Raw genomic sequence first — 241,928 nt, forward strand, 5'->3', positions numbered from 1 at the left:
GCGGCATGTAATGAGGGCTCTGGAGGACTATGTGAGTGGGCTATTTAGCTATTCAGACAAGATCGCCTCACACATCCCACGCTCTCCAACTCGACTCCCTACCAAACACCTTTCAGCTGAGCGCAGTGATTGTTTGTCCTGAACACAAGGTCACACGCCGGACGGAGCCGGAACGGCTCCAGAGCACCAACATCCATGACGGGGCCCTTTCAGTACCTATTTACTTTATGTAAATTAACATCAGTGATAAAAATGGACGCTTTGGATGTTTCAAAACCGTTAAAGATGCAGAAATATTCAATTTTATTGCTGCAGACAAAATAAAGGTCGCCTACCTCAAATACAATGTGGTAAAATAGCAACATTTTGCCGTTTTGTATTTTATGTTTAGAAATATGATAAATACATGAACCTTGTCTTCATAATCAATGTTTATACATTTCTTTTGTGGATGTTTGCATACGCAGCATAAAAGGACACATTATTTGTATTGTATTGCTGTCGGGGATGAAATCAGACTAAAGTTTTCCTGTGATATGTCGACAAAAAGTGCCAAAGCTGTCTCTCTGCTAAATACCAGAATAATAAAAGACAGATTTTCTTTGTTAAATGTTTTTTCTCAAAACGTCTAGAAACAAAAATCTTGCTGGAATTCTGACTCATTCCTCCTGATGGAACTGAGTCAAGTTTGAGGGTTTGCGCTTTGCCCTCACACATTTTCTGCTTCTTTTTCGGGGAGGAATTTGGGTTTATATAAGCAATATTGAGCTTTTTCCAAAATCTTTTGAAATTAACCTCTGTTCAATAATGTGTCATTTGGAAAAAATACAACTTTTAAGCAGATTTTAAACTTACTTTTTATTAAGCCCACATTTCTGCTTTAAAACCCCCCAACATTTTTAATTGGCAAATGTAATATTTTAATCATTAGTTGTTTGCGTGAAACCCTCATCATTTATAGTCTCTATATAGTGGACTTTTCAGGATAATGTATAACATATTACATTATATTATATTATATTATATTATATTTAACATATTGAAAATGACTGTATATCAAATTTGTTTCCCAAAGCAAACTATTAGCGATATTGCCAGCATTTGCTTACTCAAATGACTAACAAAAGTGACAACATTTTGTTAGCAAAAAGCAAACTATACTAGACAAATACTCTCACTTTTCATCACTTTACAGCAAGATATAACCCACTACACCACAGCGTGCACATTTCAAATACCTAAGCTTACAGTACATTGGCAGTATTTACCAGTGTTGTCACGTCAGACCTGCGTGAAAGCGGTTCCCTCCATAGGTTCTCTCTGCTTGAAGCCCCGCCCACATCTTCCGGTTGCCCTATGAACGGCTCCTTGTTGACGCACACGTGCTTTCGACGTCACTCCTGTCTCCGGTATTGCGTGTCAACATGGCGGCTTCCATGGCTTCCCAGGCTGCAGTTAGAGGACTGAGGACAACTGCGACAAAGCGCGTCCTGCTGGACAAGCTACAGGTAGCAGTGCGGCTTGTGCTTGTGACGGCGCGGGTCTGTGCTCCCGCAGGTTGTGCGTGGCGTGTAGGGAACGTGGTTTGCGGGGTTATGCCTCTTCAGCAGAGTGACAGACAGTAAAGGCTCTCTTTTCCCTGCAGACTCCTGTAATCACTGTAATTATACATGTCCTGTTACAAGTACTGTACCGCTTGACAGTATCATAGTTATTTGACTCGAGCTTGTCTGAAGAAAGTCTGAGTAACTCGTCCGTCCCCGAAAGTTGGAAAATTGTAGGCGTGTGTAAGACTAGATTAGCATCTTAAATGCTTTGAAAATTCCATCCAATTAACTTAGACCTTTTATTTTGAATAGAGGCAGTACACATTTAGATATGCATAAGACTAGAGCTTTCAAATTGAGCTGAAGATACAAAGTGTACCTGCACCCTGCTTCTACAACAAAGGTCAGAGTGGTGGACTATAACCTCATTTCAGATAAACCTGGAGTACAAAGGTTACCTTTGGTCTTCCGCCTGTGAACGGCAGGAAGCAGATAGGCCTAAATCACTCTAATGCTGTCAACGCTGCTGAACAGAGCAACAAACTAGCTGCAGTCTATTGACTTGCAAAGAAACACTAGAGAACAAAGTTGTATTTCTACTGTTTTCTATAAGTTTAGATTAGAGGGCTAAAAACATCAGAATTTTCAGCTACAAACCTCTCCAAGTTTAACTTTTCCTGCTGTAGTTTGTCATTTCATTTATAGTAGACATGGCATGTGGTATTATGAGTTTCACTTCATATATCACAGTGTAATGGTGTCATGTTGTCTAACATTTATTTATTTTTAATCAGCTGTATTTTTCCAAGTGCTTCGTACAACATAATACACAAAATTATACCAACAGCAGAGTTATAGAAATTTATCTTTTTGCTTTTTTTTCATGCCACGAAAAAAAGCATGTGGAGCATTTATCAGTTGCAGAGAAAATCCTGCAATGGGTAGTTGAGAGGCATTTTCCAGTGATTTATTGGTTGGGCGAGAGTGACAGATACCCTCTACAACCATGTTTGGATTCTTATATATAAAGAAAATGTCTGAAGTTAACATCAATATCAGCCAATTTTAGTATTTTTTTTTAACAAATCGGTTTATTAGTAAATCTGAGCCGATATCAAAAAACAGTGTTTATTTCTTGCTCGTGTTTCTGAAGGAGAGAGAGTTGGACATGTGGTATTTGTTTGTTCATGTGGTAGTGACGCAACGCAGGATTTTAAGGTGTTTATCTGGCGCAGTGTGGTTGTCTTTCTTTTTTTTTTTTCAGTGCTAAATGGTTACGTTAAGTGTAGCGGTTTTTGGCCACAGCCATCATTGTTAATATTGGCCCAAATTTTGAGATTGGTGCATCCTTATCTTAAGTAATGGACAAAGTAAATCAATGTCCAGAATCAGGCAAATTCCAAGTTGTGTGTGTGTCTGAGACCTTTAATGTGGATAACTGCACATTTACTTTGTAAGCGAATCATTACATAAATTCTGTCAGGTCACCTCTGTAATGTCTTGTTGTCTGTGAAGGAGGAAAACTCCTCCCAGTCCACACCTCCACGTTACATCTTCCTGGCTCATCTGCCGGCTGACTGCTAAGGAACTGTTGTTTGTGGCTGTAAATATTTCCAGATTAGAGTTTCCTTTAAGTGATGGAAAAATATTGTAACTGCTTTTTCCCCCACAGCCAACGGACTGACAGTGCAGTTAGGTTGGAAATTGGCAGCACTCTTACTTCATGCTCCATACAGCTGGAGAAAACTACTCCAGTCCTGTTTTTCTATCTTGATAAAAAATACTTTAAACTGCTGAAATGCTATGGCAGAATTAAAACTGAATGACCTGCCCATATCTTGTTTGTTTTACAGCTTTAGTGTGTCTGAGTCAGTGCAGAAGTCTTCAAGACAATACAGCGAAGCACTACTTTTTCCCCTCTAAGAAGAATCAAATGTTACGTTTATTTTTAATGAAATGGTAGGCAATTACTATTAATTTTGCCCACAAATATATATGCAGGCAAAGCATTTATTTTCAAATTGAAAAGAAAAGTCCCGTGTTGTTGTGGCTCCTGGAATATCTCCTCTCGTGCCCTTCTTGACTGCCTCTGCTCCTTCCTGCTTGCCAAACACAGCGCTCTGAGCGGTCCCAGGGTGTGTTCTTACAAACAGCATGCTGCTGTTGCTGAATCAGAAGAGCGAGAAGGAGGTGGTTGTGTGGTGCAGTGGCTCTCACTGTGCCAGGATATCCCTTACACGCAGGTGTTGATTCAGCTCTCACGCTGCCCCTGATGCTGGCTCATGAATGTAACTCAGAATGGGTCTGTTGCATTATTAAGAAAACAGCGCAGCACCTTTGAAGAGGCAACGGTTGCACCTCGTTCAGCCTGTGGGGCAGGAGATATTATTATGATTACTCCTAAATAAATAAATAAAATTTTAAGTTTTCATCTTCAAGTTTTAAATGAAAACTTAAAATTTATATGTTTGTGTAAAATGAATATTGTTCTTTTATTCTATGAACTACTGACAACATGTCTCCGAAATTCCAAGCAAAAAATTGTTTATTTACTTACAGGAAATGAGAAATGGTCAAAATAACACAAAAGATCCAGCGCTTTCAGATCTTAAATAATGCAAAGGAAACAAGTTCATATTGATTTAGAAACAACAATACTAATCTTTTAACTCGGGAAGAGTTCAGAAATCAATATTTGGTGGCATAACCAAGAGGATTTCTATAGGGTTCAGTGCAGTGGGCTCTTAATATTTTGCTATATATATATATCTATATATATATATATTGTTATATACTGTATATGACATGTACTTAATTTCCCTATGTTTACAATATCTAGTTGTGGTGTAGAGCTCTTGATGATGTTGATCTTCACGTATTTCCAGACTTTTCTGTGAATAATAACGCTGAATTATTCTCGATAAATTTGACTTTTTGTGGATTGTTTTGTAGAGCATATCTAAAATATTCAAAAGTAAATGCTGCTTGGGAAGCAGAAATATGTTGACGCAATGCTACTTGACAGGCTATTGGCTGGCATTTGTAAAGCAGCCAATCCAGAGGCACCAATCTTGGCACTGATTGGCTGTACTACCAGGAGTGGAGATAAGGAAAACTGTAGACGTTAGCTTCTGTGGTAGTGCTGCTAGCACAGTTTCCACTGCGTGTATGAATGTATATTTGGTGGTTAAATTATTAAAATGGAAAGTTGCAAACGGTTCTAGAGAGGATCTCAAGTATTTGTGGATTTTATCTATTGTGGCCAACTCTGGTCCCTAACCTCAGTCAACACAGGAGGTCAGCTGCATCTAGCTCCATCCATCTTCCTATAAACTCTAACCTTGTTTGTCCTCAAAAACAAGCGCGCTATCACTTCCATAGGATATATGGAATATATGTTTAATTTATGTCTATGTGGCAAAAATAATATACTAATACACGTGATAAATAATTATTACATAATTATTAAATAAACAATGCGTATATTATGTTGGCAGCAGGATGAGTAATTTTCACTCTGGTTTAGGGCTGTTGTAAACGAATATTTTAGTAATCGAGTAATCTATCGATTATTCTTACGATTAATCGAGTAATCGGATAAAAAAAATTTATAAAATAAACTATTGGCAAATCTGCAATAACACCAGTTAGTCCAGATCAGTCCAATATCTCCTTTTTGAGCATCCCTAACAGTTAAATGTTTGTAGTTTAGAAAGTTTACTTGTAACAGTAGTTTGCTTTAACCTGAAGAAAAGTTATACTAAGATATTAAATTATATTCAAATAATAAAGTGGCAGGCTCACAAATATGCTTATAAAAATGTCTATACTCCAGCTTTTAGTTTATGTATTTATCTTCAGTGAGTAATACACATACACGTAAAAGAACTAAGTAAACAACTCATTTAACTCTTAACATTTTATTGATAATAACGCAATAACATTAAACCTCCAGTAAAGTTTCAAAGTAGTACAGCAAATCTCTTGCTTTTTTGTTCTAAAGTTCAGACAGAAAAGATAGATAAAGAAAATACTTGATTTAAAAATAAAACAAGTTTAGACAAAATAGTAAATACTGCATTTTATACAATATATTTTAAGTCTAAGGTGCAACAAATTCCTTGCTTTTTTCAGTGCTAACACAAAAGAGTAAAAAAATATTCATTAGCTTTAAATAGAAAAGTTAAGGCAAACCAGAGAATACAGCGGTCGCATGTCTGTGATGATCATATTTAAAATGCTGTTTGTGAACTCAGCTGCTTGAACAACCGAACATCCTGGAACCCTTTGAACAAAGCTGTCCAACGTATGACTCTTCGGTTCACTGAATAGAAGCACAATGTAATGATTATTTGTTTATTCCTTGTTATGAATTAAATATATTTCAAGTGCACTAATTTGGATATTATAACATTTAATATTATTAAGTTGGAATCTGCACTGACAGCTCATCTGCCATGATAGCAGCTTTAGTTTCAGTTTTATTTTATTTATGGATTTAAGGCTTTCATTTATGTGTGAGTTTTGAGGATGCTTTAATTAAAAGCATTATTTTTAACCATCACAGAAAAATCTAAATGCAGTGAAATGTTTTTTTTATGTATTGGAAAACAGAATGTAATCTATATGTTAGGAAAAAAATAAACTTACTCAAAATGTAAAGGTTTGAGTTTGTACAGAGTTCTGCAGCCTTAACTAGTCATAATAAAATGCAAAAATGTTGCTATTTTTATTAAAACGATGCTATTATTTATTCTTGATTGCTTAGGTATAAACAAATATAGAATTACTACAAAAAATATTAATCAAAAATTTCTAATTCATACATAACAGTAGCGAGAAGAAAAGACTGTAACTTTTCAGGATGGAAAGACACCAATAAATAAATGCTTTTCAGCTTATGCCTGTAATCTGTTGCTGCGTATTTTTATTAACAAACTTACATTAAGTCCTGCATAATTTCTCTCAGTTCCACCCTCACATACAATTTACATTACACCCGGTTAAGTAACCGCTATGTTTAGATGTAACGTTAGCAAAATAATGTGCCTCAATTTACATCTATAACATGGCAGATTATCACACAACGTAGTTAGCAAAGAGAACATAAACGTTACCTGTTGGCAACAGTGTACGAGTTGGATGCATGTAGCGGGTGTTTTCTCTTCAGATGCTGCAACATTGATGTCGTGCTGTTGTGGTACGCCAATTCTGCTTTGCAGTGGATGCATTGCGCTGTGTTGTCCTTTCTGTTTAGCCTAAAATGTTCCCAAACTTTTGACATTTTTTGTCGCTTTCGGGGTTCTCCTTCTGAGCATTCTCCGGTTCCCTCCATAGCTACAAACTTAGCACATGTGCTCCAGGCGCTAACGGAAGTGGTAGCGTTGTGCAACACAAAAACCCTCCGGCTAGACCAGTGTGCTGCGTATTTAACAGCATTGCTTATTACAATACAATAAATTTAGCGAAGCTTCGAGGCAGATAAATTTCCTCGAGGATTTTTTGTAATCGAGTTACTCGAGTTACTCGATGAATCGTTTCAGCCCTACTCTGGTTTTTAAAAAGCTGTGTGTTTTCACAATTGATTTATATGTTAGATAATTTACATAATTCTATGAACCCTGCTGTTTTAACTTAAGGTTATTGTTCCATTAGAATCTTATACTGGCTCTTGCTTTTAAAAACTGCAACTTATTACTCTTCATGAATCTGTGGCGTATGATGCATTACCCTTATGTGTGCACTCGCAGCTTCATCCTTGGATTTGTTTTGTGGTCATGCTCCTTCTTGAAACTCAACCTCAACAAATTCCATCCAAATTTTAACACCTTTGTTAAAAAAAACTGATAAGGGAGCCTGACTTCAGCTATTATGTGGAAATTGAGCCACTCCAGTTGCTACTCGTGTATTGCTAAACTATTTTTGTCGGGTGGCAGAGTTATCCAGTGACTGCTGTTGTCTAGAAGAAGCTGCAGCTCAAGGCTTCTCTCTCAGAAGACATACTTCTGAATAAAAGCGAAATGGAGGGGATAACGATTTCTGTCTTGACTCGATAAAACATGCTGTTACATCAGTTCTGTCACTATCCAGTTTTTATTGTCAACAATCACACATACAATCATTTTGCAGTTTTGAACTCCAAGCTTTTGAACTAAAATTAACTGAACCAATTTTGTGTGTGGTGATCTATCGTCCGCCAATGTTCAACAAGGACTTCATTCATGAATTCTCTGAACTTTTGGCAGGGATTGTCGTAGAGCACGATCGTATTTTAATTATAGGTGATTTTAATATACACATATGCTGCCCAGATAAACCTCTGGTGAAGGACTTTTTGGACTTGATTGACTCATTTGATTTTATACAATCTGTGGTTGGACCAACACATTCAAAGGGCCATACTCTGGATTTGGTGTTATCACATGGGCTTTGTTTGGATACCATTGAAATCTTTCAGACTTGTATTTCAGATCATTTCCCTGTATTATTCTCTATCAAGATTTCACCTCCTGTGGTTACAAGCAATGTTAAACCTCTACTTTGTCGTACCATTAACTCTGATACTGCTCTTCAACTGAATGCAATCTTAGCTCCTACTACATTCCCTACTGATAACCTTGATATTGAAGCTCTTGTTACAAATTTTAACAACATCTGCTCTAATGCTCTAAATACTGTAGCTCCTTTGAAAATTAAATCAACTACAAGAAAGAAAGTTTTGGAGCCGTGGCTTAATGAAACCACACGCGCACTTAGACGAGAATGTAGGCGCGCTGAGAGGAGGTGGAAAAAAGATAAGCTTCAGGTTTCCTTTCAAATTTTGAGAGACAGTTTAATTAATTATCAGAATGCTGTCAAATTAGCAAAATCGAAATATTTTATTACTTTTGTAGCTTCAAATAGGCATAGGCCGCAGGTCCTTTTTAATGTCCTGGATAGGATGGTCAATCCCTCGATTATATCAAGTCCTTTAGACTCTGTTGAACGTTGTGAGGCTTTCTCTATGTTCTTTATAGGAAAGATTGAAGCTCTTAGAGGCTTGAATAAGCTGGTAGACTTAGATTCCCTTGGAATGCCACAATGCCCAGCAACTCTAGAGCACTTTCAGCCAGTTTCCATGGATGAACTGAAGTTGGTTATAAACCATCTGCGGCCTTCAAATTATCCACTGGACTGTCTTCCTACTCGTCTGATAAAAGACATTTTTCTGATTTTTGGCAGCTACATTCTTAAGGTGATAAATACCTCATTGCAGTCAGGTTGTGTACCATCTACTCTCAAACATGCTGTGGTCAAACCTCTTCTTAAAAAATCCAATCTAGACCCCAGTGACCTAGCAAACTTCAGGCCCATTTCTAAATTGCCTTTCTTATCTAAAATTCTTGAGAAATTAGTTTTTATTCAGCTTGAAATGTTTTTAAAAGACAATAATATAACTGAGAAGTTCCAGTCTGGGTTTAAAGTTGCTCATAGCACTGAATCTGCCTTGCTCCGAGTGTATAATGATCTCCTATTAACAGTTGATTCAGGCAACATTGCAGTTTTATTACTTCTAGATTTGAGCTCTGCATTTGATACTGTAGATCATCAAATTCTTTTACATAGATTAAAACACTGTGTTGGCCTGCGAGGCTCAGTATTCCAATGGTTCAAGTCTTATTTAGAAAACAGAACCTTTTCTGTTCATCTTGACCAATCCTGTTCTGGGGCCAGACCATTAAAGTATGGTGTTCCCCAAGGGTCAATTTTAGGGCCCATTTTGTTTATCTTGTATTTACTGCCTCTTGGTAAAATTTTCCAAAAATTTAATATTTCCTTTCATTGTTTTGCAGATGATATCCAGATTTATTTGCCCCTTAAATTGCAAAATGGTACAACTGATTCTCTTCAGCTGTTGCTAAACTGTTTAGCTGAAGTTAAATTATGGATGGAAAAAAACTTTCTTCACCTCAATGAAAGCAAAACTCAAGTTCTATTATTTGGTCAGAAACTTCAGACTACAAATCCAGATCAGATTCTTGGTTCTTTAGCTCGCTCTTATCAGACCTCTGCTAGGAATCTTGGTTTCACTTTTGACAGCTCTCTAAAGCTACATAAACAAGTTAGTTCTGTCGTTAAATCGAGTTTTTACCACCTTCGGCTTTTAGCAAAAGTTAAATCTTATTTCGGTTTTAAGGACTTTGAAAGACTTATCCATGCCTTCATAACAACTCGACTGGATTACTGCAACTCTTTATATAGAGGGATGGAAAAATCACAGATTCAGCGACTTCAAATGATCCATAACGCAGCAGCACGGCTTCTCACAGGAACCAGGAAGCATGACCACATAAGGCCAACTCTGGCATCTTTACACTGGCTGCCTGTCTTTTATCGAATAGATTTTAAGATTCTTTTGTTAACTTTTAAAGTTTTAAATGGGTTAGCCCCCCCTTATCTTCGGGACCTTTTAAATCTCCAGTCTGTGTCCAGAACGCTACGATCAAATAATCAGTTATTACTTACAGTTCCTCGAACTCGACTTAAGAGGAAAGGAGATCGAGCTTTTTCTGTTGCTGCTCCTGTTTTATGGAATAACTTACCTTTCCAGATTAGATCTGCCCACAGCCTGGACCATTTTAAATCGCTTCTTAAAACTCACTTTTACTCTCTGGCATTTAAATGATGTGTGTTCTGTTTTGTCATTTGTGTTGTTGTTTTTGTGTTGTTGTTTTGTACAGCACTTTGGTGCAGTCTTGTCTGCTGTAAGGTGCTATATAAATAAATTTGACATTGACATTGACACTAGCAATGGGCCAGTATTACAGCAAACTAGGGATGCACGACATTGGATTTTTTGGCTGATATCCCATATGCTGACATGCTAAAACTCATTTGACCAATAACTGATATCAATACCAATATTTTTTTTTATATACCTACTTACTGAAACTATGGCTTTCTCTATTGTGAAATTAAAGTACTGCATTATCTTTGTTAATTTAGCCTGCTAACAAATGCAAATGCTAAAGACAAAGACAATATATGTACCGTAAACTTTTAACTTTAAAGAAACTAATAAAACCTCATAAAAATGTGGCATTATTCTGGTTTTGAGCTAAAATATATATATTTTTCACCTAGCAAAAAGAAGAAACATATATCTAGTTCCAACTAAATATTAGGTTGTCCTCAGATTCTAAATTACCTTTAGCTGTGATTGTGTCCAGATGTCTCTGTGTTGTCCTGTGATGGACTGGCGAACCCTCCAAATTGTACCCTGCCTCTCACTCTGAAGATAAGGCCCCAACTCCACACAAAGAGAAAGCAGTTATGGAAAATGGATAGATGTATGTATGCCCATGCTTATCACCATGCTATGGACAAGTTTGAATATCTGACATTTAAAACCACATCCTTTTGCAGCAAGATGCGGCTCAAAAGTAACTCTCGCAAAACTTTTAATCTCACTTCTGCCACCTTTTTGTAGCTGCTTGTCTCCTGAAAAGAAAGGAAGTCCTTTTGTCTCCGTCTCTTTCCCCAGTTTCTCTTTTTTCCACATCTCTTACTCTCTCTCTCTCTTTTTATCTCTATCTCTCTCTCATGGGGAAGGTGATAACGGTAATGCTGAGGATTTCTCTTTGGTCCACAGCACAGTGTCGCAGCCGCAAATGATTGGCAGCCAGGTATCACCACAATAGAATCAAATCAGCTCTGACAGTATGTCAACTCAACTGAGAAATTCAATTTGTGATGATTTGTAAACAGCAATGCCTGGAACCCGTCAGTATCCAAACAGTTAGGCTGCAGAGTACTCTTAAAGGAGTGGTGAGATGTTGTTGTCTTTCTCCAAACTCATAAATCAAACCTCCCCAATTCTTCGGTGCTGGGTGAGACAAACCTCAAGCTGCTTTTCCCTGTTCCCCGCGCAGCTGGGACTATGTAAATATTTATAGTTTTTACTTTATGTAAGGTGTTCATGTCTACTAATAATCCAGCGGCGTCGAAGTCCAGCCCGGTCTGACGGGGGTGCACGGGGAAAAGAGGCAGCTCGGGGGACTTAGCCCTGAATATTTCATGGAGGGGGTGGAGAGCCCTCTGCTCGCAACAACTTCTTTAGCTGGAACTTCAAACGGCGGCCGGTTTCCCCATCTGTTTCAGCTCGAACACATTTACATTTCCGCCCCGCAAGGGACACTGGAGGCCGTAGTTAGCTCTTACTGGATTTGAATATCACTCTCCAAGGTTAATAGCCGTTTCTGTAGCTGATGTGGTGCTTTGGCTCTCTCAATTATTTAGACTGGCTGCAGTCATTAGGAACTGTAACCAGCCTCCGAAATGAGGAATGCAGTTAGTGAATATGGCTGTACTACCTGCAGAACATCTACTCTTATTCTGGTTTAGGAGCAAAGGGAAAAACCTGATTTAGATTGAGAAGTCATTCAACTCTACTTACGCTAGGTGTTTAACCACTTACTGTTTTAGTGGCCTGATGTTAGACCATCTGCTGTTTAATCTAATTCCAGCGTGTGTGGAAAAGTGTTGTATAGAAGTAGATGTTCATCCAAATTTCTGTTAGAAATTCTTGAATTTTAGTTGATTTCAAACCACACAGGGGCGGTATGAGAATCTATATAGCATGTTATCTTCATGCTATGTACGGTACTTTATACCCTGGCTATTGCCTTCCTACACAACTCTGATCGATTCTCATCTCCATTTAGTGCTCTGTCTGGGATTTCTCCCATTGATCTCGATATTTCCAAGTTTCCGTGCTGGTGTAGAATTGTAGTCTGCTATAGTTGTAGTTTTAGCAATGCTTCCAGATATTGAGTTAACATTAACAGCTGTTTTGTTCGACTGGGCACTTGTCTATTCACAGTTGAGAATGGCTGTTCACAGTGCAGGCAATTTCTGGTAAGCAGCATAGCGTCAAACTGGCGCATTGCATACTTCTCTGGCAAAAGTTAGCGATTGGGTAAAATGTCCACATCTCCAGCAAGCAATTGTTTCTCAATAGACGAAGGTTCAGACCCTCTGAATGAAGTAAAGCATAGAAGAAGAGCCTGGTTTTTACCAGGCTGAGTACTTCAGTCTCCTCCCTTATTCCCACATTACATGCTTTGTCAGTCAGTCTTTCTTAAAGACCTTCAGTGGTGTATGTGTATATTTTTCCTATGTTTCTCATGTGTTGTCCCTTGTGGACCATCATTTCAGACTGAATTTAAATCACTTTTCTACATTCTAGATATGGCATTTACTAATGAGAGCCACGTTTGTGGGTTAGGAGCTGCAGGACATCAGCAATTTTACATAATTGGGATTTTTATCACAACATATAATACAGTTTTGCTAATTGTGCATATGAAAATTCAGTGCTGTGAAAAAGTAGTTGCCCTCCAACCTTCATAATTTCTGGTCATCAAAAAACATTGGTGTCAAAGACAACAAGTAAATATTAAAATCAGTTTAAATATGTGTTAATTTTTAAGGGGAATAAAGCTACCTAAATCAACCTACAAATGTGTACCATAGAAACTGACACTGAAACCTAACGATTGGATGTGTCATCATTGGTGGCAATTACAGGCAATGAGTCTTTACTTTCCTCAGAAGCAATTTTTGCCCAAGCATTTTTGCTAAATAGTTTTAATTCAGCCACACTGGAGGGTTTTAAGCATGAACAGCCTTTTTACACAGCAGTGTTTGTACACTTACCTAAGTTGTACATAAACGGCTGAACTTTGACATAGTTACGATTCCTGCAAAACCTTGTCCTTACCACCTCTTATCTCCCTTATTCACTTGACACTCTTCAATACAACTGTTTATACCCTTTCTCTTATTAGCTATGCTAATTGCTAAAATCCATATCTATAGAGACTCAACAGTCAGGTTTTCCTTTCTTAAGCCTGTCTGCAAGAGATTATGCCTGCCTTACCCAAAGACCTGCCAACGATGCAAATCTGGTTGATCTAAATCCCGGAGCCATGCTCTGCTGCTCTCGCCTCTATCTCTGCTCTTGTTCTATCCCCAGCTCTTTACCCGGCAGATGTCAAATCTCTCTGTACACTACGATGCTCCGGGCATGACCTTTAACTTAGAAGGCAAAGACAGAGGAAACTTGGCAACCTTTTGTCAGCATGTCCTTGAGCAAACCACTAAACCGTCACTGCGACGTTTTTTTCTTACACATGCGTTCTGTGATTTAAGAATAAATGCCCTGGCTCTGAAGATGCAGCTTTAATAGCAGTGATCAGACTGGTCATTGCCATTAATTCAACAGATTCAATTCTGTTGTTATCCGCAGCGTTTTCTTTTTCTTTTTTCTGTAAGACTGATAAACTTAATTAGAGAAGGGGGATAATCATTTGTGTGTTTTTTTGTTTGCTTTGTTTTTTGCTACATGTCTGGCTTTAAATATTTCACAGGCATGTTTATGCAGAAAATCTGTGCCTCTTTGCCTTGTTTATTTGCTTTTATCATATGTCACGGTCACCTCTATGACAGCTCACTTACAACTGCGTGCTTGCCTAATTGCAAAATGGTCTGTATTTACGAGATGCTGCAAAGTGGCAGAGTGCCACCTCATTAACTGAGGAACATTCCACCGCAATCAGTACAGCAATGATTCTGATTGCCGCTGCGAGGACTGCCGCCTGCGATTCAGCCTGCGCTCGCAGAAGTGGACTCTAAGAGTTCCCATTTCAATCCTTCCTAGATGGTTAGCTAAATGGATAGGGAAAAGAGACGAGTTCATAACCCGAAAAAGGGGAACAAATCAATTACATTGAATTGTTGAACTGGCAATCTGTTAATTTCTTAGACATTTGATATTGCTCTCATAAGAAGCATTCTGGTTAATTAACTCTGCAGCCATTCGTCGTCACTAATTGGGTAGTGTCATTTCAAAGGGTTACAGTTTGGCCATGACGAGTAATTAGGATTTTAACCTCGGCAGACATCTCTGAATTCTGCTTCATGAAATGGGACTTTTTTTTTCTCCTCCCCCCTTTTTTTTAGGGCCTGACCAATGAGTTAGATTAGCAATTTAGAACAAACTGCAAAGGTTAATATAGGTGAAAGTAAGGGCTTTTGTTCAGACAGGCCCATTATTAACCAGCCCTGGCAGCAGATTTGTACTTGTTGTAAAACAGACAAAGAGATGCAAATTGTGTAATTGTTTCAGCTGCCAGCTCTGCTGTTCTTGTATTTTCCTTCAGACTAAAGGTGTGGTTGTAACCCTTGAAGGCGTTGTCAGTGCCAAGCACAACAATAATGATTTATTTAACATTTGAGTGAGCAACACAACGGAATGAGGAGCAAACATTTAGGAGATCATAACAGAAATAGCTGGGGCTCAGCCCAAGCATCATGCACCTCTACCTGTTCTCGTCACTAATTATGGAGTCCTTTAGTATTTAACATATTAACAGTGGATCCGTTTTCTATACAAGATGAAAATAGCCAGTTTGACCCCAAATATTTCTATAACGGGTGGCAAAAGAGGTTTTCCTCCCCAATGAAAAGCTCCGTCTATTTTTGAACTTCAAGATGGTTGCCTCTTTCATAGAACAGGTTTGTACCTTGTTTATAAATAGCCTGATGTGCATCTTCTTTATGCGTTTAAAAAGAAAGTTCCAAACTTGAGATTTTATGGGTAGAATCACTCAACGTTTGCTAGTCCTTTACCTGTTTGAGCCTCTACCCTACTAGACCCCAGGAAGTTCAGTTTCTAATGTCAAGGCCTGGAGACTAAAGAACTCAAGCCCATTACATTTGTTATGGTAAAGCTTTTTTATGAAAGTACTATTGGCAAGCTAAGAAGAGACTACTGAGGCACATGCTAATTAGCCAGCTAATGTTATGTTAGCTTTTCATCCTCTTAGATTTACTTTATAGAGATAAGAAGCGAAGAAGTGTCAATACTCTGTGCAATAAGTACATTCACTTAACTTGAGGTGCCTGATCATGCTGTTATGATTAGAAAGAACCAGGGTCAGCTGTAGTGCTGGTGTCAACATCTCCCAAAAGAGTGGATTTTAAACTCTCCCAGTTTTTGCTTTGATTATGTAAAACCAGATAAATGAAAATATTTCTCTAAGAGGACATGTTGGATGTAGGCCTGTTGTGATAAATAAGAAATCAATTAATCATGATAAATTAAAATGAGGTTGATTTTTACCCTCTTTCTCTCTGACTGGATAGCAAAAAACTTGACTCTGGTGCACTGAGTTACTCCTGCCCTTCTTGTTTCCTTAATGGTCTCGACAAGGAAGCAACAGACGACAGCGAAAAGCGTCAGATTTCCGCCACTCGGGGTGAACTCAACACACGGGATGGGATAGCAACGAATGTCCACAATCACTGAGGCGTTTAATCTACAAAATTTAAAAAGGCCAGCGCAATATGTTGCACACTAAGACAATTCGCTTAATCACTAAAGATATACTGCCCTTTCATGTCATTGCAAAGCTGCAATCTTGAAAAATGCTGCAAACATTTGACACCTGCTGTAAATATACACTTTTTTTTCTCTCAACAAAAGTTCTGTCTAGCATGATTGCCTGTTTTCCCTGTCCGAGTCAAATGATTCATATACTTTGAAGGACAAGTTTGTTTATGGAAACTTCATAAAACCGTTTTATCTCTTTTTCGGTTTATTGTTTGGATATTTAAATGTCTTTTAGTTCCACTGTTAAATGTTCTTTAGAAAATAGTTTATTAATTTTTGAGAGTGTGGACTTGCACTATGGTTCCAATTTTCATTATATTGGTTGAAAATGGGCTCAAAACAACAATATTATTGTTCAACATAATCATTTCTGGGACAATTTAACGCCCAGCAAAACCGGCAGGTTTGTACGTTTGTTACAGACAATACTGTGCCAAAGACGTCTGACATGGACCAGGTCGGGGTTGAACCAGAACTACTAGTTTTATTATAGCTCTTGCGGAAAAACCAGTCCCAGATGTGAAACATTACACAATCTGAATTTGTAAAATCAGTCTAAAAGATTCTGATCTGTGCTTCTTTACATAAAATCATTCAACAGAAATGGTCAAATCAATGCAGCCAATACTATATAATTAAAAATGCACACCATCAGAAACCTTTGGGATTGGTTTAGGACATCCCAATATGTCCTAATTTTTTTTTTTAGAAGATTGTTTTGAGATCTCAAAAAAAGTAAATACTGTGGTCCTTCGTTAGATATTTGATAAATAAAATTGAGCTTAGTACTTCTTCCTCTTTAGTTATTGTTGTGCAATCTTGCTTTACTTCACTTTTATGAAACTAATTACACTTTTCGACCACTGCTTACAAGTCCTTGAGTTTTTGAGTGATTGACTGACAAGCAGCGTAGCATCGACTGGCTGCTGTTTATGGACCGGATCAGGGGTGATTGCCTGCTTTTTGACCTTCTCATGTAAATTACGGCTCTAATAAATTTCCGAAGGAGGCAGACCTTCCGTGTCAGATGGCCACTTTTTTTCGACATTGTTCCCTTCTCTCCGAGTGATAAAGACAACCGCTTTAAATTAGCCCGAGGATATTGACTCCGTAAGTTTAAGAGAAGGGCAAACGACAAAGTAGCGGCGTGACTTTGCGAAGTGCCAACATCAGACATTGCCTTTGCCATGATGACACTTCTCACGGCATAGTGCAGTTTGACATTGTGCTTCCTTCTCTCTACCAAAACACGACAACGCGCAATTTCAAACCTCTTAGGAGGAGAAGAAGTCCTGATGTTGCACGATGCTGTGCTGAATACCATATGGTGCAGCCAGGGAAGTGTTTGGAGAGTAACACCACATACTTTGTCCTTCAGTGCCTCTAGTGCGTCAGTACATCTGCAAAGAGGACATGGTCATCAGATGCATCTGCTACTGCGTCTTTCTCAGGAGCTGTGAGACGAGTTTCAAGCTTATTATTATTCTTAACTCTTTTTGCAGACTTCATGTGCCGGTTTTAATAATTTAATTCAAAACAAGTTTAATTATTTTTGGTTGCTGATTGTGGCTGCCGTTTTTAAATTATAATTTGAGCCATCAATCAAACAGATTTCCAAGAAAATGAAAACAGTTTTCCACCCCCACCCCACCCCGCCCTCCCGCAACATCATTCAGCCCTATTTATCTTTCATTCCCTCGGCTGTTTGCCTCGAATAACCCCAGACGCCAACACTCTTAAACGTGATTGACTGCAATTAAAAATAATGTGGGTTAGCTGTTTTCAGAAAATTAGAAACTTTGTTAAAAAAACGGAAATGGAAGACTAGATCGTTGATTTCAAAGTGAGTAGGATGTTTGCTTCTGACATTATATGCAACTTCACAGAATTTAAGGAAGAAACAACAAAAAACTAATGTTGCTATATATACTGTATATATATATATCGTCTATGATGTACAAGTCCTTTCAATCAAGACTTATTCTGCAAGCTGTGAAAATTACATTTCTGTAATGTGAATTTATCTTCCCTGTCCTCTTACTAATTTGAAGCTTGCTATAGGCTTTAGCATCAAATTGCAAATTTAGCTCTAAACTTATTACTGTTTGGACAAGAAAACAAAGATTTGCTGGAGATAAGGATGTCTACAAACATACAGTGAAGCTTAGAGAGCTTTTTTAAAAAAAAGAAGTCTCAACAACACAATTGAACATTCCTGTATGAGGCAACATTTCTATAAAAACATCCAAACTACTCAGTCAGGACAACAGCCCACATAGCTTAAACCAAATTCAATTTGCCTTTTGAGAATACGACTCCAAAGGCTGCCTGCTTCTTCCTGGAAAACACAAAAGCAAAGTTGGGTGCAGATGTTGATTGTGCTGTTTTTATCCGTCTCAGGAATACTTTTGTAACTCTCACCCACCAGATTTCGCTCACATACCTGGCTTAGTTAAGCCTCTTTTAGATTCCAGGTAGCCTCTGGAGACTAACTGGAATCATTAGTCTCCAGTTAACCATTAACCTATTTCTAAATTGGTTATTAAACTGGATTGAATCATACTTTTCATCTAGGACACAGTACTAGAGCAGAGCTGAGAATCGCTCACTAGCTCTAAAAATATGTTAAGAGTAATTGCATCTTTACTGTCAGATACTTAAAAACACAAACAGTTGAATCGGGGAAAACGCAGATTCTGTTCTGGTCCACAGAATATTTCCCAGTCAAGCTTCACCTCTGCTTCAAGAATTCATTAAGAAGAACTCAGATAATGTAACCAGAGCAGGCACCAGATATGACCGTATTATATCATTTCTGACGGGTGCTTTTTATCGAGCTATTTTTATCCCCGAGCCCGAATATAATCCAAGAACCTTTCGTGAACTCCTGTTTTTCTCCTTCTTCAGGCGAACATCTTAAGACTTGGCTTCTGGAAAACTGTAACTGTCAACATGATGCCGCTTAAACTTGTACCTCTATAGATTTTATAGTCCTTTTTATAGCTTGAAAATATATATACATTTTTACAGTCAAGCCCATAAATATTCATACCCCTGGCAGCTTTAGATTTAGAATAATTTTCATTCAACCAAGACGTTTGACTCTGGAAGGAATTCATATTCTCAAAAGATAAAACAATGAATTTTTTCCCATTGCATCACTATAGAAACAATTATTTAGCTGAAGTTTATTTACAATTAAACATGTAAAAGTATTTAGACCTGTCTCAGTAAACGATGGAAAATATTTCTTAATATTACACCAATCAGATCTTGATTATATTCTGACTAATAATCTTTGCTAATGAGCTTTAAGTTTTTGAGGTTGGAAGGCCTCCTTGCCATCACCCTAATCTTTTGTTTCCTTCACAGGTTCCCTGTAGTTTGGATTCAAGTCAGAAGCCGAACTTTAAAACACATACATTACCTCCAGTAAGAAGAAACGTGCTGGCAAAAATGAAAGGTTGCTTTAAATCTAAATCTGCACAACCGTTTAATTGTTTTGACCTTGATTTTTGTTGTATTTTTGTATTTGACTCCAGACTACCAGTAAGCTGTGGATAGAAATGAAACATTTGGCCATAACCTCACAGTTTTTTGTTTTTTTCCCCCAAATGTTTGATATTTATCGCCCTATTTAAAACAAAAGTAAACATAAGCTTCCACACACACCTTGTGAAAACCACCAATGTCTTCAACTGCTAATCAAAGCAGCTAATACAAAATTTCCAAAAATGATAACCCAGATCACTATGGTTTCAAAAACCCAAACTTTTTCTGATTTGTTTTCACATGCGGTGAAACATTAATGCGGTTTTCCTCTTACCTCAATAACTTGATAGAGCCAGTTATTTGTCTTTGTCACCACTCCATGTCTCCCTCGCCAGTGTGTCCCACTTCTGCTCACTCGGATGCATTCATCAGAGCGATCTTTAAGTGCTTTTGTGTGTAAAAGAGTTTGCTGTGAATACTTTATCCTGTCTCAGGCCCTCAGCTCACAACATCGTGTTATTATGTACAGTGCATCATGCGTACCTTTTTCTTCTTCTTTATAAGTCTCTTTTTTTGTGCTTATGAGGGTAAGTAGAGCAGTGTGTAGGTAGTGGGGCTGTGTAGCGTCGTCTCTGGAGTGCCGATGATGATAATTACTGTAGAGACAATGTCTCAGGGGGGAGCCGGCCAGCTGCCTGCTTCGCTGCCACTCTGTCATCCACCACTTACTGTTTTCTGCCAGGGGAGACGTGTAGCACTCAGATAATTCCTCTCCATTTTAGGCCTCAGCAGTATCATGACTTTCCCATCTATCAGCATTAAACAGATTCGAGAAAAGCTCAAGCAAAAATTGTGGCCAGTCTGATAAAAGAGTGTTTTTCTTGTTTTCCCAGCTTTAGAACATTCCACTCTTAGGGTCGTCTTAATAATTAATAGATAATTACATTTGTTACAACTACAGAGATGGCTGGTTTTGAACGACAGTGTTTTTAAGCAGGATGCAGTGATTGTTAAAAAGTATTTATGGAAGGGTGTTTTAAATGTACTTCATTTAAAGAAAACATACAGCAGTGGAAGAGATTGTTTAAAGAGAAATAAATGGTGCTGTGACTGCAGTCAATTTTAGCGTCTTGGTGTTTCTATATTCTGACCAGTTAGGATTTTCAGAACAGCAACAGAACTATAAAAGACGACAGGTCGACCAGGTCGCCTTCTTTTGAGTCTCTAGTCTCCAGTTAGCGACTAATCTACTTCTAAATTAGTTATTTCAATAATCAATTCATCACGATTAATCTGATAAATCAGATAATTTCAGTCATAATGCGCATTTAAAGGTTTTGGGGTAGGTGACTGTGATGTCAAGTAAATTTGTTCAGAATTGCTTGATGGAGTCTTTCCATAAATGATGAAGGACGATTATTGTTCTCGGTCTATTTCTTTTAGATTTGTTGTTGTAAAGGACAGAGTTTACATCATGGTAGGTCCCATACTGTTTATTTACATTTGCACACATAAAAAAAAAAAAAAAGGACAGAACAGGACATTTATTTCTTTGCAAAACATCTCAAAACGTTCATTTCAAATAACTCAATTCATTGTAAATGACCAGTTGGCTGCTTACTGAGCTCAATCTTTTTTGTTTTTCACTGCATGCAGAAGGAAATGTCTTGACTAGATTTATGTCCGTTACTCTGTGCTAAAGAAGGTAACTTTTAGCAGGACGTTTACGATCTTCAGAATATCTGGTTTGTCTGTTTTAACTTGATTCTAGCTTCTCAAATTTCTTGGACTACCTGCATTATGCCTGAATGTCTGCTTAAACCTGACAGAACTACCAAAATAATGTGATGCAAGTTGTCCGTTTTAAACTTAAAAAAAAAAATAGAAAGTCAAGATAGCTTACAGTATTGTTTTGTTTTTCTTTTAAATTGTTTTCTTTTTTTAAATTTTAAATCGTGTTCCCCTTAGAACCCATAATGCGTTATTATGGGTTCGTATGGGAACACGATTTTTATGCCTGCTTCAGTTCAGGTTCATTTCTGGCTACATTTACAGGCATTCCTCCTGTATTGCAGTTTACAGGATCCCGTCTTTAAAAAGATCTGTCTTTGGATTTGGTACATCCAGTGCCCTAGGTTTATTTTCCATTCTCTTGTGTCTTGCCCCAGGTAACTCTCAGTGCCTGAGGGGTCACCTCTAGCCCACCTGACCTCTACAATAAGCAGTTATTTTAGGATGTCTGCCTCACATTTTGTTTTTTAACTTTGCTCACACGTTTTTGGGGTGTTGGAGGAGCTCGAGCATTAGGGTTCTAGTTTGATGTGGAGCTGGTAATAGTACAAGTTTTGCTTAATGTATTATAAACAACTTTACTCTAAAACCGTGCCTGAGAAATCAAGGTAAAATAGCTTAAAAATCATTCACTCACGGTAGAGTTTAAGACACATTTTAGTTTTTCTTGCTAGAAGACTTTGGATGTAAAAATAGTTTGTCCTCTCAATTCTCTGAAGGCCTTTTCTGAATCAGATGGAACCCCAGGTGACTGCATCAAGTACGGAGATCCCTCGTACTTGAACTGCCTGTTTCACAACTACGCCATGCCCCTCCCTCGGCAATAATCTAAGAATTTAATATTACAGTGTTCCATATAAGCAAATGTATGGACAAAATAAAATGACTTATTGTTTTGTTCCTGGTCCATTATCAATATAATAAACCATCTGTCCATAAATCTGTCGTTTATTATCTGTCAGTCCATCAGGTTCTTGAATATTCAGTCCATCCATCCTTAAATTGAAGCATTTGTTCATCGTTCTGCAGATAAACTTTGGCCATTCTGAAATTATTTGAAATTAATAACATTAAATTTATATGCAGGGGCTCAGAAATATGCTTGTCATGCTGGAAATTTCCATTTGGAGTAACTTTTGAGTGTATAACTGTGACCTGGAAAACGCTTCGAAACAATGCAGAGAATTCATCTGTATTCAACAGATACATTATTTCTTAAAATAATTCATTTAATTACTTTAGCACATACTACGAAAGTAATATTTCCCAGAATAAATTCACATGTTCAGAGATTATTTTTTCGTCTGACCTTTTCTCTCTTCGGCTGAGTTGGTTTTGCATTAAGGACAGAGCCTTAGCAATTTATGCAGCAGATGCATGTTGACTCACCCTGTTTTCCTAATTCGACTTAACAGCGTGATAGGTGAAAACCTCTGTGCTATTGCTTAGCAGATAGATAATTGTTTTTTTAGTCTTTACAATGAGTAGTGCAGTGTTTTGACCTTTTTATAATTTTACTATCTCAGCTTGAATGTCGGAGCTTGCTGTGACTCACGGCATTTAGTATGAGGCATTCACAATAGTCCACAACACTTGTGACTCTTTAAACCCCATTTACCCACGACTTTATTTATTTAAAAAAAGAAAAAACAAAATTAATTTCTTGCCATAAAGTTAAAAGTCCTGCACAACAAAAGCAGCATGCGCAGCGCCACATGACTGCGTTAACTGAACTGAAAGCTGCTGCATCAGATTCCTCCTTAATCTTTGTTGGTGAGGCTAGCTACTCTCAGGCAGAAAAACTGCCTTCAGCAAGAGCCTTAATGGTATTGAATCACTTTACTTGTCCAAAATTTTTTGCTCCCTCGCTCTCCAGCCAGAGAATAAAGATTCACAAATCAATTTCGCCTGCATACTTCCAGACACAGAGCCCCACTCTCTCTAAAAAAAAAAAATAGAACAGAGCATTGTTGCCGGTGACCCACAATCACTATAACAGCCCACTTTTGCAAATTAAAGCTGCCCAAGTAATTGAGCCTTTTATGTCGCTGCTAAAAAAAAAAAAAAAAAAGTCTCTTCCCACTGACTTTTAGTTCCAGCATTGCATGGTATCTTGGCTTCCGTAGGGGAAAAAAAAACTTGCATTTGGTCAAAATCACAATTGGCAGGTCCGACCTCAAAGAAAACGGGTTGGAGCTGTAATGCATCTGTTATTTTTATTCTACATGCTGGACTGAATCTATCTATATATTATTTTGCCTTGTACTTTTAAACACGACTGTGGAGCAATCACTTAAAAAGTATGTATCGCATGCTAACCAGAATAGAAGAAGACATTTTTCATTATTTCTTATTTAATGTCAAAGTTATACTTGCTGCATTTCTGTCTGTAAGCCTAAACCAAAAAACGTAATGGATGGTGAGTCACAAACGTTGGGAGGTAGGGAGTGGATGTTGTAGGAGCGAAGGCCCTGTGGGAACCTGACAGCAGAAAAATGACTGTAGTCTGCAAAACAGGAAAGTCTTGTTCTGCAACTCGGCTTGTTCTGACTGTGGGAACATGTTTCCCTTAAGTGAAGTAGTTGAAATAAATGACAGGCAGTAAAAATGTAAGCAGGACCATTTTGTCCAAATTCATTAACAGATTTTTTCTCTTTCTTTTTTTATTTATATTTGCATATTTCTGTGTTTCCCTACAGTTCTACAGTTAACCTCCTGGTGAGCCTTTAAACCCATTCATGATGCTTTGGAAAAGCCCTGTCATCATTATACTCTAAGAATGTTCATCGGGGGCTTTAGTAGCAAAGGTCTACATAAACTTCTAAAACAGAGAGTAATAAGTGAAGCTTGTGGATAGTATATTTTAAGAGATGAGCATGAAGACTTGACCTGCAGAACCCCCTCACGTATTCTTTTATGCAGAAGATGAGACCAGCGCATATCAGCATGCACTGTTCTTTTAAAGAATAAGCCGTTTTGGCTCTAATGATGTCTCTGGAAAGCCTCTCAGGAGTGTTGGAGTGCAGAAACCATGCTAATCCAGTTTTAGCACTGACATGACTGGTCTCTGGGTTGCACATTCAGAAATGATGACTCAGAATAAATACAAAATCTGACTTGATTATTTGTCCACTGAGGTTGTCCTGAATGGCTACTATGACGACCCTAGATTGGTTAAAGGGGGTTCAACGCTGGATTATAAGAGGAAAGTCATGGAAGGCACCAGACAAAAAAGGATTTTCATTTTTCAGAGATGCGTGTCTGTATGTGATGAATTTTGTGGTGTATGAGAATGGATTTTTTTTTTCTTCTCTTCTGTTTCTTCTCTTCTGCTGGGACTTGAGACCTCCTTCATATTACCGTCATGTCTCTAGCCAGCAAATGGATTTGGTTGATCTGTTGTTTGGGTCAATAAAGAATTAAAGTCTGACCTGGAGGACGTGGTGGGCCTTTTCTCGTGACATTTTCGAGCCTTGATCCATTTGTGTTTTGTACATCTGGGTGCGTATTATCACCAATACGGAGTACGTGGGTAGTTTTCTTGAAAAAAAATGTAAAGCTATTCCAGCAGTAACTAGTTAAAGCTTATCTTTGTGGGGCGTTCCTGCCCAGAGTGGTGTGTGACATGAAAGACGAGGACTGCAGTTTGGGAAATTTATCAGTAACCTGTACTTCAATGACGTTACATTTTCTTTTATAGGTGAGTTCTGATGCTAAGTTCAGAGATGGATGTAAGTCAGTGAATCACAAAGCTTTGTTTGCTTGTGTTACCAGCACCACTTGTATTGCATTTATGTTTTTGGCTATCCAGAAAAATTAAGGATTATAAGTGGACTTCCAGATGGTTTATGCGCTGTTCATATGTTACTGTCTCCTTTTTCACCTAGACCCTCACACACACCATACAGCTGTCCTCCAACGTAATCCAACAGTGGGGATGACATTTAAATAGGTCAAGAATGTTGCAATGTCATTTCTAACAATTAAACATCTTGAAAAGTGAATTCTGTTAAACAGTCTAGTGTAAGAATGTGCATCTCTATTTTAACTGTTTTTCATTGGAGAATTAATTAATAAGTTGTAATAATTTATTCAGTGAGTGAAAATTTACACCAACATACATTCTAAGTCTTGTTAGGATTTTGTTTTAATTTGTGGATTTACATTTTACATTTTTAAATGTTTGAAAGTGTTTGTGATCTGAACCAACATGATCTGTGCCTCCGAAGTTTTAGTTCAATTGGAAAAGCACTAAAAAAAATACACTCATAATGCAGCCATTCATGGCTTGGAGCTGCTCATGACATCACTTAAGAATGGCTGTGATGTCACTCATGACGTGAACAACGTTTTAGAGCACTTACAAATTATAATAAAAAATAATGTAGGTATAAAAAATATTTTTTCTGAGGTAACAGCCTGCGATGTCATCGATGACATCACGTCCGTCACTGACTGTCACTGATGACATCAGACCTGATGACATCTGTGCCTCTTCCTTTTAAGAAAAAGGAAGAGGCACAGATGTCATCAAAACGAACGTGATGTCATCGATGACATCGCAGGCTGTTCCTTCAGAAGTACTTGAATAAGACGACCACGTGGTAATGTGAAGGCCTGTGAAGGCCATCGCTCCACCACGTGGACGCGAAAGCCTGTGAAGGTCAGGGATCCTTCAAGGACCTGGCCTGTGAAGGCCCTCACACCGAACGTGGACGCGAGGGCCTGTGAAGGCCAGGGATCCTTCAAGGACCTGGCCTGTGAAGGCCCTCGCACCGAACGTGGACGCGAGGGCCTGTGAAGGCCAGGGATCCTTCAAGGCCCTGGCCTGTGAAGGCCCTCGCGCTCCACCACGTGGACACGAGGGCCTGTGAAGGCCAGGGATCCTTCAAGGACCTGGCCTGTGAAGGCCCTCGCACCGCCACGTGGACGCGAGGGCCTGTGAAGGCCAGGGATCCTTCAAGGACCTGGCCTGTGAAGGCCCTCGCACCGAACGTGGACGTGAAGGCCAGGGATCCTTCAAGGACCTGGCCTGTGAAGGCCCTCGCACCGCCACGTGGACGCGAGGGCCTGTGAAGGCCAGGGATCCTTGAATGACCTGGCCTGTGAAGGCCCTCGCACCGCCACCTGGATGCGATGGCCTGTGAAGGCCAGGGATCCTTGAAGGCCCTGGCCTGTGAAGGCCCTCGCACCGCCACCTGTATGCGAGGGCCTGTGAAGTCGTGTAAAAGTAGTAGAAAAAGTTGAGTACCTTTCTACCGTTTCTACTCTCTGCTCCTTCCATGCGTTGCTCTAGGGCAGGGGTGTCCAAAGTCGGTCCTGGAGGGCCGCCATCCTGTGTGTTTTAGTTCTCTCCCTGGTTTAACGCACCTGGATCCAATGATGGCTCATTAGAGGCCTTAGGAGAACATTGACAAGCTGAGAAGGTTGTTACTACAACCAGGGAGAGAACAAAAACATGCAGGATGCCGGCCCTTGAGGACCGACTTTGGACACGCCTGCTCTAGGGTGTCCCTACGCTCTTTCAGGTCTCATACTGATGTTTCCAGTTTTGTTAGAGCAGCCTTTGTCTCAGCAAACACACTCTAATTTTCTTTCCACAACTCCTTTAGTTCACGCAGGACTTCGGCTACCGTTTCATTAGCTTCGTTAGCTTTTCTTCTCTAGCTAGCTGTATTGTTAGCCTGCTGCGGGTCTTTCTTCTCTTTGGGCGCTTTTTGTTCAGTTTATTGTTTACCAACGGTGTTTCTTGTTGGCATCGTTTTCTTATTTGCTGTTTTTTATAAGGGGATGTCCAGAAAATTATGTAATTTGTCAGTTAATCATCAATTTGTCAGTTAATCATCAATCTCACTGGAGCCTCCACCCAATGCAGCCATCTCAGAGCATGGCACCACTGGAAGTCTTCAATACTTATTTTAACTAATGTATTTCATTGTTTTTGAAAAATTTTAATTTGATATTTATTTATTTTTTTGCCAATGACTCTTTCATAATTTTTCTTATTTTAAGAATTTTTAACTGATTTTAATTCTTTTCAATTTAATTATTTGTATAATAATTTTCATTTTAATTACTTTCTAATTACTGGTCAGTGGTTTTTATAGTATTTGCTAAATGGCTATGTGACAACAGACGAACCTCGGACATGTGAAAACAGGGGGCATTTTATAAACCTCATTATGATTTTTATCTGGATAAATCGTGTTCAGGATGCCGCAGCTTCTCCTATCTGTTTTTCCTCACAGCAATTGAACAGTTGGGTCTGCAGAAAAGTATTAAGAAGCCATTCAACCACAAGATTAACCAGTCTACAGCGGACCTCCACTACTCACGGGTGTTGGGGACCACAGGCGCCCACAAATGGCTAAAAGCCACAAATACTTTGTATCCTCTCTAAAAATGCTTATAGGTGCCTATTTTAATAGATTAAACATTAAATATACCTTTATATGCGTTAACTGGAAACTGTCCTAAGACTACCTCAGCGTGACCAATCAGTGTCAAAATAATTGGCCGTTCTGGATTGGCTGCTTTGTAAATGGCAACCTATTTAAAACTTCAACAGAGTCTACGCCTCCAGCTCCAGCATACAGTCGTTTCTCACTGTACTTGTAGAGCGCTCAAAGCACTTTACACTAGAGTCACATTCACCCAGTCGCACTCACAATATACACAATATACGATACGCAATTTGGGGTTAAGTGCCTTGCCCAGAGGCACATCGACATGTGGCAGGAGAAAGCTGGAATCGAACTTACAACCTTCCGATCGCAAGACGACTACTCTACCAAAGAGCCACAGTCGCCCTGTTCTACTCATCATTTATTGGCTGCTGGTAAACCACCTGCTCTTTGTAGCCCCTTGATCTGTATAAGTTTGACAGGCTCAGTTCTGCAGTCTTCAGAGTTTTCTCATTTTTATTCCTTGTTTTGTAAAAATTTTGACTCATTTTTAGCTTCCAAGTTTCATGGAACATGCTGACATGTTCCTCCCCTGTATGATGGGACGACAGCACTAATAGCTAACTATTTGATCATTTCAAAACAGTTTTCTAGCATTGTGTGTTGTATCGCATCGTAATCTCTGTTTGTGTGTAATGCTAATAACAAAAAGGATCTTTCAAAATGCAATAAATGTTGGCTAATATATTCCAAGTTTCATGAATATACATTTTGCTGCCAGTAAGACACAGCCTGTTGAACTGCTCTAGAATCCCGCACCCATACAGAGTAGCTCCACCATGCTAAATATTTGCTTAAATAATAGATATAAAATTTCATGGTGTGTTCTGTGTTTACATAGCATATCTTCTTCTCTCCATTAAGTCTATGCAGAGTGGACCAAAACTGTGTTACAATAGATGTAAAACTGTATTAAAATGTCTGTCAAGTCCTTCTGAAACATTCACCATTTTTGACACATATGTTATAGTGAAAAACTAAAAAGATCTATTATGTCCATCAAGTGAGTGTGCACTGGCTTAAGACCAGTGCACAATCTGCAAAAATAGAGAAATTTGTTCTTTTACCCAAGGCTGCTAGAGTAAAGTTCTTTCTAGTAGGAACATAAAGAACTCCTCAAAAATCTTTATACGTCTTTCTAACTTCAGCAGACCCGCTTCATTTTTCAGAAATAGAAAGTTTTTCATCAGACATCACACAAGAAAAAAGGTTCTGCCCAGAAGTGAGCCAAGAACAAGCATGATTTCCCAAACCAAGACTACATGAACGAAATGGCCATTCTGTCCCTGCAGCCTGAGGAGTAAGAACAAATTTAGTATGCATTGACCTTTTATGTTTTGAGTCTAATGTTTCCATCTAATTGTCATAGAAAATCTTAAGTGGACTCTTGAAATGTCGTAAAAAAAAAAAAAAGAAGCAAGATGCAAATTAGACGTAATAAACAAGATGTTCAGCTTGCAAACTAGCATAAACCACATATTTGTCTCAGAAAAATGTAGAGTTCTCTACTCTGGACTTTTCTTAGAATTTTGTGCTGCTAGCATGCCACAGACCCAGCAGTGAACGGGAGCGATCCACCTCTCCTCTCTCAACCTCAAGTTCCTCTCTCCAGCCACTCTAGGCTGCAAATCTCCCCTCTGTGCTGGACGTTTGGACTGTGACATTTTCAATTTTGTGCTTCCAAATGAGCACAGAATGCCTAAGCAATCTTCAAATTCGGCACTAGCGGTGATACTCCAAAATGCTAAAAGAAGTCTGTTGAAATCAATGCGTTTATTGTAATTTGGATGTATGGATGGGGTCATTTTAGTGCTAAGAAATTCCAGCTGTGAAGACGGTTTCTTTCTTTAATTACATTTGGAAACTTTTGTAATTCCTTTCACTTGAACAAGAAGCCCAAGTTAAGTCAACGTAAAGAAATCCCAAAGCATGATGCTACCACCAGTGTGCTTTACTGTTGGCATGATTGTCTTTCAGCAATATGCACCAATGCTTCATTTGGAGGCACCTTTTGAATGTCCTGGATATGTTATAGTGTTGGTAAAAAAAAAAAAAAGAACAACATAGAGCTGTCTTTTATAGATTTTTGTTTCACGCTTTCAAGGTTTGTCCTTCTGTTTTAGGAACTGTGGGGTCAGGAGCTGGTCACACGGTACATTATTGTTCCAATACACGTCACTGTGAAAGTGTGAGCCCTGGTGCTATTTAGGAGCATAAATTTGACACTTTTTCTCTTTCACACACTCTTTGGCCATCAATGCCTTTCTGGTCATGACTTCTAATGTTGCCATTTATTGCAGTCGAATGGGGCTTTAGAAACACACATCTGGGGCAAACTATAGTGTTTTCTGTCTGTATGTGTAGTGTTGTGGGTTTGGTTAATCCTATATGGCTGTGCAATGCATGATTCAGAATAAATGATTAAATTAATCATATGTTTATTGGCAATACTTGTATCCTTACTTTATGTCAATAGATGACAAATTCTGGCAAACTCCAGTTTTCCCTTCCTTGTGTTCTTATCCTGGATCCTTATGAATGCTGCTGTTACAAAGCAATTTTTATTTTCGTCATATTTTATTCTAAAAAATAATAAAACCAATAAAACTGTCTTACTAATATGGGCACAAACTCCTTAGCATTGACTTTGTTGGGTCTCTAATTTATGAGGAGTCTTTATTTAGCAGCTCCTTTGCCTTCGTTTCCGCTCAATTCGTCTTCTGGTTTTAGTTCACAGTGAAGACGTTTCCGGCAGCAATTTGTTTTCTTGCACGTACATTTCAAATTTACTCAGACAAACATTTTAACCTAGTCTAGCTTTGTGTGAATATTTTAACATGGATTAAGATATGCATGATAACACAGCTTTACTTTTTTTTTTTGAAAAAATGTATAATTCGTGGCAACGTTTTTTTTTTTTTGACAGAATATATTCAAGTCATTGTGTTACAGGCAGAAATAAGATTTTATTTTGGTTATGTTTGTGCTGAATTTTAAGAAGATTTTATATTAAATATTCTGCCTTATTTAACGTTGTTTTTAATGGTTCTCTATGTGTATAGCATAGCATTGAGTTGACTATATTTTGACAATGTAAAACAAATTATGGACAACCTTGCGCATCCTCTTCATGTTCAATGCCATTTAAAAACTGTAGAGTGTCTTCAATCAGAGGCTTCTTCAGAACCGCTGTGATTCAGACCACTACAGGAGATCCTCCTTGTCTTTAATTAAAGTTGTATAACATAACAACATAACAAATATTTTTGAATTGAATTGAAACAGTAATACTGTAACATACTTTTGGCTCTGAAATTCAATATTAATATTCTCTCTTCTGCTTTGAATTATGCTTTTGTGCTGCCAGTGAATCCAGTTGTTACTGGGTAAAAAAAAACAACCCTACGCCATGATATTGCCACCATTCATTTTCCATTTTCAGTTTTCTCTCTCTTGGGGGCTACAATTACTTAGTAGCTGGAACTGATCATAGTACTGATCAAAAGTAGCCCCATACCATGATGCTGCCACCACTGTGTTAGACATTGGTTGTGGGTTTTTGAGTTTATATTAAACCACTTATCATTGTCTTATTTGATAATGATAACAAATAAGATATGTGTTGGTATTCCTAGTTAGTACAGTATTACTTGTGTCATCGCCTCAACAGAAAAACAAAATCTGCCTTTACCTTCTGTTTCTCCTGATTTGGACCAAAGTTGACTGGTATTTAGAACATCTCATAAGTCCATTCAACCCCAAAGCATGATGCTGCCACCACTGTGGCTGTGATGTGTTAGAGCAGTTTTATTTTCTCTTATTTATTTAAATAAAGTTAAAAATAAGCAAATCTGACACAACACAGATCAGTCTGAGTCAATTATATTGGATATATTCCACATCTGATGTTAGTTTGATGTTTGATTGGTAAGAAAACACAAACACCTGAAGCATCATTTACACACGAAAGCCTAGTTTATATCGAAATCCTTGTTTTGCTTTTAATGTAACGAACTTCTCCCTTCCTAACGATTCCCTAAAGTTTTTTTTTTTTCCTCTCTGGTCGCATTTGCGTGCATGCACATGTGGCTGCTTGCCCACTTGCACTTCTGCCTGTGCGCTTAGGACTGTGAGCTGGTGCAGAGGGATTTTATCTCTAAAGCAGCCCATGTTTCTCCTTCCTATTATAAAGCCAATTTCTTTTTAATAGCAGCAACAGCTGGATCTGACGGGGCCAATGTCTGCTGGTGCAGCAAACGGCTCCTTAGCTGTAATTCAGGTGCAGAATGCGGTTTGGTGGTGCATAACGAGAAACAACCCAACAGTTGGGAATCTTATCGCTAGTCGTGCTTTAAGTCCTGGAAAAATATTTGTGTCCCATGTTAGCCGTTTTCCCACGAAGCGAACTTATTCTCCCGCTGTCTTGTTCGTCCTTCCAGTGCAGCTGGCTGACCCCCAGGAGATGGCTGAACCTACAGGAGTACCAGAGCAAGAAGCTGATGCAGGACAGCGGCGTGGCAGTCCAACGCTTCTACGTGGCTGACACAGCGTCTGAGGCGCAAGAGGCGGCAAAAAGACTCAGTGAGTAGATTATGCCAAAACAGTACACTGCGCGCACAATTATGAGGCAAAGTTTTATTTTTAAAGATTCTTATTGAACTGAACAGCTGGAGTCCTCTGAACCAATAAAAAATATCAAAAAACCTCAAAAGTGAATATTTAAGAAAGTACATGGGACTTTATTAAAGAATATCTGGGTGTGCACAGTTATGGTGAAGCAATTACAATGTGCAAATTTAAATGAAAAATATAAATTTCTTTTGTTGATTTTTATTTATTCAAGTGGTTATTATGACTCAAAATGTACAATTAATCATTTCTAACAAATTCAGTGACCAATAACGGCAATCCTTATTTACTAAGCCAGTGGTGCCCAAAGTCGGGGGCCTTCATCCTGCTTCTTTTAGGTCTCTCCCTGAACTACAACCTCTTCAGCAGGACAATGTTCTTCTTAGGCCTTCTAACGAGCCATCATTGGATCCAGGTGCGTTAAACCAGAGAGAGAACTAAAACATGCAGGATGCCGGCCCTCCAGGACCGACTTTGGGCACCACTGTACTAAGCAAAGTCCCTCCATTCATGGAGTCTGTTAGTTCCTGGATGTGTTGACAGCCTGTGTGACAACCACACACTGTTAAGAGAGCAGAACTGCTTTCCTTCTCTGTAAAAATCTCTCACAAGTTCTCAACAGGGTTTAGGTCAGATGAGAAAGCGTGGCCTGTCATTATTATTTCATGTTTAAGACCTTCAGCCACGAAATGGAGTACTTTGTTGCTTGTGGCGGAGGATTGTCTTAATTAAAAATTAAGCTCTTCTAGAAAGACGCAGACTTTTACCTTAATAGGTGTCATGTAAGTCACTCTTATCTCATCGGTTCATAAAACCTATAAAACAGTTTGTCTTCAGATATTTCCTGGCCCAGTTTTGACAATTCAACTTATTTGCCTTGTTCAGCGGCGGGTGTCGAGTTTTAGCCTTCCTTAACTTGGCCATGTCTCTGAACACTGTTGGAGAATAATATCGTCTCGCTAATTTGGTTCGTAATGTATAAGGTTCAGAAAGAGTCAGTGAGTTGAATTCATCAGTTCCATTTATTAAGACCGAAATGCAGCGCTGGTTCCTCACTATGTTTTCCTTAAGGGGCAAATGGCCCCTAACAACAATTTCTAATTCCTTTTGTTGGCCTCTATCCAAGCTATGCCCTAAAGAGTGTATATACATATATATATATATATGTATATATACGAGCATCCAAGTAGCTAAAAGAGAAAGAGGAAAACACAGAACTATTTAATCCCAACAACACATTCTACTTAGAGATTGCTAAATCTTTTTATTGTTACCACCTCGTTTTCCCAGATAAAAGCATGAAAACACTTCAAATTGCTCCCGGTCCGTCCTTAGAAAAAAACGAACATTCATGTGTTATCATGACTGAAGTACTTGTTATTGGTTGTTTTTAGCAGAAAGCTGTTGTGCTCCATTTGGAAACTTCTGCTTCCCTATCATTTGGTAATTTTTCTTCAAAACCAATAGAGTCATGGATTTCTTCAAAACCACAGGTTTAATTTAGATCAAAATTGTACTCTTTAGTCAATAAAATGTACAAAATATTGAAAATAGTTCATGGTGGTGAGATCAGGTCTTGACAAAAATCATCTGGAAAAAATCTACTTTTTTAAATTATTTTTTTAAATAGGTGGCTGTTTATTTCCTTGTGACCTGGTATATATATATACTATATATATATAGTATATATATATACTATATACGTATATATATGTTTTTTCTAATTGTAGCCTCCCGTATTTACTGAGAGATAAACCCGCTCTTTATTTATTTAATACCAATCCCGGCTTATTAATATCAAAGACGAAACTGCACTGCAGAACACAGTAGTGCTGTTTATCGTTCAGCGTTGTTCTTTTTGCTACCCGACGTGCAGATGGCTGTGCTTAATAAGGTCTGAAGTTTTATCAGGTCTAATCGCATCTTTTGTGCTGTTTATTTCTATGCATGAGCCAGGGTGTTTTGACCTTAGCGACTGTGCCCGCTCTGCTTTTCATCGCAGCGCTTCATCCGCCCTAATTTGTTGCACAACCTCTCGCATTGAGTTTCTCACGCTTTGCATGCGTATTTTATGATTACTATTTGTCTTCTTGCTGTTATTATTTGCCGTTTGTTCCCTTCATACACTTGGACAGAGCTGTGTGCGGAAGGAGCTGAAATTCTACTTGTTCTACAAGTCTGCAACAATGCGTTGCACTTGCACAAACAAAGAGGGTTTAGCATCCATTTGTATGCACCCACACACTGCGTTCTTCTCCGTTTCTTTACTTTCCCTTTTCTACTTTGCTTCTGACACAAACAGCGTATGTTCCTGCCCTTAGATTTTATTCAGCGTTAGTTTCTAAATACAGAAACCACTTTTTTGGAACCGTATCCAGATTGGTTTTCAGCCAGCGAGGTGCCACTATGATTTCCGCACAGGATTCCTGGGGTTCTGACTTCAGTGGTTCTGGTTGTGATGCAGAAAAAGATTAACTGAATACCATAAGGATTATATATATTTTCCTGACAGCTTATATTGCTGCAGGGATGAAACAGAGAGAGAGAGAAAACTCAAGACAGATGAGTTACTAGAGAGCAGAAAGCTTAATACAAGCCAAGCGAGACATGGGCAGATGGAGATCGTCTTTGAACAGCGATTTTCAGATGTTCCCACAGATTCTCTGTTGGATCTACATCTGGCCTTTGACTGGTCCATTTTGACACGGTAGTGTTTCAGGATGGAGATATTGTGTTCAAATTTATGTGCAGTGTTCCTATTCTACCACACAAAGAATTGTGGTTATAGACCCGAAAAAAATCTATTTTAGTCTCATCTGGCACTTTTTTTCCATTGATTTGTTGTGTTCCCAACATGGCTCATGCCAAACTGCAAGTGTGTATAAACCAGCCCAGTTTAGTCCGCTTTAATTGAACTTCAGTTCATTTGCCTTCAAAGTCCGGTTCATTTGGGGAGGTGTGAATGCATACTGAAACTCTGATCCAGACCAAAACAGAAAACTCTGGTTCGTCTACAAACCTAGGTCTTGGTTCAGCTGCAGTGAACTCTGGTGTGGTTCAAAGACATATATGCAAACAGACCGGCACCACTCCAAAAGTAGGAGGTAGACTACATTGCAATGCATTCTGGGTAAATATAACCAAAACAAATTCATGAGCGGGAGAAATTGCCCATGGTCTATTGCCAAAGATGAATGAGAAATCCTACAACCACTAAAGTTTTGCCCAGTGTCTTCTCCAGAGGCTTTTATGTCGTTTCCTTCAGTGGTTCTTGATACAGTGCCTCCACAGGCTAGGAAGGGAACAGATTTTTTTAAAGAGTTTGAGTCGTTTGACAAAGTGCAGTGTGAAAGTGAACCACACCAGCTGAAAATGTAACAAATGTGGCAACTTTGCTCCTCATTGTAATTGTATCTGTGAAAACACCTGCATTGTTTCCCCTTGGCTTTCGTCTTGCCACTGCTCCATACAGTTCAAATTTATGGGACACACAAACAATGGTTGTCTGATCGACGAGTGTCTGCAGCTCCTCCACAGGCATGCGAGGTCTATTGGGTGCTTTACTGAAGGATGCTATCCTTGGCCAGCCTTCTATATTTGCATGATTGCCCGACAATGATTGATTAGTTGAATGTCAGGATATTGTTCTGCAACCTAAATCTGCTTTAAGCTTCACCACGTCTTTATCCCCAATCTGTTCCTTTGGTTTCCATGATCCTGTTTCTCCACTAATGTTCTAAGAAACACTTCAGCCTTTCATAGATCAACTGAATATATATTCAATCAATCAATCAGCTCACTTTATTTTGGTAAATTGTCAACATTAAACACAGGAAACAAAAAATAACAATAAACAAACCCATAATTTACTAAAAACGAAATAGGCTGAAGCCAAAGCTTATACTTGCCTACCCTATTTATATACTTAGCAGCCTATCAATATATCTTCACAATACATACAGTATATATATATATATATATATATATATATATATATATATATATATATACATACATACAGTATATACTGTATATATCTACATAACAAAGTAAGATTTTATCATTTTACATTTTAAGGCTCTTTTAAAGCTCACCAAGAAAGGACAGAGTTTGAAATCATCATTCAATTCATTCCACAATTTCACACCAGTAATCGACACACATACTGAGATTAATTTACACTAAGGTGGACTCTATTTATTACTGTAATGATGCGACTTCTTAAGGCAGTGGGTTGTACTGAATGCAAAAATACGATGCGCTTTTTAGATTTTATTTGTAAAAAACAAAAGTTCAAAAACTCTGTAAGGAATTGTTGCTTGAATTGAGTCTGAATTGTCTGGGATGATTATTTCTTTGCATTGTTGAACTTTATTGTTACTGCATTCTGAGCTCAGCCGCTTTGAGCTCAAACCTTTGCTTGTAAGACATGTTGATCTCCAAAAAAAAAAAAAAAAAGCCTGAGACTTGTTGAACAGCTCAGCATCAGGTCTTAATTGGAGTCGGAACTGCTTAAAATAAGGAATTGTTGACAATTCCCTGCCAAGCTGTGGGGAAAAAACATGTGTTAGAGTAAATGTTTTCAGTGTCAGTTACCTTGTCCAATAATGCGCCTTGGTTCGCCTGGCGTGCCTCTGCAACTTCCTTGCACTTCTGCAACCCGTGACTACAGCTGGCTTGCTAATAAAGCGTGCAAATGAGCATCCACAGATGCTTCACTTCCTCACGCTCGCACTGCGTCTGTGAACGGTTCCTCTTGGGCCGTGTTGGGTCGCTCAAAGATGCATCAGAGAGGAGGAAGGGGGAAGAAAGCGAAAGATTGATAACCTTTTCAGTTAAGATCAGTTGGGCCAACAAACGAAGCGAGAATGGCAGACCCGGACTCCCGGGGGGGAAGACGGGGCATGAAGCCAGCCCTGGTTGAAGTTCCGTTTACCGACTTCACCCTGTGGACGACATGAGGCTTTTCTCCATGCATGAGATGTGTCTGTTTGGGGGTATCTGAGCCGACTCAGAGCAACTCAAAGCAGATTTATGGTCGGTGCCGGCGTCCTGCCGTCAGCTTCTGGCTTCTTGTGCACACACCACAGTGAGCTAGCCAAGCATGAAGACGCAGAGATGAATGGGATTCATCTCTTCCTTTAGGCTCACCAAACAATATTCTCCAGTTTTTTATTTCTTTTAAACTCTCTCTTAACCATAAAGCGGTTAAGGTGGTTAAATTGTATCGCACAGAAACATTTCTCTGGTCTTCAAGAAGTAAAAGATCGATGCTTTCTGTTACCGTTTCTAAAAAAAACCTGACAGAGCCCTGAGTTTTCTATCAAAACTTTAAACAAACAGAGTCCGACATGGATCATTGATTTCCCTTTTAACTTGAATGGCATGTCTAGGAGGGAGGTTTGCAGTGTGGCAGATGGGTGATGCGCGCCCAGCTAATGGCTCATGGAAAGAAGGGTTTTGATTTCGGCGGCGCCACACTGGGTGAATCCTTCGGGGAGTTATCAGAAAGTCTGAAGATTTTGTAATTCGCTCTCCGCCAGGACGCTGCAAGAGTGGCAAACTAACCAGCGCTGTCCGTCCAAAATCAATGACCCACATCCACCCGTCTCGCACTTCAAGCTTTTAATCTTTCCAGTGGGTGTGGGGGTGTGTGTGTGTGTGTAGCCGAAGTGGTCCGTCTACAAGATGATATGACCCAAACTTTTCCTCAGAGGAAAGATATTTAAAATATGTCTTTTTCTGTTACATTGCTGTGTTATCAGCACACTTACCTACCCTGATTCAGTACTGCTCAGGCTAGAAAACGTCTCACGAAGAGAACATTGTTTCAGTTCGCATCGTTTTGATATCAGCCTAATGTGATGGACAGACATTTGTCTGGGTTTTTTTTTTTTTTTTTTTTAGAGTAAACGTTATACTGAACGTAGGGATGAACCAAGCACCTCCTGCTTGGGCTTCAGGTCACAGATGTTAATGAAACAAGTGTGTCCAGCCTTTTAGGTCAGAGGTTGAAGTAGTGTCTGAGCTGAGAAGAACCTCGTTCTTCCACTTCCGTTTTTTTCTTCTTTTCACATCGATCGGTTCAACGGAAGTATCAACACTTTGCAAGAATAGAGCAGAGATCCGGATTCATCAGAAACAAACAGCGATATTTCTGATCACATTTTAAAGTGTCATGTAGCTTTAACCTGGATCATTTAAGACACAGGTGTCAAACTCCAGTCCTGAAGGGCCGCTGCCCTGCAACTTTTATATGTGCCTCTGCTGCACCACCTGAATAGAATAATTAGGTCATTAAGGTTCTGGAGAACTGATCTACACAAGAAGGAGGGAATTAAGACATTTCATTCCAGTGTTTTGTACCTGTGGCACATCTAAAAACTGCAGGACAGCGGCCCTTGAGGACTGGAGTTTGACACCCCTGATAAGACAATACAACACAAATATTAATTCAAACATCCATGACAGAATCAAAGCAACACTCCAGATATGTTTTTGATGAGGGAAAAACATTGTAACATGATAGCAAGCTCAAAAAGTTGATTTTACATAACACTCCCCTATCACTTTGTTAGGCGACAGACTTTTCTATCACTATCACTAACAAAATAATACTAGCTGGTTAAGTAGTGTGTGCTCCGCTAGTCAGCTGTTTAACACATAAGCAGCTTCAAAGCTTAAAAAAAAAATAGTTGGTGTCCCTGTTAGTTTCTACACCTGGATTTCTGTATTTTCTACACGCAGGAAATGTTTTCAAGATGGCGTCATTTGTCTTTCTTTCAGCCTTCTTTCCGCCAGCTCACCAGCAGTACACAGAAACAGGTGGGGGAGGTGAAGCTCATAGATCACAATGCTGCTCTGCACTGTAAAGAGCTTTTGAAATCACCAACTGTTGTTTGAATAAAAACGTTCCTGTGATCCTCTGCAGAAGCTCCAAATGCAACAGAAGGAGGACCAAACATGAGCCAGAGCAGGGGTGTCCAAAATGTGGCCGTTTGTGGCCTTTTGAGTGATTCTGTGTGCTTCCACCATCAGACAAGTTAAAAACTCAACAGACAAAATAAAATCTTAAAACAAGACAAAGAAGTTCTTGGTACAACACAGATTTCTTATTCATCTGCCTGGTTTTTGCATTGCTTTTAACTATGTAGTAAGTAGAACTACAAACATCCAGCAGCTTTTAGTCAAAGCTGGCTTGGATGCTTTAGTTTTGTAGCCCGCGAGTTCTCTCAATTTTACAATTTTTGGCCCTCAGAGCAAAAAGTTCGGACACCACAGAGCTAGAGTAAAGTCGAATGATGTGACAAAAGGACTTGGTTCTTTGGTTTAGTAAAACCACACCGGGTCATTTGGTGTTTGTTTGTATTTTTTTTAAACCAATTACACATCGGCCCTTCAACCAGCTTCATTTCCAATTTAGTGGGAAATTCAATCAGTCAGTTTGTAATTACAGAAGCAATTCACACTAGCTATCATTTCCAGGCACTTCACAAGACAAACGTCTAACTCATAGCTGTACAGAAATAATCCGATCATGTTCTGTTTTGTGAAAACATGTTTGCTCTTTTTCCATACCTGTAGACTTCCTCAAATCACTATTTGGCTTATATAACTCACAATATTTTAGTTACTACAACATTTAGCTGCCAGCAACAAACGAGAGAAGAATTAAAGTTCTGCTGCATTGCATCAGCGGCACCAGCATCCCATTTTCTTCTCATAACACTCCGTTTTCAGACCGAGGAGGGCGCAGACTGCAGTTCTGAAAGCCAAATATTTCCCTGTTCTTGGTGGATGCAGGGTTTTAGTCGCTGAACAGTTTGGAAGCGTATTTGTTGTATTTTTGGCTGGGCTGCATGCAGCACAGCCCATAATCCTCGGATGTCTCTTTGCCTGTCTGAAAGCAAAGTCTCAGACAGAAAGAGAGAGCGAGAGACTTCTTCTTGTTTTCGAGCGTCTCTTTCAGAGCCTGAATACAAATGAAGACTGTTCAGCCACTTTCACCCTAACGTGTGAGGTGCCTTTTGGTCAAAGGTAATATTATATTGAAGGAAGTTAACTTTCTTTGAGCTTTTTTCCACCCTCAGCTCTCAGCAAGCTGCAGTGGATCGCTATGGTTACAGAAATATTTTTTCTAGTATTTTTTTTAAAAATTTGATTCACACAAATGGCTGGTGCTGTTTGGCGGTAGCTAGATTCAGATTATGACCTTGTGACTCTTGCATCTACTGTACATCGGCCCTTGGGTTTAAGAGTTAGCACAATGCTTACTGTACTGCGCAATGTGCTTTTTAGTGGAAAACCTTCCATCACTGACCATGGTTTAGTAGCCTGCAACCTCCAAATGTTAGGTTAGACATTTTTATTATTGTAGCTTCAATTATGTAACAAGCAATATGCTTATTTTATTAATGATTTTCCCTGTCCTTTAAAATATATATGTATGCTTGAATTTAACGTTAGTTGCTTGTATTTCATATGATGCTTTAAATAACTGTGATTTTTACCATGCCGAGTTATGACCGGTATCCATTATGGTGTCTAGAGGGCTCTGATGTGGATGTAAACATATTTTTCTTTCTATTAAAGTTGTTTTGTTTTTTTAACAATGGCCATAAGAAGAACTGAGCAAACATTCTCTTAAATAAAAACAGGGGAAACCATTTTTAAAAGTAGGAGCTTTCTCTCAGCTCTAAGGTTTTACATGTAGTTGAAACCAGAAGTTTACATACACTGAATGCATATATATTTTTTGTCACTCTCCGAAGTGAAATCAGACCTAAATCTTTGTTTTAGGTCAGTTAGAATTAACATTATTGATTGTGTACCAGAATTGGCCGAGGGCGCTCCATAACCCAGCAGCATCAAGGTGCATCTAAAGACGTATTGTACGTCGTTGGATACACGACGTCTGTATGATGTACACTTTTAAAAAACACAAAGTCTTTATGTTGACGGTTTGATTTTGAAACACCTTATTCAAATATAGAGGTGTTTTAGACATCTAGAACTCTTTTACAGGATAAAAAAGAATCTTCTGCTTACATTCGATCCAGGTTCTTGCACATGCACGCAAATGAACTTGCATCTGCGCTCGCATACCTGCAGCCTGCTGCAGCCACTTAGTGCGTCGCCACCTGCTTGACAGATGCATCTGTTGAGCAAATCTTGATGGATTTCCAGCCTGAATTCTGAATCAAAACCTCATTTTCCCTCCGTCTTCTTGCTACAGACCTCTTTACGTCTCCCGTATCTGCTGCCTCCTCTGAAATCATTCATTGACAAAATGGTGATGGAGGGATTTGTGGCTTTTTTTGCTGGCTTATCTTAGCTGTATGCTGGCGCTGTATGATGAATGTGGGCAACATCTACCTGCGCAAATGTTCGCCTCCTATCTAATGAAATAGGGGTGAGGAGAATCGTGTTCTTTTGCTGTTGCTAATCTTCTTGTCCTTTTTTCGACGAACTGTGCCGAAGCTGTTTTATATTAATGTTGCTGCTGCGCTTTTTTGGCTCGTTTACATTAACATCGTTTTCAAATTCCTCATCTACCTCAGTTGGCTTCTGCTCCAGATCTTCTTCCCCCGAAGTTTCTCTGCCAGAGTGACGAATATCACAAGAAGGAAACATTTTCATTTATTTTGCTGTGCCATGAATATTCAGTGTAAACAGTTTTTATGCATGACTGTCTAATCTCATGTGTGCTTATTAGAAGGATAGTTAATTTGATATGTTGGCATGCTGAATAATTGCAAGCTACCTTGACACGAGCAGACTCTTTGAGGTAGTATTGCAAATTCAGGATGTTCTGTTACTGTGAGGGAATAAGACATTTACTCATGGATCTGCTCAGGCTCTCAAATGCTACAGATTGAGCCAAATGTTGGAAAGCGGAGAACATTTCGGTTGGGGTTTTCTCTACTCTGTGTATTGATTTGTTGGGTTTTGTTTTGTGACTCGACTGCAATTTGTAAAGTGAGTCTCAATATAAAAAGAAAAACAAGTTAATTTGCTTTTATGGAGGATTTTACGTTTTCTCTGGCTGTTTCTACTAGCTTTTGATCACTGCTGTACATTTAGAGCGTGATCCATCACTCTCATTAAGCTAATTAAAATAATTAAAAGTAGTTTGGAAGCTAAGAGTAGCATTTGTTTCAAGCAGCGGACCACAGGCTAGCTACCCGAGCAAATAACACTACAGATAACCAACTAATACGAGACTGTAAGAGTCCCTGTGTTACCATAGCTACAGCTTTAAGCTATTGTCTCTGTAGCTAAATTAACCTCGAAGCCAAATGAAAATGAAGCATACACAATTATATTAATTTGTTGCTCTATAGTAAATGCAAATTGATTAAAAATACCTCAAAAGGAAAAAGAAAAAAATTGTAGTCCTTCAGTGTACAATCATTCTCTCCTTTCATTGAATCATCCCTCCTTTGTAACCCTGTCATTCTTTCACTGCATCATACCTCCTTTCTTCCTGCTTTCCTTGTCTTATGTCCTCATGTCCTACCTTAATCTTAATTTCTCCTGTTTTTTTATCTTCACTCCTTCATTGTGCACTTTATTAATTTCTTGCCTCTTTATGCCCTTCTTTCTTTTCATGTAATAAATTTTGCATAATGTGTCTGAATGTGTTTATTTATATTCATAAATAAGATTAGATAATGTGTTGTTAAAAGTCTTTGTGTGTTTGTGGATGCAGTCGTAATAATTCCCGTGGAACTCCTAAAAAATCAGATTTAATGATTGAGAAGAGTCTGGCTCTTTAGCTTTATTCATGGCCCAGTTTTTTAGACACTTCTCAGTACTTGCCCAGTGATGGAGCTTTCATCAGCATAATTTTCAATAGCATGTTTTATTAAGGCCAACCCGTTTCAAAGAGATCTGTGAATAAGCAGCGCACAAGTGATTTTTCTCCTCGTTTTTTAACGCCATTGTCAGATCAGACTGTGGTTTTTGGAGATTTTTTGTTTTCATATACTCTGCTGTTTTTTATTATTTTTGTTTGCTTACCCAGGTCAACAGTCACACATGTTGGAGCTAATCTAGTGCGATTAAAGAGGAGAAGAAATTCAGTCATGGCAGGTTTGTGCATGCTATCCGCGCTTGTGGCCCACTTCTATTTCAGATAGCAACAAACAAGTGTTACTGTCAAACATGGTTAAAGCACAGAACGTAGCCAGAGCAACCATCACTGTATATCCCCTCCCATCTCATGCACACTGTGCCCACTGGAGCCTCCTTGTGCTCGCCAACATTTCAAGTGCCTTGTAAGGCCACTTTCATCTCCCCCCTTCAGAAAATGAGACAGTCTCTGGTGAAAAGTGCTGACAGTAGCAGTTAGCGTTGAATAGCGCTAGCTGAACTTTAGTTTCTGCCTTCGTCTGAAGTAGCTCCAATAGCCGCCTCTCTTATAAGTTACGTTTGTGTGTATTTGTAACCAGCTAGGACTTATGGAGGTCCTTCATCTCGCTGGTCTGCTGGACAAAGGACATTCAGGCAGCTGCTCATTTATCAAAGCAACTGATCCTACATCAAGCAAAACAAGTATATAAGCTTCAAAGGATTATTCATCTTTTGTGGAATATAAGAGATTGCATTTGAATTGCTGCTGCTCTTTTTTTTGTGTTCGGTGCCAGCCATTCAATTCTTCTAAGTGGTTATGATTGCGAGCTCTACTATTTCCAGAGAAAACACTTGGCCCTCCTTGGAAAACACCATTAGCGATGAGAGAGGTTGAATGATGTTCAGTTCAAACTGTACCAGCACTTCCTGGCAATCTGACTTTAACCCACATTGTTGTGCGCACTCTATAAGAAATTCAATTGACAAATTTACTGCCGTTAAAAATCTCGCCTCTGTTTACGTAGCCAAAGTTTGGAACATGTATATGGTAATAACTTTCTCTTTAATTGGTTTCAGTTCAAGAAATGAACTGAAATGTGTGTCTTATCCACACATCCCGCCTTTCCCTTTTCAATGACTTTGGTACCACTCTTTGTAAAAACATCATATCTTCTCCACTTACCCCCATTTCAGATCCATTGTTTCCTAAATACAGTCAGTTGTATCTTCTACTCTTCTGTGGAGTAAAGGAGATGACTTTGGGTTTCTGCGCAGTGTAGAAAAGTATGAAATGTAATTAAAATATTTCACATACATTGCAAAGTACCATATATCATCAATCATGCAACTGTCTGTCGTTTTATCCCTCTCTCTCTGTCCATCCGGCCGTCCAACTACGGCCAGTTGTTGGCCATCCAACAACTGGACAGACTGTTGGACAGATCCAACAGTCTGTCCATTTTTCTATCAATCTGTCTATCAATTTATCTATCAGACTGTCTGTCATCACTGTCTGTCTGTCACTAGAAGTATATTCTTTTAAATTCATAGTAGATCTGAAGTAACTTTAAATGTGTAGGAACCCTAATCACCCTATCCTTCTCTGTGTTGGTTAGCACCACATACCTATGGCTGTCTCTTTTATAAAATGAACATAGTACCCATTTGCCACTTGGATCACATTGCAGGAGATTAATGAACAAGTGCAGTGGGTTAGATTGAGTGTGCGGCACACGACTCTCACCTTCCTACTCGCTGCAAGGCCCCTGCTGATGGACGGAAATAGTCTCATCTCTCCGTAGGGCCGGCTTGTCACACTGAAAGACTGATGTTGGGCAGCAGTTTTTCTTCACGCACCGCCTGCCAAGATCGTACTCGTAGCACGCAGTGAGGGTAACAGAAGGGTGGAGACAGTGTGTTACAAAAGGCCGCCTCGCCGACCTACCAGGCAGAGCAGAAATCTCTTCCAGGGTTTGCAGCTGATAAAAACATGTGCTACATAGACTTCTTCACAAAAAGACCAGACAAAAAGATAGGCCCATCGACAGACATCTTAGGCTGAACTCTACCTGGCTTAGTTATCCCTTACATGAGCAAGTGTTTAGGTCTACCCTGGTAAGCGAAGTTCAACGGGTCTGAAATTGTCTTACCGGATGCAAATGGGCTTTGCTGGGTAAAGCAGGCTGTCTCTCAAAGAGCTGATTTGTGTAAGCTGCTTAGTGTTTCCACCTCCTCATTACACATCCTAACCTATTCATGTTGTGGCTAAGACGTTGAATTATTCCTCACTCATCCCCTTTGTCGTATTAAGCTGATTCTTATATGCTAGTGGTTTTAGACGTGTTCTCTTTTGTTGGTGTCACTTGTTATGGTCACTACATAATGGCAATACGTCAGTGTTTATCCCTACAGGTCAGACTTTGCATTAAAATTAATTAAACCTGCGCAATAGGCAGGTACGCACAACATTATTCATACACCTGACAGATTTGGATTTTTAGTGATTTTCCTTTTACCAAGAAGCTTGTTTCTAAATATAGGATCTATGCTTTACATGTGGGATAAGGAACAAATTAGAACAAATAAAATTACTAACCATTTATGGAAAATATATGTTTTTACATCAACCAAACCTTTATAATTGTTGTTTTTGATGACTGACCAAGTCTTTGAGCTTGAAAGGCCTCATTGCCAAAACCCTAATCTTTGCCTCCCTCCACTAATTCTCTATCAGATTCAAATCAGGACTGGCTGAGTCACTCCAAAATATAAAAGTAAACAGTTAAATTAAAGGATGACTTTATCAAAATTTAACTGTATAGTTTGTCCTTATGTAAAACAAAATGCACTTTACTTACTGTACTTTGCTTGAATTGGTAATAACTCCATGTTCAGAGTACAATTATTTGTGATTTCTTGATATTTTTTATTCCCGTTGGTCTTTACATGGTATTTATTAGCTATTCTATTGCAGCAAAACCCCGGAGTTGAATGTCGAGGACAGAGCACAGATTTCTGGATAATTTGCCAATAACAATGCCTGGAGGCTGGTCATAAGGAGGACCAGGGCAGACTGGAATGACCAGATTTATTTCTTTATAGATTTTCAATTACCAACTGTTTATTCTGCCTCGATGCACAAAATTGCTGCATCATCCTCCATTTTTCCCTCAAATGATCCCCGGGCAGATGGACTTGAATGTGACATGGTTGCTGGTTCCAGATGGGCTGGTTTGAGTATTTAAAGAACTGCTGACCTCCTGAGATTTTCCTGCTTCTCGCTGGTTTCCAATGATTGGTTGAAAAATGGAAAAGTACGGTGGCCGACAGGTGCAAATGCGCAGCAAAAGAGAAAACATGCAAACAAACAAAAAACACGCGCACAAATTAAATGCGGCAAGCAAAAAGCGAATAAAATGCAGCAAACAAAAAGAGAGACGCAAACAAAAAAGAAGACACCCCCGAATGAAATGCAGCAAACAAAAAGTGTTGAAAACGGAAGTGCTCCAGACCACTAGGGGGAGTCAAAGAGTCGAGACCGAGCCCAGAACGGTATGACTGACACAAAGTCTATCACGCTACCCATAAATTATTCTGTTATTCTATAATATTATAAAAGACGGCGTATCTGAAAAGAAATATAGTAATACGTACCTTTACTTTCTTTCAAATTTCTTTCTCTGAATCTTGCATCTGGTCCCATAGAAATGAATACTATTTTCTTTGACTCCCCCTAGTGGTCTGGAGCACTTCCGTTTTCAACACTTTTTGTTTGCTGCATTTCATTCGGGGGTGTCTTCTTTTTTGTTTGCGTCTCTCTTTTTGTTTGCTGCATTTCATTCGGGGGTGTCTTCTTTTTTGTTTGCGTCTCTCTTTTTGTTTGCTGCATTTCATTCGCTTTTTGCTTGCCGCATTTAATTTGTGCGCGTGTTTTTTGTTTGTTTGCATGTTTTCTCTTTTGCTGCGCATTTGCACCTGTCGGCCACCGTAGGAAAGCCTACATAGAGGCACTTGTGTGGACGAATAGGGAGGCTGATTCTACATGACCGAATGGCATTAGTAGCTCAAAAAATACTCGTTACAACCAAGGTGTGAGGAATATTGTCTCTGAAGTCATAACACATCAAGCACAGAAGAAGTAAAATGCCACACTGGGTGCAACTTCTGTCAGCTAAGAAGAAATAAACCAAGACAAAGACACCAAAACTAAAAGAATGTGTGGAGGACATGCATGGAGATGAATCAGATGGATAATGTATAAGAGAAGAATAACTATACCATGTGCTCCCACACATTCTCAGATATTTTCTTGGAGAGTATTGAAAATATTCTGAAACTGCAGATTGGGAAGCTGAAACACCAAGGCATAATGCTTGTGTTTGCAAAGTGACCAATCCAGGAGCGGCATTTTATTTTTTTAACACTGATTGGCTGTGCCCCCAATAGAAAAAATACAGAAAACTGTAGATATTATCTAATGTGGAAGTTTTGAGGTGGTTTCCACTGTGTGTACTAAGGTATATTTGGTGTTTGAACAATTAAAATGGGCAATAATGAGCATTTTTAGAGTAGGTCACAAGTATTTGTGGACTTTAGCTATTTGTGGGCAGCCATCCCACCATAACCCTTGTGAGTGCCAGAGGTCTACTGTAGACAGTTTTGAAACGGCCTCAATTTCTTAGGAGGATCGTTATCTTTGGCTCTGTTTGCTTCAGACCCAATATCAACGTTTGGATTCATCTTGGCTTGTGCCTCATCAGAGTCATATTTTGGCTCAATGGTGGAACCCCTTGTTGGTGGAACAATACTCATCTCTTATCTCAGATTCTTATGCATGTCAGTTATATTTTGCAGAGAAAACCTCTGTTATACTGGATGAAAATGTTACAAAACCAGCGTTGGAAATGTCAAAGGTTGCTCATCCAGCCCATTATGTATCATAGCGGCCATCTTTGTGACAATGTTTGTTTTTAACCGTTATCCTGGATGTCGAATTCAATCCTTACTGCTCTGAGAGCAAAGATCCAGATGCTGATTCCCATGTAAGAGTTTTCTGCTTCACAAAAAAATCTTTGGATAAGATTATGTACTGGAAAGTCTCAATGTATGAGTTTTTAAAAAAAAAAGATATAATCGTACAGTTGTTGTAGAAAATGCACCTCTGGCCGTTTCTCTCAGGTTGAAATCAGAAGTTGAGGAAAGCACAGAATTACAAATAGGAGCATAACATGTACAAGCACCTTTTGCTTTGTTCTAAGAAGCTCCAGCCATTAGGCACACTTCATTACTCATCCATGGAAGTTGCATTGCAAGTAGTCCTTCTGCCCTTTGATGCATCAGCAGAATGTTACAGCAGATGTTGGTGGTTTTTTTAAATATATATATATTTTTTCTTCCATTGTTCATGCTGAACTAATGGAAATTTGTTCGGTCAATATTGGAAAACGAGCAGCTCGTTTACTGCGGTGGGTTTGTCCATAGCTGCCGTTTCCCACAGTTAAGCGTCTCGCGATGCCGCCCGTGATAGACGCACGCGTCTCCCTCAAAGCAAATGAATGTCCCTGCGGATATCGCCGTGTGATCATTTAGCACCCATCATCCACAACGCTATCATCGTTACTGTCACCCCCTCCGGTTGCGTCGCGTTGACAGTCTCTCCGTCATGGGTTTTGAACTGCGGCTCGCTCTGTCTGAGACCTAGGCCACCTTGGGTTGTCATTAGTGGTGCCTTCTGTGTCTGAAATGCAGGTGGACTTCTCCCCTAATGAGGACTCAGCTGTCATGCAGGCAGGGAGTGCAGGAGGTGTCACATAAAGGTGTCACTGTCCGTCTGGGACACTGGTATTCCTTCGCTTTTGAGTAGCGCTCAGATGGCATTGTTACAGTTGATACAGAGACAGACAAATTGCTTGTAGATTTACCTAGACGAGACAGTGCTATGGAAATGGTAATGATATCTTTTAGTCATGGCAGGACAAATAGCTGTCTTTGGTGTTTTCGGTGTTGAAATAAAAAATTTTTAAGCCCGTTATATCCTCAGTCCTGATCTTACTTGCACAACAGCAGCAACTCTGGCTGACCTTTCACCTCAACCATACAAGCAACAAATGTACTTTCCGTCAAACCCAGAGCTCCTTATATGCAAACCTGTTTGATTTTATTTTACTTTCCGCTCACTGCATGGATAGAGAAATATGCGTGTCTGACCTTTTTACAGTCTGTAACGCTTGAAATGGTAAAGGTTTCTAAAAAGCCATGTTTGAGCGAGGTAGAAGCAACTTCACAACTGTGTTTAAATATAAACCGTCACACAGGCTGCTTTATAATTAATCTTGACCTATCCTGCGCTCTGGGTTTAACCGTACTTAAATGTAATTAAAATACAATGTGTTGGCGATGCTATTACACTGATTACATTTACACAAGTAATTGTTGACCTGCGTTGACCCTTTAATATATATAAAACAGAAAACCATGCAGACGTACCGTTGTTAGCTCACATAATTAAATGAGCCCCAGGTTGTCACCTTTTTTTAGGTTGTTAATATCCTCCATCGCCTTTGGTGCCTTTTACCGTTATGGGTTTCATTTTTCTTCTATTAGTGCATCACTAAAAAGCCCCATTGCAATTTGACAGTAAGCCTGAACCTAATCGTCCATTTTGACATCGTAATTGAAGTTATTTAAAGAGATGCCATTTGGCAGTAAATGAAAGCAATTTAAAATGGAATGAAAGAGGAACGCAAAGCTACTGCTCCCTTTAGCCTGCATGTGCCCTTCCACAGTAAACAAATAAAACAGAGTTCCCCTGAAAGAACTTGAAGCTGACAAAAGTTTAACGGCACCCTATTTGTTTGTTCACAATTTAGCGCAATTCAGACTTTGCTTTTTCATTCGCTGAGTTATTTCATGTAATGACAATAAAAATGGACAGAAAAGATACCAATCTGTATTTGAATCACTCTTCCTGAACAAACTGCTGAAGGTGTCTCTGGTTCGAGTGTTGTTGAGATTATATGGATTTATAAGGACCCGTTGAAGGAATAATTCAATGTATGTCTGCCCCTACTGTTTTGGCATATTTTATGTATAATAAACAAACTATTTTTGAAAAGAAATCATATTTATTTGTTAAAAGCAACCCCATAGCATAATACTGCGAGCATCATATTTCATTATGGGTATGGTATGTTCAGGTTGCACATGTGCGTTAGTCTGTTTTAATTTGAATCCTTTGAGACATTGGGAATTATTTCAATTAATTGTAATGATGCTAGCTAAGTTGTCTGTAGATTGTTTTCTAGATTCCAGACATGAGCCGCTCATGGTGGCAGCATGTCAGTCGTTCTGATTTGTTCTTTTACGCAAGCTTTTATTCATAAATATTTTGGCTGAGGTATTGCATGTGAAAGGATTTTTTTGTCTTACCTCTTTAATTTCGGACAGTTTACATGATGTGTTTTTAAAACTGGGAGCTGATTATTACCTGAATAGCGAACAAAATAAATGAACTATGGCCTCCAATCCCAGAGGAGTTTAAAAGGAGGCTTCATGGATGCAGAGAAAGAAAAAGGAAGTTCAAACCGTCTTTTCAATCGATCACAATCTGTAAGGATCATATCTTCAACTCTGATGTCTTCCTGCTGACATTCTGACTAAATGGCCAGATGGAGCTTTAAAGGAGAGCGGCAACAGCAAATGAGATGGATTAGCATCGCTCCAACAACTGAATGGACATATCATCCAAGACACATTACTACAGAATATTGCCTCAGGTGCCTGGATATTGAGATGTTAGCATGTCATACAACAACAGTCTTCAGATGCCCCTTCATATTCATTCAAAACTGCCAGAGATTCTTCTTGCCCACATTAACTTTTTGAGGATGATTTGAGTTGCAACTAAATGGATTTTTTCTTTGGGATAAATAAAGTATCTTTGATCTAAAGCAATTTTCACACTTTTCCGCCTTTCTCCCAAAAAGTCCTCTGATACTGCCCAGTTTTCTACTTCTTCTACAACACACATACTAGTGAAGAGCCCACCCTCATCTTTTCCTTCCTCCGTTGCAGATGGTGGACAGATCTTACCGTCTCTGGATTGGCCCTCTGCCTAAACTTTTCCCCTACCAGCCAGCATCTCCCTCGTGGCACAGCCTCCACGGCTTAATTAAATATCATTCCAAAGCTAGCCGCGGTGCTAGCCGCCGTTGGGCCCCCTCGGAAAGAGAAGAGGGTGGGCCAAGAGAATCGGTCTTTTCTAGCTGCGCACTAAATGAACAGGGTGAAAAGAGAGACTTCGTATCGAAGTAGCATCCTCTCTGCCAGCTGCTGTCACAGGCGAGCGGGCTGCGAGTTGATTTGCACTCATTACGGGGAAATGAGTAAGGCCCGAGGATGATGGTCGCATTACTCAGAACGCATGTGATGTGATTGGAGATGTTGTGCGATGTTTAATCTCCTCCCCTGTGTCCCTAAGAAACAGAAAATAAATGGAGATGAAAATCTTGTTCTACATCTTCACAGTGGGCCCTCGCATGATCCAAATGGAAGTGGAGAACTGATTATGCAAGATCCCTTCCCTTACACCCCCGAGAAGAAGAAGAAGAAGGAAAAAAAAGATTCTAACTCTGTTAATAACCGGAGCCCTTTCTGTAGGAGGTATTTGTAATTATAGCAGCTGCATCAAGTGAAATTGTTCATTTATCTGGCTTGTCTTCGCCTTGCGCTCGGTAATGGAGGCGCGCGTTCACGGAAGCAGCTCGGACTGAACGCGCATTTTATTGTCGTCTAATGGAACACACATCGGCGTCACCCTTCATTAGGCTGACCTCGATGTTTACAGATTTAATACTGCATGTTTCCGCTGCATGAACACCCTGAGCGCCGACTCTCCAACAGCTCTCGCTGGTGTCTTTGCTGATTAAATCCAACCATGTGACCTTCTCTGCTCTCGTACTTTGCGCCATCTGAGTCGAACATAAAAGCCGAACATCTTTGTGATTTCTTTTTTTTTTTTAACATAGTGCTGCTTCTTTTTTCCATCCACCCCACACTTTGCTCCACGCTCATTATGGACCAACCTCGGCCTCAACGTTAGAGGCCAGCTCTTGTCTGTCACAGCAGCATCAGCAGGAGCAGCTAATGGTCACCTTGCTCTTTACCATGCCCCATGTTCACTGTGATCTTTGAGGACATCATTATCTTCTCCATGCATTTCCACAAAGCGTGCCGTTTCTTAAGCAGAGAAATTCTTCCGGTTCTGCAACAGAACTTTTGCTTAAATTTTTTTGTGTTACAACCACAAATTTTGATGTACTTTTCAACATAAAGTAAGGCATTATTCTGAAGTGGTAGGATAGGAATACATAGTTTTAAAAGAAAATAGATGAAAATTTAAAAGTATGTTCTGTTTTTGGATCCAGTTTTTTTCTAATATCTCATTTAATGTAGGGCAGTCCCAATATTAAAAATATTTGATACCGTTGTCAATGCCGTGGCAATATTTTTTAAAAGGAACAGGTTTCTTTCTAAATTAGGAGAACAAAACCCAATCAATTACAGTACGACAATACTTTTTCTCTAATAGGAGAAAAAACAGGAAGTAGGAGACAATTCAGCCCTTCTTTTGAAACCCATGTAATTTAAAAGTGTCACTTCCTCCTTTGGCATGACAAGAGCAGACATCACTTAGTATAAGTGTTAATTATTGAAATGTACTGTATTTAGTCATGCAGTTGTTTCATCATTGCTTAATTAGCCACCATATACTTCTATTTGCCTTATCATTTTCTGTTGATAAATGTTACCACTGCCTCAGTATAACGGGCAGTGGTCGGAGGCTTTGCTCTTAGGAAGTTCTTCTCGCTTAGGGAGCTCAAACAGAAGACTGTCATTTTACTGTCTGTGAACCGAATATATAAACTGACATTCTTAGTTTATGTCATCCATGAGGTTTAATAGGCTACTTCACAGTTGCAAACGTTACCTCAAACCCCATGTTACAGTGTTAGCTTGTAGTGTTAGCTTGTAAGGTAATTTTGTTTATATAACATCTTTTCAGTGACAAGGAGGTTCAAAATGCTTTACATGAATTACAGGAATTAGAGGAAATGTGGTGTTGGCATAGCTAGCATGTGGCATCCCTTAGCGTTTTGATCTTTTGCTGTCTGTATTCTTCATGAAGATGGTACATCCAAACAAGGCTGAGGTAGCCTTCCACACACCCTTCATACGGCTACGGTACTAATGTGAAAAGGTTGAAGGGGTGTGAATGCTTGCGCAAGCCTCTGAGTTATCACACAGATTGCTTCTCCAGCACCCATTTATAATTGCTGATTTGCCACGTAATAAGCAGGTTTGCCGTCAAACACTTGTGCAGCAGGAGTGAACACCTGCCTCGTTCTCACCCCATTACCTCTCTTTACGCGTTACATAGTGGAATAATATATTCCGCATATCTCTGCTTTACAATCATCTGTGTCAGCGTGTCGGATCTTTTACCTTCCCTTCACATCCCCAACAACCCGGTCTCCCTGTTGGCCTAAATATCTTTGTTCTGCCGCTTGTATCCCTTTTTTTTTTCTCTTTTCTGTTATAGCAGAAGTCATTTCCTCTGTGCTGTCCCCGTTTTCTCCTCATGTCCGCAGGACACTCTTCCTCATCTTGCTTTGAACTCTTTAATTTTTTGCATAGTAGCAGTTTTTTTTACTAACATATTTATTCATTTATAACTCCTTTCAAAGGCCTTTGCATATGAATGCACCTTTATTCTCCCACCCGTCTCTCTTTCTCTCCCTTAGCTCTCCACACAGAGCAGGCCTTACTTATACAGTGTTGGTTTAATCCCCGTCGCCCTGTCAGAGACTATTTTCTCTGGTTTCTTTTCAAACTACAGCAGCTCTGAGCTCAGACAGCATTTTTCGGCTCTCTTGGCTTCTCAGCTCCTAGACAGTTTTCGCTGTGCCAATTTTTTCTTTTTTTTTTTCCCAGCGCAAAGTCATTGAAGCAGCTTGTGTTTGTGTGTGTGTGTGTGTTTTTTTTCCAACCAACAAGGTCAAGGCGTCTTTCTCACTGCAACAGATCGTCCCTCTTCTGCTCTTTTCACACTGATGGGATTCGTCTGACAGTGGTTGATTCCTTCCCCCTCTCATCCGAATAATCATTACTTAGTTAGATACCATCTTTTATCAGGAGTCCTTGGTCCAAATGCAAAAGAAGATGATTGTCTACGGAGGTCTAAAGTGGGCTGAGGGAGACTTCTCTTCATGTGTGTCACAGCAAAATGAAGCCATGCTGGTTATTTAATGAGGACAAGGACATGTGAAACCATCCAACATTTGATAAGTTGTTTTTTTCCCTCCTTTCTATCCAAAGACACTGTTCTTGCACCAAATTAACCCCTAATATGGTTGTTGTTATGCAGGTAGTCATGTTAATAGCAGAAGTCCTCTAAAAAGGGAAAACTCTACAACAAAGAGCTATTATTGCTTTAATTACTACAAATGTTTTCTACATATAGTTGGATTCTCATGATGATTAAAATGAACAGTAAAGTGTCAACCAATCAACCATCCAGATAAAAAGACAAGACGATATACGAGAATCAGTTAACCCCTTAACTGGCGGCGAAAAAGGCAAAGTATTCAAACAAACTAGCTTTGTCCCATGGATGGGATACCGCCTGTTAAGGGGTTAATAACAACAACAAAAAAAAATTGATCAACATTTTTGGGAAAACTAAAAAAACCCACTTTGGTTTTAGAACCATAGTGAAGGTTCACATATAATAAACAGTGTTTTAAAGAATCTGAAGTTGTAGAAAAATTTAGGCCATATTTAACTAGTCTGCTTTCACACAGTGAAACTTGACTGACATCCTCTTCTGAATCCTTAGAGTTTAATTTGATGTTGACTGTTTTAAGTCTTCTGGGACTTGAAGCCTGAAGTCCGGAGTCTGTCGGCCTCTGGGAAAGCTTCCCACAAGGTTCAGGATTTTGTTTCTGGTAATTATCTAGAAGGAGTTTTGTGAAGTCAGACACTGATGTGCTAATTCATCCCAAAAGTATTTTAACTTTGGGATACAACACCTTTGGTTGATTTATCAGAATACCTTTCTATCTTTGGGTCAGGGTTATGATTTAAGGGTTAGGACCCAATCAAGTTCTTCTGCACCTAGAGCTTTAGTGCTCTGCATTTTGCACTGGTTCACCATAATGATGACACAGGAACGGACAATCCCCAAACTGGTCCCATAAAGCTGTAGGCATTGAAACCGTCCAAAATGTGCTGGCATGCTGCAGCAATGAGAGTTCCTTCCACTGGAACTATACTGGACCATTCAATGACACTGTGCACAGCCAATCTGCAGCAATATATCTGAGCAAGTATATTTCATGACTTAACTTATTGCAAAGGTACCACTTCGCCTTGCTGGAAGATGATAATGAACTGTTCCTTCAAAATATTATCTAGAAACAGACTGCCTGATCTAGCTGCTGTGGCCATGGACAGTCCCGAAGGCTGATTCAGTTCTTTTGGTAAGATGACACAGAAGTACTGAAATTACTCATTTCACTTGGCAAATTTTTTCAAATGACATGTGTTCAGTTTACTGTATCTTTACATTTTTCAGCTAGAGAGGATTAAATACAGTCCAAATGTATTAAAAACTGTACAACAGACGTGTAGTTTCCCACTGCTTGGAAGTTCAGAAGCAGATGCTAACTGTAGCATCATTGGCGACCCTTCTTTAGCCTGCTACTGTCAATCATGTCAAGTCGGTCACTTTTTCGATGAGCCATCCAAAATGCTACCATGCAAATTATTTAAAAAATATTGGAGTCTTTTTCAACATTATTGTAGCTGATTGTTGTTGGCCAGTCTCGCCTTGATTTGCATCTTAATTGGTCGACTCTACCAAACACAGGGTAACTCAGGAATCTCTGTTCTTATGTCAAAACAATAGTTTCAAGAACAGATAGTTATGGGGATTGAGCATAAAGCCTCCACCTTCCTTTGTAGGTGTAATATCTTGTAATCTCTTTCACCAGACACAGTCACATCCTGACAGCAGTTTGCCAGACAGTCTTCACTGACAGGAAATATTTAAATAATTCTAGTTGTCATGCCCTTTAGATGTTGTTCTACACCACTACTCACCAGTGTTTGCAGTCGGCTCGTTTCCTCTTGATCAGTTCTGACGGGTGATGACCGGGTCAAGCACTGATTTTTTCCCCAGTTCAATAAATACATCAGACTCAAAATATATGTATATTTTTTTTGACTTTACGCAGTAAACACATGAATACATTTTCCTCTTTGATTTAGCGTTTGTTTGAAGTCCTTCTACCTTATAATTGTGGAGAACTTTTACTTATTTAGCAACTCAGAACAGGAGCATCTAGTTCATATACTTCACTCAACCCAGAGCAGGAATTTGAACAAACTTAGAATCCAGAGAAACTCCTGTTAGTTTTTCTAGAGAAACTATTCGTTACCTTAGATCAACATTTAGCATTAAACTCAAGACCTGCAGAAACTCCTGTTAGTTTACAAATCTAGAACAGACTTAGAAAGTACCATCTAGTCTTATCAGAACAAGAATCCAGATAAAACCCCTACTAGTTTATACTTCTTAAACATGGAGAACCAATATGTAGTTTAATACTTTTTTGTTTTCTTTTTATATTTTGCCCTTTCCTTTGCTTTGTTGTTTTGTTGTATTTCTTTCTAAGTTATGTAAAGTACTTTAAACTGCTTTGTTGCTGGAAATGTGCTATATAAATAAAATTACATTGCCTTATCTAAATTGGAGATAAAAGTGTGGTAGATAGGCTTAGAAGTTAATAATTGAAATCATTTCTTCATTTTCTGTTGTGTTGAAAACTACTACCTTTACCAAGAAACTATCTTTTTCTCATTTTGGCAACTTATGTTAAAAAAAAAATTACACTAAAGGGTTTCCCAGAAAAACCTTGCTAAGCCTGGTGGTTGGGTGCCAGGGCAGTCACTCATCCAGCAGCCAGTGGTGTTTTGAGTTAAAAATATTTAAAGTTGACAGGAAATTAGAAAATGTCACTTGATAATTATGTGTTATTGAAAGATTGAAGATACCTGAACACCAACTATAAAGTCTTAAAAAATGCAAACATTTTAAAAAGACTTAAATAAATTAGCAGTGCTTAGCCTGGTGGGAGCACAAGTAAAGCCCGGTGGCCCGCCAGGCTTATGTTGCACTGGGGGAAACACTACATTTATTGAAATGAATACAGCATTTGCTCAAATATGCTTTTCATTTTACTGTGTGTTGTCCATAACCTGTAAAGGAAAAGCCTGATCAGTAATGTTTGAGAGAAACCTCTACTACAGTCACAAAATTAAGATCAGAAAGAGCTGACTTGCATCCATACATGTTTCATACTGCAAAGATTTTTAGATTTTCTGCCTCCGAAATATGATAAAAATATGCCGTTCAAGGCATCAGTCTGCAACAGTTTTTTTAAAATGACGCTGCTTTTCATTTTACGCTTAATGTCCTACAACCACAATAATATTCTAATCTAAGTAAAATGATTTCCATACAGGGTGATTGCTTTTCTGTGTTTTTGCTGTTGCAGATTTAACAAAAAGCCAAACATCTACATTAGTGTTTCTGATCTGTCAACTGTAGTTTTGAAAATGTTTTGTTAATTTTAGCTTCATGTGCCTTAAACTCAACACCTCCGGCGATATTTGTAATCGCATTAACATGCCGTAGCTATGATGGAGAGTTCTGAACAGGAGTGCAAACTTTTTACTCTCTCATAATCTGTATTCTTCTCTTGTCTTCTTTACACCCCTCTGTTTTCCACCTCGCTTCCCTTTTCAATCCTACAGACAAATAAGTTACCGGCTCAAGGTGTTGTCTGAGGGGATAAACCCATATCTTAAGTGATCTGTCTAACTTCTCCTGAGTTTTTATTTTTTTTCCCCCTCCTTAATATGTTCTCTGTCTCCTGTTTCAGATGCCAAGGAAATAGTCCTGAAAGCTCAGATTCTGGCTGGTGGGAGAGGCAAGGGTGTGTTCGACAGTGGCCTCAAAGGGGGAGTGCACTTAACTAAGGAGTAAGTGTTCCGTTATGTGCTATTCAAAACTGAGAATAACTGTAGGAGATAGATTCATGTTATTTTCCCCAGTGGCAGCAGCTTTTAGGGTGGGCTTTCTGAAGATGGTACTTAAGCACAAAGACACTGTCAGGATTTCTTTTGCTGCAAATATTTCTCTTCCCTTACTCTGTATTTTTTGGGGGGAGGAACTCCTTTTAATTAAATGGTGAAAAAAGCAGCTTAAAGGTTAGCTGTTACACTTTGCACCACCAAGTGTGCTGAATGTGCTCCTCCAGTGACGGCCTGAGCAAAAATCTGCATTTTCTTTCTTTCAGAAATCTAAGCTGCAACTTGAAAAAGCGTCTCTTTTCCCCTATTTTCTCCCAGCACCTGAAGAAGTGTCTCCTTTTTACCAATTGTTGCTACCACTTACTGTGGCATTAAAGGCAAAAATAGAAAAAAAAAAAAAGGTGATTCATGACATTTGTCGCAGGCGTGCATCAGCAGCAATCTTACCTTGCAGTTTAAAATCTTCCTAAAAGTTGTTTTTTTTTTCTTAAGTGAGACACGCTGAAGATCATCGTCCCAAGACAGTGACATGAGAGCACGGTTCACACCGCCGCCATTTATCAAAGAATGAATGCATCCCCCCCGACCTCCAGCTTCATTTGTATTCTCTTACTAAACCAGAGCAGGCTTACAGAAGCAGCTCTGGTTTGCTGGGAACTTTTAGGCAGAGAGAATAAGGAGAAGCTCATTTACAACCATCTGTATCAGAGCCCTCAAGAAGTAGTCACTTTTCTTAATGGGCCGGTGTTAGTACGTGCTTTCCATGCACAGTGCCGTTTTGTAGCACAATTTAGCATCAACGTTACTGTAAGTTGTTATAAGAATGCTGTATATATCAAACATAACTTGCAATTTGACGCATTGATATTGGGCCTCTGTCTCTTTAAGAACGTCAGCACAGCAATGCTCCTCTGTTATGCAGTTTACACTGTTCTTAGGAGCGTTGGACTGAGTAGTTAGCATAAGCTGAACAGATGTCTTTCACATTCTTTTTTTAAGAGTTATCCTTTTTTCCACTTTACAATAAGGCACCGCTTTGTGTTGATTAAAAATAACGTTTTCACGGGGGGAAAAAAATTATATAGTTGTAGCTCATCCTGCACAAAATCAGAAAACACAACTATGGCGACATCACTAGCAATAAATCAACAATTCCTGCCCCCCCTCCACCGCTGTGTTGGTTGTGTGAGTTTCCAGCTTGGTGATCTTCAGCAGCTGTGTCAGGTTTGAGCGTCTACTCCAAGGAGACCCCCTGAGGGGGCGAGGTGCGAACTCATTACGCTTGGACTAGATTGTTGTTAGAAGGATTAAGTGCACCCGACGTCGCAGCGATGATGTAGTCGTGACATGTCGCGCGGCCCTAGTCGCAAACTTGACAAACTGTGAAAACTCAAGGAGCATAAACACCTCGGCGAGGCAGCGTATGATGTAGTAATCCCCAGAGTGAGGTAGAATATGGGCAATGCTATTAGGAAGTCGTAAAAAGCGGCCATTATGGTGATGGATGTTGTTTTAAGCGCCGTCTCTCCACTTTCAGCCCCGCAGTTGTTGGCGAGCTGGCTAAAAGGATGCTCGGCTTCAACCTGATTACCAAGCAGACGCCCAAAGATGGAGTGAAAGTGAAAACGGTGAGCTAAAGGAGAAAGAAAAATCCACTTTTCTCTTTCTTAATGTTTTTATTATGTTGTTTTTTTTGTGTGTGTGTTTGTTTTTTTTTTCTTGACCTCGTTTCTCCGAGTCCAGTAATGCCAGTAATGCTGCTCTGTAATATGAATGTCTGGCTCCGAGTTCCCTCTCCTGCATATAAGCAGTAGCTGTCCGCTGTTGTTTACTGCGGGTTTGTGCTGCCTGGTGTTCAGGCTTGTTGCATAAATTGAGCCAGGCCCAGTGTGAATTTAAAGTGTTTGGTAAACAACTGTTACTATGTGCCACTAACAAGCTGGAATATGACTTTTATTTTTTATTTTTCCTGCTCGTTCGCTGCATGCGGTACCTCCTCACAGCAGACATTTCCAGGTGATGAAGCCCTCTCAGTTTTTGCTTAGTGTGTGTGGCTCCTGCACTCCTCTTCTTTCTCCTTTCCCCTCATCATCCTTCTTCACTACTCCTCCTCCTCATTCCTGCTGCAGAGTTTACAGGTGGGATCCAGTTAGCCTCGGCTAAAGTCACTCAAACAACTTTGAGTTCAGTTGTCTCAAAGGAACGGCAAACGATCTGTTTTGTTTTTTTTAATTAGTTGAGCTAGAGTAGAGTTGTCTTTTTGTCTGGACATCCACCGTACTGCTTACAGTGCAGGAAATCAGGTTATTGTTGTTGTTATTCTTGTGTTGAACTCACACCCACCTGAAAAAAGGACCCCGTACCTCTGCATTCGATTTGCCGACATCATGACACTGATTGATGGATGACAAGGCAGGGAGGGAGGGGAATGTAGGTGTCGGGTGAGGAACACCACAGGATGACACAAAATCAGACTTATCAGGGAAACAGCGATCGGAGGAGGACCGGGGTGAAAACATGCGTTTGGTTTGTGAGCAGAGACTGAAATGAAAATGAACTCCAGAGACTTGTTTCAGTGACTGGGGACGGCAGCGTTTGGACAGGGAAATGGAGGGCCAAGTCTTTTAACATGAAGTTTAGAGAGAGCTGTCCATTCTCATTCACACAGGTGAGAAGTGGAAGGAAATATCCTTGTTCAAGCAGACATCGTACCAAGAAAACCCACTCCTCCTTAACCGATGCGGATGGTGTCCTGTTTGCTTTTTCCCTCCCAAATGCCCTCTTTCCTTCTCTTAGTTTTTATCTGTTTGCTCCTTGATTTGTGCAATGTTTCTTGAAAGGTCCGACTCATAACCCGTGTTAGCATGTGGAACCTACCTTCTTACAGTACTTGTGTTGGTTTGGTAAACAATGAGAAAATGTTTCTCAGTAAAAGATAGAAAAATCCAATTGTAAAGTCACTTAAAGTGGGCATTCCTCTTAATTAGCATCTGCATCTCAAATAAGAGTAAGAATAAATAGAACAAAAAATAAAGATTTTATGAATATAAATGCTTAGTTCTGGTAATTATGTTTTTCAGGTAATAAAACAACAAAAATTCAGCTTCTAATTATTTTATGATATTACAGAATGGACAAAAAAATTTATTACAGACATGTTGGCAGACAGTCACTGACATCTTCAACAAGGCATAAAAGATTTCTAATCTGACTGTGACAGAGCGCCTTTTCCCATACATATTAATAGAAAATTGAGTGGAAGGAAGAAGTGTGGTGTGGAAGCAATCAGCCTGTGGGACTCGGAAGCTTAAGTTGCAGACGTACCAGTCCATGCCCACTCTTTCTTGATTGGGATTTTCTTCATAACCATATTTTAACATAGTTTGATAGAACACTCTGTGAACAGTCACAGCTGATGTTGTACAATCTGTCACAGCAGTAGCCCATATCCTACAGGGCTACAGCTGTAGGACATGGCTGTGTGTGGTGAATCTTGAAGAACTCTTGAATGAGCTTTGTTTTATTTTTTCCTTCCACTGAACCTTCATGAGTATGCTCAGGTGAAGACTCTGTGAACAGCCAGCTTCTGTAGCACTGACCTTTTGTGGCTTATTCTCACAACTTACAAGGAAATAAGAAAAAAAAAAGAATTAAAGTTTTTTACCAAGCTGTTGAAATAAAATAACATCTCAATGACGTTCTGGTATATTGTGTAGAGGATAAAAACATGATGCCACACTGCTCTGTCTGCCACTTCACGTTTTCCTCTTCATGTCCAGGTGATGGTCGCTGAGGCTCTGGATATAAGCAGAGAGACGTATTTTGCCATCCTAATGGACCGGGCCTGTAATGGTCCAGTAATGGTGGGGAGCCCCCAGGGAGGGATGGACATTGAAGAGGTGGCCGACACCACCCCAGAGCTCATCTTTAAGGTACGTTACTTCTGGTTTGAAATATGGAGATATTGACAGGAAGTCTAAATTTATTTGCAGAATTAGAAGTAGTTGTTGCTTGAGTGTTTTACAAAAGCATCCACTGACGCTTAACAAGATTGTTCCTTTGGGAAAACTAGTGAGCATTTAGCGTTTTATTTTGATTTGAAGTTGGGCCAAGTTACCGAGCTAAAATTTAAAGAGGGTTTTCTTGCTCATCCGGTTGATTCTTGTGTCTCTACAGCGGCATGTTGGGCCTCAATTTAAACAAACGGAGACACATTAAAAGGCTGTTTATGCTTTCTATTGCTTCTCATTAATCTTCAATGGGAGCTATTTGGCAAGTCCCTGCCACTGTTAACAGATGGACAACTTTAAGCACCACATATGCCTTCATCTTGTCACATATACTCATGAAACTTCCAAGGTCAGAGGTCAGTGCATTGTAAAGCTTTGGCTCTACATCTCCGATGGAGTGTTTTCAGACAAAGATTATTTTTGGCATGAATGTTTTTTTTATTCTTATTATTTTTAAAGGGATTAAAAATGTTTCATGAGCTTGGCACGAGATTAAGTTGTTTTCACCATGTTTTTTTTTTTCTTGGCGGACATATTTAAACTAAATTAAGCTGGATGATGAGCATCGGGTTACAGCTTTGAGTAATTTATTTTTCTTTTTAGAGTTGCTTTTAGGTCCAAACATTAGCTAGCTGAAGCCAGGTGTTTCATGTGCTTTTTTTTTGGTAGTAAGCTTTGGACGAACATGCTGTTGAATTTTAAAGCTTCGCTCCATTCAAAGCTTTTCTGTCCTACTTTAACTCTACTTTAATGGCCTGATTAGAGAAGTGCCGGGATGATAGCAAACATTCAGCAACTCTTGGTTGTGCTCATAATTACTATTTAACAGTCAAGTAAAAGATCTTTGATCACCATTTTTCTCTGGCTGTATTTTCAGATGTGCCTCTTTATGGCTTCAGAACCCTCCGGTTTGTGCTCTTGGTTTTCCACATCAGATCTGTACCTTCACTGAACGTGCTGGATTGTTCTTAACCTGCAGCTTTCCTTTCAGTCTGTTTTTAAGTATCCAATGTTAAACTCTGTCTGCAATGAGGAGCCTGTCTTAATTATGTATAATAACTTTGGCGGATAACAAACTACGTCCAAGTTGTAGAAGCATTACAAAGGTCTCTGATTGCACGGAAACATGCCAAAGCCTTTATAGGGTCTGGACACAAATAAACTGAACTTTTCTTTTAATTTCACTCTTCTGTCTGAAACTAATCAACTGAGATCTCCAAAAATCTGATTTTTCATTTGTATTTCACATATTTGTGTGTACGTAAGACTGAAACAGGACTGAAATGCATTTATTTTAGGGCTAAAAAAATTTCCCTTTCCACTGTATTCCTTCGTACAAAGTAGATGACTTTGTATAGTGTAAATTAACAAATAAGCAAATGAGAAAAACACACTGGAAAATGAAGTCAAAGAATTTCTGATTTTTCTAAAGTATGGTCCTGTTGAGAGGTTGTAACCAGTCAGTACCACGAGAGGTTGACGACATCTAAAATTTGATGTCAATTTTTCCAAACGCCCCACCCATTAATTTAATCAACAAAAAATTATTATTAACAAAATTCATCATTTGTTAATGATAAATCGCCTGTATTTTATAAATACAAGCGAATAAAAATGCCAGGAGTGTGAGTTTTCAGCAGTGGTCCTCCACATCAAACCCCATGAAAACAGTTTCAGAATAAGTTGCAGCAAAATTCTCGTTTTGTTCCTTTTGGACTTTGCTTCATCTGGTATATCTGGTCACATAATAGCATTTATTCCAGTGTCAGTATAAAAATTAAGTTGTGAGCTAAAAGTGTAGAGGAGACAACACAGTAAGATAACTTTGGGTTTGCCTGGTGATACCTCCGTCTACACACCACCTTTCCACTTTTCTTTTAATATAAATTTTCTTAAAAGTCAACATAGTAATTCAGTTACGTCTCGTCAATCTACTTCTTGTTTTAAAAAGGTAATGATTGGTTGCACTCTCCCTTATTGATGGCCCAGGTTGGATGTTCTGCACCTTCCTTTCCTTTTCCTGTTCATGACGTCTTTCTTCCATTTATTACCGTCTTAATGATCCTTTGCTCAGTTGTTACTGTCTTGGTTCTCTCTACCCCTCATTACCCTTTCCAGGGCCATTTCCAGGAGCAGACATCCAATTCATTTGATTTAAACACCACATCTACATGTCACACAAGCGAGTGCTTCCCATAACGCAGACAGTAAACATTAGGTTGATCACACAACAGTGTACGGTGTCCGGATATAGTTTAGCAATATGGATGCTTGGGTTTCCAGGGAGATTACTACTACACAAGGGTTATCTGGAAAACGCTAATAATGGTGGAATCGGATAATATGCGAGTAGTATTGGACAAATATGGGTTTTCACTGACAAAATAAGAGTTACGCTAACCGTTACAACGATGATCTCAATGGAATGACGACCGCAAGCGAGACTTTATTGGTCGCTGCAGTTTCCAGTTTGTGTGATAGGAGAAATTAATACTTAAAATTGATGTTTGAAGCAAAATGACACATTTACAAAACGGGGGAATCACATCTTTATAAGTTTAGCCCACACAATGTTTAGCTTGTTTTCATCTGAAAAACAAGTTAAGCATCGAATCAATGCGGCAAAACAGGTAAAATGCCACCTACTAACCCATATGTCAACATTATGGTTTTATAAAAGTGGAGACTTACTGACCATCCTCTCAACTGAACCAGGAAACATCTTTGATATCTGCCATACAGAGAAACAGGACAGACATAAGTTCCCTTTCTAAATATATGACAGGATGGCTCTGTTTTTGTTTTGGTGCTTTTCTCCCCACTTCCTCTCTCCCTTTCTTCAGTTGTTTCATGTCTCTTCTCCTTGTGCTGTGCTGTTCCTCCAGGAAGTCATAGATATATATAAAGGCGTGCAAGACGACCAGGCGCTTCGCATGGCAGCTAATTTGGGTTTCAAAGGACCTCTGCAAAGACAGGTAATGAGCCCACCGAAGGCTTTAAAGCTACAATGCTAAGAGGCGGCAGACAGATTTTGCAATTCATGTGTGCATACAGACGGGACGGGTTTGCATTTGCAAACATGCCGTCCTTCTTCTGTTATTAGTTTCCCACGGGCAACACGTTGAAGGGTCATTACAACGGACTCACCTGCCAGGTGTTAGATGGTTGTAGCTGGTAGTAAGTCAGGACACAGAAATAGATTCGGGGAGCCGACATCACTAATGACAGAACCAGCCACACGGTGATTTTGGGATCAGTTTATTTTGGGACCTTGCGGTTAGCAGGACATCCTCCCTCTGTAACATCTGGTCTGTGAAACAAGAAGGTTTGTTTTCTTTTCAACCCCAACTTTTAAAATTCACCTTCATTCACCTTCATCTGCCCATTAAATGAGGGAAGACGAGCCCAGGCCTCGCAGTCCAAATGAGAACGTGCGCCTGGACGAGTTGATTTGAAACTCTCTTTGTCTTTTGGCATCAGGTCAGTAATTTGTTTGCTTTTCAACGGGACAAAAAAATCTGATTAAGCTGACAACTACAACACATGAAGCACATATAAGTTAGACAAACTAGAGTTGAATGCATGTTTGCTTTTGATTGTGCAATACCCCTGTATGCCCTCTTTTACCCTCCAGTCCACTCCTCCCATTATTTGTGATCTTTTCCATTTGCAGGGTGTTGAAAGGGCATTGATTTTGAACAGGCACGAGGGAAAATAGAAAAGGATTGGGTAAATGTCTGCATTGTTAGTTTGCTTTTGCCCTGGCTGCCTTCGAGTCGGCTGCCAGACTCTTTCATTCCGATAAAATAAAAAACTTCAAAAATAACTTTTCTGCTTCCAATAAGCTATTTGAGGACAGAAGAGATGTTCAGTGCATGCCAGGGCTGTTTTTTTTAAAGAGGAATAGATGAAGTCTTCTGCAGTTTGAATAAGGACAAAATTGTGGACTTTAGCTGTGGAATCAGTTTTGCTTTTGATTGCCGTACTCAAGCAGTTTAAAGAAAGGTTCAGTCATGTCACATACATCTTTTCACAGCCACAGACTTCTTTGTATTTTATATGGACTTGAAATGCGGTTGAATAGTGTGTAGTTTTAAAGTGGAAGTAAAGTGACACACAGTTCAAGATTTTATTCACAAATGAAAATGTTAGAAGTGTGGTGTGCATGTTTTCTTTTTGTTCCGGATGCCCCAAAATTACAATAAAGTGGGACCAGTCACTTTACTAAAAGTCAGCTGGTTAGTAAATTTAATGTCATTTATCTCACAGTGGGTCTGTGAAGTCTGCACAGTTTGTTAGAGAAAACAAACAACGTTAGAAGAACAGCAGAGATGAAGCTTTGGAGACGTTTAAAGCAGGACTGGCTTATAAGAAAAAAAGCACTCTGCACTTCTCAGACTTTTATTTGCAAAAAAAAAAAACCATAAACCTATGTTTCACCCTGCCCTACTACAGAATGATACACTTCTATGTATTAGACTGTCACATAAAGTCCTACCAAAAAATAAAAGTTTATGTTTGTAACAAAGTTGAATCAGGTTTTTGCAAGGTGCTGTTCGGACTTAAAAATCCAAGACATTAAATCAAAAGCTACAATATGTTGCAGCTGCAGAGATGTTGCCATAATCCTATACATGTAAAAAAAAAATTGAAGTGTGTTGATTTGTCCTCGATTTCTTGCCTAGCTGGTCTTTAAAGATAGAAAATTAATTATTGTCTACATCCCGTTCTCGATGTAGAACGGGCTCTAACGGGGGCGATGTTGGGAGCCGATTTGCCCTGTTTTCACACAGCTTGTGTGCAGAAGCCGAGTGGCCTCGGTGGGGGCTGAGTGCTCCGAGTCAAACCATCAGGTAATTATTGTCGTCTGTGGACTTTGCAGGCAGCGGATCAGATTAAGAGGCTCTATGATCTGTTCCTGAAAGTCGACGCCACTCAAGTTGAAGTCAATCCGCTCGGAGAGACTCCCGAAGGACAAGGTACCGTGTTTCACAGAGAAACGGCTCACTGTTCGTGCGTCTTTTGCATTTAATTTTTTTTCTCCATGTTAATGATTTCCAGAATTGTATTTATTTTAGTAAAATAAAATAAAATAAAGTGAAAGAACACAGCGAGTTGCAAAGATGCTATCATCTCAGGCCTGAACGCGTTACAGAATGTGAAGTGTGCTCTAATTGCAGCACACTGACATCAGCCACTTGTCAACATGACTTTATCTGCTTCAAAATACAGATGGCTTCAGGGAGCAGAGCTCTGTATTTTCACACCATGCTGCTGCTTCAGTTCTGATAGCGATTTTTAAGCTCATCCAGAAGTAACAAAAAAAAGCAGCCTCTCATGCTTCCCTGGTGAACCACAGTCTCAGTATGATTCAGAAAACAGTCAAACAAATAAAAATGAAATCTATCAATTAGATATGTTTCTGGGAAAAGGGAATCAGGGTAATTCCAGGTCCTGAAAACGCCAGGAGCTACATTTAGATTAGTAGCAGACATCAGAGGAGTTCTTTTAAGTTACTATTAGAAATAATTTACATTTTTCTCTGATATATTTTCCTATGTTTCTAAAACCCAAAGCCAATTTATTATTGGTACGTATGGATGTTCTGGGCCAGACTCCATAAACCCCATTAAGACCTCAGTAATTATCAAGAGTTTAGTCACTTGCGTGAGTAATAAAGGAGGAGGCTCCAGGAATCTTCCTTATTCCTTACACATGAAAGGGAGATTAGGACAAATTGAAATTAAAGGTTACAAAACCCCTAAAATAGGTTCTCTTTATAACAGCTCGCTTTAGCCTCTTACCGCTTTAATCCACAGAAGCAACTATTGAAATGATGCACAAAGCATCTGGCAGAAAAGGAAAACGACTTGATGATGTTCAGCGTGTTTTAACTATGAGCTGAGCCACACTGCACTACACTACATTCACACTAGCCCTGCTCGGTTTGCTTTAATCAAACTGCTAGCCGCTAATGACGCTGACGTTGGCGAAGTACTACATTAAATTGGTATTGTGCAATTTTAATAAAATATTACATAGGAAGAAAAACCCAGGCCATCTTTACGAGCAACATTAAGGGATAAGGAAGACCCCCAGCTTGACATTTAGCTTTGTCTTCTGCCCTTGAACCCTTTTGTGTTTGGGAACATTTAGATAGAAGGTTATTTTCTGATCAGAGCAGCTTTCAATGGGTTACTCATGTGCTTCATTCTTAGAACATGCACTGCCTTTTAGGGTTCCCGTGAGAAGTCCTGTCCAGGTTTAAGGCTTATTGTCGCTGTCTCCATTATAACAGCAACTGCATTAAAATATTTATGTGTTGTTTTGATGCTCCTTGATTTTATTTGAATCTTCTTTCTCCCCTTTTCCCATTAACTGGCTTGTATTTGGAGGTGTGTGCGCGTATCTTTGGGTTTGTGAGTTTAGGTCGAATTCAGACCATCTCTTTGTGACTGTCACAGTTAAGGTGTCTGTGAAATAGCTTTATGGTGTTTATGTTAGCTTAAGAGAGCTGTGACTCTCTCAGGGTGACGGTTTCTGCATCAGTTTAAAATAAATCCTAGACTGTCTGATTCTCCTGTTGTGTGCGAGCTGACCCCAAAAAAAGTTGATTAAAAACAGACTTCCTGGAGATGTGCCATATTAGGTCCTAAAATGGCTTCTATTAGAGTATTTTTATTCACTTCTCTGGTGTATTTAAAGATCCAGCGGTGGTACAGTAACATTTTATTGCAACTACCATCCTTAAATTTCACGCAAGCTCTTACTCTTTTATAGCTTGCAAATTGGCCAAATTTAATCTACATGTTGAAATAATTTTACATCATTTTGTAACTTGTTCCCACAGTAAAAATCTACACAATGTGACTCAAATTCAGGTTAACGGGTTTATATTTCAGGTCCTCATCATTCATCTGACAACGACATTTTACCGTCACAACAAATCATGTCCGACCTTGCAACACTGATTTTTGTTAAACTTGTGCCGAACTTGTTTTTTTTTTTAACATTCTTTCAAAGAAAGAAAGGAAAAAAGGTACATAAGATCAATTTTTATCGTCTCCAACACTGAACAGATATAATGTGATGTGTTCTGTCAAGACATTGCAGCAAGATTACTTGCATCTTTAATGTCGCAGGCTAAAATCAGATTTGTGTTAAAGTGTACTTTATTTTAAAAAATATGAATAATGACAGGATAAAAGGTTTATGCGTAGCTATTTAAATATTTCTGTTCTGTGTGCTGGAAGGTCAATATTTAAGCATATACAACTGAGTCTGTGCATGTAGCCATTTACCATGTCTTAAAGAAAAGTATATCCATTTTTAAAAATGTAAACATATTTAAAACCATAACTGTTCAATTGATTTTATTAATGTATATTTCAAAACTAAAGTGTATTGTTTGAAACAATCATACTTCAGTATTTTTCTTTCTTTTCTATAGCTTGTTTGTGTTGTATTTATCTGTAGCCTACAGTGTAGTTGCATAATAAAAAATTATATAGATTTATTAAAACCTTAAGATTTTGATTATAGGTCTAGATATTTTGTAACTTGTAAAAAATTAAAAGAGCTGTAAAGGAAATATTACTTTTTTATTTTATGCTAGCTATCCGCAAGCTAACATACTCTTGCTACTAGCATATTTGTCTGGTAAGGAACAAACTCAAAGTATTTCAATCAGTCTTCTAAAATTTTGAATAAATACCATTGATTGGATATGAGCATCTGCCCTGCTTTAATTATCCATATTATTATTGAGTTTAAAGAACCTCAGAGATCCTTTAAGGAACTGGAATTGAGCTCAATTTTAAGTAAATGTTTAAGTAAATAAATCAAACACAAATTATAAAATGTATTTGTTGCAACCATCATTAGATTGAATCCTGGGACTTCAGGCTGCACGATACGCTCAAAAATAGCGTGCAAGGGAAGAAGCTAACGGATCAGGAAGTATCATCCATATTCCCGAGGGGCCACTTTTCTGCACGTGTTTTAATGTTTTCCCATTTCAGTACACACTATTTAACTAAGCTGGTCATTAGCTCTGTTCTCTAGGTCTTCATGAGATGTGGGAAAATTCTCTGTAACATCTAAACATGCGGCAGCAGGAACTCACCAAAAACTTACGCACAAAAGTACGCACCCAAAAATTTTAAACTATGAAATGATGCTGATTAGCAACATAATAGTTGGGGAATGAAACCTACCTGACACAAAATAGACAGAACAATGTAATATTTATTTATTTTAGGTGGTTTTATGAAAGTGTGTATATTTTTTAAAATTAAAGCCATATGAAGTTAGATAACAGTTTCCGCTTTTTACGCCGGAATACTGACTTCAGCAGACGACCAGAGTGCGTTTTGTTTACATTTCCACACAGCTTGATGGCATCCCACGTAAACGCTCCAAATCGGTGGGGGTATGCCATCTAAATATAAAACTATGTGTACTGTGGTTACATGTAGGCCTTGTTGTTTAGTTTTAAATTAGTTTGAAAACATTTATTTTTTTCCATTTACACGTCTATCAGCATCAAAAGCACATAAATTAATGAGTGAAACTTTGAAATAACCACGACCGTGACTCTCTTTGCTCAATCATCTAATGTTTTTAAAAATCATAATTAGTTTCCATTTATCTTGTTCAGTTCCTCAACCTTCTTTGCCATTTCCCAGTTTGTGTTTTTCTTGCCGACTCCGCCTTCACCGTCCTGTCTTTTTTGCCCACCTGTCTTCCTAGTGGTCTGCTTCGATGCCAAGATCAACTTTGACGACAACGCCGAGTTCCGTCAGAAAGATGTGTTCGCCATGGATGACATGACGGAGAGCGACGCCACGGAGATGGAGGCAGCCAAGTGGGATCTTAAATACATCGGAATGGACGGAAACATTGCCTGCTTTGGTAGGAGGACAGAGCCCTGTCACAGACCGCGTTCACCCCGACACACAAACACCAACAAATAAATGAGTCACTGTCCGTAGGTGGACACCTCCTGGCTAATAGCTTTGACCGTCTTACAGCAAAAACTGTGGGGAGGGGAAAGTGAAGGAAACCGCTGTAGCTCTCGTTTACATTACAAGCAGCTTTCTGAAGACTCCAGAAACGAACGCTGCCATAACCAATGGATTTTAATTAGCCATAATCCGCCCAGAAAGTCTCCAGTGAGCCAGATTGTTAGCATTCTCATTAAAGGCCTCCTCTCTTGTCATAAATCAAAGCTTTTACAGTGTACAGCAGCACTAACAGGTGCTCTCGCTCCTTACCCCGTAGCCTCCTAAACACATTAATGTGTGTTAACACCCTCGTCACACCCGCTCACCTCCCCCCAATTCTGCATCCCCTGCTTCCACTCTCTTAAAGTAACAACAGCTTTTAAGACCCCGCAGCTTCCTTGAGAGCTCCGTAAGGCACCAAAGTGACAGCTGTTAAAGCAAATTTCCCCTTTACTGAGACCTCAGTCAGAGGGGGAGCTTGCCAGGACGCAATTTCAGCTTGTGTAAACCAAATGAGGTAAGACATACTTGTGCCACTGGCCCCTGCACAACCCAGCAGGGTGGTTGTGCAGACAGTTAGATAAATCCATTATAAAAAAAATACAGCTGAGTCTCATTCAATTGGAAATGTTAACTCTTTTTTTCTACTAAATGTATCACTAATAACTCATAAATTTCAAGCTTGATTTCTGAAACAATCCAAGTATGTCACACCTGTAAGGAAATCAACACAACTGAGTTTTTAACTTTTGTGTGAAAAAGATAGAGAAATAAATTACACAGATGCTATGAAATATATTTAATAAATATTATTTAAAAAAATGTATGACACGTTCCAGATGTCACTTGTCTGAGTGATCTAGTCACGTTCATTGCTTAGATGTAATTCTGACCAATTCTTCCACATCATGTGTCATCAAAGCTTAAAGGTTCTGATGACCGTTCCTTTTCTCAACTATCTTCAGTTCTTTGCCTCTGTGTTTGGGATCAATGTCAAGACAGCCCTACTTTTTTTTTTTTTTTTTGAAGAACTATGAACGACGCCATTTCATCATTAATCATGATGTGTGCTATGACATCAAAAACGTTCACTGGGCTACTAAATATGAGTTTTGTCCAGTAGTGAAGTCTTGTGCAGTGAGTGGAAGAGGCCATGACAAATGAATGTATTACTGTAGTGGTAAGTTTTACACATCTTTATAGAGAAATTATGTAGGAAGCACCTGGTTGAAGATGGTGTGTGATGAAATTATGTTCTTTCTATTTTCAGATCATACATATAAATGTCTTCAATATTAGATTCTGAGTCTCTGTAGCTGCTGTCACTAGTATATTTTTCAACCTTCTAAGGTTTAGAAGATCCTGAGTTATTTTACTTTGCTGTTGAGAAACCTTTGTAGGTCAACAAATAGGACTAAAGTAGTTGATATAATTATTATTTGCACTGACAGATTTCAATCGATTACCCATATCTCAATTTATGGACTAATTTATATTGATTTGAGTGCTTGAGTTGAATTCCAAGTCTAATATTTACAGAGAAAGTTATTGAGGTGTTCAGTACCTGTTTACTTCTGCTGATGTCTTGCTATGCTTTATATATATATATATAATTTTGTTTTTTTTTCTTTCAGTGAACGGAGCCGGTCTGGCCATGGCAACATGTGACATCATTGACCTCCATGGAGGAAAGCCAGCTAATTTCCTGGACCTCGGGGGCGGTGTCAAAGAGAGGCAGGTGTATGAGGCTTTTAAGCTGCTGACTGCTGACCCAAAGGTAAAAGCTAACTGTCAACAAAAGTGGTTTGCTTCTCTTTCTCTCTCACAGCTTCACCACATGAATCAAGCCCATCAGTGAATCCGCTTCCTTACATCGTCGCCTCAAACATTAAAGAAATTCAGCTTGACGACCTGTTACTATTATATAAGTCATGTTTCTTGTAAAAAAGGGAGGTTTTTTTTTGTTTTTGGCTGGCTATTGCCGTCATGCTCAGACGATAGCGCTCATTAGTGGGGCTTCTCGTTTGTCCATGCTTCACAGAGTTTGAACAGGCTTTTGTGTCGTCATATTTCATCATTTTGGTTGCTGAGAGCGGATGAACTCCATTCTCGGCTGCATGTTTGGATGTCAAAGGCTTGTTTCAATAGCCATCAACATGCGCCTATCAAAAAATAAAAATAAAAGAAGCACAGTCAATCAGAAGCGCGCTTCTGAGAGTCTAAGTGAGTGACAGCTTGGGCTGTTTTGCAACCGATTCGAGTCTATGTTCAGAAATCTAATAAGTCCAGTCTAAACAGTGTGAGCGTTGTAACTATACCGCACAGCTGATTGTGTGTTGACAGTTATCACATCACTAATTCCCTCACTGCTGTCACCCCCCGCATCCCAGCACTGATCTGCGGTTGCCTTTGGAGTCGGCGGCTCCAGCGGCCCTTTGACGTGTGGAATACAGACTTAAATGAGCTGGTAATCAGTCCAGCTTTTAAAAACCACCTTCCAGCAATAACAAACACTTCTTTGACTCGACAGCGTATGCGTTTCACTCTAATTACGAGCTGCGATAGCTTGTTTTCTGTTGTTTTCACCTCGTGCGCAAGTGTCGAAATGCGGTCTCAGAATCCCTTTACCATGTTTAGCTGCGATAAAGGTCTTTGAGTTTATACCCGAGCAAAAGAACAATTTGCAAACGGAGAACTTCACAGGTGTTTCAAATAATGAAAGCCCAGTTTGGTATGAATTGGGTGCCTTTGTATCTCTGAGTACTAAGCAGATGTCCAAAATAATTTAAAAAAAGCAAGTTCTGCCCCAGACGCGGTTATTGGAACCTCTTAGGAAGACTCAAAATAAACGTATCGTTTGTTGCATCTCTCATCCTGAAAGTTCAGGAAAAATCCTTCTTTTTAATTCAAATTCATTCCTTTATTAGGGAAGAATACCATGTTATGTTTTTGCTGTTTAATTTAGAATAGTTGACTTGTTTTTTCCTATATCTGCAAGACCTTATTTAAATGCTTATGGACCTGCTGTGGTTCTGTTCTTTAGCCTCCACTTGTCAACTGTCCATTTTTACGCACGCTCTACTGTGGTAAAAACTAAAATGGTAAATTTTTAGAAAAAGTAGAACTAAGATCTTCCCCTCCCTGTCTGTTTTTTAAAAATAACATCATAAGTTTGTACACCGTTTTAATCCCAGATTTCTAAGATAAGTTATAATTCCCAACAATTAGGTGAAATGGAGGCGTATCTTTTAAGGCAGCACTTTGAACATTGATTCTTAAAGGGGCAGTATTGATCTATTTCTGCAATTTCGAGCAACATTAAACACTATGGGAATGCCTGGGAACCAGCCACCGGTTCTCAGAGTAGAGACGTAAATTTCACGATGATCACATCAAGTTTACCACAGTCCGATTTTCTTCATTATTTTCATGTATATTTTGCTAACATTACTCTAAGGCACAGGTGTCAAACTCCAGTCCTCAAGGGCCGGTGTCCTGCAACTTTTAGTTGTGCCTTTGCTGCACCACACCTGAATGGAATAATTAGGTCATTAGCAAGGCTCTGGAGAACTGATCTACACAAGGAGGAGGTCATTAAGCCATTTCATTCCAGTGTTTTGTACCTGTGGCACTTATAAAAACTGCAGGACAGCGACCCTTGAGGACTGGAGTTTGACACCCCTGCTCTAAGGATATATTATGGATTCCTAAAAATGCAGAAACGGTGCACTTTCTCATAAAAACATATTCTGTACTTTCTTATAATTTCAACTAAAGCTAATAGATATTTAACTGTGAATTCTTTTTTTTTTAAAAATACTTCTCTAATCAGCCCTTATTGCCTGTCAAATCACATTTCTGCTCTTTCATCGATTTGCCCTTCTAATTTAAAACTCAATAATGGAGCAACAAGAATACGGTGGTTTGAAAACGACATGCAATCAACAGGAAAGACAGGGTCTCACTCGTCACTCCCTCCCCATATGGAGGGTCGTGATTATTGTAATGAGCTTTTAAAAATAGGTTGGATATTTGCGGAGAGAAAATGATATAAAAAGCGGGAAAAGGAAAGAAACTTCCCCATGGACGAGAGGACCTACCCTCCTGTTCCTTCGTCTCATCGTGTCCTGGGCCGTCTCCCCAAATGCAGATTGGGAAATAAGCCTCCTGTCTGTCCCTCCTGCTGCTGTGGACGGAAATAGCAACAAGAAGCTCCTCCCTTCCTGGAGGAGAAAAGTCGAACAGGATTGACATTAAAGAGAGTTGGAGGCCCCATTAGCATTTCAACCCGGGTAGCTGGGAAACCTGCTCTGATCTGCACAGGGAATGTTAATCATTTCACAATTTGAGCAAGCTGCTCATTTGCATTTATTTTTTGCTTCCTTTCTTTCTTTTTTACTTTTTGTTTTACTTAAAAATAGATGTTTAAATGGCACCGTGGATTTGGCGAACTCAACAAATAGAGGTTTGAAGAGTCAATGAAGTTGCTTTATCACCTAGTGATCAAATTACGAATGACATTTTATTTTAAAGTGCCCTCAACTCTTAAACTTGTATATCAGATTTATTAGACATTTCAATTCGCCGAGTTGTTCTCTAATACTGACTCTCCGCCTTTACACACACACACACGGCATCCCATTTTCAAAGATATTTTATTTAGGGATTGATGGACTTTAATATGACATATTTTTTCTAAAGCACAGTGGCGTAGTTGGTAGCACGGTTGCCTTGCAGCAAGAAGGTCCTGGGTTCGATTCCCAGCCCAGGGTCTTTCTGCATGGAGTTTGCATGTTCTCCCTGTGCATGGTGGGTTCTCTCCGGGTACTCCGGCTTCCCCCCACAGTCCAAAAACATGACTGTTGGGTTAATTGGTCTCTCTAAATTCTCCCTAGGTGTGAGTGTGTGCGTGTGAATGGTTGTTTATCCCGTCTGTCTCTGTGTTGCCCTGCGACAGACTGGCGACCTGTCCAAGGTGACCCTGCCTCTCGTCCAGAGTGTTAGCTGGAGATAAGCACCAGCACCTCCTGACCCCACTAGGGACAAGGGTGTTAGAAAATGGATGGATCAGGATGGATCAACTTTGATAAATGTATGAATGAGTTTGCTGTTTCTCTAACCCTAGATATGGTTTGCAGGTGTTAGAAGACCGACTTTGTAGTTGTATTTATGTGTAGAAGCAGGGTGCTGGTTTGAATATACAAGGTGACTGGATCAATTCCTTAATTTGAACGGGTGACTCAATACTTCTAGAAATGTATTGTATGCAACTAACTAATGCTGCATTACATTTCCTCAGTATTACATGCTGTCTACTCGTATTTCACTTTGTGCTATTTACTTCACTTACTTCTTGCACCACTTCAAAACACCCAGGGGGCATTTAAGCTCCTCATCAGACTACTTAACATTGTACAGCATTCATTAATAAAAGTCTTGTGACTAAATCATATGAGCAATAGAGTTCAATCAATTGATAATTTTCTTCCATTAGAAAATTTGCAGAGCTGACTTCGTCACAAGCATAGTGGATACCACAAAAAGTACAAAAATAGGATCTGGGGAAAAGTCCCGAAACTACTATAACAATTTTATTTGTTGTTTTTATCGGATAATGTTATGGTTTCGCTGGTAATGAAGGTATTTTTGTCCCTACTAGGGCGTCCTACATCCAGTAGCAAGGTTAACATTGTTAGGAAAGCCAAAACCCGAAAACCGCCTTTAATTTGTTTTTAAGGATATATCTAACTTGATAAATGTATCAACAGACTGAAAATATCAAACATTTTGTTCCTACTGACGATAAAGAGGAGTTTGCTTAAGATCTAGGACATTTGCAACAATGTTTACTCCATGTTTTTGTCTGATTGGTTGATAATTTACCTTGTCGTCTTTTTCAGTCCCTTTCCAGCTAATTGCAATCAAGACTTGTGTACAAAGTTTCCTTAATTAATAAACGTCATAACATTTAATGGATAGTGTCTCAGCTGCTCTTACCGCAGTTCTCTCCTGAATTTTTCATTTATATTAGTTTTATTCAGTATATCTCGGATAAATGTATTGTAGAAACTTAGTATTTGTCTATTATTAATATTTTGGTGAACGTCATTGTTGGCGCGTAGTATTAGTTTGTTACAGAAGAAGATAAAGAATTGGGTGCCTCCTATAAGGATAACCATTAATGTCTTGCTCATTCTTGTTATCGGCCTCTGTGGCGCTTCAGTCACAGCGAGATTCAATCGATTTATGCCCCATTTAAATCATAGAACCCATATGAACAAGGAATTGGCCTGCAATAAGGCCCAAGTGTGGTGACCATCACACAAAAAAGCAGATATTTTGGTATCTGTCGTCTTTGTCTGCCACTGTCTCTCCGTCACACTTTGTTTTTGTGTGTGTGTGTGTGTGTTTCTCTGTGTGTGTGTCTCTGCCTCTTTCTGTCTCTTTTCCCTGGCTGTCAGATGCTGCTTTGATGTCTCTGGGTCATTGTGCTGAGAGGAGTGGAAGTAATATTAGCGTCTGCAGCTGCATAACAAAGATGAGGCAGGAGATGACAACGCCTTCTTTTTCTCTCTCAGTTCACCTCCTTAATATCCTCCCTTTAAGCATCTATTACCGTAAAGATTCATTTTTTCAAAAAAGTAAATGGGAAAGGAAACTCGCGTACATAGTGGAGATACTTTTGTGACGCTACATGCACAGGAAATAAACTCCAAAATGTAATGAAACCGAGGAAAAGGAGAAAATAAAATGACTGGAAGCAAAGTTCTTGCTTTAAATTTGTGAAGTTTTATGCGGCTCGGTTGCCTCCACCAGACCATTCAGCTTTGTTTGACTTGAGGCCCCCCCCAGCCTTTTTATGCGAAGACGTATTTATTTTCCATGCTGAAATAAATAGCTGCACTTTCTTCATACCCGCGTCTCGAACAGTTTGTTGACAGAATAGCTGAATTTATTGGGGTTTTTCTCAGATCACCTGTAGGCACAGAGCAGGAACAGCAAAGCTATACCAACAGCCAAATGACCTTGTTATTGCCTCGTGCCTGTGCCATAGAGGAAGTGGCAGATGGATTTTTTTTTGTCCAGCTTGACATTTATGTTGTTCTCGAGGCTTAGGGCTGTTTTTTTTTGTGTTGTTGTTGTAATTTCTGTGGGCTACAGTATATGATGGAATTCCTTCAGTTCACCCCCCATATCAGCCATTCTGCTGTTTAGTCCACAGTGATAATGTAACTGATACATTATTTAAAGTAATGTAAGAATAAACTTCAATTCTCATCTTTTATCGCCACGGCATTGAAAAAAATCACGATTGTGAAGCAGAGGGGCCAAACCGCAGCGTTCGTTTCTTCCCCTTTAAACTCGTTTTCTGTTCACGATCATCAAAAACGTCATCTTTCTGAGGCAGAAGCATTCTGCAACAGGAGGAAACGCCTTATGAAGACGAAGCCGTTCAGAACGGTTTGTTCTGCTGACGTCGGCAGCAGAGTCTGGGGCACGTTTTCGTTGCGTGTTTTGTTGGGAAAGCTCAGCCTCCCACAGCTGCTCTTCAGTGCGTCCGCAAAAACAAATTTGAGAAAAAGGAGCGATGACGACACCAAGTAGATAGAGACAAATCAAAAGGCAGGTTAAATGTGTTGTTTTCCAAGCTGGTAGCGCATTTAAGAACATTAAAACCGGCAAATTGACCCGGCTTTATTCAGTACGGTACGTTGAGATCATTGTGAAAATATGTTATCGTGTGGAGTTGTTTCTGCTGAAGGTTTCATGTTGCTGCATAATGAAAGAATGAAACAATTTCAGCTGTAAAGTTACTTAAACAAATACAGTTTACTCACATCCAAACAAACGGTTTCACCTCAGCTGTCTCTGTCATGTCGAATTTTGTATAATCAATCTTCGGCAGCAAGAATAAGTTGGACGGATGTGACCGCCACTTTAGCTTTGTTCTACTGTGGCGATTCGCTTCTGTTTTTTTTATTTTTGAAAGGTTCTGATACACTCATCATTGGTATGAATCTCATGATGGTTTTAATGATGTTTTCCATCGTGCTTTATCCAGGTTGGAATGGTTATACATTCTAGTACCTTAATATAAACTTACTAAAAAAACCCAACTTGGAACATCCTAAAACTAGTTTTAAAAGCATGACTTGTGTTATTGTTCTCCACTTTAAACATCTGACCCAAACTGTCTCTCTCTCTTTCTCTCCAATGAAACAAAGGCTCGGTAGATTGTAGACTAGAGAGTGGACTGAGAGGATTGTGACTAAGGAAAAAGGGATTTCTCTAAAATCACACTAAAGCGCTGTAAGAATCTGCCTCCGTCCACACGGATAAGCCAGTTGTCTTCTAGAGTACGGTCTTACGATGAGAGAATACAATGATTGAGTTGTTAGGCCACAATGTCAAGAAAAATGTTTGGAGGAGTCAAGATGAAGGTTTTAAACTAAAACTAACTGTACAAACTATTCAGCATCAGGTGGTAGGGATTTATTTCCTAATGAAGGAGCATCACATTCTTTCTCTTCACCTAAAATTAATTGTTTTCATGCTTAACAAAATTGGGTTTTCTAAGAGGACAGTGATCCCTAAGTAGCTTTTTTTGTTCCTAATGGATCAAGCAGGCTAACATTACACTTTGAGAATATGTCAAACCTCGACCCAAGCTTGTAGTAAGACAAATCTTCAGACATGTTGGTACAACTGGTGGATAGTTTCTCTGCATTTTGCTGAACATTTAACCGAATATCAGTTGAAGTGTATGTACATTTTTCAGCCCGCATGTCACATTGTGATGAACTCCATTACAGTCATCATAAATTTAAACTTTTTTTTTGTTTGTTTTTATTATTGTTTTCCTTCACTATGTGTAACTTTAAAAGGTGCCTCCCACAGTTCTCTATCCCCTGTGGCCCTGAAACAAAATGGCACGCAATTCAACTTCTTTCCATCTCAGTAGCTTTGCTTTGCCTTACCTTGTGGTCCATCTTTAACCGCTTTCCTCCTCACGGTGACACTCCAGATCCCATCATCCTGTCCACAGGGCCAGATTCTTACTGTTTTCCTAAGATTACCTTTCTACAGAATTTTTTTTTTTTTATAGATGACATTTGCCACTAGTTATTTAGTGGGACGTGACTGCACATTTATACCGTGGAGTGTCAAAATGCCCCCATTAGTGCTCTCATCATTCTGTCTCCTGCTTTTTGTTGGGTTTGTTTTTACGTTGTCTATTTCGAACTCTCCTCCTCTCTGAACTTCTCTCCCTCCTTGTGCCTCACCTTTTCTATCCCTGTAGCCTTGCATCTTGCTCGGTCCTGTTACGCGCAAAAACGAGGAGCTACTCTTAGTTTCATGGCTGCTAGCTGAATCCTGCAGGAGTTTATCCCGCTGCCTCCGACGTCGGAGCCCGCATCTGACGTGCTACGACGTTCCAAGGTGTCGCGGGACGGAAGAAGCTCCACTCTGAGCAAGTCGGGCTGCGAAAGTTGTTCTGAACAACAACAACGCCGACTTGTCCTTGAAGAAACGAAGGAAGAAATAAAACAACTATGTGCTAAAAAGCTATTTCCCTGATGCTTTAAAGCACATTGTTCTACTGGAAATCACACGGCCCTCCTACTTTCACCACCAAGACATGTAAGTAGGTGCAAATATGTGGCTCGTGTCGCCGCCGCTCGTATGCACATGCGGCCCACCTGGGACCCGCATCAACTTTTAATCACAAGACTCGCATGTGATGTAAAAGTCCTAAGCCGTTTTATTTTGGAGCCGAGTGAAATCACCTCTCTGTCTGGAGCCGCGGGCCTGTGGGAGATGCTGCTCCCACGTGTAATAAATACAAGCAGTACAAGCGAGAAAGAGAAGAAAGCAAACTACCCCGATAATGGAGTTCATTCTCGGCGTGCGGAATATAACACAAGTACTAAATAGGGGAGCAGCCTTTCGGGGACGCATACTTAGTCCAGCCGACACACTGGGGCTGCCATATTGAGGCCAGGCTACAAGAGAAGTGAACATTGCTTTTGACAAGCAGACAGTTTGTGTGTTCTCGGGGAGCAGTAGCTCTGGTTGCTGTATTTCTCTCTCTTTTTTTTTTTTTTTCTTTTCAATTATGTGCCGTGTTGGTCATTGTATTGGTTTGCCATTACGGGAGGAGGAAGGCTGTACGTCTCATAATGGTTTTTCTGGCAGATTTGCTTACAGGGCATTAAAATCTAATAGTGACCGTTATAGGGTTGGCATTGTGCGTATTGTCGTCCACCACTGTACATTTTAAGATTAGTGTTGTGTTTTAAGCCAGTCCCGTAATAATGCTAACTCTCTGTTAGTCCACGAAACTTTCTCACTTCGAGCGTCATAAAATTCTACATCCCAGTTTACTCTGTGCACTTATTATTTTTTTTTTTTCCCCCATTTCAGATGCAGAAATTTGTTTCTTTCTGCAGGTTTCAAGCTTTTACATTCCAGCCTTCGAGACTGGAAGGGTAGAAGTTTATGTCCCAAGCTGTGCCGCTTTACCGAAGCGCACGTCTACTGATTGATCCATCATGAGTACGGGCATGATTAGAGGTTTGGTTTGTTTACACACATCAAAAAGTTAAGGGAAACACTCCTGCCCGTACTTTGCGATACTGCAATTTTCCTACAAAAATACAATGATTAATAAAAAAGGATTTAGTTTAGTGCAATGTATTTACTTCAAAGCATTCCCTTTTATCCTGATTTATAATTACTCGTCTCCATCCCGACAGAGCAACATGGCGGTGGCTTCAGAGCATCTGGAGCTTGTCAGGGTTCATGAGGAAAGAGGAAAAGATTAATATGCGCAAATTTAAAGAGGAAATATCTAAAGCAGTCAGCAGCATTAAATAATTCAGCTTATCTTGGACATATGATCAAAGCTAGTGTAAAATAACTAATATACAGATCTCTGTAGATGGATATAGTTGTATATGTAGATATATAGATATGATGTATAAACAGCTTAATTTGATTTTTCTGGGAGTAAATTTATTTTCCTCCAACCTCTGATATTTTATGCTTAATCTAGTGTGGAAGTAGGGGAGACCGGGTATGGTTGTAACACTTTTTGCTCCAGCACCTTTAACTCGCAGAATTTTTGAGCTAGAGTTTTCAAACTTTTATACAAAATACCCACATTTGTTTACTACAAATGGCACCAATTCAAACCTCTGCAAGAATATCACAGACCGCATGAGTTCATGTCAAATACATGGTGTTCCTTTGTTACAACCTACCCCGCTACCGAGGTAGGTTGTAACACCTGCTGGGGTAAGTTGTAACAATTAGACAAAAGAAGCAAAAACAGAGGCCACACCATGTGATATGCTTCAAAAAGAGGTTTACTGAATTAAAAGAACACTGTCTCTCTCTCTCTCTCTCTCTGTGACTGACCATAACTCAAATATACTCTGTTTGTGTGTGTGTGCATGTGTGTAAATTATTCTACTAGAACAAACTTCCTTAACATGTATAATGTATGCTTAATGAACACTGAACAAACATGTAGGTCTAACAAAAACCAATGTCAATGTGTGTGTGTGTTTGTGTCTATGTGTGTGTATCCTTAATCAGAGTCACAGTGGTGATAAATGAATGATGGTAGCCCAGGAGTGCAGGCTTGGTGGGCCCAGAGACTGCATAGGGCACATTTTACCCACACTTCCTGTGGCTTTGAGTTGCCAAATGGCTCCATACAGACAACACAAAAATATTCATCATCTTGAGGTCTCAGAATCCTCAGCATTGGCTTTTAACATTTTCTTGGAAGGCTTTCTCTCCTTCCTCTTTTGCTTGCCTTTATTCTTTGCAAAGAAACTCTTCCTTACATTTTTGCTTCCTCTTCTCTGTTCTTCTTCCATCAGTGCTTGTTTCACTGGTGTGTCAGTGAGTATTTCAGATTTCCTTTTCTTCATGATCCTGCCAGTTGTTTTCCTTCGCCCTGCTTTTGGAAATGGCCGCATAGCCAAAGGATTGAATGCCTGACCAGGAGACACCCCCGAGGTGCTTGGCTCATCTGGAGCACAGGACATGGTCACATCATTAACTGCAGAGGAGCCAGAAGTAGTAGTCTCCAGGTGAGTTGGAGGAGAGGAGGCCGTCCCCAGGTGAGTTGGTGGAGACTGTGGCTGGAAAGCTCCAGATGTCAGTGATGTACCTGGGTCAGGACGGTCAGTGACTTCTGAGGGTGCATAGTCACACTCCTCAAAAATGTCAGGATTGAAGGGCCAAATACCTGTAGATTGGAAACCGGCTTGAATGTTTTTCGGTGTTGCAGCTGCAGGCAGAGCAGTCTTCACAATACTTGGAATATCATATATCGTCATCGTCTTGGCAGGAAATAGTCAGCCAACACTTCCTCCTGCACCTCAGAGAAGACTTTGTTGCTGCTCCAATAACCTACACTAGGAAGATCACTGGACCCCTGTTCTCTCAGCTTCTGCAGTGAATTGCAGTATCTGCTCAGTGTTACATGGCAGATCCCATGCGCCTTCGCAACTGATCTGACTGACTTGCTCTTCTTTGTGACCTCATCAGATGCCTTTTTTAAAACATCTGCAGGCACACCTCTATCAGTCTTTTGTATCCACTGCCTAGACCTTCTGTAAAATTATTAAAATCAAAATGTTCTTAGTTGTATGTAAGGGGATGGTTGTAACACTTTTTAAAGATGTGTTACAACCCACCCCAACCCTGTCAGCCATGTTTAGCTAGCTGTAGTAGCATAGCGGTTTGAAATTAGCACAGGAATGTGCATCACATTTTGCCTGAGAAATTACACTTTCATCTAATGTAAGTCATATGGTTTTATCTGCAACAGTATAAGTACTAAACAAAATATAGTCATGGTCAAAAAATTTACTTTCTTACCTCAAAATCCATTTTTCTCCTTAGTATCTGCATGTGCCTGTTTCCAGCCTTGACAATCACAATATGGGATTGGGGAGGAAGCGGGTAAACACTGAAATGATCATGTGACTCCTATCTTATCCCTGATTGGTGGAACTGGTGGTGTTACAACTCTCCCTATGTTATAACCATACCCGGTCTCCCCTATCTGTATTTTTGCATAATTTATCAATTTTGAGAAATGGTGTTGAATACACTGGTGGTGAACTGCAGTACGGGGAAATGCAGCATTGTGAGGATGTGTCAGCTCTGACTTCAGCACTCTGATAAGTACAAAAACACAATGAGTCACTTTGTAGAATGCGTATAAATTATAAACTATTGCCTTGTTGGAATAAATATCTTAATGGAGTTATCTTTATAAATATTTTCTATCAGCGCCCTTCATTTTACATTCACGTCAGTAATTTCTGAGCGTGTTTCACCGACATAAAGAAAGAATGATGGTCGGTCCGGAGTATGATGATTACTACGTGAGAACTTCCAATGTTCTTCTCGAAAATGCATAATAATAAAACGTAAGATTGATGGAGAGCTGCTCTTGCCAATTGATTGTGATTAATGTTCGGGAATCAAAGCAATAATGTCCAATTTCCACCATTCTGGGAGGGTTCAACCGGAACGTGAAGGGCAAGCACTGTGAGTCTGCACTCTTTGCCGAAGGTTAATTTAAAGAAGAGATGGAAATGGGTAGAGATGTAGCCGACCTGTCGGGTTGATTTGCCCTTTTGGGAACTAATGCCTTGTCCATCTTCTTCTCCATTTGATCTGCATTAGAAGGGCGCAGAATGCTTTTAAACACTTCTGGCTTTTTTTGCTGCCTCGTCAGTCAACAGAGTTATTACTTAACCATTATGTTTGAATAAAGGGCATAGATTGCTGATGTATTCACCCCACCTCATCACCTTGTCTTGGCATCAACTTGTCCCCATTTGATTTTCACATAACCCTACACACACAAACACACACGCCTGCACACACACACACACACACATGTACAGTCAGAAATGGAGAGAGACAAGTCCCATGGTTATGTCTGATTGAGCTTTCCCCTGTCTGCCATTCTTCATTCTCTTGAAATCAATAGAGGATCTAGGATTGGAGCTCAGGCTAATTGAGCAGTGCGCTCCTTGTTCTCTTATTGCTGCCAGGAGCATTTTGTCATCACGGCACCTGGTTCACACTTTGGTGGTCGGGTAGAGGCCGGACGGGAGGAGGGCACCAATACAGCCTTTGAAAGCTGCAGACAGTGGGGATCTGCATGTGGCAGAGCAACTTTTTGTCGAGGACTAAATGGACATAAAACTTAGACGTCTGTCCATCCACACACCTTCCTCTGTCATCGATTCTCATTTATTATCTTTAGATTTCAAAATATTATCAGAAGTAGCGATTACTGGGCTGGTTTTGTAAAAAAAATAAAATAAAACCAAAAGTTTTACAGGGTATTTTGTTTCCCAAAGAATCCTCTTCCAGTATCAAATTGACACCAGTTCTTTGTGTTTCAATCACCAAAAGCTGGCTGTCATTTGGCACTGAAACAGCTGCAGTCTCAGCACCAGCTGTTTGCTGGACCAGTTGGTACCGGGTACCATTGGAAAAGGAGGTTACACAGAGATGAGCTGCTTCGCATTGCAAAGCGATGTAGGGTAGACTTGATGAGATTAGGCAACGAAATTGCAACATTTGTTACATTTTCAGCTGGTGCAGATTGCTTTCACACTACTTTGTGTCAAACAAACCAAACCATTTGAAAAGACTTCTGTATTGGCTACTGAGCTCAACTTCCTCCCTCATGAAAGGGAAGCAAAAAGGAGTGTTGTCAGATTTTAGCGGTGGTAGGATTTCTCGTTTGTCTTTGGCAAAAGATCACAGAACATTTTCCCATTAGCGCTCGATTCACAAGTTTGTTTTGTTTTTATTTATCCAGAATGCCCTGCATTATAATGCACTTCCTCCGGTTTGCTTGGCATTCAAAACCGCACCAAAGTTCACCTCAACCTAACCAATAACTAGGTTTGTTGGCGGACCATTGAGACCATTGCATTGGAGTTTGATTGCACACTCACACCTCCCCATATGAACCAAACTTTCTAGGCAAACAAACTAGAGTTCAATTAAAGTGGACCAAACCGGGCTGATGTGAATGCACTCTAAAATATGACTAGGGAAGGAAGCATAACATCCATTTGCTGATACTGACTAGAATAATTGGTGTGGTTAAACTTTTTCTCTTTCCTCTGCCCATTTGCAAAAGTTCTGACTAAAAGGCAGACAGGATCAAACGTTTACTGAGGCAGACATTTAGAGTTTTATAAAGATTCCTTTATAGAACCAGTTAGAAACTGGCCTAGTTCTTGAACTGAAACTGGTTTGGAGGAAAACCCCCCAGCTGTCACGAACTCTCTTGTTTCATGTGTCGTCTTGTCTTATGTGAGGCCAGTCAGCGATTCGAGTGATGAGGCCATTTGTGTTCCCTGAGCCATTCACTGACACAACAAAACGCAGCCCTTTTTCTTTGCTACTTGGCTGTTAATGGGTTTGATGGTCTTCTAAATTAGTTTTTTAATGATTGCATCACAGTTTAATTGCTTTCTAATGTAAATTAATTAGCTCCGTAAAAGTAAGGGCTGTTAGCGGCGTACCAAAGCCTTACCCTGGTATCTGTTTGGCGATACTTGCTCAAAGTGCATCTTGCATCATTAGCTGACGTGTTAGACACTGTAAGCACATTCCCAAGAAATGCTTGTACAGCAATGCCATAGTATCACCACATATTTGTGCTGGGGGTAATAAGATTAACTATCTGTTCACTGTTTAAGAAAAAAGTGCATTTTCTGTTGCTTTTACCAACGTAAATGGAGCTGTTTCACGCCCCGATGCAAAGTTGCAGAGACACATAAACGCTTGATTCATTCAAAATGAGTACAGGTACATTTTTCTCTTGAATGCCCAGACATTTCTAAATATTCCAGCAAGTTGTCAAAATCCCAAAGCTGTGCCGTTGAAATATGAAATCTTTCTGCCAGCTGTGAGGCCTAATTAGCTGTTCTCCGCACAGTATCTCTTTAATTGTCTTCTCTCATCTCAACAGCTTCCCTCCCAGTCTGTCTTGTTTCAGGTATTTGTTGCTTTGTATACCGAGACATGCCTGCAGCGGTACAGCGAGAGATTATTGTCACTATAATTGGCTTTTCCAGGCCCGATTTGATACGAGCCTCTTGTCTGATCCGTGCAGTTCTTTATTATCGGCTGTAATGGAAAGACAATGAGGCTCACATGAAACGCCCTCCTGTCAAATCTCCTGAGAGATCGGCTCTTGCGTTGTGTTTTTACGCTGCCGGTCAGAATAGATGGCGTTCGTGTGAAAACACACACGCATTATGCCTCCAGAAAACAGTCTGATGTTGGCATTACACATATACTTGCAGTGTGAAGCGTGTATGGCTGCGTCTTTTGCCTGGATTTGTTATTGGAATATGTACTGAATAGAGTCAGGAATTGTCTTTTTTTTTTTTAAGAGTCTAGAAATGGAAAATGTCTGAGTTTCCAGACATTTTCCTTTATTGCTACATTGTCTAAAACATAACATTTTATAAGCTTTCTGAAAAATAACATAATTTTTCCACTGATTTATTTGTAGTCGATGCCCTTTAAGTTCTGTTTGCAACATCTCAACTTTTGACTAGCGCATCGGTTCTGTTGGCTTTTGAGTTAGTTTTACAAAATAAGATGCCCATTTCACTACTTTTTAGTCTTTAGCTATGAATGAATCCATCTTTAAACAGGAGCTCCACACTTTAATTGACTCTGATTCACACACCAAACAAAGCTCTGACCCTCCATTTGTTTTAAATCTTTGTAAACAAACAAAATACATCACAAATCATAAACTGTTGAATTAAAGAAGCTGAATCTAGTGAAGAGTAACCCAGTCAATCTACACTTGTATTTCATTACAGCACATCATTCAAATTTAAAGTTATTTTAAGTCTGTACTTAAAGTGAACCAATGAGGTTTAATTTCATAGCTTGAGTAACAATATTTCTGTTTATTGCCTTTGATTTCAGTTCTTCCCCTCTTGAGCCAGAGGCGTCTGGAGCGTCCAATCTGGACTAATGTAAACTTTGCATTTTCTTTAGAAATACGGGTCATACAGTCCGACACACTTGGAGGGCAGGACTGTATGAGGTACTGTGTGAAGCTTCCAGAGTCGGTGATAATTTGAGGAGCCATGTCACCTGCTGCCGTTGGCCAACGTGGCTTCATCAAGCCCAAAGTCAGAGCAGGAGTTTTCCATGAGAGTTAGAGGATGCAGTTGCTTCCCTTTGCTGATTTTGATTTGAAGCAGGACTTTGCATCTGCCCACACTGCCTAATGTACCACTGCCTGCTTTAATGACTGTTGTGTTACTGTGCTTGATTGTCAGTAAAATGACCTAACTTGAACCGCACAAAGAATCTGTGGAGCGTTGTCAAGAGGAAGAAGAGACAGCGGAGCCAACAGACGCCCCAAAGGCTTCTTCTTAAGGCAATCTGTCTATTCTTCACACCTCAGCAGACCCACAGGCTGATCCTCCTCATGCCACGCTGCATTGATCACTGATGCAAAAGTATATACAGTCAAACATTGAGTACGTCTATTGCACAGTAACTGGACGCACAGGTCCACATTTCTGCATTCTAAGTTTTATGTATTTTATGAAGTACTCTAATTTTCTGAAAAACTTAAATCTGGGATTTTAGTTGTGTAAAAAAAGCCTCAAGCAGGAATGGAGTGCATGTTCATTGCAGTACATGGTAGAAATTTTTTAGCATTGCTGCAATACAATATTCAGATTTTTAGCTTGTATTAGCTGTAAGCCATAATAATAATAATAAGCTACAAATAGAGCAAAAAATAGCTGATATATTTTCATAATAATAAATAATAATAACAGTCCAAAAACTGAGACACCAGTAAACTCCTACAGCATTACATGTCCAGTGTTTGTTAAAGCAGCCGGTTCATACACCTGAATTGATGAGATGCTCTGCGGGGCTCCCGATGTGTGTTTTCTTTTTAGTGGCTTTTTCTAATTTATGCTTGGTTGAATTTGAAATTGAGGTCTTCTACGTTTGTCCAGGCATTGAAAAATTTGCAGCGAAATCGCGTTTTCCCATATTTGCAAATTGAGCCAAAATTCAGCCTATTGTTTGTTTGGGCTTTTTTCCATCTAGATTGGAGTTTTGTACTTAAATATCCATAATGTTTAAAAAAATCTAGAACATTTCAGAGGAAAATCCATAATAACCCTGTTCTTTACTCACTCATTAGCATCACTACATTCATCATAAGTGGCAGCTGGTAGAAAAACCCGTGTTGTCAGATTGCATGACGCAGCTAAATCCCTCGATTTCTATCTGGGCTTACATGATTGTTGCTACAGCAGCCTGCCTTGTTCACCAAGCAGCTGAGGCAATGTAAAACACGGCTCCGCTGCGCTATTATCTCAGTCACCATCAGCTGCTGCTGCTGCCAAAAGAAGATACAGATGGACAGGGGATTTGCGCTGTGGGGAAACTGAGATGTCCTCTAAAGGCACAGAAAGTAGTTTTTCTGTTGCTGATGGAGCGCACTAAAATTTCAAATGATCCACACAACAGCATCTGCCACCAAATCAAGTGTTCATTTTCGTCTTGGCTCTTGTTGTAGTTTCGTTTTCTTTTCGTTTCCTCTGGTGCGTTTGGATATGGACTCTTTCAGACCGATGTAAAAATAAAACAAATATCCTCACATTTTCTGAACCTGACATGCTCGCTCCATTCTTCCGAGTCTACGGGCGGTAGGCCATTCGATTTATAGACGTTTTTGTTGCCAAGGCGACGAACTCAAAGGCCTTTTGCTCTGATTTATTGTAATCATTAAAACGCACCATATCAGTGCTCTAAAATGTCACAAAATCCTTCATAAAGGGAAGCGGCTGCTGGATATTTGTGTGGATCAAAATGTGGACAAGTGTACCCAATGTTCTCTGCTCCTAATGGATTCTTAATGGATCCTGGTGGATGGCTTTGTTAAAGAAGCTCAAGTTTCTTTTCCAGTACACACTCCAGTCCCCTATTTTGTATGTTCTCTGTTCTCTTTGATAGAGTTTGATTTGATTAAAAGATAATGATGACATTCAGGTGGTACTCTGGAGGATCTGAAGGATGTACACAGGAAATATGATGCTTTTCATAGAAGCATCAGTGTAGCTTGACCTGAGGGCAATAGAGGAGCTACAATTTCATGGGATTAGCCTACAATATTGTAGCTCAGGATGAGTTGGCTATGATTTTATTAAAACATTCTTTGATGTTTGACTCAGACCTTTTGAAGGGATATTGTTTCCTTTCCTGACTGGTTTTAAAACATGCTGCAGACAGTGGGCTTCTTATTGAGATCACTTGCAACTTACATTTAGGCTCAATGTAAAAAAACTTACTCAAATTGCCTTTCTTGCACAATTATGCAGTCCAAAGTACAGCAACATTAAACACTGGATGCTATGTGATAGTTTTAATAATCATGCTTTACTTTGATTGCCTTCTGCTCATGGCTGCTGTGACACAAAGATGATTGCTGGATGATTATAAAATGCACTAAATATAGTTTTAATGGTAAATCAATTTTCAGCTAACTGTACTGTACTACTGCCTACCACCGTCATTAAAACTAATGAACCAGTCATCTAGGCTACATTAGGTTTCTTATGTCAAAAGTACAAGAGCAAAAAACTGTGATGCATGGAATATGCCTTTAAGACATGTATAAATAAAGAATAAATAATAATTAAGAGACTCTCAGTCTCTTTGTTTTAGCGGCTTGTCAACACTATCTAATCGTTGACAATCTAAGATCGTCATATCTCGTATCCCTAAACCAAACTTGTCACTTATTTGGCCCGGTGGAGATGTTCCAACGTATTTCTGTCCAGTTTTAGTGAGCCAGTGTGAAATGTAGTCCCGATTTCTTGCTCTGAGCTGGCAGCATTGGCTGCTGGTGTGTTTTTGGCTTTAGTTTTAGGTTCTGACTTGAAGTTTGACGCGTTGTGTGTTCAAAGATTGTATTCTTTACACCTTTATTGTAAAATCTGCTCTTTTGAGCTACGGTTGTATTTTCATCATCTTGAGCCGGTCTGCCTGTCTTCCTCTGACATAAACAAGGTGTTTCCAGTCGCACATTCTGATTATTTTTCTCTGTGTCAGGCCATTCGCTGTAAGCCTGATAAATAATTGTGCTTGAAAATCCCATTAAATCAGCACTTTCTGGAATAGTCAGACCGTCCTGCCAGGTATCAACAACTGAACCTTGTTCAAAGTCACTCAAAGTCCATTTATTAACCATTCTGACATTTTGCTTACATTTCAGCAAGTCATCTTTAAAACGTCTAGATATCTGAATATATTAAGCAGCTGCCATGTGTTTAGCTCTGCAGTATTTCCTTTCTGTAATAAACAATTGAATCAGTGTATCTAATGAGTGTCTGTTGAGCGTATGCTTTGCCGTAAGTTAGTCTGACGACAAATTATAATTTTTTCAAGACCTCCCTATCTCGACAGATTGTGTAAGTTGGTATGTTTGACGTGACATTAAGAAATTTGTGGCCTGCTAATCTTTGTTAACGTCTGAATTTTTAAATTTGATCTTCCTGTATGCTTACGCTATGGTAACACTTTATTTGAAGGGATGTGCATATGACTGACATAACACCTGTCATGAACATGAAGGAGTCTTTATGAATGTTTATGACTCGGTAAATAATGACACTTTTAATGTAAAGTCACTTTAAAAGTTGCATTAAAAGTCAATTAAAGGTGCAAATTTGCATTATTTGGTAAGTAATGACACTTTAATGCAAAGTTGACACTTTTAATTGACTTTTAATGCAACGTATAAAGCAACTTTGCATTAAAAGTGTCATTATTTACCTAAAGACACCTCATGACAACAGTCATAAGTGAGTAAATATCTGAAGTTTACATGAATTTAGTAATTTACAAAGATATTATTCGAGCAAAATAGCTCAAATCCCTTCAGATTTGGGCTACTCCTGCCAAAAGTGACATTTGCAAAAAAAGAAAGAAAGAAAAATCCCCACCTCTTTTTTGTTTTTTGACGAATGTTGATTTAGGCGAGAACATTTAAAAGTTTTAGAACAAATATTTTACATTTCCATGGTGTGCTGCGTCTTCAAAATGTAAAACTCGTTGGTTGGCAGCAGTAAATAAAAGCCTGCAGAGACATTTCCTCCGTGCTGGTCTGGACGGTGTCAAGTATCTGCACTGATAGATGCAACACTGAAACGGCAGCTCTGAACTAATCGAGTCAAACGAAGGGAGGGTTAGCATATGTGTGGGTTCTGCCAGCCACGGCGATAAAACTCCACTCAATTCATTTTTCTACCCTCGCTCCATAAATAGTTACGGCGCACCTTTAAAATCAGCAGCGCGTCCCCCACTCCTCCCGCCCTCGGTAAACCAGCGTGTGAGGTGCCGCGCGCCTCTGCTGTCCCCACCTCTGCACATAAAGTCTTTCAGCTGGTTAAGAATAAACTGGAGCACTCCCATCCTACCATTCTATCAAGCCGCCGTCCTGTACACCCAGTCAACCACAGATGGCTCCCACTTGCGTGTGCGCGTGTTGACCGGTGTGTTTGCGTGTGTGGCGGCGAGGGAATGGAAGTCGTCTTCTGCAAGATGAGCTCCAGTGATTACAGCCTGAGACAGTTTTCTAATTATTCTGTCAAACATCAATCCTGTGGGCTGATGCAGGCTGTCCTGCGACCTGATGGACAATGTAATCACTGCTAGGACAAACCCCCACTACACTCTTCCACCCATTTTACACATCCATCCAGAACTTCCCTCCCTCTCCACTCATCTTCTGCAGTATCTCATTTTGCTGTCTGTACAGTGCCTCAACAGAACCTTCACTCATGCTTCTCTGCCGTGGCTCTGCAGTTCATTTTTCGTCCCCGCAAACTGTATTTTATCCAGATTCTTGTCCCAAGTTTGAGCACCCATGCCTGCTACCAGGAAAAAGGCTTAAGATAAGTACTAGTGCAAACATGTGGGAAGGTGGAAACAAAAGAAAAAGGAAACTATATTAATTATGTAAGATTAGTCCTGAGGCTCAAGCAGAAATACGAGCCATGTTGTTCATAAAGCCTCTATAAAGCATAGTAAAAGTAATTTTGGATGTAGAATATCATTCAGACACTTGAACGGTTGTTTCAGTGGTTGGTAAGGAAAACAACAACAAAAAAAGATAACTAGTTTAATCTCATAAAATTAGTTAGATGGCTATGAACAAGAGTGGAGAATAAACAGTCTTCACCCACTTTGAAATAATAGCATGAACAAAAACATCTGACTACCTGACGGATTTTTAACAGCCAATAACCAAGACTCCAACACAAATGTCGAACTTTATTCAAAAAAACTGCCAAGCTCTCGAATTTAACTAGAAAAATGTATTTAGGGGAAACTAAGTGAGCAAAAATGTTTTGATTTGTCAAACAAAAAAAATTAGCTCTGCTATTAGCGCCCTAGCTAATTAGCAGAAGTGTGACCACTGCTGATGGACAAGAGTTTTAAACTCACTAACTGCATTCCCTGAAGATACGACAACTCTTTTACTGGAACACAGTTAACCTAAAATACATTGCGTGTCGTCCACTAGAGGGCGCTTGTGTTGGCAGCCTCCCAACTGATTTATGGGCAGCTTGTGTGTATTACCTGGCTGTGCCGCCATGCCACTGCTATGTGCACCGCATGCTTCAGAATATGAATACAGAAGAAATGCATCTGGTTTCAATAACCCGTCAACAAATGTTGATAAAGTAATTTCAAACCTCCACATGGTCCAATTAGCAGAATCATTCCATCATCACACAATTTAGGTTCCCTGTTCATCATGTACTTAAAGGTGTTGTAAGTTAATCTACTGGGTAATAATTACGTTTCTGTGAACTCAGGAATGTGGAGAGCACATCTCTGTGTTGGATGTTGGGCTGTTTGCAGTTATGTTTTTGCTGAAAGAGTATGTTTGGGGTTTTTGTTTGATCTTCATAATAATTTGATGAAATATAATTTGTTCCCACACAAAACATTAAACTGATGAAAAGTTCAGAACATTTTCTAATGCATACGTAGAGTAATAGTGATTATGGTTGATCAGTTTCACAGAATAATAATCTTATATAAATGTAATCAGCAAGGCTTCTAGCATTACTCCGTTTGATTGAGCCTGACCAGTTGCTTCGCAAATAGGCTTTTAAAAGGGGGTATGATGTAAAATTGTTGTTGTTGTTTTATTTTTACGTCATGTTATAATGTTATCCTTTCATCAAACACATGCCCAGAGTGTTGCTTTGAGTCACTCATGCATGTTAGAGAAATCCTTGAACCTCCCTTTGAGAATCTTTTTAGGGTTATCCCAACGCTTGCTCATACAATTTATGCTTCTTACCTGGATCTCTGTGTTGGAGCTTCAGGTAAAGTCAAATTTGTTTTAAGTTCTTGACACATAGAGCATTTTCAAAACAATTGAAGGCAACGTGTTTGCCCGATTGTGCTACAAAATGGCACCATGTGCCAGGAAAATACAAATACCCCCCCAGATCTCTAACAAATGGCTTTATTTCATGACTGGAATCAACTACAGCATTGTCTCTAATGTGTTAACCAAGTATCTAAATCTAATGCACTTTAATAAATCGTTTCTATGACAAATTTAGTGTTTGCTGAATTTGTTATAGAAAGGTGGCTACTTTTGCATTTGTAAATATATTGTCTCATTTACATTGTAACATGGAAGCTAAGAAAAGAGCTGATACATTTTCATTTGACTGAAAAATGCTGTTAAAATGTTGGTGGAAAAAAAGTTTCAATTTTCTTCTTTTGTGAGAATACGAACTGATTTGTTTACAGAAAGTTTGCCATTATGTTGCATCACTTTTTAACAGCACTGGGTAAGCACTTTGGAACAACAGGTTCTAGTTTCTGAGTTTTACAGGGGAATGTTAGGAGATGTGCGCCAGGTTGTGTGGATCCCCGCTTGAAGGATTGCATTTCTAAGTAAAGCAACCCATACATTGGTCTGACACCTCAAGTCAATTGAATCACCTTCTGTTAGAGTTCAAAAGTCACATTATTTGTTGAGCTTACTTGGCCGTCATGATATAGAGAAAGCCTGTATTTGTGACCTCTATCGATCTGAGAGCCGGTCGGCCTCTTCAGTTTCTCCTGAGACTTTTATTGCTTTCTTTGATCCCTCTAATGCCTGAGGAAACCCGTAAGGGCTAATTAATATGCTGTTCTCTGCTCTTCAGCTCTATCAAAAGTCAGCAGGGAGCGACCGGTTGATTCCCTTTTCCTGTAAGACGTCCGAGAGATCCTCTATAAAATAAATTCTTCTTTTCGGTTTAATGAAACTTGAGATTAGCTTTTTATTATTATTATTATTATTGCTGATTTTTTTTCCCTCTCAGTTCAGAAAGAAACCAGCAGGAAAAGTGGGAGTCAATAAGAAGTCCCATCAGTTTTCGGATCCATATGTAATCAAACTTTAATTGCTCCCATCTGTTGTGAACAGGTTCGTCTGTTTGTGTAAATTTAAAGCTCAGTTCTGCAGACCCGTTAGGAACCACATGGGGAGTAGTTGAAGGCTGACGAACCAAAGTGGAGAGTGAATACTTTCTGTGCAGTTGAGTTCTGAATTACGCATAAAGACAATAAATTGATCTCTGAGGAGGCTAAGAAACAAATCATCGATCTTGTAGGAACTTTCCTTGGCCTCTCTCTCTTCACTTGTAACACTGACAACAGCTGCCCACTCTTTTCATCTACTATTACCAGTCCAAACATTTTTATGTACTGTGCTGCTCTGTATGAGCTGTTTATTGTGTCGGGTTTTTTTTTTTGTTTTTTTTACCTATCTGGTCTTTTCATGTTGGCTACCATTGCCTTGTCTCACAGTTTAAAGGAGTCACTCAGTAACTTCAGCTTTTCATGTATTCTGAGGAAACTGTTGCACTATGTTGCTGCAAGCCTGAATGAAACGTATTCAGATAAAAATTGCTGTAACAGTGCCACTTACCGTATCGTGAAGAGAGTGAGGTCCAAACTGCACTTTGAAATTGGCAATCCTTCTCAACTCATGCTTTTAAAAAATCAGTATTTAGACTAAACGTAATGCCATTCCATTCGAATAATAAAGTATTATAAGTCACCATCACTCTCAGACAAGTTGTTTCTAAAACACAACGCATGACGTCACAGTTATTGCTACTAGATCAGTTTGTGCTCATGCAATATTTGGCAGGTTGATTATTCGGCGCCTGAATTGATGCTCTTTGGTCTCACGGGACTATAATTAGTCAAGTTGATGAACTCTCACTGCCCGAGATGCTTTATCTGAAATGCAGTCAATAACCTTACATCAGACTATGAGCGTTCTGATGGGGCTCGCTTCTCAGATTAAAAGCACCTTTTGAAAATTACAGCCTTCAAACCGGTATTAAAGATATGCTAAAATTTCTGTATAATTTCTTTTTTCTTGATCTGATTTAATATTACAATCTCAATTGTTGCGCTTTCATTAGCTCTAAGCAATTAATAAAATGTTGGAAAACATCAGTTTTTGTGTAATTAATTTATATAAAGCAAGGTTTCCCCCAGTAAACTTGCTAAGCCTGGTGGCTGTAGCGCTCGGCAGTCGTACATCCAGCACTCCGTCGTGTTTTTGAGTTACAAAATGTTTAAAGTTGACATGAAATTTTAAAATATCACTTGAGAATTATGTGTGGTTGGAAGATTAGTGTCTGAACGGCAACTATGAAGTCTTAAAAAATGCAAACATTAAAAAAAACAAACTTAAATAAATAGGCAATGCTAAGCCTGGTGGGGGCACAAGAAAAGCATGGCGGCCCGCCAGGCTTATAATACACTGGGAAAAACCCTGTAAAGTGTTTCACTTAATGAATTGAGTTGCTAAAATAAATTAACTTTTCAATAATATTCAAATTTTTGGAATATGGCTGCAAATGACTGTAGCATGGATCCTATCGCCTTCTTGTAAGTACGGAGATGCATTTTAAAATTATATGAAAAATGTGGGTTAATTGCTGTCTGTCATTACATTGGTGATTTAACATTGATCTTTTCCAACTGTGTGCCATCCCACTTTCATTCAGCCTCAGGAAACAGTTTTAGAAACTTGTTTTAGATTGTCAAAAATGAAACACTTCTACGTGGAGCTAGAGTGCTGCCTTCCAGAGAAACCAATTAATTATATGGTGTGGTTTAAAGCATTCAGTGGCAAAATTGAATTTAGGTGCTGCAAATTTAAACATATGGAACTTTATATCCTGAAGACATGTTTTTAATCTATTTTATAGATTCAGGCCTTCACGCTTTGTCACTAAAGATAGCTAGGTATCATTAGCATGACAATGAAAGCTCATCCCATGCTATATAATGGCTTCAACACATGGAAATGAAAGCATAAAGCTGATTGTCCCAAGCAGTGAACTTTGTGGAACGCCAAGGCAAACTCTGACTAACAAATCCGTCACCAGTCAATGAGTCTAGTTCCAACCATTAGTAAAGCAGTGGGTTGATTATGATGAATAAAAACATCTACAGAATTTCTGTCACATATTATACTGTCAGGACAAAGTAATAGTTTTAACAAATATGTAAAAAAAAAAAAGACGTTGGCTGGTTAAACTTAGAATGATGAGGATCTATGAATGAACCTCAACAGACTGAAACACTGTAAAGATAAATAATACACAATGAAACATAATGTTTAAATCAATAATGAAGTGTGTTGTGTGATGTTAATGTATGGTTGTATTTACCATACTCACTTCCTTTGTGAAACTCAGATTTTTCTTTTACTTCTCAGACTTTAAGATAAACAGCTGAGCTTCATATCTTGTATGGAAATGTTCATCTTGGTCTCTGGCCTCGCTTCTTCTGCGCAAGTTAAATGTTAAGTTATTTATTTATTATTGGAATGCCTTTCACTAAAGGTGAGCAAACGGTCCACGCATTTTGGACATGTAAATAGTACAGAGGTGACACACACACAAAATGAAAAGAGTTGGGGTGATGATTTGCCTTGCAAAGATCACCCATCTGCCCTTTCCATGGCTCATTGGCTCCCAAGATCAGGTGCAATCTGAACTGGACTCATTTGGATAATTGACCTTCTGTGTGCATACATTAAAATAAATTAATTTTGATTGGTCGTGCAGCATTAGGAACAAAGTGGGAAATGTTGCCACTTTTATATTCAGCTGCTGGTTTGTTGTACCGGGTCTCTGAGGTGATTAGGTATGCTATTCCCCGACTGTCGTGCATTCCTTCAGTCTAATGAAATAATTCTTGCTCTGAGCGAAGCAGCCTAAGAGACTACACAGAAACAATGTTGAAACTCTTTAACTCAGACGTCATGTGAAGTGGGCGAGAAGATCTTTCTATACGTAGCATTAGGTGTGTGGATGGTATGTTTCTTTTTCTTTTAAACATGCTAAACTGATATTAACCATTGTCTTCTATCCCTTCTTTCGTTTCTCCAAGGTTTTTTTCTTAACAATCTTAACAAATAACCTTGGTATACCATTGAATGCACCCATACTGTGTGTGTTCACACTGGGCACACACAGCCCTGAGTGTGTCACTGCTGTCTGATGGACAGCTATTAACCCTTGGTGAAGGGGTTCAGGAATATTTATGTCTTCCTGTCAGTAATGACACGACTCCCTCCAGGAATGAATAATATGCTTGCCCTACGTTGGCTCCAATTGTTGAGTTCAGTTCAGCTGAACCATTCACAAAATGGTTTGTGAGTGTGTGCCTGTCAGTTGGCGTGTGTGTTGGTGAGTGTAAGTACATAGAAGGGGTTCAGGGAGATTGTGATACCCCGAGGTGAGCAGCAGGAGGGGAGTTGTACATCCCTCACTGATATCTGACAAACCCCCTGCTCTGCGGTCCTCTCTCTGCATCGTGTGTGGCGTCTCTCTCTTTCCTGTGGACTTTGATGTGTCGTGCTTCTCTAAAAGTTTTATTAAATTTGAATAAGAAACGATGAAAACCTGGATACATTTGATTAAGATCACGCCGGGTGTCAAACTCATTTTTGTTTTGGGCCGAATCAAGATCATGACTGTTTGTAAAGGGCCAGTTGTGCCAGAATGCATTGATTAAAAACCTGTTCAAAAGCTGTTGAAATGTCAATGAATTCTTAAAATTAAATAATGTTACTCAACATCTTTTCAGTCCCTCCAGGATTTCGTGTTTGTGGGACTAATTTGGAAATATTTGCGATATTTGCGCTTATTTACGACGGTAAATGCGACTTTTTATTACTCGCTGTATAGATCATGGGCTATAATCTGACATCATCTCAGACTGAGGCACCTGCTTAGCACAAGTAAGAAATCTTAACAGTGTTTGAGAAAAATCTGCAATAAACTCCCAATTGTTGGTGGCAAGAAAAGTTGTTGATTTTGTGTGAATTTCCACGATAATTCTCAAGAAACTGGAGGGACTGATTGATATAATTTAGCAGCAAACAGGTAAAAACTGCATTTATTTGATTGATAACATAATATTTACGCACACTTAGTGTTTAGTCTAGTATCTAGGGGGCCACAGTTTTTTTTTTTTTATTTAGTTGGTTTCTTTCTCTATTTTGAAAGAAGTTTCCATATTAAGTAGTGCTAAAATCAGATCAGCCCTACTGTTATGAACACTTTGCTTTCTAGATTAAAAGACAGTTCTTCTCGGGACAATAACTTCAGATGTCTTTGGGTACTAAACACCCGCCTCAATGTGGGGTTTTGAAATTCTCCAGTAGCCGTTCTCGCCATCTCGGCTGTATGCTCAGCACCTGCTTCAGTGACTAGCCGAGCCTATCGGGGTATGCTAACAACTCCATGAAGCCTTTCAACATCAAATTGATCCTGTGCCTCCAAAAATAACAACATGCACAGCTGTTTTGTATCTCCATTACAAACGATGTGCAGCGTAGCAAAGCATGTCTTGCAGAGCTGACTTTCAGAGGCTTCAGATTCATATAACAACTCTAGTGCAAAAGCGACGCGGAAGCTGTAGAAACAGCTGTAGCCTTGTACATTTTGATGAGAATAGTCCTCTAGCTTTGAAGACTTTGAGCAAAACGGTTGGAAGAAAGAAGGTTTCATTAAATATATTTTTCACAAACACCCAGTTTTGCCCATCGAAACCAAAAGATGAACAGATTTTTGCGTTTGGATTAGAGCTGCACAATATGAGGAAAGTCTTTAACTGCGACACCGTTTCAAAACGCCTCTGCGTGAAGCAAATATTGACCTTTGACCTGGAAGGAACATTACACCTTTTCCCCTCAGAGTCCGAGGAACTGACTCTCATGCCGGCCGCCTCACACTTGGCTGCGAGTCGCTCAAGTGCATAATGGAGGTCATGGCCGTTGGATGGCAACAGAACTATGTAATCTGTGAAAAGTAAAAGTGAGACCCTGAAGTTTCCCATACCTTCTTCTCCATTACTGCCAGTGCCCAGAATAAGCAGGATTTCTGCAAGTCTACGTAAAGAAACAATGGTTCCTAGCACCTGTTGAGCGCGTCTCTGAATTTGGATTAGAGGAAGACAATGGATGAGTTGATGGATAGACTAAATAAAAGTACAAAGAACTGTGAACTGTAGAAATCTGAGTTTAGAAAAGTGTGAAATTCTTAAATGAAAAAGTCATTACACCTTGGATGAATATTTTTATGTTGTATAACTGGATACATTTAGATTGTTTCTTCGAAGGCCGTGCTGTGACCTGTGCTGTAACGTAGCGTTTGACCCAATCTGTGGCGCAGCACAGCTGTCCTGCATATCAGACGTCTGAAGATTGGTGAGAAAGACATTTAATCTCCGAAATGGAAATCTCTAACAGCGTAATGGTTATTGTTAATAAATGTAAGTATGTGGCTACTTGTGCACCAGGTGAGAGTGAGAGATTGAGACTGAAACGAGCTTTTGTTGAACAACACAAGACTTTGTTTTAGAGTGTCTGTAAAAGAAATTTTTTATAAACTACATTGTGGGTGTTTTTTTTTCTTTTTACTTGTTTTGTTTCTCCAGAGGAGAAATGTTACCATTTCGTGTGACAGCTTTGTTTTTATGGAACAAAACTACACATTTTCTCTGCTACCCAACAAGGAGAGGGTTCAAGAGTTTGATTAAATTATGCATGGAGTGAAAATGTGGAACAAGTTATCACAGGCTTTGTTAGTTACAGGAGACTGCAGCTTGACAAGGACTAGGTTTATTTGGATAGAAAGCAAAAGGAATAAAGAAGGTAATTTTTCCACTAGACGAGTCCTGCACCATTCACCTCCCACAAAGAGTAACGACCTATTTTCTGTTTCTTGTCTTGACAAAAGCGTCGCGTGTCAACTAAAAGTAAATACAGTGATGAACGCAGTCGTGAAGCAACCTGACGATTCTCGAGTGATTACATACCGTTGCAACAGAGCGCCGAAAAGAAAGCGAGATCAGTCAGACGACTCTTGCTTGTTTGTCCTTCATTTTTAAAGGAAAAGAAATTAAAGAATTACCTTTGGAGAGAAAAAGGGGAAAACAGAAACGATGTAAATAAATCCTTTCAGTCAGGACGCATTGGAGCATTATTATTTTTTTGTTTGCTTGCCACGTAACAGTTTTTATTTACCCTAATTAGCATTATTTGTGCCTCTCCCACCTGTCAAACATGTTTAGAATGATTTTAATAGGGAAGCCTGGCAGTTAGTGAATCAGAAGGGGAATGATTACAAACATTAAACACCACATGCTGCGAGATTTTTTTTATCTCTCGACTGTCAACACCAAATGGCGCGGACTGGAACAGATCTGATCCCATTTGGTCCAAACCTGCCATTATAACCCAAATTATAATTATTAGTGGCTATGAAATTACAACATGTACCCTGCTGCTAATTTTGCAGTTGATTTTATTTATTTATTTATTGTTGTTGTTGTTGTTGTTCTTTTGGAGCGTCAGTCCTAGCCCCTCCCACCTGTGCAAAATAGTTCAGCTTGATTATCTCTTGCTTCTAAAGGCTTGTTAAGCAAAGTGTAACACTGTGCTCAACTTTTGTCCCGCATACTAAGGCTTAGCTTGACTCCTGCTAAGCCCCGATGGGCAATACCCGACTCAATAGAAGTTAAGAAAGGCAGCCTTATTCTTCTTTTCTTTTCTTTTTTTCCAGATAAGAAGGTTAGTATGGCTGGTTAAACACAGCCGTGATGAAAATGTCACAGCCTTTAACCTCACTAGTTTTCTCCCCTCACATTTTAAAGTAAAGGCCATCTCCAGGATCTATTCCCTGATCTACCAGACGCCACCCTTTCTCAATCCATCCCCCCTTTTTTCACCCCATACCGTACGAGCTCTTATGGCAGGAAGAAAACCATTGTTGCACCTGATTGGGTTTCTATTGACTTAACTGGGGATAAAAAACAGGAAATCAAAGAGCAGGTGGGTTTAAATGTGAGTGAGAGCTCAGGCAAATATGTGAGTACTCAAAGATTTGGATGCAGGTGAGCATGTTCATTGGTTGTTATTGATTTATAAAGGTTTTTGCCAACGACTTAGTTGGGCAAAAGGTTTAGATGAGCATTAAAATAATTTTTATTCAACAAAGAAGTTTTTTTTCTGATAGTGAATGAGAAAGGTATATGCAAAAGATAAAACAACAAAGGAGTACTTGATTTGGAATAATCTTTTTATTTACATTTTATTTGAAAAGTGCCATATTCACAGTAAGCTTATTTTTGTTTCCAATCAAACCCTTCTGATAACTGCTGACGAGCCTTTTGCATGTTTCTACTGGTATTTTAATTATTTATCTTTGGTGATGAGGTTTTGAAGTCTTTAGTGTTTATTTAGACAGGGTTAGGCATTAAAATATATCTCTCCTATATGATTATGCTGGGAACAAGGCAAGGGGAAAATCAGTTTTCGGCAAGTCAAACACTAAACAAATTGTATTTTTCCTCTTCAATAAGCGCGTCAGCTAAAAACTAATTCTTTAACATTTGTTTTGTCAAAAACGGACTACTGAACATCAAACAGAGTTGGCATAAGTTAGTACAAATGGCACAAAACAGCACAATCACCCTGTAGCATTCCCTGAAACCCAAAAGCCAGTGTCAGCTTTGAGTTGTTTAACTCGGCAACAACAAGGAAATTCTTGTATTTAAGCAGTTCAGATGTCCAAAAACTGCTAAAATATTATGACATTTTGAAATGATAAACATCCTGTGTGTCCACCCTGCATCAGTTAGCTAACCAGGTACCGGTTTGCGGATTTTTAAAAATATCTTATAGTGAAACTTCAGACACGACTGTTTGTCAAAAGTGTCCGCTGCCAGTGACAAGGCCAATCTTTGACACAACGCACAGTCTGTCTCTCTGCAGTCTCAAGAAGGGACTGTCATGCTTCAACAGGCTGGATAATTATTTCCCTCTTATCCTCCTTTGGCAGGCCAATCCTAGCCTTCAATGGAAGGCAATGGCTGCACCACTTCCCATCACTTCATTGCTTTTCTTCACCATCTCTCTTCTTCCATCTGTTTCACTTCACCTCACTCTTTGACTTCAACACCCTCTGTTCCCTCGTCTTGTCTTTACATCACTCTCTTTTTCTTGATTTGTAGCCTCAATAAGAATAGATTTGATCTGGCAAAAAACCTTCTTGTTGTGACAGAACCGAGGCTCACCGAATTAGATTCCCATTTATAGATCTTTCTTTCATTGAGAGCATCGCTTTATTGGCACTCTTGCACAATAGACAAATTGGTTGCTCTACTGCCAAAATGAAGAGCCAGTTCAAAGTGGACATTGTTTTAATGAATTAAACAGGTTGTGGCTGAGCTGTATTTTGTTTCCAGTCACCATAGGTAGTTGTTTTTATTGCTTTTTTAAGTTTTGGTGTCTTTGTTCATCTACATATACACTTGCTGACCTCTTTATCAGGTACGCCTTCTGGAGTTGTCAAAACAAATAGCAAATCAGACAATCAGTTCACTGACTGTGCAATCGGCATCTACCTGTGGTCATGACAACCTGCAGAAGTCAAAGCCAGCGGTGGGATGGGTAAAAAAAAATTAGATTTAAGTGACTTAAACTTGGCATGGGTATTGGAATCACTGGCAGCGGACACTTGTCTGAGTATTGTCCAAACTGCTTTATTGTCTTAAGATCATAATACAATGAAGGAAGCTTAGAAAATGAAAGCAGTACTAATAGCAGTGGCCTTTTGTGGCGCATTAACTGCAACTTCTGTAGAGAAGTGTGGATGTGCCGTTGGAACCAGGAGTGACATCTTTCAAAATTTCAGAATGCCAAGAAACACTTTTGACTTAACTTGTCAGCGTCTCTCCTTAAAACTGTCTCGACAGAACACTCATCTCTGATTTTGTAGAAAATGCAACTTGACCGATCAGGCTGCAGACATTTTGAAAACTACCAGATACATATCCAATTTAGTACCACATATGGAAGTGGCACAAGTCGGATGGTTTTTAGTTGAAAGATTGGAATTGGGCCATTCAGACCGAAGACTGAAGAAATGGGGATTTAGTCACATTTACCTGCTGTGTGAATGTTGTCTATCTTCCAAGAATTAAGGCAATAAATAGTGTGTCCAATGCGGTACTAGCAAAGTGTAATGTTTTATAAAGTTGGCTGTGAGTGTAAGATTTGAAGTGCACTTGGTTTAAGCCTTTCTTACTTAGCGCAGTAACTTTAATTATAAACTAAATAGAGGCCATTTGTACTGTTGCAACAAACCAGTTTATGGAGCTAAACAAGAAGAAGAAAAATAAAAGTAAAGACGACAGATCATAGATAAGATATATCTCTTCTTTGACCAATTGGCAACACCTTCTAATCCTTCGCAGTCTAACATATCACTCACGTCCTAATTCAGAGGTCTCAAAAATATTAATACCTCTAGCACACGTGCCGTTTAAAACCTGTTCACAAACCCACACCTGTCTTTTCAAACCAAAACCTGTAATTAACGGATTGGAAAACTTGCATGTTAACCTCTGCCCCCTGGGCTGAGCATTGGACCCGCGGCAGATCATAGAGAAATAAACAAGGCCTGCCAAAGCAGGCGGCGACTGTACAGGCTGTCTCCAGCAGATAAGACAGAACAATAGCCCTTAATAGGCCACAGAGAGACACACACATGCACCCATCTTCAGTGCTGCCTTTTCCTCCTCCTATCAGCTTCCTGCTAACAAAGAGAGCAGGGCGCTTTTCCTTGTCTCTCCTGCAGAGAGATTAGCGACACTTAACAGGAATACGGGCATGAAAATGTGTATTTTCGTGATAATTCAGGAACACAGGAAGTCGTGAAGGAGCCTTGTAGAAAGAGACAATGTGTGTATTGTCCCTTGAGTAGAAATCTGGAGGAGAAAAGCAAAAACCTGTTTGCTGCTCGCAGCATCAATTTTATAAAGACCTTCCTTACCGTACAGTGTTACTTTCCAATGCACATTTGAGACAATGCAGGCGGCAGCTGATGTTCAGTTATGAGATGAGACTAACACAAGATGCATCGCAAGACACGTCTCACGAAAGCACCCAGGCAGGAGGGCAGATTCACATGAGCATGTCAAATTGTTTGGGCTACATTTCTTTCTTGACCTAAATGCACTTAGTGGGGCGTATAAAAGCAGGCAGAAAAGCTTGTTTCTCTGGTGAAGGCCCTTTTTTTTCTTACTCGACGCGAAAGAAACCTTGGCATGGCATTGGAACGCCAGCAGCGGTGATCTAATTTCGCAAAATTTGAATCATTTCACCGGAACCCAGGTAAAAAAAAAAAAAAGGCAGGAGCTCATTCTGCGAGTGAATGAAAGCACAAAGATCCGCTGAAAAAGAGCGAGCTGGCACATTATACTGTACCTGATGCCTTTATGCCGAGCTCTGATGAAAGGAACCTTCCCTGCTGCCAGCTTAGCTCACCTTAAATGAACGCCTTTAAGGAAAAGACTGTTCTTCTGTAACGGGGAGGTAAAATGCGCTAGAGTGGGATTTGGAAGGTTTTTCTGGTGGATTGAAGTGTGCAGTGCTGTTTCATACCTTGAAGCTGGATTTCAGAGGCATAGAGAACCTACATGGAAGAGAGAAAAGTGAGATTTTGATTGCGGGAGATGAGAAATTGGCTCTAAATTTGCCTCCTATTGTCTTGACCATCTTATTATTGAATCATTTTAACCCCCATATAACACTAGTGGACAAGTGGAGCTAAATGGATATACACAAAAGATTATAAATGCAAGCTTATGTTGTGTTGCATCTCTTCTTGGACTAGGCGCAAGTGGGAGACCATTTTTTCTAATCAAATATCCGCTTCTTTGTAGACGTCTCTCTCTCTCCGCAGGGAGAATAATGTTCCTTGGCTTGTACCTTCTTGTAAACCGAAGACCGGGTGGACAAATAAAACAAACTTACAGCAAAGTACAACTTGCTCTTCCCTACATCCATATTTCTATAGACTGCATTTACGTTTGTGCCAAGAAGCATAAATCATGTCCTATGTGTCATTAATATACATTGTTGTCAATGGGAGACGCATGAATGGAAGAAATATGGTGCTTCCCAATAGAGACAGAGTTGAAAAATGGGCTGTAGATATGGTGAGAATAGAACTACTCCTCATTTGGCTGCATATGGTGTCTAAATCTCTATTGCCCCCTAGTGGGGAAGCTTGTAATGGCCCAGGTCTATGTTATGTTGTGTGCTTTATGTATTTTTTTTTAAGTCATATCCCATATTGTGTCATATCTATAACATGAACATTTGTCCTTTTTTCTCTAAGATTCATTCATGAAAAGCCTGCAAATTGGATGGTCTGTTAAATTGTTTAATTCTGTGCATTTGTGGAAGAAACACCGCCCACATTTGTTATCACAGTTTCATGAACATATAGTTTGGGAAAATGCACTTTTACTTCAGGTGGTTAAGTTAGAAGTCAGTTATGTACACTCAACTATTTGTTGTAACCACAAGATTTTATGTGTCAATATGATTTTAGGTGATAAACATAAACACAGTAGAACATAAGTTTGCAAATTGGGAGAAAATAATCTGGTTTCTATATGTTTTGATGAACAGAAATCTAAAAAGTGTGTCAAATATTGTGTTGTTTTATCACTGATTTTTCAATTGTTTGTAGGTCTGAACTTTGACTGCGCCATTGCAAAGTACCAGTCATACTTTAGGATTTTGGTTACTACCGGCATTGCCCTGTATTTAACTCTCGCCAAACATCCTCAAAGTATGATTCTGCCACCACCATGTTTCAAGGTGTTCAAAACACTTTTTTGAATGAATATCTAAATGGTCATTTATAATCTCGTCTACGCACAGCACCTTCTTCCGCATGTTTGCTGTGTGCCCTGCATGGCTTGTAGGTAAACTGCAATAGTGTTTTGGCAATTCATAACCTTAAGCAGTTCTGGGTTTTGGGAAGTCTAGATTATAAGCAAACGAAGGGAGAATGCTAATTTCAGTCTTTAGGGATTTGACTTGGACTCTGAAAATATTACTTGCTTTGAAGTCAGAGAAGACTGATATCTTGAACTCATGGATTTATCTTCAGCATTTTGAACTCCAAAGAAATCAAATTGCAGGGAATATGAGACTTAGATGCTTCAGTAAATTAAAAGACAAGGTGAGAACTTGTGAGTGATTAGATTATTTTCCATAAACTCGTACGCCTTGCTTTTTGGTTCAGATGTTGTCAAAAATATGGTGCAAAAATGTGCAATTCTTTGCTTTTATTTAGTCTATTATTTCAAACTATTTTCTCAGAATTTCTTCATCATGCATCGAAACATCTGAGTCATGTTTGTGATTCAAGGCTGCCATTAACCTGCCTTTTCACCCCTGTTTTTATTCATGCCTGGTTGCATCCGCGCACTAGAAATTCAGTCATAAAAAAAATTAACAGCTTCCTCAGACAGTAGTGCGAGTCTTTTTGGTGCTTCCCCACCTCAGAGTTACTCTCTGAGCTTTCTCTGGGTCTTGTGCCATCCTCCGCTGTCTCATAAGAAGATGCTCATTTGGATAGCATGTCGAGGACAATGCCACGGCTGTCGCTCTGATAGCAATCCAAGTCCTTGATCTTCTCCCCCCGTAAACATCATTACCGCATGCTGGAAACATACACATTCACAACAGGCAGGCACACGGGCGCACACCCCCACAAGCTGCTCAGCCAAATCGGCGCTAACAGATTAGCAGTGATTATAAACAAACACGGAGGATTAATCCTGTGTGCTCTAAGTCTACTTTTCCACTGAGCTAGCCAGGGTAATTACAAAGTGCTAGATTGTTAGTGTAATCGCACACATACACACTCCGGCTGCTTGTGTTTGTCTGCTCGGTGATATCAGTCTCAGCTGCTCACTTCATGAGAAACTTTAAGATCCCTTCAGCATAAGAACACCAAAGAAGGCTAAAGTAAACACACGGCAGATGGCGAGATCGTTTAGCACGACTTGCTATTTGAAATTCAAAAGGTTTGTCCTACCGTATCCATGTTACCGTATCCATGTTACGGATACGGTAACATGGATATCGTATCCATGTTACTGTATTTGTTGCCAAAAATGATTTCATTTTTGGCAACAAAAATGAAATCAACTTCTAGAATTCTGAATTATGGGTTTATCTTATATTTGTGGTGACGTGGTTTTGACAGCTACATTTCACATCGTTATTGGGTGTATTCTTCCTACATTTTCTTTAATTTTGATGCAGGATCTTTAAAAGTCTTAAATTAAACACCTTCAGTGGTAGGCCATACAAAGTTTGATCAAAATATTAATTACACTAGGTTCTCAGTATCATGTGTAGCCTCCTCTGACATTGTTGAGGAGGTACTTCATTGTCCTACATTGTAAAATGTGCCATTCTTCTTGGCCAGAGAAACTGTCCTGCTAGGTTTGTAGATGTCCCACACCCTTTCTGTTTTCAGAAGATAGGTCAAACAATTTTGTATATATATTTTTTAACCCATTTCTGCTTTAAACTCCAAGGTATCCTTGGCCTTTGTGGTGCCTTCTTTGACTTCATCATCCTGTTTGCTCACCACTGTTCACCTAAAGAAAACCTCTAAATGATGTAGATTGAGACTAAAGTACACACAGGTGGACTAATGACTACCAAGGGGACTTCTGAATCTAACTGGTTGCACTTAATTTTTAATGTAAATTTGTGTATGATTTCTTTTTTTTTTTGCTTATATAAATCTTTGGAGCCATTGTTGTGTAACCAGTGCTTGTTTAATCCGACATGACAACCCATCATCGCGGTTAGAATAGCAGTGGATGTTTAACACTGCATTGTGTTGCAGTTTTCATTAGCGGCAGTCAGAGTAGCAGTTGACGCAGCACTGATTGGCTCACCTTTCACCTGCGTATGCTAATGCCACTCAGTCCACTGTGTGTGGGAAGCTGTGGCTCTCACTGACATGGGGCCAGTTACTGCTTACCTTAATTGTCAAGATCCTACTTAGTTGTGTGTCCAGAGCACAAAGTGAAGGGTGTGTATTTATTAGCATTTAATATACAGTTTCTAGCTCAAGGCTTTTGACCTGCTCCCGTGACCTGGCTGTGTGCGGAGGCGCCGTCGCATGTTTGACATCTCCCCAAAAGTAGATCAGTGACACTGAGGTGACCTCTCTAGAACCTTCACTATTTCTGCTGTAGCCAATGACGGCTCAACCTGTTGTTTTTGTTTTGGATCATTTTCATGCTAGAACATCCAATCACGTGCTCAGCTTTATATCTGAATAGTGCAAATTTTCAACCAAAATGTCTACATCTCCAAAACACCAGCCTCAGCATTGATCCACCGCCATTTCATACTAGGAAGATGCTTTCTATAATAGGCTTTGTTGACTGCTCTACCAATTCAGCGTTGATGATTGTGGCCATAAATTAACTTTTGATCTCATCAAAATTACTTCTGATTGTTTTTAGCTTATTTCTGTGCTCTTCTTCTTTTTAATGGTTTTCTTCAGGCAACTTGACCATCCATGCAGTCTGTTTTTTTCTTCAACAGTCCCTTTTTTTTCCTGTACATTGACTAAAAACTGTTTTATTAAATCCAAACGCTCTCGTCATCCTCAGTTAGTTCATATGTTGTGCATTAACTTGCAAAAACCCTGCGTCGCCGGCTTCCACGCTAAAATACCTTATCTTTTCACAGGTCGAAGCCATCTTGGTCAACATCTTTGGAGGTATTGTCAACTGTGCCATCATTGCCAACGGCATCACCAAAGCCTGTCGAGAGCTGGAGCTCAAGGTCCCGCTGGTGGTCAGGCTCGAAGGTAAAACAGTATCTCGTGCACTGACACGCCAACATTTTTCCTCGTGCTCCTACAGAATACGGTTTACACCGCATTGATTTCCCACCAGCCAATATTAAAAGCACTTCACCGTAATAGAAATTTTATATGAATTGGAAATGATGGCGTCTTAGAAAACAAAAAAGAAATCCAACAGCCTCCTGTTCTCTATGTCTCAGGTTTTGACCGTCTTTAAGATCTGCCATGCAAACAGATGAATTGTTCAGGAAGTTCTGATTAAACAGTCCAGACTGATTTGCAAAACATACTGATGCCCCTTGAACATATTTCCATTATGTCCCATTACAGCTACGCATTTCTGTCTGTTTGAGTGGGATTTTACGATAGACCAACACAGAATAGTGCATAACTGTGAAGTGACAGGAAATAAAACGCTGCTTACAAGCTGAAATGTTTGGTGTTCATTTCTATTCAGCCTCCTATTGAACCTTATCAGTTTTGCACATCTGGAGATTGATGTGCTTTGTTCGCAAAACGGCTCCAGCTCAGATTTGCCGTAGTGTCTCTGCTAACAAAAATTTTCGAGTTTTGCCACAGATTCGCAGTTGAATTTCGGTGTGGACTTTGACTTGGCCATTCTAGCAGGTGCATCTAGCTTCACATACTCTGTAATCAGCTTTGCTGTTTCTTTTCTGACGATGCCCCCACCATGTCTTGCTGTTGGAACGGTGTGTTCAGAACGATGTGCAGTAAACAACGTATTTTGCATGTAAACCACATGTTTGCTCCACATGTTTGCTGTGTCCCTACCTGGCTTAAGACCAACTACAAATGGGATTCTTATGGCACTTCATTGTGTAAATGAGTACAAAGCTTTGGAGCCATTGTTGTGTATATGACGCCCTCATTGCGGCCCATCGTCGCTGTTAGAATAGCAATGCATTTTTCACACACATCACATTCTGCTCCGCGTTTCATTAGCGGCAGTGACAGTAGCAGTTGACGCAGCACTGATTGGCTCACCTTTCACCTGCGTATGCTAATGCCACTCTGTCCACTGTGTGTGGAAAGCTGTGGCTCTCACTGACATGGGGCCAGTTACTGCTTACCTTAATTGTCAAGATCCTACTTAGTTGTGTGTCCAGAGCACAAAGTGAAGGGTGTGTATTTATTAGCATTTAATATACAGTTTCTAGCTCAAGGCTTTTGACCTGCTCCCGTGACCTGGCTGTGTGCGGAGGCGCCGTAGCTGGTAATGGCCAGCTAGCTGGAGCACGACAGTCAATGCACACATTTTCAAAGTGTCAACATTGCTTTCAGTCATGTTTGTCTGTAAAGTAACTTAGATGTAGCATAATGAAATAAAATCACAAGTGCGTTTTAACTTTAAATGGTAAACGGTCTGAACTTATATAGTACTTTTCCCAATCATTTTGACCACTCAAAGCGCTTCACACTAGAGTCACATTCACCCAATTCAAACGCTCACACATTTATACACCGATATGCAGATCGGTGCCTTGCCCAGGGGCACATCGGCATGTGGCAGGAGGAAGCTGGAATCGAACCTCCAGCCTTCCGATCACAAGACGACTACTCTACCCACAGAGCCACAGTCGCACTTTAAAGCCAAACGGAGGGGAAAGAAGCTCTGCTGGAACATTCCTCCGTGTATTTTAAAACCGGCTGCGCCGCTGATTAAGCACACGGTCGAAACATCCAGTTCATTTAAATTGTTACCAGAGAGGAAGGGCCCACTAGTGCCATGTTTGGCTGCAGTCGAAGTAACCAAATTAGCAATTTAAATTGCCTCTCAGTAAGTTGAAACATTTCTCATATCAGGGCTGCGTAATTCAGTCTGACTCGCAAACGTGGCAGAAGGTCAGCTCCGTCTGACGCTCCCGACCAGTGCTCTCCTGGCCTGGGCCTAATCCAGGCTTTAGTCGTGGGTCATTACATCGTGGGCTTCAGTGTTGCAGAGAGGATTGGTTCAGAATCAATCAGCTCAGCTCGCTTGGTCGGATGCCGGGCGGCGAGGACGGCCCGGCGCTCTTCAACGGGATCAGAATGGATTAACGGGCGCACTTTTAATTGGAAAGGCTCTTTTTAAAAGACGGCGCCTGATTGCACAGGCGGAGAGTTATGTATTCCCAGATGTAGAGGAGAGGTGCCATGTGGTCAGGGTGCTATTAGGGATGTATTAAAGTTTGTGGGGGGGTGACTGTGATCTCGCCATTTTATAGTCGTTTAACAGATTCAGCTCAAGGAAAAAAAAACCTGAAAATATTTACGCATGTGTGGTGAAAAATATTGGAGGCATAAATAGGAGGAGCTCCTCGAGAAAGTGCAGTACTGCCCTCTTTGGCTACAGCAAGAAAATGGACTCATTGCACTGTGAGCAGACTGTCTGCTGCGATTTGAAGAGACAATTTTCCCGTTAAGTAGTCCTCAGGGTCCAGGGGAAAGAGTGACTGTGTTCTCCAACCTATTGACTGACTGAGCCGTTCTGTAGGAGGCTGTCGGAGAGCAGAGGTTTGATTTTAGCTTAAAGGTGTCGCCTTGTTTATTTAAGAAGCGATTTTGGATCCTAATAAGGTTAAAACGGGACCTTCGGTAGAATCCGAGCCATTATTCTTTAAATGGCCGTTCTGCACAGAGTGTACCAACAGATTCGGCAAATGCGGCTTTCTGCATTTAGATTATTGGACTAAATCCTGTGCGTCTTAAATACTTTTTTTTTTTTTTCCTGCTGCTTCTCGCTGCTGCTGCTTCTGGCTGACACATTAGGCTTTTTAGAGTTCGCCCAAAACATGATCCCGGAGATTAAACTGCCAGTGTCAAATATGTGGTTTAAATCCGGTCGACTTAGCTGCGCTACTTCTTTCTTAAACAGCGGTCTAGACAGTTTAAAAGACATGAAAACTTAAATTAATGGCTGGCTAGCACTTCAAAGGAAGGAGCTGCTGCAGCACTGAGGATCCCCCTGCTCTGCCTTCAAATGAGAGGCATTTGATGTTGGACACATGAGGGCAGAGGGGGTTCTTCATCCTGGAACGTAAAGGGAATACGCTAACTGCTTGGTGCTGAAACATTATGAGATACAGCAATCATATTCAGAGTCGAAGAATGTAACTCTGATATGAAGGAACTTTCTTTTTTGCATAAAGATTAGAGGTCAGCAAGTATGGGAACAGCTACTCTCTCAGTGCTAGACTGTTGGGGCTCTGTTGGTTATTATTTAATTGTTAATATTTTTTAAGTGTTTGTTCTTTCTAACATGATGGGCATGTTTTATGAAGTTGAGTTACTTGACCAAGCCATTGTTGATGTAAAATGTTCGTCTGAAGCGCCACTCCAGTCAACCGAAAGTTTTCCAAGTAATGCTACAGACATTTAAAAAAAATTGTACAACCTGACTTGGACTTTTTCGGTTTACTTTTTTACATCATAGAGCAGAAAAAAAAGACATAATTTTCCAACTATTTTTTATTATCTGCTAACTTTTTTGCCTCTCGGAAGTGGATGGGTTTTGAGTTCAAAATTGGGGGGTGAAAAAGTTCCACACAGTTAAAATTCCAAAACAGAAATTTGGGATTTTTCTAACCAGCCCTGACCTTAAAATCCAACATGGCTGCCATGCATGTAAATGGTTACAGCTCCTGTGGAACAGATTTGCAAGGACTGGAAATTTCATGTTTCTCGTCAAATTTTTCACTGTGGCTACAGGACATGTAGCTGCATGTGAACTAGCTCCCAGAAGCCAGTTTAGCAGTTAGCCTGGTTGCAGAGAAAATTCACTGGAAGAATTGTATTTTCTCTGTAAATGACACATGAATTCTGTAAGCTGAAGCTAAAACAAGGAGACACGTTAAAGCAGTTTTGCTAGAAATGTGTTAAAGAAGTTTAACCATGAGCAAAAATAAAAATATAACCTTTTGACAGATTTAAATGGTGTTTTTTGCTAAAAGGAATGATCAGGTAGTTATTCTTCAAAGAGCACAATGATCTCAAAGCTTCCCCATGCATTTCTATGAAAACATAAGTTTTAGCAAAAGTTAGCTGTTTAAAAAAACATTTAGAAAATGTAAATACACTAGACAGTGGGTTAGAGATCATATCGGATGAAAGAGGTATAATTTAAAAATCCGAATGTCTGAAATGGCGCAAAGAATGCATGAGGAAATGGTGACCAAAAGGATCTCGGTTCAGTTGGGTTTAATGTTATCCGGAGACCGAAGCTCTGAATTCAAAGGTAAATTGAACACAACATAAGGAGCCACCAGCTCTTGATGGTTCACTGTTGTCCGCTTTTGCTATTTTTTCCCACCAGTGGTCCTTGCACCACCGTTTGAGAGTCACAGACTTGGATTAATTTGATTGAGAACGGATTAACCGGAAGATGATGTACTAAGTGTTCCTTGTTTCTACTGCCAACATCCTCACAAAATCCAAAGAAAAGAAATGATCTCAACTTGCTTTTCTGTCTACACCAATGCACCTCAGATACATTTATGAAACTGACCCAACTTTATATTTTTTCATACTTGTCAGAGGTGAGTTTTCCCAACAGATGTCGGCGTGCTAAGACGTAGTTAGTCACAGTTTTATGTTCGGTGGCATCAATTGAAGTTCTGCTGTGCAGGAACTGGCACAGTCCCTAGCCTTATTATGCTCTTTAAAAGTTGGCCCGTAATTAACTCATGGATTAAAGTGACATTCTCTCAATTGTCACAAGTGAACTTTCTAATTGGAGGAGAGCTCCAAAAGAAACGTGTTGTGAAGTGGCAGAATGTCACACAGCTAAATACTAACTGCAGATCTGGCTTGGTTTGTTGCCGCCTCATATCACTCTGACTCAATAATTAATAAATCAGAGTCTGAAGAGTTTAAAAAAAAAAAAGTTGTAGCTTTGAATTTAAGTGGTTTCATGTTCTAAATTAAGTTCCTTTAGCATTGGAGTTTGAGTATTCCCATTTATATTAGCAGGTAGAGGTGGATCTCAGTTAATTTGATCAATAACGATGAGTTATGGATTAAAAAAGTATAACTCGCATTTTATGCAGATGCATCCAGCGTTATGTATTTCAAGCTTTTATTTCTGCTAAGTTTGACTATTGCTTTGGGAAACCCAAAATTAGGTAATCAACACTAAGTCCAATCAGAAATGATGGGACCATTTTGTGTATCCTAACATATTGATGGAAAGTTCAGTCAAAGGAAAAAGTGTGGTTGAAAAAAGGTGCACAAGTGACAGGCGGCACTTAAAGCAAAGTCCATTCGTGAGTATGTCGAAGATTCACAAGGTGTCCACTGCAGCAGCAGTCGGTTGTTCAAGAGCAACCATACGCTGATATATCCAGGTTATAGGCTACAACTGTCGCATTCATTTTGCTAAAATACCCAGTAAAGGTCTGAGGAGCCGCATCATTCGGTTTCATCTAGTCCAAAGTCTCCACAGAGATCCACCAGGACATTTCAGAGCTGCAGACAAGCATTAGGGAGATCGTGATTTCATATTCTAGCAGGGTTTGTAACCTGCCCATACTCCCAAAGATACCAGAAGATGGCTCGATAACCACGACATTACTGCACTTGGAAGCCTGGCGATATCCTGCAGTAGGCATCGATCCCAGGTATCGTTAAGAGGAAGATGAGAGACAGATGCACAAACATTGCGGACGAGCTGAAGGCTCTCATTTTATTGTAAAAAGTACTTTAACTGTGTAGTACGTTGCCATGCTTTTCAGTAGGCTGATGTTTTTCACCCTGGTTCTGTCCAAACAACCGGACCGAGACCCACCTTTTAAGGCGGTCCCGGTACGCTTCCAAACAAACTCTGGTGTGAATACAAACCGGTCCCAACGCAAACCAGCTACAGGAAATCTACTTTTGTTTTTGGACTTTGCCGAACATTATAGTAAAAATAATCCCTTCTGTGTTGCTAATGCCACTGCTGCACGTACTGATTGTACTGGAGTCGCAGCCAATCCGCCCGTTTTCTGCTTAGCGGTGCTGCTGGCGGCACATTGTGGGTCAGGAGGCACAGAGCATCTCGTCTCGTTCAGCTTGCAGCAGCTTTTGCCGACGCCGTTCCAAAATTAGAAATATCCCACTGCGAAACCTGCGTTTAGTGAGCTGCTATTGACAGTCAGAAAACTACTGCAGTTGTAGCAACAGCTCAAATCCAGCAAGCAGGACTTCCATGTTTGTTTTTTTCCAGGTCTGTGATATTTCCCCCTCCTGTCACTTCTGTCAGATGGGAGCAATGATGATGCTCAAATTATAGTCCGCTTGCGAAAAAGTGAAACGTGAAAGCAAACCACACCAAACGAAAAGACTTTTAAAAATTAATAAATAAAATATCTTATATATTATTTTTATCTTTCTAAGAAAAAATTTTTTTTGTTTTTGTATGAGCTCTGGCCCAAAATCATCCAAATAAACGTCAACTTTTTGAAACAGTATTAAGTAAATAAACTTGTCAATGACTTTGTAATTTCTTGAAATCTACATCCATGAACACAGGCATAATGCTCAGCGTGCTGCATCCTCTCCAGCCTGTGAGTAGTCCTCTGGCAGCACCTAGTGGCTGCAGGTGAGAACTCACATGAATAAACATGGATCCCCCTCCACTGCCTCCTCTCATCCTCCTCCACTCGGTCACTCGTTCCCATCCAGCGGGGCTCCGTCTTCGCAGCCGCCGCTGTGAGCCATCAGTGCTCCCTACCGCTCGCAGCGGCACTGCAATCAGCCGTCACGCACACACGTGCAGCAAAACGCGGCACATAAATGCATGACTTTTCCCCCTCTGTCCCGCAGATGTGTCACTCCCTGCCTGCCTTCACACTTTACACGGGTAGCACAGGTAGCGCAGCTGCATCGTTGGAACAATGTGGCACGCGCCACTGCTGCTCATAAATATTTACGGTTTGGGAGGGGGGGGGGGGAAAATGTTTAAATTATTTCACTCTTTCCCTTTTCTTATTTGTCTTTTTTTTTTTTTAAGGAAAGCTCCTATATAATGTATTTGCAGTTACAGCTTCTCCGCTTGTGTTTTTTGTCCACTGTTGTTTTTAAGCTTGTTGAATTAATCATCTGGCAGATAAGTCTGACAGCAGAGCATCATAGACCCATCAATCCTAGAGCAGCTCATTGGTCAGTCTCCTGAATGTAAAGCGAGCAGCTCTGCAGTGTTCCTCTCTCTCTCTTTTTCCGTGTGTGTGTGTGTGTGTGTGTGTGTGTGTGTGTGTGTGTGTGTGTGTGGGCGTGAGCGACAGCGTCAGCAATTGAGACACGAGTACACCCGGCCGGCACACCGTCCGTCCGCCGCTTGACGAGAAAACGACTCGAGACACCCTATCCCCCGCTCGCGTGTCAGAACAAGGTCTCTTCCTGCTAGCGTTCTAATTAATCACATCGCCGAATTGATTGTTTTGGAGTGTGAGCTCGCGGAAAATGTGTATGGAGTGACTTGTATGCCTGGACAAAAGAGGTGAAATATTAGGCGCTAAGTGGCGCTGGTAATAGAATTCCTCATGAAAGGTCTATTGATCAGGGTGGCCGGGCCTCCAGAGAATTCACGTACCGCGCCGTTTTAATTACACGCCAGCCAGGGGGCGGGGGAGCCGAGGTCAAGCTGGGAGCGTCTGAGCTAGCACTAACCTCCTCCGTAGGTCTGACCAAAACCAGGGCGGCTTAAGCTGCAAGGAGATCAGTTAATCGGGTATTGATCTGGTAAATTAAGTGACAAATGAATGTGAAAATTACACAAAAAATACTTTTTTTTCTTGTGCTATTAAGCAGATAAATTAGTTTACCGTCATAGGGTCACTCTATTACCAATCCCACTGCTGGACCATTATAACACGTGATGATGCTTTGATTTAACGAACAGCCTTCCCACCTGCATGATACTGCCACCACCGTGTTTCACTGTGGAAATGATGTGTTCATATTGGTGTTTTTCAAAGTTGGGGCCAGGGCCACTAGGGGGTGCTGGTGGGGATTCAAAAGGATTGGAGGGAAAATATGTGGGGTGGTGGGAATGCAAAATGAAAAAAAAATTAATCTATTAAGTGTTTTTTTTTATCTTAAAATGTAATCTGTTTATCAATGATTATTGTGATAAATATGATAAAGTAATTAATTGATGTTCATTGCTCATCTTTCTGATTGGCTGATTGTCAAATTTATCAGGTGGGTAAAAACCCTAAGAGCTAAAACCAGGAAACATCAGGCAGCATTTATGCTAAACGAATGAAATTATTACTGTATAGTGAATGAAATCCAGGGGAAAAAACATTCTAAAGGTTACATTTTTTATTTTACATATTTGGTAGCATCGTCTGTGTGTTTACTAAATGCGGTCCCTGAACAGAAGCTAATGCCTTTTGGAGCGCCCTGGGAAAAAATGGAAACGCTTGGAAACCCCTCTTTTGGAACAGACATTATTTTGCGCGTCACCCAAAAAGTTAAGTTTAGGACTCCGAGTTCTTTCCTCTCCTAAAAGCTTGAGAGGTGTAAATCCCTGCTGAAGGCACCGTTTACGTGAACCGATTTACTGCCAACAAATTGTTTATGATAGTTTCCTGCTGATAAACATAGAAATCTCCAAATTACTTAAATGAGCAACGTCCTACTGCTCCACTGAACCTCACTTTGACAATTTGCACAAGGAAAAGCCAGGGTTCACCATCTTGCCTATGAACAGACAGAGATTCTGATTGGAGGATAATCTCAACCCTTCCTGGAAGAGAGTCGTCCTTGTTTGTTACAACAGGAGATCAGCTGATTGAGTAAAGAGCTGTTGATCAGATGAGACTCATTATGTAAATAGAAGTTTAGTTGTTTTTTTCCATTGTGTGTAGACTCAGTAAATGCCAAGCAAACAGCTGGATCTTCCCGCCTCCGACAGCAGTCACTGGGGCATCACTCCTTCGTTTGACCTTTTGCTCCGTTGCGCTCTTTTTACCATCCCCTCCCTCTCGCCTCTCCTCCCCGCTCTGTGTTGTGACTCTGCTGTCAGGTTTGCGTTTGGCTGAGCAGCGTGCGGCCCAGCCACCGTGCCGCAGCGGCTCGGGGATTACCCCACATCCCTCCAGGAGGTTTCTGGGCTTTTTCTTTCAGGTTCACCGAAGGCTGTGATCAGCTGCGTGTCACCCAGCACCTGCTCTCCCTGACCTCGGCGCAGCCAGGGGAGCATCCACACACACACACACATTACCATAACACTGCTCTGGGATCTGAATGTCCTATCATTGGCCCATGGAGTGATTCCTTCTGAGGAGCTCTTCCTCTGTTTATCTTTTAAACTCCAGATGTCAGATCGGGTCAAACCTTGTTAAGCAGCGTGTCTGCGCATCCTTGAAAAGAATGAAATTCCTGTATCTAAACTAAGGCCTTAAAATGTCTTAAATCCCTCTTAGAAAATGTAAGCCGGCCTTAAATTTGTTCATCAAAGTCTTAAGTTTTGTTGCTTCAAGACTATTTGATCTTGTGTATTTAGTTTTCTGTCAGGCAAAATATTAAGTTGCATACAGACATCTTCACTGCGTCATGACTCGAGGTGGTTGAGGCTACTGGTAGCTAGCTGCTATTATACCCCTGTTAGCTAGATAGCTTTTTGCATATATCATGGGTAAGAGCAAATTTATCCCCAGTTGACTGGACGGCTTTCATTTTTCATCAACCCATATGAGGCTAGATGCATTCTTTGCCCCAGAAAAAAAAAGAATAAATACTCTTAAGCTAGGCACTATGGGGGTTAAGGCTGTAGAGAGTCATATGCAGTGAGAAGCACAAGCAGACCCCAGAAAGTTCACAATTTATGCTATTGTACTAGAGCAGGATCTCCCAAACATCCTCCATATCTATATATTTTATTCAGTTTTAATTTTCATTCAGGGTGGCATTAATTAGGTCTTAAAAAGTCTTGAATTTGACTTTTTGAAACCTTCAGGTTCTCTGTTCAGAGCCATTTGTCTGAGTAATTTCCCATGATGCCTCTTTTATTTGGGTTTTGCTTTTTTCTCTCTCTGTCAGGCACCAACGTTCACGAAGCTAAGAGGATCCTGACCGAGAGCGGCCTGCCCATCACAGCAGCCGACAACCTGGATGACGCCGCCAAGAAAGCGGTGGCCGCCATCAGGAAATGAGAGCTTCTGCCAACATCTTCACACTTTCCTCCCCCGTGGCTTCCGTCATCACCAGCGGCCTTTTCTATCCACAAACCTCCATTTTCTCTCATCAACATCACTTTTTATTTTTAAAAAGAGTTCTCACTTCCATATTCGTATGGAATACGTTTTCAAATTATTTTACAGTCATGCTATTTGTTTTTTTTCTAAATGCAACAAATTGACTGCTTTTAAATTACTTTAACCATCGTTTTATCTTGATTGGAGAAAATTCCCACCGTTTCTTTAGGAGACATCTTAGGAGTTTCCAGAACCTCCGACAGAAAATGGATTGACGTTTATCACTTTCATTTCATTACATTCCATTTTCTAGTGGAAAGAGACGCATCTCTCTGGATATTATGGTGTTTATGTTAATTTTTGTAGGGAAAGGAAGACATTTTTGTACTTCTTAAGCACAAGAAAAACTGTGAACTCTTCCAATGTAACGTAAGCTAAAGGCGGCGAGACGTTTGGTGCAAACTGTTCCCTTCAAGGCTGAGGTTAGATACAGCGCCTTACATGTGTCTCAGTTGAGTTCCTACGTCATGTCTTTTGTTTAAAGTGTGTTAATTCCATATATTTGTGCCTGAGGATTGAAGGATGAAAGGTTTGGATGCTGACATTACAGCTCGATCATCTCTAAACTTTTTGTTTTGTTTTTTGTTTTGTGAAATGCCGAAACTACAATGGGGGAAATGTATCATTTTATAAAATCATGAATGTATATTAACAACTGAAACAAAGGTTGAAAGTTGTGTACATAATCTAAGAGATTAAAAACAGATATTTCAAAGTGACTTGTGTGTTTTTGGAGGTTGACCCCTCTGTGTAAAACAGCCAGCAGACAGAAACGTTGGGGAGGAAACATATTATTACTACTGACTCTACTATTTTTTTTGCCTATTTATAAAGAAAACAAAAACGTGTTTGCAGAATCTGGTCAAAGTGTCTGTTTGAGAAAAGAGCTCCAGCGTTTTGTCCTTGAGTTCAGACTCTGTTGACTCCAGGACAGACAGAGCATCCTTCATCATTTATCTGTAGTGCTTTAAGGTGCAGATGGTTATTGGCATCCCTGATAAAAAAAAAGGGGGGGAAAAAATGTGCAAAAAACCTTAATAAATACAAAATGTATTCTTTTTACTGCAGAATAATCTCACTGTGAAAGTTTTTGAACAATCCATCCTTGAATTTGAGGAGAGGGGATCCCAGGTTGTGAAATTGGTAAAACTAACGACCACTGTGAAATAAATACAATCTGAGATTTGTTCATGTTATTTTAACTCAATGTGATGCGACTCTTTAACAGGCTTGGCAAAAAGACAAACTATGGATATCAGCATATGCATTTTTATCTAGGAGGTCACTTTTAAAGCTACATCCAGGTTGTTTTTTTCTCTCTTTATTAATGACCCAGAGGTAAATGAGCATCGTGATGTGAAGCTAGCGTGTAGTTTTGGGAGTTTTATTCAAGCTGAGAATAAAGCGGCACATCGCAGCACAGTGAATACATTTGTCTGTCTGCGTGAAGAGAGAATCGATACCAGTTTATACACACTGATTTCATGGGGAGGAAAAAAAAATTGCAACCCGAGTGCAACACAATAGGTTGCTTGTTTGGTATTTCCACTTTATCGCATCAGACGGGCAGAAGGCTTCGCAGAAGAAATATTTATAAAATGACCAGAGTTCAGAATGAAGCACGCCAATAAAAGTGCATTTTTAAAGCTGCAGTGTGTGACTTTTGTAAACTATTTGTTTTTTAGGCGTTTGTTAAAACTGTCACCGTTTAACAACAGAATAGCATCGGACAATCTGTGAAAACGTTTGCCTGCTCTGCTTTCTTCCTGCAGTCCAACAGCCATATGCAGAAATACACGGCTCGGTGGAAAACAACCCATCAGAGCCAGGAAGTCTTTCATATGGCAGGTGATTTGAAATAAAAACCCAGAGTGCTCAGTAAGTAAACTTAGAATCAGTCTTACACCAGCTTATTGATGCCCAAATCAACCCCAAAATCAATATTCTTCCACGTCCACCTCATAAGTACTACTGTAAAATAAACTTTCTTTCAATAAGTTTGGCATCATTTGTTTTAAAAAGTTACGTGTTTCTGTCTCCTCTTGGCCTGTTTGTGAAATGCTTCAGGAACAGATTTCTGCAGCGCTTGCTCCAGATTTTCAGGCATTTTTCACACAGGCGTCCAATTACGTGTCCAGAAGGTCAGCGAGTGAGACGATGTGCCAGCAAGGCAACAAATGTTTGGAAAGATTTCTCAGCACGTACGAGAATGAATGAGTCCTCTGGCATCATCCTCTTGTCCGCTGGTCCGCGTGTCGCTTTCTAATGGGCGGAACGGGACTGGGCGATAACGAAATGCGACTCAGAGCGGTTTCTGGCTGATGTGTGGACCTGACGGTCATTAGGTTAGAGCTTTTACGCAGCTAACAGCAGATATTTGCTGTAAAATTTACTCTAAAATGACACTTTAACTTTATTTTTCCACCTTCTGACATTAAGTCAAAAACCTACTGATCAAGGTCAGCTAGGATTGCCAACATGTTATCCGTTTGCAAAATAATACAAGCGTCTTTCAATAGTTTGACAGATTTTGGTTCCATCCCAGGCTTGTTTGCGACGCGTCTTTGGATTCTCTGCCCACACATTTACTGTAAATGGCCTCTCCAAAACACTGACTTATTTGTTGTTGGGTTTTTTTTGGGGGGGGGGATCAACAAAGTTATCATTTGAAAGACCCATTGGTGTTTGAGGTAACATTTTCATTAAATCTGACGACACCGTGTCTCCAAGAATATCAGTTTATTGGTTAGTTTTCAAACTGTAATCTGGGTTTTTCTGCTGTTTTTGGAGTAATGGTTTCTTCCTCTCTGAGTGGCCTTTCAGGATGCAGAAGCTGCTTCCTGAATATTGACTCTTTTATTGTTTACTGGCTCTCAAATTTCAAGCCAAAACTCATTTAACCACATTAAACTCTGGGGAACAGAACCTGTAGGAATGCAACTCCAATTACAGTCTCTAGAGATAAAAACATATATATTTAGAAAGGACAACATTGCAATATGGTTCAATTATTTCTCAGCAGTTTGCAGTTTTTCTTAGTAGAACCCTTTAAAAGTCCGACCTCTTAAAGTGTTTCCCATATTTTCCAACCTCCATGTATGTGCTTATTGGGTTTTTAGATCATCAGAAATAGATCATTCCACTGTGAAGTGGAAGGAAAATGAAATCTGGTTTACTGTTTGTTTTCACAAAGAGAATTCTGATAAAGCATCGTTTCCATCTTGTCACCTCGAGTCAATACTTTTCTGATCTATTTCTAGCTGTAATTATTAATCTTCCAGCAGCTTTCTCTTCCACGATTGGCTTGTATTTAGTCTCAACTGACTTTTTCCATCAACTCTAACCAATTTTTCTATCAGTAGTAGAGAAAGGTATGCCCACAGCGCCATGTTTTCTGTTGGGATGATTTGATTTTAATTATGTCATTTATTTCAAACAGGCTTTTAAAAACAAACAATCAGAAGGACAGAGAAAACATGTGCTTACATAATCAAGAACTAAATTACTTCTTTACCACTGCGTTTCTGTTTGAAAAGGAGCAGGAAGATAAAATAAATTACCTACCGACTCAATAATTATATGTAAAAAGGTAATTACAACCATGTTATGATATTCATGCACCTGTTCAATATATTGTGCTAAAGAGCCAACAAATGAATTCTACTTTATAGACAAAATGTGTGGCATTTTGCACACAGCCTAAAGAGTTCAATGTGTGTCCAAATCGCTTAAAATATGGCTACCAACAAGACTCTCATGCTGTTATTTTAGCAATGGCTGCCATGTTTTATGTCAGATATATTGACGACTAATGCCTGTCCAGGTTTTTCCCACCTGAGCTGTGGAAATCTGCATCTCCTCCAAAGCTCATATGGTCTCTGTTGGTGCTTCTCTGATTGGGTTCAGATTTTTATTTATGTCATTTTCCTTCCACTTCAGAACCGAGAGCCACTCTGCGATGCTTCTTACACATAAGATCAGAAAAAAAATAAAAAATACATTAAAACTTGTTGTGGTTGCAACGTGATAAAAATGTTTCCAATTCTCTGTATTTACCTCCAAAGGTCTGTGTCTGGGTTTTCTTGTCCAGTTTTACTGAGGGAAACAAAGCACTGACAACCATACAATTTTGTTCTCTCCTTCAAATTTAGCCATAAAAAATGATGAAGGAAGCATAAAACCAAACAAAAGTGACACAAACGAACAAGAACACGGTTCTACGCAAAGTCCTCCCTTTTCACCAAGGATCAAAAATCAAAGCTGCTTCAGGCTTATTGTATCATTTTTAGTTCATTTTTGAATGAGAACAGGATTCTTTCCAGATGCGAGAGCACTTCCCATTTCCTTTATCCACAATTCAACAGATGGAACTTCTGTGTTTTTTTTATTGTTGTTTTGTTTTCCAAAATATCAGAACAAGTGTTTCCGTTACGATAAAGAAAAACTAGACAAGAAAACCATAAGACAACAGTCGTCGTTGGCATTTATTACACTGTCTCTATGTTTTCTCTCATTCCCACCCTGCTTCCAGTTTGGAGTTCACAAACACACTTTAATCTCCCCAGATCTCCGGCCTTCGTTCCCCAAAAATGAAGCCTGAGTGCGGCGGCATCCCCAGAGAGGACTGAAGGGAGGCGACTGTCCTTTATAGGGCGGTTGTGTGAGACAGAGAGTTGACTGAGACCTCTTCCTGTCAGACACACTGACTGTGTGATGGATTATCTGTCAGGCAATCTGAGAGGACGCCCAGGCTTGCAGGATCGACTGCCACCTCCACGAATGACACACACACACACCCTCACACACAGACCGAGCCCCCACTGCGTTCACCAGAGAGGAGCTCTGGGAGAGAAGTCCGTCTCTGTTTCAAACTGGAACTCTCAAACTGCGGCGGCTTGTGTTGTTTCACTCAGCAAAGTCAAGGAGACTCCAAAAAAGACGCCCTCTGGTGACTCTTTCGCGCACTTGCTCCACATCCGAGTTTTCCCCCCCACGGCCGGAGGCGATGTGCGTTAACGGGACAATGACTCTGAGCTTATTTTTATTCGCGAGGTATTGTGTTTTTTTTATTTTTTTTTTTTAGCATTTCTATCACAGGGAATCATCTGGAGAGCAAAGAAATCTGTGTATCTCCGCGCCGCCAGCCAGCCAATCCGTAGAAATGGGGCTGAAGGGTTCAATAATTGCCTTATTTCATGCTCTTCCCTGCGTGTGTCAGAAATATCCCCGCTGATGGATTGGACGGAGGAATTTAAGGCTTGTTAAAGAGCGGGCCTTCTCGGGGGGCCAACTGATATTGTTTAATTCAGTGTCGAGCTGGAGGTCAGAACGAAACGTGCACACTGATTTACTGAGCAAAATTAGTGCCGCTCCTTCATATAAATATAGATGAGGAGGGAGAAGCTGTGGAGGTCAGGCTAAAGACTTCCAGCGTGCAGCCCCCTGCTTTTAACTCGGGAGGTGAGGGGACAGGGCCGGTGTCTTAAATGACCCATTTGCATGGGCTGCTCCTTTAATTAAAGCTGAATTATTATTCTGCGGGAGTTTCATTTTTTCTTTTTTTTTTTTTGGTAGCTCACTTTATTTGTCCCTGTAATTGTGCTATCTCAATACACTAGTAGTTGTTGGGGTTTTTTTTATGTGCGTCGTATTGATGTTAGAGCGGTAATTGCCACTTTTGCGAAGCCGCTTTCGGCGTTTAAGCTCGTTGGGGGAACCGGAGCCAGCGAGAAACACACTTACGCATGGCGGGGTCAAGGCCGTCTGCGAGGAAGTATTGGATGTTTATTGAGTCATTTGGAAGCAACAACTATGAACATATTAGTTCATAAAAAAATAAAAATAAAGTAATAGTGGGATGGATTGCCTCGGGCTATTGTGCTACATCTTACAGGGACAAGGCTCAATATTTACAATTTTCCGCTGGTGTGTCTGTTGACCAGGCAGAGGACTGATAAGGAGCTGGACCCAGCGCTCAGGTGGTCGATTCTGTGCTACATTAAGAGTCAGAATGAAATGTGTTGGCTGGATTTAAAACTACAGATATATTTGCCTTGCAAAAGCATTCACGGCAAAAGGTTTTTTCTCATTTTGTCACGCTATGGCCTCAAACTTGGGCGTAGTTCGTTGGGATAACAACTTTGAAAATCATGTCATGTATCAGTGTTTCCTACGAAATACAGTCTAGTCGCTAATAAAGACAACCCGGTAGACTCAGTTCGATTGGGGACCAAAATTGCAACATCTGTTACATTTTCAGTCGGCGCTGTTCGCTTTCACAATGCACTGTCAAATTATCCAAACTCTTTGAAAAACCTGTTCTCCTCCTCGCCTGTGGTGGCGCTGTACCAAGAACCAGTGAAGGAAACGACAAAAGCACCTCAGAAGAAGACCAGAGCCACTCCCTTCTTCACAAAATGGGAACAAAAACGTAGTGGTGTCAGATTTTAGCGCTTTTAGGATTTCTCATTTGTTTTTGGCAAAACAACACAAGCCTTTATTAGACACCGCCGTTTGTTTTGGTTGGATTTAACCGGAATGACCTGCGCCATTGCTTACTTCCTGCGCCATAGCTTACTTCCTGCGCCATTGCTTACTTCCTGCGCCATAGCTTACTTCCTGCGTCATAGCTTACTTCCTGCGCCATAGCTTACTTCCTGCGTCATAGCTTACTTCCTGCGCCATAGCTTACTTCCTGCGTCATAGCTTACTTCCTGCGCCATAGCTTACTTCCTGCTTTTGGAGCGGTAGACATGCAACGCAACATTCTGGCTTTTATAGAGGCCTGGCTAATATACTGGGAAACACCGGAAGAAAACCTCTTACCTTCCAAGGTAAACCCTTACAGGTTAGCTTGACAACTGTGCACCACTCTGTGTTAGTCTAGCAAATAAAATTTTAATTATACACTCTAAAGTGTTTGTTTGTTTGTTTATCGCAGCAAAATGTGGAAGAAGTTCAGGCGCTACTAGTAAAACAATACAAATTTCCTTGAGTTTCGTTTCACTCTATCGCCGACATCTTGTCCTTTCCAGTTTAGCATTTGAGTAAAGGTTTGGTCTAATCTAAGCTGCTGTTATCGTCTCACCTTCAGAGCCTTTTATTGGTGTTTTATTGAGACAAAGCAGCAAATAGGAGATGGGGAGTAAAAACCCCGACAAGTTGACACCGTTCAGCCTGTATGGCTCACAGATGAGCAGGAAAAAAAATCCTTCTCTTCAAACTGCTGCCATCCTGTCTGTAATGGAAGAAACTGAGCGTACAGGCGATGGTTTAAAAAGTTACAATAAGTCAAACACATCATGAATCTTACTCTTTTTTTCCTTCTTCTTCTTTAGGTCTATGTACACACGCTGTATATTTTTACATTCTTGCAGTCCAAGAATTTAAAAGGGAGATTTGACTGATGTTTTTTGAGAAAACTGAGCTTTGGTCTTCGTACTTCGTACTAAACAGAAGCTGGGGCGAGAGAAAGCTGCCTCCAGTTGCTTGGTAATTAGGCTCCCGAGGTATTCTGGAGCACCCGGCAGGTTTTCAGCTGACACCCTCAGTTCAGATGTTTCAGCATGTCGTGACGTTGTGCTTTGAAGCCGTCCAGGTAAAAGAAATAAAGTGGCTGAGACGTACGCTGAAGGCCAAACACAGCCTGGTTTGGTGAGGAAAAAACAAAAGTTATGGAGATGATTTTGTTGCTGGTGTGGTGAAGATGTGTCCACCTGCGGTCCCTTCAATTAAAAAGAAAAGAAAAACTCATCTCACGGCACAAAACAAACAATTATCTGTTCCATATAACATTCAATTACATACATTCTCAATGTATTATGACATAATCTGCAGCCTCGGACACACTGGTTATTTTCTGTTAGGTAATATAAATCCTCTTTCTAGAATTAATTATCCCAGTAGATTGTTTAATACATTAAAAAAATCATACAAGCTATTGTTGCATTTCCAACAATGAACACATTTGAACACATTATTTTTTATTTCATTTATGTTTTATATATTTATACATTTATTTCACACAGATTAGTGTAAAATGACAGATGGCTAGATACTTATACATGGGAGTGTCTGTGTAAGCTGCGCTTTTTGGGAAACTTTAGTCGGCTATCTTACAGAAGAGCTTTGGATACAGCTACTTTTGAAAGACAAACTCAACTTTTGAGGCTGTGCGCCCTCTAGTGGAGCCGGCTGCGCATTGTCCGAGGAGGTTAATGCCTACCAATAAGCGCGTTGCTGCTGTTTACAAACTGGAGTGACTCGTGATGCGAAAAAAGTGTTTATAGCTAAATACACAAATTTTGATACGGCTGAAAAACTTCATCCACACGCAAAAACCTTTTAGCGAAAAACGTAATTCGTGCGATTTTATGGTCAATTTTGATTGTAACATAAAAACGAGCAAAGATAAAACGGCAATAACTGCAGACATTTCATAATTGGAGAGTAGTAGGAGGATGAGGCAGACTGAGGGAAAGTGGCTAGTGTGTTCTCCAGCCGCCTAAACCTGTACAAACATAATTACAAAGATAGCATGAGCTTATAAACTTTACAAAAGAATGAACGTTTGAAGCCAAGCCTAAAAGTATTCCCAGTTTGTTTTTGTTTTTTTAACTAGGAGGAACTTGCACTTGATGGCCTCTGGATGCACGCGCTTCATGCATCATGTTTTAGTCCCGGATGAACGGAGCAGGCTGCGCCTCGGGGTGAAGGTGACTTTGACAGTTAATAGCGATAAAGCTTTCCTTCCAACGCCTCTTTCTCCGCTGCTGTCGCCTCACACTCCGGATGAATAAATGAGACCTGCACATGTGTGTGCGTGCGTGCGCGCGCTCTTTGCGGGGCCTGCCGCGTGGCCCCGCAAATGACTGACGCATGCGCTGACGCGGAGGGTTTTGCGGTGAACGGCCGGGGGAAGGAAAAGTGGCCTGTCGCCTGTGATTTTTTGGCAGCGGTGTAAAAGCCGAGCAGTAATGGCGAGATGAAGGCTGAAATTCCCTCCAAAACGAACACAGTAAACAAGGTGATGAAGTTTAGCACGGCTGTTGGGATGCCCGCTGAAGGATGCAGGAGCTGTGGGTAATTGAAGTAGGTGTGCTGTGTGTGTTACTTTTTACCTGTAAGGATGTGTGTGTGTCTCTAGACGCATACAAACATCAAAGTGATGCCGTTCTGCGCGCGTGCTGTGTTTATCCTCTGTGGGAAGACGGGACGAGCTGTTTGTGCAGATAAATATGCTTGAAGTTCTGTTTGTACTGAGTGACGCGAGCGAATTGCTTTTACAAAGCAAGTAAACCAAAAAGCCAGCGTACAGTGCTCGGCCCTGAATATGTAAATCATAACTCAACATATGCAGAGGCTGAATACATCAAGGACTTGTAAACTTTGGCTAACCTCTCGGATCCCTGCTGCAGTTCTCCTGTTTACGCTGGCTCAGAATTTGAGTAGTTGGAGTAGATTTCAGTCAAAACCTTTTTTGAACCATCTGTACATTAATTTATGTACGATATAACGCAAATGTTTTATCGGAAGACTCATTCAACTGTGAACTGTTGCACTTGCCTCAACTAACCAGATGCTTTCTCCCGGATGCCACCATGGTCAACATGTAGCAGTGTTAAAGTAAAATATCCGTCGTTTTAAAGTGATATTTTTGAAACAGATATAGCAGCAGCACCTCTGACCCAGAGTCACTCAGTGCTGCGTTAAAAGAATGACTCTAATGAAGTTGAGGAGCAGAGTTTAATTTGCACTCAGAAAGGACATTAATGCCACGGCTGGTTCGCGGGATTCAGAGATCATTTTCATCTCAATTCATTAGGAGGCAGGTTGGTTTATGAACATTAATTTAATTTAACACAGCTTGGTCATCCCCCACTTTTCCTATTTTTCTGGCCAGTTGCCAGCATCAAGGTAAAACAAAATTTAAAAAAAAATACACTTGCAATGTGTAACAATGAAAGTTACATGTCTTTTTACATCACATCCACCATGTTACTGATCATACTTTGCTTTGTTTTTCATGCAAACATACTTGAATTCTTCATCGTTTGTTACCAGCAGACCAGTGTTGTCTCCTTGAACTCAGTGGCTGTGCCACTTGGTGTGCCTGGGTCGTCTGTGGTATTACCTATAGTGAACTAATAGCTGCTAGCGTATACCGAGATGACAAACCAGTGGGCCTGCTATGAAACCTGTATCTGGATGTTGTGTTGCAAACCATACGGTAAAGTCTGAAGTGTCATTATAAAGTTAAGAAATGTGACCGAACCCTCCCAAGGACTGTTTGATCTCCTACATCTAAAAGAAATACACTTTGTCATCCACAACAGAAACACAACATTGCTTCATTAGATATTTAGAGATCTAAGAAGTTCTAAAGAAATCACATTATTTTAGTTTAGTGGAAACACATTGTCCCCTCATTCCACCTAAAGTTTCTCACTCGGACCCTGGAAATCCAATTCTCTCCAACCTGTCTTACTGAAGCCACTTTCTTGCAGAGATTGAGACGCTCTCTTTACTCACCTGAGGCTTTTTCCTCAACATTAGCAGAGCATTGTTCAAGACTTCTAAAAGGTAGACGTGTCGGCATTTTTATATATAAAACAAAACCAACAGTATATGTTAGGTTATAGATGGATGAAAAATGGCCCACTCCTCCAGATGAACACATTACCTACATCCAAGGAATATTTCAAACACTTCCCCTTGTGCAATTCTCCATTACGTGGGTCAATAGAGGGCAATGGGAGAATAATAAAAACCCACCCTTCTCTGAAAGACTGCAGCCCTCTTCGCAGCTTGCACAAACACATCCACATGCACATGCACACACACCCCGGCTGACACTCGCTGTCAGCCCAGCTGATTGCCTGTTAGACGGTCTCACCCACCAAGACAAGTGCCCTTTATCGCCAAGAACCATTTTCTCCGCCATGTCAGATATGGGGATATTAATAAATGCACAATGACAGTACTTAGGGAGGCGAGCAGCTATCCTGCCTCCGCAAATTTACCCGCGGGTCACTTTGGTACGACAGGAAAAAGAAACTGTGGAAACAAACAGGTGCGGGTCAGAAACTCATCTCCTCTCGCAGATTAAAAACTCATCTTTCAAGGCAGTGCGGCGATATTGAGGCTGATTCTTAGTGCTCTCCATGCAAATAGCGGTGTGATTAGGCATGGGGTGGGGAGGCGGGTGGAGGGCGAGGGGGATGTGGCTGTGGGAGAAGAGAACGATGTGTCCCTCTGCTCAATTACCTCTGTGAGGATAACTGAGAGATAGGAGGCCAAAGGCTGCCTCAGCCTCCACAGCACTCATTAAAAGTCAAGGTACTGTGTGTCTTGGCACAAATTATGTCCCCACACATCAGGTTTGTGCTGTTTGTCAAACTACATGTAAAGCACAGAATACCTGCATGCCTTATAGGAGCTTTTGAATCTCCAGGTCATGTAATAAGTGTTACACAAACAGTTCTGCTGGCTGCTCCTTTATGTGACTTTAATCATTTGCTTTTGCGACATAGACAATTACACCCCGTCCTTTTTTTCCCCCCACCTCAACTTTTCTCACTCAGCTATTGTTGTACAATAATTACTTTCACTTCCAAGTCTGAAATCGACAAGCAACATAGAAAGTGCGAAAGTTAAAAGTGAACCAGGAACACAGCAGAAGCGATCCGACAGAAGACTGAAATCAGGCCTCGGTGCCTGGCAAGATGTTCAGCCAAGGAAAAAATCCTGGCAATTTGAGTTCATGAAGCTTTAACAAACCAGCACCAAACAGTGGGACTTAGCAGAACTCTGTAACGAGGCTGTTTGGGTAGAAACAACCACTTACGACAGAAACTGTAACTTAAAACAGTTATTCTGGTAACATTCAGTTTGGACATTGTGGTTTCTGTTTTGGTTTCGACCAGCATTGTTATTCTGATGCCCACATGTCAAGGCTCCCATTTTACCAAACAACTGAAAGAGCATACTTTGTATCACTGCAGCGATTGTGCAAATTTTTTTAGACATAATCAGTTCATTGTGTGGGTTTAAATGCAATACACTGTCATAGTTGACAAAAACTATTTCGAGGCCGTCATTGCCATGTCATCTGGCCTTACCTAATCTAATCAAGTTATTGATTCACATATAATCGATAGAGAGGAAGTTAAAGTACTGAGTATTTGATGAAAAGTGTTCACTCTTTCATTCTGTTCAGACACTTTTATACCTTTACAACTCATAGTATGTTTAAAAGACTATAAAATTTCTCTGTGTTTAAATGTCACATGTTAAATACCGTGGTACTTATTTCCTGTCTTAACAATATCAGTCATATCCAGTATTTTTAAAAAAAAATGAAGAAGTTGTCCAGGTAAATAACAAAACAAAAAGGAGAGATAATCAAAATATTTTAAATTCAGTAAATAAAAAGTTGAATTTTCCTGTTGTTAAAACACTTTGATGATTAATATTAACAAAAAGCACTCTGATAGAGCAAATCCAACTGTGATAAAACGAGTGAGATTAATCAGCGGTTGTTTCCTCATTAACCTTAAATTATACAAACCAGTATGTTCCCCGTTTGAGGCTGTGGACAGCTCTGCCTCCCCCCCCTCCTCTCTCCTGATAGCGTGGTGCTTTCATGTCGGCTCCAGAAATCTGAGGGTCATGTCTGATTTTCCCTGCCACCCGTTCCACTGCCACCCACCCCCCTCAGTAATGAGCTCCGGTGAGCAGAGCAAGGTCAGAAGGCAGAAAAACATGGCAGCGTATTTTCCTTTTGAATGTTTGCAGTGGATCATCAATGTGTGGAAGCACATAAAGCCGTGGAGTCATCAAGGTCGACGTAAACACAAACTCACCCGTGCTCACGCTGTAGTTTCCCAGTATAACTCAAGCCTCGGCTTGCCGTGCTTGTAGAGCGGGATGCTGGAGCACAGCCTCAGGGAGGCTTAATAATAAAGTCTCCGTGTTTGTAGACATACTGCCGCCATCAATTATCCTGTGAAAAACAGCGCTGGATTTCACTTTGCATCAAATCAAACCCAGAGTCAGCACTGGGTAGATGCGTTAAAAAAACGACTGATACCAGAGATCCTTTCTGCCTACAGATTCATCATCCAGCTATTACTAATATCTTCAAAGAGCTTGGCCCTAAAAAAAAAAAAAGCTGTCTGTTTAGATGTACAGGATCAGGATCAGCTTTTCTGATGACAAAACCCAGCTAGCAAGCAAATATTTAGGCTACGTCCACCGAACGTAGTTAGAAAGTTGAATGGCGAATGATCGGATCTGGTGTTCGCCAAACGTCGGTTAGGATCAGATTACGATCTGACGTTGTTTGAACGTTCACTCCAAACATTCACTCATGATGGGGAAAAAAAAAAACTTTTTCAGTGTAATTTTATTTTATCAGTTTAAATATCTTTACAACTTTTATGGTGGATAACATTTTTGCCTTATTTTTGTGATTTGTCACGTTTTTAAATGCAGAAATGTTTAGTTATTTGAGTAGATTTGTACAGAAGATGCCTTCTTTAGCAGCAGGTGTCAAGTTTAACACATTGTTAGCCTTGTTGGTCAATCTAGCAAGTACATTTTGTGAGCTGCTTTTGACAATTTTAACCAGTTACAAATTACTAGTTAGAATTGCATATGGGGATGAACTGAGCTGGTTTGGAAAATATTTACCCTGCAAATATGATGGATTTCCTTGTTTTGGTAGAAAGTGTCTGCCCATAAACCAAATACAAAATACCAAATCTATGTGAATGAAATGAGAGTGTATTTATTAGAATTACATTTTCCATATAATAATAATTTAAAACAAGACTTGGGTAAAAGCAACTTCAACAGTGGCAAAAATGTCTTTATAAAAGCAACTGAAACTCAAAACAAGATGGAAACAGCTCCCACTAAGTTCCTGGCAGAGTTTATTCCTGCGTACACGCCAGTGGATTAACATGACTGCATCACCTACTGTTCTTCATGAGTCACTTCACAGAGCGTCAGCAGAGAGAGCGGAAACAGGAATTTTCCAAACAACTCTTTCAAGCAGAGAAACAGCTGCCAACTTGCCGTCTTGGTGGAGCAACAAAGTGGCGGCGGCGAGCTGGGAGATCCCTCCTGGCTCGCTCCACCTGGATCCATCGCCCTTCACTCACACTTTGAGGACACATGACAGACTCTGTGGCAGAGTTCGATAATGCCTGAAGTGCCCCCCGCCAACACACACACTACACAGAGAGCAGCTGCTTGGGCGGTCTCATAGGGAGTAGATTCTGTGTCTCTGTGTGTTTGGGGCACACAGGTCTTTCTGAAAGAGAAAGAGTGCGGACAGGCCATTCTGAACTTTTCAGGACATGACACGGAAAAGGGATGCAGTTTGTTAGGAATATTAGGAAGAAAGAAATTGGACGGTTGTTTTCTGTGCTTTCATACCAGGGAACTTGGTTCGAGTGGCCAGCATCCAGAATCCCCGCGACCCTGCAAGCTTAGGCGGTTTTAGACGATGGATACATGGTTTATCTGGGTTATTGTTCAACATTCATATTAACACTACATAATGTGACATTTATTTTTTTTTAAGTTTTTTACCTTTCTCTTAAAACTGTTGTGGCAGTTTAGTATAAGAAATATTATCTGTGAATAAATTGTGGTCATCTGCTTATATCAGAAGCAACCAATCAGATCGAGGAGGAGGGTCTTTACACTGTCAATCACCCCTATGTACGTGTTTCTCACAGCTTCCGTCTTCCTGTGCTATGCTACAAGTACAAGTTTTAACTTTTATGCCTGACTTTACTGATTAAAATATGTAAGTTGTATTCAATTCGTTCTATTTATCGGACCAATTCCCAAACAAATATCACCTCGGGGGACTTTAAGAGGCAAACAACTTCAGTTACAAAATACAATCACGTTGAGTCGTATAAAAATATTATTACTATAGTGAGGTCAAATTCACCTGAACATTTTTTTTGTATCTAAGGATGCCCAAACAAGCGCTTAAAGTCAATGTTTTTGCCACAATAACTCATCCTGAGCAGCCATATGGCAAGAGAAAAGGAATGACTGGCTCCTAACAAGAAGAACCCTCCAGCAGAACCAGGCCCAGTGTGAAAAACTATCTGTTGAGACCAGCTGGAGGTAAAGAGGACAGAAAGGAGACACTGCCAAACCTCAAGGCAAGGGACCAGGGGTACTTTCCATGTGAATGAAAAACACTTTACAATGTCTACATCTCAGGGTAGTTAGCACGTCATAACTCATCTTTAATTCATATTCACTTCTCTTTTATGTCCTTTCATTTTTCTCTTTTTTTTTTACTTTTCTTTCTGCTCTCGTGGCCTTTATTTGAAAGTGAAAGTGAAGCGACAGGAAAGTGGATTATAAGAGAGGAGGAAGACATGCGGCAAAGGTCAACGAGTCAGGAATCGGTGACGGCCATGTTAAGGACTGAGGCCTCGATATGTGGGTTGTGTGCTTTAACCCTTTTTGTCTCCTCGGTGGTGTGTCAGTGGGGAATGAAATGGATCTTTACAGTGAACGGGTCAGAGCAGGTCCTGAAGCCGAAGCTGTTTCTTTCCTGTTGTGATGCTAGAGGGAACAGCTGCTGCAGAGACGACACTCTGAAAAGGAGAGGTAATGACTGACTGCAGGAAACACAATGAAATTATGTTGATAATACACAGGAAGAGTGTTCATTACACAAGACTCATGTAATCATGTATTCAGCAAACAACCTGCATAGACATTAGAGGTTTTTCTATTTTAAAATTACTTTTGTTAGCACTCTGCTTAATGATATGTAAGATGACAGAAATACTTTATATTCAAACATTTGATACCATGTATGTTTGCACATTAGCAATTTCTTATACACACAACTTTAGATTGCTTTTGATGATAAATTGGAAGCTAAGAAAGTCCACTCTTATTAATGGGACTAACCATAAGAACCGTTCCTCTCCCACAAGAGAGGAAATCATCACTAGCCCACAGAAACCAAGCTGTGAAACACCGGACGAGCCCCCACAGGATGTAAAGTTAGGCAGAAAGATTTTTTCCTTATAACACAAAGTTGCATCAAGACTCAACTGATGAATAGAGACATTTTACACAAGCTGCATTGCGAAACCTATTACAATAAAAAAACGACAACACATACACAGCCAGTGTGTTTGTGCAAAACTGAAACTTGAGCTCAACACATTCCCCTCCTGCGCTTCCTCACCAGAACAGATGACGTTTCATCAAATATTTATGAAAAAACAGAGGCGAGGTTTAATGTTGGCCTAATCCTGGGGCTTCCTGTTTCACTGCCATCCTCGCTGAGTGTTTCTGCGAGCCAGAGCTGGAGCGTCTGGAGCCGATAAACGCCCCGCTATGTGGCGTCCCGTGGAGCACCGTGTCAGTGCCCCGCCTATGAATCAACATTTAATTTCTCCTCATCCCCTCTTCTAAAGTCATTCCTATTCATCTCACTCCAAGACACGCTTAAAGCTGCAGCGCCGTAATGTGCTGACGAGACACCTGCGCACTCGGCAGCAGACTTCTCCCCCCCTCGGTGCTTCGCAGATGAAGGGCCGCTGCCGAGCACATTATTATATTTTCAGGTTATTAATTACTTTCCAATTACTTAAACAAATATGCTACATTGAGTGCCTAATTTCCCCTGCTAAACTGCAGCAGATGGATGTGGCCTGGGTCCTGGGCCGGCCAGCGCGTCGTGCCTCGGCATAAAACACGGAGAGGAGCATCACGCGCCGGTTGCTACGACGAGCCGCGGCACATTAGTTAATACGTGAACCTTGCAGACGGGGTGCGGCATGTGTGTGTTTTCTGTGCAGCTTTTCAGGTTAGCAGTTGGTATTATTTGTGCAATCCAAAGAGAAAAGTTGGGCTGGTTTTTTGTAAGCAATTTGGGATGAATACTGCGTAACTACTGTAGAAACTGTAGTGTCGCAGTTTTCTTTCTCTGCGCTTTGCTGGCCAGTGAGTATTCAGTTTTGCATTAAAGAGGCGCTTGATTTTTATTTCTTTGCGCACAGGTACGCTCAGTCCTAGTGTTTGCATTCGCGCACAATCTGTTTACATCCACGGCCGACTCTCTCTCTCACAAAAAATGGGAGCCAAACTGTTCAGTCACATCCAAAACCCTAATGGGAAATCTCTCCCCTAATTAAGATGCATGAATAATTCAAGTGGTGGCACGCTAATTAGTATTCCACCAGTCCTCTGTGGCGATGACGGCCTGTCGGGACTCATCGCAGCTAGTTACGGCCCGTACGGGCAGGAGTGCGGCTGAGGAGAAGGGTTTAGACACCATGAGAGCTGCTTGACAGAGTATCCTATCATTCCTGTAGAGAGCATGACAAGCTTCCTGTTTTCCTCCATCTCTGTAATCAAAAACAACACGGATCCGTCGTCGGTGGCGAATTTGGGGGGAAAGGATGTAATTTGGAAGGAAGATGAGCTTTTTCTTCTCATGCATCCGGCTTTAACAAGAGAGGACAATGTTCCATTGATTTACCCGAGCATGTGGAGTTTTCTAGTCCAGCCGGAGTGCGAAGTGTTCGCGGGCACTTTGTACCGCTTTAAATGCATGATTTAGCAGCGTTACGGCCCAGCAGTTATTACCTCTCTCGGAGGGGCTGTTTATTGCTAGTAAAAGCAATAAAGGGGCGTTAATATGGAAATTAAGCCTAGAAAAATCACTGAGGTTAGCTTTGCTTTAGCATGCAATTACACTGTTCATTTAATGAAATAATTCCTTTGCGGTTCACAGCAGAACTATCAGCCACATACGGAGACGTGGCAGTTGGACTGCATCCATCACTCTCTGCTGCTGGTTTTTCTGTAAGATTTTCTCGAAGCGCAGGTGCATCTCCACAAACTAATCAAAATGTAAAAAAATAAAATAAAAAATGTAACTAGTTTAGTATGCAAAGAGTTATTAAAACATACACAACAGACTGTCATGGACTCTATCCACAAGTAGGGTAAGTCTGAAAAAGGCATTGCCAAAGAAGCTGTTTGTTTACAGTGTGGCAAGCATATTAAAGGAACATTGAGTGGAAGAAAAAAAGGAGCGTCATCAACATGGATAACTTCAGTCTTGTGAAGATGGGAAGCAAAGCACATTTAATGGCTTAATAACTTCAGAAGGTGCGGAGCTTTTCCTGTGTTAGCTCAGATATGAACAAGAGAGACCTGGACAAAAGAGCAAAACAACTGGACTGTGGATTAGAGGTCCACAGAGACCTGTTTCCAGAGTAGAGTAAATATGATATTTCATTTCAACAGAAGTTGCTTGATATCCAGTGTGAAGCTTCCATTCAGTGATGATTCAGGATTGTTGATCCTCTGTGTTTTAGTCAGTGCAAGTGTCTACCAGAAAACCTTAAAGCCCTACATGCTTCCTTCTGTAGATTTCATTTACTAACGCTTGGCCACAATGACAAAAAGCACCAATATCTGCTTAATCCCTCCAGACCGAAAAAAGCCCCAGCGATCCACTCATATTTGCAGTACCGTAATTCCGCCACACTTTGCGCTATCTGAAAAATTCCAATGGTTTCTGAAAGGAGATATTGGCTTTCCAGCCAATATCGGGTTATTACGGTAATTTCAAAACAGGGAGTGAAATTAATCTGAGGGGCACTCTTTTAATAAACAAAATTTTAATTATTTTAATGCTAGATATTGAAAGTTCCAGTTGTTATGCATAAATGGGCAAATTTGTTTACTCACAGGACATTTAAAGAACTGTGTACATTTAAAATAAGCAAAAATATACCAGCTATCCCATGTTTTGACAGTGCTTTTTCTGTTGCTCTTTTGTCATATTTTAACAAACCAAGGAACTTGGGTTTTATTCATTGTAATCTTTGGTCATCAAAATAAGCAGAAGACCACACAAAATGTATCACCTTGTGTGTGATGCATCTATATGATATGTTTTCTGCTTCTTGAATTAAACTTCTAAAATCAAGTCTTTGATGATGTTATCAGGATTCACCTGTCCAGCATCATCTTTAATGTAATTACAGGTAAATTGAGCTTAGCTTCTGTCAAGACTTGTGGCTTTGCAGACTTTCACTATCCACCATTTTGTCACCACAAGCCACACACACACACACACCCCTACGCACACACACACCACGTTTGTGCGGCTATCTTTGTGGGGACTTTCCATTGACTTCCATTCATTTCTACAACCTAAACCTTACCCTTACCCTTATCCTAACCCTATCCATTACATATCCAACCCTTATCCTAACCCTAACCAAAACTCAATTACACCTTAGTCCTAAATCTGACCCCTGACCCACAAACAGCATTTGCTCTTGTGGTGACCAGGCTTCAGTCCCCACAAGGAGCAGTGGGTCCCCACAACCTAGTATGTGTCAGGAAAATGGTCCCCACAAGGTATTACAAACAAACGCACACACACATACACACACACACATAGAGACATGGAAAAAGAGAACGAGAGAACCAAATGGGGTAAGAGAAACAGTGAAAGGAGGAGTCTGTACGAGTGTGACAGCGGATCAATAGTCGTGTTTGTGGCGGCACTCCCACAGGAGTGCTGCAAGTATATGAAAAGCCGCTGCTGATGGCTGAAGGTCCTCTCAGAACATTCCCTGTGTGTTTAGCCCTGAGCCAAGGTTAACCCCGCCACAAAGACACCACAAAACCTCAGCCTGCTTCCCCAGGGCTACATACGCTCACACAAGCCAGAGCCCCCCACAGGAGTCTTTCTTTTTAACACGTGCTTGCGTGTGTGTGTGTGTGTAGTCACCCTCACTAGAAAATACTTTCCAAAGTGGTCACAGATCCCATGATATAGTATCGGAGATATCGATTCATTAAAGGTGTAGCATGTATCCTGGGGACTTCGGCTTTTGCATTGTATTTCCATCTGTTATTGTTTTATTTATTTTTTAAATTCTTTTTATATCTTTGATACCCCAATGTGATTGTGCTAAAAATATAAACTATTACACTGCTAGGAGGGCGCTTTAGATTCCTGAAAAACAGCGAATGTAGACATCACAACAGATGACAAGGCTTTAATCTTTTTTCCCTCAAGCAAAGTCAGACTTCCTTTTCTCTCTTTGACTGGCATCCAACAAATGATTTATAATGCAAAATGATTCATGTTGTAGTACTAAATTGACACCTAGCAACTTTTTTCCACGCAAAGGTAGCACACAGTCAAAACATTTATGCATCTTTGGCATGCAGTCAAAAAATCAAACCAAAATTTGAGCAAAAAAAAATATAGCTATGGAGAAGAAAAAGCTTGAAAATTAATGGAATGTAAACATAGTTTATTTAGTAAACTGTGTCTTTTAAGTGCACATTTTTACTTGTTCAGGTAATCTGCTGAACATTTACTCCAAAATGCTCCAGTGGGATTTCATTAACTGTGATGACTGACCTAAAATTACTTTCTAATTTCACTGCTGCGCTCAGAAAAGATCTCTAGGGACCGACTTTATTCAGAGTTGACTTCTTCTCTGCTCTGCTGCTTTGTGCTTATCTATGACTCCTGTCAGGCTTACTGTTGCCTGGATAAACCTACAAATCCCCCAGTATCAGTGCCTTGTTAAAAAAAGTATTCATACCCTCTGAACTTTGCTTGAATGCTGTCATGTTACGACAACCGAATTCAGCAGATTTTGGTTATGAACCAACAAAAATCTGCAGGCAGACGTGGTGGTATTTCCTGGTATTTCAGAAGATGGATGGAGCTACCGGAAGAAAAATATTGCTGTTAAAATGGCCTAGTTAAAGTCTTCAAATTCGATTCAATAGAATCATGCTATTGTTTTCCCCTCCAAGTCACAATTACAAAACACTTCTAGTTGTGCGAAGACACTAAATCTCTGTATAACTTTCGACTTAGTCACATTAAAATGACTCCATCACAGAAAGAAAACAGAGAATTTTAAGTGGATTGGGGATAGTTAAAAGTAAGCATAAGGGAACTTCTCGCAGACTAAGTAGAGAATAAAACAGAGAATGAAGACATGAGTTGAATAGATTTGTGAGGTCTGAAAGACAGCCATGAATCATCTCCACATTCTGTGTACGCTGAATAAATAGCAGGCCATTTCCACATCATAAATATCCTCCCCGCCTAATGTGCTTAGCTCCAAGGTGGGCCCAGACTGCGTTACCCTGGGGTGTTTTTTTTTTTTGAGTAGGGGAGGAGGTGCTGGCTGCAGGGACTGATCTCTTACCTAAAACCTCAGGAGGGGGGAGAGAAAGGGTTTGGAGGTGCACAGATCCCTGAAGCAGGTAGCGTATCTGCTGCGGTCCCAGCGGAGCAGATGTGCTCCAGGTGTCACGGTGGACAAAAAGGCGCATAAATCATTTTCGGATTGATGACTCTCCCCTTCACTTGCTCAACTTGGATGAGCACTTTACGTGAGAGGAGAGAGGCAGTCAAAGACAGGTGCACACACTCCTGAATGTGTGCAGAATGACTGCAGAAAACTTCCTGCAGGAACCGCCGTGGCACCTTTCGGGACCGACTGTCAGAATTTTAAACCAAAATAGAATCGGATGCTGCTCGGGGTGTACATTTTCTATCCCTTTAATCCCTTTTGAATGGAGGCCTCTTGTGCTAAGCATGTCTGTGACATTGCTCACCAATTTGTCCTGGCATGTGGAGGGTTGTGCTCATTTTTCTGGATGTCAGGCATTGTCCCCTCTGATGAATCCTCTGGCCTGCAGCCTGGGCAGACTGGCTCATACGGTGGATTAGGGCAGGTGATTGATGACTGGAGGTGTAGTCTGCAGCTCTGATTCCCCCCCAAACAGCGGAACTGACAGCGCAGATCACCAGACTTATTATGAAATTGGCCCCAAAGTTGTCCAGTGCAGAACCTCTGGTTTGGTCTTCCTGCCTAGACTACCCAAGCTCAAGGTGCTAACAATGGGAGGGAAGGTGAGGGGTGGCCCCCTGACTAAGACGTAGACCCTCTCAAAACAGATGAAAATATAAATTTTCATCTGATTTGGAAGATATAAAACATTTACATACTTGTACCTGCAATTATGTACATATTGCGTCTAACCAACCAAAAATGTAGCAGGTAATTCATCTGGACTTACATCTACACACTGTAAGTTTTTGCTTGCTTCTTTCTGTTGGTTACTGTTCATTTCTGACATTCATTGCTTTTGCGTAGAAAAAGGTCAGTTGTAAAAACCCACTGGAAACGCTGGAGGTTTCACTTCAAAATTTCTGAAAAGATGGCTCAAGATCAAAGTTTTCACCACTTTATGATTTCTTTTCCTCACAGTCTTGCCAGATTTTTTGATGTAGAGGTTAGGGACCACAGCCACCCACGAGAATAGTTAAAATCGGTAAATACTTGAGACCCCTCTAAAAACACTTAAAACTGCTTATTTTAATAGTTCACACCAGAAATAAGTTCATGTGCATTAATATGCACAGTGAAAGTCATCTTAGCACTACCGCAGAAGATAACATCTACAGTCTTTCTTATTTCTGCTTTTGTGGGTTCAGCCAATAGTCGCCAAGGAAAATAAATGCGGCCCCTGGATTGGCTACTTTTCAGACGCCATGTCACGTAGCGTTGTGCTCAAGTATTTTACCTCCCCAAGCTGTATCTTCTTTCGATTAGTTTAGATACTTTACAAAAAATCTAGGAGAAAACAAAAAATAGCTGGACGTTCTGTAAATAACACTATAACATTGAATGACATATTAAATAACTTTGGATATTTTTCCAAGATTCTTTATTGTTAGGACAAGAAGTGTTTGGTAGAACATCCCAGCAATTGTAGTACACCATGCAGGTCATGTACTACAATAGGAGGGACAAGCCTTTTATATTTGGGGAAATTGTAGTCAGTGATTTTACAGAAGAGCTATGAATTCAACATGTTGGAATGACATACAACATTTTATGAACTGTTTGATGCTGTGAGAGCTCTGGTAGAGCCAGCTGCACATTGTCAGAAAAAAAACAAAAACAAAACTACATCCTCCTACTACTTCCTGTTGTCTAATAACATCCGACTGTTCGCTACGTGACAGTCGGATTTGATTCCATTTGATTGGGATCAAGTGGAAGTCTTTTGTTCCAGAATGCCTCATATGCGACATCTGTGAACAGCGAATAATGTTGCAGTTTTTACTTTATGAACTGCTGGACTGAATGTTATTCATCATGAGCTATACTAATGACAGTCATTAAGTCGAAACAAGAAATCTTTTGGGAAATCTTAAGATGTCAGTTGAATGATGTGCACTCCTGTATTGAATAGGTCTCCTTCCTGTTGGATCTGTTTTTGAAACAAATGATATTTTAAGAGCATGCGGTGAAAACAGGCTATAGTGTAGTCCAGCCGCACAGACATCAAATACTAGTTTCTTCATTCAAAGACCATTAAGGCAGATTAAAGGTATACCTGGAGTCCCATTTAAGAATGGCTCCCTTTTGTGCAAGTGGGGAGAATGGCGATGCTTAGCTTGAAGCCCCGCCCCCAGCTCGCTTGGATGATTGCTCACCTTGGAAAACCTAAGCAGATGGTGCGTCTTCTCCTCAATTAGCACCTTGTCCAAAATGCCCAATTTGCCATTCTTTCCCTCAGTATGGGTGTGAAATTTTAAACCCTCCAAACTGCATCATTGTTCTTCACTCCGGGGCACCGCACTGCTGAGGCAGCATAACGCCGGATCACCACGGTAACTCAGGACTGCAGATTTGAGAGAATATTTAAAAGGAGAGGATGCCAAACTCAGCGAGCGACGGCGAGCTGACAACAGAGTCAGGAGCGTCCTACCGCGACTCTCACATGAGTCATCACGTTTTTCTCGGTCACACTATCTCTGAGCCAGTCCGTCTGTTCCACTGAAACATCCCTCGTTTCCCCTCAAGTCTTCCCTCATCTCAAGTTTCAGTCTATCACTCTGTCCCCTGGCGTCTTACCATGTGCGCAAAGTTGCACTTGGCAATTACCGGTTACCCACCGAGGAGCTGGACTACACCTTTGGGTTAGTTTGAAGAGGAGTGATTGGCTGCGTCTACTCTTGCTGAGAGATGGGAGTTTTTTGGGCATCTGTTTCTGCGGAGGTAGCAGATGATGGGAAAGTGGGGGAAATTCGGCTCCTTCACCTGAACAATTGTCTTTATTCTCAAGAGATCACAAAAGTCATGGCACAGCTGCTCCAAGTAATTAGGATCCTGTAGCTAGTAATTAGCATTAACAATGAAGTAGAGGGGTGTACAATAGCTTAACTTTACCCAAAAACTGCATTTTTATCTAGACTGAAAGTTTTCCCTTCACTGTGGCTCCAATCGTCTAAACTTCCTTTTCTTGAGAGAGTGAGTTTCTTTTTTGATACGCAGCTCAGTGTGGAGGCCTAAGGTTAAAAAAAACGTTTATTGCTTAGTTATTCATAGTGTCATGGGAGTATTTACTTGATTAAACACTTTAATATATCCATGTCAGCTGGGGTTATTTCATATCAGCCTATTCTCTATGGCTGATGTGTCAAAGAAAACAACCACCCGCTGCATAAACAGTCCTGTGTTTTGATGACGCCTAAGCCTATACCAATGTGTCCATGTGGGTGTCTGTTTACAAAACCTAAGCTGCTTGAAATTAATGTTTCCATGTTTATAAATGTTTCTGCAAGTTAACCTCGAGTCGTCACACTAACATGGGGGTTAACTAACTTAATAAATTTCACCCAAAGCAGTTTATGAGTTAAGCTAACAGTGAAAATGGGGCTTGTAGCACACAGCTAAATGTTAAATTATTCATAACTTGGAAGGAATTAGTTTGGAAGTAATCTTTTCATGGTACATCTCTTCAAAACTAGAAGGGATGTTGACATTTTGGAGAGGTTCAGCTGGAGTCCCGATTTGAATCCAAAAGACAATCTGATGGGGAGCTAAACGTTAGTCTGAAGGGAAGGAGGACTTCCAACCTCAAAAACTTGTGTTCCTCACCAAAGACAAGTACCAGTGGAAACCATAAAAAATCTGGTTGACAATTACAAGAAAGGTTTGACTGCTTTAAGCTTTGTCCCATAGACCAGTAGTTCCCAGAAAATTTGTAAGTACCTAAAATGGCAATGAGAAAGCATATACATTATATTATATTAAAAAAACTTCTTTAAAATAAATAAAAGCATTGGCCATTGATTGTTCTTAGTGTTGTCATTTTATAATTTTTAGCTGATCTATCTTTTATTTTCTGGGTCATAAGTTGGGAAGTTTTAGGAACCCCTGCCATAGACCATTTGTGAGACCAGCACAGATGTGAACAATTCTTATGCAAAAACAAAAAAAAGTGTTTTTTTTTCCCTGTAGCCCACATGAACTGAAGAGGAACTGCAGTTTAATGACTTAAAACAGTTAGATTCTGACACTTTAAATGATCAGATTGACTTTGTTTTCACAGTTCATGAGAAATTTTGTGGATTTGTGGAACCACATTTGATTGAGTCATAATCTACAGATGGATGAAAATTTAAAAACAAGAGCAAGAAACAGCAAACAAATGTCCCTTTAAAGCCGGTATGGACACATTACCATGGCAGACTTCCCGGTGTCCCACAATCAGAGCCCAATTAAATATTCTATTACACTATTCTCCAATTTCTGCCCCCCATCAGCCTTGGGGACCCTGGAGCCTTGCTAGCAAAGTCAGTTGAGGAAATGTTTCCTCTGCATCTGTCTGTGGTAATGGTGAGGACATATTGGAAATCAAAGCAGGAACAGGAGGAGAGTGCAGAGAGCAGGTCCCCTTGGCTCTGGAAAGGCTCCTCTTTGGCCAGGAATTACCAATCCATGTAAGCAAGGAGTGAGGAGAGGTCAATTGCTACTGTGCAGGGACATGGCTTCCTTACACGTATGTTTCGAATACAGAGGTGAACTTAATGCATACAGGAATACAAATATGAACCAGGGCGTGTTTCTGTGTTTCTACAAGTATGAGATCTATTTCCAATTCCTGAGTTTGGAAAAGGAGGTAGAGGAAGTCATGCAGGATAGAATCTGCATTCGTATCAACCAACGCAAACCTTCAGATGGGTCAGGATCGGCAGATCCCGGCATCTTCCATCCGGATGGATCTTCCCGGCATCCATGCTGACTGACACCATGACCCTCCCCCAAAAAAATCTTTTGTAAAAGCAGAGGATATGAACAAAAACAGAACCAAACTGAAAAGTTAGGAAATACTAAATATTCCTCAAAGTAGTAAACCTTGGCTGTGATGCTAAATTCTAAAAAAAAATATATATCTAAAGTTTGTGGTACATCCTTTGACCTGCTAATAAACATGGCAGCTAGCAGCCTCTCTGTTCCTGAGTGGAATCTTCTAACTTTTCAGTGAAAAGCTCATCTGTGACTGATGGTCTCAAAAGGCCTTCTGCTTAAGGTTGATTTTACTGTCATTCCTGACTGTGATTTGCAAACAGAGCTGCCCATCATACAGCTGATAGACTTCCTCTGCCCTCCTAACAACTGAGCAGAATAAAATCTGATTGCTTTGAAAAAAACCAGCAAGTGGTTTGTTTGATTTGGTTTAGATCTTTGTAAAATAACTAAATAAATACATTTAATCCATATTTGAGTGCTAGAGTTTATTTTTTGCATTCACAAAATATTAAAGCTTGCAGACTCTCAACGAGTGTCTGTACCCCCCCCCCAATTGACTGCCTTTAATTTCTGATCACAAAAATAGGTATAACACTATTATATGTTCTCTACCTAATATTAATGGTAAGAATAAACATGATAAAGTGTTTAGCAACACTAAAAATTAACTGTTGTTCTCATAATAAAACTAAGGAGGCCATGTTGTTCATTTTTGTTCTCAAAGTTGGAGAAGATAATCTCATGTGGTGAAGTTGTTTTTTTTGGTCATCCTTGTTGCCCAATGGCATCTGATGACTCCATGACCTACAGCCACCACTTTATGAATAATGCTTCCATGGTCTCACCTGGAAAGACACAATTTGTTCACCTGGAAAACAGCAACTATCTACAGAAAAACAAAAACAAAAAAGAGGTAACTTGAAGAATATGCATTACAAAAACTATTAAAGAGTAATAATCTGTGTGAAGCTTGTAGGTTTTTACTCCCATGCAACATGAACTAAAACCAAGGCCTTAACTCCAGTCAGCACCTCCTGGCTGCCCAGCAGGAGACTCGGGTTGATCTCGGTGTGGTGTGACAGGACAGCAGGAGTCCCTAGGTGGGGGGTCACAGGCACAACAAAGGTTCACAAAAGAATGGGACACTGTGAGAGCAGGGGTGTGTGTGTGTGTGTTTGTGACATGCTATAAGGCTAGCGTGTGGTTATTAGTGCGGGATCTCATATGTAGCTGCTGCGTCGCTGTAACAGCGACCTGAAGATCGAGTCAAGGGCACAAGAGTCAACCACTCTGCAAGCAAGCCTCTTCTCTATTGGCTAAAGGTGCACCTTTGTGTGTAGGGGTGTGTATGCGTGTGTGTGGTAGTTACACCACATCGCTCTGCCTCTGTATCTGTGTGTACGTGCGACTCACCTATGACCAGCTCTTCTTGCTCGGAGGCAGCTCTTTGTCTTTGCGCTGACAGGATGAAGATGATCGAACGCTCTGCTCCTCCAGCTTCACGCCGCTGAGACTCCGAACTTTTACACAGAGAGCCAAAGCTTCTCTCTGTTCCCACATATCATCACTTATGATTATTTTTAAAAGGCTTTGCGTGAAATGGAACATAAAAAGAAGCTAAGCTAGCGCGCCCACATCCTCCAGTCTTCAACTGAACACACAGAGTTCCTCATAAACGGATTTAAAATGGGATACCCCAACTCTAAACTTTACACACACATCTTTATTCCAGACAGGTCTGGAATAAAGATTTGGAGAAGATTAAATTCAGAATTAGGTTATAAAAACTGTCTCTGCTGACTCTTCACCTGACTATCTTGTAATATCTAACTTGCATCATTTTTATTGTTTCGTTTAACTCCTGCAGTGAATTTTCAGAGCACACATTTGCTAATTTGTGACCAAAACAGTGAAAACTTATATTTTAGTTTGTTAAATTTCAAACCTAATTCTAATCTAAAATTATGTGCCCAGACTTTGTTCAGAGGAGATCCGGCTGAGCCTGAGCTAAGAAAAGACGTTTCAATGTTTGGTAGATTCACCCCAAAAATCTGTGATTCCAACTAAAAGTGGTTATGCAAAGGATTGACTAGATGTGTAATGATTCTGTACATTTCATTTTCCTTCCAAGTTACAATTTTATGCCGCTTTGTATTAATGTATCACATAAAATTGTTGTTCTTTGATCCTGTGGGACAGGAGCTGTATAAGTCAAATATTTATAGCTTCCGTTGTTCAAAACTGTTTTACGTCACTGTCTTTGACTTCAATTGCTGGGTTTCATATGACGTAGCGCCGACGGCACCCAATGCAGATGGAGGGCCAGAAGTAAATGCAGCCCATTTGTTTCTGTTGATCCAGCATCAAAATGCCTAAAGTCTGTGTCCTGTACGGTTGTTCCGACCGTTCTAATAAAAACAAAGATAAACGTTATTTTCGTGTTTCGAAGGCAGTTGGTCATGAGGGAGTTAATTTGTACCAAAAAAAGAGGAGAAAAGTGGATCAACAATCTCCAGCTTAAAACAGGCGGTGCGGAAACTAACAACGCCAAAGAGTTTGCTGCGCCACTTTCTAACAGGCAACGATCGCATCGTTTAAATTGTATTTTCAGATGTTTCATTGGACAGTTACTTAAAAAGACAAGCATTCATATGTAAGGTAAGATATATTTTTATGCCCTAGCTTGACTGTCCTCAGAGTGCTAACGTTGTTAGCAGCTAGCTCAGTGCCGAGTCCCGGACAGAAGATATGTTTATTCAGTGAGATTTTCGTGCTAAAAAAAAAAAAGTTAACTGAATTAAATATAACCTACTCAGGTTATATTTAATAAAGGTATATATATATACAGTACAGACAAAAAGTTTGGACACACCTTTTAATTCAATGAGTTTCCTTTATTTTCATGACTATTGACATTGTAGATTCACACTGAAGGCATCAAAACTATGAATAACACATGTGGAAATGTGCACTAAACAACAACGTGTAAAACAACTTAAAATACCCCTTATATTCTAGTTTCTTCAAAGTAGCAACCTTTTGCTGTGATTACTGCTTTGCACACACTCTGCATTTTCTTGATGAGCTTCAAGAGGTCGTCACCTGAAATGGTTTTCACTTCATAGGTGCCCTGTCAGGTTAATGAGTGGGATTTCTTGCCTTATAAATAGTCATGAAAATAAAGAAAACCCACTGAATTAGAAAGTGTGTCCAAACTTTTGGTCTGTACTGTATATATATATATATATATATATATATATATATATATATATATATAATAAATCTATATATAAATAAATTATTTACCATGAGATCCAAGCTCATAGAAATAACATGGGTTAGTTTGTTGTTAGTGATAGCATTGTTATCATAGACTATTTACTTAAAATAGCACAATTCACTGCTCACCAGAAACAAGTCGACAGCCATTTAATGCTTCTTTTGATCCTAAATGCTTGACCCAACTTGAAACTAAATGATTGTATTCTCCAGGCTTTTGAAAACTTTCTTCTGGCTCGTGGTATAGTATGAGGCCTGCAGCTCCAGTTAGTTACGTGGATCACCTCGATGCCCCGTAAATTCTCAAGATTATAAGAGAAGTCTTTTTTACCGAGTTAATGCGGATCATATCCTAAATATACGCATATTTTTTCGAGATGCCTCGTCTGTTCCAGCCTATTTAGGGCATTATGTACTCAATTTTGCTTTGTTTTGAACGGGAGAAATCCCCTTCCGGCCCTCCATCTGAATTTCGCGCGTCATCCGGGTCACGTGACTAAAACCCAGCAATAAAGTCTCAATTTTTCACTTTTTTTTTCTTTGTTTGTTTTGCTTTCCTGTCCGCTAAATAGACTATTAATCTAACACTTAAGAAGACAAACGGTAAAGCGAAAGTCGCAGCACTTTAACACTGATTACTAGCATGCTAACATTGTGTCACCACGGGCACGAGCCTGCCTGAGGCGCTTGTCATGTTTCTAATCAGCTGACGCCGTCACGCTGACAAGATGGCGCCGAATTACGGCGTTCCGCTCGCGTCCCTGGGTAGCATTTGCTGTTGGACTGATTAGTAAAGCATGTTACCACCAGCCTGCTTGTTGTTGGTGCAGACTGACAGGAAACATATGTATGCGTGCTGGTCCTTGTAATCAACACATGGGCTGCGTCGACGCACGCCGCTGCTAGGAGACTGAACGCGCGTCTGTTGCTCTGCTTTGTGGCGGAGAAACAAAGTTTAACCCGACATAACATGTGCCAAGAAGCAATTCAGCTCAACTTAGTGTCTGCTACTTTTCTGTAAGTAATGAAAAAAGTATGACAGGATGCGAGTTTTTGCAGCCAAAAACATCCGGGTATTAAAAAAAAAAAAGATGTCCAGTTACAGCTGTCAGAGGAAAATCAGCATCATGAAGGCGGCAGGGGTTAATTAATTGTGTTGGCGGCTCCACTTTCTCTCCGCGGCCGTGGCTCTGGCCTGCACAGATCCGATCAGTATTCGTGTGTGGTTGTGAGTAAACTGCGAGGGAGCCGCGACGGTGACCCTCTGGGTGCGAGAGGATCCCAGCGACCGTCACTCCGGTCCCGCCAGAGGCTGCCTGTAATTAACAGCCGCACACTTGGGAGCGTGAGTGTGCATTCATCTATTGGACTGACCGAAGAGAGGCAAGAGATGCTTAAATATGCAGGAGAGATAACATTTTATTCGATAATAAAAAAAAAAAGACTGTTGAGTTTTGGGAATGTATGGAAACTATTGATATATAGAAGGGGACAACACTCTAAAATTAAGTGTATTCTTTTAAAAATCAAACTTTTTGTCAGTATAAATTGATAGTTATTATTCTTTTTGGGAGTTATAATTCTTATACCAAAATGAAGAACACTGTAAGTCATAGAAATCTAAATAAAACATATCCAACCAAATGATGTTGGGAGAAGTTCATGCAGAAAGTCTGATTAAAAAAAGTTGTTTTTTTTTTAATCAGGCAGTAGCATAGCCAGACAATTTTCCTTGGGGTTTGCCAAGCTCTGGCCAACGCCACTGCAAAAAATACATCTAAACTTATTATATACAGTAGGCCTATATATATACAGTGAAACAATATATGTATATATATCATGCCCACTGTAAAGTATGGTGGAGGATGTGTGATACTGTGGGCTTGCCACTGTTCCAAACCTTTTAAGAGCCTGATAAAGGCTAATAACCTTGAAGGGTTATCACAGCCAAACTAAATAAAAACTATTGTTTTAAGGCGTTTCACACTCTTTACCGAAATACCTTTTTAATATATATGGAAGGACCTGTAAGTCCACCACTGCTTATATAAAGGATGTTCAGCTAAGAGTAAGTAGCTGCTAACTTTTTCATATCCTCATCTCTAAATTGTCCTTTCCTTCATACGAAAGTAAAAAAAAAAGACGACCTACAGATTACTTGCTGTGTTTCTCTTAATCAAGGAAAACAAAAGAAAGCTCTGCGACTGCTGGAGCCATATTTTGACCCTGAGCAGAGAGACGGTTCTCATGCTCTCTCCATCTCTGACAGGGAAGCAGGTGTTAGATGAAACAGAGAAAATGAGCTCAGTGGAAAGGCCCATTAGCCGCCAGCGGTGGGGGCTCGATTGAACAAATAGAAACACTGCTGTTTTCTCTGTTTCTTGTTGGGTTTTTTTTCGTTCTTTCTTTCTTTATGGCTGACTGAAAGCATTCCTATTAACGGATAATTGGGATCATGCGAACATGCGCGCACGCACACAGGTGTGTTGAGAAATTACCCTGGCTCACTTGCGCCACTCGTGCGATTAGAGTAGTGCGGTCTGAAGTGGTATTTTTCCATTTAGGCTAGGGGGGTGTTGGGGACATGACACTATTTCCCCTGTTTTGCAGCACATCAGCGTACCTTTGTCTGCTGCCAACCCCATCATGGTGCGTCTCTCCTGTTGGCTTCAATTTACTCGTTTCACCTGCAAAAATCATAACAAACTCCACCTGCAGGTTACTGCGAGTGACTTTTATGCTGACCCTCTTTTACTCTGTATTTGTAGCTGCAGTTACTGGACCGTGCTGTGAGCCATCCCTCCCCTCTTCCTCTTCCTCCTTCATCTGCTGACTTACTGTCACTGTCCCGCTCACCTTCTGGCGCTTACATCCTCAGTGCAAATCCCCTCCTCACCTAACTCCCACAAATTTATTAATATGATTTACATAAAGTTAAGGTTCCCCTCCCCTCGCCCCAGCAGCCAAGGAGGCTGCTCTAAAATAAGCTGTGTTGGTGACAGAGCCAATGTGTTATGCGTGTCACAGGCCTGGAGGGCTCTGAAGGGGTAAGGGGAGCGGGGGGGTGGCGAGATGTGAACGTCGAGAAGGATCCCCCGGAGCTTTCTGGCCTGGAAATGACATGGTGTGAGGGAAGAGCCACCACATCCTCAAATCAGTCATTTCCGCTGCAGGGAGGAGAGGTAGGATGGAAGGACAAAGCGTGCGTTGGCCCACCTCCTGGCGCACAACGATACCCGCCATGGGAAATCTAGGCGAGCATTCACACACTCAAACACACACCACGCTCGCTGGTGGTGAATAATATTTTATTTGAGTTTTAAATATTGCTTTGGAGGAGGATTAATGCAGGGGAATGATGCACGCAAATTGTGGCTCTAGGACATCAGGGGCACGCAGAGGTGCCCGGCACAGAAGTGGATTTTTTTTTTTATTTTTTTTTTTTTAACAGTGCATATATATAACCAAAGGGTCAGCGCTTAACTTGATTAATAAAAAAAAATCCTATAAAGTATTATTAAAGTATAAGAGGACCTTGTAACAGTCAAATGTCACAATGTTAAAGAGATATCTTAGATTTATTTTGTACCAAACGAGAGTAAATCCTGAGATTGGTAGCAAACTAACAGGTAGCTTAGCTGATTTTAGAAATTGAAAGCATCTCAAACTGGAAATGTTTTCCTCCATGGTACTTCTGGATTTTATATCAGGTTGTTTTTTTTAATGTAGCTGCACTTAAAATGGTACGTTCCTGATTGCTGCCATGTCTAGCAGGTGCTTCAAAAATGTTCCAGAAATCTGTCTGACGTCTGTTGGCGTTTATTCACTTTTCTACAAACATCTGTCTTTATTCCTCCACTATTACTGATAGCCTCACCAATCCTTACTTACCTTTTCAGCTGACTGCGTCTGGTTACAAAAGTATAAAAGTAGCTTCAACTACACTGAAAATCTTTGTTGTGACAGCAGTTTAGGTTGACAGGCCTACAAAAAAAGAATGATTTGAGAACACCGGGACTAGGTAATCGTTGGCCCCTAAATGACATGACAATTAGCATGTCATTTGAAGCTTATTGTTCGTAAATTACAGATGCCACAGTTGGTCTGGAGTACACTTGATCATATCGAATACTGGAACCTTTTTGGAGGGTGTGCGTTCAGGAAAAAGTACAACACCAGCAGTCAAACATGGTGGTGGCCGTGTCATGTCAAATTTATACAGTAAGACGGTGATCGTCAAGCACATCAGCAATTCTACCTCTATGAAGTGGCCTAGTCGATGTTTGATGTGAGACAACCTTACATGGGCTGGTGCTGTTCAAACGCCCTCCAACGTAGCTGTGTTAAAGCAGCTGTGCCCAAAGAAGTGTGGGCCAAAATCGTCGTCAGTGAGTTGTATTAAGTGACGCTTCATTGCAGTTGTTGTGGACGGATCAGGGAGGGTTGAGCAGCATTTACTCCCTTATCAATGGAATCAGGGGTTAAAACTTGCCTTTTTAATTTACTCTATCTTTGCCAGAGATTGAAAGTTGTTCAATGATCTGAAAGCTGCTAGTGTGACCAAAAAAAGTAAAAAAAGAAAAACACAGATCAGAAATCTGTAAGGGGGTAATGATAATTCAGAACATTCTTTATAGACTGCTCTAACTTGGATTGAATTATTCCACACTGATTACAGTTTTTTTTTTACAGAGCAGTCAGTGATGGGTGATTTTATTTATTTTTGTATGCTTCTTAGTTTTCTCCAAATCAATCCCATCTCAACTCAGTGTCATACTTTGATGAGCTGGATGTAATATGAGACACCTAGTTATTGGCGTCTTTCTAACTGGATTAGATAAGAGTGTAAAGGTGAGACAAATCAAAGGGATTTCTCTCCGCATGACATCTCAAATGAATTTCTGTCTTCCAGTCTTGCACGACTCGAACTTTACTCCGGCTGAACCCATCACACAGCCACGCCACGACTGGAGCGAAATCGCGACCCGACGATCACACATCTGTGCCAGATGGGCTGAAAATAGCAGGGTGTGGTGGCGCTTTCTCATCGCAAGGTCAATATCTGCCTGATGACGACCGAGTGATCTCAAAGCGGCTTTCTGATGAGATGATTGTTGAGAAATACCCTGAGATTTAGGGCCTATTTTGCACATGGGAGATACAACCCAGACCAGAGGTGTAGAAGAAAAAGGAAAATAGCTCTCCCGTAGAGGGGGTGGCGCAGCATGCCTAAGGTTCTGAACACAACTAAAAACTAGGACGTGTGAAGCCAAAGCCAAAGGCCTCGTTTCCCCTCTAAAGGAAGATTAAAGTACAACTGCGAGAGGTAACTCAGCGTGGCCTGTGTTGGGAGCTGCAAAATTACCCCCCACCTTGTGTTTTCTCGGTGCAAAAAAAAAAAAAGGCAAAATGTCAACACCATATTTTCTGGGCAGAATCTTCAAGAGGACTGTGACTCGGAGGGAGACGAAGAGGTGCACAGAGAGGACAATTCACCAAAACATTTTTTTTTCTTCATCTTTTTTTCCCTCGCACCCCCGATGCTCCGTCTTAATTACCGCAGTGCAAGGCGTGCAAATCCGATTGGGCCGTTTATGCCCGGAAACTCATCACCACAGTGCGATATTAATTACTCCGGTAGGATTCATGCTATATTTGATATGCACAATGCGTTGCGGCCATTACCAGCCTTGTGTTGCAGCCTGAGCCCTGCGTGTCAGCGGTAATCAAGTCTAAACGTTGACACCAACACACCGGACCGGTCGATGAAAGAATGCGGCCGCTTTCCTTTTGATAGAGGAATTTGAATCCCTGCCCCCACATTTGAGTTTGTGTGCGCGCGCCCGTCTTAATCTGAGTCGATATCCTCTTAATATCTCTCACGCGCGACTCCATTATGAGGCTGCTCATTGGGTTTCCCTGATTTTTAACAGGCCTTTTATGTCCCATTGTCCCCCCCCCCCAAAAAACTATTAGATTAAGTGTAGTCAAATGCAATTACAGCTCACAGCTGTTCCCCCGTGAGCCTGTACGCCGCGTTCGAGGCCGGGAGATGTGTACGCCACACTGCGATTATCATATAATGCTCCCGGTACTCCAACAGCACGATGCGCGGAGTAAGATGAATGGGGAGGAAAGTGGGAGTGAGAGAACCGAATGAGAAACTAAAAGGAGAAAATGAAGCTGGGATGACTGACAAGAGGAGAGAGAGAAGCCAGCTTGGCTCTGACTCCATCAGTGGAGCAACACTGACCTCTGCTGGCAGAGATTTCCCTCCTGATTTTGCAATTTTAGGTCGCCAGCAACAGTTTTAAAATTGCTTTCTTTAAGTCATCAACCTTATGAGCAACCAGGACCATAGATCAAACACACTGAGGAGTAGAGGGTGTGGAGTTGTGCCAATTACTGGTTCAGGTTCTACATTGCTCTTATAAAAATGTAATCCATCACCCGCTCCAATGTGGGCCACACACAATGCAGAAAACAGTTTAGCACAAAGACACAGGGAAAAAGGTCACGGCCCTGTTAATAATGCAGCCACACTTTTAGTGAGCTTGGAAATTAGATGCACAGATAAGGAAATCGCACCCATTTAAACCGGTCTATTCATTTTCTGTCTCTCAACACACACCCTCCGATGTCTGGTAAGTGTGTTAGATGGTGGCCATCACTGAGACTCCGGCTCCGTTTTCCAGGAGTGTTCAGGAGAAAAAAAAATATTGGTACGGAGTTTATAGTATTTAAAAAGTGAGAGTACATTGCAAAAGTATGCATGTCTCTTTTCAGCATGTCAGCATTTTATGGAACAGGGATCTGAAACATGGAGCCTCAGAGCCGCATGTCGCTTTTTGGCCCCTTCACTGTGACTCAAAATGTTGTTTGATTATAAAGTGGTTTCAGGAGTTCTGTATGTATTATACAACATCTGCATAAAATATTGACAATGGTGCAAGGCTTTTAAAAGTTTTTTTTATTTTTATTTTTTTATAGCTGGAAATGATCAACTATCCCATCTATATTTCTAGGTGGACTAACTATCTTTAGTTAATGCATTTATGGAGAAGACTCACTCAGCTGGCCCCAGTACAGTGAACCCTAGTTTTTCGCAGGGGTTGCGTTCCGAAGAGAACCCGTGATAGGCGAAATCCGTGAAGTAGTTACCTTTATTTTTTACAATTATTATACAGCATAATTAAATACTCTACATTTAAACCAAAGAACAAAACTTGTTTTCAGGCCCAAGCATTTTTTAAACAAATAGAACGCTTTGTTACAAATAACTACAGTAAAATAATCATCAATACAAAGTACAGTAGGAGAAATTATGACTCGCGTATTTCACTGTTCCTCTGACTGTGACGCTGCGGCCCGACTTCGCTCTCTAATGGCTTTCTCTCCTGAAGCCTGTGGTGCAGGTGTGTTTTTTTGAGAGAAGAACATAGTTATTATCGGTAGTTGTTGTCGTTCTTTTTTCTTCTGGGCAAAAATATTTGCCAAAATTTGCTAAGCTGTATATTTAAATACCGTAACGTTATTGGCACACAGGTACAGAAGAAGTGCAGAGACTGTTGAGCCAATCAGGACGCAGAACAACAATGCCCTGTGAAAAAAAACTGCACAAAAAACTCTGCGAAGCAGCGAGGAGGTGAAAGGTGAACCGCGTTATAGCGAGGGTTCACTGTATACAAAATAAAGTTGTTTTTTTTTACCTTTGTAAAAGTTAGCTAATCAGTTTTATTGTGCAATTTAAAAATAGAACTATATCTTAATTTGACTTTCAAAATAAAACATTGAATTTGGTTCATATTTTCTTTTGTAGCAACAGAGGTCAAAGTGGTGCTTTGGTCGCTGACCTCTGCAATAGCACCACGGTTTGCAACCACTACAGATGCCAATCCTTTGTGATCTTTAAGATACTTCTCTCTCAACCTTATACATGTTGCCCATTATTTTCACAAAATATCTCAAGACCGACTGGAGTTCATCGTTCTTTTAGTCTTGCAGCAGATTCTTAGCTAGATTTAGTTCTGGACTTTGACACATACTTTAATCTGTTACTCTGGCTGTGTGTGTACTTGTTCTGCTAGAAGGTGAACTTTCCTCCTCAGTTCTATGAGCTTTATAGATTCTCAAATGTCTTCTTTCTGGATTGTCCTGCATTTGGCTCCACCCGTCTTACCTCTAACTCCAATCAGCGTCTCTGTTCCTGCTGAAGATAAGCCTCCCCACACCATGATGTTGCCGTCACAGTGTGTTACCGTTTAGTGTAGAGTGGGATGTAGTCTTCTGTAATAAAGTAGAGAACAGAGGACATCCTTTTAGGTGTTTGATGTGTATTTATGCTCTTTGGTAAACTGCAAACTGAACATCTCATGGTTTTGCTTCAACAAGAGATTTTTCTACCTGAGCTGTAGATCTGTGGAGCTCCTCAAGAGCTAGAAAGCTCTTCCTTGTCCATTCAGAAGGATGTCCACATCTCGACTCGCAGTTTTTCCGTGCTATTTCCATGATGGATTGAACAGCTATCAATCACGTGGGTCGGTCATCCACATAAAATCCCATTAGAACGCATTACTAAACTCATGTTTGTGGTGGTAATGTCACGATGTGAAGGATATGATCATATTTGCAAGGACATGTGTACCTGCTGGGTAACACCTGTGGCTAGCTGTGGTGCCATGCCCATCAAAACAATTGCAGCAAGAGCCAAATAGAGCAGGGGCGTTTGATGTGACGACCCAAAGCTAACCTTGAGCTTACCTCCCAGACAAACGAGGGATCGTGACGAATCCACCCAAATTTGCACGCCATCAAATCTCTCACTTAGTTTAATGGGTTTGATCAGCTGCACAGAAATTACACAAAAGATCCAACGTGGAGCTTTTAGATACCATTTGAACGTCACACAGCCCTCCTCCCCCTCTGTTAATGGCGCGCTGGCATGTACGTGTAGCAGTGTGACCATTGACGGGGTTGGCTGGAGTAACCGGCCTTGGCGCCCCACGCCTCCAGTTAAGTGATACATCCAACTGGCATGGTGGTGCACACACAGTCAGGCCTGAACAGATGCCACTCATTTCAGCTAGCCAAAGTAACCCAGAAACGAGCTGGCGAAGCACCTAAAACAGCAATTTGGTAATGAGAGAAATGGTCTGCTGGATGACGGACGGACGGACGGTGCGGCGTGGAGCCTCGCCCCGGTGGCCATCTTTTTGGCTCTGGTACTTTCACTTTGTCCTTTCGACGTACCTCTCGCTCGGTTCCTTCATCCCTTTTTCTTTGCCGCCTCCTTCCTGCTGATTTCTTCTGTTCCCGTTGTGACCATATTGACTTTCTGTTTCTCATTCTCAATTTTGCAGACACAAAAACTCCTCATAAATTCTGTATTTTCCCCAATTGTGACGCGCTCCCACTGAGCAGATCTGATGTGTTTTCATGTCTGTACATGCCTGCATAAATATGCGCGTGTGTGTGTGCATGTGCGTAGCTGATGCACCGTGACATATTGCGGCAATGAAAAGTTCCACCGCAGAGACGGCTGTGGCCCACTAATTAAACACCTCCCATGCGACCTTATTGCAGGCGCCAGTTTTCATAGAGTCTAACTGCATTTTCTGGGCTCCAAACTGCCTCCGCTTATTTTAAATAAAATGAAACACTGGGGCAGTGGGAGGCAAGTGTTGGAAGGTGATGACCTAAAAACTTTACAAAATAATCTTGAGCAGAAACTAGACATTGACTGAAATAACAGATACATGCATTCTGATAATTTTACTATTTTTATTGATTGATATGGAAGCAGCTTAGCAGAGTCATTTAAGCTAACATTAGCATTTTAGCTCATTTGTATGTTAATGTAAGTTTGATGTGCAGAAAAAAGTAAATCAATGTGTATCAACGTAGTAGTGATAGCCCACACACTATAGACTTTATTTTAGCCCACCTTTGTGTTGTTTTTGCTTTTTTGGCTAATTCTACCTTTCACTGTTTCCATGCTGGAAGCAGTACGTTACTGACGGTCAACATTCTAGTGATAGCCCTCATGCTAATGATAGCATCTAAGCTACAATTAGCAATTTAACTAAATCAGAGCTAAACTGTTTAGCTGTATTTCTCTTCTATATGAAGCCACTCAAGGACCTGGATCGGTGTATTTTGATGGATTTTGTGCTTATGCTCTGTCCTCTTGAATTGAATAGATGAACAGTTTAGCAACCTGTTTAGGTCTGTGGTAGGACTATAGGAATGTATCCCAACGTTAAACAAGTTTTGATGCTATGTTAAACACTTTGGATTATTGAATCCAGGAGCATCCATCTTCTTTTTGTACACCCTTGTCCCTAGTGGGAGGGGTGCTGGTGCCTATCTCCAGCTAATATTTCAGGCAAGAGGCGGAGTACACCCTGGATACAGATGCAGACAGGACAGACAGCCATGCACACACACACCTAGGGACCTAACAGACTGTGGGGAGGAAGCCGGAGTACCCAGAGAGAACAGGGAGAACATGCAAACCTCGTGCAGAAAGACCCCGGCCGGGAATCGAACCCAGGACCGTCTTGCTGCAAGACAACAGCTCTACCAACTGCAATACCAACGTATTTTTTATTTGTTATTTTATTTTTTGTCACATTACAACAAGACACATTTCAACATTTTCATTTTCGGATTTTACACGATAGGCCAACAAAGCAGTAGTGCATGATTGTAAAGTGGAAGGAAAATACATTTTGCGGATAAAAATTTGAAAATGTAGGATGTGTTTTATTACAGCTACATTTAATTTTGTAGTTTTTATGTCATCTTCAGTGTGCATCTTGGAGTACGTTTCCAGCAACTTAACACATCTGGAGACTGCGGGTTATCAGAGTAAATGAGGGTATACCAAAGACACAATAACACTGTTACTGATTTAGTACCCATATGTTCAACACATCTTGACACATCAATTACCGTGCACAGAGGGCGTTAAGGTTTTCATTGGCACCTTCATGTGTTTGAAATATTGATTTGTTGTTTGATTTACAAGTGACAAGACTCTCCAACTGGCCTCCCTTTTGCCAACCTTCACTCTGAGTTTTGTCACACATTCAGCAAGATTCAGTTCATAACTCTGAAGCTCATTATGCAGGTTTTATCGGCTGCTTTGTAACACCAGCTAAAAATCATAAAACGAGTTGGAGTCCCGGCAGAACCGTGCGTCTCGCTGCAACCGCCCGGAACGCCGCAAAAGAACAACTAAAAACGAAAACACCACTTGTGCAACAACAAGCCCTATTTTCAGCATGTTCGGAGAGTCGCAGTCCCAGCTGTGAGCGCGCTGTCAAACCGTCACCGAGGCGGCTTTGTGTTGACGTGGGAGTCTGTTCAGGTCGGAGCCCCCAGAATGAAGGTGTCCTCCGATTTGGTCCGTTGTGAGGCAGGGGTCAGTGCAGCAGATGACTCAGCACCTGTCACCGGCTGAGTCCCGCTCATCACTTATGGACTCCATATGCTGCCCATTAAAAGTCACACGTGAATCCACACACTTGGTGACCCCGCTTGCACATCTGCTGTGGAAGAATTAAACACAAGCGGCGATGAAGAAGGGATGCTACTGATCACGCTGCCTCATACTGAAAATGAGTTTCTGTTTGCTGAAAGTGAGCTGGTCGACATGTCCAGCATGGCATTGAAGTCGCAAGTTGCACAGTGAAAAGTGTTGGGTTCACTTTCAATTTTATTCTATATAGTCTTAAGCAATGAAAAAGTATTAATAGGTGTTCACAGACATTGTTTCTGTGATTATTCCTTAAATGATAATCCCTGCTCTAATTCAGCTACTCATTTCAGCTAAAAACAAACCACTATTCTTATGCAAGTGACATATTGCTGAAGCTAATTAACTCAGTAATTTCTATTGTGTTTACATAAGAACATGACTACATTGTTGTACAAACACAGTCTGCAGCAGTGCTGTGTCATGTTACAATCACAGTTTTAAGAATAGAACAAGTTGTGCATAAGTGCAAGAGCAATCGTACGTGGATTTCCAATTTTTTATGCAGATCTGGGGGATGAATTTACCTAAATTGTGGACTTTTGCTCTTTAATCAACAACTTTCTGGAGTCCCCTGAGTGGTAAACTGAATCCACCTGCATTTAATTTAATGTTACAAAAAAAAACTACAAAGATGTGGAGCCTTCAGAGGTTTGTTGGAGAACATTAGTGAACAGACAGCATCACGAAGCAGGTATGTCGCAGCCTGGTAAAAACCTGTCCCTTCTTCTTTGCTTTGATTCGTACAGAGTTTCTGGACCCTCGACTATTGTGAAACAACTACTTGCTGGAGGCGTTGGACTCTGTTGAAGATTTAAATTTTACCCAATCGCTGACGTATATGTAATGTGCCAGCTCGACACTATGAAACTTAGCAGAAATTGCCTTTGCTGTAAATAACCACCCTCCTACACTAAGATAGAAGTGCCGATGGCTGTTAATGTTAATTAAAAGTTTGGAAGCGTGACCAACACGGACTGAACGGCTTCGTTCGCTTCCTCCACTGCTATTGTCAAACTACAGCAAGACTACAATTGCAAAAAATCGACGTCACCGTTCACAACTTCTTGTTGTTTTTGCTGGAAGGCAGCGGCCAGGCTAGGTCAGGAGTAAAAATATGGAGAAGTTTACAGTAGGGCTAACTTATAAAAGTAGTTCCCAAGCTTGAACATTTCACAGTACTCTATTAAACTGCCGTGAATACAAATGGTCCGACACAAACGCAAACCTATCAAGACATTGCCGTCCACCTAAACTTCAAGAAGTGAAGAGGCTCATGTTGTTTGAAAGGAGCTGCAAACATCCAAAGCTCAGGTGAGAGAAACTGTCTACAAGACAAGTAGTAGGAGGGAACTGCGTTCGGCTTTTATGGATGAATGGCAAGAAGAAAGTCATTGTTGAAAGAAAGTCATAAGAATTAAGCCAGATAATTGCTTTAGTAAGAGCAAAAACAAGATGATGAAACCTGCACAGAGGCAGTTTAACCTGAATTAGACTCTCGCTGAATGGCGACCAGCTTACAGCCTTAGAGGGAGAACAGAGAAACCAAATGAAGGAGCTTAAAAGTGAAAGAGAACTACACTTTGCACCACTATAAGTCAACGTTCTAAGGGTGTGAATGCAAATATGTCTGGATTTGTTCCTGTGTGAGCCTAATGTGACTGTGGGGGTGGGCGTGTGTGTGTGTGTGTGTGTGTGCGCGCACGTGGTTATAAGTTCAGGAAAAGCCTGAGAGCACACTTGACTGGCTGTGTAAAATGAAATGCAGAGGGCATTCTCTTCAAACGGATGGTATTCAAAGAGCAGGGAGTTTCAGAAGGAGACAGCACTGAGGGCACTCCGGTTTGAACTGTGTTTGCGCAAAGGCTCCTGCTCTTTTTCAAAAACGAAAAGAAATTCCTGAAGTGCACTCTCAGGGTTTTCTTGGAGGGGGGAGGGGAATATTAGGAGACATAAAGAGAAAGGTGGTGGAGTCAGACAGACAGCCAGAGATGAGGTTTACCAAACCGACCGGGGGAATATGTGCGAGCGGGGAGGGAGCCGTGGACCGCAAGGTAAGAGAAAGGAGAGGAAGAAAGAGAGAAAGCGGGGGACACATGGAAGCAGAACACTGGCCCGGGGCACAGGTACGTGCTGTGCCTCTTCAGGAGACTCAGAGAGGAGGAGGAAAGAAAAAAAAAAGTGAGAAAGAACAGAAACCCACTTTCCATGCGGCCCCTAGAGGAGCGCATGCATTGGTGCCCTACATGGCTGCACCAACCTGACCTCGGCGCTGCAGGACTGATGCTTACTGAATTACCCCGTCGACGGCCCGGTGCCCCGTCATGCCGGCTCCCTCACACACTCATAATAAACACACTCCATCACCTGTTCGTCCGAAGCACGCCGCCCAAAGAGAGCATATTAATTATAGATGTACGTTAAATTACTTTCATTACCTCCCCTACTCAGTGGTCAGGACAAAGACACGGATGATGGATGGAAGGGGTTGTTATGTCTCCCTGTGCAGTGAAAGTCCCTTTTTTTTTTACTTTGTCTAACCCTTTTTCTCTCCATTCTGGTATTTCATTTGCATCAGTTCCTTCGCTCACATGGCGTTCGTCTTTCTTGTCAGACTGGAACCAGACAGACAGTCATGTCTAATCTTTGAATGAAAAATCTGTCCTCGGCAAACATGGAATTAAGGGCAGCGCACGGCGTAATACAAGTACAATGCATAAACTACACACAGAGTGAAGCAGATAAGAGCAGTAAGACCCATGTTTAGCTAAAAACCTGCTCTAAAAAACATCTTTTGCTACTTGGTAATCCATGAACAGTGTGTAGACAACAAATGGAAATAGTTAAAGTGTTGTATAGCACTGCTTCTAAAGATTAATCATCTGCTGTCTTGAAATGAGGCTTTGCTGGACACTGGACATGAAGTGGGAGCTCCACCAAGCAAGTCTTCAAAGGTTAGGGGTCATCTTGTACTTCAAAATGTACTGATGACCAATGAAGGGAGGGTAAAAGATGTGAAACCATGTGTGGTCTGAACATAAATGCGGTCATGCTGTTTTCTTATTTCTGTTTCAGTTTTTTCTTTACTTTATCTTTGAGGGAGTCGTGGCTTTGAGGGGGAGGGGAATTAATTGGATCCATTTTTGGAATAACTCTGTCTTGTGTTTAGAATTTGGAATAAACACTTTCCGGATCAACAGTATAACAAAATATGCAAAGACGACAGCATTGCCGTTAGGGAGGCTATTGTAAATTAGTTGCATTTTGGTAACCAAACAAGTCATAAGATGTACGGTCATAAAAAAGTTAAAAATATATATATATCTTTGCCGTCCCAAGTCATCCCACGACATACACCCAGGACTTTCCATTTTTTGTTTCTTAGAAAGCTCTTCATGGGTTTGCTGGTATATTTGGGGTCATTGTCACGTTGTAGAGTTTAGTTCTGTTAACACTTTAAGTCTTTCCAGATGGTCTCATATTTCCCTCCTCCATCCTCTGACACATGGATGAAGTCAAGGTGGATTCATTGATGATAAACTAGCCAGGTCCTGCTGCAGCAAAGCCACACTCTGTACTTCACAGTGGGCGTAAAGTTTGATTCCTTAACAATTAGTTTATGGCAAACATGTCCTCTGTTCTGATGTCCACACAATGTAATTTGAGACTCATCTGTCCAAACATTATCACAGGCTTGTACTTTCGGCCTGCTGCAGGTTCCATCAGGGTTGTGGAGACTTCTTTTAGCGTCCTGTGGTTCTGCTTTTAGGGTAAACTTGCTTTCATGGCCTGGCCTGGGATTCTTGGCAGATGTTTTGAAAGCTCTTTACCTTAATTATTTTCCATAGAGATTTCAAATTCTTGTGAAGACCTCCTTTAATTCCTTTACCAGACTTAGAATGGTGCTCACGTTAACTGTCAGCAGCACGCTAACCAATGATGTTCTCATTACGCTCATCTGATGTTACAAGCATGTCTGTTATTTCAGCCATTTTGAGTAAGAATAAAGATTGGGGTTTCCTCAACAGAGATTGAAAATTCGTTAACATTTTTTACAGAAGATTTTTAAAAAGGTATTTTTTGTGGTTTGTTTACAATGTTTGATTTTCACTGTAGTGGTATTTGACGTTGAACGTTCAAATGTCCAAATACGTTGGAAAGACACGCACGAGGAGTTACACTGTTTTCACACGACTGTAATTGTATGTGACACAATAAATGGCGCTTTGCAAAGATCTTCTTTGCAAGCCAATTATGACACCAGATCAAACAAGGTGCTGATCGGCAACATTATCTCAGGATGAACACCCACTGAACAAATGACCGAGTCCCACCACGTCTCCCTTTCTAAACTGTTGGCTGCTCAATGACTACAGAAATGCTTTCTGGGTGCATGCAAACGTCTCCCTGCTTTTACTGTCCTCTGTTTGTCTGATGTCACTCCTGCAAGGAAAGCGTTGCGTTTGGCAACCCTCACTTTGCCAAACGCAAAGTAAGGGTTGCAACTCTGCAACTCTATCTAATCTCTGCCGCTCTGAAACGTCCCCTTCAATTTCTTCTGCTGATAGATGCCGGTGCTCTATGAGCCCTCTGGGACCGCATTCTTTCCTCTTTTACTTGTCTCCAGCTCTTCGCTTGTGTAAGACCACTTCAGATTCATCAGGTCAGACCCCCCACCCAGCCTCCGCCACCACTACCTCCTTTTGTAAACAGCAGAGCTCAGATTCACACAGACCTAAAGGTCAGGGGAAGGGTCTGATAATCAACATCCAGACGCCGATCTCTGCTCTCTCTGCTACTTTAGGCGGTGTGTTGTGAGAGCTTGGCAGGCGGGATGCTTTTATGAAGAGTGATAACCAATTGCGGACACCTTCTCCCAGTGTAGGAACTTCTTCAAACGGGAGACGACAGTAAACTGAGACCTGTCGGTCATGGTTAGTAAATGTTGTTACATTTTAATTCCAGTCCTCGTCAAGAGGCGAGGTAGAGACTCCCTCTCTCCTCGAGAGATACACACTTTGATTCAGCCACTGATCTCACTCGGCCGTGCTTTTGTCATTTTTGGAGGTAAATCAAATCTTGCAACGGCGTCCGCTAAAGGGCTTGTTCATAGTTTGTCACTTTACAACCACAAACTTCAACGTAGTTTACTAGGATTGAATGCGACAGACCTCAGTCTCACGTCTTTGCCTCCAACAGGTTTCTTCCAGGATTTATCAATATTTTGCTCATTAGCTATTGGAGAAAAAAAAAGACCTACCACACAGAATCGTGCTGCCATCATCATAATAATTCAAGGTGTGTTCAGGGTCATGTGTGATGTTACATTTCTACCAAACAGTGGTTTGCAGGTAGTCTACATATTTGAATTTTGATCTCATGTGACCAGTTTTTTTTTTTTATTATATATTGTAGACTGATTGATTGATTGAACAGACTTATGGTTCACATATACATAAAAAAAGAACAAATACATATTAATAGAGCTGGGTGTTTTAGCAAAAATTATATATTTGTTTTCATTGAACAACTTAGATAATTATCTCAGTAAGGTTTTAAACTGCTGATCTAGTGTCTACTTTTTGAAAATCTGTACGAACGGAAAGAAATTAAAACATTAACACCTAATGAAATGTATCTCAAAAAACATTATAACAACTAAACATAATTCCCTCAAGCATTCATTTTGGAACATTACGGACTTCAAAATATGAAACATTTTATTTTGTCATCTAACAATATGTTCAGCGCTGTAAAATGCAAAACTTGCAAATCTAGTTTACGCAACTCTTTAAAATCTCTTGTTCTTACAAAAACGTGTAGAAATTGGTGGCGGCAGGGAAGGAGGGAAGTCGGCATCGTTCGGCTACTGTAGCGTCCTCTGATTGGCTACTGTCTATTTCCATTAAGAGACTTCTAGTGCCTGTTATTCTAGAGAGACATAACATGTCATCACAGAATTATGGGGGCTGAATTCATATGCAAGCCACACATTTCAAATGTCTATTTATACAACTTTGTGTTGGTCTTTCACATTGCAACATAGAGCCCACTGCACTAAACCCCATTGAAAACCTCCTGGTTATTCCACCAAATATTGATCTTTGAACTCTTCCTGAGTTAAAACATTATTGTTGATGCTTCTAAATGAATATGAACTTGTTTTTCTTTGCATTACTTGAGGTCTGAAAGCGCTGCATCTTTTTCATTATGTTGTCCATTTCTCATTTTGTGCAAATAAATACAAAATTTCTCCAGGGAATTTCAGAGACATTTTGTCAGTAGTACAAATAATAAAAGAACAATGTCCATTTTACTCAAACATAAGTGTGAAATCGGATAAACTGATCATTTTAAGTGGTCTCTTAATTTTTTACAGAGATGTACTTTACCTCAGCATTCTACGGCTTGCTTACAAATGGAAGGTTTTGTCCTTTCCTCCTGAGAAGTAATCTAGGATGGGAATTTCCTGCGACTTGTGGCCGTCAGAGCCGACCTTCACACCTCTGCAGCAGCACTGACATTTCTACACAGCCGAGCGCCGCAATAAGCAACCTTACGGTTTGTTATTCACAACGGCTGATGTTTCTGTTGCTCTACATTCTTTGACCCGATCTTCTTCCCGGCCCTCTAGAGAGACACAAGTTGGGTTTTTTTTTTTTTTTTTTTTAATCTCTAAGCAGGGAGGACAACAGTCACGGAGCAAACCCTGCGCCGGCAGAGGAGGAGGGTCAGCGCGCCAGAGGGGGGAAACAGGAGGTGAGATGGAATATAATAATGACAAACAGACCCCTGGCCACGGCGTCCGCAGCTTTGTCTCAGGGGGACCTTTCCACCTTGTCATGTCCAAAGACCTTGTGCGGTACTCGACAAAAGGACAGGAAATAGACGAAAAAAAACAAACAAAAAAAAAAACGTTGTATATGTTTGCCACTGCTGCCGGTCTAATTTATTGGCCCAATGATTTGCTGATGTGTATGAGGCCGCATGCAGCTCCGAGCGCTCGCCTGGAACGTGGGGGGGCCTCGCTTCATTAGGCGCTCACACCCTTAAGCTGCTGACATTTCCAAACTTGTTCCCCAGCCTTCTAATTGTCATGAAAAATTGGACGGAGTCGCCCAACGCCAAGAAGCTCGGGCGCTGGGTCTCGATCCGACGGCATTTCTCACGCGTCCCGGTGTCATTTGGTGAGCCGGGCGAACGCGCGGAGCGACAGCACGCTTTCGTTCGTCCCTGATGGCGCAAGACGCTCGTGAACGATGGGGTTTATGAAACAGAAAGGGCATCAAGAGTAGAGTTTTAAACAACTGATTTATTAGGGTTAACAGTGGACACCGTTCATACAAAAACTGGACATGTATGAAAATGTCTTTAGGAATTATTAAAACAATAGAAAAGCTGCCATCTTGACTGAAACACTGGAGCTAGAGTGCTGCAAAAAGTATTTGCACCCTTACAGATTTTCTTCCCTTTTTTTTTGCCCAACTTCGTTTCAGATCATTAAATCTATTTCAACAGCAGACAAAGATAACCAGAGAAAATGCTGTTTTTATTTTTCTAAAATAAAAAAGTTCACCAAACCATCATAGCCACATGATAGGAAGTATTTACGATGGAAAGTAGCCTAACTACTTTTCAATTACGAATTAACTGCAATTAACCACGTCCGTGTGAAAGCTGAGTCTAGTGTCAATGGGTCAGACCTAGAGAATCAAGAAGTCACATAAATAGAAGCTGTCTGGCAACATGAAGTAGGGAGAATGATCTCACATTAAGCCGAGATGTTCTGATCTTAAAAGATTTTAAAAACCCTCTATTGTTGCTAAATTAAAACATGTCTGCATAGAATAGTTTCTCTGCAGCAATGTAAAAGACTTTTATCACCTGGTACAAAAGCTCAGTAGCAGTTGTTAGGTTTAGAGGGCAATTACTTTTTCCAATGAGGCCAGCGGCGCGGCTCTTCTTCCCCTTTCTTTCACTTTTCAAAGCAGTGAAATTATTGCTTTTATTTTATTTTTTCTTTTAATTACTTACACTGGGTTTTTTTCTCTCTCTCTGATAATCAAACTTATTTGATGATCTAAAATATTTAGGTGAAACAAAAAAAGCAAAAACATTAAAAATCTTTTTTTTTTCCTTTACTTTTTACAGCATTGTAGATTTAGGAATGTTTTAAATACACATTTTCCTGTCGAATAGCATAAAACACCTTCATATGTGCAAAATGTCACTGGCTAACTCGTGTTTACCATTTCCAAAGGATGCATACACTGAAACTATTAATTTTTATTGCTCTAATAAATCTTTTTAATTATATGAGGAATTGTAAAAATAATAATAAAAACACACACAACTAATTTTGCAATACACTTAAAGATGAATGCTAAAATTTGCTAATATTTCACATAAACCTTAAAATCACACATAAAGTTTAGCTCAGGCTGCTTTGGTCCACACCTGAGATGCACCGACAGACAATGTAAAAGTAGGGGGGAAAAAATCTGACACACTGATAAACATGGAATAATGAAACACTGCGCCAGGCTGCGGATACGTGACCCGCCATGTTGGGCAGGGACTCTGTCTGGACTGGGATGTTACTCAGGTAATGCAAGACGTTGAGCTTTTAGCACAGCATGTTGACGCTGCCACCACTACTTAGTTTTTTTTCTCCATAATTTACATTATTAGTTGAAATGGCACAGTACTCAAGTTAAATAAAATGATTTTATTTGGGGAATAAATTCTAATGAGTGCACGATTTAGTTAAGACTTCTTCTCTTTTTTTGAGGTTCTGCAAACAAAAACCAGCTGAAGGCGTTTATCTGTTTTAAGTTGGTGTTGCCACTTAGATTGGAACACATGTAACACATTGAGTTCACATTTACTTTTTTTATATGAAATAAACAACGTTTATTCTACAGTATATGACCTAGACAAGAAAATATTAACGTGATCAAATGAATTTGAAAAGGAAGAAATTCAATTCATTTTTTACAGTTCTATGAATTATGTAAATGTTTCTCCAATATTCAGGGAATTGTCTTAAAAGCCTAACAGTGTTTTTTTGAAACATATTCATTCTCACCTCCTCACATGTAACAGGACAACAAAATGTGGCTTTATATTCCAGACAGAGAAGGAAAAAAAACCTTAAACTTAAGATAGGAAAATAAAACCATAAAATATTGTAAAATCTGTTGACATCACACCTCCTCTATTTACTTCAAAAATCCATCATGTCCCTCCAAATACGGCTGTCGTCTTGAGGTATCTTAGCAACAGGCTCAGTCGGTGGGTGTGAACAAATTCTACAGAAACAGTGACACTGACTGGATCCTGTCGCAAAGACGGGTAAAGATCAGATAAACATGGAGATGTGGAAGAAAATGCAGCCTTTCAATTAATCAGTGGGTAAAATCTCAAAAAGCAGTTTTTTAATAAAATCTGCTGTTTAGAGTGCATATTTAGTTTTTCTTTTTAACAAAGGTGATATAAATTTGACTTCAGCAAATCCTCCGTAGCTCGCTGTTAGAGAACTGGCATGTTGGTGCAATGGAGATACAGAGTCTCCATGAAAGCAGGGTAAACACTATTTACTAACATTAAAGGCTTGACTTCTCCAAAGTTTGAGATAATGCTGCTGACAATAAAGCATGAATTAAACTATACAGTATTACCAAAGGTGGGCAGAGTACCCAAAAGAGCAGCACTACAGCAAAATATACTTACTCAAGTAAAAGTAAAAAGTATCCGTCCAGTTAATTAAGAGTAAAAAAGTATTTGGTAAAAACTCTACTCAAGTTGTGTGTAACAGATTACATGATCAATCATTTAATGTTTGAAAATCATATTTTCAGACGGATCAAAATACAAAGATATGTGGATTTTTTGGGGGGTATTTTAAGGATGAAAATGACCATCATTCATATAGATGATTAAAAAAAAAAGAAAATTTTACCAAGTCAGATTCATTGGATAAAAATACTTATGAAACTTTAACAAAAAACTGCAGGTGTGTGTCTGTCTGGTGAACTTTTGGTGAAAACATGTTTGTTGTTTTTATTCAGTGGGTAGAGGATCCAGAAATTTTACTCAAGAGTAACGATACTTCACAATAAAATTACTCAAGTAAAAGTAAAAAGTGAAGCGTAGTAAAAGTACTCCTAAAATTGTCTCTTGTTTTTTTCTTCAAAAAAAGTTACTCAAGTAAATGTAATTGAATAAATGTAGCTAGTTACTACCCAACTGTGAGTATTCTGGTTGGGCCGTGTTCGTCTCTTTCACCTCAGAGTCCATCAGTTCCATCTGAGCCTCTGAGCTGCTCGCCCGCTCCTGGTTCTCCACGGTGTTCTGGTTCTGCTCCGTTTCTTTTCCTCTATTCGCTTTCTCTAACCTGTTGTAGTTATAGAAGTTCATGACGAAGAGGAAGAGCCCACCAGTCGTGATCACTCCTCCGCACATGAAGAAAAGGTACTTGTAGTCATCAAAGATGTCCACCAGCAACCCTGGAGCAGAAACATGCGAATTCAAAGTCAAAACAGGAAAAGAAAGCCAGTTTGGCTAATTTGAGAGGAGCTGCTTTGCAGCTGACAGAGAGCCGCTGAACGCTTTCTGGCTCTCCTGCTTTTCTAGGAAGACAATTTGGACGACAGAAGTGAAGGCTATTCTCAGAAACATAAATACGCAGAAAGGGTCTGCAGGAAGGTGACAAATGTGCTTCAGATTAGACTTAAAGCTCCAGATTTCCGGAAACCAAAGAGGCTGGGTTACCTTCGTCAAAAGGTGGAAAAGGTAGTGACGGAAAAAGATGGGAAAATCCAACACTGTCCAACACGGACAAACATGGATATTCATCCGTTTTTGTATTTCTACTTTGGAAATTCAATTGAAAGAGACCGGAAAGCAGAAACCGAGGGAAAATAATTAAATATGGAGACGTTTGCAAGAATCCTGCTTTGACATATCACACTATAGATGAGCTACTTCAAAAAGAGAATCAAGTCTTTTATATGAACTTTTTAGATAAACTAACTACCTACCTACCACATTACAGAACCCATCACATTGAAAGAGAGCGTTTTAGTTTAGGGTGAAGGGACCATTAAAAAGGTTTCTCTCATCACATTCCAGCTTTGCAGCAGATGATGATGGGCATAATATTTGTGTATGCGTATGCACCGTGAGGGGTCATTTTTCATTCTGCCTCTCAATGCATTATCTGATTGATAGCACTCATCTGGTGCTGGTGCTCAGATGACCACCACCCTCATTAAGACAGTCCTTGATTGGCTGAGCAGTAATTATGTCCATCTGGCATAGTCACCCCTTTCTTTTTTTTAGTGCCTTCGCAGCCTAATTATGGCCCAGGTACAGCACTTTAATGATGAGAGTTTGAACTGAGCATCATTAAACACCCAACGCAAAAGGCTAATTACCCTCACTTACCTCACTTCCTCCTAATTGGCTTGACCTGAAGGTTCGGAGGAGCAGTAACAAGCAGATACAGGATACATAACGATTGTGCCCTCTGGAGGAGAATGTTACACAAGCAAGGAGGCACTTATTTGGCCCCATTAAAAGGGGCCCCTCAGAAAGGGGTCGCTCCCAGTCAAAACTTTTCACTTTAGCGAAAAGCGGAGAGAAAGTTTATCTGTCGAAAACCCTCATCTTTCCATTTTCATCAAACTGAGCATCTTCTGAATGGCCGCTTAGTTTCCTGAGGACTGATACTTTACAAATAATAATTACGACCGAGAACGTATTTGCGTCTCTTCAACAGATTTAGCTGCTAACGCTACACCGGTGGAGTTCTAGGAGAGAACCAGTGGATTTCTAACTACACTAAAACAAAACAGAAAACAATCTAAGCAGAGGATAATAGAACCGCTGCAAAAATAAAAATTGCGCACAATGAACATTCTGCAACAAAGTCAAGAACTATCCTTGGTTACATCAAAAACATCTGAACATTTGCCTTATTCTGTTACCTTACAAATGTTTTTGAATATTTTGTTAATCTCATAAAAAAAAGTAAATATCTAAGCAGGATGCTAAACTTGCTGGTATAGTTCACACCGTTAATAGTTTCATTTATATGTAGGACTGAGTGAGAGGAGGAAGAAGAATAACTTGAGTATTGGAACGCGGGGGGGTCATCTGATATTTTTCTAGTTTGGATAATTTACCTCTAAGCACACAAAAACTGGATTTGCATACTGATAGGAAATTTCATCTTTCTTTTGAGTTCTTTTCTTTCTTTCCTCCTTTTCAGATTAAATGGTTGACAAATCAGCCCATTATCGCCCTCTACTGGGCTGTAAGGAAAGCTGTGTGCAATTCAACTGAACGTGAGGTCCAAGCAGCCGACCTTTGCGGACACGGAGAACGATGAGACCCTTACCAAACTGGGCCTTCCATGCAAACCTAAACAATCCCAGCTCAGTAGTAATAATTCATCTCTCTCTTAGAGTAAAAACAGCATTTTAAACAATACCTAAGGTTTAAACACTTAGGTATTGCATTTTTGGAAATAGCTTGCTTCCAAACGATCACACGCCCACATAGATTTATCTGACTTTACATTATTGACTCGCTCTTTGGTCTACGATGTTGCAATATTTGGCTGCAGCGATCTGAGAGCAGACCTAGTTGTGCAATTCCGAGACAAAGAGTGAGATTTGTACACATAGTGAGATGAGCTTCAGCACAAATGCAAAGGAGTACAGACAAATCGCATTGAGGGTACGTTACCTGCAGCCGGCGGTCCCAAGAGCATGGGGAAGCACTCTATGATGGTCACCAGTCCAACAGCACTGGGGAAGCGCTGGTTTCCCATCAGGTCCATGAGGCATTCAAATATTAGTGCGAAAACCATCCCAAAGCCCACTCCGAAGAACACAGCGTAGGCCACCAGCAGCGGGTAGGTCCTCATCAGGGGGCAGAGGAGGTGGAACGTGCCATTGAAGACCATGGCGAAGCTGAAGAGGAACTGGATCCTCGGCCTGACCCACTTGCTGTTGGCTACCAGCCCCGTGAGAGGCCGAACAAACATGTCGACGAAGCCCATGATGGAGAGCAGATAGGCGGCAGAGTACTCCTCTACGCCTCGGCTGACTGCGTACGCCGACAAAAACACGATGGGCGCGTAGGCGCCAAAGATGAACATCACGTTTCCAACGAGGTAAATAATAAAGCCCGGATCCTTGAAGAACGACAGATCCACAAAGGTCTTGACTTTTTTCAGACGGCTCCCTTTCGACTTGGCGTTGTTTGGCTGGTCCACTTCCTTCGGTGGCGCAGAGTGCTGAGCGACAGGTCTCATTACGGCCCCCGCAACGCAGCAGTTTAACATCATACCCCCGAGGATAAGCAGGCTTCCTCTCCAGCCAAAGTGTCCTAAGAGATACTGGTTGAGCGGGGCCAGGAAGCAGAGGAACACCGGACTGCCGGCCATGGCAAGGCCGTTGGCCAACGGTCGCTTGGCAAGGAAATATTTACTGATGATGGTGAGAGACGCGTTCAGGTTAAAGCAGAGTCCCCAGCCTGTATGCAAGAAAGAGTGTGGGGGGAAAAAAATTACTTAAATATATAAAAGAGAGTCACATTTAAAATGCTTAAGAAGGAAAAGTTGTGCTGAAGCTAAACTCTAGAGGGTCCTTTCCTAAATTAAATCAGAACTGATTGTGCTCCGTGTTCATTTAGGTTTCATCTCATTTTAGTTTTGCCGGCTAAAATCTCATTACAGAATGCTGGAATTATTTCAGAAATAATTTCTCCATTTAAGTAGAAATAAATTAGGTAGCCTGGGTAATACATTCACTCTCCTACCTTCTGCTCTGAACACATTAATTTAATAGCGCCTTAATTTAAGGAAGATGAAGAGCTACAGCTACATGGCTGCAGCGCTAGATTTTCTCCTTCCAACGTCAATTTGCTGCTCTGGTCTGAGTTCACAGGTACGTTCCTCAAACTCATTATTCTTCGTAAACCAACTTTGATGTAGTAGGGAAACAGTGACTGGTTTTAGTTCGTAAAATTCAGTAATAATAATATTTAGTTTGTAGTATGTTTCTTAAAAATGTATTTACAGGAGCAATGTCCGTTTCCGCTATACAAAGATCTGAGAAAGAGGCAATGAAAAGGAAGCAAAAATGACTTTAGAATCAAACAGGCAAGCTTTTTTTCATTTTAAATATGTTTTTGTTTTCACATACAGAAAGAAAACAAACATGCTAATGCTAAATAAGCTAGCTTTTAGCTTGTTGCAAGTAGTTTTCAGAACAGTATAAGTTACTGTACTGAGACAACGTCATCTAAGCCTTCACAATGATAACCTAAGCATACATACACTTAATGCTTAGATTCAATAATAATAACTGTAAGCCAAATGTAATTATTTACAGAATCCCTCTTTGTATTATTTCTTAAGGCTGTGGACTTTAAACAATGCAACGCAGAAGATATTAACTATAACAGGGAAAACAAGAATGGTGATGTTGATATAATTGACATTAGAGTTAAATTAATATGATGATGAATTTTTGTGAAAAAATAAAATTCATATGGTTAAATATGTAGCAAGTAGGCATTGGTTGGTACCTGGTAACAAGGTATAGGAAGGTTTTGAAGAGTTACAGTTTCAAAACATCTAAAATTTTCCTTCTCCCTCCCCCTTTAAAGTCCTTTTAACGAGATGCAGCAAAAAGTACTGAACTATTTCCTGCTGTGTAAATCACTGAGTATTGCAGCAGCGCACGGCGTCTGTCTCAGCCTGGCTTAAATAAAGCTCCACTTAAAAAAAAAAAAAACTGTTATTGACTGTAATAATCACATTATTTTTGTATATTATTATTTTAGCTGCAGCAGGAAAACTAGTTGCTTTTTTATTGAAAAATGATTACATGATGATGTACATTTTTGTAGGTGAGAGGCATTATTACTCAAGGTCAACACATTTTGTGAATTTCATACTAGCCTATACCTAGTGGACAAAAGGTCTTTGAGGTACAGATGATTAGTAAGTAAAGAACAACATTTGTTGCCATTTATCTGATTTTGGACTTCATCCAACACTGACGGTTTCCCACCAAAGGTACTCGAAATCAACTTCCAACACCATTATGTTTGCAGGCACCGACCATTGTCTCTACTGAATCTCAACGGGAAGAAAGAACGCTAGAGTAAGAGGGGGGGAATGAAAGAGTCTTAAGTTTTTTGCAGTAAATGCTTGTCTATTTAGCTACCTTGTCTAGATAAAGCTGAATGATGTCATATTGTCACTATGCAAGGGATCAAGGGAACAAAGCTGTGCCCCTGGGCACAGGACACAGCTTAGCCACTTGCTGGGACTATTAATGCTTCATAGGAGCCTTCGGCGGAGTAATGAGCCTCGTAGGGTGGCGGAGGGCCCCCATGCGACGCCCGTGATTGGAGACTGCAGGAAGGCGACGGAGGCCGATTAAAGCCTATGCTCTCTGGGATCAGAGATAGTTCTGTCTTAATTACTGTCATGGCGCTGGTTCTCTTGCCGCTCTAACTGCACCTCAGGAGCTGAGGCAGATGCCCAAAGCCCAGGAACAAATGGCACAGAGGCCAAATCGGTGGAGGCAGCTCTGCATCAAGAAATTCTTAGCAAATACAAAAAAAAAAAAAAAGCTCTGCAAATTCCTCTGACTCCAAGCGAATAGTCCATTGAGAACAGGAACAGTTAGCAAAAACGGCAAGAGAAAGCGTTTTGGATCTCAAAATAAGTTAAATAAATCTTGCCCAACAACATTCAGGCAGTTAAGGTGTTACAAAAAGCAGCCAAAAATAATCACATTTATAATACCAAAAAGAAAAACAAAAGAACTGAACTATACCTCCAATGATGCCAATGCAAAGGTAGAGGTAAACGATGGAGCTCCCAAATGAGGCCGTTACCATAGAAACCCCACACATCAGTCCGCCCATCATGACCACTGGTCGACTTCCAAAGCGACGGACCAACACGCTGCTCACTGGACCTGGAAAAGAGGAGGGGAAAACAATAATTGGGTTTGTCTTTTATTACACTCCTTTGCAATGTCTCCACGTTTTGTCAAGTCAAAACCCAAAATTCCAAAATACACTTTATGTGACAGGCCAACATGAAATGAAGTGGAATTGTGAATGAAGTGAAATAGATATATGGTCTTCACATTGTCGTTTTCCTAACATGTTTTACTCCCCATTGGTCCCATAGATTGCATTTGGAACTACACCATCTGCAGAAAGCTGGTGATAATTCTGAAAGCAAACAAAATATTTTTTGCAATGCTATTTTTCCCCATAAGTTGCATCTCTAAAAGCTTGTAGAAAGCGTCTATGTCAGAACATTAACCTGCCACGTTCACTTCAAAAGGATCAGGCTGCCTCATCTATTTCTAGACAAGTTGGTAATATGTTCATGTACCTAAACTATGGGTGAAAGAACTTCAGACTAAGATGGTGGAAAACCTCCTTTACTATGCACTAAAAAAAAAAAAAAAAGTCCGGTGACTCATTACCACTTCCCTCTGATATTGCACAGCGCTTTGTTTAGAGATCAATCAGCAAGTGAACAGTCTTTCATATCCTGTCAACCTTTCCGTCATTCTAACCTTGTCTGAAAGAGTGATATTGCACCGCCAGTCAATCTACAACCTTCTACGATAAGGGCAAGCTGCACATTAATCTTACAGGGATTCAGCCAAAAATATGCAGCAAAATATTCCACTGAATCAAATCACTCTGACAAAATGCATGTTTTAGATTTATAGTTGCTTCATTCAGTTGACCTACTCCAGATCAGTCCCTAAATGTTTTGTTTTTCATGGATTTAAATGTTGGTGTTTCACAAACCTTCACTGAAGTTAGGTTCAGTTTGATCAGAGCCATTGTTTGCGTAGCACCTATTGTTTTTTTTTTTTGGTTCAACATCCAAAAGCAGTGACCTCTAGCACCTGGTGTTGTAGAATGTCAAATAGATTCTTTACCGTGTTTCTGTAGATCCCAGATTCAGAGGACCAACAAGAACCAAACATATTGTGAGAAGTATATTTATGATTAGGCAAGTTGGTGCAGTGATTGGTCTGCTTAACTGACAAATTGATGATTAACTGACAAATTACATAATTTTCTGGACATCCCCTTAAAAAAAACAGCAAATAAGAAAACGATGCCAACAAGAAACACCGTTGGTAAACAATAAACTGAACAAAAAGCGCCCAAAGAGAAGAAAGACCCGCAGCAGGCTAACAATACAGCTAGCTAGAGAAGAAAAGCTAACGAAGCTAATGAAACGGTAGCCGAAGTCCTGCATGAACTAAAGGAGTTGTGGAAAGAAATTTAGAGTGTGTTTGCTGAGACAAAGGCTGCTCTAACAAAACTGGAAACATCAGTATGAGACCTGAAAGAGCGTAGGGACACCCTAGAGCAACGCATGGAAGGAGCAGAGAGTAGAAACGGTAGAAAGGTACTCAACTTTTTCTACTACTTTTACATGACTTCACAGGCCCTCGCATACAGGTGCTGGTGCGAGCGCTTTCACAGGCCAGGGCCTTCACATGCCTTCGCATCCAGGTGGCGGTGCGAGGGCCTTCACAGGCCCGGTCATTCAAGGATCCCTGGCCTTCACAGGCCCTCGCGTCCACGTTCGGTGCGAGGGCCTTCACAGGCCAGGTCATTCAAGGATCCCTGGCCTTCACAGGCCCTCGCGTCCACGTGGCGGTGCGAGGGCCTTCACAGGCCAGGTCCTTGAAGGATCCCTGGCCTTCACAGGCCCTCGCGTCCACGTCCGGTGCGAGGGCCTTCACAGGCCAGGTCCTTGAAGGATCCCTGGCCTTCACAGGCCCTCGCGTCCACGTTCGGTGCGAGGGCCTTCACAGGCCAGGTCCTTGAAGGATCCCTGGCCTTCACAGGCCCTCGCGTCCACGTCCGGTGTGAGGGCCTTCACAGGCCAGGTCATTCAAGGATCCCTGGTCTTCACAGGCCCTCGCGTCCACGTCCGGTGCGAGGGCCTTCACAGGCCAGGTCCTTGAAGGATCCCTGGCCTTCACAGGCCCTCGCGTCCACGTCCGGTGCGAGGGCGTTCACAGGCCAGGTCCTTGAAGGATCCCTGGCCTTCACAGGCCCTCGCGTCCACGTTCGGTGCGAGGGCGTTCACAGGCCAGGTCCTTGAAGGATCCCAGGCCTTCACAGGCCTTACCACATTACCACGTGGTCGTCTTATTCAAGCACTTCTGAAGGAACAGCCTGCGATGTCATCGATGACATCACGTTCGTTTTGTCGGTCTGATGTCATCAGTGACAGTCAGGGACGGACGTGATGTCATCGATGACATCGCAGGCTGTTACCTCAGAAAAAATATTTTTTATACCTACATTATCTTTTATTATAATTTGTAAGTGCTCTAAAACGTTGTTCACGTCATGAGTGACATCACAGCCATTCTTAAGTGATGTCATGAGCAGCTCCAAGCCATGAATGGCTGCATTATGAGTGTATTTTTTTTAGTGCTTTTCCAATTGAACTAAAACGTCGGAGGCACAGATCATGTTGGTTCAGATCACAAACACTTTCAAACATTTAAAAAAGTAAAATGTAAATCCACAAATTAAAACAAAATCCTAACAAGACTAAGAATGTATGTTGGCGTAAGTTTTCACTCACTGAATAAATTATTACAACTTATTAATTAATTCTCCAATGAAAAACAGTTAAAATAGAGATGCACATTCTTACACTAGACTGTTTAACAGCATTCACTTTTCAAGATGTTTTTTGTTAGAAATGACATTGCAACATTCTTGACCTATTTAAGCTTGTGGTTGAATGGCTTCTTAATACTTTTCTGCAGACCCAACTGTTCAATTGCTGTGAGGAAAAACAGATAGGAGAAGCTGCGGCATCCTGAACACGATTTATCCAGATAAAAATCATAATGAGGTTTATAAAATGCCCCCTGTTTTCACATGTCCGAGGTTCGTCTGTTGTCACATAGCCATTTAGCAAATACTATAAAAACCACTGACCAGTAATTAGAAAGTAATTAAAATGAAAATTATTATACAAATAATTAAATTGAAAAGAATTAAAATCAGTTAAAAATTCTTAAAATAAGAAAAATTATGAAAGAGTCATTGGCAAAAAAATAAATAAATATCAAATTAAAATTTTTTCCAAAACAATAAAATACATTAGTTAAAATAAGTATTGAAGACTTCCAGTGGTGCCATGCTCTGAGATGGCTGCATTGGGTGGAGGCTCCAGTGAGATTGATGATTAACTGACAAATTGATGATTAAAGGCAAAATAATGGAAACACCAAGCTTTGAAATGGATAAGTCTTCTGATGATTTCTGAAATAACTTGAGCTGATCGTCTCATGTTCCAGTTGTTTTAATAATTTCAATCATGTTGCTGAAGTGAGATTTGGTTGTGACGTTATGAGCGGTTAATGTCTCAACAGCAGTATTAAATTCTTGATATGTTCATGTTGTATACAGCCAGAAAGTGTGATCCAAACAGGGGCATTTCGTTGTTTTTTTTGTTGTTGTTTTTTTGTAATCCTTTAATGCTTTTTTCATTTTTCAATTTCCTCCAACGAGGAGGACGTGACGTGTTGGGGATGTGGTTGAGCTCTTGTGGGTCAGGTGCAGTGGTGGAGAGGGGCCTGTGCCCTGGAAAGCGTTGCGGTTCCAGCTGCGTATATTTAAAGGTAGCAGGCACTGCTTGAAAAAAAGCATTTGCAATACATATTTGTTTATGTTGCCGTACGGATTAAATTAAAAGTTTTAAAAAATCATCGCGTGTAACATCTTTCTGTTGAAATATCTCACATTGCAATGTGGGACACCTGCGGCTTTAAATCCGGTGTGGCTTGTACGGTTCAAAATTGATTTTCTTTCTAAAAGTAGAGAATGCGGCTTTTAATCAGGCGCGCTCTGTAGTCCGGTAAATGTGGTTGGTTATTCTGTGCAGTTTTGTGATAGAAATCTTACTTTTTTGTCTAACTGGTGCCTGATGATGCCTGTTTAAAACGCCTGTTGTCTTACAAGAGCAGAAATTTGCTTTCTGGCAGAAAGAGTTGGCTAAAGAAAATTGCAATGAAGGTGCAAATATATATTTCTTATCATCACTTTTATTGCCATCACAATGGCGCCACAAAACATTGTGATAAAATACGACGACCATATTTTGTCACAAACACAAAAAAGGTCTCGGCAAAAAAAGTCGGCTTCAGATGAAAAGATCTCAGAAAGAAAAACGCATCAAAATAAAAGTTTTCTGATTTCTCTCTTCTGAAGTGGTTGTTTTTTTTTTTTATTCTGATGCCATTTTTTTAAGACCTAGCTATACGTCTGAAGCCATTTTTGCTCAGACTTTATTATTCTTATGCCATTTAGTCAAAGGTCTGATTGATCTTTGTCAATGTTCGGACACCTGACGACGTTTTTTTTCTAATATGTGAGGATGTCCTAAAATGTACAACGTTAGCAAAACATTATTAGTTTTGAAAAATATAAAACATGTTTGTATTTAACGCATTATAAACTTGTGTTAATTGATAAAACAGGGAGTCAAATTGTTACGTAGAATTGAACAACAAACAGAAAAACTGCAGCTGTAGCTTTTTCCCGTGCTCTAATTTTAATAATTCATGACTACGAGAAGTAGTCTGGTGAGAAATTTTGCAATGTGTCAAAAATACGATTAATCGCTCCAATTAATAATACAGAAATTATTTTACTGATGAGTTTATTGATAACTGACACCAGAGGTAGTTCTAAATACAAGTAAAGCGAAAGGCAATGTTTAAGCTAAGAATAAAACATCACAAAATCTCTGCAGTCTGCAGCTGCTTTAAGGTCTAAGGTCACACTGAATAAATTGATTGATAATCATTGAATTCTTTTTTTAAACTACGTAAAGCACATTGTGTTAGATTTAAATGTATGAAAAGGAAAGTGCTGCACAAGCAAAGCTTCATTCATTGATCGATTGATAATGTTTAAATTACAGCTCAAATAAATTCCAGATGCCTCCCTAAAACGACCCCGTTTATTTCCGTATGCGAGTAAAGACTGAAAAGAAACTTCTCTCTATGTGATATTCAAAACGAATCTTTCCAAACTCTATTTACTGTACATAAAAAATATCTATACTGTGGTATTTTTATTTTTTTTTACCATTAAGGAGGTGCCCAGTGGGGGTCAAACATAGCTCATCATTCTCAGTGCAGCCGCCGCGTCCCAGCAGACCATCTCTCTTTCTGCAACCATTTCCATTTCCATTATAGGTTTATCATTCCGACTCCTTGAGTCAGAGGTTTTCTGAAGAGGCTGTCATGTCTCTCCCATGGGGACCCGGTGTTAGGCCCCAGTGTGCTGAACCTTCCTCTGATATATCCCACTGTCCCTCTCCTCCACTGGGTGACATTGCTGAAGCCTCGCCAAGGACAATATGATAAAGTCCTGTGCCTGAGCCACGGCGGAGCGGTATATTTCACCGCTTGGGCCTCCCTGAGCTGAGCGCAGGTAGATTACATGCCCCGCTTTCCTGTCACCTTGAAAGCAGCCACCGATGAGCTCATGTGAAGCCTCCACAAGACTTTGATTTAGTCATATTTTGTGTCATCTACCCATGACCCAAATCCCCACAGATTGAAACGAGATGCACATTTATTTTTTCTGCCCTGCCCTGGCAGTTTGGTGTGTCTGGTTGCTCTGTAGTGTCAGGTGGATTTGTTCGATAGCCAGGGGAAAAGAGAAAATAAATAAATAAAGTATTTATTTCCTTTGTTGCACATTTGAAGTTATTAAATTAACAAACACGACAGCCTATATTTGGCTCAGGCAGTAGACTGGACAACCCGTAACAATTATAAGAACACAAATGGAAAAGGATAAAATGGGATAAAAGAGAAGGGACACGACACACATAATGCCAAAGAAGTAAAACCAAATAATGAGCGCGATTACTACACAATACCTATGTGATCAAAGATAATAATTGATTAAAACAACATATAAAAACAGAAAATCGCAAAGAACAAAAATATATCTGCTACCTGATTAGCAAACATTGTAGCTAACTGCTTTTGCCTTCATGAATATAGTTTTGTATTTATATACAAGTGTGTACAGCAGTGGCGGGAAAAGGGCATCTGTAGTAAATTTACGGGAGCAGCCACAGAGTGGTCCAACAATGTGAAGGAGGATTGGCTACAATGGTCTCATGGCACCAACACTTGAAGCCAGACATTTACAAGCACTTCATAAAAAGGCACTAAACCCCTTTTTTTAAATGTCTGACATTAAATCAGACTAAACTTTCCCCGTTTCACGTCAGTAAAGGGTTCGCAAAATCACCTCTTTGCCAAGTGCCAGTATAATGAGACGGAGGGAAAAGAACTTCTGGGATCAGAGAAGTCATTTAAATCTAAAAAAAATATTAATGTCTCCCTGAATGTAGAATAAGATAAATGAGAAAAGGGGCATATTCCTAATGAGTTTTGAATTTGGGTCAGGTGACTAAATCACACTGGCAACACTCCTCCCATCAGCCCCCCTAAAGCTACGTCAATGAGCGAAGCCACTCATGTGAAGCCAATTTATCCATTATCTGTCTGTAGGAATGAGTTGACTGTACAACCACACACTGGTGGCTCTCATTGTGAAGAAAAATGTTTTGTTTTTTTTCCAAGGAAGAATTTAAGCTTTAATGTGACATGTTGGGGTTTATTTTCTACAGTTTAGGTCAGAAAATGCACACCACACACTGTTGAATATTTTCAGCTGTTTCTTAGGTATTCATGCATTTCTGTTTGTACATTTTAGCTGCAACTCCCTTAACAAGGAATTGCACTGATAAAAAGAACAATTCTGTCATTTCATTTTTATCTAAAGCATAACAGTGTCACATCTTTCTAAGTTAACTTTTTCACATAAAGAGATGTTGCCCTTTCGCCGACTTAAGCTAGCTAGCCGGATTCTATGGTTTAGCCAAATTGAAGCCTTAGTTTACTTATTGGCATAAGAGAGCCACATCAATAAGCTGTTTTCTAAAAACCAATATATATAAACTTCTGAATCCTAACTATTGTTGTAACACTTTGCTTATAAAAAATGAAAAAGACACCATTACAGTGACCATGATACATTTGGACTCTCAGATGTAGTTTTGACTGACTGATCAGTTCCTCATGACTGCATACAAACTGTATACTGTATACAGCTGGTCAGTATACACACTGGTTGCTTAAACCACTCCACACTATTTGATTGAGTAAAAGATGCTGATTTAAAGCTGCAGACTACAGACTACTACTGTGATGGATCACAGCTTTTAGGGCACATATGTCCATTTTGGGCTCACTGAAGCTCTGTAAGTAAACGTCAGCTGATAACAAAGCATACTATTGTACAATGAAAATGGTAAACGTTTGCACAAGTTTAATTTTTGAATGAAACCGTTGAGACATAGAACAGTGTTATGTGTATCAACTTGAGAAACCATTTTGCAGAAATGTGTGTGTGTGCTTACGCAGACATCAGTTTTATATCATGTTACATAAAATTGCCATTCTGTTGTATTTAAAACCCCTAACCCAGCCTCACCTCAGTATAAATATGTTTAAGAAGATTAGGAGTTCATTATAGCTCTTGTTCCATGATTAAGTCATTTAAACTTGTTTGTTGACCATTGAGCATTCTGATAGCTGTAATTATTTCTCAGTTTGAACAGGGCAACATACTAAAAACTCACCGCCTGCATACATTACAGCCAGCATGATGGAGGAAATCCATGCTATTTCACTATAGCTGGCCCCCAAGTCTTCTTTGATCGGCTTGAAGAAAATGGACAGGACTTTTGGAGTGGAATATGCGAACCCAATGGAAATATGGGCGCCGAGCACCACCATCCAGCCCCAGCCCCCGTCCACGGGCTTGGGACCCGACACATCTGCCGGAGCAGGCGGCATCTTTCTGTTCAGAGTGGACGACATTAATAAGTTGTCAAAGAACAAACACATGTGATTTACAGTACAGACCAAACGTTTGGACACACCTTCTAATTCAATGAGTTTCCTTTATTTTCATGACTATTGACATTGTAGATTCACACTGAAGGCATCAAAACTATGAATAACACATGTGGAAATGTGCACTAAACAAAAAAGTGTAAAACAACTTAAAATACCCCTTATATTCTAGTTTCTTCAAAGTAGCAACCTTTTGCTGTGATTACTGCTTTGCACACACTCTGCATTTTCTTGATGAGCTTCTAGAGGTAGTCACCTGAAATGGTTTTCACTTCATAGGTCAACCTGCCCTGTCAGGTTAATAAGTGGGATTTCTTGCCTTATAAATAGTCATGAAAATAAAGAAAACCCATTGAATTTAGAAAGGTGTGTCCAAACTTTTGGTCTGTACTGTATATAGAGCTAAAACAAGGCTTTTCTTTAAAAGAAAATAATTTAAAAATAATGAAACTAAGAATCTGTCACTAGGATAGAATAGGATACAATTAAAAATGTGCTTAAGCTAACAACCATGTATCATTGCTTGCAGTTCTGCTGTGCTTTCTCCATTTTAGGATGCTGGCTTGAACCCTTGCTTTGAACTTCTTCAAAGGTTTATTCCTGACCCGTCTACTTTGTTCCTTGGTCTTTGTGAGGCCGTCTGTTCAACCCCGTCAATCAGATGGCAGCTCAAATGAGCCGCTTTCTACTGGAGGATTATTCATGTTTAACGGGAGTTCTCCTTTCCACTGTCACCACATGCATGCTCAGTATGACAGACTGTTGCAAAGCTAACGGCATACTGCAGTCAACTGTCCCCACATTTAGAACGAGAGTGAAAAAGGATGTTAATCTGATCTGTTGCGTCTTCTTTTATTGATGCGCAACAATATAAACAAATACATTTTCTAACTGTGAGGCCCTCACAGAACAGCTGCATGTACACAGACATTAAATTAAGCAAAGTTAGACTCCAGCTAGGCAACTTCTGAATGCAACTGCAACGGGTTGAATACATGTGCCAACATGTGCACACCACACTTTTCAGACGCTCTTGGAAAAAAAATCAACAAAGTTGACTGGATTGTTGTAACGTCACAGAACGTCGACATTTCACGCACTGAAACCTCTAATGGTGGATTCTGTTTAAAAGCTGTAGGATCATTTCGCCTTAAAATGTTACAGCTTCGCCGCAACAGTTTGTTTTGTTTGCAGCCTAACAGAAAACGTCAGCTTTTTACGTCATCTTCACGCCAAGGGTTAAAAACAACTTCGCTACAGATACGCGACAATACGGTTAATACAAGAGGTGCGAATTTTCAGCTCGGGAAAAAAATAACAGAAAAGCACTAAGAGTACGTTTCAAAAGCTCAAAAAAAAAAAAAACTCGGAACACGCGGAGTTGGGTTATTGTTCGCACGTGGGCCGGTTTTGTCGAAACCCTCAAAACAAAGCGTGGCGTGAATCCTGGCACTTTGTCCCCGCGAAATTGTTGCCTTACCTTCCACAGAGCGCGGCTGCAGACCGTCTGAGGGCCCCGGAGAAAGACAGACACGAGTTTGAGCCGCAGCCTTCTTCATTGGCCGCCTGGTCACATGTTGCACCGTTTGACCCCCCGGGGCTTTCCTCTTCTTAACGCTGTTGGTGGAGGACCCGAGGGAAGCTGGCCCACATCTGACTCTCTTTCTCTCTTGTCTAGACCCCATCAGTCATGACTCACACGTCAAATGTAAAACAAATAAACTTCAATCTTAATCATTGTTTTTATTATTATTTTTCATTTATGTGCAATGTGAAGTTCACAGTTGAGCTCAACAACCATTATAACCTGAAACCCAAAGAAAAAAAACAAAACAGATATTTTAAAGTAAAAGTAAGGACAAGAAATTAAAACAATGGAATAGCACCAATGAACAATACGTATAGCTGATCTGAACAAAGCGTCTTATGACACAGAGAGCGGTTTGTTTTAGCTTGTTGTTATGGCAAGACTGGTGTTAAAAATAATCAAAAGATGTAGCAAGATGTTACAAAAGCTAATGTACTACAGGGCAGGACAAAAATAAATCTAATTTAGCACTCGTGCAGGTAATCTTTTTTTTTTTTTTTCTCATAAGAGGATTACACTACAATAACAAATTAGATCATCACATAAGGAAAGAAAATAAAACAGCCACTTGAGACGAGAAAAAGGAAATCACATCTATTTTTTTTTTCAAGTTATAAAAGAAACTGAACGTAAGTTTAGAAAACTGTGCAAGTACAGCAAACCTATAGTACAGTATATTACACATCACAAAACAAAATTAAATACAGTACTGTGTATCAGTAGAAATCCTGAGAGTTCTCCGTTCCTGGTTCTCGAGTGGCCATGTTGGAGCCGTGTTAGAGAGGCTCGGACCACACAGATCACTTGTGAAGGAGTGTCTTTTGGAGGTTATTGTTCAAGCAGTGTGATTAAAATCAGCTCAGTGTCTTTCGAACAGCGGACCTTCTCTCAGAGAAGTAAATATATCCTCAAAGTTCTTGCTGAATGTGACTCGTTAAAAGATTCATTTCCATGTAAACCTTCTTGTTGATTGCTATATCTCTATATATTTACTGAAACCTTTTAGAAAATAGAGGGGCACTCTTTCCTGGTAATGTCAAAAAAAACAACAACAACAAACAACGCGTGCAGTGCTTCGATGACATGAGAACCTGCATGAGGAAACTGAGCACTGGAGGGGGGAAAAAAAATCAAATCACTTTAACAGGGAGGACAAGTTGATTGTGGGTTGTTTTTTTTTCTTTTTACACAAGATTGTCTAAAAAAGCAGCACCAACAGTTTGTGCCCGAGTGACGGCGTGGTAAAAAAAAAAAAAAGATTCATGGCTGTTAGAACAAACTCCAGACCCTTGCGCAGTAGGTCTTGTTTGAGGGTATATCGTAAAGTTTGCAGTTAAGGACAACCGAAGTGAATAGTAATTCAGTGCAATGTTGAGCTGACATTTCAAATGTTCTTCGTGAGGAGATGTGGATTTGGATGCCCCCCTCTTTTTTTTTTTTTTTTTTTAGCCACAGGCACATTGGCATCACACATAATATGCACCAAAATACACATCAGTCCAAGTCTGCACCCATGGAACAGCCAAACAATTACCGGTACTAGTACTACCATTTCCCCCACCCCACAAGCAAAGACAAGCAAACAAAAACATTAATGCACTAAGGTAATACAAGATAAAGCCTAATCACAGTTCCTTGATTTATTGCTACCACAAAATTAGTTTCAATGTCCACAACGACTACAAGACCTCAAATGCTTTTTTTTTTTTTTAATGGCATTTTGTCAACCTTCTAGAAAATTACAACGCGAGGCCGAAAGCCAATCGAACATCCGAATGCCAAGCAGAGCTTTTTACACGGCTGTTCTGTCAAGACAAAACGTCCTGAAGACGTCCCTTTTCTCCACGTCCGATGAATCTGAGGTAAACCTGTTAGTTGGTCGGAACTTGCCACTTAGTGTTAGCACAAAGATTTGACTCCGTCCTTATATCTCCAATGTGGAGAGTGAATACTCTAAGACTTCACTTAAGTTAAAATATATTTGCATATGACACACAACGGATGCCAACTCAAAAAATAAAAGTGTGAGCCGCATTCGATTGGTATCCAAAAAAAAGAAACGAAAGATCTAGTTCCATACAATGTGGTTTTATATGCTGATGCTTATGAAGGAAGATGGGGTCATAAAATAATCTAGGCATGGGTCGGTTATTGGAACACCAAGGCTTTGAACTACTAAGGATTCAAGGACCTGAAACGTTTCATGGGATATTTCTCATACAGGTGGACGTCCTTTTCAACACGAGGTCTGACAAATTCCAGTTTCATACAGATGTATGTAGCATAGACTCTTCTCCCACCTGTTGCTCTGCACCATCAACCCTGGTTGGAACAAGGATTTTGATTTTCCCTACTGCTTAACCAAAAGACAAGTTGATCCATTTGAGATTTCCCATTACAAAAAGCGAGAACACTCGTGTGAAATAGGAGCACCACCCAGCACTCTAAAGGGGAACACCTTGGTGCACTTCAACACAAAATGCACGTCAACTGGCGCCTTTAACACACATTGGTGTGTTGCACCAAAATGCACCAAGGTAAGAATTATTGAACTCCAGTCTTGGATCGTTTTAGCTGAAACATTGACTAGAAAAGATTCAAAGCATATCGTGGGGGACTGTTGACTTTGTTTGATAGAAAACTGACATTAAAAATGTGGGTTTTTAAACTTGCCACCAGAGCAGATAGCCTGACTAACCTGTGTTATTTGATGAATAGTTGAATGACAAAAATGTTAAATATTTGCACTAAGTTGTGAACCACTGCTAAATACAATGGGCACTTGTGTAATGCATCTAAACCTGACTGTCAACATATGATATAAACAGTTATAACTAATAGCAAATTTAATTTTTGAAGTAGTAGGAAAAGTTTGATCCATTTGAAATAGTCAAGTTATCTTAGTCATTTGTCTTTTAAATTTAGAATTATCGTACCAGCCCATGCCTAAAACTATCAAACATGCCTCTGCATTTTAAAACACTACGATAATGTAAATCACAAGCACACTTCACAAAACCAATTTAAAAATAAGCTGAAGAGAGGCATGGACAAATGCAAAAACAAAACCACACGCACACACAAACAAGCCTCCGAGTTAGCAACCAAGTAATGAGCTATGGTACTCTCCTTACCCGTATGAATTTAGAATTTATATAGTTATTTATATAGAGAGATTTTCACTTTATGGTGACGCATAGCATCCTTATCTCCAGACAGCATTTTGTCATCCAAACACCCTCATTAGCATGCCAAACATTAAAAAAAAAATTATAATAATCAACTTTTAATTTCAAACAAAACAGACAAACATGGCTCAACAACAAGTGAAAATAGGATAATTGCACTTATGATTTGTTGTAGGGTTTTGTTAAACATGCTTCAGTGTGTGTAGTTGCTGCTGTCTAGGAAAAAAAAAAAAATAAATACTGCAATCTTTAAACCCACCCCCATTTTGATCATGTTAAATCAAAGTTTGAACAACTTAAGACTCAACAGGAAAAAAAACAACAAAAAAAAATCTGCATGGTGTAAAACTCAAGGTAACACCAGGCACAAGGCAGGACCGACACCACTTCCTCTGCACCGCCCAATAAGATCCAGTTCATAGTTTAGCTCAAAGCACTTTCTGTAGACACTGTGGGTAAAGTTTGGCCACCGCACATTCAAAATGGCGACCTAAATCCCAAAGACGGTCGGGGGTTTCATAGACTTTGGTCCACGTGTCTGCCTCGTCGTCGTACTGGTAAAGGGAGTTCTTGCGGCTGGTGCGAAACACATGCTCCTCCACCATGACCTGCGTGGCACGTACGAACAGGTGCAGCTTTCCCTGCAGCAGCATGGCCTTGATATACGGGCTCGTGGCTTGGTCAAAGGGCAGATCTCTCTTTCGGCTCCATGTGTTGCTCTCTATGTCATAGACCTCCACTGTAAAGGTGCGCTGGTGGTTCCTGCAAATTCCAGCAATGTAGTAGATGCAGTTCTTATACAAGGCAGCCAGACCTTGACTCCGAGGGACGCTCATTGGGGCTAGATGGCTCCAATAGTCCTTACGGGGGTCGTAGCAGAAGAAACATTCACCTGAAAAAGATTTTTAAAAGATTTTGATTATAAAGCGATTGACACAAGACTTTTCTTTAAGAGTATAAACTCACTTTGGAGGACATAGATCCGGTCTTTATATTCCACCGCACTGTGAAACTCCATGGCAACTGGCATTGGACCGACTGCCATCCAACAGTTGTCTCTGGCATCGTAACACTCCACTGACTTTAACGCGTTTCGTCCGTCCCCTTCGTAAACTCGGCCTCCAAGAGCGTAAAGTTTCCCGCAACAGTGCACGAGTCTGCATCCTATCCTCGCCCTCAGCAGAGGAGCACGAGGAAGCCATCGGTTTCCTGCGTGCTCATACTGCCAGAAGTCACTCTCCGCTCGATGGTCGATGCAAACCTCGCTGTTGCTCGGTCGGTAGCCGCCGGCGATGTAGATGTCGTTCTCTGGCGACACCAAGATGCCGACCTCTCTGAGATCGTTGGGTGGCTTGCAGAGCTTGAACACCCGTCCTGTGGCTGTGTCCAGGCAAGGCACCGTCTGCTTCTTACCTGAGTGTTTATGGGCCGCGTCGAAGCAGATCACCATCTCGGAGGCTGTCATGCCCAGACGCTGTGGACAGCCGTTTGTGCCGGTGAGACGAGCTTTTGCCTCGGCGGGGTCTTTAGAGAGAGACAGAGCGCAGGCGAAAGGGGCGGGGATCCGACTGAGAAAGGCCTCATCCAGCAAGGGCAGACGGATGCACTGGGAAAACACCTCGGCGAGGTTGGCTTCACGGCCAGGTCGGTCATGCTCAAGCCAGCGGACGATGCTCTCGTAGACGTGCTCTTCCTTCTCCACATTTAAGTCATCGCTGTTTAGAATACTGACCAGCTGCTCCTTGGTCATCTGGAGAAATTCTTGCTCCCTTGAAACACACAGGAACTACCACAAAAGATGAAAAGTTTAGGCCTGCACAAAAACACACTGACTGCAAACGAGGACTTTTACAGGACAAAGGTGACCTATTATGCTTCCTTGAACAGGTCAAGAAAACATACACGTTTTGTATGATAAAACATACAAAACATGTTAATTGCATTTCTTGCACAAAATCCGTCTTAATCAGATTTTAGACTGGCCAGCTCTGCCTGTTTTGATCTACTTTCAGAATGAGCTGCTTCAAGGCCTCTTGTCACTTTAAATCCAAATGAGCTGCTGCTTTCCATGTCAAGTTAATGTTTACATTCACATGTAAAACTGGCTGCAAACAGATGCACAATTATACAACTGCACATCTTTGAAAAGCAGTAGTAGAGCCTCCGAAGCAACCAACAAGAATGCAGCAAACGATTCTGGATAGCAGAACAGCAACAAAATACTTGTCTTTTGAAGCAGTAAAACCAGCTGATCAAACATGCTGGAGCTCCGCTTGGGTTGCTAGGTGAAGGCACAGTGACTGTCAATTGACTCAACAATTAAGAGTTTTTTGAAGCGGCTCATTTTCCAGACACCAAAATAACAAAAAACAGCTGGGTGGGATTTTTTTTTTTTTCTCCAACACTTGGGTTATTTTTAACATCAGTTGAGACCCAGATGAAAGTATAAAAACATGCAAAAAGTTAACTTTGCATAACAGGTCCCCTTTAATTATCCTAAATTGTTCAACTGACCTTCTTGCGGATGTAGTCCTGTGAGCGTTCCCTCAACTCCTGATGTCCATATGCATCTGCGAACATGAAGACGCCTATACAGTTTTGAGGGTCAAGTCGGCTGATCATAAACTGGGCACACTGGTCCTGCAGAGCAGGGATCTGGAAAATGCTGGCTGCCGTGAACAGAGCCTGGACGTTGGACTCTGAGAGCACGACTCTGGAGGTGTAGGCATAGTCAAGGACAAGATGCATGGATTCAGATTCCACGCCCACAATTCTGACTTCACGCTGGCTGCTCTCTGTAAGGCCGCTGGTGAACATGGACCTAAAGATGAGACAAAAACCCCCCCAAAAAACATGAAATCAAGCGTACTAATTCATGTCTAGCATTGTTTAAACTGAAAAGTATTTTTTTATGTCAAATCATTTCCAACCTAAAGTATGGGCTGATGGCTGCAAGAACATTCCGGTGGCACGAGAAAGTCTTGCCGTGGTCCACTTCTACGACAATATCTGTGAGTTGTGCTTCATCGTACAAAGCTTTGAGCTGCTGAAGGATGTTGCAAGCGTGGACAGCATCTACCCCGTTGTAGTTGGTGGCTGGAGGTGTCCCATTTTGTACTTGTAACAGCTTGCCTACCTCTAAAGAATGATACAAAGAGAAAATTATTTCACCTTTTGGAATGACAACTAAAAAACAAAATACCTGGGGAATTAACTTGGAACTGTGACAAGTTAGGCTAGAAACCAATCCTGCTCAGATTAGGTTTCCAGATTAGAAATTAAGGCCAACTCTCAACAAATCAGTGCCATGAAAAAAAATGGGAAATTTATAACACCGTTTCAACAGCATCTCCTTTCTTCCCCTCACTCCACTATGTCTTAGAAAATCTTTGAGATAACTCAGCCGAATTTATACTTTTACACCTAAAACAGAAAACTGAATAATTTAACTGAGATGAGAAATGTTTTTTTGTTTTTTTTATTAAAATGCCCAAGTCTGAGAATAGAAAATCTCCATTTAAGAATATGTGAATGCATAAAAAAAAAACCAAAAAAAACCAACAACTTAAAAGTGCTGCAAAAGTCTGTACACTCGTGTTTCAGCAAGGGTCGGGTGTAGGCGTCAAGATATACCACGGGTTTGAATTAAAGAGATACCACAAAAAATCTATGTAGTTTTGAAACCAAAACACTGTTCCAATAGTCTTTTTATTAAAATGTCACTGAAAGTTAAAAAGAGCAACACATCATACCACCTCCACATCTTACTAAACCAGTGCTTCTCAATTCTAGTCCTCAGCCCCCCCTGCTCTGCATGTTTTAGATGTGTCTGCATTTCAGAACAGCTGATCCAAATGATTGCATGACCTCTTCTGCAGAAGCCTGTTAATCACCCACAGATTCAATCCAGGTGTGTGGCAGAAGGGGAACACCTGAAACAAGCAGGAGGGCGTGAAGACTGGAATTGAGAAACACTGTACTAAACCCCGTTAGTCATATATATATTATATATAGGGAAAATATATATTATAAGCGAGACAAAATCAGCTATTTTGAGACGGTTCTGTTCACAAAAAAATTTAGTCAGATAAGGTATTGGAAGCACCATTCATCATCCCTGATTAAAATCTCACTGCAATAAAAATACAAACTATATAGGTAATTGCTTAATGACTGGGCGAAAATGATTAAAAACACCACATTGCAACTCTCAGCACAATTTCTTTCCAATAATTTTTTGGGGGGGAGCCTTCCTACTAGTTGACCTTAAGAACTTCTCAAATTTATACACCTAAATGTTTTCCAATTTCTGGCTAAGACACAAAGGAATACATAGTTAATCTTTTTTCATATCATCTGAAAAGCATGAGGGCTCAGAGTTTCTTTCAACGTTACAGTCAGACGCTAATAAATAGAGACAATGAAGTTCGATGGCTGTAGTGTCAGTGGACTGGAAGTTATTCTGAGTCGTTTTAAAGGCTAATGTGGGTGGTAAAACTCACTTTAGGTTTTGTTTCCAACTCCCGAGTCGAGGTTCAAATCGGGACATGTGCTTAATATACAAGTTTATAACCAAGTTAATTCTGTGGTGTTTCCCTAAAATAGGAACCTTAAATTACAACATGAACTATTATTACATGTGTCAGAGCTGCATGACTGGCCTCACGACGTCTAACCCGCAGCTTTGCCGTCTTGGAGAGACTTGAAGTACTTTTCAACACATACCTCGTGTTAAGCAACACCAACTCCTTCTTGACAGGACAAAGGCTGGCAATGGATGAATAGAAACTACTGTCTCGCCAGGTGGTAGCTAATTTGCTAACATGTCGAATGCCCGACGTCTGTTTTAGTAGCGGAAAAAAAAAGAGTTACAACAAACCCTAAGAGTACCGAAGTACTTAAAATTGGGACGGAGTAGCGCAATATGTTCATTATAAATAATTAGCTATACTGCCATTTAGGTTGGAAGACGTGCAAGCTTAACTTTTAGCAGCACATAGGCAGAGAGCTAATGCTAGCAAGCATTCTTTGACACAAAATTGCGAGCTACAAGGGGCAAAAAGTGTTTTTAGTAGCTGCATACACATCGTTTAAAACCATCAAGCTACATAACACGACGTCACCCAAATGACTGCGTTGATATCATTAATGAATGGCATTTGTCTGCCGTCAGTTTCTTGCCACAAACAAGTGTTTACACAATCAGCTGTGGGTAGCGAGCTAACCGGCCGAAAGTTAGCCACACAGCTAACGCTAGCAACTTAGCCGAGCAAACGACAAACAACTGTTTGGAGTAGTGATAAAGAGGCATGACTTCCTCCGACGAGCACGCAGCGTGTCACGACTTTTAACTCGTCCAACAGGCCGTGCTCGGTCAGTTGCTAAAACACGCACGCCGTGACTTTAAAAAGCGTTATTTCAATGTGGTCAGAGGAGAAAACAATGAAGACTTTGCTAACCTCCACTGGCAGCCATTCTCCCCAGTCTGTCTCAGAGCAAACCGAGGAACGTCAGGGAGTTTACATAGCACCAACGGAAACAAGAAGCGGCCAATCACAAGACGGGCTCTCGTGCGACAGCCAATCAGATTCTGTTTGTCTGCTACAAAGGGGGAGAAAAGTTAATGGTGGGTGGCTACGTTTTTCAATGGGATGGAATTACACACGAGGCTACAAATCAGAGCTGATGCTCATTAACAGGTGCGAGCAAAGTAAGAGAGCAAACTTTGTACCTTAAATTGCTGCTAGTTGATCGATAATCTGGTGTGGAATAGTTTTAAAATTAAATAGCCACAAATCAATAGATTGTTCACATGTGTTCCTTTAAAACCAGAAAGGAGCAAATGTAAAGAAATAGAGCCAGGGAAAGAGGAAATGTGTTTGCTCCATTTTGAGAGTTCTGCACTTAATAAGCTATCATGACTGATATAAAAAAAATAATTAAGTCTTTTAGAAAGAAAAAATGTTCAATTGCAACGTCACAGGATGGTTTTTTTGGGGGGAAATTCACAGGGTGATTTGATGCAAACATGCAAACAATATATCGGTTTATTTACTTTTACGTTTGTGTGTCGTACCTGTCAGATAAAACGTTATGAGCACCAAATGGAATAATGCAATACATCTTCCTCTTGAAATCTGTGAGTAGGAGTGGGAATTATCAACTAAACCTTTTGTCCCTGACATCGTCCGGAGCAGGAAGATTAGACAGGCCAAAGATTTGACAGGGTGTTTTACAAAAGCCAAGCTATGATGGCTTGATCTTCAAAACCGTAGAACTTTGGGGGTGTATCTCTTCTGCAGTGGTCAGTGTATCAAAAATGAAGTGGTCACAGGGTGCCTAAGGCTAGTTGATGCATGGTAAGGGGAGCAAAGGCTCAGATTTTAGCATCGGCAGTCTGAAGATTTCTTGTTGTTCTTGTTCACTTGCTCAGAAAAATCCCCTTGGACTTTCACTCGGTTTGAATTTCAGACTTAAAAAGTTGGATTTTACATAACAAACTCAACCAATATGGCTGTGGCGTGAACAAATTGCAGTGATCATTTGGTGAGATCCGAGGATGTCCGTTATGTCTCATACCGACAGTGGACACTAAAAAGAAATACTGTCGTAAAGAAAAAAAAGAGGATTTTTATGTCCTAACCTGCTCACAAACAACAGCTATGTTTGCCTTGGTGGTCTGACTGTTTACTCAATGCTTGACCATACCAGGAAGTTGAGTCATCTTTAATCACCCCTTACCTTTAATCTAAGTTTCCAGTTGTTTCACAATTCAACTGGAAAAAGTGTTTCTTTAAAAAGTGTTTAGTGGAGAGACTTTGTTGGTTTTTTTCCCCCTAAGATTTTCAGTTTTTCTTGCTCTAAAATATAATAATATATTCACTTAAATGCTCATCTAATGTGACGTTTCATGACAATGTCCTCCTAAATTTGTCTGCCTAGCAAATTCCCACAACTGTTTGTCGGTAAATATAAAACCTTTTGTTTAACATGTTTTTGGTGGAACCCAAACCTGTTTAAATCCTGATTACAGACACATTCATTCATTCATTCATTCATTCATTCATTCATCCACATTGTCTACCTTTTCTACACAGGGGTCAAAAACGGACTGTCGTCTATCCACAGCCGGACAAGAGTTGGTGTGCACCCTGCGCAGGTCACCAGTCCAGCAATTCAGCATTTGTTCTAAAAAACAAAACATAAGATAAGTTCTGTCAATTCTGACAGAACTTAAGAAATAAGTTTCTTATTCAGGATAATAATTATGGTTCCTGAACTTTAGTCAGAGTTTCTCCATCTTCAAACAAAGTTAGACTGGATTGTTGCATTAAAAATGAATGCTATTATCTAGGTTGCACACTTCGGGCTCTCCTTCCCACGCAGCCGGCAGGAACAATCTTACGCTCCTTGTGGCAGAGGGAGATGATAATTCATCACTATTTGAATTGTCTGTCTGAGTTGGGACTTTGCTGCAGTGGGTCATTTCACATTCATGCAGCAACACCTGCAAACCACAGGCTGTCAAGAGAAATGGACTAATTGCTGTTTATTGAACACTTTGATTGCGCTGTAATCCCCGGGTGCTGAGGCACTGTTATTTAATCACTTTTTGCTTGTAATTAGAATTCATTCATTAATAGGTTTGTAGGAGAATTACAGAGGCCTGTCTGACAATGGCATTGTTCAAACACATCGCCAACTGCGTCCACTGAATAGTAAGTTTTTAAAGCTCTATGTAACAAGTAACACTCAAACTCTAGTGATAGTTTCACCGCGCTGGCCTTTTACGTTTTAGCGAAAGTCCTGAGATGCCGGGTCAAATATTTGAAATGAAACCCCAAGCGGCGACTGAAGTGGTCGGTTACCATAGAGACTTGATGCAGGTTGATGTGAAGACATTGCTGATGAAAAAAGTTCTGCAGACTGCTTGGGAAAGTCCCCATGCTGGTGGGTGGTGAAGACAGGACCGCTGTTGATGCCCTCCCAAATGGAGACAAAAGAAATATGGTTTCTTTTCATTATTTAAAATAAATACAAAATGACAATTAAACGTGTGTGACATGTCCAAAAAGTACAAATCAAGGAATGAATAAATAATGTGAATTTTAAATGATGAAACGTTTCAAACTAATTTCATCATCACCTCGAGTAACTATCAAATAAACACCTATATTTTACAGTACTGTTTTTGTTTGCACATAATTCTTATACACCTGCCAGAATATGCAGGTATAGGATTTATGTCTAATTAGTAAATGCATACAATACTAGTGAGAAATGTACATATACTCATCATTGGTACAAGTAATACATTGCCAACTTCGTAAAATAATGAAAGTTGTCAATATATTTCCATTAAATTAAAGGTATATTGTCAACTTCGAATGTAATGGAAAATAAAATATATATATATTTGTACTTTTTAAATTGGCAAAAAAGTTACATAGGTTTTTATTTTAGGAAGGTGGCAATATTGATTTTGGACTTTTTAGGATGATTTGAGCCATTCGTTTGTAATAGCAGTTTACTGAAAATGGAACCAATAGGCCTAGTTTCTTTCCTCTACAGGTAAATGGCTTGTCTATATTAGAAGCTACAGTTTTAAGTCAATGTGGAAGATGCTGGTTTTGGAGTAGTTCATTATTAGTTCATTCTGGCCTTCCTGAAGTTTCTTATTCAGGATAATAATGATGGCTTCCTGAATTGTTCCTTAGCAATTTGGGATCTTCCTTTTATCTGCAGATGCCCAATTGGAAAATTGTGTGACATATAACTATTGAACCCCAGAAAAAGAACAGAACTAATATTTGATTTAAAGGTTTGCTGTTTATGCTGATCAGTAAACTTTTCTCTGGCAGTGTAACAATGTTTTTAAAGTTTTTGTTTTGCTAAAAGTCTGAACAAAATGCATATCCAAATGCATATAAAAGCATAAAGTCAAAACCCATCCACAGTCGACTTTCGGTTTAGATTCAGATTATCTATCTACCATTTCAACATGCAGCAAAAAGCTTGCTTCGAACCTGAAAGTACTACCTTTTTTTTTTTTCTGGAGTTCCATCACCAGTACTGTGTGGGCTTGAAATGTGCTCTAACACTGCGTAGCGCTGTAAAATGACAGAAGAAGAGACAAATAAAAGTACAGCTGCAATCTTAGCGATCGATTTCACATTTTTTTGCCAATTTCTCCCCATTCAGCCACACTGTGGCCTGTGAAATTGGGCATACACTGCAACCGAATCAAAGAAGGGAGAAGAAAAAAAAAGCCTTCCTGGGGCTGCTGTTATTTGATGATAGCTCTGGTTTCTGATTATCCATTCCCCCCCGATGTCCCTTTTTGAAACAATGAAACCCATCACCTGATATCTCCACTTTCTACTTTTCCCTTCTCATCTTAGCACAGAATTTTGTTGCCATGGAACGTTGAGCGAGAGATTTATTTCTATTATCATTGGCCGCATTTACAATATTTCATCCCGTAGAACTGAAAGCCCACGAACAAATAAATTAAAGAAGGATTTTTTTCTCATTTAGCCTTGTGCATCATCCGGAGAACATATAGGAACAGATGACATACTCCATGGCTGCTTACCCTAGAGACACTAGAGCTGCTCTTTGCTTTTATCCTGTATATTTCTCCTGATGTTATATCTTTGGAAAAGACGACGAGTGTTCACAGTTCAGTGTTAAAACGGTCAATTTTCCATGAAATAATTACATTTCTTTGTCTGTAGCTGATTACATGTAAATACTTGGTGTTGTCAGCGATTTTGCATCTGTTAAATTGCAACACGATAAAAGACGTGGAAGCAAGTCGGAAAGAGGAATATGAGAGGGTGGGTGGGTGTAATTGTTGTTCAAATGTGTGTTTCTGTCAGAGATGGAGGTAATGGGTTATTATATGGCTCTGGGGGGTTGTGGAAGGATGCCTGCAGATGTTTGCAAGCATTGGACTCCTCCACCCCACCGCTCTAAAGGAGACTAACAAGCTCACTATAGGAGGCTGCGGTAAATACAGAGCCAGTGACTCTTTTTCCTTTTTAGAAAAAAAAAAAAAAGTAAGTAAGTTTCCTGGTCTTTTCTCGCAGCTTTCTTTGTCTCACACACCCGCTGAAGAGCCGATGAATGGATGGTCAGTGGTTCCCCCCCCAAAAAGCACCTTAATTTCAAAACAAACCAGCTGCAACATCTCAAATTATGGCACAAGCTGATGGATGCTGGTTTATGTGACTCCAGCTGCAGAGTGTCTTCTGGTTTCGTTCAGTGAACAGATAATAGTATTGGCAACAAGTTTTTACTTACAGCTTTATGGCGCAGCATTCAGGGCAAAAATAAGTTATTTGCATCTGAACTCCAATTTTGGATTGGTCATGAGCATTTGGCTCTCTCTGTTGTTGGGCTGTAAATGCTGCTAATGGTGCTAAAGATTCAGATTAAGTACTAAACTACAGGGCAACACAAAGACACAAGACAGAGAACCATGCACTTATACCTAAAGACAATTTACTAGCTAACAATCAGGGTTTTTTTGGAGGGGTGTGGGGGGTTGTTTTCTTTTTTTTGGGTTGTGGGAGGAAGCTGGAGTACCTGGAGAGAACCCACACAAGCACGGGGAGAAAGTGAAAACTCAGAGCAGAAAGCCAGCATTCTGAAATAAAAAACACTTTTACACATCAAACAGTAGTAATTCAGTTGAACCGCAACAATACGGCAAGTCGAGCCTGTCTCCTGAAGCGCAAACTGGCAACTGTTAGCATGTCACTGTCTGGTGAAATACAGACAGTGAGCTAAAGCTAAAGCTAACGTTTATTTTCTCCTTGTTGTATTTCTTATTCCTGAAACCCAGAAGTTAAGCTACAGATGCTTGTTTTTTTTAAGGTATGAAAGGAAGTTGTTGGTGATTTTGAAATGGGTGAACCAGTTTGAGAACCAGATTGAGTTGTTGCCCCTGATTCTGTGAGCTCCGCTGGATTTGTTCCTCTCAGCTATGGGTCACAGTACCTGATACTGTGTCCATTGTGTTTTGAGCCGTTGTCCTCCATTACTCAACGCCGAATGACGATGGGGAATAAAAAGTGTCTATATGTCAGTAAAACATTCTAGCTTTTGTCCTGCATAGACAGGGTGTAGATTTGTTTCTGGGCTGATCCGTTGCACAACAAGCCAAGCACCATTTACTTTTGATGCAGAATAAATAATGGGGGCAGTTTGAGTCGGCTGCCACTGGGTGACTGTACCCCCATCTGCCCTTCATATGGTAAAAAAACAAACAAACAACGCCGTACTGCCTCCTACTGCGAGCCTGACTTGTTCGTTCCACTTGTCTGCCTGATAGATTTAGTTTTATAAAATTTGGCTTTTTATAGCCTCCTGCTAATTAGTTAGGGGAGAAAATTACGCACTCTCCTGCTTTTAGTCCACTTTGACCAACCTACTTATTCTTTTTTGTTGTTGTTTTATCTCTCTAAATCGTCCTCTTGTGGTCACAGTCCTGTAGTTCTGTGTGTGCACCCAGCAGGAAGCTCTGGGGCTCCAACGGCAGAATCGGATTAAGGCACTCCCCCGCTCCCCTTCCGGTTGGGTGCTGGCGTGCGAAAAAAAAAAAAGAAAAAAAAAGCTGCCTGTCATCAGCATCGAAGCGGTGACATGGGGAGATCTATCAGCAAATCCCATCGCATGGAGAAAATTCTTTTGGACCTGGCGGGATTAAAAGGGGGTATGGGATGGGCTTCTTTTTTTTTTTGTCCCCCTTTTTCCTCCCCACCTCTCACCCACTTTCCTCGTACATTATTTCAAGCCCCAGGAGAGTATTCTCCATCATGTCAATGTGATGTAGCACACAGAGGCAATCATGCAGCCTTTTCTGGCCTCGGGGCTGCCTGCTCAGTGGAGAAAATGCAACTTTAGCACTTAATCATCCCACCGATACCTGCTGCACCAGTCTATGGGAAGGGTATTCAGCACAATATGAGACCGGATCCCTCCCCCCCACGCTCCCCAACCCCATTCCCCCTGATGGTGGCCAGGTTTCTGTGTATCCCCCCACGGTTAGGCGTTTTTTTGCCCAGTTCTCCCTCTTCCCACTTAAAGATCTGTGAGCGAAACTCTGCTTGTGTGTCAATCCAACCCTTTCAGCTAGAAAAAAAGAAAAGAAACAGACCCCGGCTGGTTGCAGTGTTACCCCACCTGACGCTCGCTGAAACATTTGGATTCATGAATCTCATCTCCTCCCTGAGAGCTGCTCTGCAATCAGAGTCATTCTAGTGTGATCAATGCCGCACCGCTGAGGAGAGGAAGACCACACGAGCCAAGGCAGAAAGTGATGAAGAGGCTTTCTTTTTTCTTTTTTCTTTTTTTATTGGTACTCGCTTACATACTTATACCACACTTTACTGGTGCATGTTTTTAAGGCTGCAGAGTTCACGTTTGATGGGACACAAATACAATAGAGGATGAATGGGCCGGCCCGAGGACACGCAGATACAGGGAAGAAAAAGAGGAATTTGTGTGTGTGCGTGTGTGCGTACATGCATTTAAAATGAACCGGGATGTGTGTGTGTGCGTGTGTGTATTATCAAGTGATTGATCGTCTGAACACATGGCTTCAAGGGAAGACACAGAGAGAGGTCAAACAAGACTGTTCCAAATAGACCTGTCGGAATCAGCCTGAGGGAGGCCTAACCGGTTAGACAAGGGCAATACTTTTTAGTTTTATTTTATTTATTTATTTTTATTTTTAACACAAGTGCCCTTGCTTTACTGTGAATAGACTGGGCGAGCCCATGTATTATTCACTGGTTTTACTGGCTGATGAATAGAGGAGCTCCGTCGCCGCTCTTGGAATATTTATCAGAGTTTATCTCATTTAATCCCGTAACCTCTGGGCCGAGTTAGCGAATTAAGCGAACAAGATGCAAACCGCAGGGTGCAAGTTTGCTTAACTGAGACAATTATCCCAAAGCTGTTTGTTTTAAATATGTATATTTATATATATTGGTGATATTAAGAGACTTTCTCTTGACATATGCCTACGTTTTAATGTAGAACATAAAACTGTCATGTTTGGATACTGTTCATCGTTAATTTTTCCAAGCTGGATTCCTGTCACATTTTTAAATCATTCATCAGTCAATTTTTTAGGATTTTCCAAGTGAGGTTCTGTTTAAAATGTTTGTTGTCACTTCAGGGCTGACCTGAGGTATACGTGGATTTTGCAGCTGCTCGCTCAACAGAGCTGGGATTCACCCAGGTCGACAAACTCACCGCTAACCCACGTACTGAGGAAAAGACCCACGGTTATGTTAACAAAGATAAAGTTTGTTTCTTCATTTCTGGTGCTTGCATCTGAGCTGGAATGACATTTCGAGCACACTTTATCTTTAATAAATAAATCAGCGAGTATTATTTGTGGCCCAAATGACAAAACCTACATCTGCTTTGTGTTCTAACTAACATCTGTCAGTTAAAAAGAGAGAAATTAACAAAAGTGTTCATCTGCCGAGCTGAAATTTGCACCATTCCTTAAACCTGGAACCACACTACATTACTCCAGTGGCTGCAAAGGCCTCCAGGACATACTTTGATACTTTGAACACGCCTGCTTTAAACCACCATGGACCCCTGCTTATAATTTACAGTGGAAATGACAGTAGGAGGCAGTGCGCCACCAATGACTGACGACAGTACATATAAAGAGATTCTGGTCAGAATAAGGCAGTCTAAAAGTCATGAAGTAGCATTCACATAACAAAAATATTACACTGCTTTTAGGAAAGAATGTATGTAAAACTGAAGCTTAATCTAAATGGAATACAGCCCTTTTTAATCACCCCAAACAAAAACTTTCTACTGTTGGGTGAAGCCTGGACAGGTCATCTGTCCATCACAGAGACACAGAGGACAGACAACCACACACACACACACACACACATGTTTGTGTGGCTATCTTTCCATTGACTTCTATTCATTTCTACAGCCTAAACCTTACCCTTATTCTAACCCTAACCATTACATATCCAAGCCTAACCCTATCTAAAACTCAATTCACACCTTAGTCCTAAATCTGACCCCTGACCCAAAAACAGTGTTTCCCCTTGTGGGAACCAGGCTTTGGTCCCCACAAAGAGCAGTGGGTCCCCACAACGTAGTAAATGTCAGGAAAATGGTCCCCACAAGGTATTAGAAACAAACAAACAAACAAACACACACGCCTAAAAGCAGTTCCAGCTGACCAATCAACATACCATGCATCGTTTTGGACTCAGGGAAGAAGCTGGAACATCCAGAAAAAACTGATTTATTTTGTAATTTGGCACTTACCGGTATGTTTAGGCCTACAGTTAGGGAAACATGGTGGTGGCAGCATCATGCTCATACACACTTTTATTCAGCTGGTCAGAGTTGATTCAAAGATAAAAATGGAGCTGCAGGGTAGTCCTGAAACAACCTGTTGCAAAAAACTTGAGAATTAACAGTTTAGTTCATGTTTTAGAATTGCCTAGTCAAAGTTTAGACATAATTCAATCGAGAACATTTGGGAAGACATGAACATTGATGCTCAGAGATGCTCCCCATCCATTCTGAACCGAGCTCGAGCTGTTTCCAAAAGAAGAACATTCAGTCTCTACCTGTGCAAAGTCAGTACAGACAAAACTCCAAACTGCTTCCAGCTGTAAGTGCAGCAAACGTTGGTTCAACAAAATGAACCAAGTCTTGCTTCGTTTCCCTGTTTCACTTCAAAATTATGCACAATATTACCTCGGTCTCTCAGAGCAAATCCCAGTTAAGTGCGTTGAAGTTTTAGGTTGTAACACGCAGTACAAACACTTTTACAAAGCCGTTTGTTTTCTTTTCTTTACTTCCAGGAGTCGACAGTTCTCACCTTTTCCGCCCTGAGCTCTGCAGCAGCCGTGTCAGAGTACTTTGGAGTAAGTGGGATCTAACTCTACGAGTAAACCACCGGCCTCCGTTTCCCCACACAGAAGCTGGATGTCTGCCTTCTAGAATACTAATGAGGCTGCTCAGTGGGTCAAAGTTACTGACCCGAGGTGCAAAGATTCTGCTCAGGCCGAGGAGTCACTGGGTCGAGTGCAGTTTGAAACAGTAAGACTGAACATGTCTGTTTATGAGCACTGGCCTTGACCAACGATTTATGGGTGTGGCTGATAGGAGTTTGTTAATATTTGTGTGTTTATTTTTTTTGGGGGGGGGGGGTGAGATGAGGAAGAGAAGGGTCAGGGGTTAGTTTTTACGCTAAGGTCGATACAAAAGAGCCGCAACTTTTTATGTCGCATCTCTTTAAATACGATTTCTTTTTTGTTTAAATCCACAACAGACATGTAGTCTCTAAAGTCAGTTGTTGTTCAGTCCTCGCACATGATACAAAGTATAATCAGTGGGGGGGGATTTAAACATCCTGTGGGGGAAACCTCTCCGTTCGCTCTGTCCTCTGGTAGTGGGACTCATTTCGTTCTTTGGTTGTCCTCCTCGCTCATCCCGTTTGGAGTCATTTTGGAACTAAGTCCAGATTTCCATGTTCTTTCTGCATTTCCCCCCCAAGCCATTTATTTATTTTTTTTTTGCAGCTTCATTCTCATTCTGTTCCACCTCGTTCACTCCACTCTTGTGCTCTTTCACAACCTCGCTACAGGTGGAAGACTTCAGGAAGGAGTGGGGGGCCAAAGGAAAGGAGCCAAAGGAATACAGCCAGCGCTCGCTTTTTTTTTTCTTCTCCTCACAGCTTTAAACAAAAAAGTTTAGGGTTGGCTTTGCGGGCAATTAACGTACTTTCTCTTGGCGACTAAAATCCTCTCTATTATAAGCAAAGACCATTCATGAGGCGGCGGATAATGGCCGTGCTTTCATTTCTGTCATGCGGAGAGCAGTTGCCCCCACCCCAATGATGCCAATCTCTCTCTGCAGCCAATGGTTCAACTTCTTCATGACAATCACTTCAAGAAGATTTTTCCTATTATTTCCTGTTCCCCTTGAACAGAATCGACCCAACGGTTTTGATGACGCCTTAAGTAGAACTTCATTTGGCTTCTCGCTGATGACCAAGCCAGGGGACAGTGACCTTTAGGACCTACTGCGCCGTTTTGCCCTACTAAATAAAAAATTGTCTAGAGTTGCAAAACCCAAATCACCCTGTAAAACTATATATGTGCTTTGAAATTCTATGGTCACCAATTATGCATACTTTGCACATTTGACAGACCCCTTCACTGTCCATTTTGAAAAACCGTCTGAAAACTTTAACCCAACTGAGACTTGGTATTGATTTTCTTTGTTTATCTGTAGAACTGTGTTGCTTTATTATGTTTTGATGTGATTTAAAAAAAAATAAATAAATAACTATAACGTTGTCGCTTCATTTTTATGCTTTCTTTTATCTTATTTGCCTCTGATGTGCAGCACTGTTTCAGCGGTGGCTGGTGTTAAAGACGATCGTGATGATGATGACATACTGTAAATGTTTTATGGTGAAATTAAAACATTTCACAACCAGACAATGAAAAAATGGTCCAAATCGCAGTGGTAGGTTCAAAATTTGTGGAAAACAAAGACGACGAAGAGGAAGAATGAGAAGGAGAAGAGTTCGTTCTCAGATTAATCCCAAAAAGAAAAGTTAAAAAATATATATTTTTAAAAAAAAGTACCATTTATGCCATTTTACAGAAGGAGCCGTAGGCAAATTTAACACAAAAACAGGAAAAAGTCGAGAACACTTGCGATTTTACAAACCTTTTATTTAAAAACACCTGCCCTTCTTTATGGCTTTTTGCCAAAGTTATGAAGACCCTCTGAATCAACACCGCTCAGGTTATCAGTCAGTTTAGGCAGGTGTGGAAAGGAGGATCCAAGATGAATTGGTTGTTTTCACAGGCAATAAATCGGCTATTATTTGTTTACATCTGTTTTAAAACAGCAGCCGACATGACTAAACCTATAGCTCCGAATTTTGATTGTGATTTTGTGATCCACAATAATCAGACATGCGACCACAAACAACAGCTTCATTTGCTGTGGCAGCTCCGTTGCGGCTCTCTCGTTTTCAACTCCCTGATCACAAACCGTCGCTTCCCACCAACGCTAATCTCCAGCCTTCATAACTTCCGGAATTTCCCTCATTTGTGCTCTCACATACCAGTAAATAAGCTAAAAATGCCTTTCTGATTGGCTTAAATTGAACAATTACTGGGAGAAAACGCTTGCAACAAGCAGACATTTGGAAATGCCTGAATCCATCCAAAGTGCTAATTGGACGTTTCTTTTCATGAAAGTGCAACATTGCCATCTGTCGGCGAGGAATGGACCTGCAGCACACACCAAAAAAGTGTTGTCTTGATGCTTGCAAAAGAAAAAAGAAGAAAAAAAAAGAGCAGATATTGTTTTTTTAAGAAAAACCTGGGCAATTTGACAGCGTGTCAGTCTGTACAACACACTGTTTGTCATTTCTGACTGGAAAGAAAGACAAAACACAATTTTATCAGTCCAGATTTTGTGAGTGACTGTAAGAATTAATGTGAGGAAGAAGCAAGTCGACCCCGGACTGTGTGTTTAGGGTCACCTGCTGGAAGGTGATCCAGCTTCTGGTCACTTTCAGACCCTCTTTAGGTTTTCTCCTAGGATTCCTCTATATTTAGCTCAACTCACTAGCGTTCCAGTCCCTACTGCAGAAAACTACCCACAGGATGACGGTGCCAACACCATGCTTCACCGTGAGAAATTTGGAGTCGTTCACTTTGTGCCACTTTTCCATGGCACTGTGTTGTTGGTCCACTGATATTCTCTGATTCTCTGATCTACAGGTTTACGATCCTCTACACCTTCCAGCCGCTAATATAATCATCAGGTTTGCCTTTGGGTTTCTTTTGTCTTTTAATGGGGATGGTTAGCTGATGATGCAACTGTGCTGCTGCGGCGTGAATGATGATCCAGGTTGCTGTTAGTGAGTCGTGCTCATCTAACGCAGCTCTTCTGGGTTCATTTAGACAAGAGCACAGATCAGTCTAGTGGCTCGCCCGTCTGTGAGAGAGATAATAGACGATAAGTTGGCTGTGATTTGGACAACCTAGCTGGTGGCTCCTCCTTTTTCTGGGTTGAAAGCGACAACATCAGTGCGCAAACCTAAGAATGTTCGCAAAAAAATATAGCGGGCACCAAAGCACTGCATGAATTTGCATGAAGAAGATAAACTAACCTGGAATGTACGTATTTGGCAATATCAAAATGAGGAATTTCTTCATGCTGCCTCCACTCAGATTACATCTAGAGAATAGAAATCGGAAGGGCTAAATCGATTTGGAAGAGATGCAAATATCTGCATGTAAAAATCACACAAGCTCTTTCAAAACTTATCCCCCCCCCCACACACACACACACATTTCTTTGTATGTGTGTGTGTGTCCCCTCCCCCAGCTTTGACTACCTCTTCTCTCCTCTCTCCCTCCATCCTTTGCTCTTCAGCCCTAACAGCCCTTGACAGCTGAAGATGAAATAGAAAATTTGATATCAAACACCTACAGAAAGGAGGGCTGACCTTTGATCAGCTCGCCGTTTGATGTTGTGACATGAAATTTGCATCACGGGAGCCCAGGCGACGGATGTCACGGCGAAAAAAGATGGAAAGAAAAAAGAAAGGGTAGAACGGTGCAGCAGCACCCCCCACCCCCACACACACACACACCCCTGTCAGGCAGGCGCGAAGGTCAAAGGCCCATTAGGAACGAACAAGCCCTTTAATCCCACACAAGGACCTCAGCACAGCATTTGATGTTCAATACTCGGAGATGGAATAGAAAATTGAGCCCCGAGAAGTCTTGCGACTGTGCAAGTATTCATTAGGTGTTAGCCGACGAGCGAACAGGAGAGGCAAGAGAGCGTTATGGAATTATTATCAGATGTGATTCTGTGTTTGGATCAAAAAAGAAAAAAAACTCATAACTTCGGCAGGTCAAACAAGATTACACCCTGCTGCTAGTCCTGCAAAGGAAAGAAAGATGAAAGAAAGGACAGTCGTCCATTTGACACGTCCATTTTCTCAAGCGATCTGTGGCAGCATTTCCTAACATCTGAGCGGCTTCCTGCGAAGAGATGATGATGTAGACAGTCACATATGGCTGGATCCGAACGCCGCCTATTGATCTGCAGGCAGGTGGATCGCTGACGCTGTGAAGCTGTTTAACTATTCAGGCTGGCACGTCATTTTTCATGTTCCGTTCTTTTCCACAAATAAACCCGTCAGCCCCGCCGCCCATGCTACAGCTGCCTCGTCGCCCCACAGCCCTCGTTAGCTTTAAAAGGGCCAGTGTTATGTGTTTTCCGGACATGCGGTGCCATTTTATGGCATAATCAATGAAAATGCTGTGTATGTCAAATATGACTTAAAAATACATTTTACTTCCTACTTTATCGCCTTGAAATTGGGGCGCTGTCTCTTCAAAAACTGCTTCTTTTCCTGACACTCTGCCTTCAGGAAGTCATCACAACATCTCTCTTCTATTAACCCGTCAGCAATGAGAAGCAGTTGGTATGATGAGCTCAGCAGATGCACAGTTCCATCAGTCTGGTCTGAATGACTAGCCAGCCAGGGTGAGGCTGGAGGAGGAGCTGCACCTCTTAGGCGGGGCTAGGCCCACCCAGGCGTTTTTCCACAGCTGAATGGTTGCCATGGGAGATAAAGAATTTCTAAAACGTGCACAAAAGAATCAAAGCAACACCACAGGTATGTTTCTGATGAGGTAATGAGATTATAACATGATGGGAGGCTAAAATCGAAACGTAACTTTTACACAATACTGCCCCTTTGAAAGGAAAGGAAAGGAAAGAAAAGTAAACGAAAAGAAATGAATTAAAACCCTCTGGTTTTATCCCAGAAGAATAATCTTAGTAATGTTTAGAATTTGGGTTCAAAGTCCAAATGAGAAAACCACAGAGACATTTAAAGCATGTGCGATGGAGAGAGAAGACATTAGTTTGGTTTCGAACCACAGTAAGGTAACCTGTTATTGGTTTTACGTTGACAGTTCAAAGGTGGCCAGAAATAGACAAAACGTGTCGCAGTTCAAGTTTATTTCTCCTTTTATTCCCCAGACATGTCCTTTATTACTATCTCAAGTACTTCGAACTATGAAAAGAAGTGGCTGAAATCTTATGTTTGAGTTTTAGAGATGCTAGTGACAGATTTGGTGACGTTAAGTCTTTGGTTCTTCAATGCTATTCTGAACATTCATTCTCAGTTCCCTCCAGTAGATCCCCTTTGATTTCATGGTGCGTGTTGTTTATTTACCAACTTAATCATCAAAACGTACTAAAGTTATTACTCCTAATGGATTAATCATTAATTCTGACAACATAGCCATTCATTTTTGTGTCAAAACTGTGATTTTTAAAAACCATAATTTTTTTTTTGTAATATAGGAATCTCTTTCCTTTCTGTAAAATATGGAATCAGATGACTTCGCATTAAACACTGACTGATATGAGACTAATAAGATAAATGGTGGTATATTTCATGAGACCGATAAGCGACTATGATTTAATTACACACGGATAGAATACATTATAGTTTCTTTAGAGGTATCAGCGTAAACAGGGGCTGAATACAACATACATTTTTCCAAATATCTAATTGTAGAGATTTTTTAAAATCCTTTTCCTTCCACGTCCCAACCACGTTCTCCATGGTTTGGCTGTCAATGCATGGCAAAAAAAAAAAAAAACAAACACATTCTAAATAATGAAGCTTGTGGAGGCAACACATGACAAACAACGAAATGCTGTAAATCCATAAGCGTCAAAATGAATATTTGCTGAGGATCTTTTCAACGTGCATTTCTGTAAACTGGTAAAGATTCCCCACACGCAGTCCGCTGCAGAAACTCACCGATATGAGGTAAGGGGGACTGCTCAGGTCAGACAGTTTTTACGACGCAGGAGTTTGCCGGGCTTGATCAATACTTTTGCACTGTGTAATTATCTCATCATTGCGCTCATTAATTACACTTTCAAGGCTCATTTCCAGGACTTGGCCGCAGATGCCCCGCCGGTGGGACCGTCCAGAGGGAGGGGACGCTGACTGAGTGGCGGCGAAGGAGGAGGAGGAGGAGGAGGAGGAGGAGGAGGAGGAGGAGGAGGAGGAGGAGGAGGAGGAGAGGGAGACGCCTGATTAATACTCTGTCTCTCCGTCTTAAGTTGGCCGCCACTCGGCGGGGAGTAAAATGCGGGCGCTCCGTCACCCGGGACTCCACAAAGTGGAAGTCAAACGAGGCCTTTGTTGGCAAAAATCCACATTGCTCTTCCCGTGAGCCAAATCTAGAGAGAAGGCCCCGCTTCAGGCTTTCCCCGAGAATTTCCCGAGCAGCACGTCTGACTGCAGGGTGGATGAGGAATGAACGAAGAGAAGTAGAGAACAGTGAGTTAGTGCAGGTAATCGTGTTTCTTAAGAGATGCTACAACATGAGTTTGGCTGAAACTTAATCCGGAGTTGTGCGTGACGTTGCTAAATGTGATCACTTCTTCTCCAACCTCCCCATCTGCTCTGAAAGTGGGGTTGCCAGACTGGCTGAATAATTTCCTCAGACTCAGACAACTGTTGGCTCCTGCTGCATCACCCCCCCCCCCCCTCCCCGACTACAGCTGGATTTGCTGGGAGGAGAAATTTTGAAAAATAAAAAAAAAAGTTAGATTACAGTGTTTATGCAGAGATCCCTTTGATTACATTTACTGTGCGTGACTCTGACTCTCAGAACTCTGACGGGGGGAAAAGAGCAGCTTCAGTCCCAGAATATGTTTTATTTAAGTAAATTCAGCTTTTATGGAAATGATCTTATTCCCTTAAACAGGTTTTTAGGTCCGAACCACCAGCTAAGCACAACACAACTCTAGCAGAGACAGTTGGTGTGAGCAGCTGATCTGAGCTCACTGATGCCACCTGGTGTCCGTTTCCCCAGAACTGATTTTGAGAGAACTTGAGCAACAAAAGCTCTGTGCACATCCAATAGACACAGCGTCTTGCAATAGTATCCACACACAAAAAGCTCTTACGCATTTTGTCACATTTGAACATCAGACTTCAATGTTTTACATTGCGGGTTCGTGTAATAGACCAACATCAACTGGTGCACAACTGTGAAATGGAAGTGAAGGGATGCATGGTTTTATTATTTTTGTATTTTCTAATTAAAATTTGAAAATCAAAACAAAATTAGCATTTTTTTGTGTGCTATGACTTTGTATTTTGGGGTTTTTACGATGTAACGCACCTTCCACCCTCTAGGGTGGAAGGTGCTACACAAATCGACTTGATTGATTGTTAAAAATCTGAAAGGCTTTGTGTACATTTATTGTTTTTACCACCCTTCAACTAACACCTCTAAATAAATCAATAAATAAATAATCACATCTAACTTAATTACTCATTTCACCTCAGTATAAGTCCTGTTTTAGGAGATTACGGTAATTAGAAAACATTAGTACTCCGAAAAGAAGAGTGGTAAGATAAGAGTCATTCTTGTAGGAAAAAAAGCCACAAGCAGTCTTGTTTGAGCCGTTAACAGAATCATAAATGTCATATCATGCCAACTTTATGGTGGTGGCAGCATCATGTTGCTGGAATCTGTCCAGTTTTCAGGAAAAACTGCAATGTTGTTCAGCTGTTCTTTCACGTCTCAGTCAGTTTTGTATGCGGTACACTTTACTCTTGTCTTCCTAAATGAAATCCAACGTAAAAAGTTCAAGTTACCTAATCAGTAAACAAACGTTGACATGAAGATATCTGTTGTAAAAAAAGAAATACCTGTTTACTCAGTAGTCATGTAGGATGTTATTGTCTCAGTGAAATATGGTGGTGGCATGTTGTTCATGACCAATAACTGGGAAACTGATCAGAGTTGATGGAAAAGATAAATTGAGCTAAGCAGAATTTGAACCTGGAAAAAAAAAAAACCTTGTTTAAAGTCTGCAGACTACCAGAGTGGAGTTTCCCATTCCAGGAGGACAACGACTCTAAACACGCAGTCTGAGCTACAACTGAATGGCTCACATTAAACCACATTCATGTTGTAAAAGTGCTAAATCCAAGTGAAAATCTGTGATAACTGCTGTACACAGATGATCTCCAACCCAATCTCACTGAGCTTGAGCTGTTTCGCCAGTAAGAATGGAAAAAAAAAAAAAAATTACGTTTCTTGAATGTGTGAAGATGTTAGAAGTCACTTTAAGAGCAGCAACATGTGGTTCGACAAGGCTTGTACTCAAGGGGCAAATTGCAAACGCATGCCTTAATTCTCCGTTTTATTTGGAAAACAAAAAGTGAGAACCGTGTAATCTTTTCCTTCCACTTCCCAGTTAAGCACTAATTGTTTTGTTATCTAAAAAAAAAAAAACAACAATCCTACCATTTGTCTTTGAGGACAATCTTACATGTTCACACATGTGGAAAACCTACTGAGAGAATGAAATGACTTGTCAGACTTTAGTGGCAAGAACTTCAGAGACTTGAGTAGCTTGGCATGCAGTGAAAAAGGGAGGAGCCACAGAGAGAAGAGGGAGAAAAAGCAAGCGAGCTGAAGGAGGAGGCGAAGGGCGAGGAGGTAGGGGGTTAAAAGAGGAGAACCAGCTGGGTTTGTTCATGCTCTGGACACAGCTGCAAGCACAGTTGCGTAAAGGAAGGCTTATGGAAGGCCGGGCCCAAACATGGAGGAGTTTCACGCCTCAGCTGCGGGGAAGTCAACTGGGCAACTGCGGGCTAATAAAGAGACTGGAGGCAGATGATTCTTGAGCTTTTGAAAAGCTGTCCCCGTACGCGGGTCTTTTTAGAAATTAATCGACTGAATTTTATTCCTGCAGCTGGAGGTACGACTGATAAACGTAAAAGCATGTGATTACAGAAAACATTCAGGTTGTCGAATCGGAAAGAAACATAAAAAAAATACACCTCTTTTTTTCTTCAGTTGTTCTTTATTATGGACATTGATTGCCAGCCTTTTTAAAAAAAAAAAAAAAAAATTATTTTAAATGGATGGTTCAAATTATATTAAAGTGTGATTTGGTTGTGTCCACCAGAGGGCAAACTGTCTCTGCGGTATTTGCACCAAAACCTGCTGAGGGGAAGACTCCAGAGTGCTGGGAGCGGCAGATTCTCATGCTCGTCTTCCAAGAGTGACGAACATGAATCAGTTGTTTTGACCACAGCACTGCTCAATCACGGCTTTAAAGGTGTGCAAACTCCTTTGTTATTATTTGTTTGGTTTTTTTTCCTTAAAGGCATGCATGCCATTGCTTTCACCTCGGAAATTCTTTTCCCACTCGGACACACAACCTTGGCCGTTTCATCCTCCCCCTGTTTTTTCCCCCCTTTTCTTGCTCCAGGCAGGAAATGAACACAGGAGGTTTTGTGCTTCTCTGTGGCGGGGGTCGGGACCCCCCACCCTTCCCAACGACTCGACTTGATGTTGGGAGATGAGACGGGAAACAGGTGTCACCCATGACCTTCACTGTTCAAACACTACAGGCCCCACAGTGAGGTGTTCTCTGTGGGGGTGGTGACAGGAAGGGGTGTAGCTGCCTTTTTAGCATTTCATTTTACCCCCTCCCCTCCTCCTCATCATCATTTTCCTTCTCCCTACCAAATGTGAGGTGACTCACACACTCCGGTGTTTGTCAGCAAAGATTATTCTCATCAGGACCAATGAGGGCTGTGTGTAAAACACGGCGTTCCTCGTCACGCTCACCCCTGCCTCACCTCGGCTCGGAAAGACGAACCCCTAGTCAAAGAAGCAGAGAACACAAAGTAATAACCTCCAAATCCCTGCGGATGGCTTATGTGAAGCCCGAGACGATTGGGAAGTCGGGAGCCGGCGGTGACTCTGTCCTCGGTGTGTCTGTCAGCACCGCTACTATCGCCCGCTCTGTTTTCCTCATAAGAAAAAGATTAATTCTGCAGATTATCGAGCTTCAATAAAGTACTTACTGTTAACTAGCAACTGGGATAAGTTGATGCCTTGTCCAGAAGTGATTAATGGGCGGTCAAAGGTTAAGGACGCACCAGAATGTACTGTGTGCGGGGGTAAATCGGAAGATTGTAAACATGGAGGCAGGTCTGAAGAGAGAAAGTCACAGGATGACGGAAAAGTGATTCAAAAAGGAAGGTACACTGGTTTGCAAAAGCATACGCATCCCTTGATGTTTTCACACAGATTTATTCCAGTTTTGGGGGATTTTATGTGAAAGACCAACACAAAGTAGCACACAACTGTGAAGTGCAAGAAAGGGAATCCGTAGTTTTCAAGATGTTTTGCAAATGAATACCTCAGAAATGTAGCAGACATTCATATTCATCTTACATGAGTCAATAACTTGGCTTGTAGAACTGCCTCTTGTTGCAAGTCTTATACATTTTTGCCCATTGTTTTTCAAGCCAAATCAGTTCGCATGGAGAGCATCATCAATTTTCAAGTCCTGTCGATGATTCTCAATTGTAAAACGGTTTGATGTAAACGATTCCATCATGGCTGCAGCGGTCTGAGTAAGGTTGGTGTCCCGCTGGAAAATATCTCTCAGTCCCAACATCAAGTCTTTTGCAGTCTCTAATAGATTGTCTTCCAGGATTGCTCTGTATTTACCTCCAACCATCTTCCTATCAAATCTGAACAACTTCCCACCTCCCTGCTGAAGAAGAGCAAAGCCTTAGCCTGCTTTACCTTGGGTATTACGTACGTGTTCAGGGTAATGTGTGGCCAGACAGAATTTTCTAAAATCAGATAGTTGAGTTTGATTGAGGCCATCTCTTAGCTGTGGATTGGATTGGGACTAATTTTGTGGTGCATTTTAAATAATGGTTCTTCTACTTTTCCGTAAAAGTGGAAGAACTCAGTTTGTTGAGTTGAGATCAGAGAGAGTTGAGCCAAGACACTACAACCAATTGCCATTGGCTCCTTGGCTACTTTCCCCAAGCAACGTGCTCCTTGTCCAGACTGTCAGTTTAGGTGCATAGTGACTGAACCTGTTTACTAAGTAGTGGACTTCTGAAGACAATTAGTTGCATTGGATTGTATTTACAAGCATCAGCTTTAGGGGGTTAAACAACAAATGCATAGCACAATTTTCAAAACCCTGTGTAGTTTCCCTTCACCTTCAAAACTATGCACTTGTTTGTGTTGATCTACCACTAAAAATCCCAAACAAATTCATTTAGGTTTATAGTGGTAATGTCACAAAATGTGGAAAAGGCCACTAACTATCCATCTGTCCATCCATTGTCTACACCGCTTTGTCCACATTGGGTCACTGGGGAGTAAGCTAACTCTATTTACATCACACCTTTCATATGTCTACACCCCACAAATGATTTACAATAAAAATAAGCACAAAACACAGAAAATAAAAACATAAAAAAGATAAAAACAGAACACATACACAGCATAGAACTGAAGCCGGTGCCTGTCTCCAGAAGTCAGTGGGCGAGAGGTGAGGTACATCCTGAACAAGTCATAGCAGTCATGTTTTTGGACTGTGGTACCTGGTAAGTCGGGGTACCTGGAGAGAGCCCATGCACGCATGGGGAGAATATGCAAACTCCATCAAGAGAGGACCTTCTTGCTGCCATTGTTAACTATCTCCAGTATTGTTTCTAGTATTGGATAACAAGTGCATGAAACACATTGAAGGAAAAAGATTCACCATGACTCACCCCCTTGTGGAAAGAGAGAGGCCGAGCAGGTTACCCCGAGTGATCCCCCCGGAGTCACCCGGTTATTCTCTGACACGTTAACAAACCCGACCCGAAAGAAGACCAAGATCCCCTGGCTGCAGCTCCATTCAGCTTACGTATCACACGCACATACGTCAAAGTCTTACAGCCATTATCTCACCACAGACACGACCATAGATATTCCCAACCATTTGTCTATAGAAGGGCGCCTGCTTACGGACTAATGGTTATCCTGGTTGTGCGTCTGTGGTATGAGCATGACAGCCAACTGTTTGACACTGAGGCCGCAGAGACAGATGGCAACCAAATGCCTTTTATTGCCCGTCTCTACCACTTGTGTGTCCCGATCACATCAGTCATGAAAACTACAGGGACCGCGTGACACGAACGGGTGGGGAATGGGGGGCGGGGGGTCTCTTTCCTCATCTCCAAAGCCCCGCAGGCCCTCACTTCAAAACCAAATGCTCTCACACAATTAGTGAATTATGTGTTTTGCATTTCATATCTGCCGCGCATATTTTTTCCCCTCGTTTGTGCGCGCGTGCACTCAACCGGTGTGCGTGCTTCGTGTGAGTGTCGCTGCTCGTGCGCTCCAGAGTGTCGTGTTGCGCCGCTATGTGCTGATACAGAGCCCGGAGTCACAGGTTGCACCTGGTGTGTGAGAGCAGTTCGCCAGCTGCTGACGCTCGAGTGTCAGATGCACACAGACGCACACATACATAAGCATTCACACACACAGATATATTCACACAGTAGGCAAGAGGCTGTATGTATGTTTGTTCATTCCATTCTTTACACGCATGCACATGTATGCTCGCTCCGTCACACTGCTTCCTCATAACACGCTTGACCTGCAAAGAATGAATGTGTTGGTTTATATTGAGTAGAAAAAAAAAAAAAAAGAACAACAATAATTTTTTAGGACAAACTAAGCTTGCACAAACAAAAAGATAAAGTGCTTTTGATTCTTTTTCTTTTTTGGAAAACAGTTAAATGGATGTTCACATATTTGTAAAAATTTAAACCAAACACATACAAATATTGAATGTTTCACTGGTTTTTACATATATTACAGCAATATTTAAACAGGTGAACTGAATTGAATTCAGTGTGAAGGCTTGAACTTATAATAAAATCTCTGCAAACTTCTCGTTCCAGTTTGAACAATGGTAAAGATCTTTTTGGCAGGTACGAGCAAAACGTTCAGGGATTTATTTATATTTTTATGCAGGTTATGGATGGAGCTAACTTTAGATAAATTCATCTTCAGAGACTGCAGGTCTATTTATTGGCACCGCAGCGATATATATCACTGCTGAAGGTTTATATGTGTAACATTTCTGTCTTCTTGTGCCACGCAGTTTCAACCAAGCCTCAGCTGTCCGGCAGATGGCCTCACAGTGGACTCTGAAGTGCTTTGGCACACAGAAGAATTTCTGATTGGCGTATAAACTGCATGGTGTCCACAGCCTGTTCCAGGAGGATTTTTTTCCTGCAATGTAATCTTGGATTTACCGAAACACGGTGGTCTCTATTTTGGAGACGGAGATAAAGATCGTCTACTGATGGAAAGATATTTCAGCATGTTCTAATTCATAGACATCAGAACTGAGGGATGCTGTTCTTCATTTCTCTCAGAGGCGGACAGCTTCACAAAATCCGATGCATACATTTAGCAGGAAATCTACGCTTTCACATGCACAACCAACACACACCACTGTGCACAAAGACCGAGGGCCAGCTGTGCTTCAAAGCTGTAGAACCCAGCACCCGGACTCAACAACGCCCCGACTTTCAGTGAGATATCACGCCACAACTCTGGCACAAAAACACAAGCTAACAACAGCGATTAACTCGGCATGAAAACACAATGTACAAATATGCGAAACAAGCTTGGATGAAAAAAACATGTGCAGAGCCCTGCAAAAGCAGTCGTACCCCGAGAGCCTTGCTTTGTTGGAGTCTCTGACCGGTAGAAGTGTTCAGCTCCGTCCACCCCGTGCATGGAGGCCGTCCAGGTTTCGATTCCCAACTCGGGGAACTTTGCTTCTATTTCTATTACATTCGCTGTCTAATCTGCTACAAATCTTTATTTGTAGCAGTTTTTGTAGCCAGTTGAAAGGTTTTTCTGGCACTAGGTTTTCTAGTGCCAGAAAAACCTTTGAAAAAAAGAAAAGAAAACATGCCAAAGCATGACACTGCCACCAAAATGTTTTAATGGAAATTATGTGGTCTGGGTAATGAGAATTGTTAGATTTCTACAACGCAGAGCATTTTGCAAGTCGGCCAAGATATTTAACGTTAATGATTAGTTGAATAGTCCTCTAACCCAAACCTGTCTTTAACTTTAACTAAGTCTTTGTGATTCAATTTGCTCATAAACAGAGGTGGGTAGTAGCTAGTTACGTTTAATCAGTTACATTTACTAGACTACTTTACTTTTTAGGAAAAGTAGTTTTAGGAGTAGTTTTACTAAACTGTACTTTTTACTTTTGCTTGAGTTGTCATGATCTGTGTTTTTCTGTGTATTTATTTTGAGTTTCTGTGTCTCTGAGTCTCCGTGTTGTCCTGTTCTCCCCTTGATTAGTTCCCAGGTGTGTCTCATTCCCTGATTACCTCCTGTGTATTTAGTGTCACCGGTGTGTCTTTGTTGGGTCCTCGTCTCATTTTGGCTTCTGTTCTGCCGCGTGTCGGGTTAGTCCATTCATGCTCTCTGTTGCTACCTGTGTTGAGCCTCAGCTTCTGCTCAGCAGTGCTGCCAGGGATTTGGACTGTTTTTGTAGCATTACTCATCATTAAATCTTCATTTCTCAGACCTGGGTCTACCGCATCTGCCTCACCACCTCACACCGCAATTCCTGACATGAGTGGTATTTTTTTTAATCTCATTTCTATTAATGATGTAACTTTTTTTAAGTATCGCTACTCTTACTTAGGTAAAACTTCTGGATTTTTTTTGGTGATCTTTATTTATTAGTACAGAGAACGGGAAGATTTGCATTATAAGGCCCGGAGGCAGGAACTGAAACCAGGACAGCTGGTTAAGGACTGTAGCTTCCCCACATGATGGACAGTGTGAAGCAGTCTACTGACTCCCTGGAGGTAAAGCTTGAAGAATCTTTGATTCCTCTGGGCTCGTTGCCCTAACCAAGGCTTGCATTGGCAGAGGTGTCTGGCTGCTGCATTCCCTACATGCACCTGGGTGTGTTTGTGAAGGGACAGGACAGGCTGGAAAGAAGAAGCAGCTATGTCAATAGCACCAAAATGGGAAAAACAAACATTTCGGGGTGAAGTGTCGGTTCAGTTATTTCTCCCCTTGAATAGTTTTCCTTTTGTTAATTTCCCCCTCACTACGCAATCTGTGCAGCCCGACAAAACTTTTTATTCTCCTCTCTCTCTCTCACTGCAAGTGTTTGCTCCTGTTCAACATTTCCTTCTAAAACTGGAAATGAGACACATAATTGGTCGTGTCTAATAAAAAGTGGTTGCTTTCAGAGGAATTGTCCAGCAGGAGAACAGTCCCTCTAATTGACATTTCTTCATTCGTGTGAGTTTTAAACTCTACATCGTGGATCGAGTGTTGCATTCTGATCAGTTGAATTAAAAAAAAAAAGAAAAGCTGGATTCCCCAACCAGATAAATGTGGCTGTGTTGCACCTGTTGGACCATTTACTGTCGCCAGATGTTTCCGCTGACGTTCGTTTCGTCTAGCATGATTTGGAGGAAATTCCAACCAGAATCCATCATGTTTTTTGCTTTGAGTTATTAAAGCCTCCTGCTCCTGTTTGTGCCGCTCTTAAAACTTCTGAAGCCGTTCGAGATTTCTTACAATAGACACAAAAAAAAAATAGCTTGAGGACTCGGCGGAATCCTGCCGTGATAAAACAAAGTAAAGTAATTTGATTAGAGATCAGATTTTAACCAGTGCTTCCGAGGAGAAATTATGCTAACACCTTATTTTAAATACATTAGCGAAGTCTGAACTCATTTTTAAGATGTGCTTCAATTTTAGCTAATTCTAAAGCTCATTTATATGTTCAGAAAGAACTGAAATTGGATTAAAACTTTAACATTTCTTCTTTTCCCTGCCGTTCGTTATTAGCGGCTTCCTCAAGGGTGAAGAAGCTCAGCTTGATGCCGTAGTTTGACTTTAACGTTAGCTCTCGTCACTAAGCTAGCTAATGCTGGATTTAAGTTTAACGTGTAGCTCTGATACCAAAACAAAATTGTGTTGTGACAATTTTTAACTTTTTATACGGGGTCGGATCACAATCTAGGAGATTTTATGAAAGTGGAGAATTTGATTTATTTCAGATCTGGACATACAGTATATGGAAAAGAAAATAAAGGGAAACATTTTCGTTTGCACACTTTATTCAAGGCCCCCATTGTTGAATGTTCATTGGTTCCCTCCTTCCTTCTTCGGTTGCTTCTTTCCTTCCTTAATGGAGCGGTAGGTCATCAGTTCATCGCAGGGCAACACATAGACACAATACAAGAATTACAGAGACCAATTTCTCTAACACTCATAAGTTTGGACTTTGAGGAGAACCCAGGGTACCCAGAGAGAACCACGAACACATGACCGGGAATTGATATGTAGGAATAAGGTTATAAGAATTCAAACCTTGTCAAAGACTGCATTTACAAACAGATACGTTTTGTACATCATTTCTCATTATTTAACAGTACAGAATGTCTACGTTTTGTTGTGCGAGGTTAAAATCCTCCATCAGAAAACAATGAATGAGGCTTGCTGGGAATTGAGGCGTTAAGTCGGAGGTTCCCATCAACACTCCCACTCTGGCCACAAACAGCCTCTCCTTGACGTCGCTGGCAATGGTCAAAACAAGATTCTTTCAAGAGGAGAACCTTTGCAGCTGCAAGCTCTAAAGCACTAACAGACAATCGGCGGGCTTTGGTTGCCTTGGCGACATATTGCTTTCCACCAACCCACCGCGATGCTCTAAAATGTGAACAAAGCTAAGGAGAGGCAGGACAATAAAACCTTTCCCTAATACCTCTCCCTCTCCGCCCCCTTTTCCCACAAATGATGCATTCGTTGGACCAAAAAAAAAAAAAACACACACAACCCAATTTAAGACACATTGAAGATTTTTGCTCACAGATTGAGATGCACAAAGCATCCTTGCGAGGTCCTGCAGCTCCTCATGCCTCATTTGTTATCGGTCTGCATTACTCTTTCTATTAAAGGAGCGTGAGGAGGGCCTGGCATGAGTGTGTGACATGTCTCGTGGACCGGTGCGGTGTGTGTGGATGTTTTTTGTGTGGGGAGCATGTGTGTGTGCGTCCTCTGTATACAGAGCCCATCTGTTTGGTGGCCGGACACAGTCTGGGAAAGTGTGTGCAGGCAAAGAATTCACGCACAGCACAAAGGTCCAATTATGAGCACCCACTTGGAGAAGGAAGAGGGGGGAGGAGGGAGAAGAGGGGAGTTGAACAAGAGGGGGGATAATAGGGGTTTGTCCATCTCTGGAGGGGGTATGGTGGTTTCCTTGCCTCTCACCTCGCCCTCCTTTGCTTCACCACAAACAGATATGCGTCAACATGAACAGAGAAGGAAAAGAAATTCCTGGGGAGGAATACAAGACCACTCTTTCAGCGATCCGGGCTGCAACTCGGAAGCCTTTAGCGAGGCTTAGAGTTAGCCTAAAAGCAGCCGCCGTGCGTAAGAACGCGGAGAGGAAATGTGTAAAGTGAAGTTAATTTACCACAAGGACGCCTTTCCTGTGAATTTATTTGCTAGCCAGTCTTTTCTGCAAGTCACTCAAACTTATTTTCGATGTGGTCTGTCACCTGTGGAACGACTGGCATTGATCAGTTTAAAATATTTTTTTGCTGTACTGTTGTACATCGATTTAAAATGTACCCAAATAGTAGCAAGATAGGCTGTTTCGTTTTGGTACATCACATGGGGTATCTGATTGGACTTCTCTTTTAGATGTCCACGTAACGTTTTAAAGTCATCCTTGTTTTTTTCCACTTGATTTGCATTTTTTCTGTCAAATTCCTCCATTAAGTGCAGAGCCAGCCCATAGCATAGACAGTATATGCAAACGCTAAGGGCGCCAGCGGTCTTGGGGCGCCACAAAAAGGGGCAAGGAAAAAGATTAATAAAAAAAAAAAGATTCTTTTTAAAACTAATAGCTAATAATAGATGGCCATATCATTCAAATGATCAGGTCAGAATGTTTTAAATATTTTCTTCTTACGGATGATTTGTGTTTGGGTGAAACAAATTGGAGGGAATGCCACGCAAAATCTTGCCTAGGGCATCAAAGTGGCTCGAGCCGGCCCTGCTCACAAGTGTTTACTTGTATCATAAAGGGCTGCAGTAAAGATTTGAGTCAATTGGGGGGAAACTGCATGGATTTTGGGTAAATTTAGCAACAATAGAAGCATTTTGTGAAGTGGACAAACGTAGGTTGGCGTGTCCAGATTTTATTATCAAAGGTCTTCATTGGTTATGTTGCACTGAGTGGAGATAAACACCATATGGTCTAGTCAATGTATTCCATTATTATGTACATATACAGTTTAATTTTTCTAAAGAACTGCACATCATGCAACTCTGGAAAACACTAAGAGCCCACTGCACTGAACCCCTCTGAAAACCTCCTGGTTATTCCACCAAATATTGATTCCTGAACTCTTCCTGAGTTAAAACATCAGTATTGTTGTTTCTAAATGAATATGAACTCGTTTTCTCTGCATTATTTGAGGTCTGAAAGCGCTGCATCTTTTTGGTCATTTTGACCATTTCTCATTTTCTGCTAATAAAAACTAAATTTTTGCTTGGAATTTCAGAGACATGTTGTCAGTAGTTCATAGAGTAAAAGAACAATGTCCATTTCACACAAATATACACCTATAAATAGTAAAATCAGAGCCACAGATCATTTTAAATGGTCTCTTAATTTTTCCCAGAGCTGTATTTAAAATATTCTAAATAATAATAATAATAATAAAAAGCAACAATAAAAAATTGAGGGAAAATGACAAAATTCCACACAGACGCAACTTGATCACTAGACAGAATTACAACATGTCCTACCAATTAACCCCACTCTCTCTAAACTTACTAAACCATTGTCATTTTGCTAATCAGATACCACCTTCAAAGAGAAGAAGCCCGGTTGTAAGTGCAACTACAGAAGTCTGGTTCCAACTTGCACAGCTGGACTCCTTGTGACTTACAAGCAATACTTTGAATTCTGCGGTGAGATCTGTCATGGTGCATCACTCATCACTCATCCACCATAAGCTTTACAGATGCCAGTTTGTGATTTGACCCAAATATTCAGCAAGCAGAAATAGAGTCTTTTCTTTTTTGTTGTTTGTTGTTTTTTTTGGGGGGGGCGGGTTCATGCGCTTTTGGAAAATACTTTTTATTTCCTGACATCCTGCAGGGGAAATTCACAGTTCCCGGCCCAGCTGTGTTTTTACTATCAGTGAATATTAGTGAAAACAACGTGCCGCTCTCTGTACAGTCCGTGGGCTTCTGGCACTTCAACAGCCTCACTTCCAGCCTGTCTTTAATGTAAAGCAGCTGATTAGATTTGCCTATGACAGGAGAAAACGACAGCCTCACCGTCAGCGTCATCTTCCTCAGTTTGGGCTCAACTCATTGCCAGCTTAACTTTGATCTCCTATCGTTAACACCGGTAATCACTTCTGGGGAGAGAAAAAAAAAAGCTTTTTGCTTCTGTTTTATCTCAGCAGAATAAAGTGGACAACTCCACACTTTAGCGTCACACCACACAGTGCTTGTGAGTCCAGACGGTCTTTGATCTCCCCTGTCTGGTTTGTTGTGCCGATGAGGGGACGTGTAAAAAATCTCAGAGGAGGACTGGGGCTTGGACAGGATGTGGCCCTCTTTTGTCTTGGCTGGGATGGAGTCGTCAGAACTAGGTTATAGTTATTTCTTCAATGTCAGGTGTATCTGTAAAAGTTTTAGAGCTTTAAAAAAAACATAAAAAGTTAGTTCAGATAGCAGATGCATCCTCTGTCAGGTGACGGGCAAATAGTAAACATTGCATGCCAAATATGGATGCCTGTTTTAAACAAATGTTGCTAGGTAACTGGCAGAGCCTCCAGAGTGTCAACACTTTAGATGAATGCAAGAAAAAAAACCCTCAAAGTCGTGAAATATTCACATGTTTGTTACTCAATGCTTTTGCTCAAGTAAAAAGATAAAAAGTGGGAACTGATTGGATGCTACACAGCCAAGGTGTTAGCATCTGCTATGGATGGAGGGGGCGCTATCACACTGAAAGAAATCATCTCAGGGCAGGATTTATGATTCGTGAGAAAGGTTTCTGTTTATTTCTTCAAGGACATAGACTAAAACAACCAAACACAAAATTACATCCAAAAACACGGATGAAGAAACGACTGCCTAAAATTCTTACCCATCAAGCAATTGTGAATAGATTGAAGCAAACTAAAAGCATATTGAAATATATTCAGTATATATGAATAAATACATTTGAAAAATCAAAAGACTCCAAAATCTAAGGACAAAGGCAAATAAATAACACAGAAGTAATCGTACATATCTGAAAAGAGATTCGAAGACCATCAAGGCCTAAGGTTATGTGTGATGAGGCTTGATTAAAACAAGTATTGATACACATTTCAGTGTCCTGTGTTGGTCCCACATAAGTACTAACGCAGTTTATTGTTGCCTTTTGGAGAAAGACATTTGTTGTGACAGACATGACAGCACTTGATACGCAGCCGACAGAAACAAATTTGAAAGTCGATACACACAGTTTAAAGAAGCAAATATTTTCTCACTGTTTGGCATCAAATCAGATTAAAGGTTTGCTATTTTTGGTTTGTCAGGATTATCAAAGATTTTGATGGGCATGGGATGGCCACTCCAAAATACTGACTTTGCTTGTCTCTTTGTGGCAAAAAAAAAAATGCTTGAGTCACCGTTGTCCACTTTAAAAACTGAGTTGTGCCCAACCTTTAAGCTCCTAAGGTGTTGTTTAAATTTTTCCACATAATGTTATGTCCAAATGATGGCGTCTATGTTTTGAAGTGTACCAGTCTTTTCTGCTGCAGAACCCCCAGACGACATGATCCTTCACAGTCGGGAATGTCATCCCAGGCTGAAAAGCTTTCCCCTTTCTCCCTTAAATGTAACAATGGTTGTTATCACCATATTCTTTAATATTAGCTCAGTCAAACCACAGGACATATTTTAAAAAATCATGGTCTATGTCCCTGAGTGAATTTCAGGTGAAACCCCCGACCCCTAACCCTATCCTTATTCTGATATGATCTTTGACACTCAGAAAAAGGTTGTCTTTTCGTAAAGTGTTTGTAATCTTAACTCTTTAAATGGAAAGAAACCATTGATTTTTAGTGAAAATGTAGCAACCTAATGCCTATGCTCATTATGTCCACACAACAGAAACCATTTTTGATTCTACTACATACGTTTGATGTTCGTTGAAACCTTTATTGTTCCCACGAAGTCAAGTTTTTCACCCGTTGCTCTCAGACTTTCGGAGTTGAGAAGGACGAGGTAAAGAAGTCCCATCTGTAGGGTTTGTCGGGAAGTTAGATAAGCCTGGGCTTTATCCCCAGGGGAAACACACTCAAACCCCGACGCTGTCCTCTCCTTACTTCCACCCTCTCTTTGTTCTCGGCTCTCCCTCTTATCTGATCGGGCGTCTGCTCGCCCAAATTTGCAATTCTAATGAAAATCAGACACCTGCCCTGCCAACCTTCACTGCTCTTTGCAGGTCCCCGCCACAAACAACATGAGAAGAAAAGCCCGAGAAGAAAAGGCGCAGAGACGAAAAGTGAGTGAGGTGAAGAGAGTTTTAGAGGGACCCTTTCAGAGGAGGGCATATCGCGTTACCGCTGGGCTGGTAGGACGGATTGTCAGATGGCCCAGTGAGGCACGGATAACGCAGTCTCTTTCATTCAGGGTTGCTGCGACAGAGATTTTGACACAAAGCGAAAGTCTCGTGATGAGAAGGTGGCTGTCAGGCTCTACAGGGTCCCGATCTGCTCCACGGGAGGTCCAACACCAGGCTGATCTGGATTTCCATCTTCTGTGATGCGAAAAGGACATTTGGTGTGATGCAAGGAATATGTATTGGTGCTCCTGGGAGCTTTGGGGTTTAATTTCCATTGGGTCAATCTTGTGTCAAAAGAGACTAAATGAAAGTACTACTACAAAGTAACAGAATAAGGAAGTCAGAACAAGGCTTTAATGTCTTTCCTATTATTGCATACAAGCTGCTGCTCCTCTCCTTTGGACACAATTGTCGATTATCAAAAACCATATAGTAACGGCAGCCCTAAAAGGGGCCTTTAGCAGCCAGCAGACTAAAGAGAAGAAAAAGAAGCAGGTGGAAAAGGAGGGAGGTCAGCATGATGCTATCAGTCCATTACAGACTCCCAAGGACAAAAGCGGCTTCTCTCCCTTTCACTCTGCCCTAGTTGTGCTCAATGCCAAGACACTTCCCCATGCACCTATATCTGGTTCACGGACAAAGATGCCTTGATGCAGGTGTCAGGAGGTGCCGCTCAAGTTGGCTGGTCTGTCTGCCGAGCTGAGCCCTTGCTTCAGGTTGCGTTCAGTGACCGAATGACGCAACGGAGGCCCCAAAAGTCCCTCTCGCAATTTGGTGAGGGAAAGGTCATTCTACATTTCAGCTTCATGATTTGGGTGAATTCAGACATCATCCAGGATTTGCACCACAAAGTAGTGCAAGCCCTATTTTCAGTTTGTTTCACGAAATCTGAAAAGAAAAGCATGGTGTGTGTTTGTGTTCAGCCGCCTTCGTTCCGATTCCCTTAAACAGAATCAATTCCAACTAATTGTCATCAGAGGTAATCTAATTAACCAGAGTTCCATCAGTATGTAATTTAATCTGCGTGTCAATCCAGCTGTTCTGTGAAGGTTTGTTGAAGAGCATTAGCAGAAAAAAACAGCATCATGAAGACCAAGGAACACAGCAGATGGATCAGAGATAACGTTGTAGAGAAGTTCAAGACAAGTCTGTGTTACAAAGCAATACCTTAAGCTGTGAACACCTCACAAAGCTCTCTCCATTTACCATCTGGAAACGGAAAGAAAGACCTAAACTGGTAGGCCTACTGATGAGAGTTTTAATGAAAAAAAGCTATCAAAAGGCTCGTGGTAACGGTGACGGAGCTGCAGAGATCAATAGCTCAAGTGGGAGGGTCTGTCTATGGGACATCCATTTTGCAAAGAAGAACACAAAGTTTTGGTCTTTAAAATCCTCAAAGACTTTCAGCTGTATTTGCAATGCAAAGTTATCATAATATGTCTTAACTTGAGACGATCGAACACGTCATACCTTTTAAATTCCCCTCACTTAAAAAAAAATATGCACGGTGTGTTTTGGAAACGTTCAAGGATTCTTTTTTTTTGCACATCCATATCATCCCGTGACGTTCAAGCATTTTGCCTTGAATACAGCCAGCCTCTTAGTTTGTTAGTACTTCACTGGGACAAAGCAAAGGGGGCTGCTAAGAAAAACCAACACACACCTGTTTCAACCCTTTAAATGCCTGCCCTGGCCCTCCCCTCCTTTCGGAGTAGCCACTGGATTGTACTGGTGCTTAATGTAGATGGGTGAGGACAGTGGCATTGTCACCCATTTAGAGGGTTCTGTGGACACGTGGCTCACCCTTTAGCATGCTTTTTAGGGGCTCTGGGTGAATGCGGGCTGCAGGCTGAAGTGGCAGGTGGTGTGATGGATGTCCTGGCAAGTGCCAAAGAGGCGAGGTGAGGTCAGGGTAGGGCAGGCACACTGGTAAAATGGGTATGGGGAGATTAGTGTGCCTTTAAAACGAGACTCGGACAGAGGTGTATGAGACCAGCGAGGCGTTGGGACACGGGGGTCACATTCTGCCGCGTCATGCCTCGCCGTTTTCTAGCGAGGCCCCAAATGAACAACCTCGGGAAGAAGTTCGCTGTGAAATAGTGCAAGGTGACACGAGAAACGTCAGAGTCAGCTTTAATCCTCCAGTCAAACATAGAGCTGGTGTTTGAACAGCAGCCGCCTCTTCACACTCACGCTTCTGAGACGGCTTTGAAGTCCGGCTCTAAGTCAAAGCAGCAGCGACAAAAGGAAGCAGGAATCAGAAATCGGGCAGAGTATCATTTGTCTCATGCCCTCTAATGGCCCACCCAATCACAGGGACATGACCATTACACAAAACATGTGCACAGGAAACCTGGAGGTATTGCTGTTACACAACAGAAACTGAATATGCCTCGTTCGCTAACCTTGGGTCTCTGCCCTCGATACCCCCTTCACACCATTATGAGGGCGACGAAGGAAGGGCACAGAGAATGTGTGAGATCTACGGATGCAGGACTGAACACCGATGCATCAAAATGCACGGACGGAAACACTTGCTACAACAGTGGGATGTGTAGCATTTTGAATGTCAATGTTTTCATGTGGATCCATGCTGATATGTGTGGGAGAATGCAGTAAAATAGACAAAAAAACAGTAAAAAGGCGAAGATTTAAGGAGGTTTGTGCAACTTTGTGTGAACGCAGGCGCCGGTGCATCTATAGGTAGAACTTTGTCATCAAAGCAAAGACGTTGCTGTGAATTTGTCCAGAAGCAGGACAAGTAGGGATCTTATATGTCATTGAAAGAGTTTATGTTGTATCTACTGTATATTTGAGACTGATTTTGAAGTAAGAAAAGAAGCAGTGATTTATCCCCTTTATTAGAGAGTCTCTTCAGCTTCATTTTGTAACTAGGTTTGTACATTTCCAAGTATTCTTGGATTTTAGGTACGATTATGGTCTCTAACCCCCACGGATATCGGGGGACCCACTGCTAAATGTCCATTAACAAGGTTTTATATATACATACATAAGATATGGACCGTATTTTATCATTTCTAGTTCAAAGAATATAATTCTTTTAAATACAAATATTCTTTCTTAATTTTTGTTTTTTTACCTATATAATCTAATTTTAAGACTTTTTCTCCAGATTTTCTTGATCAAGCAAAAGTTTCTTTACCTCAGACTCTGTTCGACTATGCTTTCAGCACTTTACTTACTGCGAGGCATACCAACCCATGTATCATTTTAATGCTTCACCTGCTCCTGTGCTGTTCGGAGCAGGACACGAGTGTTGAACACGGGCAGAGGAATGTCTGATAGAAGTTCAGAGGTCAGAGGAAAGCATGCCTTGGCAGGAACAGAGGGACATAGCCACCTGGTCATTTGGGTTAATTATAAATGAGGCAGGCTGCAACAGGGGAAGATGAGCTGGACAGCTGTCTCTCCTGAAACACATACAAACAGCAGCACAGCCCATATGGATTGTTCGCTCTGCTGAGCACCGGATCCCGTAGGCCTGTCATGGATGAGAAGTCCTCAGTGGCAACCAGGTGAAACTGGGGAAAAGTTCACCAGCACAGCAGCCAAAATTTTCCACGCTTCGTCTTTTAGTTCTCCTTTTAAGGGGGAAAACAAGTTAGCGTGTTTTTCTTTGTCAGTGTTTATTTGCACAAGATTGCACTTGAAACAGAGAAGTTGCAGATTTCTATGCGAAAGGCTTATGATTCACACTTGTGACACGAGGTCAGTTATTTCTCCTGTCTCAACTAGCTTTTCTTGATCCTTCTCCATAATGTGTAACTAGGTACAGTGTGACAATATTTTCATCGCATTGATTATTCCAAAATCCTAAAGTAATAAGCAATTGAGCAACTATTTGGGAAAAAAATGCTCTATAGCAACAAGGTAGACAACAGAACAGAGAAGTTCTGGGTATAATTTTTTAGGAATATATTTATTGAATTCAATTGTGCAATTTATTGAACATACAATATAGACGAGGATCTAGTCAACACAGGTGGACTCAGATGATGTGTTTCTGGTAGTTTTGCATCATATTTTCATTGGTGGCCACACAAAATCTGACTTGTTTCTGCTCAAGCTGCCATCTACAGTCTGGATCCACTGTTTGCTACGCTGGCTCCTTTTAGTAATTATAATGCTATTTGTTTAATCAGGAGCCTATAAGGCTCTCAGATGACAGAAATGAAATTACACACAAGTGGTTTCTGGTGACTGCTGGCATACTGCGTTTCATTCAGAGTTATCAGAGTAAAGAGGGCAAGATACAAATACACACTTTTAAAATTTTAGGTAAATAAATTGTATGTGTGTGTGTTTACTTTTACCTTAAGAATTCTAGGTAACGTTTTATTTGAAGGGGAGGTGAATAAGACTGACATGATAATGTCATAAACATGACACACCTGTCATGAACATGAAGGAGTCTTCTTGAATGTTCATGACTGTTGTCATGAAGTGTCATAAATGACACTTTTAGTGTAATGTTGAACTAAACGTTGCATTAAAAGCCCATTAAAAGTGGCGACTTTGCATTATTCAGTAAGTAGTGAATTTCTTAAAGCAAAATTTCGTTGACACTGTCAACTTTGCATTAAATGATATTTACCAAATGACACTTTATGACAACAGTCACAAGCATTCATGAAGACTCCTTCATGTTGCTGACCGGCGTTATGTCAGATTTAATGTATTATGCACTCCCCTTCAAATGAAGTGTTACCGAATTATGAACTTTGTGTTGGCCAGCTGAATAAATACAAATAAATTACACAACAGTCAGTGCTTCTAGTGTGGCAAAAGGTGAAAAGTGCAAGAGGTGTTTGTACTTTTGCAAGGCACTGCATAATACAACTACTTCTAGTACTACTACTAATAATAATAATAATAATAATAATAATCATCAATCATAAACATAATAATAATAATGCTTTTATTTGTATAATGTTATTGTTTAAAGAACAAAGTATTGGAAATCATCAGCTTATCAAACATGCAATGCCATTGACTGTATTTTATATGTTAAAAGCAATGCATTATGACATGCTTGAGCCTCTATTGGGATTGTAGAAGGTAACAGGGCATGTTAGATTGGCTTGGTTGTCTATAAATATGACCATTGGTATGAATATAATATATCACTCCATGGTTGTTCTTCTTTATGCGCCTTTTTTTTGAGGTCACTTACTTCTGAGATAGGGTTGAACCACAACTCCAGCATCGACATGACCGATACACAGATTAGATTAACCATAGATTGTCATTAAATCGTTCAAAATCCAAATTACACACCCAGTTAGGTTGTGGAGACATCCTCAAGCCACATAGCAACAGGAAGGAGATCTCAGGGGAGGACAGAAATGGAAAAGAAGAAATAAATCTAAGTGACAAGAGCAGATGAGTAAGAGCGAAGGTGAAAAGTGGAAAAGTGATGGATAGGAAGAAGTGTTAAAGAGACAGTAAGAGAGTGAGGAATATCGAGATGACAATCAGGCAAGAAATGGAGAAGGGGTGCTCATTTGCCAAAGAGACCGATACCCACCATATGTCATCCTTACAGGTTATGAAACTGGACACACGTCGGATTCTGACTATCGTTTATATTCAGCACCTGTGGTTTTACTTGATTGCATTTCACCGGTTGGGTGTTCATGGTGGTAAAATGATAAGGCCGATTATTTTTTGCTGATTTTGTGCATAAAGTAATGTGCAGCTCAAGACTTTGGGCGTCCACTGAAACGTTACACTGTGGTTACAGCCAATAGCAAAGCTGCATGAAAAATGCCTTGGCCTTCGCTGCCAGATGCTCCACCAGAGATCTAGAAAGCAGACAGATTGTTGAACTTGAGCTTTTGTGGGGGTATTGTACTAAAAAAAAACAAAAGAAAAGAAAAAGTGCTGACAGTGAAGGAACAGTCGGAGCTTCACTCCAATGAAAAAAAAAAAAAAGAAGAACACCAGTGTTTGCAAGTGTCCAGTCACTGGAAAAGCCATTGCAGTATAAAGTGGAGGAGTAATCCTGGCAAGGTCTGTTTTTTGACTCAGGAAGCCCATAAGAATCCAAGCCTGAGTTGAATGCCTCCCCTGACACCCATAGCTGAGATAGCAAAGCCAGCAATAGAGCAACTGTCTCTGAAGAAGAAAAAAAAAAAACCCACACAAGGCCTGTCTCTGCTGGGTGTAATAAGCCCTGGCGCTCACTTGTTCTCAATGCAGCAAGAGAGTCGTGATGAAATCTTTATGATGAAAACAAGAGTTTGCATGATTGCGTGAGTTTACAGCGTGTACGCCTGTAAAAGTTGCTAAGCTGTGCAAGTTCCAAATCCCATCTGAATGAGGGGGGCTTCTCCTCCCAGGGACGAATCATATTAGCGCGATGCTCTTTCTCCAAACGTCAATGTCAGACCATGAATGACAAAAGACCGACACTGTCATGAAAAGCCAGGAATGGTCCATTAGGATCAGGATGCCTTATCCAAATGATGGTTGTCAGTGCAACATCCTTAGCTTTTCATTTTAAATTAAAGAATGGAAATCTGTCGCGTATCAAAAACGCCAAGTCGCATCTTTCCATATGACAAGCGTCTTTGAAAAACAACAATGTCGCCTGTCACTTACGGCCACCGATCAGGCACTCGAGAGGTCAGACTCGATGGAGAGTATTAAACTATTCAGGAAAACGTCAAGGCCTTCCTCTTGCCCTTGCACTTTCTGATTAAAATCCTGTCAACAAAGCTTAGACGTTAGCCAGAAACAAGACTGACTGATGGGAGTCACCGTGTTCCCATTGCTCCCATTTGACACTTATTTGAACGATGCAAAAGAGGAGTCATTGAAAGCTTCATGGATTCAATGCAGGTAGATGTTGCAGCTCAGTGAAATGCAGCGTCGTTTCTCCAGAAAACGATTTTAAAAAAAGGAAAAAAAAGCTATTATTTTATGTTAATCTGCATGCTTTTAGTATATGAAATCTAGTAACACACATCAACCACAACCCAGTGAAATATACTGGTGGCAGCATGCTGCAAGAGTGACAACATAAAAAAAGCAATTCTGAAAAGAAAAAAAATTGTTGCTTATTTACAAAGCAACAATTCTGCTGATACAAAGTGGTATCTGCAGAATTGTTGGCACTCCTAAAAGGACTATCAGGACCTCCTTACAGTCATAAATCGCTCAGTTTAAAACATGATTCTAATAAAATTTTGAGTTTCTTTAAGGGTACCAACTAATATTCTTCTCTCAAAAGCACCACAGGCCCCTCTACTCAAAAATAAGAAGGAAAGTGGGCAACGATGGCATTCAAGGGAAAGTTTCAAGGTTACGCTAATGGCGGCCAAGAAGAACACAAAGAGCCATCTCACAGTTCTCAAAACACCCAAACTACTTTGACTGATGAAACAAAAATCTGTGTGAAGCCAATAAAACATTTCAACTAAAGAACATCACACTGACAGACATGGAGGTGGTGGTAGGGAAATGACGTGTGGCTGCTTTACTGATTTTGGTCCTGAATTGTTAAAAAGTTAAGTAAAGATTTCGGAGAGACCTAGAAATCAAACAAGTCCTTCGTGACTGAGGCTGCTCCAACATGCCTGAATTAAGACAATTCAACAAGGAAGAGTGGGTCATAACCTCTTCGCCGTGATATAAAGGTGAAGGCTTGATGTAGTTAGGTTCAGGGGGCAATTATTTTTTCACACAGGGCGACTGTATTTTGGGTAGCTTTTTTCCTTTAATCCTCCCACGATCTTAAGAGATGGGGGTCATTTAGAGCCCACGAGTTTTTTTACTCTGTGTGCAGTCTGGTGAGGTCGCATTGACCTCACGTGCGCTTTTATGAGTTTTTTTTTGGGGGGGGGGGGGTTTGAAAACCGCTTTGTATATACCCAGGCTGTATTGTCTAAGCTACAAATTAGACTCTCTCTCTCTTTCTATATATATATATATATATATATATATATATATATATATATATACATATATAACCTTCTCTTCAAAGAAAAGAGTCAAACAAATCAGCTGCATGTCAAACCCAGCTGTTGCCGGGGGCTGCCGGACATGGAGCACCGATTTGGGTGGAGTAAGGCAGCTAAAGGTTCAGCTCAGGGAGGAGGAAGGGTGTCTGAGCGAGGTGGGTGTGGGACATCAGAAAAGCAATACAGGGGATGGAAAAATTGTTTTAAAAAAAATCAGACTGGAGTGTTGGGTGAGGGATTGAGTGATGCTTGGCCGAAGCCTGAGGAAGTATCATATGCAACTCCCTTCATGCGAGAAGGTTACCCCGGGCCGAGGCAGCCTCCTGGACCGCAGGCCTCAGGAAATGCTGACAGATACACATACACAGGCCCGCGCCGGGAAACACTCATGCACAATGACGCAGAGATACTGAAAGATGAAGACAGGCATGAAAAGCAATTTCTCAGCGTAAAGTCCCCTTCTGCAAACACACAGACACACAATCTTTGACTAATCCATCCAGGCTAGCACAAACACGGTAGCCGAGCGTCCATTTCCACGGCCGAGTGTTGAAATTCAAACTAAGCCTAACGTCTCACAATTTGTTCAATATTGTAGTGCTCTTCACAGGCCTGATCTAAAACAATTATGAATGATTTGTATAAAGATATAGGCTAAGCCTCAACTGGTAGAAAGTCTTGGAGACAAATCAAATTTTTCATGGCTCCCAAAATATAACGTTTCTATAAGCAAACCCTTGAACCTTTTCACATTTTGTCACATTGCAAACAGGCATCACTTCAGTCAGATTGCTTTAATGTTCCTGTCACTGTATCTCCCCAGAATGATGATGTCACTTGCACGTTTCACCATGTGGATGGTGTGATTATGGTGGTTAGCTTCTCCCTGTACACAGCATTTGCATGTCAGCCAAAGCAATCAGTTTTAGTTTTCTTGTTATACGGCGAATGGGAAACTTTCATAGTGTTTTCTTTCAAAACCTGACTTCTTGTCACTCTTCCACTAAAGCCAGATTTGTGAAGAGCTTGACTGCTGGCTTGCATGTTAACAGGATGTACTACCTGAGCTGTGGATAACTGTGATATGCTTAAAGCTAGGAATATTGCTGTATAACCTAACCTTGCGTGAGATCAGACCTCATGCAGGTCGACTCTGTTTGCTAGTTAAATACTTATAAGGGCAATTGGTTGGACTGAATTTAAAGGGTACATTCACACCAGTCCTGTTTAGTCTACTTTAATCACATTGTAATCCGTTTGTCTAGAAAGCCTGGTTAATTTGGTGCGGTGTGAATGCGCAATCAAACTCTGATGCAGACCAAAAATATGACTTCTTGTCTGCCCACAAATCTAGGTTGAAGGGAACTACAGCGCAAGGCTTTCTGGGTAAATACGACCAAAACAAACCAGTGTGTCTAGCGCTAAAGAAAAAAATGACTCCTGGTCTTTTACCAAAGACAAAAGAGAAATCCTGCAACTGTTAAAATCAATCGCTACTCCATTTTTGTTAACATTTCCTGAGGGAGAAACTTCTTCTTTAGTGTCTTCTTCAGAGGTTTTTGTGTTGTTTTCGTCTGTAGTTCATGATGCAGTGTTGCCACAGGCGAGGGGGGAACAGGTTTTTCCAAAGGGTTTGTATTTTTTTTTAACCCCTCCAGGGGCCTTTTGTGGGCTCTACTGTCCCTTATATGATAGTGGGCTGACAGAAAACGGGGAAGGAGAGGGGGGAAGACATGCGGCAAATGTCGTCGGGTCCGGGAGTCGAACCCGCGACGGCCGCGTCGAGGACTGAAGGCCTCCAAATATGGGTCGCGCCAACCCCTACGCCACCACGGCACGCCCGGGTTTGTATTTTCATGATACAGTGCAGAGTGAAAGTGAACTGCAGCAGCTGAAAATGTAAACAAATGTTGCGATTTTCATCCCCGGACTATCAGGTGTGAAAACACTCCAAGTTAGGAGTCTCGGACGAAAACGGGACTGAACACAAAACACGCATCACAGCTTTCAAGGTTTTATTTAAAAAGAAAAACAACTGAAAGCTCTTTTACTTCCCTTTCATATTTGGTCAACCACAGAAAAAATACAACGGAAGCTTATGGTTGCAACATAAAACACAAACATGTTCAAGAAGTATGAGTATGCAAAGCACCGCAAGTGTTTCCCAAATCTGCATGTCTGATACAGTTTGGCCTGTGTATTCATTTCAGAGCACTCTCAGTCGAATATTAGCTCATTGTGAGCATACAGATTCTCCATTTCCTCTTGAACAAAGTGTCCAATCAGCAGGTGGTGTTGTGTCGATTGTCATCTGAGCGAGATTTGAGCACAGATAGCCGTCCTTCTCTATTCCACGCGGAGCTGGCCCGACACCCGTGACTGACGGCTCCGCTCTCAATAATTCATCCGGCACTGGGTGTCTGAAGGTCAGGAGATCATCAGCTTGGGCTCTAGAGCTGAGGAGAGGTGGCACTGTCATCAAATATTTATTGACCTGCTGTACTCCCAATACACTCTCAAAATACACAGTTCCCCCACCCCTCCATGCACACCCCCACTCACTCACCCGCTAAACACAGCACAGAGTCACACCCCTGCAGCTTCGGCGGGACTGACACCGCTTGACGACGTGTGAAGATCGCTGGCGTGGGAGGTGGGAGGCAGAGGGGTTTATGTGGGTATTTTTGTGTTGTTTTACCTTGGGAGCATGTGGATTATGAGCCACTCAGCAGATGAGACTAAGTACAAATAGTCATATAACTGTGGCAGACAAAATGAATATAAGAGGAGCAACTTAAAGAATGAAATGTCATGAAATATGTTCAATAATACCGGCTACAATCGCATGCTTTTTTTTGTCAAAAACACCAAAGTTTGCATTCAAGGGTTGAAAAGTACAGCTACTACAAACAATAGTCCTACCACTACTACTACTTCTAGTAATCATAATAGAAGTACTGTAGTACTAGTGGCAGCACTGTTGTCTTGCAGCAAGGAGGTTCTGGGTTCAAATCCCAGTCTGAGGTCTTTCTGCGTGGAGTTTGCGCGTTCTCTCCGTGTTGGTTTGTTCCTGGTACTCCGTCTTCTTCCCGCAGTCAAAAACATGACTGTTAGGCTAAATACTTTCTCTAAGTTGTTCTTGTGCATGAGTGAGCACGTGATTATATGTCCTGTGTTATATAGTGACTGCCTATAAAAATATTCACCCCCTTGGATGTTTTACCCTGTTTATTTATTTTACAAATTAGTGACGATTAACAAAACTAGACTTTTTTTTTTTTGACTAAATAAAAACGGTGTCAGAAAATCTCTTAAATGTCAAAGTGAAAACTGAGTTCTATCAAATAATCACAATTAAATAAAACTATTTAACCTAAAATAGGCGACTGTATAAATATTCAACCCTTGTAAAGTGACTGACATGACTGAACAGAGGTCTGGCCAATTGGTGCTTGTAAGGTGAGGTGAGGTAATTTTATTTATATAGCACATTTTCAGCAACAAAGCAATTCAAAGTGCTTTGCACGACTTAGAGGAAATACAAACAAAATAACAAAAGAAAAGCAAGAGCGAAATGAAAGTATAAAAAGTTTGCAATAAGGTAAAAGTATATAAATGCATATTGGTTCACAGTAAGAGGGAAGGAGATTGTACAGTCCCTATAAAAAGCATCTATCCTCCTGAACTGTAAAAATGTAAAAATGAAAAGTCATGGCAATTAAATAAAAAAAATATTTAACATACAATAAGTGACTGCAGGACACTCATTATACGGCACCAGGAGTCGCAAGCTTCAGCATTTGAAATGGGACTCTGCACACAACAACTGGTGTTGGCTACTTCATACAATCACAAATATAGTAAATAGTCCCTCTCAAATACAGAATGCGCTTGTCCAGCGTGTTTGCACATAAACAGTAAGGCTGCTACACACACATTTCTGCACTTATGTCTCCATGGTGATACCTAGAGCTCAGTCTGACCAGTGGTCTAGTAAGTAGCACCCAAACTGCAGCACACCGTCTTTTACTTGCATGCTAAAGAGGTTTGGTTGGTTTACATTATGTCTAAATAAAATCTGGATTTTATTTTTCTTTCAAATGTCAGCCACAGACAGTTTTGAAAGTGAAAAACAGATTCTTAATGTGTTGCTTGCCTCTCAAATCAACTTTCAAACTTTTATTTTTCTTTCTGGCACCAGATATGAACTATGAATCTGTATTTATCAAGCATTAAATATGTTAGGTGGGAACTGCAGTATTCGTGCTTACCTACAGTTCAACTCAGTAATTTGCTCCCCCAATAGTGACTAAAAGAAGGTAAATTCTGCCCATCCCAAAAGTCAAGAAAGTGTTAAATCGGTAAACGGTGTCATCATCCTTAGTAAGTGTCTGGCAAGAATTAGCAAAGAAAATCTAAATGGAAACAGAGATCTCAGATTTCTCTGTTTCGTACTTTGCACCAGTGACATCATATCAGTCAAGTCTTTGGTACTGAAAACTTAACAAACATCCAGTCTATCTTAACTGGAAAAAAACAAAAAAAAATTTAATTTTCAGCTTTCAGCAAAGAGCTGTTAATGTGAAATATTTTTAGAGCACAAGAACCTCCATATGTGGACATGTCTGCACAGCCGAGCCCAGCAGCTGTAAAGACGCCAGCGGAGCTGATGACCTAATACTGGTCCTGTTTCATCATGATTACTCCTGAAAGGACACACACACACACACACACTTGTATCCGAACTCCAGCCAAGGCATTACACTCCACCGAGTCCCAGGTTTCAGGCAGGTGCTGCCGTTGTTTGTCGGAGCATTTTGGCAGTACAGTCTTGGATCACGGCGTTGCGGCGCATCTGAATCTGCTTGATACGGGCCGTTACGTGCTTTAAGTGGTATGCTGCAAGCTTGACTCACAGGGCCAACGTTTCCACTGTAGAGTTACTCAACCTAAAAGAGGAGTCGAAAGATGTTTTATTGCCCTTGAGGAGTTCAGAGAGCATTGTTTTCTTCATTGGCTTGCAGCCCCTTGCCAAAGTGTTCATATATCTCGGACGTCATTGCGTTTTGTCACAGTACAACCGCACATTTTTAATGTATTTTTATGTAATTTTATGCGATAGAGCAAATGAAGATGGTGAACTGGAATCTAAATTATCATGGAGTTTTTTGGGGGTTTTTTTTGCAAGGGTTTTTGATTTGTAAGAATTTGCCTCCAGAAGTCACCAAATTAGTCAGGAGACTCTAACTGTGTGTAATTTGATTTCAGAATAAATACAGTTCTTCTGTTAAGGCCCAAGGGGTTTTGCAGTGCAAAAAATGAAAAAAATGAAAAAATTGTGCGACACTGTCGAAGCACGTTGTGACGGTGACCTCTGTCACACAGCGCGATGGAGTTGTTGCTGCGGCGCAGTCAGACAGATCCAACAGACACATCAGTGCGTCAATTGCAGCACATCCGGGTTACGGTTGTTGATGCGCTCATTATTGGAGTCAGCTGGTGAAAAGAGCGAGAGAAGGATGAAGAAAAGCAGACTATGGTAGAACCGTTGATGTCAGGAGAAAAAAAAAGGTAAAAACAACTGATATTGGTCGCACAAGGAGTCAAGTTCCAGGATTTTCAGACATTTGTTGTAAGTCCCGAGCAAATAAAAAAAAGTGTATTTCACAAAACTTGCAATGGAAACACTTTTATACATCTCACGAGTCATGTGATAAAACGCTGGATGTCCCTACTGGAGGAAAAGACGAAGAAGATGCCAGGAGGATGATTGCACAGCTCGTCTTTTAATGACTTATCGTCATCAACAAAATTATTCACGTGGGAATTTTATTTACGTTTTCTATTAAATGGAAACGCCGCAAAATTTTCAACACAATATTGACAAAGCTTTGCAATGGAAATGCAGCCGAGTGACAGGAATTTCTTCTAAATCGTTGCTGTGACAACAGGTGTGATCCAACCGTCTCCTATTAAAGCAGAAAACTGAAAAAAGTTATGGATGTGTGACTAAAAGCCTCAGATATGAGCTCTGTGGAGTGTTTTTTGTTGGCAGGCAGCAGGTTGAGGTAAATTCAACATGTCTCTATAAAGCTGTTAGCGATACAGCCCCGATGAGTTGTTTTGTTAAAATGTTAAGATTTGGTGCTGTGGAAAAAGCGTTGACGTTGGTTAGAAAAATACTGACACAACATGAATGGGTTTGATTTCTGTTTTCATTTGAATATGCTGAAACTGTTCCAAGACCGTATCTTCTTTCAGTCTCACAAAACCGAATGCAATTTCTTTCTGTTGCATTCAGGTGTCCGTGACAAATGGCTGTGCGGGTTGAGAGCATTCGTTGAAGATAAGAGAATTTAGGTTGGAGCTCCACAGGTGTTAAACAGCTAAGCGCTTTAGCTGCTTCGGGGTGGGGAGATGTTACTGAACTGAACCAGGAAGGCGTTTGAAACGGCCCCTCTCTACAGGGCAGCTCAAAGCCCCTGAGGTCAGAGGTCAAAGCAAGCAGCAATGAAAGCTATTTGTTGGGTTGTCAGG

The 241,928-nt window shown here is 40.6% G+C and overlaps 3 protein-coding genes across 4 annotated transcripts; 1 reads left to right on the forward strand and 2 right to left on the reverse strand.

Annotated features, from left to right (window-relative positions):
- The first annotated feature begins 1,363 nt into the window (after window positions 1-1,363).
- On the forward strand, window positions 1,364-121,707 carry suclg2 (succinate-CoA ligase GDP-forming subunit beta). The gene is made up of 11 exons (XM_028002740.1): window positions 1,364-1,508; window positions 32,168-32,309; window positions 58,217-58,316; window positions 59,905-59,995; window positions 62,147-62,299; window positions 65,263-65,352; window positions 67,260-67,356; window positions 71,129-71,290; window positions 73,017-73,159; window positions 110,633-110,753; window positions 120,774-121,707. The coding sequence occupies exons 1-11, from the start codon at window positions 1,425-1,427 to the stop codon at window positions 120,884-120,886; spliced, it is 1,296 nt and encodes a 431-aa protein (XP_027858541.1). The 5' UTR covers window positions 1,364-1,424; the 3' UTR covers window positions 120,887-121,707.
- A 47,553-nt stretch (window positions 121,708-169,260) lies between these two features.
- On the reverse strand, window positions 169,261-187,648 carry LOC114136305 (monocarboxylate transporter 2-like). Of its 2 annotated transcripts, XM_028004223.1 has the most exons (5): window positions 187,496-187,648; window positions 185,739-185,959; window positions 177,832-177,975; window positions 174,722-175,513; window positions 169,261-172,476 (listed from the first exon to the last, which is right to left on the reverse strand). In XM_028004223.1, exons 2-5 carry the CDS (start codon window positions 185,953-185,955, stop codon window positions 172,202-172,204), a joined length of 1,428 nt encoding a protein of 475 aa, XP_027860024.1. In that variant the 5' UTR covers window positions 185,956-185,959; window positions 187,496-187,648; the 3' UTR covers window positions 169,261-172,201. The 2 variants fall into 2 exon arrangements, with proteins under 2 accessions (XP_027860024.1, XP_027860023.1); XM_028004222.1 differs by lacking the exon at window positions 187,496-187,648 and having other exon boundaries at window positions 185,739-185,979.
- Window positions 187,649-187,738: 90 nt separating this feature from the next.
- Window positions 187,739-196,362, reverse strand: kbtbd8 (kelch repeat and BTB (POZ) domain containing 8). The gene is made up of 5 exons (XM_028003549.1): window positions 196,251-196,362; window positions 193,722-193,929; window positions 193,306-193,612; window positions 191,758-192,577; window positions 187,739-191,683 (listed from the first exon to the last, which is right to left on the reverse strand). The coding sequence occupies exons 1-5, from the start codon at window positions 196,264-196,266 to the stop codon at window positions 191,220-191,222; spliced, it is 1,815 nt and encodes a 604-aa protein (XP_027859350.1). The 5' UTR covers window positions 196,267-196,362; the 3' UTR covers window positions 187,739-191,219.
- Window positions 196,363-241,928: the final 45,566 nt, after the last annotated feature.

Source organism: Xiphophorus couchianus, chromosome 20 (genome assembly GCF_001444195.1).
Source record: "Xiphophorus couchianus chromosome 20, X_couchianus-1.0, whole genome shotgun sequence".
NCBI lineage: Eukaryota > Metazoa > Chordata > Actinopteri > Cyprinodontiformes > Poeciliidae > Xiphophorus > Xiphophorus couchianus.

Coding starts and splice junctions, on each gene's coding strand:
- kbtbd8 (XM_028003549.1), bottom strand. Junction 193,613..193,721: donor GCCATCAGCCCATACTTTAG/GTTGGAAATGAT, acceptor TCTCATCTTTAG/GTCCATGTTCACCAGCGGCC. Junction 191,684..191,757: donor CCGGATCTATGTCCTCCAAA/GTGAGTTTATAC, acceptor AATCTTTTTCAG/GTGAATGTTTCTTCTGCTAC.
- LOC114136305 (XM_028004222.1), bottom strand. CDS start 185,979: ATGTCGTCCACTCTGAACAGAAAGATGCCGCCTGCTCCGGCAGATGTG. Junction 177,976..185,738: donor GGCTGTAATGTATGCAGGCG/GTGAGTTTTTAG, acceptor CCTCTTTTCCAG/GTCCAGTGAGCAGCGTGTTG. Junction 172,477..174,721: donor CTTGGGACCGCCGGCTGCAG/GTAACGTACCCT, acceptor TTTCTGCTCCAG/GGTTGCTGGTGGACATCTTT.
- suclg2 (XM_028002740.1), top strand. CDS start 1,425: ATGGCGGCTTCCATGGCTTCCCAGGCTGCAGTTAGAGGACTGAGGACA. Junction 1,509..32,167: donor TCCTGCTGGACAAGCTACAG/GTAGCAGTGCGG, acceptor TCGTCCTTCCAG/TGCAGCTGGCTGACCCCCAG. Junction 110,754..120,773: donor GCTGGTGGTCAGGCTCGAAG/GTAAAACAGTAT, acceptor TCTCTCTGTCAG/GCACCAACGTTCACGAAGCT.